The following is a 249762-nucleotide window of genomic DNA, read 5'->3' as shown; positions in this document are numbered from 1 at the left end:
CTAATCCTTATATTACCAGGTCACAAAATGGAACACTTGTCAAGAAGGATAACTCGAATGTTGTGTATCTTCTCAAGAAGTATAACTCATGTCGCGTTATTAATTTATTAAATCGAACCTTACTCTCCGTGGAGTTTATAATATGATCTAAAATGGAAACGAAATGTCACCATATCAAATATGACATTTGCTTAGCAGTATCAACAGATTTTTGTGTACTTCATACGTTACTGCAGTCATATCATTCTGATAATTATATGCAACATGATTTATATATCATTACATTATGTATTTAAATTCGCTTGCTAAATACCCTAACGCTGTTTTGTGATTTATCAGAACAAGGTTTATTTCTCCATGCTGACCATTGTATCTGAGGGGCGCGGGTAATGTACTGTATTTTACTTTTTAAAGTATTTTTCGTCAGTCATATCTTATATATATTACTTATAATAGGATGCAATTTAATGATTTTAAGGTTTAATAGATAAAGGAAAGCCGATCTACCGTAGGACAAAACTCCGACCTAGTTGCAATCAGAGTCTTGAAACACCCCTCCCTGTTATTTGAAGATAGTGTTTAAAACACTGTTATTTTGAAATAGATGTCTATATCTTATTTTATTAATATTTAAAAAAAAAATGTACTGAAATGCAATAATGTATATCACTGTTACATGTTTTAAGCCGTTAACGCATTTCAGTACAAAAGTGGTTTTTTTTTCTACTTCTAATATTAACAAAATAAAATTATAACTATGACAATGATTTCGTAATTGGAAACGATATGTTAAAATTAAAAGTTCATCTATTTCTGTATTTTTAACCCTAAAACTTCCTTCTGCACAGTTGAATATTGTGAGTTGATTATAATATATGAACTTTTATTACTGTCGTGTCGGTCTAACCGTTGACAAAATAAATTATGTAATACCTCGGTATGTTGAGTGACAATATTATCAACTGGTCGAGTGATTCTGTCAATTGTCTGGAGGGGAGGAGTTTAGATAGCCTACCCGACGTCAGGCGATAGAACGAGTGGGCGGACTTTATCTGCCAATGTTCTAGAGTTTGAAAGGCAATTTATGCTAACGGGGTACTGACGGACAGTAAACTTCGTTGTGAATTTTATTATCTTTTTCATGAAATTAGTAAAAAAAAATTGATGTTACGAGAGGAGGTTGTCACAAGATTATAAAGAATGTGACTGCACGCGGGACATTTGACGCAGTTACCTGTTTATCGGAACCCAAGCAAAATTACCAACGAAGTCTTAAGTTTATATAATAAACAGAAATAGAATGTTCGTACGCCGCAAACGGTTCCATCGGCCATTTGAGAATTTAGAGGCAATTTGCTGCATTTCCACGTAAGGCTTAACGATAACAGCGTTAGATATATCTACGAGCGTACGATGTTTGTCCTTGAATGTTTGAAAAAACGGCACATTCTGTAAGAAATCCATTAACAGCCGATAAATCGTTAGTGAATTAAAAGTACTTTGGTATTTAAGAAGTTGATTTATAAAGAAACAAACAGAGGTAAACTTACCGCGAGGCGGGCCTCACGGCAGCCATTACGTTGTTCTCGAAGTAGCCTAGCTAACGTTTGTGACGCACATTCCCTACCGTGAATTATGCTAGCGATGACGCAAAAAGTTATCCAGTCTATCCCGGCTGAAACACGGACAGCAGCTAATGAAAACCGCGTTATCGCATTTAATGCCAGAGCTTTCTTTGAAGAAACGTCTGTTGTAAAAACTGCGGGTAATAGAAAGTATGGACACATCCTACAGTTCTTATTAATACGGTAATACCGATGAGTTCAGGATAGATCTATCACACCTGGGTCACACATATCTTACGATATAAGCCACGCCCACCAACCAATCAACTCGGTTTAGCATTATATTGTAACCGAGTATGCAATAGTATTGTGCAAGGTGCGCGGCGTGTACATCACTGTCATCGTCAACGGTTAGACCGACACGACAGTAATAGCTCAATTGAAAGGGGTTTGGGGTGGGGGTGGGGGGCTTTCCTCAGGAATGTTCGGGAAATCCCATAGTGACGTTAGTATGTGTGTACGGTCACATTGAATATGTCTGTATCCCATTACGTTCATACCACCTTTAACGCAATCAAAACACTGTTCAATCTTTATTTATTCTGCATGAAAATAGACGTTATCATGTCATCACTAAATTTTATATTTTAAACACTGCCATTTTTACTATAAATTACTATATAGTAAATCTTCGATGAACATGGAACGAATATACGTACCCAGCCTACTATGCATTCCGGCCTGGCACGAAATGGTGCCTATGTGTCCTAGTGGAGCATTGTCTCAGAAAATCACTTGGGCACAATTTTATATACTGTTTTTTTAGGTTTTCAATTATTTTATGCTTATACAATTGTCATGTACGACACCATTACCTGTCTAAAATACTTTAAGCTAAATATTGTTGCTATGGTGAACACAGTGTAAAACTGTAAAAAAAAATCGTGTAGGGCTTTAAAGCATTATGCTTCCGCGGTTAGTAATTTAACAGTGCATATATTCGTGTAACAGTCGGAGCCGCCTACAAAGCACATTTACCGCTAACCTCGACTAACTTCAAATAGAAATGTACCTAATTCTATTTGAAGTAAAATGTGTTTTCCAGTGGCCTAGTTTACGTGTAGCTATTGTTAGTATATAATTGCACAATGCTATTTCCGTAAGCCAGAAATCTCTTTGTAATCTACCATGGCAGACATGACACCAGCCAAATTTATTCATTACATCGTTACGGGGTTTTAACGTGTGGCGTAGTATCAAAGATCTCACTGAAAGATACCAAACTAAGTTATTGTGCTACATGCACTTTACATGGTTTTGTAAATCTTATCAAAACATTTTGTGAACATCAATAAATGACATTTTAATTGTATTTAATTTAGTCAATACCACATATTTCAGGATATCACAGATCGTCTCATCGTCCACAGTAGCAGAACCCCCGGCAAGGTAAGAACACATGTTATCATCAAATGCATTTCTTTAAAGGATATCATAGTCTGGATATTGTTATGAACATCGATATAAATCTGCTGATCAGAATATCTAGTGATAGTGAAATCGAAAGTACATCACTGAGCTTTAATCCTCCGTTAAGTTAACGTTGATGAACGTTTGTGAACATCTCATTTTCTGGAAATGACGTCATAAAGGCAATGAGGTTCCATGTAGGGTTAATCCTCGATTAACTTATTTTAGACATTTGAACAAACGGCCCCAGATAAATAAATACATTAAACTAACTGACCATTATCATTTGTTATATTAAAGCCAACACGTATTAAGAAACAAAGTGGCGATTAAGTAAAATAATTACTGAAATATCAGAAAAGAACATATCTAAAATACACACTAAAGACCAAAAAAAACAATAATAAGGTCACAAAAATCGAAAGCAATCTTTGGATAATCTACCAAATATTAAATTTTATTGGAATATGTTTAAAAATAGAAATTTGATCAATATCGCGCTAGTACATGTGTAAAAAAAAAAGCTTCCATAGTTTTTTGTCAATGAAACAGTGTTATCAATACTGGCAAACTTTTAAAACTGAAATACCTCGCAATGACAGAACGATTGCTCATTAAAGATAAAAGAAAGCATACACTGACAAAATATCGAAATTCACATTTATTTTGTTTTATTTAACATCAATAATTCTGTCGTCGTCATTTTATACTTCTGTCGGGTAGGTTGCTGCTACCAGTCGCTAACCCTTTCTGTAAAAGCACATGTTATTATGTATAATATTATTAAAATATAGCATTTTGATGAGGTCGATACATGGTTATATCGACCAAAGAAAAATATTGATCGAGGACTTTAGATGTGAATCTAAATAAGCATCGCATTGTAAATTGTCTGCTTTGTGATGACAGTTACAATATTTTGATTTTGTAACATGTTTTAATTTAAGAACAACATATGAAAACAGTATCAATTGATGCACTTCACGCTTTTATTACACCCGGTGTATGCGTGTTTGTAAATTGCATACATGTATATGTACCCCATTATACCTGTACCTCCATGGCTTAAAGGATTTGTGCAGCCAAATTTGTTTTTGATAATACGTCAGGATATTGCTTTGGATGGATGAAAAATTAAGTCCCACCCAACGAACCGCCTAGCTTTTAGCGCTATCGGTTGGTTTTGGTCGTGATTTACGGGTAGTGTCGACTACGGTTCAGAGATAATGAGCTAGGCGGTCACGTGGTCTTGTGATGTCACAGTAGTCCGCGGCTACACAAGGTAAGCCTAGTACTATACATCTATACAGCACATACACGTATACGTTAGATCTACAATTTGAGTTTTTCGAGTAAATGGTTATTCTATTATGATGTTATGATGTATATATTTTCAGTTTCAAAAAATTCAATTTACACCATTTCAAACATTCAAACAAGCGTATATCTAACCTTAGATTAATTAATCAGTCCAATTTGATAGCGATATCAAATCTGATGTTCGGATCAGTCTGGACTGAGATTAAGATAGCATATTATGTAAATTTCGGTGTAATAAAAACAGTATAATGTAACACTATCTTTTTACGATTAAAATCCCAAAATTTAGCATGACTATATCTAGAATCCATGATTTTATTTCAAACTTCTGCCATAACGATGCAAACACGGCACAGTTTTTGAGTAAAAATAAAATGTGGACGGTTATCAGTTATGTGATATTGGAGTTACAGTACCGAACTTATACCGAAAATAATATGTATATTTATATTGTTGCCTTTGAAACTTTATCCATAACGTTTACTAAAAAGCAGAAATACATCAATGACATTTCTGATATATGTTTTTAAATTACAGTTAAGTGTACATTTAAATTCATTATTTCAAAATTATACTAAATCCTTAAAAAAGTATATTCATTGTCGATCTTTTTGTATATCATACCGAGATTCGTATAATCCAAAAAGTAACCACATATAGAGTTCAAATGAAAAATGAAATTACTTGTATACAGGCATTATAAATAGATATAATATCTTGTACCTTTTCACAAAATAAACTTAGTGATATTTAAATAAGTATATTAAGTGTGGTAATGTTGTAACCCTTCTTGTATGACTATACTTGTAGATTCGAAACGATGAAAATACATGCTTAGAATTTTTACTAATACCTTAGAAATTTCGGGTATGCCACGATTCCGTAATTACAGTAGTAGACTGGAATAATTTTTAAGGTTAAATCTTTAGTTGAAATAGTTCTTAGAACCATTTTTGTTTCTGAATAAGTCAACTTCAATTATTGTTTTACCTGTGTACGACATATATATATATATATATATGTATATATTTAATATATATTCCTAGGTATGATCAGGGATATTTTATTTCCATTTGCTTTTACATCTTCATTTTAAAAATGGAGGTGACAATAAAAAAAAATATAGAGCATAGATGTACGGGGTTTCCATAATTCAAATCACAATCCAAATAACGGATGTCCTAACCTGATTGACAGTAAGACAATAGCAAATACCCGATATAGTCCACCGAATAGCAAACTGCCCGCGGCCAGGTAATTACAGGTGAGTTCGATGAATGGCGTAGTGTACAGGTAAACAACATCCTGGTCCAGGTATTACATAACCATCAAACCAAAGGCATGGCTAATAATATATTTATATCGAAGTATCTAATCGTATATCGATTAAAAATTGAAAGCGACCGCACGGTCTGAAAAAACAGTTTGTTTTGCTTAATATCTCAATATTCAGATCTTTTATAATATCAAAAATAAATTCTTTCTATCACATGTTGACTCTCACTCTCAATTTATTCGGTTAGTAACACACAACACAATGTTTGTAATGATCAATCATCGGTGTGTGTATGTACAGAAACATACGTATATATGCTTCTGGTATGTACGTCAATACTTAATGAAGGATTTCGTAAATTGTTACGTAAAATTTCATTTTACAGTCACAAACTTTGCAATTCACAATGTATCAAAGATACAGACTACAGGAAAATATTATCTAATCAAAGCTTATTCGTTGCTGAACTTCTCGACAAAAAAATCCGAAACTTTTATTTCTGTGTGGATTTTCTTTCATAATTACACGAAGATACCTGCTATTAGAGCATAAATTAGAGTATTTGAAACATCGAATTTCACTCTTTTAGTTATTTACATTCGAGCCAAAGTTATTGTGCGATTAACGTCACTCAAAAGTTATTATAAAAAAATCGTTGATCGGCTTTTCCTGTGACCGTCGATGTAACTTGATAGCACATCAGTTATAGTACAGCTATAAGCCACGGACTATCATGACGTCACACGGTTTAGAGCTAGAAAATATGCATAATCGGGCGGTCAGAAGTTTGGACCTCGATATCGACGGTTTACAGGTTATTCCGGTCGCGCGCGGAACGGAGAGGTTTCTACACGTGCTAATAAAGCCATTTTCCAGCATAAACTGAAATTATCGTTTTTGACTGCACAAATCCTTTAAGGACACAGACAATTTAATGTATAGTTTCTTCTCCGTTGAAATAATTCACTTCGACGTCGAACATATATCAAAAGATTCAAATGGACTTTAAGATACATTCTCTTATGCTTAGCATTCCATTCCGTAAAACACAAATCGTATACATACAGTATGATCATATATTAACGTAGGCCTAATGTTGGTACTAGTCTAGGTGGAATTTTAGAAGGTAAACACCAAACGTAGTTACTATTCAATGGTGGCTCCAGATGCTAAATGAATGATATTCAATTATTTCCTACTCTCCTACCGTGTTAATGTTGAAAATCTAAAAGCTTAAACTATAGTCATCATCATCTTTGTTAGAAACCGAAACAATCACCGTCGTCAGTCACATTTTGTGGTTACGCTTCAAACTCAGGTCATCAAAGCGTTTGTTTCAAAATGCCAGGAACACTAAGCGTTTTGTTAACGTGGACGATAACATTATCTAAAAATAACCGTGCAATATACTTTTTCTATAAACTACTTCCGGAAAAATCGTGCAATACAGTTTTTTATCGGTGATCACGTGGCGTGTTTTTGACCAATGAGAAGTGACAAAAAATCCAGTAAACATAACAAAACTTAATTTAATAACCCAACTTAGCTCACAATATCATATAAAAAGTGCCAGTGATGCACGATTGTCAATAAATCAACGCTTTTTTTGATTATGTATGTATTGTATTTTTTGTCCACTCATGAACCATCAATTTAGATTTTTTCCACCTTTTTGGTGGAACTCTTCTTATTCTACAGAGGCCCTATTATGGGGACACATTTACCATCGGTGTAAATGGCTTTTGAATTAGGAAAATATTAACCACTTTCCCCTTTATTGTTGGTGTCTATTTCAGGTGGTAAGATTGATTCTGTATTTGTGGTATGAGTTGATATGGTTGGTGTCTATTACAGGGGTAAGATGATTCTCCTGGCCGATTTTGTGAGCGAATTACAATACATTTTATTTGAAATACTGGCAATGTTTATCAACTTTAAAATATCGCCGAACACAATAAGAAACTGTATTTGTCGGCATTGGATGTTTATAACGGAAAGAACCTAGTGCACATTCGAGTTCGAAATCGGGGTGGCTGAAAATCTCATCCGGCTAATGGATATAGATGTAAAAACACTACTAAGAGGCCACTTATATTTTATCGGTTATATTGGCCTGATTAATTGTAATAGCCGATACATCTACAGGGTATCTCAGTGGCGTAGGAAAATGAAACGTGAAGGGGGAGGGGGGAAAGCAAAGGTTATCAATATTTGGACACCCTCCTCCTCGCCCCACACCCACAGGTTTAATTCAACACACAACCATATATACTTTATATATTTTTTTATAATCCTTGTACACATTTATAGACAGTGGCGTCGCTAAAATGAAATTAATGAATACGCAAATTGCCATGCAAGTTTCGAAGGTGCGATATTGTGGTGTTTGGGGGGTCCGAGAGTCTCATACGGGAAAAAAATATTACGAATTAGAATGATAGTGATGAGTTTTACAATGTATTTTAATGGTTTAAAGCGTTCTTAACATGATATTTTTTTTATAGAAAGTTACCTGCATTTATAAATGGTAATTGTGAATGTCGTCATATCATTATGCAACTCTGCTCGATCTGAACATACCGGCTTCACACCATCGGCACATTGTTGTGTGTAACACAAAATAATAATGAATTAATTGTCTTGCTAAGTCATATAAACAAATATATATTTTAAGACATTTTTTAATAATACGTAGAATCCCTTCATTGACATTTTTAGTCTAGTTCATGTGTATTGAATTTTTACTGTTAAACGTTTCAACATTATATGCATACATGAACGTTTAAGGAAATGCGCCGCGCAGCGGAAAATTGTTTAAAATAAAGTACGAAAATGTGCAGGAGAATCCTTTTTTCTTTCAAATGTACAATTTTAGAACATCTCTGTCGGCAAAAATGAAGGGAGGGGGGCAAAAAGACATGTTTGCCCCCGTAATGGGGAACGAGGAGGCAATTGCTCCCCCCCCCCCCCCGACCCCATCCCACCCCCACCAACCCCCCGCTTACTACGCCCCTGTATCTACATTGCCAAGTAAAACAGCATACGTTCTATGAAGCTTTAGATGAGTATTTGATGGAAATATGTCAAGAAGTGAGAGGTATTTTCACCCATTAATTATGTATGTACATTATTAAACAAACAATTATGTATGTACATTATTAAACAAACATATGTATATATAAGTTATATTTTTGCTTTGAATACATAAAAATACACATAAAAATTAGATATATAGTTAGGCTGATTTTTTAAGTGAATCAGATGGAAAAGGGTTATATAACTAGTGACATTTAGGGGAATGTCCATTAGACGGATAGAGACTATAAATAGGTATATATAGGGAATGTCCAGTAGACGGATAGACATAAAACTAAGGATATATAGGGAATTAGACGGAGATATGTTATAACTAGGGCTATATAAGGAATGTCAATTAGACGGATAAAGACCATAACTAGAGATATATAGGGAATGCCCATTAGACGGATAGACATTATAACTAAGTATATACAATGTATAGGGAATGTCAAATATTGATATAATGATAAAAGAACTACACGTACTTACTTAGTCCGCTAAACATGTCTATATTACTAGTTTTTCCCCACTTTTTCCTTATTATAAATTCTATATATGAGGCAAAAAAAAATAAAAATCCTAATAATATCGGCAAGTTTAGCGGACTAGTACCTAATATCATGACAAATGAAATGGTAGTTCTAAGCAAATATAAAACCATATCATATAATGAAAACTCTTCTTTATGGCTGCAAAAACCTGTACAGTATAGGATTATTTACACTTAGAAACTCTTCACAAAACTTCTGCATGCGTTTCAACGTTTGTTAGATTTAACACAGTAATCAGGAACCTGTAGTAGATAAATTTGTGTTTTCAGTCGATAGCAGATATGTCCATTAGACAGATGAGATTTCCTTCGATCGGATGTTTTGAATGCTCACGAATCGCGCATGCACATAGGGATTGTTTACACTATAATAATATGAAATAGTGACTAGGTCGTTTCTATTTATTTTCAGTTTTTCATCATTTTGAACAAAATGGTTATACAAACTTTTAAATTTTGTTATTAACACAAACTACACAACTTTTACAATTATTTTCAGTTCTATAATTCTTTTTATCTTTTATTACATGATTTTTTAACGATTTAGTCCCTTTAATGAGTTTATAGCATTTTTTTGAAGATCGAGATAACAATGGTCTGAAAATTGTAAAAGATTTAGGTGATGATATTGCAATGTTTATCAAACAGTTTGTTATTCAGATGATACAGTTACAATGTATTAGCTGACAATCTTCAGTCAGACTTCAATTTACACTATTTAACGAACAGATCGAAATTGTTTTTCATATCTAGTAGTATTGATGTTTGTTTAGAGAACAGATATTGATGTATATATATGAGTACAATGGGAAAACTAGTTATAGGCTTAGTGGTTAAGATGTCTCGACATAATACCACAAGCCCTCCACCTCTGGGTCGCGAGTTCGAATACCATGTGGGACAATTGTACGATACATATTGATACTGATTGCTGGTCGGTGGTTTTTCCTCCTGATACTCCGGTTTTCCTGCGCCAAATTAACAAACCTGGCAGTAGACACGTCCTTACATAAACTTAAAAACCAAATAAAAGTTACTTATACATTTTTACAATTATTACATGTACACAAAGTCTGTAAAAGTCATGTTTATATAGGCGTCAGTTTATCGTTTAGAACCACTGCAATGTTTCCCTCCCTTTTCACAACCAAGGTTTTAAATATTTAATTCCTTTCAAGGCTCCACTAATGCTTGACAAATGCATCTTTATATCATCTAATAATGCATAATTTATTTTGTATATTTGCAGTTGATAGAACTTATGTAACCAGAGATATAAATATGTATTTGTGTCTCTGATGTTGAACTGAACACTGATCTTTACCCGTGTGATATGTATATAATTATAGTAGTAAAATAAAGTTTGAAATGAATTTATATCATATTTTAGTCTTCATTCTAACGTGATAAAGGTCAAACATGATATTTGTTTTGCTAACAGGAACGGGTATTTAATACTATTTATATACACACGTCTATCAGTACCAAGTGACGATAAAACCTCTGACCCAGACATATATAAAATCATAAAACCTCCGCTGTTATCGACACTCTATATAACGGGACTAGGAAGACACCTATATAGACAATGCCTGCTGTCTAATTTCCATTGAATTTATCATTAACTTGTTTAAAAATTAAATTGAATTTTTTGATAGCGGAATATAATTCAAACTTTAAAAATGTTCACCGCCGACAGAGCATAAAGGATGTTCATAATTTGAACAATAATTGGTGTTTAATCATGTTCATATATGTAAATTAACACAAAAATAATATGAAATAATTTGTTTTGCTTTTGGAACATGCGCAATCCAGTACTTCAATCCATATAGAACATAGTGCCACGGATTTTTTTTCGGGATGGTGCAATTAATTATTTTTGATATTATTATCTCAAAATACAGTGAGAAGCTCAAACTTTTCAATGATGGTAATAGTGTTAATAAGTAATTTTGTAACTATGAGAAAAATATAGTTTATCTGCTCTTGTATTTTATTGAGAAAAAATACTATTTGTCAGCGGTGGAGCATCTTTAAATAGTACATTATGTCGATATTACAAATATAACCGTATATGTATAACGACATTAATTTCTCTCCGTGATTCCCTACAGTAAACTTAGCAATAAAAAAACGTACCAACGTATCTATATCTGATAATAAAAAACAAACATAAACCCGGAGAAGTCTGTATGTGTAAGGATAATACGGAATGAGGTTGTGGGATGTTAAGCAATTCAAACCAACCGACAATCGTTAAAGACAACATGCTCTTGTTACTTGTTACCATAAAGGCCACAGAAGGCTGAAAGTCGCAATTTCCATGAAAGGTATACTGATTTATATTAAATGTTATAGAATATTTATAATAGCAGGATATTTTCTGCGGAAAGTTGCAACACGAGAGAAAATTGACTCCGACTTTCATATGTGAATTCATATGAAATATATTGATTATCTTACTTTTGACATCACATTGCGCATATTACTGTGGTTTTTGATACCCATTTCTTTCTTTTCCATATACATGTACATTTATAACTAATCCTTATATTACCAGGTCACAAAATGGAACACTTGTCAAGAAGGATAACTCGAATGTTTTGTATCTTCTCAAGAAGTATAACTCATGTCGCCTATTACTATATCAAAGCGAAACCTTACTCTCCGCGGGAGTTTATAGTATTATCTAAAATGGAAAACGAAATGTCACCATATCAAATATATGACATTTGCTTAGCAGTGTCAACAATATTTGTGTATACTTCATACGTTACTGCAGTCATATCATTCTGATAATTATATGCAACATGATTTATATATCAACATTATGTATTCAAATTCGCTTGCTAAATACCCTAACACTGTTTTGTGATTTACCAGAACAAGGTTTATTTCTCCATGCTGACCATTGTATCTGAGGGGCGCGGGTAATGTACTGTATTTTACTTTTTGAAGTATTTTTCGTCAGTCATATTTTTATATATATTAATAATAATAGGATGCAATTTAATGATTTTTAGGTTTAATAGATAAAGGAAAGCCGATCTACCGTAGGACAAAACTCCGACCTACTTGCAATCAGAGTCTTGAAACATCCCTCCCTTTTATTTGAAGATAGTGTTTAAAACACTGTTATTTTGAAATAGTTGTCTATATCTTATTTTATTAATATTTAAAAAATATTTTGTACTGAAATACAATAATGTATGTCACTGTTACATGTTTTAAGCCGTTAAGGCATTTCAGTACAAAAGGTTTTTTTTTTCTAATTCTAATATTAACAAAATAAAATTATAACTATGACAATGCTTTCGTAATTGGAAACAATATGTTAAAATTAAAAGTTCATCTATTTCTGTATTTACTCATAATAAAATAATAGTGTTTTTTTAACCCTGAAACTTCCTTCTTCTGCACAGTTGAATATTGTGAGTTGATTATAATATATGATATTTGAACTTTTATTAATAGTTGGGGGTGGGGGTGGGGGGGCTTTCCTCAGGAATGTTCGGGAAATTCCATGTGACGTTAGTATGTGTGTACGGTCACATTGAATATGTCTGTATCCCATTACGTTCATACCACCTTTAACGCAATCAAAACACTGTTCAATCTTTATTTATTCTGCATGAAAATAGACGTGATCATGTCATCACTTAATTTTATATTTTAAACACTGCCATTTTACTATAAATTACTTAATTAATAGTAAAACTTCGATGAACATGGAACGAATATACGTACCCAGCCTACTATGCATTCCGGCCTGGCACGAAATGGTGCCTATGTGTCCTAGTGGAGCATTGTCTCAGAAAATCACTTTGCCAAAATAGTCTATACTGTTTTGTTTTAGGTTTTCAATTATTTTATGCTTATACAATTGTCATGTAGATGCATTTTTTTAATATAATTTGTCCAAAACAAGACATAACGACCATTCTTCTATTATACAATGTATCATGCCGCTCACAAGACGTCAAGTTCACAATTTGTATACTTGCCGTGTAGTTTTCATTCGAAAAGATCTTTATATTTATATGTGGAAAAAAGAACTGTCTCGGTTTGAATTTGATATTTTATACGGTTCAATTTCATTGCTTTGGTGAAAAACGATATTAAACAAGTAAGATTAAATGCGTACAAACGTTTTAATAATGGTTTTCATAAGCAATACTTTGTTCCATTAGCAGTAATAGACACCAATTGTAGCTCTAAAGGTGACACCATTACCTGTCTAAAAGACTATTAAGCTAAAATATTGTAGCTACGGTGAACACATTGTAAAAGTGAAAAAAAACGTGTAGGGCTTTAAAGCAGTTATATGTATGCTTCCGCGTTTAGTAATTTAACGGTGCATATGTTCGTGTAACAGTCGGAGCCGCCTACAAAGCACATTTAGCGCTAACCTCGACTAATTTCAAATAGAAATGTACCTAATTCTGTTTGGAGTAAAATGTGTTTTCCAGTGGCCTAGTTTACGTGTAGCTATTATTAGTATATAATTACACAATGCTATTTTTCGTCAGCTAGAAATCTCTTTGTAATCTACCATGACAGACATGATACCAGCCGAATCTATTCATTAAATCGTTACGGGGTTTTAACGTGTGGCGTAGTATCGAAGATCACACTGAAAGATACCAAACTAAGTTATTGTGCTCCATGCACATTACATGGTTTTGTAAATCTTATCACAACATTTTGTCAGTAAATGATAAGACATTTTTATTTATTTTATCGTGATATACAGTAGAATAATATTGTAAATAGTCCAATTATTTCAAACCATATGATAAAAAATTGTATTAGTATAACCATTTAGATATACACCTCTACCAGTCCTTGAGTTTTTTAAATCATCCCTCGGGATACGATACCAGAATCTAATGAAAGTTCATTTTGATTAAACGAAAATTTTGCAAAGATAAACAAAACAAAAAATCCGGAATTCCAGAGACCTAGTTATATTATTGGAAGCGGTCATTTACTTGGAATCAGAAACTATTAACAATACACATGTAAGTTTGTAAACAGAATGTGTATATTATTATCGTTTAAGACATAGTTCGATTGGGATTTAACTTATATAGTCAAATCAAATACGGCAAGTCAGTACCACATATTTCAGGATACCACAGATCGTCTCATCGTCCACAGTAGCAGAACCACCAGGCAAGGTAAAAACACATTTTGTCATCAAATGCATTTTTTTTAATTATATCATAGTCTGAGTTTTGTTATAAACATCGATATAAATCTTGACATGCTGATCCGAATGTCTAGTGATAGTGAAATCGAAAGTACATCACTGAGCTTTAATCCTCCGTTAAGTTAACGTTGATGAACGTTGGTGAACATCTCATTTTCTGGAAATGACGTCATAAAGGCAATGAGGTTCCATGTAGGGTTAATCCTCGATTAACTTATTTTAGACATTTGAACAAACGGCCCCAGATAAATAAATACATTAAACTAACTGACCATTACCATTTGTTATATTAAAGCCAACACGTATTAAGAATCAAAAAGGCGATTAAGTAAAATAATTACTGAAATATCAGAAAAGAACATATCTAAAATACACACTAAAGAACAAAAACAAAAATAAGATCACAAAAATCGAAAGCAATCTTCGGAAAATGTACCAAACATTAAATTTTATATCAGAAATATGTTTAAAATAGAAATTTGATCAATATCGCGCTAGTACATGTATAAAAAAAAGCTTCCATAGTTGTTTTTTGTCAATGAAACAGTGTTATCAATACTGGCAAACTTTTAAAAATTTAAATACCTCGTAATGACAGAGCAATTGCTCATTAAAGATAAAAGAAAGCATACACTGACAAAATATCGAAATTCACATTTATTTTGTTTTATTCAACATCAATAATTCTTTCGTCGTCATTTTCTTCTTCTGTCGGGTAGGTTGCTGCTACCAGTCGCTAACCCTTTCTGTAAAGCACATGTTATTATGTAAAATATTATTAAAATATAGCATTTTGATGAGTCCGATACATGGTTATATCGACCAAAGAAAAATTATTGATCGAGGACGTAGTCCGAGGTCGATATTTTTTCTGTAGTCGATATAACCATGTATTGACTGAAATCAAAATGCTATAATTGTTTTATTATTTTTAGGTATTTTTTTACATTTTGAAATGAGTGCGAATCTAAATAAGCATCGCATTGTAAATTCTGCTTTGTGATGACAGTTACAATATTATGATTTTGTAACATGTTAAATTTAAGAACAACATATGAAAACAGTATCAATTGATGCACTTCACGCTTTTATTACACCCGGTGTATGCGTGTTTGTAAATTGCATACATGTATATGTACTCCATTATACCTGTAGCACCATGTCTTGACACAGACAACTAAATGTATAGTTTCTCCTCCGATGAAATATTCCACTTTGACGTCGAACATATATTAAAAGATTCAAATTGACTTTAAGATACATTAATCAAGTACTCTATTCCGTAAAACACAAATCGTATACATACAGTATGATTATATATTAGCCTAGGCCTAATGTTGGTACTAGCCTAGGTGGAATTTTAGAATTAAACACCAAACGTATATATTCACTATTAAATGGTGGCTCCAGACGCTAAATGAATGTTATTCGATTACTCCTTATTATTCCTACCGTGTAAATGTTGAAAATTTAAAAGCTTAAACTGTAGTCATCAGTTGGAAGTCATCATCATCTTTGTTAGAAACCGAAACAATCAACGTCGTCTGTCACATTTTATGGTTACGCTTCAAACTTAGGTCATTGAAGCGTTTGTTTCAAAGCGCCAGGAACACGAAGCGTTTTCTTAACGTAGAAGATAACGTTATCTAAAAATATCCGTGCAATATACTTTTTCTATAAACTACCTTCCGGAAAAATCGTCCAATGAAGTTTTTTATCAGTGATCACGTGGCGTGTGTTTGACCAATGAGAAGTGACAAAAAATCCAGAAAATCAATAAAACTTAATTTAATAATCAACTTAGCTCACAATATCATAAAAAATACAAGTGATGCAGGATTGTCAATAATCAAAGCTTGACAAAAATTAACACTTTCCCCTTTTGGGATTTTTTAGTATTTCTACCAGTTACTTGTAGTCGAAATCTAAAAACATTCCAACAAAAATGATTTCTTCCCAAATTAGTTTGACGTTGAAATCTAGTTTGACTGGACTATATGTAGCGGTTAGACCCAGTCCAGTTCAAAAACATTTAGAGGTATGGTAATGGTGATGATGTATCTGAAATGTTTAATTGCAAAGTCGTAGTAAAACATTTGTCACTTTTCTATTTGCCATGTTAGCTATCTTAAAGTTACTAAATCATTAGATTTACTTAGATTCCTTAGGGTTTTTGACTTCCTACAAATTGAAATATTGGCAATGTTTATCAACTTTAAAATATCGCCAAACACAATAAGAAACTGTATCTGTCGGCATTGGATGTTTATAACGGAAAGAACCTAGTGCACATTCGAGTTCGAAATCGGGGTGGCTGAAAATCTCATCCGGCTAATGGATATAGATGTAAAAACACTACTAAGAGGCCACACTTATATTTTATCGGTTATATTGGCCTGATTAATTGTAATAGCCGATACATCTACAGGGTATCTCAGTGGCGTAGGAAAATGAAACGTGAAGGGGGAGGGGGGAAGCAAAGGTTATCAATATTTGGACACCCTCCTCCTCGCCCCACACCCACAGGTTTAATTCAACACACAACCATATATACTTTATATATTTTTTATAATCCTTGTACACATTTATAGACAGTGGCGTCGCTAAAATGAAATTAATGAATACGCAAAATTGCCATGCAAGTTTCGAAGGTGCGATATTGTGGTGTTTGGGGGGTCCGAGAGTCTCATACGGGAAAAAAATATTACGAATTAGAATGATAGTGATGAGTTTTACAATGTATTTTAATGGTTTTAAAGCGTTCTTAACATGATATTTTTTTTATAGAAAGTTACCTGCATTTATAAATGGTAATTGTGAATGTCGTCATATCATTATGCAACTCTGCTCGATCTGAACATACCGGCTTCACACCATCGGCACATTGTTGTGTGTAACACAAAATAATAATGAATTAATTGTCTTGCTAAGTCATATAAACAAATATATATTTTAAGACTTTTTTTAATAATACGTAGAATCCCTTCATTGACATTTTTAGTCTAGTTCATGTGTATTGAATTTTTACTGTTAAACGTTTCAACATTATATGCATACATGAACGTTTAAGGAAATGCGCCGCGCAGCGGAAAATTGTTTAAAATAAAGTACGAAAATGTGCAGGAGAATCCTTTTTTCTTTCAAATGTACAATTTTAGAACATCTCTGTCGGCAAAATGAAGGGAGGGGGGCAAAAAGACATGTTTGCCCCCGTAATGGGGAACGAGGAGGCAATTGCCCCCCCCCCCCCCGACCCCATCCCACCCCCACCAACCCCCCCGCTTACTACGCCCCTGTATCTACATTGCCAAGTAAAACAGCATACGTTCTATGAAGCTTTAGATGAGTATTTGATGGAAATATGTCAAGAAGTGAGAGGTATTTTCACCCATTAATTATGTATGTACATTATTAAACAAACATATGTATATATAAGTTATATTTTTGCTTTGAATACATAAAAATACACATAAAATTATAGATATATAAGTTAGGATGATTTTTTGTGTAAGTGAATCAGATGGAAAAGTAGTGTTATATAACTATTGACATTTAGGGGAATGTCCATTAGACGGATAGAGACTATAAATAGGTATATATAGGGAATGTCCAGTAGACGGATAGACATTATTTATTATAAAAACTAAGGATATATAGGGAATTAGACGGAGATATGTTATAACTAGGGCTATATAAGGAATGTCAATTAGACGGATAAAGACCATAACTAGAGATATATAGGGAATGCCCATTAGACGGATAGACATTATAACTAAGTATATACAATGTATAGGGAATGTCAAATATTGATATAATGATAAAAGAACTACACGTACTTACTTAGTCCGCTAAACATGTCTATATTATTAGTTTTTCCCCACTTTTTCCTTATTATAAATTCTATATATGAGGCAAAAAAAAAAAAAAATCCTAATAATATCGGCAAGTTTAGCGGACTAGTACCTAATATCATGACAAATGAAATGGTAGTTCTAAGCAAATATAAAACCATATCATATAATGAAAACTCTTCTTTATGGCTGCAAAAACCCTGTACAGTATAGGATTATTTACACTTAGAAACTCTTCAAAAACTTATGCATGCGTTTCAACGTTTGTTAGATTTAACACAGTAATCAGGAACCTGTAGTAGATAAATTTGTGTTTTCAGTCGATAGCAGATATGTCCATTAGACAGATGAGATTTCCTTCGATCGGATGTTTTGAATGCTCACGAATCGCGCATGCACATAGGGATTGTTTACACTATAATAATATGAAATAGTGACTAGGTCGTTTCTATTTATTTTCAGTTTTTTCATCATTTTGAACAAAATGGTTTATACAAACTTTTAAATTTTGTTATTAACACAAACTACACAACTTTTACAATTATTTTCAGTTCTATAATTCTTTTTATCTTTTATTACATGATTTTTAAAGATTTAGTCCCTTTAATGAGTTTATAGCATTTTTTTGAAGATCGAGATAACAATGGTCTGGAAATTGTAAAAGATTTAGGTGATGATATTGCAATGTTTATCAAAACAGTTTGTTATTCAGATGATACAGTTACAATGTATTAGCTGACAATCTTCAGTCAGACTTCAATTTACACTATTTAACGAACAGATCGAAATTGTTTTTCATATCTAGTAGTATTGATGTTTGTTTAGAGAACAGATATTGATGTATATATATGAGTACAATGGGAAAACTAGTTATAGGCTTAGTGGTTAAGATGTCTCGACATAATACCACAAGCCCTCCACCTCTGGGTCGCGAGTTCGAATACCATGTGGGACAATTGTACGATACATATTGATACTGATTGCTGGTCGGTGGTTTTTCCTCCTGATACTCCGGTTTTCCTGCGCCAAATTAACAAACCTGGCAGTAGACACATCCTTACATAAACTTAAAAACCAATATAAAAGTTGCATATACATTTTTACAATTATACATGTACACAAAGTACAGAAATATGTAAAAGTCATGTTTATACCAAGGTTTAAATATATACCTTTCAAGGCTCCACTAATGCTTGACAAATGCAATGTTAAATTAATAAATAATTCACTTAAATAAGTCATGTGCAATTTGTGTTTTTATCTTTTTATCATCTAATAATGCATAATTTATTTTGTATACTTGCAGTTGATAGCACTGATGTAACCAGAGATATAAATATGTATTTGTGTCTCTGACGTAACTGAACACTGATTTTTACCCGTGTGATATGTACATAATTATAGTAGTAAAATAAAGTTTGAAATGAATTTATATTATGTTTTAGTCTTCATTCTCTCGTGATAAAGGTCAAACATGATATGTGTTTTGCTAACAGGAACGGGTTTTTATATACATACGTCTATCAGTGCCAAGTGGCGATAAAACCTCTAACCCAGACATATATAAAATCATACAACCTCCGCTGTTATCGACACTCTGTATATAACGGACTAGGAAGACACCTATATAGACAATGCCTGCTGTCTAATTCCATTGAATTTATCATTAACTTGTTTAAAATTGAATTGAATTTGATAGCGGAATATAATTCACACTTTAAATAGTGCATTATGTCGATGTTACAAATATTACCGTACATGTAAAACGACATTAATTTCTCTCCGTGATTTCTACAGTAAACTTAGAAATAAAAACGTACATACGTATCTAGATCTTGTAATACAAAGCAGACATAAACACGGATAAGTCTGTATGTGTAAGATAAAAAGGATTGGATGTGGGACGCTAAGCAAATCAACCAATCGACAGTCGTTACAGACAACATGCTCTTGTTACTTGTTACTGTAAATGCCACAGAAGGCTGAAAGTCACAATTTCCATGAAAGGTATACTGATTTAAATTAAATGTTATATAATATTTATAATAGCAGGATATTTTCTGCGGAAAGTTGCAACACGAGAGTAAATTGACTCCGACTTTCATATGCGAGTTCATATGAAAGATATTGATTATCTTACTTTTGACATCACATTGCGTATATTACTGTGGTTTTTGGTACCCATTTCTTTCTGTTCCATATACATGTACATTTATAACTAATCCTTATATTACCAGGTCACAAAATGGAACACTTGTCAAGAAGGATAACTCAGTACTATATCAAAGCGAACCTTACTCTCCGCGGAGTTTATAGTATTATCTAAAATGGAAACGAAATGTCACCACATCAAATATGACATTTGCTTAGCAGTGTCAACAAATATTTGTGTACTTCATGCGTTACTGCAGTCATATCATTCTAATAATCATATGCAACATGATTTATATATCATTATATTATGTATTCAAATTCGCTTGTTAAATACCCTAACATTGTTTTGTGATTTACCAGAACAAGGTTTATGTCTCCATGCTGACGATTGTATCTGAGGGGCGCGGGTAATGTACTGTATTTTACTTTTATTTTATTTTTCGTCAGTCATATTTTTATATATATTAATAATAATAGGATGCAATTTAATGATTTCCAGGTTTAATAGATGAAGGAAAGCCGATTTACCGTAGGACAAAACTCCGACCTACTTGCAATCAGAGTCTTGAAACATCCCTCCCTTTTATTTGAAGATAGTGTTTAAAACACTGTTATTTTGAAATAGTTGTCTATATCTTATTTTATTAACATTAAAAAAATATTTTGTACTGAAATACAATAATGTATGTCACTGTTACATGTTTTAAGCCGTTAAGGCATTTCAGTACAAAAGGTTTTTTTTTTTTTTTCTAATTCTAATATTAACAAAATAAAATTATAACTATGACAATGCTTTCGTAATTGGAAACAATATGGTAAAATTAAAAGTTCATCTATTTCTGTATTTACTCATAATAAAATAATAGTGTTTTTTTAACCCTGAAACTTCCTTCTGCACAGTTGAATATTGTGAGTTGATTATAATATATGATCTTTTATTAATAGTTCAATTAAAAGGGGTGGGGGTGGGGGGATTTCCTCAGGAATGTTCGGGAAATCCCATAGTGACGTTAGTATGTGTGTACGGTCACATTGAATATGTCTGTATCCCATTACGTTCATACCACCTTTAACGCAATCAAAACACTGTTCAATCTTTATTTATTCTGCATGAAAATAGACGTGATCATGTCATCACTTAATTTTATATTTTAAACACTGCCATTTTACTATAAATTACTTAATTAATAGTAAAACTTCGATGAACATGGAACGAATATACGTACCCAGCCTACTATGCATTCCGGCCTGGCACGAAATGGTGCCTATGTGTCCTAGTGGAGCATTGTCTCAGAAAATCACTTTGCCAAAATAGTCTATACTGTTTTGTTTTAGGTTTTCAATTATTTTATGCTTATACAATTGTCATGTAGATGCATTTTTTTAATAATTTGTCCAAAACAAGCATAACGACCATTCTTCTATATACAATGTATCATGCCGCTCACAAGACGTCAAGTTCACAATTTGTATACTTGCCGTGTAGTTTTCATTCGAAAAGATCTTTATATTTATATGTGGAAAAAAGAATGTCTCGGTTTGAATTTGATATTTTATGCGGTTCAATTTCATTGCTTTGGTGAAAAACGATATCAAACAAGTAAGATTAAATGCATACAAACGTTTTAATAATGGTTTCATAAGCATTACTTTGTTCCATTAGCAGTAATAGACACCAATTGTAGCTCTAAAGGTGACACCATTACCTGTCTAAAAGACTATTAAGCTAAAATATTGTAGCTACGGTGAACACATTGTAAAAGTGAAAAAAAAAAATCGTGTAGGGCTTTAAACCAGTTATATGTATGCTTCTGCGGTTAGTAATTTAACGGTGCATCTGTTTGTGTAACAGTCGGAGCCGCCTACAAAGCACATTTAGCGCTAACCTCGACTAACTTCAAATAGAAATGTACCTAATTCTATTTGAAGTAAAATGTGTTTTCCAGTGGCCTAGTTTGTTTACGTGTAGCTATTATTAGTATATAATTGCACAATGCTATTTCCGTAAGCTAGAAATCTCTTTGTAATCTACCATGACAGACATGATACCAGCCGAATTTATTCATTAGATCGTTACGGGGTCTTAACGTGTGGCGTAGTATCAAAGATCTCACTGAAAGATACCAAACTAAGTTCTTGTGCTACATGCACTTTACATGGTTTTGTAAATCTATCCCAACATTTTGTGAATATCAGTAAATGACAAGACATTTTTATTCATGTTATCGTGATATACAATAAAATAATATTGTAAATATTTCATTTTTTTCAAAACATATGATAAAAATTGTATAGCATAACCATTTGGATATACACCTCTACCAGTCCTCGAGTTTTGAAATCATCCCTCGGGATACGATACCAGAATCTAAAAAAAAGTTCATTTTGATTAAACGAATATTTTGCAAAGGTAAACAAAACAAACAATCCGGAATTTCCAGAGACCTAGTTATATTACTGGAAGCGGAATCAGGATTATTAATAATACACAGGTAAGTTTGCAAACAGAATGTGTATATTATTATCGTTTTAAGACATACGTTCTGATTTCGAGATTCTCATCTTATATAATCAAATCCAAATACGGCTGTACGTCTGTAACACATATTTCAGAGTTAACACAGGTCGTGATCTTACGCCACCTAGTAGCACAGAACCACCGGTGCAAGGTTAAGATAAGACATGTTATCATCTAATCGATTTTTTCTCTTCTAAAGGTATCATTAAGTCTGGAACCTAACAGACCGGGCGAAAAGACGGGAGGGGTGTGTTGTTAATGAGTGACATCGTTTTAAACTGCTGCAACCGAATACTAGTGATAGTGAAATCGAAAGTACATCACTGAGCTTTAATCCTCTGTTAAGTTAACGTTGATGAACGTTGGTGAACGCCACATTTTCTGGAAATGACGTCATAAAGGCAATGAGGTTCCATGTATGGTTAATCCTCGATTAACTTTTTTTTAGACATTTGAACAAACGGCCCCAGATAAATAAATACATTAAACTAACTGACCATTACCATTTGTTATATTAAAGCCAACACGTATTAAGAAACAAATTGGCGATTAAGTAAAATAATTACTGAAATATCAGAAAAGAACATATCTAAAATACACACTTAAGAACAAAAACAATAATAAGATCACAAAAATCGAAAGCAATCTTCAGAAAATGTACCAAATATTAAATTTTATCGGAAATATCTTTAAAATAGGAATTTGATCAATATCGCACTAGTACATGTATAAAAAAAAAGCTTCCATAATTTTTTTTGTCAATGAAACAGTGTTATCAATACTGGCAAACTTTTAAAATTTAAATACCTCGTAATGACAGAGCAATTGCTCATTAAAGATAAAAGAAAGCATACACTGACAAAATATCGAAATTCACATTTATTGTGTTTTATTCAACATCAATAATTCTTTCGTCGTCATTATATACTTCTGTCGGGTAGGTTGCTGCTACCAGTCGCTAACCCTTTCTGTAAAGCACATGTTATTATGTATAATATTATTAAAATATAGCATTTTGATGAGTCCGATACATGGTTATATCGACCAAAGAAAAATTATTGATCAAGGACGTAGTCCGAGGTCGATATTTTTTCTGTAGTCGATATAACCATGTATTGACTGAAATCAAAATGCTATAATTGTTTTATTATTTTTTCTGGTATTTTTTCACATTTTGAAATGAGTGTGAATCTAAATAAGCATCGCATTGTAAATTCTGCTTTGTGATGACAGTTACAATATTATGATTTTGTAACATGTTTAATTTAAGAACAACATATGAAAACAGTATCAATTGATGCACTTCACGCTTTTATTACACCCGGTGTATGCGTGTTTGTAAATTGCATACATGTATATGTACTCCATTATACCTGTAGCACCATGTCTTAAGGACACAGACAACTAAATGTATAGTTTCTTCCTCCGATGAAATATTCCACTTTGACGTCGAACATATATTAAAAGATTCAAAGTGACTTTAAGATACATTAATCAAGTACTCTATTCCGTAAAACACAAATCGTATACATACAGTATGATTATATATTAGCCTAGGCCTAATGTTGGTACTAGCCTAGGTGGAATTTTAGAATTAAACACCAAACGTATATATTCACTATTAAATGGTGGCTCCAGACGCTAAATGAATGTTATTCGATTATTCCTTATTATTCCTACCGTGTAATGTTGAAAATCTTAAAAGCTTAAACTGTAGTCATCAGTTGGAAGTCATCATCATCTTTGTTAGAAAAACCGAAACAATCAAACGTCGTCTGTCACATTTTATGGTTACGCTTCAAACTTAGGTCATTGAAGCGTTTGTTTCAAAGCGCCAGGAACACGAAGCGTTTTCTTAACGTAGAAGATAACGTTATCTAAAAAATATCCGTGCAATATACTTTTTCTATAAACTACTTCCGGAAAAATCGTCCAATGAAGTTTTTTATCAGTGATCACGTGGCGTGTGTTTGACCAATGAGAAGTGACAAAAAATCCAGAAAATCAATAAAACTTAATTTAATAATCAACTTAGCTCACAATATCATAAAAAATGCAAGTGATGCAGGATTGTCAATAATCAAAGCTTGACAAAAATTAACACTTTCCCCTTTTGGGATTTTTTAGTATTTCTACCAGTTACTTGTAGTCGAAATCTAAAAACATTCCAACAAAAATGATTTCTTCCCAAATTAGTTTGACGTTGAAATCTAGTTTGACTGGACTATATGTAGCGGTTAGACCCAGTCCAGTTCAAAAACATTTAGAGGTATGGTAATGGTGATGATGTATCTGAAATGTTTAATTGCAAAGTCGTAGTAAAACATTTGTCACTTTTCTATTTGCCATGTTAGCTATCTTAAAGTTACTAAATCATTAGATTTACTTAGATTCCCTTAGGGTTTTTGACTAGGTTGCTGAAACCTTACTAGAAAGTTTTCAAAATTACAAACATTTTATTTGAAATATGAGGCAATGTTTATCAACTTTAAAATATCGCCAAACACAATAAGAAACTGTATCTGTCGGCATTGGATGTTTATAACGGAAAGAACCTAGTGCACATTCGAGTTCGAAATCGGGGTGGCTGAAAATCTCATCCGGCTAATGGATATAGATGTAAAAACACTACTAAGAGGCCACTTATATTTTATCGGTTATATTGGCCTGATTAATTGTAATAGCCGATACATCTACAGGGTATCTCAGTGGCGTAGGAAAATGAAACGTGAAGGGGGAGGGGGGAGGGGGAAGCAAAGGTTATCAATATTTGGACACCCTCCTCCTCGCCCCACACCCACAGGTTTAATTCAACACACAACCATATATACTTTATATATTTTTTTATAATCCTTGTACACATTTATAGACAGTGGCGTCGCTAAAATGAAATTAATGAATACGCAAATTGCCATGCAAGTTTCGAAGGTGCGATATTGTGGTGTTTGGGGGGTCCGAGAGTCTCATACGGGAAAAAAATATTACGAATTAGAATGATAGTGATGAGTTTTACAATGTATTTTAATGGTTTAAAGCGTTCTTAACATGATATTTTTTTTATAGAAAGTTACCTGCATTTATAAATGGTAATTGTGAATGTCGTCATATCATTATGCAACTCTGCTCGATCTGAACATACCGGCTTCACACCATCGGCACATTGTTGTGTGTAACACAAAATAATAATGAATTAATTGTCTTGCTAAGTCATATAAACAAATATATATTTTAAGACATTTTTTTAATAATACGTAGAATCCCTTCATTGACATTTTTAGTCTAGTTCATGTGTATTGAATTTTTACTGTTAAAAAACGTTTCAACATTATATGCATACATGAGCACGTTTAAGGAACATGCGCCGCGCAGTCGGAAAATTGTTATATCTGAAAATAAAGTACGAAAATGTGCAGGAGAATCCTTTTTTTCTTTCAATGATGTACAATTTTAGTACATCTCGTGTCGGCAAAAATGAAATGGGAGGGGGGCAAAAAGACAACTGTTTGCCCCCGTAATGGGGAACGAGGAGCAATTGCTCCCCCCCCCCCCCCCGACCCCGATCCACCCCCAACCACCCCCCGCTTACTACGCCCCGTGTGATATGTCTACAATTGCCCAAGTAAAACAGCATAACGTTCTATGAAGCTTTAGATGAGTATTAAATGGTCATTATGTCAAGGTCTGTTGAGAGGTATTGTTTTTCACCCCATTGTCTTCATTAATAGTGTATGTACATTATACCAGAAACATGATTACATATACGTATCATAATGTATATCGTAAGTCTATATTTTTGCTTTGAATACACCTTAATGAATACAACATAAATTGAGGCTAGATTCCATTGAACGTTAGGATGATATTTTAAAGCACTTTGATTGAATTTGATGGAAAAGGGTTATCATAACTAGAAGACATTTTGGGGATTGTACCAACGTATTCTACAGTTACGGATAGCAGCGACTTAATAACATAGGTATATATAAGGGAATGCCCAGTAATACGGATTGACATTATTGTAGGTTAATATAATAAGGGATATATAGGGAGTTTGACGGAGAGAGTATTGGTAGTAACTAGGGCTAATATAAGGAAGGGAGTCGGCTGGGAAGGATATTTAAAGGACCATAACTAGGGATATACTAGTAGGGACATGCCCGGGGGGTAGACGGATCAGACATTAGAACTAAGTATTATATCAATTAGATAAGGGTATGTCAAATATTGATATAGGGGATAAAAGAACTCTATAAAACACGTACTTACTTCGTCCCCTTAAAGACATGTCTATGTTTTAGATTATTTTTCCCACGTTTTCCGTATTATAAATACCAGTTCTCATATATGGGGGCAAAAAAAAAAAAACAAATCCTAAATAATATCGGGGGGGTCATGTTTAGCGGACTAGTACCTAATATCATGACAAATGAAATGGTAGTTATAAGCTAAAATAATGGAGGGGGGGGGGGGGGGGGGGGCTGCTAAAACCTGTAGCAAAGTACAGTAATTATTGGGGGGGGGGGGTATGAAACTCAACGCACAAACAGATATGACGTGTTCAAATGTTTGTGGTGGGGGGTTTAACTAACAGTAATCAAATGGACCTGGGGGTAGTAGATTAAATTTGTGTTTTCAGTCGAGTTTTTTTCAGATATTTTTCCCCATTAGACAGATGAGTTGTTTCCTAGGCAAACGATCGGGATCCTCAGTTACTTGAATGCTCACGTAATCGCAAGCATGCACAGAGGGGATTGGTTTACACGTTAATAATATGAAAGGTAGTGAACTATGGTCGTTTCTATTTATTTTCATTTTCTTCATTTCATAATTTGAACAAAATGGTCGATTTACAAAACATTTAAATTTTTTTTGTTATTTTGCATACTAACACAACTTTTACATTATTTTCAGTTCTATAATTCTTTTTATGTTTGCATACTTTTATTACATGATTTTTGCAAGACAGATTTTCCATTTAATGAGTTTATTTAGCATTTTTTTTGAAGATCGAGATAACGAGATAACAATGGTCTGAAAAAAATTAGTAAAAGTTTTGGTGATGATATTGCATGTTTATCTAAACAATTTGTTATTCAGATGATACAGGAACAAGTCTGTATTAGCTACAATCTTCAGTTCCCAACTTCAATTTTCTACAAATCTATTAAGACGAAAAAGATCGAAATTGTTCTTTTAATTGTAACTAGTAGTTCGCCACAGATAGATTTGTTTAGAGAACAGATATTGATGTGTATATTTTTGATTGTACAATGGGGGGAAAACTATACTTATTGGCTTAGTGGTTAAGATGTCTCGGACATTGCATTGTCCACAAGCCTCCACCTCTGGGTCTGCTGAGTTCGAATTCCATGGTGGGACAAATTGTACCGATTACATTATGATCACTGATTAGCAGTGGTCGGTGGTATTTCCTCCTGTTACTCGGTTTTTCCTTGCGCCAAATTAACAAACCTGGACTTTCTAGACACTACATCCTTCATAAACGTTCAAAAACCATATAAAGTTTGCCATATTTCTGAGAGCATTTTTACTAATTTTACATGTACACAAAGTACAGAAATATGGTAAGTAAAGTCCTATGATTTATACCAAGGTACTAAATATAAAGCGACCTTACTCTCCGAGGAGGCTCCACTAATGCTTTTACAAATGAAACGATGTAAATGTAATATATAATTCACTTTAAGTTCAGCATTGACAATTTGTGTTTTTCATCTTTGGTGCACGTCATCTCATTTGATATATATGGCAAATTTATTTTGGTATAACTTGCAGTTGATAGACTGATGTAACCATGAGATATAAATACCTAATGCATGTGTCTTATGACCGTAAATACTGAACACTGAGTTTTTAACCCATGTGATATTGTATCATAATTATTGTAGTAATATAAAGTTTGAAATGAATTTATTTGTATGTAGTTAGTCTTTCATTCAGTCTAGTGATTAAAGGTCATAAATGATAGGTGTTTTGCTAACAGGAACGGGTTTTATATTTCATACTTAGTATGAGTGCCAAGTGGCCGTATAAAAGCTCTAACCCATACATTATAGAAAATCAAACAACCTCCGCTTTATCGACACTACTGTTATAACGGACTAGGAAGGACACCTTTATACACAATGCCTGCTGTCTAATTCCATTGAATTTATCATAACTTGTTTAAAAAAAATGTATTGAAATTGATAGCGGAATCATAATATCACCTCGTTAAATTGGGCATTTATGGCGATGTTAAACATATTTACAGTACATGTAAATCGTCATTGATTTTCGCTCCGTGATTCCTACAGTAAACTTAGAAATAATCAAACGATTACATACGTATCTAGATAATTTGTGTAATACATAAGCAGACTATAAATTACGGATGAAGTTGGCTCATGTATTTGTAAGATAAAAAGTTGGATTGTGGAACCCTAACAATATTCAACCAATCGACAGTCAGTTACAGAAAAACTTGCTCTTGTTACTTGTTACTGTAAATGCCACAAAGCTGAAAGTCAACAATGTCGTGGAAAGGTATACTGATTTTAAAAAATGTTTTATAATATTGCATAATAGCTCGGATATGTAGACTGCGGAAAGTTTCAATCAACACGAGTCTTGAGTGAATTGACGTCCGACTGTTCTATGCGAGTTCTTATGAGAAGATATTGATTTTATCTTACTTTTACATCACATTGCGTATATTTACTGTGGTGACTGGTACCACATTTCTTTCTGTTCCATGTACATCGTACATTTATAACCTAATCTTATGGGATTATTCACCTGGTCATCAAAATGGAACACTTGTCAAGAAAGGAGTAAACTTCAAGTATGCTATATTCCAAAGCGACCTTACTCTCCGCGGAGTTTATAGTATTATCTAAATTGGAAACGAAATGTCACCACATCAAATATGTTACATTTGACTTAGCAGTGTCACAAGATTCGACAAATATTTTGTGTACTTACATGCGTTACTGCTGGCATAACGCATTCTATCTAATCATATGCAACATGATTTATTTATCAATACATTATGTATTCTAAATTCGCTTGTTAAATAACCTAGAATTGTTTTGTGATTTACCAGAACAAGGTTTATGTCTCCATGCCTGACGATTGGTATCTGAGGGGCGCGCGGGGTAATGTACTGTATTTTACTTTTATTTGAAGTATTTTTTCGTCAGTCATATTTTTATATATATTAGATTATAATAGGATGCAATTTAATGATTTCCAGGTTTAATAGATGAAGGAAGTCCAGATTTACCGTCAGGACAAAACTCCTGGCCGACCTACTTGCAATCAGAAGTCTTTGAAACATCCCTCCTTTTTTTTGAAGATTAGTGATATTTAAAACACTGTTATTTTGAAATAGGTTGGTCATACTTATATCTTATTATCTATTAATATTAAAGAAAAATATTTTGACTGTAAATACAATAATGTATGTCATCTAGTTAATGTTTTAATAGCCGTAGTAAGGCATTTCAGTACCCGCATTGCCCTACATGTTTTTTTGTTTTTCTAATTCTAATATTAACAAAATAAAAATTATAACTGTACAATGCTTTCGTAATTAGGAAACAATATGTAAAATTAAAGTTTCATCTATTTCTGTATTTACTCATAATAAAATGATAGTGTTTTTTTTAATGCCCTGAAACTTCCTTCTGCAAGTTGCAATAATGTGAGTTGATGATCTTTTATAATAGTTCAATTACAAAAGGGGTTGGGGGATGGGGATTTCCTCAGGAAAATGTTCGGGAAATTCCATAGTGACGTTAGTGCGTGTGTACGGGTCACATATGAATATGTCTGTATCGCCATGAGTGCGTTCATACCACCTTTAAAAAAAGCAATCAAAACACTGTTTCCAATCTTTATTTATTCTGCATGAAAATAGACGTGTTCATGTCATATCGATCACTTAATTTGTATCATTTTAAAACACGGCCATTTAGATAAATTACAACTTAAGGTTATAGTAAAACTTTCGGGTTGTGAACATGGGCCTTATGCATTCCTCAGGCCCCTGGCATGTCGGGAAAATGTGCCTATGTGTCCTAGTGTAGCATGTACATGTGTCAGAAAATCACTTTGCCACAAAATATGTCTATACTGTATTTTGTTTTAGTTTTCAATATTTTATGCTTATACAATTGTCATGTAATTGACATTTTTTCTAATAATTTGTCAAAACAAGCATAACGTTACCATGTCTCACTATATACAAGTATCATGCCGCTCAAACACTGCATTTTAATTTGTATACTTGCCGTAAACCCTAGTTTTCATTCGAAACAACTTTAGAACGAATATACGTGGAAAAACTATGCATTCTCGGTTTGAATTTGATATTTTATGCGGTTCAATTTCATTGCTTTGGTGAAAAACGATATTAAACAAGTAAGGATTTAAATGGGCATACAAACGTTTTATATAACTGTTTTTTCAAGTTTTCATTACTTTTTCCATTAGCAGTAATAGACACCCAATTGTAGCTCATGTAGGTGACACCATTACCTGTCTAAAAGACTATTAAGCTAAAATATTGTAGCTACGGTGAACACATTGTAAAAGTGAAAAAAAAAATCGTGTAGGGCTTTAAACAAGTTAGTATATGTATGCTTCCGCGGTTAGTAATTTAACGGTGCATATGTTCGTGTAACAGTCGGAGCCGCCTACAAAGCACATTTAGCGCTAACCTCGACTAACTTCAAATAGAAATGTACCTAATTCTATTTGAAGTAAAATGTGTTTTCCAGTGGCCTAGTTTGTTTACGTGTAGCTATTATTAGTATATAATTGCACAATGCTATTTCCGTAAGCTAGAAATCTCTTTGTAATCTACCATGACAGACATGATACCAGCCGAATTTATTCATTAGATCGTTACGGGGTCTTAACGTGTGGCGTAGTATCAAAGATCTCACTGAAAGATACCAAACTAAGTTATTGTGCTACATGCACTTTACATGGTTTTGTAAATCTTATCACAACATTTTGTGAATATCAGTAAATGATAACACTTTTTTCTTTTATTTAATTGAGATATACATAGAATAATATTGTAAATATTTCACATATTTCAAAAAAAAACATATGATCAAAAATTGTATAGCATGATGACCATTAGATATACATACATCTCCTCCAGTCCTCGAGTTTTGAAATATCATCCCCCGGGATACGATACCAGAATCTAATGAAAGTTCATTTCGATTAAACGAATATTTTGCAAAGGTAAAACAAAACAAAAAATTCCGGAATTCCAGATACCTATTATATTACTGGAAGCGGTCATTTACTTTCAAAAACTATTAATAGTACACACGTAAGTTTGTAAACAGAATGTGTATATTATTATACGTTAAAGACATAGATTGAGATAAATATATCTCAAATTGGCATGCTGTACCAACATATTTCTGGATACCGACATATCGTCTCATCCCCCGCATAGTAGAAGAAACCCCGGTGCAAGGTGAAGAACACATGTTACATCAAATGCATGTTCTTTAAAAGGATATCATAGTCTGGGGTGTTGTTAAGTCGATATAAATCGTTCTGCTGAATCCGAATATCTGGTGATAGTGAAATCGAAAGTACATCACTGAGCTTTTCTCCTCTGTTAAGAAAAACGTTGAACGCCACATTTTCTTGGAAATGACGTCATAAAGGCAATGAGGTTCCATGTATGGTTAATCCTCGATTAACTTATTTTAGACATTTGAACAAACGGCCCCAGATAAATAAATACATTAAACTAACTGACCATTACCATTTGTTATATTAAAGCCAACACGTATTAAGAAATCAATTACTGTATTAAGAATCAATTACTGAAATATCAGAAAAGAACATATCTAAAATACACACTAAAGAACAAAAACAAAAATAAGATCACAAAAATCGAAAGCAATCTTCGGAAAATGTACCAAACATTAAATTTTATCGGAAATATGTTTAAAATAGAAATTTGATCAATATCGCGCTAGTACATGTATAAAAAAAAGCTTCCATAGTTGTTTTTTGTCAATGAAACAGTGTTATCAATACTGGCAAAATTTTAAAATTGAAATACCTCGTAATGACAGACGCCTCACCGATTGCTCATTAAAGATAAAAGAAAGCATACACTGACAAAATATCGAAATTCACATTTTTATTTGTTTTATTCAACATAAATAATTCTTTCGTCGTCGTCCTATTTTATACTTCTGTGTCGGGTAGGTTGCTGCTACCAGTCGCTAACCCTTTCTGTAAAGCAACATGTTATTATGTATAATATAGGGGGGGGGGGGGGGGGGGGGGGGGGGGTATTTAAAATATAGCATTTTGATGAGTCCGATACATGGTTATATCGACCAAAGAAAAAATTATTGATCGAGGACGTAGTCCCGAGGTCGATATTTTTTCTGTGGTCGACATAACCGTGTATTGACTGAAATCAAAATGCTTTAATGGTTTTATTATTTTTCTGGTATTTTTTTACATTTTGAAATGAGTGTGAATCTAAATAAGCATCGCATTGTAAATTCTGTTTTGTGATGACAGTTACAATATTATGATTTTGTAACATGTTAAATTTAAGAACAACATATGAAAACAGTATCAATTGATGCACTTCACGCTTTTATTACACCCGGTGTATGCGTGTTTGTAAATTGCATACATGTATATGTACTCCATTATACCTGTAGCACCATGTCTTGACACAGACAACTAAATGTATAGTTTCTCCTCCGATGAAATATTCCACTTTGACGTCGAACATATATTAAAAGATTCAAATTGACTTTAAGATACATTAATCAAGTACTCTATTCCGTAAAACACAAATCGTATACATACAGTATGATTATATATTAGCCTAGGCCTAATGTTGGTACTAGCCTAGGTGGAATTTTAGAATTAAACACCAAACGTATATATTCACTATTCAATGGTGGCGCATCCAGACGCTAAAAATGAATGTTATTCGATTACTCCTTATTATTCCTACCGTGTAAATGTTGAAAATTTAAAAGCTTAAACTGTAGTCATCAGTTGGAAGTCATCATCATCTTTGTTAGAAACCGAAACAATCAACGTCGTCTGTCACATTTTATGGTTACGCTTCAAACTTAGGTCATTGAAGCGTTTGTTTCAAAGCGCCAGGAACACGAAGCGTTTTCTTAACGTAGATGATAACGTTATCATCTAAAAATATCCGTGCAATATACTTTTTCTATAAACTACTTCCGGAAAAAAATCGTGCAATGAAGTTTTTTTATCAGTGATCACGTGGCGTGTTTTTGACCAATGAGAAGTGACAAAAATTCCAGAAAATTAATTAAACTTAATTTAATAATCAACTTAGCCTCACAATATCATAAAAAAATGCAAGTGTTTGCACGATTGTCAATAATCAAAGCTTGACAAAAATTAACACTTTTCCCTTTTGGGATTTTTTTGGGAATTTTAGTACCAGTTACTTATAGTCGAAATCTAAAAAAAACATTCCAACAAAAACAATAATTTCTGCTCAAATTAGTTTGACGTTGAAATCTAGTTTGACTGGACTATATGTAGCGGCCAGACCCAGTCCAGTTCAAAAACATTGAGAGGTGTGGCAATGGTGATGATGTATCTGAAATGTTTAAATGCAAAGTCGTAGTAAAACATTTGTCACTTTTCTATTTGCCATGTTAGCTATCTTAAAGTTACTAAATCATTAGATTTACATATATTCCTTAGGGTTTTTGACTTCCTACAAACGTTCTTATACCTGAAATTAGAAAGTTTTCAAAATTACAACATTTTATTTGAAATACTGGCAATGTTTATCAACGTTAAAATATCGCCAAACACAATAAGAAACTGTATCTGTCGGCATTGGATGTTTATAACGGAAAGAACCTAGTGCATATTCGAGTTCGAAATCGGGGTGGCTGAAAATCTCATCCGGCTAATGGATATAGATGTAAAAAACACTACTAAGAGGCCACTTTTATTTTATCGGTTTTATATTGGCCTGATTAAGTGTAATAGCCGATACATCTACAGGGTATCTCCAGTGGCGTAGGAAAATGAAACGTGATGGGGGAGGGGGGAGCAAAGGTTCTCAATATTTGGACACCCTCCTCCTCGCCCCCCCACCACCCACAGGTTTAATTCAACACACAACCATATATACTTTATATATATTTTTTTTATATAATCCTTGTATACATTTATAGACAGTGGCGTCGCTAAAAGGAAATTAATGAATACGCTAATTGCCATGCAAGTTTCGAAGGTGCGATATTGTGGTGTTTGGGGGGTCCGAGAGTCTCATACGAGAAAAAAATATTACGATTTAGAATGGCTGTGATGAGTTTTAGCGACATTTGTATTTTAAATGGTTTTAAAGCGTTCTCCCCCGGGGAACATGATATTTTTTTAATTTAGAAAGTTACCTGCATTTCGGGTGAAATACATAATTGTGAATGTCCGTCGATTTTTGTTATGCAACAAATGTCTCCCTCGATCTGAAAACATTACGGCTTACTGTATACCACATTGAGTTTATACAATTGTTGTGTGTAAATGGTTTTAAAGCGTAATAATGCAATTATTGTCTTAGAAATAAGTCATTTTATAAACAAAATTGTAATGTCGTCTTTTCAGATGCAACGATTTTTTCGATTGTACGTAGAATCCCTTCATTGGCACATTTTTGTAGTGTATTCATGGTGTAATAATGAATTTTTTTACTTGTTAAACGTCATTAAACAAATATATTTTTACATAAACGTTTCATTATTGTAGTAGAAATGCCGCTGCGCAGCGGAAACATTGTTAGTCTCGTTCATCTAACAAGAATTAAATTTTTACGAAATGTTTCAGGAACATTATAATGCATACGATGAATTACAAGTTTTTTCTCTTTCAAATGTGCAATTTTAGAACATTTCTGCCGGCGAAAAATGAGAGGAGGCGTGGGGGGCAAAAAGACATGTTTGCCCCCGTCCTGGGAACGAGGAGGCAATTGACCCCCAACCCCCCGACCTCGACCCACCCCCCCACACCCCGCTGCAGCCGCCTTCACCCCGCCGCTGTATCTACATTGCCAAGTAAAACAGCATACGTTCTATGAAGCTTTAGAGTATTTGATGGAAAAATATGACAAGAAGTGAGAGGTATTTTCACCCATTAATTATTTATATAATTATACATGACTACAGGTGTATGTAATTATTAAGCAAACATATTACGTAGGTCTACAATGGTATATGTAAGGTATATTTTTGTCTTTTGACATACATAAAAAGTACACATAAAATTTAGATATATAGTTAGGCTATATTTTAAGTGATATCAGATGGGAAAATGGTTATATAACTAGTGACTGTAGGGGGATGTCCATTTCATTAGACGGATAGAGACTCATAAATAGGTACATATAAGGGGAATTTAAGTACACGGATAGACAGTAAAACTAAGGATATTTAAATAGGGAATATATGGTTATAAAAAGGGGGCCATATAAGGCAATGTCACATTAGGAGATATAAGACATAAAAACTAGAGATTATATAGGGAATGCCCATAGAACAGTGGATTAGACATAAAACTAAGGATATGCTAATTAGACGGATATATGTTATAACTAGGGCTATATAAGGAATGTCAATTAGACGGATATAGACCATAACTAGAGATATATAGGGAATGCCCATTAGACGGATAAAGACATTATAACTAAGTATATACAATGTATAGGGAATGTCAAATATTGATATAATGATAAAAGAACACTACACGTACTTACTAAGTCAACGCTAAACATGCCTATATTACTAGTTTTTCCCCACTTTTTTACCTTAATTATATAAACTCTATATATGAGGCAAAAAAAAAATAAAAAAAAAAAAACCTAATAATATCGGCAGGTTTAGCGGACACAGTACCTAATATCATGACAAATGAAAAATAAAATAATGGAAATTTCATAAGCAAGTATAAGAACCATATCATAAATGAAAACTCTTCTTTATGGCTGCAAAAAAAAAAAACGGTACAGTATAGGATTCATTAACACTTAGAAACCCTTCACAAAACTTCTGCATGCGTTTCAAAAACGTTTATTAGATTTAACACAGTAATCAGGATCCTGTAGTAGATAAATTTGTGTTTTCAGTCGATAGCAGATATGTCCATTAGACAGATGAGATTTCCTTTGATCGGATGTTTTGAATGTTCACGCATCGCGCATGCACATAGGGATTGTTTACACTCGCCGAAAGATAATAATATGAAATAGTGACTAGGTCGTTTCTATTTATTTTCAGTTTTTCATCATTTTGAACAAAATGGTTTATACAAACTTTTTAAATTTTTTGTTATTAACACAAACACAACTCCTACATAACAACTGTTACAATTATTTTCACTTCTATATATTCTTTTTTATTTTGCTTTGTATTAAATGATCTTTTAAAAAAGGGACAATATAGTCTAAGAGAATATAAAATTTTGTACATATAATCGGAAAAAAATCCCAGGTTCTTATAGAAAATTAGATCAGTCGGTTTTACTGTGATATGCCAGAAAAGCCCATGGTGGCGAAATGCGTGTGATAATGGATTTCAAACTCGCTCGCTGTCCGCCATTAACATTGTGGTCGAACATTCTTGTATTGCCGAACCCTGTCCTCCGTCTGCTCGTAAAGTAATGCAACTTTTGTCTAGAACTGCTCAAATCGCTTTGACAGCAGTGTGTTTTTACCTTATTAGGTAAAATTGTCTATGCCCTAAAAAAGATCATGTAACAATAGAGACTGACAGGAAAGGAATTCTAATGGAATGGGGCGAAAAACCTGGTACCCAATTCTTTGCCCAAATTTCAGGATCAGTGAGAAGGGTAACGGCAGAGCTAGCTCTTCCCCAAGAAATACGCGAAGAGCGAAAAGACAATGCATAAATATCACTTCTCATGTGGCCTGAGGCAACAGCAAGCAGAAAGACAGTCTTAAAAGTTAAAAACTTTATGGAGTCCGATCCTAAAGGCCCATTAGAAGCCGAAGCCCCCATATATGACTCTAAAACGAGTTCTAGGTTCCACTGTGGAGCTAACTACTGTACGTTAGGCCTGTCCAGATTGAACCCCCGAATCAAGACAGACAAAGAAATGAAGATCCTACCTCTGGTCTACCACGGAAAGAAAGTACACTGGCAATAGCTGTGCGATAGCCTGCAATAGTACATGATTGTGTTCCCTAAACAAGACAGAGAAGGAAACTCGCAATCAGCTGGGCAGAGGCCATGACCGGATCAATCTTCCTGACGCCAATCAAAAAAGATCTTCCAGCGTGACTGGTAGGCGGCAGAGGAGAAAGACCTAATTGATCGGGCGATGCGAGCTGACATATCCGAAGAAAATCCTGTCTGAGCTAGGACTCCTGAAATCACGTCCAAGCGTGAAGGTAACGTCTGGGGCCGATGCTAACGAAAGACATTTGTTTTTGGTGAGAGAACCAGAGGACGAGCCACCAGAAACGACAAGAGCTCCGAAAACCAGGGTTGACGCGGCAACAGTGGCGCTATCGGAAAGAAGGAGAAATAATGCTCCGGAAACTTCTGTAGAACCCTGCGTCCACGGCCCAAGCCATTTGGTTTGCCACGGAGAGACAAATGTTGACAACTGATTATTGAGAAAAGAGGCAAAAAGGTCGAGGGATATAGATGCCGTTCTGTCATAACCAGCTGGCGCCGCCTGGAGATTATCCGCCAGAACATTTGCGCTTCCTGGAAGATGCTTGACTAAAATTGTTAACTGCATTTCCTTATAGATAGAAATAATACGGAAATACTGATAGCGAGGGCACAAAGGACGTGAGCTGGTGTCCCTTTCTCTCCAGATAAGCGACCACTGTAGAGTTGTCCGTAGCCATTCAAACCGCATTGTAATGCAGAATCTTCTAAAATGTCTGCAGAGAAAACAGAAGAGCCATCATCTTCTGCATGTTCCCCAGACCACTCCATCGACTGGCAATGGATGTCGAGGTAAGCCCGTAACGCTTCCATGAACGCATCCGTGAACATGTTCACGGTGGGAGCTGGCATGGACGACAACGAAACCCCCTGAAATACATTTGTAATTGCCTTTCAGAGTACACCACCAGGCAAACCCCATGAGTTGAGATAACACAGAATATTTAGAGCCCAACGAGGGGCCAGCCGATGAAGGTCAGAGGAATATCTCTGGCCTTCTCGAATTTCTTCAAAGTTGGAATGACAATACCATGAACCATGTGGAAACGGTTTCCCAAGAAGACAATGTTTTAAGAAGGGAAATCTCTTACTCTTTAAGGAACTAAGCCAACTTTAAGCAAAGGTTTCATGACCAGACGGGTGTTCCGATCCAAAGATTCCCGAACTAGATGGATCATTAGGAATTCGTCGACATAGTTGTGAACATGTCTTCCCTAGAGTGCAGAAATCACACTACAACCAGCAGCAGTTGATGGGACACCAAGCTCCAAACCTCTTGCGGATCAGAATTATTCTGGAATAGAAGCCGAGTGTGTAGTCCATAATAGGCACCTCCTCGACCGCGCCCTTTAAAAGCATGGTCCTTACTTCCTTCCGGATGGAAACTGCCATCTCCGGATCCCCCGAAGGAGGGAAAAATACATGCTTTGACACGAAGTGCGGATGCCGCAAGTATGGAATGCCAAACCGCTCCTTCACTACAGAAAAGGATCAAGGGTCCTGGGTGATATCCTTCCATTGACTCTAGAAAGAAGGTGGACTGACGATCTCCTACAGGAAGATGAAAACGAGGAATATCGAGACCTTCACAGATGGAGAATTGTTGCTTTACCCAAACCCTAATTTACGAGAGGAGTATTTGAATCTGAGACTGGCTGAATTCTCAAGAACAGACCTTTCAAGGACGGAGAGACGAATCAGGAACTTTTGTCTTGTCCCAATGATGGTTTGTACTCTTCCTACCCTTCCCAATGTTACCCTTGAAATAAGGCTTTGACTTCGGTCGCATATAACAGTGGGAGCAGAATTTCTAGCCTTCTTCTTTGGTGGTGCTGACCTCTGTGAGGTAATGGCCTTCAACGTCTGAATTATCTTCAAAAAGGCAGAAGGGACCACGTCTGACATTGACGAGGAATGACACCTTCAAAGAAGCCAATCCTCTCAATGTCCTGTTCAAGGCAGAAGTTTTCAAGTTTATATATGACATTCTGGATGGAGAGACGCAACAGCCTCTCCATCGTGTGGTGATCCTTGGAGCCGAACACTACCTGGTTCATTGACCAAGTTTCCAGAGTTCAACACTCAAGCTTAGCAGGCAAAGAGGACGGCAGTCTATCGTGTATTGCATAACCAGGGGCTTGAACCTTTGACCAAAACTGAGGTGCAACAAGGCTAACTTAAGCGTGCGAGATGAGGAAAAATTCTTCTTCATAACTCGAGTTAAGATATGAATGCCTTTGACCACTTTTCCTTGTTAGATAAACACCCGTCATATTGTCCAATGAAAATGTCCAGTTAAACATCTTATTACACGTGGGAATCATAATAAACGAACTCATTGGTCAGTAAAAGCACGTGAACTGAATATGAAATTTGAATGCGTTGGGTTAAAAGGAACTCGGGTCTAATTCCTAGATTCGTATGATCTTAAACGGAACTCGGCATGGTTTTTCGACTCCGTTTCTACGCTATATTGAGTTTTTCTGTGATTATATGTTCCTAAAGGTTCCGAAGACGATTACTGTAAAATACTAGAACACTGACACGTCAAAATAGGCCCTGCTCAAGGTGCTTTGCGATTAGGAAAAGTAATATCTTGACAATGAAATGTACAATTGAAGCTCTGATTTCGAAATGATGGATGACAGTATATATTACAAGATATCTTAGAGGATTCTTGGCGCCTACCAAAGAATGATGTATGTCTGACGAAAGAGGAATATTTTCTCTGCTTTTTAAACAATAAATATTAAAATCCAAGATGGTTGCCTCTTGGCCATCTTGTTGATTTTGTTTGATTGAGTTGTATGGCCCATTTGGGGCTATCTTGTTGATAGATCGGTTCAAAAATGCCTTATACGCAACTAGGAACCTAGGGGAAACCAACCTCTGAAATATCAGACAGATCCCTTTGGTGCTTAATAGAGATAAATATCTTCAACTGCCAAAATCAAAGGTGTTTCTCTGTCGGTCATCATATTGACCGATTGGCCCAAAAATGTAATATGTAGAACAAGGGCACTAAGGTAACCTACATCTGCAATTTAAGACTTCTTGGTAACAAAAAGAAAACTTAAAAAGGACAGGCGGACGGACGGACGGACGTACAGACGGACGGACAGATAGACCGACAACCTGGTTACTATAAGGCACCCGTATTGCGATACGGGGCACTATTAAGCATCAGGATATTCATTAAAGTCTTTAAAGGCAATGTATAGGCCAACATCGGCTTAAACAGAACTAGGATCTGGTTCCTTGATCCGTATAATATTAAACAGAACAGAACAGGTCTCGTTGTCGACTTCGTGTAAAGAAATCTACACTGAAATGATTTTTACTTTGATTACATGGTCCTGAAATTTCAAAGACAATTCCTGTAAAAATAAATCTTAAAAAGTCACATCTATGTAAGCGTCGGCTCTAAACTGACCTCGGGTCTGGTTCCTAGTTCCGATCAAATAAACGGAACTCGAATATGGTTCCTAGTTCTGTTTGAGCTTAAACAGAACCCGGGTCTGGTTCCTAGTTCCGTTTAAGTTAAACGGAACTGGGGTCTAGGTGTCAAACCCGTTGAAGAAATTCTGTGTTGTATTATTCATGGGAGCTATAAGTTCGATTCCTGTATTACAATGGTAATTAAACATCTTATTAGAGGTAGAAATTCTAATAAATGGAACCCGGCTGGTTGACCAATATTTGTGTTAAACGGAACTCGGTCTGGTTCCTAGTTCCGATTTAGTTAAACGGAACTGGGGTCTAGGTGTCAAACCCGCTGAAGAAATTCTGTTATATAGATTAATTAAGTGTTGTATTATTCATGGAAGCTTTAAGTTCGATTTCAGAATTATAATGGTAATTAAGCATCTTATTATAGGTAGAAATTCTAATAAACGGAATCCGGCTGGTTGACGAGTATTTGTGTTAAACGGAGCTAGGGTCTGGTTCCTAGTTCCGTTTAAGCAAAACGGAACTGTGGTCTAGGTGTCAGATCAGTTTAATAAAAATCTGTGTTATAGAGATTAATTCTCTGTTGTATCATTCCTGAAAGCTCAGAGCTAGATTCCTTTATATCATTTGAATTTAATATATTATACGATGCAGAAATCCTAATAAACGGAACTCGACTCATTGACCGGTATATTTGTGTTAAACGGAACTCAGGTCTGGTTTCTAGTTCCGTTTAAGTTAAACGGAACTAGGGCCTGGTTCCATGTTCCGTTTAAGTTAAACGGAAATCGGGTCTGGTCCCTAGTTCCGTTTAAGCAAAACGGAACTGGAGTCTAGGTGTCAGATCCGTTTAAGGGAATTTGTGTTAAGGAGATTAATTCTGTGCTGTATTATTCATGGAAGCTCTAAGTTCGATTCCTGTATATAATAGGTAATTGAACATGCAGTTAGAGATAGGAATCCTAATAAACGGAACTCCGCTCGTTGGCCAGTATGTTTGTTAAACGGAACTCGGGTCTGGTTCCTAGTTCCGTATAAGATTAAACGGAACTCGGGTCTGGTTCCTAGTTCCGTTTAAGTTAAACGGAACTGGAGTCTAGGTGTCAGATCTGTTTAAGGAAACTTGTGTTAAGGAGATTAAATCTGTGCTGTATTATTCATGGAAGCTCTAAGTTCGATTTCTGTATATAATATGTAATTGAACATGCAGTAAGAGATAGGAATCCTAATAAACGGAACTCCACTCGTTGGCCAGTATGTTTGTTAAACGGAACTCGGGTCTGGTTCCTAGTTCCGTATAAGCTTAAACGGAACACGGGTCTGGTTCCTAGTTCCGTTTAAGTTAAACGGAACTCGGGTCTGATTCCTAGTTCCGTTTATTAAACGGAACTAACGGAACTAGGAACTCGCAACCAACTTCAGCCTTCTTTCGGCGGATTCGACCTAGAGTGTATGGCTAGTGACGCAAAAAGTTTACTCCTGAGTAATAAATGGTTCTATCATGAACGATTGTTTGGTAGCAATCCTTACTGCTGTCCTCCTTCCATCTAATTGGGTTTTTTTATAAGATAACCATAAACATGTTAGTGGAGACCATGTGCCATTTATACTTTTCGAAACAACGCTTAAATTTCAATTAGCATGTATTGTCTTCAACTAAACAAACATACAATTAACTAAACATAAAATAAACCCTTGGTCGTAAAATCAATTCAATAGAAGCTTATTTCGAACCACGTATTGATAAAGGAATACTTTTGTCACTATATTCGTATGTTACGGATTTGATAGGCGCAGTGTTTTGTTTTATTCTCCACAGCCGGTATCCATGTTTGCAGTACTAGACCTATGTCGTGATGTTCAATGTGTCGAGTTTAAAATTATTTTCATGAAGGTGGTAACAAATGGCCGGGTTTTTGTTATATGTCGGGGGCGCCAGAACGGATTACCATCTCGTCTCTGGAGTTTTTATGTTTGATAAATAATGCTACTGATGGGAACTAAATGGTAAGAACTTCAGTGAAATATCAATAAAGACAAAACCCAGTCCTAGCGGAATGTCAAAGATCCTCTGATCTATCCAATATATACCAATTATACCAATTACATATTTTCTTCTCAAAAACATCTTCCGTTGACATAGCATCAGGGAGATGATAAGTGGATAGAACGGAAAATTATGTTGGTGTACAAATTCATTAAAATTTGTTGTGTCGTATCGAAAAGTTAATATATATATTTAGATATCGTATACGAAATGCCCGGAAGGTATAACACTTATCAACACTGTAACTCGACAATACTTTTTGTCTCTTCTCTGTGGGATATGTTTTATTTACATATTGGATTAAATATTTTTCTATAATTTGATATTTTCCATATTGTGCTTCAGAACGTCTGCTTCTTGATTCAACTTCACCCAAGAATGTTAGAAACCAAAACATTTCATTCCTGCAGCAAAGTAAAAATAATAATTTGCTCTACATATTGTAGCATCCCCCTCTGAACCCTGAGGGCCAAGGCCATGTTTGAAAATGTGGTAACAATTCACTTAGTCGCTCATGAGTAGGAGCGATTTAAAGAAATAATTAGGACAGCCTTGCAGTGATGTCAGGATCACAGACGAAAGCAGCCTTGCAGTGATGTCAGAATCACAGACGAAAGCAGCCTTGCAAACTAAGTATCCAATTCTTGGAATTTGACAACCCTATTGGCTTTGAGATAGGTGTGTCTTGATTATTAAAATATTGCTCTTTATTTTATTTTTTTTGTTATGAAATATTTTTGTTTTGCTATGGCATTTGAAAAGTCCACAGGCTTTTAGCAAGCTCTGCAAGTTTTGGCCATCTCCTTAAGTTATATTGAGAATTTCTTCATGAAAGGACCTCTTTCACGAACAATGGAAATTTGTCCACGAACCAATTTTATTAAATTTAAATGTTATATGTAGCAACATACATGCAAAACCCTTGAAATACTTATCCTTGATATAGACCTTGCCATATTATAACCTTTAAACCACAAATTTACCGGTCCACAATTTCAAAGTTCAATGTTACCATGCAGTTATGGTAAACAAAATCGGCTAGTACTTACGTATAGTGATCAAGCCTAGCAAGTGTAAATATATTAGCATGTTTGTAAGACACCCATCTACGACGATGTCAGCAAGATTTTTATATAGACTCTGAAATTTATACAACAATCTTTTTTTAATAATATAGTGAGGTCTATGATTTAAGATCTGCTCACTTGCACAAAGGATTTACCTGGTTGGGACTTACCTGTACCTATACATATCATACACTATACACCAGTACTAGACTTTATATCTACAATTGAAATGACAAACTAATACAAGGAAAAGCAATGGAGGGAAACAGATGAGGCTTACAGCAGAAAGAGAACTTTGTAAACTAAGAGAAGACATAAATGACATCAAGGTTTCCATGGATAAACTTAGTGAAAAATCAGACATTCAGGAAATTGTTGACAAGCCATAGGAGATACTTTAGAAAAGTTATGTAGGAAGCTGAAGGAAGAAATAAAGAGAAATGTAATGGAAAAAGCTGAACAACTTGTAAAATCACGAAATGAGGAGATTCAAGACCGAGTGGCTGGCATTGAGATAGGCATTGAGAATCTTCAGAGAGATGTTAAGAAAAGGGACTTAAATTAGTGTTTCCCACAGCCCCGATTAGCATGGCGCCGCGCCGTGCCCTTTTTACCTGACGCCATGCCCCTATAACCTAACGCCCGGTTTCATGAACATTCCTTAACTTAAATGCTTCCTTAACTTAAATCTCTTAAGGAATTCCTTAACTAAGATTTTCGATAAAATGCGTTTCATGAACATTCCTTAACTTAACTAAGGAGCTCCTTAGCTAAGTACGTTCACGGTCAGGAGCTAGGTGCAAAATCGGCGACGTCGTTTCGAAAATCGGATATTTTCAATGCCATAAGCGGTCACAATGGAACTCTTTCGTCGCTGAGGTACGTATTTACCTATTTTGTCGTCTGCTCTTTCGCGCTCCATATTTATCTGCAAAATGAGTTGTTCAATGAAGAAGAGAGACAGGGGCTCCAATTGGACGGAGGTTGAACGGATTATCGTTGTCACCAACGTATTGGAGAGGGAGGGGGAATTGTTTGGGAATTTTAAGGGGGCGAAAACAACAGCCAAAGACAGAGAAGCGGTGTGGGCCGAAATTACAAATACATTGAATGCGTAAGTTAGGAGGACTGAACATTCAACAGAAAGGATAAGCTTTGAACTACATATCTAGATTATTAAGCTTATGTATTAATGTCATGTAAAAATCTTTTCTGCATTGAATTATTATCTAGTATGACAATAAAAGAAAACGGTAAGTGTAATTAATGAACAATTGAAATGTAAAGGAAATGCAAAACAAGCCAATTCAACCAAAACTTAGTACAAAAGAGTTGTGATAAAGCGACCAAAATCTATTTTATGTCAATGCATGGTTAGTTTGGGTTCCTGTGACCGAAGCATCGCACCTATCGAAAATAATGACCGGGGGTATCACTGAAAACAGGATTCGGCTATGGACAGGGGTAAAATAGACAAAGGTACACTATACAGACGACCTAAAACTTACAGAAATTCGATAACTATACGTAAACTTATTTAGTTCAAAAAGTGATAAAATATGATGTATGCAGCAGGTGAAAACTATTTTTTCTATTACGATCCTGTCCATCCATACCCAATCAGTAACTTGCCGTATACTGTCCATGATTTTGCATACTTTGACCTACTTTGATGCAGACGATGATTTTTGAAAACGCTTGTCAAACATGTCATGAAATCTGAGGATTACCATATTTCCGGGTAATATGCAAGTAAGTCATTATTTCAAGATATCCCCCGCTGTCATTGAATATTTCAAACTTTGATATCAAAAGGAAAGCGTAGATTTGTTAGCAATATATGGGTTGCACATGAACAGTTTTTGCTGAATGGCTACTGTGATCACACGGGCCCGTAACAATACAGTATTGGGATATTTATAACGCAACCAGTGACTGAAAATATATATTATATACAGTAGTTACGGGCCCCTGTGCTGTAATCTATTAGAATATTGTATTAGTTGTTACCTCATTGTTTTTATACTCATCATCATATTATCATCAATGGGAAACAGTCATCATCATCATAATCATCAGTAGTCATGGTCATCGTTATACATTCCATGTAAGTAAGAAACACACCTTGCTTTCAGTTTCAATGCATGCAAAATAGTATTGTTTTGAGTTGGTTTTTCATACTCTTCTTTATCATTTGGGTCATATCGTCATCATCACCACTGTCTAAGCATCATCATCCTTCTCCTCCTCCTCCTCCTCATCATCAAAATTCATCAAGTAAGTAGAAACCATACATATTTAAGGGCAAGAAATATTCCAGTTCCGATGGACCGAGACCAGTTAAATATGCTCCCGGGCAAGTGAAAATTGGTGTAAACTTGCCCGGTGTACCCTGTTTTTGGAAAAAATAAGACTGAAATATTAAATTCGGGCAAGTGGTTTTCAAAATAAGTTTCTTGCCCTGAATTAATATTTTAACAAATTTGTTGTGAGATAAAAAAGCAGACTAACACATATCCATTACTAAATATCACAGATATGTTTATTATGTTGAAGCATTTAACTACAGATGCTGTAAATATGAACATCTTTTTAAAAGATATAAGAAAACTTTTCCATGTGTAAATAAAGATCGACTATAGCAGATCAATAATACACTGATTTGATGTTTATTTACAGAGAATCCAACAGCAAGAGGGATGTCCCACAGGTCAAGAAATTATTTGATAATGTTAAACAACAAGGTATATATTCAGCAAATAATATATATGTAACACTAACAGATATAAATAATTAAAACATGCCAGATGTACCAGACATATACATACAAATGCATGTCATGCATTTCAGATTACATGTACCACAGATGTACATAAGTAATCCATGTCAGATTACATGTACCAGAGATGTACATAAGTAATCCATGTCAGATTACATGTACCACAGATGTACATAAGTAATCCATGTCAGATTACATGTACCAGAGATGTACATCAGTAATCCATGTCAGATTACATGTACCACAGATGTACATAAGTAATCCATGTCAGATTACATGTACCAGAGATGTACATAAGTAATCCATGTCAGATTACATGTACCACAGATGTACATAAGTAATCCATGTCAGATTACATGTACCAGAGATGTACATCAGTAATCCATGTCAGACTACATGTACCAGAGATGTACATAAGTAATCCATGTCAGATTACATGTACCAGAGATGTACATAAGTAATCCATGTCAGATTACATGTACCAGAGATGTACATAAGTAATCCGTGTCAGATTACATGTACCAGACATGTACATCAGTAATCCATGTCAGACTACATGTACCAGAGATGTACATAAGTAATCCATGTCAGATTACATGTACCAGAGATGTACATAAGTAATCCATGTCGGACTACATGTACCACAGATGTCATAAGTAATCCATGTCAGATTACATGTACCAGACATGACATAAGTAATCCATGTCACATGTACCAGACATGTACATAAGTAATCCATGTCAGATTACATGTACCAGACATGTACATATAATATTTTCACAGTTTTCTCCAACTCGTACCATGTATTTTATATTTATTAGTTAAGAAGTACTTGGATGCAAGAAAAAGACCTGTCACAGGAGGGGGAGAGGGTCCAGCTCCACCAACCACATCCCAGCAGCTGTTGCTTGACCATTGGAAAGGGCGACCAGGGATGGAGGGAATTGGGTCCGGTGTCATATCAAAAAAGTATCCCCCATCAAAAGCCTGTCATGGATTATTTATATATAGTGACTTTATATACTTAAAATTATCATGTATATCGATAAGAACTATTTAATGATATACAAAATGACATGTTTACTGTACATAAGCAACATGTTTTGTTTAAAAAAATCAACACTTATAATTAATACCCAATAGTATTTCCAAAATTTTAGCTCACATGTACCGAAATCATTTCAAAATTTGTCAGCAATACCAACATCTGACTGTATTGCTTACACATAAATATGTAATGTCTTAATAAATCAAATTTTTTGTAGACCCAGATCTGTCTGAAGTAGTTGAGACATCTGTGGCCCTGAGCACAGTTCTCGAGTTGCCGGAAGTGTCCGAAAATTTCAATACAGCTATTTCAGCCATGTTTGATGGTAGGGTTTTGAGTGTTTATGAATATTATTGAATATACAACTTTGTGTTCATTTAAGCATTGGTTGTCATATTTTTGACATGCATTGGTGCGTAACATACATTGTTGGTTGTTTTAGCATAGCCAATGGTGTGCGATACATGTATATTAACATTTATATAGGCATTCCCATTATTAGAGGATAAAGTGTGAAAAATGAAGAATGAACATAAAAGTTATACGTTTGTATAGTGAAAAAAAATGGTATTTGATGGAGCAGCCAATAATTTGGCGGGAAAGAGTTGAAGACATTTAAAAATACATGTTGGCTAATAATCACATATTAAGGCTTATTGGGCTATATAGCTAGTTGATTTTTAATACAACGCGTAGCGCTTGCATTATACATGTAGTTATCTGGTATACTATAAGTGTAAGACTTGCCCTGTAATGACATCTAGTGGTGACCTCTTGAACCATAAACTTCCATTCATAAATTTCCTATTCATTGAATAATATTCCTCTGGACCAATCAGATGGTGACTTTTTAATTACTGCATTAACTGCAAATCGTCGTGGGAAGACTGAAAGTACAATGGAAATATGGTACTTTGAGTACTTTGATTTTTTAATGTATTGATGATATTTTTTGTGATTGTCACTGATTTTTTTTTTTCATATTAATGCTACTTTCGGTTATTCTAATTGCAGACTCATCATGTAGTACTCACCAGCCAACCACACACCAGCCAACCAAGCCAGTGACAAAATCTTCCAGCGGTAAAAGAAAAAGAAGGAGTAACAGTTATGAGGAATTAGAAGAAGCGGAAAAAAGAAGGGCTGAATCTGAAGCTAGATTATACAATATGCAGAGGGTGTGGGAGAGGAGGAAACTGAAATTGGCTGAAATTGAGGCCATAAAGAGCAAGACAGCTGCTGAGGTTGCCTATTGGAAAAAGAGAACAGCTTTGCTGACAGCTGAGAATGAAAACTAAACAATCTCTTTTTCCAATAGGCAACTAAAGAGTGCCAAAATCTTCAGCCATAGTTTCCTCTTCTTACACATCACATAATTTAGAATTGAAATCTTCAAAAGCTTTTCTTTACTTTCTTGCAGATTTTAGTGAAGATATGATAACAAATTTTGCAGTGAATGGGAATTGAAAATTTCACTAATAATGTGATTAAACTAATTATTCTTTGAACTACATGCAGGGCCCTGAATGTTAAAGTTGAGATAGACATATTTGAAAATCATGCTATCAAGTTTATGGGAAGTATGTCCGCCGTATGAATTCTCTCCTTCCACCTTCTCCTTCATTAGTTTCAAAATCAAAATCCCCTTCTTCCCCGATTCCATCTACATCAAAGTGGACAATATCTCCTCGCTCTATACCAATATTATGCAACACAGCACATGCTAATACAATCTGTGCTGCCTTCTTTGGAGCAACACGTAAACATGATCCCAAACAGGCAAATCGCCTTTTTAGAACACCATACGTCTGTTCAATCAAAACCCTTGTTTTACACAGAGCATTATTTAATCTTAGTTTGGATGCAGTGTCAGCTACCATGTATGGTGAGATCACGTGTGTCGTGCACTGATATGCCGAATCCCCTAATATGATGCCATCATATTGTCCTGAAACAGACAAGTTTTTAAAAACATACAATCCAAATTTAATGCATATGACAAGAAGTTTAGTTCATTGGTAAATTATACATACATATTAAGTCTTAAGTATTTAAGCATTAAACTAACTTCCTATGGCATCTATGGTCTATATAGATGCCAGAGCTTTGCAGACAATCTTCATAATGCGTGCTAGCGCATTATGAGATGATTGTCTCCATAGCTCTGGCATCTATATAAACTATAGATGCCTTAGGAAGATAGGTTAATGCTTATATTTACATTATCAACTCATTTTAGGATCTCTGCATTTACGTTGTTTAAGCTAGACCATCAACGACGATTTAATCCACAAAATGGAACAGCTATTTTGACGGTGATCAGTTGACGTCATCACGTCAACATTAGTGACGTCATAAAGGTCACGTTTTGGGCGTCGGTTATACCGTCATATCCTTCAATTTGCCTTGGTTAGAAGTTACAAGTAAATGTAAATATTCTGACATAAATAGCTTTAAAGTTTGTTGATATGAATCACCTTGACCTTCATTCAAAGTCACAAGGGCCAACAATCCTAAAAATTTCAAAAGGCTTGTCAACTATTGAAAGGCCTACAGACTGAAATAGACCTGCAGCACGTTGAGATAAAGGGGTACCCAGTTTGTTTATATGAATGACCATGACCAAAATTCTGTGTTTGTGAAAAAACAGTTAAATTATTCAATGCAAATTCTAGTTTGGTTTTACATTTGTTGATTTCTATTACCATTCTCAAGGTTTCTTCCTAAGTGACTGTTCTTGAAAATGCGTTGGTCATGTGCTGAACCTGGCCAATCAGCATAGCAGTTGGTAATACGGAGGCGATGATCACACATCATCTATAAAATATATGTAATTCAAATAATTACAAGAGCATGGTGCTGTGAAATACCTGTTAATAGTGAATCATTAAAATATTCACAAAGATCAGACACATGAATTCCTAATCGGACACTTGTACTGCTTTATACATGTATGTCCATAGCAACCTAAAAATAAATGTACTTTTCAAGGGCGATAAATTATACTTTTTAGTACCTACTTGTACATTAAGGCTGTGAAAGCCTTTCCTGTTAACAAAGTCATTTTCATTTGTCTTAGGAGCTATAATCCGAATGAAAGTTCCGTCCACTGCTCCAATCACGTTAGGAAATCCTGTGAAAAAAGATACGGGTACATCTCTTTCAATTCATTGTTCTAAAAATGAAGACACTTGTGAAGGGGACATAATTCTTGGAGAGATTTCATCAGGTTAGGAAATAATACCACAGTTTAAAGTAATTAAAAAAATAAGGAGAGGTTATGGGCCTCTTGTTAATGTTACCATGGAAACTCAGTCAAAAATACCAAATTACAGTTTCTTTTTAGCCCACCATCATCAGATTATCTATTCAAATCGCCTTTCGTCCATGGTATGTCTGTCCTTCCTTCCGTCCGTTAAAGGCCCACTACCTTTCCGGAGCAAAATTTAAAGGTTTCTTTGAAACATTAATAACAAAAGAAAATATATATCGATGGCTTTAGATGAGGTTACAACACCAAACATATGCAAGATTTCCTGTCTAATGTACGATAACAGTGGAGATTCATTTCGCTGTTTTGCCGTCTGGCGCAGTGATAGTCAACTACCGCGCGGCATTTAGGACGACGGCGGGAAACATAAAACGACCCGCGTTATGAAAATTAACATTTTAATTATTCTAATTAAACAGTTCTGAAGGTGATGATAAGTGTGCTAGTAAGCGTATAGTTAATAACTTCTGCGACTCTACAAAATTATTGATCTCGTTTTACATTCCTATTTTAAAAATTAAAAGCCGTTTCGGAAAGATAGTGGCCCTTTAACATTTCTCAGAAAGTAAGAAAGGGATCTTTTTCAAATTTGATATGCATGTTCCTCTAGGGCTCTAGTTATGCATATTGCATTTTGGGACCAATCGATGAACAAGATGGCAGACACATAGCCATCTTGGATTTTGATAATTGAAGTTTGTTACTGCGATATATCTCCGAAAGTAATGAAAGGATCTCTCTCAAATTTTATGTGTAGTTGTTAGTAGAAGTTTGAAAAGCAGAGAAAAGATCCATCTTTCCATTGTCAGACATAGATCATTCTTTGTTGGGCGCCAAGATCCCTCTGTGATCTCTTGCTGTTAACTGCTGTTATTTTTTTTAAGTTTTGCAATATTCACATACATTTAGAGTTATACTTGAATCATTGTTACTTTAACCTTGATGTATGTGGGTTTTATTCCAACTGTGGAGTGCGGGGGATAATGCCACGCTTTGCAGCTGCATGGTGCATTTCGTGAGTTACCCAGTACTAACAATTTCCTCGAAATATACATTTTGATTAATTTAACAAAATTAAAAAAAAAAAAACAAGGGGAGGTAATTTATAAAGAAATAAAAAGTTGTATCAGGCTATAGCTATAGGTCTGTCATTTTCAGGGACTGTATTTTTATCACAATCATCTTTGCTGTTCAGGTAAGTAGTTGAAGTGGGATCTTAAACTGTTCACTTGCATCTAAAATATATTTTACTGTGACAATGAAAAATAATTATGTAAATACATGTATGACAAATAAGAAACTTTGCATATGAATGATAATGAAATACCGGTATAAAATGAAAGAAATTCAAGAATGTTGAATGTAAATTCTTTATATACCCATGGTACATGTATGTGGTAAGATAGAGAATCACTTATGGAATGAAAGGATAATGGAATGAAAGGATAATGGAATGCTGAATGGTAAAATTTTAATTGTGTTGAAAATTTGTCCATGCTTAAATTAGCCTGCTATCTAAATGTGATAAGAAAGGGCGATATGTAGGCTATAGCTAAATGTATTAGAATTACAAAATATATATATAATGACATAATTATGAGAGAATGAAATAAGATGAGAATGATGAATGGTATTGTAAAAATTGTATTTGCTGGTTACCAAATTGATTAAAAATATATCTATAGAAAGAAAGAATTGTTGTTGTTAAAAGCTTATGATTAAATCATTGAATGCCATGCATGTATATTCATCCACATGCATTAGTGTGTGACGTTATATATATTGGTCAGGAGAGGAGAAAATGTAGCCAAGGATTCGAACCCGGACCCTCCGAATTCTAGTCGAATGCTCTACCAACTGAGCTACCTATAGATACATAGATTTATTCTGAAAACATACATGAAACATAGGCAGGATTTATAATCATATAAAAGTCAGCTTTTCTTCCAATGTAAATCAAGTTCATATTTAAATTGTTAAATTATCTCAGAGTGAACGATATATTTTTATGAAATCTATGATATATACAAGTACAGTATATATTTAAGGATTAACTTGAATAGATTGTTTATGTTATGGAGATATACATGTAACACAAAAATCTGAGTGTACTCTAAATAAATCGCGAAGCGGAGCGGTTTATGATGAGAGTTCTCTCAGATTTTTGTGTTACATGTATATCTCCATAACGTAAACAATCTATTCAAATTAATCCTTATAATTCAATTTACTAAAGATAATCTTTTCAATACTCAAATTCATTTTGGGACTATTTTGTCTATGAAATCATTACGCCGTCATCTCAGCCAATCAGAAGCAACGTCACAAACGGCGACGTCATTTTTTCCTTTATTGGTTGATAAAGTAAATTTTGAAGCCAATGAAAATGCTCGTAACAGGCAAAATTGAATTATACATGTATGCATGGAGCGGGATTGAATTTTATTAAATTTGGCACAAATTACGGCGAATATGGTACATCTATGCACATTGTAGTTGTCCCGAGCTCCATTCTAACACAAATTAATCTGCGCGCGTGAAATGCCATGCAAGATATTAGAGAATATAGTACATGTATATACTTTTTACATATATCAGCATCTTTGGTAAATGTATGCATCATCTATCCCTAGCAGTATGCTACTATTATCATGTATATTTCAATATGTCTAGTATTATTGTGAAGTGTATCGCACTTACTGTAATTAGTATATATAGTAATATGTCTACTGTTTTGGACGAGATATCGTATCAGAATTTCATATCACGTGAGATAACTTATCCCTATTGAAACAAGGTTAGTTGAGTGTATTTTTTTTAAATTTGATAATAGATAAAATGTATAAAATGTAATCTCAAAATTCACTAATTGATATAGAACTAACGTTAATTAGTGTATTATGCTTTCAGTATTATAGTACACAGCATGAAGTGCAACGCATGTTTTACATACGTTCAGGTTTGAAAAAACATGCGTTAAAACGGTATGTTTAAACATGCGTTTTACGTATGTTTTGGCCACCATGCGTAAAATGTACGTTTGAACAAAACATGCGTTAAACGTATGTTTAACATATGTTTTACGTACGTTTGTTTTCCACCACATGTAAAACGGACGTCTGTTAAAATAACCCTACTAGTTACACGTAAAACATTAGTTTTATCAATGTTATTGAAGACCTGCAATGTTTTTTTTTTTTTTTTTTTTTTTTTTTTTTTTAATGATACTCCAATATGCAAATACATGTTTGATAGCCTCTATGGTTTGGTTTCATTTTATCTATATATGTCTTCTACCAACTTACATTGTGTAGTGAACCTCATATTAGCCTCATGATAGAATAGATACATGTAGGTCTACAATTACATGTACATCTACTGATTGTCAACAGAAACAAAACCGCTAATGTGGATTCCGTATTTTTAAGTTTAAATTTTAACAGTTTTGAAGACTAATGCTCTGAATACATATGATCAATATCAGCTGACCAGCGCTTTATTTCAAACGACTTCAGTAAAGATTTTAGCCTTTAAAATGTAAGTGATAAAGTGACGTTAAGGACAAATTGATGTAGGAAAAATAAAATCATCTTAAGATTATGAAATTTATCAATGTAGTCACTCGTTTGTAAATACAACATACATGCCCTGCAGGTAGGGCGTTAGAATTGTACCTGCTGCCCCTATTGATATGATCGTAAAAGGCGACTAAATTTAGGATCTTATCTTTTCTCTTCTTCCTAACTAACTTTATCTTTCCTAATGCCTCCCTTGGCACCGCCTCACTTTTGGCCTTGGGTTGAGCGTTCGCCCCTGTGAGGAAGGCTCTGGGTTCTGTCCCCTGGCCGAGACACACCAAAGTCTATAAAAGTGGTAGTTTCTGCTCCTGCTTAGCGCTCAGCAAACAGGGAGTGGGACGACTGCTTCGCCCGTTGTCAGTATAATGTGACCGGGTGGGGTGTGTTGCTTGGTGTCTTCGGCGGCATGCTTCAGTGATATAGCACTATAAAAAGGGCAACAGTTCCACTATACAAGAAGACACAACATGAATATACCGCAGTCTCCCAAAACACGCACCTCGCACAACATACACGCAACACACCGCATACATGGGAGACCGTCCTTACATGACCATAGCTGTTGATAGGACGTTAATTAATCAAACAAACAAACAAACAACATACATGTACTATGTATGAAAAAAATATCAGTCATTGGACAGGAACCGAAAATACAAATAAAATGGAATTAAACTTTACTTTTGAAAATGACAAATATATGGTGGAACTTCAAAGACAATGTAAATGTACATAAAAACAAAAAAAGTGGATTTTGTAATAGGATCAAACGTATGTATAACGTTAACACATGTTTTGATACGTCCGTTTCACATGCGTTTACGTTTTACGTCTGTTTACCATGCGTATTACGCATGTTTAACACATGTACATACGTTTCGTACGTACGTTTTACATGCGTGGTCCTCAACATGCGTTTTACATGCGTTTTATAACGTACGTAAAACGTGTATGCATTTTTTCCTGTGTATGACCCATTATTTTATTCTGTATTTAGTATGCCCCGTTATTTTTTCCTAAATTTAGTACGTCTCGTTATTTTTATCCTGAATTTAGTATTACCCTACATATAATACATATGAATGGAAAAGCATCCTGAACTCATCGGGTATTATCTCGAGAAATTATGTAATATCTATTCCCCGAGGAGTTCCGGATGGATGGAAAAGGTGTCGAAAGTTTCGTTTTGAACTTACCAGCAATATCAAAAAAACCACGTTTTGTCTCGGATGCAGCATTCCCTACCGGGACAGTGATAAACCGGTGGGCAATCCGACACAAGGCAATGGATACGTTGGACACGCATCGGGAGACGGTTGCAACAGAAACCCCAAACGTATCTCCCACAACTCGATAAAAAGATCCAGAAGCGAAAAAACGAAGAGCAACTAATAATTGAATCTTTGCTGTCAGTGCCATCGACCTCCTTGTGCCTTTTTCCAATACAGGACTCAATAATTCAACTAAAAATGCGAGGGTTGCTGCACAAAACCTATACCGAGCGAAGAGTTCATCATCATCATGATTCTCCTCTCTTCTTCTAAATGTTCTTTGTTTTCTTCTACGTAAACGTCGCCTCTGCGCTCTTCTAACATGAAGCAACATGTCGTCTGCTTCCTAGGTAAGAAGCTCCTTAACAATTTAAGGAAGGGGGAACTAAGGCCTTAAATATTTAAGGAATCTCTTAAAGTTAAGGACGAATTTAAGTTAAGGAAGCTTTGTGAAACGCATTTTTATTTAAGTTAAGGAACTACTTAAATTTAAGGAAAATCGAGATTTAAGGAGCTCCTTAAAGTTAAGGAACGTTCATGAAACCGGGCCCTGCCCTGTTTGTCCCCAGTACACTTTTACTAAACTACCAAAATACCAGGCAGTGGCTTGATAATTAAGTAAACAAAAGAGGTGTGACCCACTCCCTGACCGCTGACCAACACCCCAGTGGCCCTAATTAGCAGCCTTGGGCTATTTCCACCTTGGCTTGTGGTGTCATTTTCAGGTCTGTGTATTACGTAAGCTGAAGTCAAGCAGCCGATCGGCAGCCTAGAAAACAATCAGCTGGCCTTTCAATAAGTTTTATGACTACAGCTAGTGAGCAGTACTTCAAAAACAAATACTGCTTACAACTGTAAATGATTTACTCACGTTTTTAATGTTAATAGGCCTATCTATATCTGATGAATGTCACAAGCTTTGCAATCGTAATGGCCGCCATTTTGGGTGTATTGTAAAAGTAGATCCGGAGGTATTGAATTTCAGGATTTTTACTAATATTCACGTTTTTAAAAATGAAAACGGTATTATTTTTTTTAGAATTTTAATGGGAATTTATTTTTAGAAAAGATATATTAATAATAATAAAATTATTAATAGCAAAATAATTTAGATAAATCAAATTAAAAAGAAATCAATTTTTTTCTTTATCAGATTAAATTAAAATATTTTGAATACTACTCTAACAATTATCTGTATTTTCTTAATTTAGTGCTTGTACATTTAGAACATTATTTTCATTAATTATCCATTATTATGAAACATGTTATCTTATTCAATTCAATACAGTATTTTTAATATTTCAATAAAGATATATATTAAAATAAAGGTAATTGGATTGAAATAAAGGAACACATTTTGCATTTTTTCCCATTCTTTTAATTAATATAAATGAAATTTAGATCTTTCTTGTGAATCAATTATAGTCATGATCATATGATCGGCAGATTACAATTTCCAAAATCATTTTGTTCACTCAGAATAATTAAATAGATGTCCTCATATTACTTAGCAACTCAGAGAGTTTAAAGCATTTAAATGATATTAAGTTGAACCAGAATTATATAAACAACAAGACAATTTTAAAGATTTTCCCTTGTATTGGAAGTCGTCGATATAACCTTTGTGCCCCTCTGATGGTTATTAATCGCGGTCAAGGTGCCCTTTTCAAAACACAGCACCATGCCTTTTTTTTCCTGTGGGAAACACTATTAAAGATTGCAGATTGCAAGATCTTCTGGTGTACCATCAAAGAAAGATAAATGAAGCAATAGCAACAGCCCAGAGAAATGAACAGTACTCCAGAAATTACAAGTTTAGTCTAAGAATGAATGGTATACCAGAAACAACCCCCATAAAGCACAATGTCAGCAAAACGTATTGTCTGTTGACACCAGTTGAGAATTATCACGAATATATATCTTCTTCAACTAAGTCTTTTAATCAGGGACTTTCTGAGAGTGCTGAATTACTAGAGATGATATATACTCATTTATATACTCATTAAAATGATTTTTAGTCTTTATTAATATGATTAAAAGCGAAGCATATCATCTCTGCTTTTAAGTATGCTCATGAGGTACAGATTATAGTTATTTATTATTTCCAAAGTAAAGTTAATCCATGTTGTAATGATCATAATTATCACAAGTGTCTAAAGTTCATCCTTTGAATAAGGGGCGACATCCCTGTGAGAACTGAAATCATTTAAAAGATAACTATATATTCATTGTCAAGTTTTTAGCTTCTGGATATTGTAGGGAAGTGTTATTCTTTCTATACAAGGTATCTGATGTATGTATTGAGGTTATCTCTGCACATTTTACAATAAAATAACTGAAATTCTATCACAGAATACATATATATACATATATATGCTTTCGTGTCTATTGCATATCCAATTACTTTATAATATATTTTTCTTCTGGTATTCTATACAATGATACATTAAAATAAAAAGTTGTTGAAATCAGAATAAATGCAAGAAATAATTGATAATATTAATGTTCAGTATTTTATGTATTAAAATATTTTACAAATTCCTACCGTTTCTGCACTGATTATGTATACTTAAATGATATAAATCATTATTTCTCAATTTTAAATGTTATATTTAATCAAGAGAATAACGTTATCATGGAAGTTACTGTATTAAGTTTATAATGTATGTGTTATAATGGTGTGCGTGTGAATGTATGTATTTATGTAATTTGTATATATTATACAAATATTTCATGGGTTACTGTGCTTTAGTTCATAATATTTAACCCGAGGTGATGGTAATCAACAAATGTTATATTGCACGAGGCGAAAGGCCGAGTGCAATATAACGTTTGTTGATTACCATCACCGAGGGGTAAATATTATGAACTAGAGCACAGTAACCATGGAATATTTGTTTTATTACATAATCACCAGTTTTTCAGTTGAGTATTTTTTTATTAAACGAATACGACAATCACTTAACAAAATTATCAACACCGTACCGTACGGAAAAAAAAACTTAATATCCTATTGAAGATTGACGTATAGCACACATAATTCACTTTGTAAATCCGGTTTGGATGACTTATTGTCTGTTTTCACATTATTAGACCTGCTTGCAGCCTTTTGATCCAGTACATTCATCGTGTCCGTTCTTTACTCGGTACAGTAAACGTCTACATGACGTGCTTGATTCGAGATCTATAAATCCAGCGCGAAATTGAGCGTGAACCTTTGTGACGTCATAATAACGTAATTCACTGTTACTCGCAATTCCTTGGAAGTTTTCTACAAAACTAGACAACAACAGCGAGGTGTTCCTAAAGCCGTGCAATATAACATCTCGAACCGTGCAATATAACGTTTCCATGGAAGCGTGCAATATAACTTCGAACCGTGCAATATAACAAGGTTTTATTGAACGGTCGGTGTAATAGTTGAAAATATTATATTTCTTCATATATAGATTGGTGTAAACAAATTATGTAATAAAACCTAATAGTTACCTTTTCTATGTTTTGTTGTCATGATTATATTCATTTCAAATATTTTAACTTATTATCCACCCAAGGAAAGAATTTATTTAGGCTTTGCCTGTTATTCCATCCTTTTGACTATAACATCCATGTCAATAAAATTTGTTGAAATGAAATGAAATGAAATGAAAATGTGGAAGTTTATTTTGTTCATCCTTTTAATAAGGGGAGACAACTACTACCTATACAAATTTGGGTGATTATTGGTGATCTTAGAATAGACAGAGTAATAATTCAATGGTGTTTTTATAGCCAAGTTTTTCCCACTTGTATATATGTTAAGAACGACTTTTTGTATGTTTCATTAATGTATTATACTCAAGCAGTGTGTTTATTTTACCATACACTATGTTAATTACTTCACCTAGGAATTTGACTTTTTAATATGTTATAATATGCATAAATTATGTTTCCTTGTGTCATTGAAAAATATTATGTTGTTACAATCATATGTGTATTTACACTATTAATGTACAATACTTCTTCGTAAATAGATACTGTTAAAACAATATTGATTTACATACATTTACTTATTATAGATTGCATCCTTATATCATTTTTATTGAAATCTAATTGCTCTGGTTTTTGTTTTTAAATTATCTTCATTTCTAGTACTTCCAATATAATAATGAAGTTTATGCTAAATATAAAGTCACAGACATCAGACTTACTCATAAAGTAATTGGTGACATTAATTTCCAGTATCTATCTAGTAATCTACTTTACAAAAATGATAATTTTCATACTTAAAAGATAACTACACAGTGTCATAAGATTTGACTTTTACTTGTACATGTATATCCACAATACTGGTACTGCAAAAGGGAGATAACTGATGTGCTATTTTTTTCTTCAATTCCGTTATCTGCTGCTTACTTTGTATGTGTACTAACTTGGTATGTTTATGCATAAGTTTAGGATGTGAGCAAAATTTAAATTGCTGTAAATAAAGTTAAAGTTATTCTTGTTCGTTAGGTAAGTTTGAGAATTACAAAAGACATATTTTTCTTCATTTTATTTGTTTAAGGAGATGGCCAGACTTGTAATGGAATGTTCATACAGGCTTATTCTATGCCAAAAATATTGTTTTAAATATCTGTGTTTTTGTGTTTGTTTGTGTCTTTACAAAGGGAAAGGGAAATTTAACAATCTACTTCTTCATGATTTAGAATATCTTAAAACAATAGAGAAACTTATTTTATACATAAAAAACAATATGCTGTCCCATTATATAATTTAGATAAACTTGATCAAATTCCTGATGACTGTATACAATTTCAAATCAATGATCAACTATTTTTAGAATCCTTATTACTTAAAATAAGAGGGAAAACTATTTCTTATCCGTCATTGAAGAAAAAACCAACAGGATTAACAAAGAAAAACTATTTTATGATGAGATTAAGCTTTTGGAAGACCAAGATAATATAGATTTTATGTGGCTGGATGGGGAAAAAAGAAGAGATGAAAAAATCCGAGAAATGAAAATCAAGGGGAGTATAATAGGATCAAAAGCGAAATGGCTAGATGAGGGGGAAACCAACAAGTTACTTTTTTAATTTGGAAAATAGAAATAAAATCATTAAAAAAATAGAGAAAGCTAATGGGACAATAGTTACAAAACAAGATGAAATACTTAATGAAGTTAGATATATGTTGAAGAAATTTATTCATTTGGTAATCATATAGATAATGAAGAAAAAAGCATAGACGATTACTTATTTCAGTATGAAGTTCCCAGGTTAGATAACTCTGAATTAATAAATTAGAAGGTCCTATTACATAAATAATTTAAATATGACAAAATAAGAAAAGTCCTGGTTCTGATTCCTCAAAAACTGAGTGTATGATACAGAAAACAAAATTGATATATACAATATAGATCATGTATACAATATAGATCATATATACATTATAGATCATATATACATTATAGATCATATATATACAATATAGATCATATATACTTTATAGATCATATATACAATATAGATCATATATACATTATAGATCATATATACATTATAGATCATATATACATTATAGATCATATATACATTATAGATCATATATACAATATAGATCATATATACATTATAGATCATATATACAATATAGATCATATATACATTATAGATCATATATACATTATAGATCATATATACAATATAGATCATATATACATTATAGATCAAATATACATTATAGATCATATATACAATATAGATCATATATACAATATAGATCATATATACAATATTTAAGGATTAACTTGAATAGATTTTTTATGTTATGGAGATATAACACAAAAATCTGAGTGTACTCTAAATAAACCGCGAAGCGGTTTATGATGAGAGTACACTCAGATTTTTGTGTTATATCTCCATAACATAAAAAATCTATTCAAATTAATCCTTATAATTCAGTTTACTAAAGATAATCTCTTCAACATTTAAAATTCATTTTGGGACTCTTTTGTCTATGAAATTATTACGCCGTCATCTCAGCCAATCAGAAGCGACGTTACAAACGGCGACGCCATTTTTTCCTTTATGGGCTGATAAAGTAAATTTTTAAGCCAATGGAAATGCTCGTAACAAGCAACATTGAATTATAGATCATATATACATTATAGATCATATATATAGATCATACATATAGATCAATATATATATATATATTACAATTATAGATCATATATACAATATAGATCATATATACATATAGATCATATATACAATATAGATCATATATACATATAGATCATATATACAAAATCATATAGATCATATACATATACATCATATAGAATCATATATATACATAATATATAGATCATATATACATTATAGATCATATATTAGAATATAGATCATATATATACATATAGATCATATATAATTATAGATCATATATACATTAGATCTATATACATATAGATCATAACATATAGATCATATATACATATAGATCATATATACATTATAGATCATATATACATATATAGATATACATATAGATCATATATAATATAGATCATATATACATTATAGATCATATATACATATAGATATATAACATATAGATCATATATTATAGATCATATATAGATCATATATACATTATAGATCATTATATACATTATAGATCATATATACATATAGATCATATATACAATATAGATCATATAAGGATTAACTTGAATAGATTTTTTATGTTATGGAGATATAACACCAAAATCTGAGTGTACTCTAAATAAACCGCGAAGCGGTTTATGATGAGAGTACACTCAGATTTTTGTGTTATATCTCCATAACATAATCAAAGTGCCAAGGCCACTCATAGATGCTGTGAATGAAGGACTCAAACAAAGGAATTAATAAAGAAATTGGTTATTCATTTAAATATAGAATTTAGTAAACTATACATAAGTGTGCAGTGTTGAATTTCGGAATTTAACAAAAAATATTTACGATATACCCTATTTATTTTATGATATATGAAGTTTTTCAAGAACAATAAGTCGAATAACTTATTATCCTGAAAAAACTGTAATATTTTATTTTTAAATTATTTTTGAAATAACGATTTCAACACCAATGAAAAACCAGAAACACAAATACATATATGTATATATGTTTCTAATAAAACCGTTCAGAATCTGAGTATCATTTTTTATAATTCTTTATTAATTACTAAATTATCAATTTCATCAATGTTTCTTCAAAGACAAAAAAATAATAAGTGAACATTTTCGTATCTTGATATCCACTTAACATTGAAGAATATTTTCGGAAATATATAACATTAGAAATATCACCATTTCCGGATATGTTTTGGTTTCCTTTTTAGAAAACTAACATGGGTTGCTTTGACGACTTTTGACTAATAAATCATAGCCAGATACTTTTGCCAAATAAAAGGTACACTATTTCATTACGTATATCACTCAGATTTCTTTTTAAATTCACAAGAACGCTAGCCGTTAACATCATGAAAACTTCATGTAATGTATCGGACTTTAGCAAGTCTTCGTAAGCCTAACAGTAACTGGTTGGCGAGATATTATCGTGCAGAACATTTATCGTGTGTCAAGTAAAGGGTACATTATTCGGTTACTTATAACAGTCAAATTTCTTTTGAATCCATAAGAACGCTAACATCATGAAAACTCCCTGCAATACATCGGACTTTAGCAAGTCTTCATAAGGCTACCGTACATAATATAGATCTATTTATGTACGGCAACTTAAAGTGACAAATAAACTTATATTGCCGTGTAATGTACTGTTCGCATAATGAACATTTATTAAGGACAGTCATATTAGCTTGAAGCTATCATCAAGACTGGAAAAACAGTGCGAACAGTACATTACACGGCAATATAAGTTTATTTGTCACTTTAAGTTGCCCGTACATAAATAGATCTATATTATCATTATATTTTTTTGTATATTTTTATGTTGATAGATTTGGTACTTTTCCCCATTTCAATATACCGCAGTTGTCGATAAACAAAAGACAGAACTCCCAGTGACAGATCAGGAGGGAGGAAAACGTAACGTACTAAAAACTATTAACTTTTACTGCGCAATAATATCTCAGATATAGTTCGTCAATACAACAACACAAAAAAACTTTTATAAGCGTTATAAGAACTTTTTTCTTTTGCAGTTACCTTCCTTACATTTGATTACAATAATCGATCATTTAGCATGAATTACGTAAAATTTAAATAAACATTACACAATCCAAAATCCATCGAAAGTCTGTCGCGGAGGAAGACAGCGAAGAAGGCGTTGTTCGTGATTTTCGGGAGACCAGTGTTCTCGGAGTAATACAAATGTCATAGAGTCCCAACTGAATACTTAAAAACACTCCATTCATGGTGTATACGTATGTACAAATTCTATGTCTGTGGTTTTGAATATTGGGGTTTTATTTTTTCATACTATCAAGTATTACGTGAAATGAACAAAACAACTTTTAAATTTCATCGCGGAGTGGTTTCATTGTTTTGATGTGCACAGGCTCGCCGAGCGTACCTAAGAATGCTGTTTCACAGCATCAAAAAATCTATTCAAATTAATCCTTATAATTCAGTTTACTAAAGATAATCTCTTCAACATTTAAAATTCATTTTGGGACTCTTTTGTCTATGAAATTATTACGCCGTCATCTCAGCCAATCAGAAGCGACGTTACAAACGGCGACGCCATTTTTTCCTTTATGGGCTGATAAAGTAAATTTTTAAGCCAATGGAAATGCTCGTAACAAGCAACATTGAATTATAGATCATATATACATTATAGATCATATATACAATATAGATCATATATACATTATAGATCATATATACAATATAGATCATATATACAATATAGATCATATATACATTATAGATCATATATACAATATAGATCATATATACATTATAGATCATATATACAATATAGATCATATATACAATATAGATCATATATACATTATAGATCATATATACAATATAAATCATATATACATTATAGATCATATATAGAATATAGATCATATATACATTATAGATCATATATACATTATAGATCATATATACAATATAGATTATATATACATTATAGATCATATATATACATTATAGATCATATATACATTATAGATCATATATATACAATATAGATCATATATATACAATATAGATCATATATACATTATAGATCATATATACATTATAGATCATATATACAATATAGATCATATATATACATTATAGATCATATATATACATTATAGATCATATATACATATATAGATCATATATACATAATATATATATAATAGATCATATATACATTATAGATCATATATATACATTATAGATCATATATACATTATAGATCATATATACAATATAGATCATATATACATTATAGATCATATATACATTATAGATCATATATACAATATAGATCATATATACATTATAGATCATATATACATTATAGATCATATATACATTATAGATCATATATACAATATAGATCATATATACAATATAGATCATATATACATTATAGATCATATATACATTATAGATCATATATACAATATAGATCATATATACAATATAGATCAAATTGTGAAAGTCTCCTATCCTATACAACATATCAATGTTCTTTGCTGGGGGTGCATCCACCCTGATATTTTAAGGAATCATTTCATATTTATAGCGTTAAAATAAATTTGTGCTGCTTTATACAAGAAATATATACAGTCGTTTGCGAATTCGCAGCTCAAAGCATCATTGTCAAAATCATATTCGCCAAGTATTCCTGCACACCATAGTAATTTATAATTTTTTCCATAAACGTGTCATTGAGAATAAATGTGGTAGTACATTCAGTGACGAAATGCCGAATGACGTCATAGGAAGGTTTTTCGCACTTCACACATATTGTACTGTGTTCTATAGGATGGCAAGTTAACATTTTACAGATATATATTTTTTCTTATTTGTGTTCTCTAATTTCAATTGCTTATATGGTTCACTATATATCATGTGTACATTTTTAAAACGATTAAAATCAGAGTCATTGTTCATTCTTTCTTTAAGTTGTGCGTTTTCACCGATGTGTATCGCAGCTCTTACTACATATGTACATGTATATATTTCGACTCGCGTCGATTTGGGAAGTTCCCATCACTTACGTGTTGATATATATATATGTCATTAGATTATACTTGCGAAGAATGTTGACTATATCAGGTATGAATCCGCCTTGTATCTTTGTTGTTCCGTCATAATTCAGGAATTTTAAAAGTCTACGAATGAAAATATCTTTTGTTGTGCTATTTGGAGACTACTTATCAGGCAGTGTAGACAATTCAATTTCCTCTTTTCAATTTCACTATTGATTCTATAAATGCCGAGCATAGTTTCACACATATCCGACCTTGAAGATTTCCTAAAATTTAGAATCACTTTTGTAGCATAGCGCTGGAAGATTTCAAGCGTTTGTATGACTTTTGCCGTTAGGATGCTCCATATCTCAGACCCAAATAACACGGTCGGCTGGTAGTATTACCTTCTTATAAATGTTAACAGTGGTAAACGGCTTAGTGTATGCACAGTCTGATCCCAGACGAGTTATTGCATGCAACATGTTCCTTCCTTTTCTGCATGCTTTCTCCACAGCGTTTGAGGTCTTTAGATCCGACGAGACTTCAATTCCTAGATGAATATCTGATTTTACCATCTTGAGCATATATTCTCGTCCAATGTCCATGTGATATTTGTAATACAAATTTTAAACTATATTATAGAACATTATAGAATTATAGAATTAAAAGTAAAAATTAAAAGTTCTTCCGCGATGTTGAGTAGGCAGTGATGAAGAGCTCTCGGACTCGTGCTAATGAGCGCTGTATCGTCCGCTAGGCATGGGTTAGCAAATTTAACTGACAAAATTCTCGAGCCTGCTGCCAATGCTTCTAATTGGTTAATAAGATGGTTTATATGGAGGAAGTATAAACAAGCTGACATTATTCCTCCTTGTCTTACCGATCTTTTCACACTGAACCAACGTGATTGGACATTATTATGGAAGAATTGTAAAGCATTCTGAACAAGTCTTCGGTTATACCGAGTTCGTATAACTTCTGAAACATGCCTTTATGTTGAACAGTATCGAAAGCTTTGTATGTATCTAAAAACGCAACATACACATTTCTCTTTCATTCTAGATTTTCGTTGGTACATTCGTGAAGATTAAAAGATGCCATGGTGCGGCTCTTTCCTTCCTGAAATCCTTGTTGCTGCTTGTTAGGGAATTGGATATTTTCCGTTTTCATCCATCGAAGTACACGATTACGAATAACATTTTCCATCAATTTGTAAAGGGCCGGCAGTAGCGATATTGGACGGTAATTATTCAGATCGTTCTTCTTTTTATGTCCATCTTTATATATTGGAATGACTTTTACCATTTTTCACGTTTTTGGTATTTCCCATGAAATCCTTATACAGTTGAAGAGTTCTACTCTCTTCTCTATCAATAATTTCCCTCCATATCTGATATGTTCATTTGTTATGTTATCAATACCTGGGGATTGATTCTATTTTAGCTGTTGTATATACACATTTCTCTTTTATTCAATATGTACATTGTATGTTGATCTCATCAACCGTAAACGGCGTAAATGATGTACAGGTTGCTGGCGATGGGTTCTTAATTTAAGATTTGATGCAATTTGCATACGAAAAAGATTTATCAGGTATTTTACCTATTATTGACCTTGAAAAAGCATTCGATTCAGTTGATTGGTTTATTGACAATGTATTTGTTTTTTAATTTGGCGATAGTCTGAGAAAATGGGTCAATATTTCAAACAATAGCGCAATTTCAGCAGTCCACCAAGGGGGCTATCTATCATCTTTCTTTGAAATCAAACGTGGTTGCCGTCAGGGAGATCCTATTTCTCCATATATGTTTATTCTCTGTGCAGAAAGCTTAACCATCAGAATTCGGAATAAAAATAACATAAAAGGTTTCAGTGTAGATATGCAGACGACACCTCTCTTATTTTAGATGGATCAAAATTGACTCTTAAAGAAGCAAGGAAAGAATTGAAAAAATATGCTAAACTATCTGGCTTGAAAACGAATTCTAGCAAAACTCAAATAATTTTGATTGGAAATAAAAAATACAGTGATGAATTTTGATTAAAAAACTTGTTAAACTAAATTCTCTTATTCGGTGTTGGAAAAGAAGAATTTTTACACCCATAGGTAAAATACATGTTATGAAATCTCTACTAATATCTCAATTCAATCACCTGTTCATCTCTTTACCTAATCCTAGTGATGATTTCATTAAACAAGAGGCCCAAAGGGCCTTAACTGTCATCTGACTACCTTGGCAATAGTAAAATTAATTATATATGGTGTCACTTTGTCAGGACCATGTCAGGATCATTTTCAATTTCTTTCAACAAATTTTATTTCAAACAAGAGGCCCAAGGGCCTTAACATATAGGAAATTAATTAGATATAGTGTCATGGTAGCCATCTTCGATTTGTGATCAACCAGAGATGTAACAATACTTTGTCGGGACCATGTCAGGATCATTTAATGCAAGTTTCAGCCAAATCGCACCAGTAGAACTTGATAAGAAGTTCAAAATGTGTTTTCAAGATGGCGGCTGTGGCAGCCATCTTGGATTTCAGATCGACCCGAAAAATAACAACACTTTATCAGGACCAAGTGATGATCATTTCATGCAGGTTTCAACCAAATCGCACCGGTAGAACTTGAGAAGAAGTTCAAAATGTGTTTTCAAGATGGTGGCTGTGGCGGCCATCTTGGATTTCGGATCGACCCGAAAAATAATAACACTTTGTCAGGACCATGTCAGGATCATTTCATGCAAGTTTCAGCCAAATCGCACCGGTAGAACTTGAGAAGAAGTTCAAAATGTGAAAAGTTAACGCACGGCAGACGACGAGTCTTAATATGGTACATGTTAAATCTTCCATTGCTTCTCTAAAACTAACATGGATACGGTGACTTCTCAATGGAGATAGTAAATGGAAGATCATGTTAAAACATTTATAGATTTGAATAAACTTGCATATTGTAAAAACGAATATATTTTATATTGTGAAAACAATGAAAAAAATCTTTTTGGAAAGATGTTTTAAAAGCTTGGTAACTGTTAGAACAAAAAAATACATCACCAGGAAAAGGTGTTGAATCACTAATAAAAACACCCATTTGGCATAACAATTTATTCAAAATTGAAAACAAATTTTTTTATAACGATTGGTATAAAAATGGGATTTCTGTAGTTAATGATTTTATATAAAAAAATATTTTATATACTTTCAATGAATTTTGTCAACTATATGATTTAAACATCAACTTTCTCCAGTTTGAAGGCATTGCTACTAGTATTAGAAGATATATTGCCAATCATGATCTGACAAATGTAAATTCCCTTACATGCCAATATATCTTAGATTATCTTTAAGAGTAAACAAAGGTGCAAAAGATGATACTATTGCAACAGGACTGGAAAAAATGGGAAGAAATTTTAAACTTTGACAAAGATAAATGTAAAATGATTAATAGAACCCCTTTTCTTGTTTCTCAAAATACAAAACTGCAGTGGCTGCAGTATAGAATAAACCATCATATACTTCCAACAAATGTTCATCTTTTTAGATTAGGTATTACAGAAAGCCCTTTTTGTTCACTATGCAATGATGAAATAGAAACTATTGAGCAGCACTTTTGGACTGTTACAAAATACAAGAGTTTTACAACACTTTGAAATATTTTATTGATGGTCTGCTAATTAGTTTTAGATTTAATAAAGAAATATTGATTTTCGGATTTCATAATAGAGTAACTATTAGTGAAATTGATAATGAGATAGTTCTCATGATTAAATGGTATATATAAAAGTCCAGATGCCTAAACACACCATTATCCATCACATCTTTCATAAATCATATTAAAGATCAGTACAATATTCAGAAATTTAATATACAAATTAGTGATAATATACTGAAAGTTAAATTTGACAGGAAATGGGTAAAATGACAAAGTTTATTAGAATTATCATGATTACAAGCTAACCGATACTTACATTATATGTATAATTGGCTTCTTAGGTAAAATATGTTTTTCGTTTAAATATCACATACAGTGTATATAATAATGACAATAAAAAAGCCAACCGAATTTTATAACATATATATATATTCATTTTTCACAAAAAATAATACGGGCAGCCACTTGAAACGTCATGATATACACGTGCAAATGACATACGTATCAATTCACTAGTAAACGTTTCTGTCATAATATGCGTGCCTCTGTGTTTTGGCCGAGGTGACCAAATTTTCATTTTATGGTCTCGGAATAGCAGTTGAGACTGCTTGTTTTACACATGTTCATAGAAATTTAACTGTCGAAAACAGATATATCTAGATTTAATATCCCATAAAAAGTTACATAATATAGGACCACGATCGAGAGAATCTCGGGTAGCGATAGGCCAAGGACGTCTCCTTGCAGGCGGTGTATGGGATTTGCAAATGATCTAGTCTAGATGAAATAAATGATTATTCTAATTACTGGTTTATGTAAATAATGAATGTACTTGCAATATTTCCAACGTTGGACATTTTTATTTTGCTATAATTAATATCGCTGCTGCTATCGTTTGTGCGATGAGATGAGATGAGATGAGGAGGTTTTGCAGAGTCATCTCTGTTTTCCCTGTCGACACCAAAATAAAACTTGTATTGTAAGATAGCGACCGGGTATTCTGTTTATCCTGCAACTTTTTCATTATACATACAGAAGATGGTAATCAAAACGAAAGCAAATTGCCTGTTATTTACACAGAATGTTCATTCCGGTAATTGTGACGTCACTGTTTGGCGGGATTGACTGCCGTTTCAGTCATTCCTACTAAAAGTGACGTCACTGGAATGTTGGGGATCAAGTCAACAATTTTAGAAATTGAATCAAACGAAAGAAATTAAACATTTATTTACTGACATCGTAATATTTTCCTATTGCAACTATTACAGGAAATTCTTATTATCCGATATCGGGTTTTGTGCCCGACTAATGTCGATATTACAGCTGAAAATGCATTGTTTCTTGATATTATTCCGCTCCTTTTGTTGATTTTAAATTCGTAAAATGAACTTAACCCGCGAAGGGCGTCAGAACGCTTGTTTTCAACGTGAATAAACACCGTAGTGATAAAGACCTTCCAAGTGAAAATTTGCATCAGGGAAATTGGGACACAAAAAGACGATTTTCTCCAAAAGTAAGTAAGTTACACTACATTAATTTTGCTGGAACACTTAAAAAATCGTTCTGATTCCAGAACAATTGGAATTATGAAGATATCTCTTACAGTATTTTTATTATTATTATTATATATAATGTAAGTTAATTATTATTGTCACCATACCTTTCTCTCTTACTGCTTTAAGTTTTTTTCAAGCAGGGAAGAAATTAAGCTTGACCACCAGTCTTTTATTGAAGTTATATACTTTAACCCAAATGCTTATCTAATATATATTGTTATGTTCTGTAAAATGTAGTTTTGTGTTGTCTTTTGTCCAGTGTTTTGTTTATATGACTGTGTGAGGAGTGTGTGTGATGGTGTGTGTGTGTGTGTGTGTGTTTATTATTTTCTGTTTGTATTAGTGTTTATATGTAGAAGTACCATTGATTTAATGTTGTATATTATATGATAAATTGGAAAAATAAAAGAAATATAAAAAATATTGCGCTTTTTTTTTACATTAATCAATTTCACGTATATAATTTTGGTAAGATTCCCCTACACTAGCATCACGATTCCCCCGATATCCCAGTGGCGAAATATAGATCTCCTCGGGAGATGAAGATAGGTTGGTATCAAAACAATAACACACTTCCAAAACTTCATCTTGATAATACAGAAATATGTCAGAAAATACAACCATAATAATTACGGATCAGACTTCGTATACTTAAAATACAACAGACTCAGTGTTGATATTCATTACAGTATTCTTTGTAACGGCCACAATCATCGTCAAATTCCTTGTATATAGTCTAGTTAAGATAAACATAGTTAAACCTCTTTTAATGTATACATTGAACATTTTCGATTGAATTAAATCCGACATAAGAACGTTGCGCCCATCATTCGCACTATTTTACATTGAACTTTTCCGACTGATTTCGCTGCGACAAAAAGGTGTATAATAAAACCCGACATATAAGAATTCTGTGTCAATCTTTCACCCTATTGGACAGGAACAGATTGGATGACCCTGTTTTTCATTTAGTACATCACGGATTTCTTGTACACTATGGTCAGTGAAACAAGGATTTCCCTAAAGGTCATCCCGACGGATTTAGTCCTTATTTGGTTCTGGTTTTGCACGTGACACTCATCAACAAGTTAGACCTTATATATTATTTTTATTGTAATTTCAATGTAATAAATCAATACAAATTATTATAAATCTTTGTGTTGTTGACGAGACCTTAATTTGTACGGGGGTCCTCGATTTAACCTCGATTTGTATTGCGGATAACCCAGTTTTGTAACGTATGACATATATGCATGAAGTGATGACGTCATTATAGTGCCAATGCACAATGTATTCTAGCAGAATTAAGATTTATTTATGTATCTATCGTATACATTTAAGTGAACCTTAATCATTGTGACTTTATATAAAAAATTATATATATATATATATATATATATTAAATCGATAGTGGAACCAAGCAGAAATCAAATCCTGAGCTCACTGTTGGCGATGTAGACAAATTAGACATGTACAGTGGAAAACGAATTGTGTGATTAATATTATCTACATGTATGTGTAACAGTCGTCGTGCTATCTATTCTCAATATCTTCAGGCCACGTTAGAAATCCCCAGAGTACAAATACATTTCTATCTTTGTAAGTTATCTTTAATGACAAATAAGGAGGAAATGTTCCTCTGAAACTGCATTATAGTACTGGTATGAGAGAGAATGATCGATTTGGAGTCGGACTAGCATGACAAATAGTTCTGTGCGGAACACGATAAGTCTAGATCTGCACATTCATCTATTTGGCCGAGCAAGGAATCTATTGGCGAGTGCAACCGGTCAAGTCTCGTCCGTATATATACACTGTGTATATAACGTCTATGTCTCTACGCGGATTTTAATTAGATATAGGACGGGGGTTACTAGCTAATTTTCCTTTTTCTTACATTGTATCTCGCTTCATGGATTTGTTTAATTCCGTTCATCCACGCGTATCAAGAATTCTGTAATAAGTATCACAGCAAGGACAATCGTTGGCTAAACGAAATTCGAAGCGAAAATAAAAGTCTTTGTTTGGTTTTCGTATCCAGTCACTAAAGGCGGCGATTTACGTTAAAATGGTTTGTCAGAGTTTATTCCTTTATCATTTTTATTGTATCCTAGTGTTGGAAAAATAAGTGCCTTGAGTCAGGTCATCATCAATGGTCCAGTTAGGAACTTAAAGTTAAATATTTGGGCCATTTTAGAACTGCAAGTACCTTCATCTTAATGTCATCTTCAAGAAAAATCCTTACAGAAATCGTTGAAGAATTGCATAATTTTCCCCAATCGCATGACCGAAATGAGCAACTAAAGTATTTTGTTCACTCTTTCTATCGCCTCACATGTATACATGTATGGCCCGTTGATAAGAAATACTCGTAATAGACATATCTTCATGTATATGAAGGAGTGGGGCAAATGTGCAGCATAGGTTGACATAGAATCGAAGTCTCTGGTCGGGGGCTGCTCCTGCAGGTTCCCGTCAGCATGTAACTTAGGTAGAGGAATAGTGCATTACGTGACACTACCACAACGTCACTTAGTTCTAATAATCAAGATCAAATCCATCACATCTCCAAACTCATTGAGCATACACACAAAACGTATAACAACGTTGACATTGGTCTGGCAAGCATAAAGTTTAACCACTGCAATGACCCATCCAGAGAACTATCTAAGGGGTTTCCACAATTTCTAGGGAGGTCTCCATGAATGTAAAACAAATATGGGAAAATGGTGTAAAAAATATTTTTCAATGATGGGGAGGGAGCTCATAAAACAAGAAGACACTCGGGATCCCCCACTGCACTGAATGGGTTTTATTTATATTACTGTAAAGGACAACTACAATCACAGGGACTTGTAACGTAGGTTGTGAGAAAGTCTGTTGTGTATACATGTGTACTAGGCCTATATACTATATAAAAGGACAAGGGAACCAACAATTCGCTTGGAAGAGGTACACCTGCCTCTACAAAAGTCGCCCGTATTCCGTCACACATGGATAAATATGTACATATATAATACCGCAAGCAAGTCCCTGTGATTACAATGTACCGCCTTGAAAGTCAGACAACCGATCGCACAGCTACAATGTACCGCCTTGAAAGATAGACAACCGATTGTACCACTACAATGTACCGCCTTGAAAGATAGACAACCGATTGTACCACTACAATGTACCGCCTTGAAAGATAGACAACCGATCGCACCACTACAATGTACCGCCTTGAAAGATAGACAACCGATTGCACCACTACATTGTACCACCTTGAAAGATAGACAACCGATCGCACCACTACATTGTACCACCTTGAAAGATAGACAACCGATCGCACCACTACAATGTACCACCTTGAAAGTCAGACAACTGATCGCACAGCTACAATGTACCGCCTTGAAAGATAGACAACCGATCGCACCACTACAATGTAACGCCTTGAAAGTCAGACAACTGATCGCACCACTACAATGTACCGCCTTGAAAGATAGACAACCGATTGTACCACTACAATGTACCGCCTTGAAAGATAGACAACCGATCGCACCACTACAATGTAACGCCTTGAAAGATAGACAACCGATCACACCACTACAATGTACCGCCTTGAAAGATAGACAACCGATCGCACCACTACAATGTACCGCCTTGAAAGTCAGACAACTGATCGCACCACTACAATGTACCCCCTTGAAAGATAGACAACCAATCGCACCACTACAATGTAACGCCTTGAAAGTCAGAAACTGATCGCACCACTACAATGTATCACCTTGAAAGATAGACAACCGATCGCACCACTACAATGTACCGCCTTGAAAGTCAGACAACTGATCACACCACTACAATGTAACGCCTTGAAAGTCAGACAACTGATTGCACCACTACAATGTACCGCCTTGAAAGTCAGACAACTGATCGCACCACTACAATGTATCACCTTGAAAGTCAGACAACTGATTGCACCACTACAATGTATCACCTTGAAAGATAGACAACCGATCACACCACTACAATGTACCGCCTTGAAAGTCAGACAACTGATTGCACCACTACAATGTACCGCCTTGAAAGTCAGACAACTGATCGCACCACTACAATGTACCGCCTTGAAAGTCAGACAACTGATTGCACCACTACAATGTATCACCTTGAAAGATAGACAACCGATTGTACCACTACAATGTACCGCCTTGAAAGATAGACAACCGATCGCACCACTACAATGTATCACCTTGAAAGATAGACAACCGATCGCACCACTACAATGTACCGCCTTGAAAGATAGACAACTGATCGCACCACTACAATGTACCGCCTTGAAAGATAGACAACCGATCGCACCACTACAATGTACCGCCTTGAAAGATAGACAACCGATCGCACCACTACAATGTACCGCCTTGAAAGATAGACAACCGATCGCACCACTACAATGTAACGCCTTGAAAGATAGACAACCGATCGCACCACTACAATGTAACGCCTTGAAAGATAGACAACCGATCGCACCACTACAATGTACCGCCTTGAAAGATAGACAACCGATCGCACCACTACAATGTATCGCCTTGAAAGATAGACAACTGATCGCACCACTACAATGTACCGCCTTGAAAGATAGACAACCGATCACACCACTACAATGTAACGCCTTGAAAGTCAGACAACTGATCGCACCACTACAATGTACCGCCTTGAAAGATAGACAACCGATTGCACCACTACAATGTACCGCCTTGAAAGATAGACAACCGATCGCACCACTACAATGTACCGCCTTGAAAGATAGACAACCGATCGCACCACTACAATGTACCGCCTTGAAAGATAGACAACCGATCGCACCACTACAATGTACCGCCTTGAAAGATAGACAACCGATTGCACCACTACAATGTACCGCCTTGAAAGATAGACAACCGATCGCACCACTACAATGTATCACCTTGAAAGATAGACAACCGATCGCACCACTACAATGTACCGCCTTGAAAGATAGACAACCGATCGCACCACTACAATGTAACGCCTTGAAAGTCAGACAACTGATCGCACCACTACAATGTATCACCTTGAAAGATAGACAACCGATCGCACCACTACAATGTACCGCCTTGAAAGTCAGACAACTGATCGCACCACTACAATGTATCACCTTGAAAGATAGACAACCGATCGCACCACTACAATGTACCGCCTTGAAAGTCAGACAACTGATCACACCACTACAATGTATCACCTTGAAAGATAGACAACCGATCGCACCACTACAATGTACCGCCTTGAAAGTCAGACAACTGATCGCACCACTACAATGTATCACCTTGAAAGATAGACAACCGATCGCACCACTACAATGTACCGCCTTGAAAGTCAGACAACTGATCGCACCACTACAATGTATCACCTTGAAAGATAGACAACCGATCACACCACTACAATGTAACGCCTTGAAAGATAGACAACCGATCACACCACTACAATGTACCGCCTTGAAAGATAGACAACCGATCGCACCACTACAATGTACCGCCTTGAAAGATAGACAACCGATCGCACCACTACAATGTACCGCCTTGAAAGATAGACAACCGATCGCACCACTACAATGTACCGCCTTGAAAGATAGACAACCGATCGCACCACTACAATGTACCGCCTTGAAAGTCAGACAACTGATCGCACCACTACAATGTATCACCTTGAAAGATAGACAACCGATCGCACCACTACAATGTACCGCCTTGAAAGATAGACAACCGATCGCACCACTACAATGTATCGCCTTGAAAGTCAGACAACCGATCGCACCACTACAATGTACCGCCTTGAAAGATAGACAACCGATCGCACCACTACAATGTACCGCCTTGAAAGATAGACAACCGATCGCACCACTACAATGTATCACCTTGAAAGATAGACAACCGATCGCACCACTACAATGTACCGCCTTGAAAGATAGACAACCGATCGCACCACTACAATGTACCGCCTTGAAAGATAGACAACCGATCGATCGCACCACTACAATGTACCGCCTTGAAAGATAGACAACCGATCGCACCACTACAATGTACCGCCTTGAAAGATAGACAACCGATCGCACCACTACAATGTACCGCCTTGAAAGATAGACAACTGATCGCACACACATTACCCTTGAAAGTAGACAACCGCACCACTACAATGTATCACCTTGAAAGATAGACAACCGATCGCACCACTACAATGTACCGCCTTGAAAGTCAGACAACTGATCGCACCACTACAATGTATCACCTTGAAAGATAGACAACCGATCGCACCACTACAATGTACCGCCTTGAAAGTCAGACAACACACAATGATCAACGATCCACACTACAATGTACGCCTTGAAAGATAGACAACCGATCGCACCACTACAATGTAACCGCCTTGAAAGTCAGACAACTGATCGCACCACTACAATGTACCGCCTTGAAAGATAGACAACCGATCGCACCACTACAATGTACCGCCTTGAAAGATAGACAACCGATCACACCACTACAATGTACCGCCTTGAAAGATAGACAACCGATCGCACCACTACAATGTACCGCCTTGAAAGTCAGACAACTGATCGCACCACTACAATGTATCACCTTGAAAGATAGACAACCGATCGCACCACTACAATGTACCGCCTTGAAAGTCAGACAACTGATCGCACCACTACAATGTATCACCTTGAAAGATAGACAACCGATCGCACCACTACAATGTACCGCCTTGAAAGTCAGACAACTGATCGCACCACTACAATGTACCGCCTTGAAAGTCAGACAACTGATCGCACCACTACAATGTACCGCCTTGAAAGTCAGACAACTGATCGCACCACTACAATGTATCACCTTGAAAGATAGACAACCGATCACACCACTACAATGTACCGCCTTGAAAGTCAGACAACTGATCGCACCACTACAATGTACCGCCTTGAAAGATAGACAACTGATCGCACCACTACAATGTACCGCCTTGAAAGTCAGACAACTGATCGACACTACAATGTACCGCCTTGAAAGATAGACAACCGATCGCACCACTACAATGTACCGCCTTGAAAGTCAGACAACCGATCGCACCACTACAATGTATCACCTTGAAAGATAGACAACCGATCGCACCACTACAATGTACCGCCTTGAAAGTCAGACAACTGATCGCACCACTACAATGTACCGCCTTGAAAGTCAGACAACTGATCGCACCACTACAATGTACCGCCTTGAAAGTCAGACAACTGATCGCACCACTACAATGTACCGCCTTGAAAGATAGACAACCGATCGCACCACTACAATGTACCGCCTTGAAAGATAGACAACCGATCGCACCACTACAATGTACCGCCTTGAAAGATAGACAACCGATCACACCACTACAATGTAACGCCTTGAAAGATAGACAACCGATCGCACCACTACAATGTACCGCCTTGAAAGATAGACAACCGATCGCACCACTACAATGTACCGCCTTGAAAGATAGACAACCGATCGCACCACTACAATGTACCGCCTTGAAAGATAGACAACCGATCGCACCACTACAATGTACCGCCTTGAAAGATAGACAACCGATCGCACCACTACAATGTACCGCCTTGAAAGTCAGACAACTGATCGCACCACTACAATGTACCGCCTTGAAAGATAGACAACCGATCGCACCACTACAATGTACCGCCTTGAAAGTCAGACAACTGATCGCACCACTACAATGTATCACCTTGAAAGATAGACAACCGATCGCACCACTACAATGTACCGCCTTGAAAGTCAGACAACTGATCGCACCACTACAATGTATCACCTTGAAAGATAGACAACCGATCGCACCACTACAATGTACCGCCTTGAAAGTCAGACAACTGATCGCACCACTACAATGTATCACCTTGAAAGATAGACAACCGATCGCACCACTACAATGTACCGCCTTGAAAGTCAGACAACTGATCCACCACTACAATGTATCACCTTGAAAGATAGACAACCGATCGCACCACTACAATGTACCGCCTTGAAAGTCAGACAACTGATCGCACCACTACAATGTATCACCTTGAAAGATAGACAACCGATCGCACCACTACAATGTACCGCCTTGAAAGTCAGACAACTGATCGCACCACTACAATGTATCACCTTGAAAGATAGACAACAACCATCGCACCACTACAATGTACCGCCTTGAAAGTCAGACAACTGATCGCACCACTACAATGTATCACCTTGAAAGATAGACAACCGATCACACCACTACAATGTACCGCCTTGAAAGATAGACAACCGATCGCACCACTACAATGTACCACCTTGAAAGATAGACAACCGATCGCACCACTACAATGTACCGCCTTGAAAGATAGACAACCGATCGCACCACTACAATGTATCACCTTGAAAGATAGACAACCGATCGCACCACTACAATGTACCGCCTTGAAAGATAGACAACCGATCGCACCACTACAATGTAACGCCTTGAAAGTCAGACAACTGATCGCACCACTACAATGTATCACCTTGAAAGATAGACAACCGATCGCACCACTACAATGTACCGCCTTGAAAGATAGACAACTGATCGCACCACTACAATGTATCACCTTGAAAGTCAGACAACCGATCGCACCACTACAATGTACCGCCTTGAAAGATAGACAACCGATCGCACCACTACAATGTACCGCCTTGAAAGATAGACAACCGATCGCACCACTACAATGTACCGCCTTGAAAGATCAGACAAACCGATCGCACCACTACAATGTATCACCTTGAAAGATAGACAACCGATCGCACCACTACAATGTACCGCCTTGAAAGATCAGACAACCGATCGCACCACTACAATGTATCACCTTGAAAGATAGACAACCGATCGCACCACTACAATGTACCGCCTTGAAAGATAGACAACCGATCGCACCACTACAATGTACCGCCTTGAAAGATAGACAACCGATCGCACCACTACAATGTATCACCTTGAAAGATAGACAACCGATCGCACCACTACAATGTACCGCTGTGAAAGTCAGACAACTGATCGCACCACTACAATGTATCACCTTGAAAGATAGACAACCGATCGCACCACTACAATGTACCGCCTTGAAAGTCAGAAACTGATCGCACCACTACAATGTATCACCTTGAAAGATAGACAACCGATCGCACCACTACAATGTACCGCCTTGAAAGTCAGACAACTGATCGCACCACTACAATGTATCACCTTGAAAGATAGACAACCGATCGCACCACTACAATGTACCGCCTTGAAAGTCAGACAACTGATCGCACCACTACAATGTATCACCTTGAAAGATAGACAACCGATCGCACCACTACAATGTACGCCTTGAAAGTCAGACAACTGATCGCACCACTACAATGTATCACCCTTGAAAGATAGACAACCGATCGCACCACTACAATGTACCGCCTTGAAAGTCAGACAACTGATCGCACCACTACAATGTACCGCCTTGAAAGTCAGACAACTGATTGCACCACTACAATGTAACCGCCTTGAAAGATAGACAACCGATTGCACCACTACAATGTACCGCCTTGAAAGTCAGACAACTGATCGCACCACTACAATGTACCCTTGAAAGATAGACAACCGATCGCACCACTACAATGTACCGCCTTGAAAGTCAGACAACTGATCGCACCACTACAATGTATCACCTTGAAAGTAGACAACTGATCGCACCACTACAATGTACCGCCTTGAAAGTCAGACAACTGATCGCACCACTACAATGTACGCCTTGAAAGTCAGACAACTGATTGCACCACTACAATGTACCGCCTTGAAAGTCAGACAACTGATCCACCACTACAATGTACCGCCTTGAAAGTCAGACAACTGATCGCACCACTACAATGTACCGCCTTGAAAGTCAGACAGATCGCACCACTACAATGTACCGCCTTGAAAGTCAGACACACACCACTACAATGTACCGCCTTGAAAGATCAGACAACTGATCGCACCACTACAATGTACCGCCTTGAAAGATAGACAACCGATCGCACCACTACAATGTACCGCCTTGAAAGTCAGACAACTGATCGCACCACTACAATGTATCACCTTGAAAGATAGACAACCGATCGCACCACTACAATGTACCGCCTTGAAAGATAGACAACCGATCGCACCACTACAATGTACCGCCTTGAAAGTCAGACAACCGATCGCACCACTACAATGTACCGCCTTGAAAGATAGACAACCGATCGCACCACTACAATGTACCGCCTTGAAAGATAGACAACCGATCGCACCACTACAATGTACCGCCTTGAAAGATAGACAACCGATCGCACCACTACAATGTACCGCCTTGAAAGATAGACAACCGATCGCACCACTACAATGTATCCCCTTGAAAGATAGACAACTGATCGCACCACTACAATGTACCGCCTTGAAAGATAGACAACCGATCGCACCACTACAATGTATCACCTTGAAAGATAGACAACCGATCGCACCACTACAATGTACCGCCTTGAAAGTCAGACAACTGATCGCACCACTACAATGTACCACCTTGAAAGATAGACAACCGATCGCACCACTACAATGTACCGCCTTGAAAGATAGACAACCGATCGCACCACTACAATGTACCGCCTTGAAAGATAGACAACCGATCGCACCACTACAATGTACCGCCTTGAAAGATAGACAACCGATCGCACCACTACAATGTACCACCTTGAAAGATAGACAACCGATCAATGTACCCTTGAAAGATAACAACCGATCGACCACTACAATGTACCGCCTTGAAAGTCAGACAACTGATCGCACCACTACAATGTATCACCTTGAAAGATAGACAACCGATCGCACCACTACAATGTACCGCCTTGAAAGTCAGACAACCGATCGCACCACTACAATGTATCGCCTTGAAAGATAGACAACCGATCGCACCACTACAATGTACCGCCTTGAAAGATAGACAACCGATCGCACCACTACAATGTACCGCCTTGAAAGTCAGACAACTGATCACACCACTACAATGTACCGCCTTGAAAGATAGACAACTGATCACACCACTACAATGTATCGCCTTGAAAGATAGACAACCGATCGCACCACTACAATGTACCGCCTTGAAAGTCAGACAACTGATCGCACCACTACAATGTATCGCCTTGAAAGTCAGACAACTGATCGCACCACTACAATGTATCACCTTGAAAGATAGACAACCGATCGCACCACTACAATGTACCGCCTTGAAAGTCAGACAACTGATCGCACCACTACAATGTATCACCTTGAAAGATAGACAACCGATCGCACCACTACAATGTACCGCCTTGAAAGATAGACAACCGATCGCACCACTACAATGTACTGCCTTGAAAGTCAGACAACCGATCACACCACTACAATGTACCGCCTTGAAAGATAGACAACCGATCGCACCACTACAATGTAACGCCTTGAAAGTCAGACAACTGATCGCACCACTACAATGTATCACCTTGAAAGATAGACAACCGATCGCACCACTACAATGTACCGCCTTGAAAGTCAGACAACCGATCGCACCACTACAATGTACCGCCTTGAAAGATAGACAACCGATCGCACCACTACAATGTACCGCCTTGAAAGATAGACAACTGATCGCACCACTACAATGTACCACCTTGAAAGATAGACAACTGATCGCACCACTACAATGTACCGCCTTGAAAGATAGACAACCGATTGCACCACTACAATGTACCGCCTTGAAAGATAGACAACCGATCGCACCACTACAATGTATCACGCCTTGAAAGTCAGACAACCGATTGTACCACTACAATGTACCGCCTTGAAAGATAGACAACCGATCGCACCACTACAATGTACCGCCTTGAAAGTCAGACAACCGATCGCACCACTACAATGTATCGCCTTGAAAGATAGACAACCGATCGCACCACTACAATGTACCGCCTTGAAAGTCAGACAACTGATCGCACCACTACAATGTATCACCTTGAAAGATAGACAACCGATCGCACCACTACAATGTACCGCCTTGAAAGTCAGACAACTGATCGCACCACTACAATGTATCACCTTGAAAGATAGACAACCGATCGCACCACTACAATGTACCGCCTTGAAAGTCAGACAACTGATCGCACCACTACAATGTATCACCTTGAAAGATAGACAACCGATCGCACCACTACAATGTACCGCCTTGAAAGTCAGACAACTGATCGCACCACTACAATGTATCACCTTGAAAGATAGACAACCGATCGCACCACTACAATGTACCGCCTTGAAAGTCAGACAACTGATCGCACCACTACAATGTATCACCTTGAAAGATAGACAACCGATCGCACCACTACAATGTACCGCCTTGAAAGATAGACAACCGATCGCACCACTACAATGTACCGCCTTGAAAGTCAGACAACTGATCGCACCACTACAATGTTACCGCCTTGAAAGATAGACAACCGATCGCACCACTACAATGTAACGCCTTGAAAGTCAGACAACTGATCGCACCACTACAATGTATCACCTTGAAAGATAGACAACCGATCGCACCACTACAATGTACCCCTTGAAAGTCAGACAACTGATCACACCACTACAATGTATCGCCTTGAAAGATAGACAACCGATCGCACCACTACAATGTACCGCCTTGAAAGTCAGACAACTGATCGCACCACTACAATGTACCGCCTTGAAAGTCAGACAACTGATCGCACCACTACAATGTACCACCTTGAAAGTCAGACAACTGATTGCACCACTACAATGTACCGCCTTGAAAGATAGACAACCGATCGCACCACTACAATGTACCGCCTTGAAAGTCAGACAACCGATCACACCACTACAATGTATCGCCTTGAAAGATAGACAACCGATTGATACCACTACAATGTACCGCCTTGAAAGATAGACAACCGATCGCACCACTACAATGTACCGCCTTGAAAGTCAGACAACCGATCGCACCACTACAATGTACCGCCTTGAAAGTAGACAACCGATCGCACCACTACAATGTAACCGCCTTGAAAGTCAGACAACTGATCGCACCACTACAATGTAACACCTTGAAAGATAGACAACCGATCGCACCACTACAATGTATACCGCCTTGAAAGATAGACAACCGATTGCACCACTACAATGTATCACCTTGAAAGATAGACAACCGATCGCACCACTACAATGTACCGCCTTGAAAGATCAGACAACCGATCGCACCACTACAATGTACCGCCTTGAAAGTCAGACAACCGATCGCACCACTACAATGTATCACCTTGAAAGATAGACAAACCGATCGCACCACTACAATGTACCGCCTTGAAAGTCAGACAACTGATCGCACCACTACAATGTATCACCTTGAAAGATAGACAACCGATCGCACCACTACAATGTACCGCCTTGAAAGATCAGACAACCGATCGCACCACTACAATGTACCGCCTTGAAAGATAGACAACCGATCGCACCACTACAATGTATCGCCTTGAAAGATAGACAACCGATCGCACCACTACAATGTACCGCCTTGAAAGTAGACAACCGATCGCACCACTACAATTACCCCTTGAAAGATAGACAACCGATCTACAATGTATCGCCTTGAAAGATAGACAACCGATCGCACCACTACAATGTACCGCCTTGAAAGTCAGACAACCGATCGCACCACTACAATGTACCGGCTTGAAAGATAGACAACCGATCGCACCACTACAATGTACCGCCTTGAAAGATAGACAACCGATCGCACCACTACAATGTACCGCCTTGAAAGATAGACAACCGATCACACCACTACAATGTAACGCCTTGAAAGATAGACAACCGATCGCACCACTACAATGTACCGCCTTGAAAGATAGACAACCGATCGCATACCACTACAATGTACCACCTTGAAAGATAGACAACCGATCGCACCACTACAATGTACCGCCTTGAAAGATAGACAACCGATCGCACCACTACAATGTACCGCCTTGAAAGTCAGACAACTGATCGCACACTACAATGATCCGCCTTGAAAGATAGACAACCTATCGCACCACTACAAGAACCCCTTGAAATCAGACAACGATGTACCGCCTTGAAAGATAGACAACCGATCGCACCACTACAATGTACCGCCTTGAAAGATAGACAACCGATCGCACCACTACAATGTAACGCCTTGAAAGATAGACAACCGATCGCACCACTACAATGTACCACCTTGAAAGATAGACAAGACACCGATCGATCCACTACAATGTACCGCCTTGAAAGTCAGACAACTGATCGCACCACTACAATGTACCGCCCTTGAAAGATAGACAACCGACCACTACAATGGTAGACGCCTTGAATAGTCAGACAACCGATCGCACCACTACAATGTATACCTCCTTGAAAGATAGACAACCGATCGCACCACTACAATGTACGCCTTGAAAGTTAGTCCTGTGAAACAGATGAATCGCACCACTACAATGTATCACCTTGAAAGATAGACAACCGATCGCACCACTACAATGTAATCCGCCTTGAAAGATAGACAGACAACTGATCGCACCACTACAATGTATCCGCCTTGTAAGTCAGACAACTGATCGCACAGCACTACAATGTACCGCCTTGAAAGATAGACAACCGATCGCACCACTACAATGTATCCGCCTTGAAAGATAGACAACCGATCGCACCACTACAATGTACCGCCTTGAAAGATAGACAACCGATCGCACCACTACAATGTATCGCCTTGAAAGATAGACAACCGATTGATCGCACCACTACAATGTACTGCCTTGAAAGTCAGACAACCGATCGCACCACTACAATGTACCGCCTTGAAAGATAGACAACCGATCGCACCACTACAATGTATCACCTTGAAAGATAGACAACTGATCGCACCACTACAATGTACCGCCTTGAAAGATAGACAACCGATCACACCACTACAATGTACCGCCTTGAAAGATCAGACAACCGATCGCACCACTACAATGTAACCGCCTTGAAAGATAGACAACCGATCACACCACTACAATGTACCGCCTTGAAAGATAGACAACCGATCGCACCACTACAATGTACCGCCTTGAAAGATAGACAACCGATCGCACCACTACAATGTACCGCCTTGAAAGATAGACAACCGATCGCACCACTACAATGTACCGCCTTGAAAGATAGACAACCGATCGCACCACTACAATGTAACGCCTTGAAAGATAGACAACCGATCGCAACCACTACAATGTACCGCCTTGAAAGATAGACAACCGATCGCACCACTACAATGTATCCCCTTGAAAAAAGATAGACAGACCAATCGCACCTCTACACATGTACCCGCCTGGAACGATCAGACAACTGATCGCACACACTACAATGTACCGCCTTGAAAGATAGACAACCGATCGCACCACTACAATGTACGCCTTGAAAGTCAGACAACTGATCGCACCACTACAATGTAACGCCTTGAAAGATAGACAACCGATCGCACCACTACAATGTAGACCCGCCTTGAAAGATCAGAACAAACTGACCCGCTTCGCACCACTACAATGTATCACCTTGAAAGATAGACAACCGATCGCACCACTACAATGTAAACGTTCGCCTTGAAAGTCAGACAACGATCGCACCACTACAATGTACCCGCCTTGAAAAGATAGACAAACCGATCGCACCACTACAATGTACCGCCTTGAAAGTCAGACAACCGATCGCACCACTACAATGTATCCGGGCCTTGAAAGATAGACAACCGATCGCACCACTACAATGTAACCTGCCTTGAAAGTTAGACACAATGCTGCTCACCACCACTACAATGTATCCGCCTTGAAAGATAGACAACTGATTGCACCACTACAATGTACCGGAAAGTCATTGAAAGATCACCACAAGTACAATGTAACACTTGAAAGATCAGACACCATCTACAATGTACCGCCTTGAAAGATCAGACAACTGATCGCACACTACAATGTACCGCCTTGAAAGATAGACAACCGATCACACCACTACAATGTACCGCCTTGAAAGTCAGACAACTGATCAGCACCACTACAATGTACCGCCTTGAAAGTCAGACAACTGATCGCACCACTACAATGTACCGCCTTGAAAGATAGACAACTGATCGCACCACTACAATGTACCGCCTTGAAAGTCAGACAACCGATCACACCACTACAATGTACCGCCTTGAAAGATAGACAACCGATGGCACCACTACAATGTACTGCCTTGAAAGATAGACAACCGATTGTACCACTACAATGTACCGCCTTGAAAGATAGACAACCGATCGCACCACTACAATGTACCGCCTTGAAAGATAGACAACCGATCGCACCACTACAATGTATCGAATCGCACCACTACAATGTACCGCCTTGAAAGATAGACAACCGATCGCACCACTACAATGTATCACCTTGAAAGATAGACAACCGATCGCACCACTACAATGTACCGCCTTGAAAGATAGACAACCGATCGCACCACTACAATGTAACGCCTTGAAAGTCAGACAACTGATCGCACCACTACAATGTATCACCTTGAAAGATAGACAACCGATCGCACCACTACAATGTACCGCCTTGAAAGTCAGACAACTGATCGCACCACTACAATGTATCACCTTGAAAGATAGACAACCGATCGCACCACTACAATGTACCGCCTTGAAAGTCAGACAACTGATCGCACCACTACAATGTAACACCTTGAAAGTCAGACAACTGATCGCACCACTACAATGTATCACCTTGAAAGATAGACAACCGATCGCACCACTACAATGTACCGCCTTGAAAGTCAGACAACTGATCGCACCACTACAATGTACCGCCTTGAAAGATAGACAACTGATCGCACCACTACAATGTACCGCCTTGAAAGTCAGACAACCGATCACACCACTAGTATGTACCGCCTTGAAAGATAGACAACCGATGGCACCACTACAATGTTCCGCCTTGAAAGTTAGACAACCGATCGCACCACTACATTATGTATACCGATGTTCAATAATAGGAGGTATTCAGTGCTGGCCATACAATTCTCAGTGATAGCTTCAAATGGCTGTGTGATACAGATGTACATTGTATACAATCATGTAAAAATTCTTGGAGTCAAGGAAAACCTGAGAAATTATCAGTATAGCGAATGATAACCACATCTGCATTGTATATTGAATCGATTCATATTTATTTCTGTATTCATTCTTAAAACTTACATAATTTTTATATTTTTAATTATATTCGCATCATAACTTTATTCAAAATACAACTGTAAGCACAAAGTCTGTTATTTCATTTTGAATATCTAATTTATAAAATGAGCGTATTTTGTTATTAACAAGTCATACATTCATCTCATCAATAAGGAGGTAGCGATGGAGAAGGGGAGGTAACCCTATCTGTCTTAACTTGAGAAGAAACTCTGGTTTTAGAAGGTGGCGCATTCGAATCCTACAGTGTTGCTGTAGGTACACTGGTCGCACCTCCAGTTTCAGTTCTCACTCGAGCGTTGCGTAAAACTCACCATATGTTAGGGTCTGAGATATAGCAGGTCTGTCGAACCGAGCTCCAGCTAGCACCAGAATATGTGTGATCTCGAGGTCACCATTCCCTAGAGCATAAAGTAAAGGCGATACACATACTCCTTCTACCCAGCCTGTCAGACTAACATCACAGTTGTAATAGACAACTAGTTTTACACAGGAGACAGCCCCGCGCTGTACTGCATGCATCAGTGGTGTTTTGTGTAGGTAGTCCCGAGAGTCCAGATTGGCCCCACCCTCAACTAGAGCGCTCACAAACTCAACTTTTTCTCGTACAACTGCTGCATGCAAGGCTGTCTGTCGGCGTTTTGAACTGCAATGATTGATGTTAGCTCCTGCAATAATGAGATTCAAAACAGTTTCCACAGTTGGTGCATAAATGGTTGCCCATATAAGAGGGGTAAAACCACCCCATACCTCGGTGTTCGGATTGGCTCCATTCTGTAGCAGAAGCGACACCATTTCATTATCGCCATAGCGACTGGCCCAACAAAGACCCGAGTCCAAGGTGACCTGTTGACATCCAGATTCCATTAGACCAGTGGCTCGGTCTGTATCCCTGGCATGTACTGCTGTTATCAGCCTGATGTGGCACATGTCTGGACATCCTTCGTGATCCTCCTTGATCTCTCCCGTGACCACATCCACTTCCATAAATGTACAATAATTACCTATGTCTTTGTTACTTTAGCTTGGTGATGTATTCCTAATTGAAACGTGTCTCCAGGTTCTACACAATGGCATTCTGTTTGATGAGTTCCTCTCCTTTCTGAAACAAAAGAAATGGACATAGCATGGATAAGAAATAATTAACTGTTTTAGGGTTCTGTCTTAAAATTCTGCCAAAAATATAATAACAAAATGCATGCATAAGACAATGATACAAATTAGTGCCATACATGTATATAAGCCAATAGCTATGGTCATCAAGTTGTCATAATCACTGAGATGTACTGCGACACTTCCTACTGTACCTAGCCATTGTACACACTTATAGGTGTAATAGTTCCTGCTGTACCTAGCCATTGTACACACCTACAGGTGTAATAGTTCCTGCTGTATCTAGCCATTGTACACACCTACAGGTGTAATAGTTCCTGCTGTAACTAGCCATTGTACACACTTACAGGTGTAATAGTTCCTGCTGTACCTAGCCATTGTACACTACCTACAGGTGTAATAGTTCCTGCTGTATCTAGCCATTGTACACAGCCAACATGTTGTACTAGTTCCATGCTGTAAACAAGCCATTGTACACACTTACGGATGTAATAGTTCCTGATGTATCTAGCCATTGTACACACCTACAGTGTGTAATAGTTCCTGCTGTAATCTAGCCATTGTACACACTTACACACTTTACAGGTGTAAGTTACTAGTTCCTGCTGTATCTAGCCATTGTACACACACTACAGGTGTAATAGTACCTGCTGTATACTAGCCATTGTACACAACCTACAGGTGTAATAGTTCCTGCTGTACCTAGCCATTTGTACCCACAATTACAGGTGTAATAGTTCCTGCTGTATCTAGCCATTGTACACAAAGGTGTAATAGTTCCTGCTGTACCTAGCCATTGTTCACACTTACAGGTGTAATAGTTCCTGCTGTACCTAGCTATTGTATACAGTTACATGTGTAATAGTTCCTGCTGTTACCTAGCCATTGTACAACACTTACAGGCTGTAATAATTCCTGCTGTACCTAGCCATTGTACAGGCACTTGTACAGGTGTAATAGTTCCTGCAGAACCTAGCCATTGTACACACCTACAGGTGTAATAGTTCCTGCTGTAGCGTAGCCATTTTACACACTTACAGGTGTAAAGTTCCTGCTGTACCTAGCCATTGTACACACTTACAGGTGTAATAGTTCCTGCTGTACCTAGCCATTGTACACACTTACAGGTGTAATAGTTCCTGCTGTACCTAGCCATTGTACACACTTACAGGTGTAATAGTTCCTGCTGTACCTAGCCATTGTACACACTTACAGGTGTAATAGTTTCCTGCTGGTACCTAGCCATTGTACAAAGATCCGTACAGGTGTAATAGTTCCTGCGGTTACTTTCAAGCCATTGGTTTAATACACACTTCCATGTGTAATAGTAACCTAGTTGTACCTAGACATGTGAACACACCTACAGGGTAAAAGTTTCCAGCTGTACCTAGCCATTGTACACTACTTACAAGTTGTTGCTAGCTCACTGTTGTAACCTAGACATTGTACAAACTAACCTAACAGGAGTAATAGTTTCCTGCTGGTATCTAGCCATTGTACACACTTACAGTTGGTAATGTAGTTCCTGCAGCTTGTGACCATAGTTACCTCTATACACATTCTGTAATAATGAATTTACTGAATCTCATGACCTGAAGGCATCAAACTACAGTGGAATGATTCAAACATTACCTTACCTTCTGTATATAAATTTCTGTATTTCTGTTCAAACATTACCTCTAGTGTCTCAAGTGGAATGATTCAAACATTACCTCTATACCATTCTGTATTTCTGTCTCAGTGGAATGATTCAAACCATTACCTCTATTCTGTATTTCTGTCTCAGTGGAACGATTCAAACATTACCTCTATACAATTCTGTATTTCTGTCTCAGTGGAATGATTCAAACATTACCTCTATACAATTCTGTATTTCTGTCTCAGTGGAATGATTCAAACATTACCTCTATACAATTCTGTATTTCTGTCTCAGTGGAATGATTCAAACATTACCTCTATACAATTCTGTATTTCTGTCTCAGTGGAATGATTCAAACATTACCTCTATACAATTCTGTATTTCTGTCTCGGTGGAATGATTCAAACATTACCTCTATACCATTCTGTATTTCTGTCTCAGTGGAATGATTCAAACATTACCTCTATACAATTCTGTATTTCTGTCTCAGTGGAATGATTCAAACATTACCTCTATACAATTCTGTATTTCTGTCTCAGGTGGAATGATTCAAACATTACCTCTATACCAATTCTGTATTTCTGTCTCAGTGGAATGATTCAAACATTACCTCTATACCATTCTGTATATTTCTGTCTCAGTGGAATGATTCAAACATTACCTCTATACCATTCTGTATTTCTGTCTCAGTGGAATGATTCAAACATTACCTCTATACCATTCTGTATTTCTGTCTCAGTGGAATGATTCAAACATTACCTCTATACCATTCTGTATTTCTGTCTCAGTGGAATGATTCAAACATTACCTCTATACCATTCTGTATTTCTGTCTCAGTGGAATGATTCAAACATTACCTCTATACGATTCTGTATTCGATCTGTCTCAGTGGAATGATTCAAACATTACCTCTATACAATTCTGTATTTCTGTCTCAGTGGAATGATTCAAACATTACCTCTATACAATTCTGTATTTCTGTCTCAGTGGAATGATTCAAACATTACCTCTATACAATTCTGTATTTCTGTCTCAGTGGAATGATGATTACCTCAAAATTCATTACCTCTATATCAAACATTATGTATTTCTGTCTCAGTGGAATGATTCAAACATTACCTCTATACCATTCTGTATTTCTGTCTCAGTGGAATGATTCAAACATTACCTCTATACCATTCTGTATTTCTGTCTCAGTGGAATGATTCAAACATTACCTCTATACAATTCTGTATTTCTGTCTCAGTGGAATGATTCAAACATTACCTCTATACAATTCTGTATTTCTCTGTCTCAGTGGAACGATTCAAACATTACCTCTATACCATTCTGTATTTCTGTCTCAGTGGAATGATTCAAACATTACCTCTATACAATTCTGTATTTCTGTCTCAGTGGAATGATTCAAACATTACCTCTATACCATTCTGTATTTCTGTCTCAGTGGAATGATTCAAACATTACCTCTATACCATTCTGTATTTCTGTCTCAGTGGAATGATTCAAACATTACCTCTATACCATTCTGTATTTCTGTCTCAGTGGAATGATTCAAACATTACCTCTATACAATTCTGTATTTCTGTCTCAGTGGAACGATTCAAACATTACCTCTATACCATTCTGTATTTCTGTCTCAGTGGAATGATTCAAACATTACCTCTATACCATTCTGTATTTCTGTCTCAGTGGAATGATTCAAACCATTACCTCTTTATACCATTCTGTATTTCTGTCTCAGTGGAATGATTCAAACATTACCTCTATACAATTCTGTATTTCTGTCTCAGTGGAATGATTCAAACATTACCTCTATACAATTCTGTATTTCTGTCTCAGTGGAATGATTCAAACATTACCTCTATACCATTCTGTATATTCTGTCTCAGTGGGAATGATTCAAACATTACCTCTATACAATTCTGTATTTCTGTCTCAGTGGATGATTAACATTACCTCGTATACAATTCTGTATTTCTGTCTCGGTGGAATGATTCAAACATTACCTCTATACCATTCTGTATTTCTGTCTCAGTGGAATGATTCAAACATTACCTCTATACCATTCTGTATTTCTGTCTCAGTGGAACGATTCAAACATTACCTCTATACAATTCTGTATTTCTGTCTCAGTGGAATGATTCAAACATTACCTCTATACAATTCTGTATTTCTGTCTCAGTGGAATGATGTCTCTCAGTGGAATGATTCAAACATTACCTCTATACAATTCTGTATTTCTGTCTCAGTGGAACGATTCAAACATTACCTCTATACAATTCTGTATTTCTGTCTCAGTGGAATGATTCAAACATTACCTCTATACAATTCTGTATTTCTGTCTCAGTGGAATGATTCAAACATTACCTCTATACATTCGTATCTGTCTCAGTGGAATGATCAAACATTACCTCTATACCATTCTGTATTTCTGTCTCAGTGGAATGATTCAAACATTACCTCTATACCATTCTGTATTTCTGTCTCAGTGGAATGATTCAAACATTACCTCTATACGATTCTGTATCTCGATCTGTCTCAGTGGAACGATTCAAACATTACCTCTATACCATTATGTATTTCTGTCTCAGTGGAACGATTCAAACATTACCTCTATACCATTCTGTATTTCTGTCTCAGTGGAATGATTCAAACATTACCTCTATACCATTCTGTATTTCTGTCTCAGTGGAACGATTCAAACATTACCTCTATATACAATTCTGTATTTCTGTCTCAGTGGAATGATTCAAACATTACCTCTATACCATTCTGTATTTCTGTCTCAGTGGAATGATTCAAACATTACCTCTATACAATTCTGTATTTCTGTCTCAGTGGAATGATTCAAACATTACCTCTATACCATTCTGTATTTCTGTCTCAGTGGAATGATTCAAACATTACCTCTATACCATTCTGTATTTCTGTCTCAGTGGAATGATTCAAACATTACCTCTATACAATTCTGTATTTCTGTCTCAGTGGAATGATTCAAACATTACCTCTATACCATTCTGTATTTCTGTCTCAGTGGAATGATTCAAACATTACCTCTATACCATTCTGTATTTCTGTCTCAGTGGAATGATTCAAACATTACCTCTATACTGTATTTCTTCTGTTATACAATTCTGTATCAGTGGAATGATTCAAACATTACCTCTATACTATTTTATCTTTCTGTCTCTGTGGAATGATTCAAACATTACCTCTATACCATTCTGTATTTCTGTCTCTGTCAGTGGAATGATTCAAACATTACCTCTATACCATTCTGTATTTCTGTCTCAGTGGAATGATTCAAACATTACCTCTATACCATTCTGTATTTCTGTCTCAGTGGAATGATTCAAACATTACCTCTATACCATTCTGTATTTCTGTCTCAGTGGAATGATTCAAACATTACCTCTATACAATTCTGTATTTCTGTCTCAGTGGAATGATTCAAACATTACCTCTATACCATTCTGTATTTCTGTCTCAGTGGAATGATTCAAACATACCTCTATACATTCTGTATTTTCTGTCTCAGTGGAATGATTCAAACATTACCTCTATACCATCTGTATTTCTGTCTCAGTGGACGATTCAAACATTACCTCTATACATTCTGTATTTCTGTCTCAGTGGAATGATTCAAACATTACCTCTATACCATTCTGTATTTCTGTCTCAGTGGAATGATTCAAACATTACCTCTATACCATTCTGTATTTCTGTCTCAGTGGAATGATTCAAACATTACCTCTATACCATTCTGTATTTCTGTCTCAGTGGAAGATTCAAACATTACCTCTCGTGGAATGATTCAAACATTACCTCTATACCATTTCTGTATTTCTGTCTCAGTGGAACGATTCAAACATTACCTCTATACCATTCTGTATTTCTGTCTCAGTGGAATGATTCAAACATTACCTCTATACCATTCTGTATTTCTGTCTCAGTGGAATGATTCAAACATTACCTCTATACCATTCTGTATTTCTGTCTCAGTGGAACGATTCAAAACATTACCTCTATACCATTCTGTATTTCTGTCTCAGTGGAATGATTCAAACATTACCTCTATACCATTCTGTATTTCTGTCTCAGTGGAATGATTCAAACATTACCTCTATACCATTCTGTATTTCTGTCTCAGTGGAATGATTCAAACATTACCTCTATACCATTCTGTATTTCTGTCTCAGTGGAATGATTCAAACATTACCTCTATACCATTCTGTATTTCTGTCTCAGTGGAATGATTCAAACATTACCTCTATACAATTCTGTATTTCTGTCTCAGTGGAATGATTCAAACATTACCTCTATACCATTCTGTATTTCTGTCTCAGTGGAATGATTCAAACATTACCTCTATACAATTCTGTATTTCTGTCTCAGTGGAACGATTCAAACATTACCTCTATACCATTCTGTATTTCTGTCTCAGTGGAATGATTCAAACATTACCTCTATACAATTCTGTATTTCTGTCTCAGTGGAATGATTCAAACATTACCTCTATACCATTCTGTATTTCTGTCTCAGTGGAATGATTCAAACATTACCTCTATACATTCTGTATTTCTGTCTCAGTGGAATTATTCAAACATTACCTCTATACCATTCTGTATTTCTGTCTCAGTGGAATGATTCAAACATTACCTCTATACCATTCTGTATTTCTGTCTCAGTGGAATGATTCAAACATTACCTCTATACCATTCTGTATTTCTGTCTCGTGTCAACTCCTCTAGTGGTAATTCTGTCTCAAACATTACAACATTACTATACCATTCTGTATTTCTGTCTCAGTGGAATGATTCAAACATTACCTCTATACCATTCTGTATTTCTGTCTCAGTGGAATGATTCAAACATTACCTCTATACCATTCTGTATTTCTGTCTCAATGGAACGATTCAAACATTACCTCTATACCATTCTGTATTTCTGTCTCAGTGGAATGATTCAAACATTACCTCTATACCATTCTGTATTTCTGTCTCAGTGGAATTATTCAAACATTACCTCTATACGATTCTGTATCTCGATCTGTCTCAGTGGAATGATTCAAACATTACCTCTATACAATTCTGTATTTCTGTCTCAGTGGAATGATTCAAACATTACCTCTATACAATTCTGTATTTCTGTCTCAGTGGAATGATTCAAACATTACCTCTATACATTCTGTATTTCTGTCTCAGTGGAATGATTCAAACATTACTCTCTATACAATTCTGTATTTCTGTCTCAGTGGAACGATTCAAACATTACCTCTATACATTCTGTATTTCTGTCTCATGGAATGATTCAAACATTACCTCTATACATTCTGTATTTCTGTCTCAGTGGAATGATTCAAACATTACCTCTATACCATTCTGTATTTCTGTCTCAGTGGAATGATTCAAACATTACCTCTATACGATTCTGTATTTCTGTCTCAGTGGAACGATTCAAACATTACCTCTATACCATTCTGTATTTCTGTCTCAGTGGAATGATTCAAACATTACCTCTATACCATTCTGTATTTCTGTCTCAGTGGAATGATTCAAACATTACCTCTATACCATTCTGTATTTCTGTCTCAGTGGAATGATTCAAACATTACCTCTATACAATTCTGTATTTCTGTCTCAGTGGAATGATTCAAACATTACCTCTATACCATTCTGTATTTCTGTCTCAGTGGAATGATTCAAACATTACCTCTATACAATTCTGTATTTCTGTCTCAGTGGAATGATTCAAACATTACCTCTATACAATTCTGTATTTCTGTCTCAGTGGAATGATTCAAACATTACCTCTATACAATTCTGTATTTCTGTCTCAGTGGAATGATTCAAACATTACCTCTATACCATTCTGTATTTCTGTCTCAGTGGAATGATTCAAACATTACCTCTATACCATTCTGTATTTCTGTCTCAGTGGAATGATTCAAACATTACCTCTATACAATTCTGTATTTCTGTCTCAGTGGAATGATTCAAACATTACCTCTATACAATTCTGTATTTCTGTCTCAGTGGAATGATTCAAACATTACCTCTATACCATTCTGTATTTCTGTCTCAGTGGAATGATTCAAACATTACCTCTATACCATTCTGTATTTCTGTCTCAGTGGAATGATTCAAACATTACCTCTATACAATTCTGTATTTCTGTCTCAGTGGAATGATTCAAACATTACCTCTATACAATTCTGTATTTCTGTCTCAGTGGAATGATTCAAACATTACCTCTATACATTTCTGTATTTCTGTCTCAGTGGAATGATTCAAACATTACCTCTATACATTCTGTATTTCTGTCTCAGTGGAATGATTCAAACATTACCTCTATACATTTCTGTATTTCTGTCTCAGTGGAATGATTCAAACATTACCTCTATACATTCTGTATTTCTCTGTCTCAGTGGAATGATTCAAACATTACCTCTATACAATTCTGTATTTCTGTCTCAGTGGAATGATTCAAACATTACCTCTATACCATTCTGTATTTCTGTCTCAGTGGAATGATTCAAACATTACCTCTATACCATTCTGTATTTCTGTCTCAGTGGAATGATTCAAACATTACCTCTATACAATTCTGTATTTCTGTCTCGGTGGAATGATTCAAACATTACCTCTATACAATTCTGTATTTCTGTCTCAGTGGAATGATTCAAACATTACCTCTATACCATTCTGTATTTCTGTCTCAGTGGAATGATTCAAACATTACCTCTATACCATTCTGTATTTCTGTCTCAGTGGAATGATTCAAACATTACCTCTATACCATTCTGTATTTCTGTCTCAGTGGAATGATTCAAACATTACCTCTATACGATTCTGTATTTCTGTCTCAGTGGAATGATTCAAACATTACCTCTATACCATTCTGTATTTCTGTCTCAGTGGAACGATTCAAACATTACCTCTATACAATTCTGTATTTCTGTCTCAGTGGAATGATTCAAACATTACCTCTATATAATTCTGTATTTCTGTCTCAGTGGAATGATTCAAACATTACCTCTATACAATTCTGTATTTCTGTCTCGGTGGAATGATTCAAACATTACCTCTATACAATCTTATTTCTGTGTATTTATCATTGTCTCAGTGGAACGATTCAAACATTACCTCTATACAATTCTGTATTTCTGTCTCAGTGGAATGATTCAAACATTACCTCTATACCATTCTGTATTTCTGTCTCAGTGGAATGATTCAAACATTACCTCTATACCATTCTGTATTTCTGTCTCAGTGGAATGATTCAAACATTACCTCTATACGATTCTGTATCTCGATCTGTCTCGGTGGAACGATTCAAACATTACCTCTATACCATTATGTATTTCTGTCTCAGTGGAACGATTCAAACATTACCTCTATACCATTCTGTATTTCTGTCTCAGTGGAATGATTCAAACATTACCTCTATACAATTCTGTATTTCTGTCTCAGTGGAATGATTCAAACATTACCTCTATACCATTCTGTATTTCTGTCTCAGTGGAATGATTCAAACATTACCTCTATACCATTCTGTATTTCTGTCTCAGTGGATTCAAACATTACCTCTATACCATTCTGTATTTCTGTCTCAGTGGAACGATTCAAACATTACCTCTATACAATTCTGTATTTCTGTCTCAGTGGAATGATTCAAACATTACCTCTATACATTCTGTATTTCTGTCTCAGTGGAACGATTCAAACATTACCTCTATATAAATCTGTATTTCTGTCTCAGTGGAATGATTCAAACATTACCTCTATATAATCTTATTTCTGTCTCAGTGGAATGATTCAAACATTACCTCTATACCATTCTGTATTTCTGTCTCAGTGGAACGATTCAAACATTACCTCTATACCATTCTGTATTTCTGTCTCAGTGGAACGATTCAAACATTACCTCTATACCATTCTGTATTTCTGTCTCAGTGGAATGATTCAAACATTACCTCTATACAATTCTGTATTTCTGTCTCAGTGGAATGATTCAAACATTACCTCTATACCATTCTGTATTTCTGTCTCAGTGGAATGATTCAAACATTACCTCTATACCATTCTGTATATCTGTCTCAGTGGAACGATTCAAACATTACCTCTATATACAATTCTGTATTTCTGTCTCAGTGGAATGATTCAAACATTACCTCTATACGATTCTGTATCTCGATCTGTCTCAGTGGAATGATTCAAACATTACCTCTATACCATTCTGTATTTCTGTCTCAGTGGAACGATTCAAACATTACCTCTATACAATTCTGTATTTCTGTCTCAGTGGAATGATTCAAACATTACCTCTATACAATTCTGTATTTCTGTCTCAGTGGAATGATTCAAACATTACCTCTATACAATTCTGTATTTCTGTCTCAGTGGAATGATTCAAACATTACCTCTATACCATTCTGTATTTCTGTCTCAGTGGAACGATTCAAACATTACCTCTATATATATCTGTATTTCTGTCTCAGTGGAACGATTCAAACATTACCTCTATATAAATCTGTATTTCTGTCTCGGTGGAATGATTCAAATATTACCTCTATACCATTCTGTATTTCTGTCTCTGTGGAATGATTCAAACATTACCTCTATACCATTCTGTATATCTGTCTCAGTGGAACGATTCAAACATTACCTCTTTATAAATCTGTATTTCTGTCTCAGTGGAACGATTCAAACATTACCTCTATACCATTCTGTATTTCTGTCTCAGTGGAACGATTCAAACATTACCTCTATATAAATCTGTATTTCTGTCTCGATGGATTGATTCAAACATTACCTCTATATAAATCTGTATTTCTGTCTCGATGGAATGATTCAAACATTACCTCTATACCATTCTGTATTTCTGTCTCAGTGAAACGATTCAAACATTATACCTCTATACCATTCTGTATTTCTGTCTCAGTGCAACGATTCAAATATTACCTCTATACAATTCTGTATTTCTGTCTCGGTGGAATGATTCAAACATTACCTCTATACTATTCTGTATTTCTGTCTCAGTGCAACATTTCAAATATTACCTCTATACAATTCTGTATTTCTGCCTCAGTGGAATTATTAAAACATTACCTCTATACCATTCTGTATTTCTGTCTCTGAAGTAAGGTTTCTGTTCTTTTCAAATTCCCTCCTGATCCTTGTGAAGTAGAAATTCTTATCGGTGAGACGTAAGTTGTAACCCCTTCTGATTAAGGTGCGGTAGAGACTTAAAACCTGGTTATACTGGCAATTCATATCTCACGTCACCCTGGAATAAAACATTGTAAATAAATATATTTGATTACAAAGACACAAATAAGCAATCCATCACATTGCTTATTACCATGAAAAGATGTGACAACCATTTCCCATGAATAAGTGATTACCCCTTTTCCCATGACTGTGGTGATAAATTGAGTAATCTTTATTATCAATGGGCAATGGAGAACGATTGGTTCAAATGTATGATGCAATAATGTCACTACCCCCCCCCCCCCCCCCCCCCCCCCCCCCCCCCCGAAAAAAAACACCAAATCCCACTTTACAGTCTTAAGGAACTGACGGTAGGTCAGAGGTTACTAGATATACTCAAGCTTTCATCCACCTCCTACACTGCCAGTAGGTCAGAGGTTACTAGATATACTCCAGCTTTCACCCACCTCCTACACTGACAGTAGGTCAGAGGTTTCTAGATATACTCCAGCTGCGTTCACCCACCTCCTCCTACACTGCAGTAGGTCAGAGGTTACTAGATATATCCTTACCCACCTGACACTGCAGTAGGTCAGAGGTTACTAGATATACTCCAGCTTTCACCCACCTCCTACACTGCCAGTAGGTCAGAGGTTACTAGATATACTCCAGCTTTCACCAACCTCCTACACTGACAGCAGGTCAGAGGTTACAAGATATACTCCAGCTTTCACCCACCTCCTACACTGACAGTAGGTCAGAGGTTACTAGATATACTCCAGCTTTCACCAACCTCCTACATTAACAGTAGGTCAGAGGTTACAAGATATACTCCAGCTTTCACCCACCTCCTACACTGACAGTAGGTCACAGGTTACTAGATATACTCCAGCTTTCACCAACCTCCTACATTGACAGTAGGTCAGAGGTTACAAGATATACTCCAGCTTTCATCCACCTCCTACACTGACAGTAGGTCACAGGTTACTAGATATACTCCAGCTTTCACCCACCTCCTACACTGACAGTAGGTCAGAGGTTACTAGATATACTCCAGCTTTCATCCACCTCCTACACTGACAGTAGGTCAGAGGTTACAAGATATACTCCAGCTTTCACCCACCTCCTACACTGACAGTAGGTCACAGGTTACTAGATATACTCCAGCTTTCATCCACCACCTACACTGACAGTAGGTAAGAGGTTACTAGATATATCCTACACTGACAGTAGGTCACAGGTTACTAGATATACTCCAGCTTTCATCCACCTCCTACACTGACAGTAGGTCAGAGGTTACTAGATATACTCCAGCTTTCATCCAACTCCTACACTGACAGTAGGTCAGAGGTTACTAGATATACTCCAGCTTTCATCCACCACCTAAACTGACAGTAGGTCAGAGGTTACTAGATATACTCCAGCTTTCAACCACCTCCTACACTGACAGTAGGTCAGAGGTTACTAGATATACTCCAGCTTTCATCCACCTCCTACACTGACAGTAGGTCACAGGTTACTAGATATACTCCAGCTTTCACCCGCCTCCTACACTGACAGTAGGTCAGAGGTTACTAGATATACTCCAGCTTTCACCCACCTCCTACACTGACAGTAGGTCAGAGGTTACTAGATATACTCCAGCTTACATCCACCTCCTACACTGACAGTAGGTCACAGGTTACTAGATATACTCCAGCTTTCACCCACCTCCTACACTGACAGTAGGTCAGAGGTTACTAGATATACTCCAGCTTTCATCCACCTCCTACACTGACAGTAGGTAAGAGGTTACTAGATATATCCTACACTGACAGTAGGTCACAGGTTACTAGATATACTCCAGCTTTCATCCACCTCCTACACTGACAGTAGGTCACAGGTTACTAGATATACTCCAGCTTTCACCCACCTCCTACACTGACAGTAGGTCAGAGGTTACTAGATATATCCTACACTGACAGTAGGTCAGAGGTTACTAGATATACTCCAGCTTTCATCCACCACCTAAACTGACAGTAGGTCACAGGTTACTAGATATACTGCAGCTTACATCCACCTCCTACACTGACAGTAGGTCAGAGGTTACTAGATATATCCTACACTGACAGTAGGTCAGAGGTTACTAGATATACTCCAGCTTTCATCCACCACCTAAACTGACAGTAGGTCACAGGTTACTAGATATACTGCAGCTTACATCCACCTCCTACACTGACAGTAGGCCAGAGGTTACTAGATATATCCTACACTGACAGTAGGTCAGAGGTTACTAGATATACTCCAGCTTTCATCCACCACCTAAACTGACAGTAGGTCAGAGGTTACTAGATATACTCCAGCTTTCACCCACCTCCTAAACTGACAGTAGGTCAGAGGTTACTAGATATACTCCAGCTTTCATCCACCTCTTAACTGACAGTAGGTCACAGGTTACTAGATATACTCCAGCTTTCATCCACCACCTAAACTGACAGTAGGTCAGAGGTTACTAGAAAACTCCAGCTTTCATCCACCACCTAAACTGACAGTAGGTTAGAGGTTACTAGATATACTCCAGCTTTCATCCACCTCCTACACTGACAGTAGGTCACAGGTTACTAGATATACTCCAGCTTTCACCCACCTCCTACACTGTCAGTAGGTCAGAGGTTTCTAGATAAACTCCAGCTTTCACCCACCTCCTACACTGACAGTAGGTCAGAGGTTACAAGATATACTCCAGCTTTCACCCACAACCTAAACTGACAGTAGGTCAGAGGTTACTAGATATACTCCAGCTTTCACTCACCACCTACACCTGGCACCTACTTAATGTCTATCAAAAATACAGAGAATTCATGTCACATCCATTTTGGTATATGTGTGTGCATACTTGTCTTCCATTTAAGAGTGATGTGTTCATATATCAATGTATGTCCATATGTATAAACTGGATATCTTAATTTTGACAAGAATAATGCGAGTTGGTGTGTGATTGCATGTATGTCAATGATGGTAGGTGTAAGAATAGGCCAGAGGTTAACATTCTGTGTGTTATTGATAAATCAGAATAAAAATAATAAATTGAACTGGCTGTAAGTAAAAGCATATGAGTGTGAGGCTGAGTATGTGTATGTGTGTTTACTAGATATACTCCAGCTTTCACCCACCTCCTACACTGACAGTAGGTCACAGGTTACTAGATATACTCCAGCTTTCACCCGCCTCCTACACTGACAGTAGGTCAGAGGTTACTAGATATACTCCAGCTTTCACCCACCTCCTACACTGACAGTAGGTCAGAGGTTACTAGATATACTCCAGCTTACATCCACCTCCTACACTGACAGTAGGTCACAGGTTACTAGATATACTCCAGCTTTCACCCACCTCCTACACTGACAGTAGGTCAGAGGTTACTAGATATACTCCAGCTTTCACCCACCTCCTACACTGACAGTAGGTAAGAGGTTACTAGATATATCCTACACTGACAGTAGGTCAGAGGTTACTAGATATACTCCAGCTATCACCCACCTCCTACACTGACAGTAGGTCAGAGGTTTCTAGATATACTCCAGCTATCACCCAACTCCTACACTGACAGTAGGTCAGAGGTTACTAGATATACTCTATTATTCTATTAGGTATTGAATTTTTTTTTTTAATGTCTCTAGTGCTTTGAAAATATTTCTAAACTGAATTTTTATAAATTGTTTTGACAATTTAAACCTCAACAAACTCACTCACTTGGCTTAATTATGATGTTTACCTGACAGATCCATGCAGGATTCTACGTCATTTACTGGTAGATGAGCACATTTAATTGACTTGTTTTGACTTCACACCTGCACGGCTCGTCCCAACCATGTGTATAATTTTTAATCTTCATCAAATTACACAGTACTGATCTTATAATTACAGAGTTATATATTCTGATAGAGTTACTTTACATTGAATTCTGAAGCAACCCTCACCTCACATTTATAATTCCCAGTCATATTTGTTATATAACAATCAGAACCGAGAAGTCATAGAGAAGGAGGGAACTGTTAACAAACTTTATTTATTGTTAACTTTAATATTTTCTTCAATCTAATTAAAATTAGACTTGTAATTCCGCTCCACTACGATACTCTATGTTGTGCTCCAATACTTGTATTGGAGCGTAATGTAGAGTATCGTAGTGGAGCTGAATTACAAATCTAATTCTAATTCGATTGATATTTTCTTTGGACCCACTGTATTGTACGTGTTGAAGTCTTCCTAGTGTAGGTACAATGAAGCCATACAATTAAAGTGATTTAATCCTTTAGACTATTTTAGGTTCCAGTAAAGCATTAGCCCCATGGCAAGACTAAAGAATTTGTTCAAAGAGGTATATCAACCTTTGAATTTTTTTTTAAATTAGGGCCCAATGAAACCGAATCGCTCACCGACTATCTGATAATAAAATCATGGTGCATAATTAAAGATGCTCCACCGCCGACAGAGGCAAACGATACCCATTATTTGAACATTACTATAACTGATGTTTATCCGTGTATATATTCGTATAAATAACACAAAAATACATATATAGACGATTTTTTTTTCTATTTGTACATGTACAATCAGTACTTTATTCCATAAAGGGCATAGTACCATGGGTTTGTTTGGGATGCAATCAATTCTTTTTAATATTTTCATCTTGAAGTAAAATAAGAAGCTCATGATCAAACTTAAAAGCTCAATGGTGGTAATTAATGGTGTAAAGTAAGAACCTTTTGTAACTCAAGAAAAATACTAATTCAATTTGTTAGCTCCTGTTTTTGAGAGAAAAAGTATCATTCGGCAGCGGTGGAACATCTTTTAGTCATAAGAAAGTCAATAAGAATTATTATGTATGATAAAAAAATATCATTACACAGATGTCTAGGCCATTTGGTTATTGACACAATTTTTTTAGCATTTTTGACCCAGGTGTGACCTTTAATGAAGGTCCAGGTCATTCAACTTAACAATTCTGAAAACCCTTCATCACTGCATGCTATAAAGGCCTAATATCAGGACTCTAGGGCTCCTACTTTAGGAGAAAATTGTTTAAAGGGAAAAGTTGACGGCAGACTGCCAGCCAGACGACAAATAAAACACCACAACATAAGCTCACTTGCCATCTGAGCGATGAGCTAAACATAAATATATAATAGAAAAAATCAAGCCATGTATGAGTTTTAAGGGGTTACATAAGATTCACATTGACATAAATTCCATTTCTTTTGCTTCTCGTACATAGAGTTTGCTCTCTAGTTTTTTGATAAGTGCACTTGTGATATCCTTTGATCTATCAGATGCCATAATAGTCATCAACGGTTTGAAATATGGTGGAATATCATCAGGTATGACATCATCAGCACGAACTAGAACTAAAGTGTCTTCCTTCTCCTCTTCGGTTAATTGTTGGTAAAGAAACATCTCCTGCATATATTTATACAATTCATCCATATGTGAATTCTTCGATACATACAGAAATATAAAGGTAAATCTGGATGAGGCATCCTTTAGTCCAGTAAATATTGATGACCCAGGAAGAACTTGATTGTGTATCAAAGATGCTTTCACAGCAACTCCATTCTGACTAGGTCCACTACGCATCACTAGTGTTTTTAGAAAATTACAATATCTATCAGCAGCCTCAAAGTCATCTTCATAATATGTCATCAAAACATCCCCAAATTCTGGAGAAGGTCCCATGGCTCCTGGATTTATCAACTTAATGGATTGGCTTTTACGTTTGTAGTAATCACGCTTGTTTGGTGAAAATATTTGGTCAATAAAGCTATAGGTCGATCCACTATAAGAGTTTCCTGTAAAAAGTATACAAAATGCAATTATAAACTACAATTTTAGTCCCAAATGTTATTATGCAATAGCTTTAATGACCATTAATTCTACAGTAAATACCGTCACTCGCTGAACAATTTTAAACAAATGTAGATGAATATAAAATATATATCAAAATACCAAAATGACGTTGCTAAAGTAGGATTTACCATCGATTAGTCTCACTGTCTGGTGATAATTGTGACCACGTATTTTGACGCAGTTTTTGTGATGACACAATCACCGGAAGGTGTTGCTAATCAATGGTAAATCGTACTTTACCCCTGTCACTTTGGAATCTCAACAATTGAACTAATTTAAAGATTGATCCAAAAACTAATGGGTTAATGGCCATTTTACAAAATCTGTATGTTTATGTAATGACCTGGTTACCATGGCAGCTAAAAATTTGGCAAAAGAAAATTTGCATGAACACATGGTTCTCAACATTGCTGCGAAAGGAGTATCTACAGATGTACAGAAAGAAAAGCTGATTCCAGTAACCCCCTAATTATAATTCTGTGTGTGTGGGGAGGGGGAGGCCAGGGGTGTTATACAATACAGACAGAATCTAACTATTATATAGGGGGAGGCCAGTGTTGTAATACACTACAGACATACTATTATATCCTGTTCAGGGGTGTAATATCACTACAGAAATACTATTATGTCATGTGTACAGACATACTATTTTATTATATGGTTGTTTGTTTTGCTCGCTCCTGAATGGCTGAAATTACACTTTCCTCCTTGATACAACACGATATCCACCAGAAAATTCCATACTATGTATTGTGAGGTCATCCCAGGTTGATATAAGATTCCAAAAACCCCAGGTTGTACCCAAATATAGAAATCTTGCATTGTGACATCATGTAACATCGTGATGTCATGTAAAATGACGTCACAATCACTTCATGGGTTGATATAAGATTCCAATGGGCCCAGGTCGTACCCAAAAATAGCGTAAAGGGAATTTCCTGACGTCAAAAATCTATTGTAACGTCATCATGCATTCAGCGAGATGTGGCGGAGAGCAGCAGCAGATTTACTGGAATCAACATGGCGCTGCACATATCTGTGTGTACATTTTTGTCAGATTTGTCAAATAACAAGTAAAATGTATTACGTGATGTTTTCTCAATTTTATTTATATTATTGATAGCTTTCATTTTTCTCTTCAAAATTATTCAAAAGGACTACTCAATACCGGGGGCAGGAGTCCCCCCATATCATAAAGAGGAGATATATGTATATATGTACATGTAATCAAAAGGTTTACATTATGTTAATTCCATATAATTAATTTTTTTCTTTGTTTTCATACCAAATCTGGCTTTCTGATTGGCCAATATTTTTTTTGCATACCACTATGAAAAAAAATCTGAGAATGGCGCAAAATCCCGATGTTATCGTGACGTCATGATAGAGACATTGACGTTGCGTATTGATTCGGAAAAAAGAATCCCTTGAAAATTAAACCACTATAATGTTACATTTAAACATACTTCATTTTATCAAATAGAGTATAAAATTAATTATAAGTATTGATGTCACTATTTTTTATTTTAAAGGGTTATGAAAAAAAAATTGTTTGCAAACTTTTGTGAGAATCCCTTACGCGGATTCACACAGTTTGCAAACGATTTTTTTTTCATACCCGGATAAAATTTTAAACAAGAGGCCCAGAGGGCCTGTATCGCTCACCTGGTTTGTAATGTCAAGCCATATTCTGAATACAGGTTCATTGTTTCTTTTCTGTAGGAATTTGAATATTTACCTCTATTTCCCCTATTGGACCCCGCCCCTCCTGCCCCCGGGGGGTCAGAGCCAAAATTTATACAAGTTCTATTCCCCTTCACCCAAGGATGTTTGCAGCCAAATTTGGTTACAATCCATGCGGAACTCTAGGACAAGTAGCGATTTATAGGATTTACCTCTATTTCCCCTATTGGACCCCGCCCCTCCTGCCCCCGGGGGGTCAGAGCAAAAATTTATACAAGTTCTGTTCCCCTTCACCCAAGGATGTTTGTGGCCAAATTTGGTTACAATCCATGTAGAACTCTAGGACAAGTAGCGATTTATAGGATTTACCTCTATTTCCCCTATTGGGCCCCGCCCCTCCTGCCCCCGGGGGGTCAGAGCCAAAATTTATACAAGTTCTGTTCCCCTTCCCCATAGGATGTTTGTGGCCAAATTTGGTTACAATCCATGTAGAACTCTAGGACAAGTAGCGATTTATAGGATTTACCTCTATTTCCCCTATTGGGCCCCGCCCCTCCTGCCCCAGGGGGGTCAGAGCCAAAATTTATACAAGTTCTGTTCCCCTTCCCCCAAGGATGTTTATGGCCAAATTTGGTTACAATCCATGCAGAACTCTAGGACAAGTAGCGATTTATAGGATTTACCTCTATTTCCCCTATTGGGCCCCGCCCCTCCTGCCCCTGGGGGGTCAGAGCCAAAATTTATACAAGTTCTGTTCCCCTTCACCCAAGGATGTTTATGGCCAAATTTGGTTACAATCCATGCAGAACTCTATGACAAGTAGCGATTTATAGGATTTACCTCTATTACCCCTATTGGGCCCCGCCCCTCCTGCCCCTGGGGGGTCAGAGCCAAAATTTATACAAGCTCTGTTCCCCTTCACCCAAGGATGTTTATGGCCAAATTTGGTCACAATCCATGCGGAACTCTATGACTAGTAGCGATTTAAGTTAAATGTTGGCGGACGGACGGACGACGGACGCCGTGCCATGACATAAGCTCACCAGCCCTTTGGGCCAGGTGAGCTAAAAAAGTGACATCAATGCTTAAACAAGAGGCCCAGAGGGCCTGTATCACTCACCTGGTTTGTAATGCCAAGTAATGTTCTAAATACAGGTTCATTGCTTCTTTTCTGAAGGAATTCGAATATTTACCTCAAATTCCCCTACTGGGCCCTACCCATCTTGCCCCCGTGGGGTCAGAGCCAACATTTATAGAAGTTCTGTTCCCCTTCCTCCATGGATGTTTGTGGCCAAATTTGGCCACAATCTATGCAGAACTCTAGGACAAGTAGCGATTTATAAGATTTACCTCTATTTCCCCTATTGGGCCCATCCCTCCTGCCCCCGGGGGGTCAGAGCCAACATTTATAGAAGTTCTGTTCCCCTTCCCCCATGGATATTTGTGGCCAAATTTGGCCACAATCTATGCAGAACTCTAGGACAAGTAGCGATTTATAAGATTTACCTCTATTTCCCCTATTAGGCTCCGCCCCTCCTGCCCCCGTGGGGTCAGAGCCAACATTTATAGAAGTTCTGTTCCCCTTCCTCCATGGATGTTTGTGGCCAAATTTGGCCACAATCTATGCAGAACTCTAGGACAAGTAGCGATTTATAAGATTTACCTCTATTTCCCCTATTGGGCCCATCCCTCCTGCCCCCGGGGGGTCAGAGCCAATATTTATACAAGTTCTGTTCCCCTTCCCCCAAGCCTTCCCCCAAGGATGTTTATGGCCAAATTTGGTTACAATCCATGCAGAACTCTAGGACAAGTAGCGATTTATAGGATTTACCTCTATTTCCCCTATTGGGCCCCGCCCCTCCTGCCCCCGTGGGGTCAGAGCCAACATTTATAGAAGTTCTGTTCCCCTTCCTCCATGGATGTTTGTGGCCAAATTTGGCCACAATCTATGCAGAACTCTAGGACAAGTAGCGATTTATAGGATTTACCTCTATTTCCCCTATTAGGCCCCGCCCCTCCTGCCCCCGGAGGGTCAGAGCCAAAATTTATACAAGTTCTGTTCCCCTTCCCCCAAGGATGTTTATGGCCAAATTTGGTTACATTCCATGCAGAACTCTAGGACAAGTAGCGATTTATAGGATTTACCTCTATTTCCCCCTATTGGGCCCTGCCCCTCCTCCCCCAGGGGAGTCAGAGCCAAACTTTATACAAATTCTGTTCCCCTTCCCCAAAGATGTTTGTGGCCAAATTTGGTTACAATCCATGCAGAACTCTAGGACAAGTAGCGATTTATAGGATTTACCTCTATTTCCCCTATTGGGCCCCGCCCCTCCTGCCCCCGGGGGGTCAGAGCCAAACTTTATACAAGTTCTGTTCCCCTTCCCCCAAGGATGTTTGTAGCCAAATTTGGTTACATTCCATGCAGAACTCTAGGACAAGTAGCGATTTATAGGATTTACCTCTATTTCCCCTATTGGGCCCCGCCCCTCCTGCCCCCGGGGGGTCAGAGCCAAACTTTATACAAGTTCTGTTCCCCTTCCCCCAAGGATGTTTGTGGCCAAATTTGGTTAAAATCCATGTAGAACTCTAGGACAAGTAGCGATTTATAGGATTTACCTCTATTTCCCCTATTGGGCCCCGCCCCTCCTGCCCCCGGGGGGTCAGAGCCAAACTTTATACAAGTTCTGTTCCCCTTCCCCCAAGGATGTTTGTGGCCAAATTTGGTTACAATCCATGCAGAACTCTATGACTAGTAGCGATTTAAAGGAAATGTTGACGGACGGACGACGGACGACGGACGGACGGACGGACGACAGATGACGGACGCCGCGCCATGACATAAGCTCACCGGCCCTTCGGGCCAGGTGAGCTAAAAATAAAACAGATATCAACCTGTTTTCAGGTGGACACTGTGATTTATCAACCCTCGAAAGTGATATAACCCTTGGTCTTCAGCTTCAGGTAATATCACCTCCTCGAGTTAATAAAACACTGTATCCACCAGAAAACAGGTCGATGTTTGTATAATATCATGTTCAGATTATACTTACTGTGTTGATCTTCGGATTCATATACACTCAATGGTGCAGCATCCAGCGACAAATCCAGATCCATCATCATCTAACTGTATGCAGTCAAGACTGGCTTTTGTACATCTATATTAGAACTATGGATTTTAATAATGGTAATTCATTAATAGAAACAGAATTCATGTAAATGCGAGTACTTTCTTTATGTTGACTGGTATTTTGCTTCAGGTATTTTGAGATTGTATGTACTTATATTGTGCTCAAGAAACTTTTTATGTGTTATATGGAAATTAAAGGTAGGTGGCCTTTTAGGAATTATTATTTTATGTTGTTAACTGATGTGTAAACTGCCCTTTTAGACAGATATTTAATGATGCATCGCATGCTGAAATATCTGTCTTTTAAATTAAATGTTCCAATAAAATAAACCTTTGTGTTTTTTAATGTTATATGCTTGATGTAATACTGGAACAGCTGGCTTCAATTTGGCAGGAAATGTTGTTGCTAATTTCAGAAAGTAAACAAAATATAGTTCTTATCGTCTGTGGTCTAGCTGTGTCATCTTAGAAAAATATTAATTGTTATCAAAGTTTAGCATTTTATTACTAACGCGCAGTATTTAAGATATTGATGGGTAATATAATACAACCTGTGTTCTGAAAATTAAATCTAGTTTATTTTACATTTTGTAATTAAATTGTTCAGGATTTCAAATTCTTCCATGCTTAAAATAGGATTGTCATCCTCGCCTCTCTGTCTTCTATATGTAATCTTGAACAAGAAACAATATGTGGGAATGTCTGGAAGTTCAGAATTTTTATTAAAAATTTTAGAAATACTCTTGGATCCATTAATTGTTCCATATTTTCCATTTAAGGCCCACTACCTTTCTGAAACGACTTTTATTTTTTAAATGGCAATGTAAAACAAGATTGATAATTTTGTAGAGTCGCAAAAGTTATTAGCTTACCGTTACTACTACACTTATCCTCACCTTCTGAATAATTTGATCAAAATAAATCAAATGTTATGTTTTATAACACGAGTCGTCTTCTGTCTCTCGCTGTCGTCCTTATTACCGAACGTTAGTTGACTATCGATGATCAATACACCAGATGGCAAAACAGTGAAATGGACCTAGATGTAGATTACACAGAAGATCTTGCATTCATTTGGTGTTGTAAAGTCATCTAAGGCCATCGATATACAAAATGTATATGTTATCTGATGTTAGTATTGTTTTGAAGAAAATTTTGATTTTTGTTTCGGAAAGGTTGTGGCCATGGGCCTTTAATAAAGAAAGAATTAGTTTCATAAAATGACAATAAGATTTCATACAAAATAGACAAAGTAATTATTTTTCTTATAAAGTACTTACATTAAGATACACATGAGTTCTTAAAGATTTAATCCATGCATATATTTACATATGCCCCTATATAGTCAATATGGGAGCTGGGGAGTTGCGTTCAAATTCAAATTAGCGTAATATATAAGCAATCAAAGAAATCAAAGAATATTATAAATATAGTGACTGACCGAAGGGATCATCCAGACAACTGCTCATCGCCATTGTAATTATAATTATAGTTTAACTGTTTGTTCGGCAGTGTTCATTGTTTATATGTTTTTGTGAACATTCATGAACATCCTTAATATATATAATGTCATTTTTGTTCTTTTTGTGTCCTAGCTAGCTGACAAAGGGGTAGATATTGCCTCAAAAATTGGACAGTATTTTGTCTACACTGTTTGAATTACTTCTTAGCCCATATTTGCTACTTCAAGCACTGGTAAGCCTAAAAATTTAACTGGTAAAATTAGTAATATAAGAAAAATTTGGTAAAAATTACGACTTTCCGGTTGTTTTACCAATAGTTAAGTTATTTTACGTATTGTAAAGTTAAATTACCAATTTTCCAGTTAAATTACCAATTTTCCAGTTAAATTACCAATTTTTCGGAGGCTTCACCGGGAGGTACTTGTAAAGACTCTCGCTGTGAGACCATGCCTCGCTGGCACAGCAAATTTATCTGTGTCCGGCCGGCTAACTGGTCGGTCAACGTCCCAATATACTTATTGTGGGCATTGTGGGTAATTTGTGTTACTGTCACAACAGTTTTAGTAACGTAACCTACAGTTCTCGTTTCAGATGTAGGACCAAAGAAGATCACAGAAACTACCAAATTAACATCGTGATGCATAACTGTTGAAGAGATGAACAGAATTTATTTTGAAACTTTTAAATTATACAACATACACTGTCAGTCTCTTGTTCATTTTTTACGAACAGCTGGTTGATTGTAAAAATACTTGCTAAAGTTTTTAATTCTATTTCAGAGAAACGAAACATCGTGATGCATGACTGTTGAAGAGATGAAGAGGATTGATTTTTAAATAAATCAAATCATTATCTAGCGAAGAAGTGTTGTATTTAGAGGAATTAACAATGAAATCACATATTGTTTTGTTTTCTTTAGTCACCGTAACTTAAAACTGATTTTCCAAAACATCAGCGGTCCGCCGTACTCCGTGCACATTTCAATGTCTAGAGATACTACACATGAATAGTTATCAGAAATATTTGAAAAGATTAGAATCTAGTCACTTTAAATCGTCACAATATGTATTTAGTATGTTTGACTTTGAGATCATTAAACAATTAATCGGATAGCAGATACGTTGGCTTGCAATAATCGCATTGTGAGTAATATAAATTAACTCACTACGATACCAGAACAAGCCATGGCTAGAAATATATAACAATACGATTGAAAATATCACTAACCTTGCAGAACCTTTTAGATTGTTAATTATGTAGTAATTAATTGTAGGACATTAAGTAATTTCTATCTTATACAGACATATGTTTATAAGGATTCAGTTTTATATGGAAAAACCGTTGATATTAGTTTAAATTCCTTAATTAACCCAAAAATATACATATATCATACATCTTATAGCCAATGTAAGGTGAACAAGAACAGTGCTTAATTTTTAAACATGAATGGAAAAAACCGCTCTGGCCCTAGACCAGATATCTATCTGTCACAATGTCTAAGTCTGGTGTCAGTATCCCGGGCTATGACTGTAGATGACATGTACATTGTATGTTTATATACCTGTTCTCGCCAAGAGCCACAGTTCCTGGTGAGTATACTTTCATTATCAGATATGATGCACCTCATTATACTGTGTTATGTTTCATGTGTGGCATATTGCACGAGGTTTTACAACGTTAACAATAACAAAGGAAAATCAGTTGTGGCCCAACGCTCGCGACGTACATTATTTATCCAAAACCCCGAGTAACAAATCCTTCTCACTTATAATTATAAATCCTTGCTATAAGTACACGTCAATCTTATCTGTTAGAGCTACATGTAGGCTATTTATGTTATTGCATTTTCCCTTCCGCCTTCGTTTGACATATAAATATCGGAAGGCGCATCAAAAAATTAAGGCTTTGGAAATGAGAGTCGACAGTCAGCAAAATAATGTCCGATAAAAAAATGTCTGACCAGTCGACTCTCATGTTATATGAGTATAATGCACTGTACAATATACAGTGTCATGGCTTAAGTCTTTCACATTTTTATGATGCGTCGTCGGTCAATACCCGGAAGTAATTACAGTTTTTTTCCTTGTGATTCAAAAATTGGTACTAGAATCGGAACTCTTTTGTGTTGTGCAAGATGTAGTGCTGGGGTTATCTCCCATATCTGTCAAATTTGCGTGGGGCTATTTTTAGATTTATAGCAGACATCAACAATCATGAAGGATGGCTCGCCGGGAATTGACATTGGCTGAAAAGGAACAAGTGGTACGATTGAAAGAAGACGGAAGAAAAGTTGTAGACATTGCGAAAATTGTATAAATTCTACCATCAGTAAGTTTATAAAGAATTTCAAAGAAAGAGAAAGTGTTGAAAGTAAGCGGCGAAGCGGACGGCCCAGATTAACAAGTGAACAGGGGGATCAACAACTTTTTTCGCCTAGTAAAACATGATCGTGGGCAAACATTGACAGATTTATCTACACAATTTAACTCATTTACTCCTGTTTAAATTTCAAAACGTACTGTACAGAGAAGATTACATTTTGAGGGTTATTCTAGGCGGTCTGTATGTAAGACTTTGACGATATCGGCAGTTTAAAGGAAAAAACCAGTTGAGTGGTGCCGTGGACATAAAAATTGGACAATTTCTGAAAATTGGAACACTTTAATATTCTCTGATGAGACACAAGTAATTTTAGGTACTGATCAAAGAGTGTTGATGTGTGGAGAAAAGCCGACGAGAAATGGCGTCCCGAGTGTTTAGGGATCAGGACTCTAAGTCACAGTAGTTCCCAAGTGTCCGTGCCGTTTTGGGGGGGGTGTTTGTGCCTCGGGAGTAGGTGTGCGGAGACCAATAGAAGGATACAACTTATCTTCAAAAATGTTGTTTGTCGTCAGGTTTTCCATAGCTATAAATATATAGCTATATATCGCTATAATAGTGTAACAGGAGAAGAGAAAATGTAGCGGCCAGACCGGGATTCGAACCCGGGACCCTCAGAACACTAGCCGAGTGCTCTAACCGACTGAGCTACCTGGTCACCGATGATCGACTCAGTCCAATACCGCTACACTAGCAATAAATTTACATGTGCCAAACCTGAAATTTCAGGTACATTTGAAGGTGTGTTTCATGTTTTTTTTTAAGTTGGAATTATTCATAATCACAAGACGACGCGACGTCATAAAAATGTGAAAGACTTTTGGCACGTCACTTTATATATGAATGTCATCACCTTGTTCTATACACACCTGTTAGCCCAGTCAGCATGTCCTGGTCATGAGTTCTTGTTCGTTGATGCAGTATGCAATCCACCTGTTTCAAAGGAAGGAGTATCCGTTCTTAATGAAGTCGTAGGTTTACATCCGGTTTTAGTCATACTAACTACAGCCCATTCCGTATATTACTCCACGGTTGAGCCCAAAATCCGATACCGCCAGGCTACTTTTGAGGAATAAGAAAGGAAATAACCAAAATTCGTGTTCGGGGTTTAGAGTTCGGCTCTAGCCACCTCATTTAGCCACCACGCATTTTTTACCTTTTAACTAACATAGCTCCTTGTCAACGCTTGCAGTAGGCATACTTGATGTGGTATCGTGTCGGTAGCATTCGGTAATTAGTGATGCCTAAATGGAAGAGTTATTCCCCTTCGTAGAAATCTTTTCAGTAATGGCTGCGCCCAGGTCTGCCCACGAGTGAATTACTTATTTGGCGTTCACGCGTGTACAATCATGGGTCTGAAAGGGAAAACATTTAGGAAGGATCCTCAGAATTTGAGACGTTTTAGATCAGAAATAACCGAATTAGTTGGGGACGAAACAAAGCGATCGGACAGGCATGGCTATTTACAAGGGAAAAAAGTGAAGGGACGAAAACAAAAACGAAAGGAGATGAAACAACTAAAAAAGGCCAGGAAACTAGCCTTTAATCAACACCAACCTGTAAGATTTAAACTATTTCACTGTTTTCATCGCTAAAAATGCTTTAAATCTCGGCTTTTGTAGCTTTTATTAACTTAAGGCCGTTTTCGATTATGCCATTTGATAGCTACTGTTGTAGCGGAAAATATATCACCTTCTGACTGACTTTTCCGCTACTGCAAGGTCCTTCTTTGGTGTGGGAAACCAAATCAGGTACGACCGACCATCGATTATGTCTTGTCAAAACATATTCCGATCAAACACGGCTTTGACACATACCTGGATGTTAGTAGGGGCATGGATCAATCTAGCTCTGATTTATTACCGTTTATGGGTAAATTTCCCCTCAAGGAATGAATTCCCCTCTGGCCTAAAATTCCCCTGAAGAGTTAAAAATTCCCCATTTGAAGCTAAAAAATGACCGTTTTTGTAACACAATTTCCCCTGTGACTTATTTTTCATGAATTTTTGTAGACTTTTGTTTGCAATTTTTTTTCATATCTATCATACAGCTACTGCATATTTTATGATAAACTCAAATTTTTCATTATTGAGCTAAAAATCTTGCTTTACTAAATCTTAAAACAAAATTAGTTGTTTTAAAGTATTTTTTCCTCAAAATGAATATAATTTTGGACAAAAATAAGAAGATTCAAATTCCCTTATATTTCACCAAACTTTTCCCCTATTCTGAAAAAGGGTAGTTTCCCCCAAAACAAGGCTCGAATTTTACATTTTTTGTCACTTGCTAAAAATAGCAAGTGCCCTAAATTTTTACTTGCTAAAATATATTTTTACTTATAATTAATATCCATGTTCAAATTACAGTTTTGTTATATATAAAATCCTTTATTTTTGCATGATGATGTGAGGTGTATAAGTACATAATGTATATCAACAACATTATTGTAAGAACTGAGTCCCCATATTTTCCATTAAAACAATTTTTCACAATCATTATGTCATTTTTACAGTTGTCCCTGATAAAAACCACTTGCTAAAATAAGCAAGTGCATATTTTTTCCACTTGCTATTCTGGTATATCTACTTGCAAAAAGCAAGTAAAACAGCCTGAAATTTGAGCCCTGCAAAACTTTGATTGAGGTGATGTTATTCTAGCTGTAGATGTAGATTTTTTCAACTTTATCGCCATTATTTAATCAGATAGATGTATTTGAATCTAATGTTGACAATTTCTCTGCTAAAATTGACAGACATTTTGTAAACTACTGCCGCGCATGCGCCAACCTCCGGGAACATAACTTGTGAGGCCCATATAATATGTATACATGTAAATGTATTTTGGCGATGTGTTAATTTATCAGGACTATCATCTTAAAAATGAAATTGAATAGTAAAATCACTACAATGAATACACAATGTTTAAATTTCTACAAGCATTCTGAGAAAAGAAATTGGTGTGAAGGAATTTTGTAAAATTAAGAGACGAAATTAATAGGCCAAATAAACGAAAATAAAATAAATGAAAAAATACCTACAAAATGATTTATAATATCAGATTTCTTCTCATCACTTTTGTCACTTTTATCTTGTCTGTTTCTAATTTCTTGATTATTGCATGAGCAATACTATTTTTATTTTACTTTGATTGACGTTTTCATTTAGCATTTAATGGAAAATTTTTGCATCTTTTTTATATCAGAAACTTTATTCATGATTATTTGAATTAATCTCATGTATTTCTATATCCATAAATGAAAATACCAGGCACATACACATATATTTCTTCCGTCGATACACTAGCTACATTTTATATTAATGATATACTACATCAACTTACTTTACAGTGTTAATGTGTGTTGATGAAAACGTCAAGATTAGTTTCCAATCATCTTCATCAATCATAATTTAATTTGACATCCAAAAAAATCACCAACAATATTCAAGCCAAGATTAAACGTTATAATTGATTTGGTTTATTAAGTTCAATGTTGTAAGGCTGTGGAGTTTTGAAAAAATAGATTTAACACATGAATACACATTCCAAATAAAAACCAATCCAACAACATTGGCATTAAAAAAATACAGATGCTAGTGATGAATTTTTAAACAAGTTATGGTTTTTGTTTTTCAATTTTTACTTTTTTTTTATTTAAAAAAAAACTTTGATAAGAATATTAACAATATATAAAAAATAATTCTTTTCATTCTTATCATGTTCTTTTCTTTAATTTCTGTTTATAAACGCAGAATTGTCTGTCTATCCATTGCATGTTTCATGGACATTTGTAGGCATACAAGGCATAATGGAAATATTATTTAACCGATATGGGCCTCACAGGTAATGTTCCCCGAGGATACGTGGCGGTAGTTTACAAAATGTCAGTCGATTTTTCGCGGAAATTGTCAACATTAGATTCAAATACATCTATCTGATTAAATAATTCCCGACAGGACGACCATCTGTCAGAAATCTTCCGTCCGTCGTTCAGAGCTACGTCATCGCAGCTACACATCAGAGTAACCAGAAGGATTGAGTGCATTTGACTCTGAAATTCAATATTGGTTACATGATTACTGTATATAATACTATTATGTGGTTTTTTTTTTTGTTTTTTTTTTAGGTCATCTGACCGGAAGGGTCAGGATGACCTATTGCGCCGTCCCCCATCCGCTGTGCTTAAACTTTTCATTCAAACGACTTCTACTCAAGAACCAGAAGGCCTTGGGTACTGATATTGGGCCTGTAGCATGCTGGGATGAAGGGCTACCAAGTTTGTTCAAATGAATGTCCTTGACCTTCATTCAAGGTCACTGGGGTCAAATAGGCTAAACTCTTTAAACGACTTCTTCTCAAGAATCAGAAGGCCTAGGGTACTGATATTGAGCCTGTAGCATGCTGGGATGAAGGGCTACCATGTTTGTTCAAATGAATGACCTTAACCTTCATTCAAGGTCACAGGGGTCAAATAGGCTAAACTCTTTAAACGACTTCTTGTGAATAACTAAGAGGCCTAGAGACCTGATATTGAGCCTGTGGCATGCTGGTATGAAGACCTACCAAGTTGATTCAAATGAATGACCTTGACCTTCATTCAAGGTCACATGGGTCAAATTGGTTAAAATCTTTAACTGCCTGTAGCATGCTGGAATGAATGGCTACTATTTTTTTATCTTCAAATTCAAATGAATGACCTTGCAATTGACTAATAATCAACATCACAGGGCTACCTTCATCAAAATGAATTGGGTCAAGGTGTCAGCAGCTGCTGTTTGTAATTATCACCAGAGCAAGATAACGAGGGTGGGTTTAATCTATACTATTTCAGACAATGGAACAAAAATATGATCATGAAAAACACTTTACTTTTTATTATTAGAGATATAGATTGTTGACAGCAGGTTATAAGACGTAAAATAACATTTAAGGTCAGCGTATATTTTTATGTGCCATTTTAACATCCAAAAGGGACTGGACAGAGTAGAAGCTGTTAAACTGCAGTGTACAGGAGATTTGGTTTTAGTTGGAGTTACAGAGAGAGCCAGAGGGGCAGAGAACTACAGAATGTAGGGGACAAGGGATCCTCGATGGGGAATTAATCAGAACATCGTTACAGGCAGACCATGCATGGAGAGAAACTAGAAGTGGAAGAGAATTGGAATTTTGTGTAATGAACAAGAAGTAGTTTATCATGTACAACAGCTATTCTGTGATTACTTGATTCCTACACATCTTTCATGACTTATTTAACTGTTATAGATGCCTACATTGGAAACAAATGCAAAAAAGGAAAATGCTGTGGATAAAAATAAGAAGCAGAAAGAAATTAAGGACAAACTAAAACAGAGAAAGAAAAGAGCAAAAGAAAAAAAGAAAGAAGAAAAACAAAAGGTATATCTAATAATAACTTCAGGTAGTTCCATACTTTTTGGATTTTTCTAAGAGGTCTTATTTTCTTGGATTTTTCATGCAAATTTCAAATCTGAATAGAAAAATAGGTGTTCTCGAACTACTTTTTAGCCCACCATCATCAGATGGTGGGCTATTCAAATCGCCTTTCGTAGATGGTCCGTGGTCTGTCTGTCCGTCTTTCCGTCTGTCCTTCTTACGTTAACAATTCTTGTTACTGCTATTTCTCAGAAAGTACCAAAGAGATCTGTCTCAAATTTCTCATGCAGGTTCCCCAAGGGCCCTAGTTGTGCTTATTGTATAGATTTTGGTTGTTGAAGTTTGTTACTGCTATTTCTCAAAAAGAACTGAAGGGATCTCTCTCAAAATCCATATGTTGGTTACCCTTGGGCCCTAGTTGTGAATAATGTATTTTGGGACAGATCAGTGAACAAGATGGCCGACAGCTGGCCGCCACTTTTGATTTTAATGGTTGAAGTTTGTTACAGCTATTTCTCAGAAAGTACTGAAGGGGATTGTTCTCAAATTTCATAATGTACGTTCCTATTGGGCCCAATTTGTGAAGATTGTATTTCGGGACCGTTTGGTCTTCAAGATGGCCGACAGGCTACCATTATGAATTTTGATAGCTGATGTTTGTTACCACTATTATTCAGAAAGTTCTTGAGGGATCTCTCAAATTTCATATGTAGGTTCTCCTTGGGCCCTAGTTGTGCATATTGCATTGTGGGACTGATTGATCAACAAGATGGCTGATTTGCCGCCATCTTGGATTTTGATTGTTAAAGTTTGAAAAGCAGAGAAATTGTCAGACATTGATTAATCTTTGGAGGGCGTCAAGATCCATCTGGGATCTCTTTTTACAAATGTTAACTAATTTTCATTATTTCCCAGCTGTTTCAGTACCTAATTATCGTGTTTTGCCATATATTTCCCCATAAAAATCAATGAATAGGCAAAAAAGGAAATAAAAACCCATGATAACTTCACAACATTTGTATATGATATTCCCAATGTAATATACATTTTTAGCCCACCATCATCAGATGGTGGGCTATTTAAATCGCCCTGCGTTTGTGGTCCGTCGTCCGCCGTCCGTCGTCCGTCCGTAAACAATGCTTGTTATCACTATTTCATAAAAACTGCTGCAGGGATTTTGTTCAAACTTCACATGGAGGGTCCCCTTGGTCCATGTTTGTGCCATACAGATTTTGACGCTGATCGAAAAAAAAAGATGGCCGCCAGGCAGCCATCTTTGATTTTGGCAGTTGAAGTTTGTTATCGATGTTTCTTGAGAACTACTGAAGGGATTTTGTTCAAACTTAAAATGGAGGTTACCCTTGGTCCCTAGTTGTGCCATACAGATATTGAGGCTGATTGGAAAAACAAGATGGCCGCCAGGCAGCCATCTTTGATTTTGGCAGTTGAAGTTTGTTATCAATATTGCTTGAGAACTACTGAAGGGATTTTGTTCAAACTTCACATGGAGGTTACCCTTGGTCCCAATTTGTGCCATACAGATTTTGAGGCTGATCGGAAAAACAAGATGGCCGGCGGCCATCTTGGATTTTGGCAGTTGAAGTCTGTTATCGATATTTCTTAAGAACTACTGAAGGAATTTTGTTCAAACTTCACATGGAGGTTACTCTTGGTCCCTATTTGTGCCATACAGATTTTGAGGCTGATAGGAAAAACAAGATGGCAGCAAGGCGGCCATCTTGGATTTTGATAGTTAAGGTTTGATATCCCCATTTCTCAAAAAGGGATCTTTCTCAAATTTAATATGTAGGTTCCCCTAGGGCCCTTGTTGTGCATATTGCATTTTTGGACCAATCGGTGAACAAGATGGCCGCCAGGCCGCCATCTTGGATTTCGATAGTTAAAGTTTGTTATATGGCTATTTCTCAGATAGTACTAAAGGGATCTGTCTCAAATTTCATATGTAGGTTCCCCTAGGGACCTAGTTGTGCATATTGCATTTTGGGACCGATCGGTTAACAAGATGGCCGCCAGGCAGCCATCTTGGATTTTGTTATTCAAAGTTTGTTATCTCTATTTCTCAGAAAGTACTGAAGGGATCTGTCTCAAAATTCATATGTAGGTTCCCCTAGGGCCCTAGTTGTGCATATTGTGATTTGGGACCGATCGGTCAACAAAATTGCTGCCAGGCAGCCATCTTGGATTTTTATATTCGAAGTTTGTTATCGCTATTTCTCAGAAAGTATTGAATGGATCTTTCTCAAATTTCACATGTAGGTTCCCCTAGGGCCCTAGTTGTGCATATTGTGATTTGGGACCGATTGATCAACAAGATGGCCGCCAAGGAGTCATCTTGGATTTTGATAGTTTGAAGTTTGTTATCCCTATTTCTCAAAAGGTACTGAAGCGATCTGTCTCAAATTTTATATGTAGTATGTTTGAAAAAGTTTAAAAAGTAGAGAAAAGATCCATCTTTCCTTTGTCAGATATAGATCATTCTTTGGTGGGCGCCAAGATCCCTCTGGGAGCTCTTGTTTAAATATCATATAAAACCTTAGGGTCCTCGATCAATTTTTCACAATTTTATAAGCTTGAACTTTGTAACTCATGGTTTTCAAAAGTATGACCCTAGCTTAAGTATGGACCTACCTTAAGTACGGACCTACCTTAAGTACGGACCTACCTTAAGTTCGGACCTACCTTAAGTATGGACCTACCTGAAGTTCAGACCTACCTTAAGTATGGACCTACCTGAAGTACGGACCTACCTTAAGTACGAACCTACCTTAAGTTCGGACCTATCTTAAGTATGGACCTACCTGAAGTTCGGACCTACCTTAAGTATGGACCTACCTGAAGTACGGACCTACCTTAAGTACGGACCTACCTTAAGTACGGACCTACCTTAAGTATGGACCTACCTGAAGTACGGACCTACCTTAAGTACGAACCTACCTTAAGTACGGACCTACCTTAAGTACAGACCTATCTTAAGTATGGACCTACCTTATGTACAGACCTACCATACTTAAGGTAGGTCCATACTTAAGGTAGGTCTGTATTTAAGGTAGGTCCGTACTTAAGGTAGGTCTGTACTTAAGGTAGGTCTGTACTTAAGGTAGGTCTGTACTTAAGGTAGGTCCGTACTTAAGGTAAGGTAGGTCTGTACTTAAGGTAGGTCTGTACTTAAGGTAGGTCTGTATGACCTTAGTACCCTACATTTAAGTACCTTTATATACGGACCTACCTTAGTCCTTAAGTACGGACCTACAGACCTACCTTAAGTACGGACCTACAGACCTACCTTAAGTACAGACCTACCTTAAGTACACACCTACCTTAAGTATGGACCTACCTTAAGTATGGACCTACCTTAAGTACACACCTACCTTAAGTACGGACCTACCTTAAGTACAGACCTACCTTAAGTACGCACCTACCTTAAGTATGGACCTACCTTAAGTATGGACCTACCTTAAGTACGCACCTACCTTAAGTATGGACCTACCTTAAGTATGGACCTACCTTAAGTACGCACCTACCTTAAGTACGCACCTACCTTAAGTATGGACCTACATGTACCTTCAGTATGGATCCACCTTAAGTACAGACCTACCTTAAGTACGGACCTGTATGGACCTACCTAAAGTATGGACCTACCTTAAGTATGGACCTACATGTACCTTCAGTATGGATCTACCTTAAGTACAGACCTACCTTCAGTATGGACCTACCTTAAGTACGGACCTACAGACCTACCTTAAGTACAGACCTACCTTAAGTACGGACCTACCTTAAGTACGCACCTACCTTAAGTATGGACCTACCTTAAGTATGGACCTACCTTAAGTACAGACCTACCTTAAGTACGGACCTACCTTAAGTACGGACCTACCTTAAGTATGGACCTACATGTACCTTCAGTATGGATCTACCTTAAGTACAGACCTACCTTAAGTACGGATCTACCTTAAGTACGGACCTACCTTAAGTATGGACCTACATGTACCTTCAGTATGGATCTACCTTAAGTACAGACCTACCTTAAGGATGTACTTACCTTAATGAAGGATTTATACTTGCTGTAAAACTGTTGACCAACCACAACTTATTTTCGTGTTGACATAATTTTATGTTTTTATGCCAACAACATTTTCATGGCAATTTAATTATTTATGGGAAAATAATTAAGTGTAAATGACAAATATTTCAATGACTTATCGTTTTTATTGATAGATAGAGGAGATTCGGAAGAAGAATATGGAGCAGGAGATAAGACACGAGGAGAAGATGTTAAAACAGTTAGAGAAACAGCTGCACTTAAACAAACGGAAAAGAAAGACCCTCCCTCAGTCATTTCTGTCTGATGGATTAGACTGTATCCTAGGACTGAATTAAAGCAAAGTTGCAACGATCAGCTGTCACTTTCACAAAATTAATAAATTGGCTATTAATTCCTAAACTATTGTATAAAAAGTATTCTTTGCAAGGTACTGATCAATGTTCAATGGTATTTGGTGTCACCTATGTCAGCATTGGTGTCGGTGGCATCCGGAAAATGTTTCCGTGCAATAACTTTAATATCTATTGTCCGATTTCAACCACATTTGGTGTATTGCTTTATATCAATGAGATCTCGGATGGGGCCGATACTGGTTAAGATTTGCCAATATTTGCATGAGTTACGGGACTTTAAAATCGTCAAAACAGATAAATCCATGGTTTCTGCTCGATAACTTTTGTATTGATTATCGGATTTCAACCAAATTATGTATATTGTTTTATGTCAATGAGATCTCGGATGGGTTTGATGCTGGTCAAAATCTGTCAATATTTGCAAGAGTTATGGGACTTGAAAATCGTCATAACATATAATTCCTTGGCTTCAGCTCTATGTTACTGTTTTCTAAGTTTTTACCAAGAGAATTTGATGATCTTGCATGTGGGCATCAAATCGCTGTGCAGGCAACACATCCACTTCCGTGGAATTCTTGTCTTCGGGTACTTTGACTTGATTCCATCTCCTAAACTTGGCAAGTCCTTTAAAGACTTCAGCTGTTAATAATCAAACTATAAATCAACCAAATAAATATAGCTAGCCTCTTCCTACTCCTGATGCCAGGCGCGGACTTATAGTCAGAAATGAAGTTTTTCTCCTTATTCAACTTATTCAACATGATTATGGGAAAAAAATTGCTTAGTTCAGTTTGTTTTTTTGTTTTTTTTTTAACTTAGACTGTTTTGAGAAATTGGAGCCTGGACTATCAATGATTTTAACTAACATGTGTCAAGGTAGATAAATGCAAATATAATTTGCTTAATTTCTTTGAAATTGTTATTGAATCAAACTGTTATGATGCAATATGATTTATAATTTGATATTAATTCATTTTAAAAAAGTTTCCAAAAGAATACATATACTTATTAATTTTAACTTAACTTGCTACCAGATATTCTGGATGCAATAGATGAAGACAAATTGAAAGAAGATTTCAAGGGCGATATGGACTCTGACCTTGACAATGACCAAGATGTTATGGAAAATGCAGGTAAGATATTGGCTGGTAGTCTGCAACAATAATTCTGAATCTTATACATAGGGATTGAATGTATTTTTCTAATTTTCATAGCGGCTATGAATAGCAGAAGCTATCTACATATCCTGTGGAATGCATTAGCGCTCCTCGGAAGATATGTAGATAGCTTCTGCTATTCATAGTCGCTATGAAAATTAGAAAAATACATTCAATCCATAAATGAACATTAGAATAATTTATGAAAATAAAAGTTACTGAAAGGTTATTATATTATATTTAAAATCATGACACTCATATACAACAAGAAACAAGATTAACAGCTGGATGACAGAGTCGTTCCACAACGTCGCGTTTTCAAGCTTCCGCCTTCCGGTTGCCCTTTTTTTGCAAATGATAAACAATAAACAAGAAATATAGTTAAAATAAGATTTGATTGACATATTACAGTAAACCTTAGTTGATTCTATATCAAGAAACAACACATGAAAGATTATACATTAAAATATTGTAGGGGACTATTGTTTGAATAATATGAAACTGGCGTGATGTTTAAAATCAGCTGATCGATGTACGAGAATCATTTTTAGCTCACCTGGCCCGAAGGGCCGGTGAGCTTATGTCATGGCGCGGCGTCCGTCGTCCGTCCGTCCATCCGTCCGTCCGTCCGTCAGAACACAGAACTTGTATAAATTTTGGCTCTGACCCCCTGGGGGCAGGAGGGGCGGGGCCCAATAAGGGAAATAGAGGTAAATCTTATAAAATTGCTACTTGTCCTAGAGTTCTACATGGATTGTAACCAAATTTGGCCACAAACATCCTTGGGGGAAGGGGAACAGAACTTGTATAAATTTTGGCTCTGGTCCCCCGGGGGCAGGAGGGGTGGGGCCCAATAGGGGAAATAGAGGTAAATCCTTTAAATCGCTACTAGTCATAGAGTTCTACATGGATTGTAACCAAATTTGGCCACAAACATCCTTAGGGGAAGGGGAACAGAACTTGTATAAATTTTGGCTCTGGACCTCCGGGGGCAGGAGGGGTGGGGCCCAATAGGGGAAATAGAGGTAAATCCTTTAAATCGCTACTAGTCATAGAGTTCTACATGGATTGTAACCAAATTTGGCCACAAACATCCTTGGGGGAAGGGGAACAGAACTTGTATAAATTTTGGCTCTGACCCCCCGGGGGCAGGAGGGGCGGGGCCCAATAGGGGAAATAGAGGTAAATCCTATAAATCACTACTTGTCCTAGAGTTCTGCATGGATTGTAACCAAATTTGGCCACAAACATCCTTGGGGGAAGGGGAACAGAACTTGTATAAATTTTGGCTCTGACCCCCTGGGGGCAGGAGGGGCGGGGCCCAATAAGGGAAATAGGGGAAATAGAGGTAAACCCTTTAAATCGCTACTAGTCATAGAGTTTTACATGGATTGTAACCAAATTTGGCCACAAACATCCTTGGGGGAAGGGGAACAGAACTTGTATAAATTTTGGCTCTGACCCCCCGGGGGCAGGAGGGGCGGGGCCCAATAGGGGAAATAGAGGTAAATCCTATAAATCACTACTTGTCCTAGAGTTCTGCATGGATTGTAACCAAATTTGGCCACAAACATCCTTGGGGGAAGGGGGACAGAACTTGTATAAATTTTGGCTCTGACCCCCCGGGGGCAGGAGGGGTGGGGCCCAATAGGGGAAATAGAGGTAAATCCTTTAAATCGCTACTAGTCATAGAGTTCTACATGGATTGTAACCAAATTTGGCCACAAACATCCTTAGGGGAAGGGGAACAGAACTTGTATAAATTTTGGCTCTGGACCTCCGGGGGCAGGAGGGGTGGGGCCCAATAGGGGAAATAGAGGTAAATCCTTTAAATTGCTACTAGTCATAGAGTTCTACATGGATTGTAACCAAATTTGGCCACAAACATATTTGGGGGAAGGGGAACAGAACTTGTATAAATTTTGGCTCTGGCCCTCCGGGGACAGGAGGGGTGGGGCCCAATAGGGAAATTTGATGTTAATATTCAAATTCCTTCAGAAAAGAAACAATGAACCTGTATTCAGAACATTACTTTGCATTACAAACCAGGTGAGCGATACAGGCCCTCTGGGCCTCTTGTATTCAAAGTGTATTCATAGTGTTTTCATAGGCAAATGTTTGTTTTCATCAGTTGGTTGATTCATATAGTGACGAAACACTCAGAATGTAAATATATAATTATTAACTTCATTATCATAAAGTAAAAAAAATGCAATAAAAAATCTTACAGATCTGAATTGGTTGAAACACAAGAAAAAGAAAGCTAGAATGCAGACTGAAATGAACGATGAAGATGGCAGTACTGAAGAGGAGTTTGATGAAGATGAGGAGGAATACAGTGATGAAGATGAAATGAGTGAAGATGAATTTGATTCAAACGAAGAAAGTAAAAAAGTTCCTGAAGTGACCTCATCAGACATTACGGAAATCAAATCAATTTTGAAATCATCAGATAAATCAACAAAACCTATGAAACAAAAACAAGGAAATCATGTAAAATTCCCAAAAAGTGCTGCTTTAAAACAATCTGACTGCCAGACAAGCAGTAAAAATAATATTGTCAGTTTTGATGGTGACAGTGGTTCAAGTCAAGAGATTGAGGTGGAGATGGAGAAGGAGGAGGAAGATGATGAGGACAACGATGACGAGGATGATGATGAGGATCAGGAGGAAAGCAGATTGAAGGAAACCCCAGAGTTAAAGGAGGACATATATGGGCGGTTGAGGGATGCTCAAGGTATTGTTGTCCAGTCTTCTGCTGTTGGCAGTACATACATACCACCAGGAAAACGACTTGCCATTGCAGGAGGAGACGAGAAACATAAACTTCGTCTAGACAGGCTGAGGAAGCAGCTCAAGGGTCTGGTTAACAGGTAACCTACATGTAATATAACACATTGTCTGGTTAACAGGTGACTTACATGTAATATAACACATTGTCTGGTTAACAGGTAACTTACATGTAATATAACACATTGTCTGGTTAACAGGTAACTTACATGTAATATAACACATTGTCTGGTTAACAGGTGACTTACATGTAATATAACACATTGTCTGGTTAACAGGTGACTTACATGTAATATAACACATTGTCTGTTACGTTAACAGGTAACTTACATGTAATATAACACATTGTCTGGTTAACAGGTGACTTACATGTAATATAACACATTGTCTGGTTAAGGTTAACAGGTGACTTACATGTAATATAACACATTGTCTGGTTAACAGGTAACTTACATGTAATATAACACATTGTCTGGTTAACAGGTAACTTACATGTAATATAACACATTGTCTGGTTAACAGGTGACTTACATGTAATATAACACATTGTCTGGTTAACAGGTGACTTACATGTAATATAACACATTGTCTGGTTAACAGGTAACTTACATGTAATATAACACATTGTCTGGTTAACAGGTGACTTACATGTAATATAACACATTGTCTGGTTAACAGGTAACTTACATGTAATATAACACATTGTCTGGTTAACAGGTGACTTACATGTAATATAACACATTGTCTGGTTAACAGGTGACTTACATGTAATATAACACATTGTCTGGTTAACAGGTGACTTACATGTAATATAACACATTGTCTGGTTAACAGGTAACTTACATGTAATATAACACATTGTCTGGTTAACAGGTGACTTACATGTAATATAACACATTGTCTGGTTAACAGGTAACCTACATGTAATATAACACATTGTCTGGTTAACAGGTAACTTACATGTAATATAACACTTTGTCTGGTTAACAGGTGACTTACATGTAATATAACACATTGTCTGGTTAACAGGTAACCTACATGTAATATAACACATTGTCTGGTTAACAGGTAACTTACATGTAATATAACACTTTGTCTGGTTAACAGGTGTTTTACATGTAATATTATATTATAATAACACTTTGTCTGGTCTGCGGGGCCTAATAGAGGAAATACAAGTAAATCTTAAATATCGCTACTTGTTGTAGAGGTCTGCAGGGGACTTAACCAAATTTGGCCAGAAACATCCTTGGGGGAAGGGGAACATACATACTTCGTATAAATTTTTGCTCTGACCCCCTGGATCAGAAAGAATGGGTACCAAAAATTTTTGCTCTGACCCCCTAGATCAGAAAGAATGGGTACCAATAGGGAAATCAGGGGAGTATCATTTGGACTCCATCCATCTATTCGTCAGTCCCTGCGTCCATGAAAGATATTATTGATACAAATAACATAACCACAATTTCACCATCACATGAACTTTTTTAATTCCACCAGGGTAAGTCAGGCAAACATGAACCACATCAGTTCCCAGATCCAGGAGATGTATCGCACCAACAGCCGAGCAGAAATGAACGAGACACTTGCTGGGATCATCCTGGATGCATGTGTATCTGTTGTTATTACACCGGAGAGGCTTGCCATGGAACTTATGATGCTTCTGGCAATACTTCATGGCAATGTCGGCACAGAAGTGGGTAAGTGATCAGAGGGGTTTGTACTAGTAATACTTCACAGTAATGAGGATACAGAAGTGGGTAGGTGATCAGGTGGGTATGTACTAGTAATACTCCACAGTAATGTGGGTACAGTAGTGGGTAGGTGATCAGGAAGTATGTACTAGTAATACTCCACAGTAATGTGGGTACAGAAGTGGGTAGATGATCAGGAAGTATGTACTAGTAATACTCCACAGTAATGTGGGTACAGTAGTGGGTAGGTGATCAGGAAGTATGTACGAGTGATACTCCACAGTAGTGTGGGTACAGTAGTGGGTAGATGATCAGGAAGTATGTACTAGTAATACTCCACAGTAATGTGGGTACAGTAGTGGGTAGGTGATCAGGAAGTATGTACAAGTAATACTCCACAGTAATGTGGGTACAGTGGTGGGTAGGTGATCAGGAAGTATGTATTAGTAATACTCCACAGTAATGTGGGTACAGTATCGGGTAGGTGATCAAGAAGTATGTACTAGTAATACACCACAGTAATGTGGGTACAGTAGTGGGTAGGTGATCAGGAAGTATGTACTAGTAATACTCCACAGCAATGTGGGTACAGAAGTGGGTAGGTGATCAGGGGGTATGTACTAGTAATACTCCACAGCAATGTGGGTACAGAAGTGGGTAGGTGATCAGGGGGTATGTACTAGTAATACTCCACAGCAATGTGGGTACAGAAGTGGGTAGGTGATCAGGAGGGTATGTACTAGACTTAGTAATACTCCACAGCAATGTTGGTATAGAAGTGGGTAGGTGATCAGGGGGGTATGTACTAGTAATACTCCACACCAATGTGGGTACAGAAGTGGGCAGGTGATCAGGGGAGTATGAACTAGTAATACTCCACAGCTATGTGGGTACAGAAGTGGGTAGGTGATCAGGGGGGTATGTACTAGTAATACTCCACAGCAATGTGGGTACAGAAGTGGGTAGGTGATCAGGGGGGTATGTACTAGTAATACTCCACAGCAATGTGGGTACAGAAGTGGGTAGGTGATCAGGGGGGTATGTACTAGTAATACTCCACAGCAATGTGGGTACAGAAGTGGGTAGGTGATCAGGTGGGTATGTACTAGTAATACTCCACAGCAATGTGGGTACAGAAGTGGGTAGGTGATCAGGTGGGTATGTACTAGTAATACTCCACAGCAATGTGGGTACAGAAGTGGGTAGGTGATCAGGTGGGTATGTACTAGTAATACTCCACAGCAATGTGGGTACAGAAGTGGGTAGGTGATCAGGAAGTATGTACTAGTAATACTCCACAGCAATGTGGGTACAGTAGTGGGTAGGTGATCAGGGGGGTATGTACTAGTAATACCCCACAGCAATGTGGGTACAGAAGTGGGTAGGTGATCAGGAAGTATGTACTAGTAATACTCCACAGTAATGTGTGTACAGTAATGGGTAGGTGATCAGGTGGGTATGTACTAGTAATACTCCACAGCAATGTGTGTACAGTAGTGGGTAGGTGATCAGGGGAGTATGTACTAGTAATACTCCACAGCAATGTGGGTACAGTAGTGGGTAGGTGATCAGGAAGTATGTACTAGTAATACTCCACAGTAATGTGGGTACAGTAGTGGGTAGGTGATCAGGAAGTATGTACTAGTAATACTCCACAGTAATGTGGGTACAGTAGTGGGTAGGTGATCAGGAAGTATGTACTAGTAATACTCCACAGTAATGTGGGTACAGTAGTGGGTAGGTGATCAGGAAGTATGTACTAGTAATACTCCACAGTAATGTGGGTACAGTAGTGGGTAGGTGATCAGGAAGTATGTACTAGTAATACTCCACAGTAATGTGGGTACAGTAGTGGGTAGGTGATCAGGAAGTATGTACTAGTAATACTCCACAGTAATGTGGGTACAGTAGTGGGTAGGTGATCAGGAAGTATGTACTAGTAATACTCCACAGTAATGTGGGTACAGTAGTGGGTAGGTGATCAGGAAGTATGTACTAGTAATACTCCACAGTAATGTGGGTACAGTAGTGGGTAGGTGATCAGGAAGTATGTACTAGTAATACTCCACAGTAATGTGGGTACAGTAGTGGGTAGGTGATCAAGAAGTATGTACTAGTAATACTCCACAGTAATGTGGGTACAGTAGTGGGTAGGTGATCAGGAAGTATGTACTAGTAATACTCCACAGCAATGTGGGTACAGAAGTGGGTAGGTGATCAGGTGGGTATGTACTAGTAATACTCCACAGTAATGTGGGTACAGAAGTGGGTAGGTGATCAGGGGAGTATGTACTAGTAATACTCCACAGCAATGTGGGTACAGAAGTGGGTAGGTGATCAGGGGGGTATGTACTAGTAGTAATACTCCACAGCAATGTGGGTACAGAAGTGGGTAGGTGATCAGGTGGGTATGTACTAGTAATACTCCACAGTAATGTGGGTACAGAAGTGGGTAGGTGATCAGGGGGTATGTACTAGTAATACTCCACAGCAATGTGGGTACAGAAGTGGGTAGGTGATCAGGAAGTATGTACTAGTAATACTCCACAGCAATGTGGGTACAGTAGTGGGTAGGTGATCAGGAAGTATGTACTAGTAATACTCCACAGCAATGTGGGTACAGTAGTGGGTAGGTGATCAGGAAGTATGTACTAGTAATACTCCACAGTAATGTGGGTACAGTAGTGGGTAGGTGATCAGGGGAGTATGTACTAGTAATACTCCACAGTAATGTGGGTACAGTAGTGGGTAGGTGATCAGGAAGTATGTACTAGTAATACTCCACAGTAATGTGGGTACAGTAGTGGGTAGGTGATCAGGGGAATGTGTACTAGTAATACTCCACAGTAATGTGGGTACAGTAGTGGGTAGGTGATCAGGAAGTATGTACTAGTAATACTCCACAGTAATGTGGGTACAGTAGTGGGTAGGTGATCAGGAAGTATGTACTAGTAATACTCCACAGTAATGTGGGTACAGTAGTGGGTAGGTGATCAGGAAGTATGTACTAGTAATACTCCACAGTAATGTGGGTACAGTAGTGGGTAGGTGATCAGGAAGTATGTACTAGTAATACTCCACAGTAATGTGGGTACAGTAGTGGGTAGGTGATCAGGAAGTATGTACTAGTAATACTCCACAGTAATGTGGGTACAGTAGTGGGTAGGTGATCAGGAAGTATGTACTAGTAATACTCCACAGTAATGTGGGTACAGTAGTGGGTAGGTGATCAGGAAGTATGTACTAGTAATACTCCACAGCAATGTGGGTACAGTAGTGGGTAGGTGATCAGGAAGTATGTACTAGTAATACTCCACAGTAATGTGGGTACAGTAGTGGGTAGGTGATCAGGAAGTATGTACTAGTAATAGTAATCCACAGTAATGTGGGTACAGAAGTGGGTAGGTGATCAGGGGGGTATGTACTAGTAATACTCCACAGCAATGTGGGTACAGAAGTGGGTAGGTGATCAGGAAGGTATGTACTAGTAATACTCCACAGTAATGTGGGTACAGTAGTGGGTAGGTGATCAGGTGGGTATGTACTAGTAATACTCCACAGTAATGTGGGTACAGAAGTGGGTAGGTGATCAGGGGGTATGTACTAGTAATACTCCACAGTAATGTGGGTACAGTAGTGGGTAGGTGATCAGGGGAGTATGTACTAGTAATACTCCACAGCAATGTGGGTACAGAAGTGGGTAGGTGATCAGGTGGGTATGTACTAGTAATACTCCACAGTAATGTGGGTACAGAAGTGGGTAGGTGATCAGGGTAGTATGTACTAGTAATACTCCACAGCTATGTGGGTACAGAAGTGGGTAGGTGATCAGGGGGGTATGTACTAGTAATACTCCACAGTAATGTGGGTACAGAAGTGGGTAGGTGATCAGGGGAGTATGTACTAGTAATACTCCACAGTAATGTGGGTACAGTAGTGGGTAGGTGATCAGGAAGTATGTACTAGTAATACTCCACAGTAATGTGGGTACAGTAGTGGGTAGGTGATCAGGAAGTATGTACTAGTAATACTCCACAGTAATGTGGGTACAGTAGTGGGTAGGTGATCAGGAAGTATGTACTAGTAATACTCCACAGCAATGTGGGTACAGAAGTGGGTAGGTGATCAGGGGGGTATGTACTAGTAATACTCCACAGCAATGTGGGTACAGAAGTGGGTAGGTGATCAGGAAGGTATGTACTAGTAATACTCCACAGTAATGTGGGTACAGTAATGGGTAGGTGATCAGGAGTATGTACTAGTAATACTCCACAGTAAATGTGGGTACAGTAGTGGGTAGGTGATCAGGAAGTATGTACTAGTAATACTCCACAGTAATGTGGGGTACAGTAGTGGGTAGGTGATCAGGAAGTATGTACTAGTAATACTCCACAGTAATGTGGGTACAGTAGTGGGTAGGTGATCAGGAAGTATGTACTAGTAATACTCCACAGTAATGTGGGTACAGTAGTGGGTAGGTGATCAGGAAGTATGTACTAGTAATACTCCACAGTAATGTGGGTACAGTAAGTGGGTAGGTGATCAGGAAGTATGTACTAGTAATACTCCACAGTAATGTGGGTACAGAAGTGGGTAGGTGATCAGGAAGTATGTACTAGTAATACTCCACAGTAATGTGGGTACAGTAGTGGGTAGGTGATCAGGAAGTATGTACTAGTAATACTCCACAGTAATGTGGGTACAGTAGTGGGTAGGTGATCAGGAAGTATGTACTAGTAATACTCCACAGTAATGTGGGTACAGTAGTGGGTAGGTGATCAGGAAGTATGTACTAGTAATACTCCACAGTAATGTGGGTACAGTAGTGGGTAGGTGATCAGGAAGTATGTACTAGTAATACTCCACAGCAATGTGGGTACAGTAGTGGGTAGGTGATCAGGGGGGTATGTACTAGTAATACTCCACAGTAATGTGGGTACAGAAGTTAATAGGTGATCAGGGGTATGTACTAGTAATACTCCACAGCAATGTGGGTACAGAAGTGGGTAGGTGATCAGGGGGTATGTACTAGTAATACTCCACAGTAATGTGGGTACAGTAGTGGGTAGGTGATCAGGGGGTATGTACTAGTAATACTCCACAGCAATGTGGGTACAGAAGTGGGTAGGTGATCAGGGGGGTATGTACTAGTAATACTCCACAGTAATGTGGGTACAGAAGTGGGTAGGTGATCAGGAAGTATGTACTAGTAATACTCCACAGCAATGTGGGTACAGTAGTGGGTAGGTGATCAGGAAGTATGTACTAGTAATACTCCACAGCAATGTGGGTACAGTAGTGGGTAGGTGATCAGGAGGTATGTACTAGTAATACTCCACAGTAATGTGGGTACAGTAAGTGGGTAGGTGATCAGGGGGGTATGTACTAGTAATACTCCACAGCAATGTGGGTACAGTAAGTGGGTAGGTGATCAGGAAGTATGTACTAGTAATACTCCACAGCAATGTGGGTACAGTAGTGGGTAGGTGATCAGGAAGTATGTACTAGTAATACTCCACAGTAATGTGGGTACAGTAGTGGGTAGGTGATCAGGGGGGTATGTACTAGTAATACTCCACAGTAATGTGTGTACAGTAGTGGGTAGGTGATCAGGGGGGTATGTACTAGTAATACTCCACAGTAATGTGGGTACAGTAGTGGGTAGGTGATCAGGAAGTATGTACTAGTAATACTCCACAGTAATGTGGGTACAGTAGTGGGTAGGTGATCAGGAAGTATGTACTAGTAATACTCCACAGTAATGTGGGTACAGTAGTGGGTAGGTGATCAGGAAGTATGTACTAGTAATACTCCACAGTAATGTGGGTACAGTAGTGGGTAGGTGATCAGGAAGTATGTACTAGTAATACTCCACAGTAATGTGGGTACAGTAGTGGGTAGGTGATCAGGAAGTATGTATGTACTAGTAATACTCCACAGTAATGTGGGTACAGTAGTGGGTAGGTGATCAGGAAGTATGTACTAGTAATACTCCACAGCAATGTGGGTACAGTAGTGGGTAGGTGATCAGGAAGTATGTACTAGTAATACTCCACAGTAATGTGGGTACAGTAGTGGGTAGGTGATCAGGAAGTATGTAGTATGTACTAGTAATACTCCACAGCAATGTGGGTACAGTAGTGGGTAGGTGATCAGGAAGTATGTACTAGTAATACTCCACAGTAATGTGGGTACAGTAGTGGGTAGGTGATCAGGAAGTATGTACTAGTAATACTCCACAGTAATGTGGGTACAGTAGTGGGTAGGTGATCAGGAAGTATGTACTAGTAATACTCCACAGTAATGTGGGTACAGTAGTGGGTAGGTGATCAGGAAGTATGTACTAGTAATACTCCACAGTAATGTGGGTACAGTAGTGGGTAGGTGATCAGGTGGGTATGTACTAGTAATACTCCACAGTAATGTGGGTACAGAAGTGGGTAGGTGATCAGGGGAGTATGTACTAGTAATACTCCACAGTAATGTGGGTACAGAAGTGGGTAGGTGATCAGGAAGTATGTACTAGTAATACTCCACAGTAATGTGGGTACAGTAAGTGGGTAGGTGATCAGGAAGTATGTACTAGTAATACTCCACAGTAATGTGGGTACAGTAGTGGGTAGGTGATCAGGAAGTATGTACTAGTAATACTCCACAGTAATGTGGGTACAGTAGTGGGTAGGTGATCAGGAAGTATGTACTAGTAATACTCCACAGTAATGTGGGTACAGTAGTGGGTAGGTGATCAGGAAGTATGTACTAGTAATACTCCACAGTAATGTGGGTACAGTAGTGGGTAGGTGATCAGGAAGTATGTACTAGTAATACTCCACAGTAATGTGGGTACAGAAGTGGGTAGGTGATCAGGAAGTATGTACTAGTAATACTCCACAGTAATGTGGGTACAGTAGTGGGTAGGTGATCAGGGCAGTATGTACTTATAATACTCCTAATACTCCACAGTAATGTGGGTACAGAAGTGGTTATGTGATCAGGAAGTATGTACTAGTAATACTCCACAGTAATGTGGGTACAGAAGTGGGTAGGTGATCAGGGCAGTATGTACTTATAATACTCCTAATACTCCACAGTAATGTGGGTACAGAAGTGGGTAGGTGATCAGGAAGTATGTACTAGTAATACTCCACAGTAATGTGGGTACAGAAGTGGGTAGGTGATCAGGAAGTATGTACTAGTAATACTCCACAGTAATGTGGGTACAGTAGTGGGTAGGTGATCAGGAAGTATGTACTAGTAATACTCCACAGTAATGTGGGTACAGTAGTGGGTAGGTGATCAGGAAGTATGTACTAGTAATACTCCACAGTAATGTGGGTACAGTAGTGGGTAGGTGATCAGGGGGGTATGTACTAGTAATACTCCACAGTAATGTGGGTACAGTAGTGGGTAGGTGATCAGGGGAGTATGTACTAGTAATACTCCACAGTAATGTGGGTACAGTAGTGGGTAGGTGATCAGGAAGTATATGTACTAGTAATACTCCACAGTAATGTGGGTACAGTAGTGGGTAGGTGATCAGGGAAGTATGTACTAGTAATACTCCACAGTAATGTGGGTACAGTAGTGGGTAGGTGATCAGGAAGTATGTACTAGTAATACTCCACAGTAATGTGGGTACAGTAAGTGGGTAGGTGATCAGGAAGTATGTACTAGTAATACTCCACAGTAATGTGGGTACAGTAGTGGGTAGGTGATCAGGAAGTATGTACTAGTAATACTCCACAGTAATGTGGGTACAGTAGTGGGTAGGTGATCAGGGGAGTATGTACTAGTAATACTCCACAGTAATGTGGGTACAGTAGTGGGTAGGTGATCAGGAAGTATGTACTAGTAATACTCCACAGTAATGTGGGTACAGTAGTGGGTAGGTGATCAGGAAGTATGTACTAGTAATACTCCACAGTAATGTGGGTACAGTAGTGGGTAGGTGATCAGGAAGTATGTACAAGTAATACTCCACAGTAATGTGGGTACAGTAGTGGGTAGGTGATCAGGAAGTATGTACTAGTAATACTCCACAGTAATGTGGGTACAGTAGTGGGTAGGTGATCAAGAAGTATGTACTAGTAATACTCCACAGTAATGTGGGTACAGTAGTGGGTAGGTGATCAGGAAGTATGTACTAGTAATACTCCACAGTAATGTGGGTACAGTAGTGGGTAGGTGATCAGGAAGTATGTACTAGTAATACTCCACAGCAATGTGGGTACAGTAGTGGGTAGGTGATCAGGAAGTATGTACTAGTAATACTCCACAGTAATGTGGGTACAGTAGTGGGTAGGTGATCAGGAAGGTATGTACTAGTAATACTCCACAGTAATGTGGGTACAGAAGTGGGTAGGTGATCAGGAAGTATGTACTAGTAATACTCCACAGTAATGTGGGTACAGTAAGTGGGTAGGTGATCAGGAAGTATGTACTAGTAATACTCCACAGTAATGTGGGTACAGTAGTGGGTAGGTGATCAGGAAGTATGTACTAGTAATACTCCACAGTAATGTGGGTACAGTAGGGGGGTAGGTGATCAGGAAGTATGTACTAGTAATACTCCACAGTAATGTGGGTACAGTTTAGTGGGTAGGTGATCAAGTAAGTATGTACTAGTAATATATTCGTTATTACATAAATACGATCAAGCTAAATAGCATATTGTGTATTTGATGAAGATAAGACATAGTCCAAACTGTTAATATATAGTATCTTTTGCCTTTTTCTGATATCACACTGAATTATTACTTTTTCTTTTATTAGAGAATTCATATTAGAACATCGCACAATGAACTGAATCAAGAAGTTTTGTTGGAGTCTCTATTCAGAAAAAGGGATATTGATTTAATGACTTTCAACGTGGAAAGAAAATGATAAGTTAATTGTAATTTGAAATTAATAGACGACCTTAACATTTATTCTTTATCCTTTGCTCTAATGCTTGCTATGCTGAGTCCGTCATTATTAGCCACAAAAATGGTGTCGTCACTGTGATAAAAAGAAAGCATTCTCCTTCAGCGCGCTTTAGGCAGAGTACAGTATTAAATTTTTAGTGGCTCCTCGAGACATATAATTAATGTTTCAATAAGTGACCTGTTCTAATCGCCTTTTGTCCGAGATTCGAGTGTCCGAGTGTCCATGGAACAAGTTTACCTTATGTTAGTCATACCTGACCGTAAAGAGTCAGATAGAACCTAATTGTCATCGTGTCTTCAGCCGTCGTCGTGCGTCGGTTCCGCCGTACCGCCGTGAGCCGTCCGCCTGTGCGCCGTGCGCTGTGTCGTAGTGCTAAGTTTTGACTATTCGTAATACAAAAGACCTTTCTCCAGCGCTCTTGCAGCCTTTTGACTGGGATTTCATCCATATTTGGGTATGAAGGCATCATTATGCGGGAAGGACAATCATATTATTATATAAATGAGTCCTGGTCCTGACCCTTGGGGCATGAGGCACAGGGTGTGGGGCACTCATTAGGGCCAAATTATTCGCTATTGTTAACTATTGAAATATCATTACTCCTCCTTAAGCCTTGGATTGATTTCCATCCATAGTTGGTGGGTGCAAACTTCCATTTGAGGAACGGACAATGCAATAATTGTTAGTTTAAAAATACGTGGACGCAGAAGCGCCCTAGGGTACAGAGGAGGCGGGGCCGGGACCACAAGCAGGGCAATTTTTTCGTTAATTTTAGCTTTAAATATCCTACCTCCTCACTTCATTCTTGGGATGGATTTCAATACATAATTTGGAGTTTGAAAAAATCAGTGTTTGACGGGACATATCATATTTATTAGATAAGATGAGCCTGGTCACGACCCCTATGGGGCTGAGGGTTGAGGGCCCCATAAAGGACAAATTGTTTCTATTTTAGCTTTATAAATTCCGAACTCCATCCTTCATCCTTGGATGGATTTCAAATCACAGAATTTAGTGTTGAAAACTGAAATCATTATAGGTCAAAACATATTCAACAAGTTTATAATATTGTTGATGTATAGGCTGTGGAAACCTAGGGGGCTGAGGGGTGGGGGGCCCATTTGGGCGTTTTTTCTTTTTTTAAGCTTTAAAATCCTACTCCTCCTTCTTCCTTAGATGGCGATTTCATCCTTACTTTGGTGTGAAATCTATTTATTGATGAAGGGAAAATCATATTTTATATATAATGAGCTTGGTCCGACCCCTAGGGCTGAATGGTGGGGCCTCACAAGGAGGCAAATTTTTTCTTAATTTAGCTTTAAAAACCTTCTCCTACTTCATCCTTGGTTTGGATTTTCATCTATATTTAGTGTGAAACATTTTTGGGGAAGGATAATCATATTTGATGTAAATGAGCGACGCTGCGTGGTACAAACACCCTAGGGGCTGAGAGGTGGAGCCCCCCAAATGGGGAAATTTTCTTAATTTTAGCTTTAAAATCCTACTTTCCTCCTTCATCGTTGGATGGATTTCATCTTTATTTAATGTAAAACATTCTTTGGGCGAAGGGATATAATATATGATGTTAAATGAGCGTGGATCCAAACCCTAGTGCTGAGGGGTACGGGGCCCCAAATGGGGATAATTTTCTTAATTTTGAGCTTTATAGTCCTACTCCTCCTCAATCCTTGGATGAAATTTTATCCATTTTTGGGGTGTGTGAAAGCATCATTGGGGTATACACATATTTGATATTTTTATAAAGGAGTCTGGTCTGAAACCTCTATGAACTGAGGGGTGGGGCCCAAAAGGGCAAGATTTTCTTAAATTGTTAGCCTGGCTCACTTTCGCTTTTTATTAAGGTTTCAGTCTCCGATCTCAAATAAAAATTTGGGTCTATTGGGGTTTTAATTGATTGAGCCGATCAACATGCAAAAGCATTTTCGTAAAGATTTTGGATATTACAAGATGGCCGCTAGGCCCACTTCCTGTATTTAGGTTTCAGTCTCCGATCTCAATGAAAATTGGTCTATAGGGGGTTTTAATTGATGCCGAAACAACATGCAAACATTTTCGTAAAGATTTTGGTATTCCAAGATGGCCGCTGGCCCCACTTCCTGTTTTAAGGTTTCAGTCTCCGATTCTCAATGAAAATTGGTCTATAGGGGGTTTTAATTGATGCTGAACAACATGCAAACATTTTCGTAAAGATTTTGGTATTCCAAGATGGTCGCTGGCCCACTTCCTGTTTTAAGGTTTCAGTCTCCGGGTCTCAATGAAAAATTGGTCTATAGGGTTCTTAATTGATGCCCGAACAACATGCAAAACATTTTCGTAAAGATTTTGGTATTCCACGATGGCCACTGGCCCACTTCCTGTTTTAAGGTTTACAGTCTCCGATCTCAATGAAAAATTGGTCTATAGGTGGTTTTTATTGATTGCTGAAGTGGGATAAAAAAAAGCGGGAAACTTTAGGTAAGGACAATCTTATTTCAGAAAGGGACACGAGGAAGAGACCAATTGGGATGATATGGGACCGAAGTACAAAATGGGAGCTTTTGATGTAAATGGCTTTAAAATCTGACTCCTACACATTGATAGTTAATACCTTGAATGGGTCTTTCGACCATATTTGCGATGACGGGCTTCCATGTTTTGTTTCAACAAAAATGTCCATGTCACCTATTTATTCAGAAACTTACTACATATGCAACGAAGGAGTTCTTTCCTTGTATTGGTTTAATATTCATATCGTTACCCAATACTTTAATACTGTGAGTTATTTGTGGTTTTTGGTCCATGTGTCAGATGACCGTTAGGCCACCATGGGGCCTCTTGATTGAATTCCTTCTCAAAAGTACTGAAGCAATTTTAATGAAATATTGCACAAACCTTTTTAGGCATAAGGCCAATCAAAATTGATCCCCACTCCCCAGGGGGCTAGGGGAGGGGCCAAAAGCGGGTAAAATTTACTAAAATATCAAAAATCTCCACACACAAATGTGGTAGAATCAAATACTTTTCATAGATAAAAAGGTCTTAAGGTCCTTTACAAAAATTGTAAATTATATGACCCTGGGGTCTCATGGTTTCCCCTGGGGAGGGATTAAGTTTAGTATAGTTTATATTAGGAAAACACATTTTTGAGCATTATTTGGTCATTTGTAAAATGAAATGAAATGAGTCAAACTTGGTCAGAATTATCCCTGCGAGATGGCCATTGAATCCTATTAACAAATTTCCATGACTGTCCCTTAGGGGCCTTAGGGGCAGGGCCAAAAGGGGTGAAATAGGCTAAAACTTCAAAATTCTTCTTCTGAAATTCTGGAAATGGTAGAATCAAACAGTCAACAAGATGGCCGCCAGGCAACCATTTTGGATTTTGATACTTAAAATTTGTTACCACTATTCCCCTGAAAGTACTAAAGGGATCTTCACAGTGTATGAACGGAAGTGTATAGTATAATTGTTAGTTGCTTTTTGTATCGTCACATGTGAGTATAGAAGCGGGATGAATGAAAACAGGCATGGTAAACACCAAATATTCGCATTATTCGTATCTACAAATATGTTAAACATTATAGGCGTCCTCATAACATGTATATTAACAACTTCATGAACATGATTTTGAAAATAATGTTAGCGATATATAAGAATCGAAGTGTAATCACTGAATTACGATCAAAACAGCGATGTGTTTTCGGAGGAAATTGTGTTTCACCCGGTTTTTCCTAAGATATATCTCATAATTGTAACTTATATGAATAATTTGATTATTTGTTTATTTACAGTTTCTTTATTCTACGCAGTTCGTAATTAGAAAGCGGCTAAAACATAATTTAAAATATGCGTACACGAAACAGCATTGTATAGTCGCTTGTTACTTTAATTTACTGTATAGTCACTTGTTATAATAAAAAAAAATTACTGTATAGTCACTTGCGCAAAAATCTCATCACAAATTGCTCATATTTCTAATTTTCAGCAATTTTCAAGCAAAAAGAAGTTGCAGATGTTATCGTTTTAGGCCACAGGATGTGTTCAGCATTGAGAAACATATAAACATTAAGTGGAAAGTTGTGTTAGTCTTGTTTTTTATGATTTGATTTGTGGAAAGCTCACTTTTTTGATCATGTGATTTCCGGGCGACAACGATATTAAATATGTACATACCAGTCGATACAGACGCACAAGGGTAGATAAGATGTTCATCACTATCAACACAAATATTAATCAGCCTATATGTGTTATCATTTTTAAAAAAATAATGAGAGTATGTGGACATTTTGACCGTCATTAACATGAATATCACAGCGTGGTGCATTTTATTGCATTTTTGTTGCATTTACTCCATCTAAATTGTATGATAACGATCTATGCAACAATTTATGGCAACAAAGTTGACTAAGCGTTTATATTGATAATGTGTTTTTAATTTTATTTTTATTTTTTATTTTTTTAAATTATTAATCGATTACAGCATTTTCTCCCAAGTAATTGATTATTAATTAATTACATTTTGAAGTAATTGTGCCCATGCCTGCCAACAAAGTTGACTAGTAAGCGTTTATATTGATAATGTGTTTGATAACTCTGTTAGACTGATTTGTTTAATTTGTTAGCCTCAGAGCCTTTTATCACTGAATATATTTCCTCTTTATAACAAGCGACTATACAAGTGTCCTCGCAAGCAACTATACATCACCAGTTTCAAAACAATGCAAGTGACTATACATTTTTAACTGATCATCCTACAACTTCAAAATATGATTAAGTAAAAGATATTGTGTCCAGTAATATGTATTTATGTTTTTTATATTGGTGGATTCAATTATAAACCTGTGATGGTACTTGAAGTAATGGAAGCCAGACAGAATACTTTAAAATAGTGCAAAATATTAGACGATTGCCTGGATTCTTTTATGATGAACAGCAGATCAACTCATGAAAAGTGTCTGAAATGTTATGCTGGTTAACACTCAAACTTCATTAGTCACTGGTAGTTCAAATTGCTATCCATGACGCTGTTTATAACTTAAAATTACAACAAAAACATATAGAATAAATAAAATTGGCAAAAAATATCCACTGTTTCATTTGTCTTAGCAAGTGACCAAGTACCGCTTTACAGACTCGCAACTACAAAATTAAAAAAAAAATTAAAAACTTCTGTTCATACGCTATGATCTTTCTCAAATTTCATAGGTTCCTCTAGGATCTCTTGTTTTACATTTATTATAGGGTTTGTGCATATTTAAGCAACACTGAATTATAAGCTGCACTCCTGTTTTCTTGTTGGAAAAGTTTCAGCTTATAATTATAATCCGTGAAATACAGCAGGTATTATATCCTTGTAGACATTGGTTTCTCTCTGAGGAAAGACGACCCTGCTATGTTAAAGCAAGTCATACAGGACATCCAAACCAAGGCCAAAGACGTTGATACAAGTGACTTTGAGGAGAAGACAAGAGTTCGCTTCATGTTAGATACACTACTAGCCATCAAAAATAACAACATGAGGAAGATTCCTAACTATGATCCCGACCATTTTGAACAGCTGAAGAAACAAACAAGGGTTTATTTAAGAGGTAACACAGATCAATTGTAATATGAAATCTTCAAATTATGTCCTATTTTAAGTTCTGCTGTGTTATCAAGAGGGAATACATTAGGCATTAAGTGCTACCATCAAGTTCAACCTTATAAGGCTGAGATATCTTATACATGTACTTGGGTATAGCAGTTTGTTGATGATAGATTCATACTTAATTTGAAAAATACTTCCATTTTTTTTTAATTATTATTATTCAGTTGCTCAGGAATTCATTTAGAATTTTTGAAGAATTTATAACACTGATTTACCAACTTTAATGAGTCCTGGTACAAAGAGAGATATAGTGCATGTAGGTTCTCAAACGTTTCTTAAAAGGGAAAACTGTCTGACTTCTAGGTCAAGGACTTGGTGTTGGTCAGCTTCGGATCAGTCTAGAAGATCTTCTGCAGGCAGGGGTCAAAGGTCGCTGGTGGGTCGTGGGGTCAGCATGGACAGGACGCGATCAACAACAGCAGAGAACAGGTCAGAAAGGTGATTATACATGTATAAACTCAAAAATAAATGTGTAAACACCAAAATACATGTATAAACACCAAACTACATGTATCACAATTATAGAAAATATCACATACCATATGTAGAAACAATAAAATACATGTATCACTACTATAGACAATATCACATGCCACATGTAGAAAAAAGAAAATACATGTATCACAATTATAGACAATAACAATTATAGACAATATTACATACTACATGTACAGTGGACCTTCAATAATCCGGACACCTTCGTTCCCAGCCTAAATCGTCCGGATTACGAGTGTTCCGGACTGCCAAATTCCGTGTTCTTAGTCAATTAAATTGTCACGTGCGAGTTACTCCCCTTGACCTTGTAATCAATGATAGGCTTTTATGTAATATATGTGTATTATAATTAATACTTTGTTTGTTATGTTTTATAGGTATTTTTATATCATTACGTTTGAATAAACATATTTCCTTTTCAAAATACGAAACCTAAAGCCATCGTTAATTGTGTACTATATATGCATATAGCTACGTATCCCACTCTTGATCTGTCGTACGACAAATTGCCTAACCAAAGATCAATATCATCTACGTTCTTGGCATAAAAAACTATGATAACAAATAGTTGTGAACAGTTTATGAACTCATGTACTTGTTATTTTGTATAATGTGTGTTTTTAATGACCATTTCCACAAGTCTTTGCTTTCTGACTTACGGATGTGTGTAACAACCACGCAACCTTTCATGTCTAACTTCATGTACAATGTCACACACGTATAAATGGCATGTGCCGTAGCCTTTATATCTTAGACCACAGACGATGAATTTGAATAGATTCACATACATGTTAAATACTTATTAATTTTGTGAGTATTATCTCACTTTATTGTATCCCATACTCATAGTGATATATTCTGCATGCGAAACAAGTAAGGTATCTACAGTATACATACCCGTACCCATGGCAAGCTCAAACTTTATGTTTAAAAGTGTTTGGCTAAAAATATATTGCGTATCTCAATTACAACACTGAAGTTTGATCTCCAATAGAAAACCAATGAAAGTCCTCGGTCAATATTTCTTCTTTGGTCGATATAACCATGTATTGACCTCATCAAAATGCTATATTTGTATACTACATGTATAAACACCAAAATACATGTATCACAACTATAGACAATATCACATACTACATGTATAAACACCAAAATACACGTATCACAACTATAGACAATATCACATACTACATGTATAAATACCAAAATACATGTATCACAACTGTAGACAATATCACATACTACATGTATAAACACCAAAATACATGTATCACAACTATAGACAATATCACATACTACATGTATAAACACCAAAATGCACGTATCACAACTATAGACAATATCACATACTACATGTATAAATACCAAAATACATGTATCACAACTATAGACAATATCACATACTACATGTATAAACACCAAAATACATGTATCACAGATATATAGACAATATCACATACTACATGTATCAACACACAAAAATACACGTATCACAACTATAGACAAATATCACATACAACATGTATAAACACCAAAATACACGTATCACAACTATAGACAATTCACATACTACATGTATAAATACAAAATACATGTATCACAACTATAGACATACACATACCACATGTATAAACACCAAAATACCATCACAACTATAGACAATATCACATATGTATAAACACCAAACTGTATCACAACATAGACAATATCACATACCTCATGTATAAACAACCAAAATCACATATACAACACATGTATAAACACCAAAATATATGTATCACAACTATAGACAATATCACATACATACATGTATAAACACCAAAATATATGTATCACAACTATAGACAATATCACATACTACATGTATAAACACCAAAATATTATTATACAAAAATACATGTATCAAACTATAGACAATATCACATACTACATGTATAAACACCAAAATATATGTATCACAACTATAGACAATATCACATACTACATGTATAAACACCAAAATACATGTATCACAACTGTAGACAATATCACATACTACATGTATAAACACCAAAATATATGTATCACAACTATAGACAATATCACATACTACATGTATAAACACCAAAAATACATGTATCACAACTATAGACAATATCACATACTACATGTATAAACACCAAAATACATGTATCACAACTATAGACAATATCACATACTACATGTATAAACACCAAAATATATGTATCACAACTATAGACAATATCACATACTACATGTATAAACACAAAAATACATGTATCACAACTATAGACAATATCACATACTACATGTATAAACACAAAAATACATGTATCACAACTATAGACAATATCACATACTACATGTATAAACACAAAAATACATGTATCACAACTATAGACAATATCACATACTACATGTATAAACACCAAAAATACATGTATCACAACTATAGACAATATCACATACTACATGTATAAACACCAAAATACATGTATCACAACTATAGACAATATCACATACTACATGTATAAACACAAAATACATGTATCACAACTATAGACAATATCACATACTACATGTATAAACACAAAAATACATGTATCACAACTATAGACAATATCACATCACATGTATAAACACAAAATACATGTATCACAACTATAGACAATATCACATACTACATGTATAAACACCAAAATATATATGTATCACAACTATAGACAATATCACATACTACATGTATAAACACCAAAATACATGTATCACAACTATAGACAATATCACATACTACATGTATAAACACCAAAATATATATGTATCACAACTATAGACAATATCACATACTACATGTATAAACACCAAAATATATGTATCACAACTATAGACAATATCACATACTACATGTATAAACACCAAAATACATGTATCACAACTATAGACAATATCACATACTACATGTATAAACACCAAAATATATGTATCACAACTATAGACAATATCACATACTACATGTATAAACACCAAAATATATGTATCACAACTATAGACAATATCACATACTACATGTATAAACACCAAAATATATGTTATCACAACTGTAGACAATATCACATACTACATGTATAAACACAAAAATACATGTATCACAACTGTACACAATATCACATACAACATGTATAAACACCAAAATACACGTATCACAACTATAGACAATATCACATACCACATGTATAAACACAAAAATACATGTATCACAACTATAGACAATATCACATACTACATGTATAAACACCAAAATATATGTATCACAACTATAGACAATATCACATACTACATGTATAAACACCAAAATACATGTATCACAACTATAGACAATATCACATACTACATGTATAAACACAAAAATACATGTATCACAACTATAGACAATATCACATACTACATGTATAAACACAAAAATACATGTATCACAACTATAGACAATATCACATACCACATGTATTAACACAAAAATACACGTATCACAACTATAGACAATATCACATACTACATGTATAAACACAAAAATACACGTATCACAACTATAGACAATATCACATACTACATGTATAACACAAAATACACGTATCACAACTATAGACAATATCACATACACAAAACACCAAAAATACATGTATCACAACTATAGACAATATCACATACTACATGTATAAACACAAAAATACATGTATCACAACTATAGACAATATCACATACTACATGTATAAACACACCAAAATACATGTATCACAACTATAGACAATATCACATACTACATGTATAAACACAAAAATACATGTATCACAACTATAGACAATATCACATACTACATGTATAAACACCAAAATACATGTATCACAACTATAGACAATATCACATACTACATGTATAAACACCAAAATACATGTATCACAACTATAGACAATATCACATACTACATGTATAAACACAAAAATACATGTATCACAACTATAGACAATATCACATACTACATGTATAAACACCAAAATACATGTATCACAACTATAGACAATATCACATACTACATGTATAAACACCAAAATACATGTATCACAACTATAGACAATATCACATACTACATGTATAAACACAAAAATACATGTATCACAACTATAGACAATATCACATACTACATGTATAAACACCAAAATACATGTATCACAACTATAGACAATATCACATACTACATGTATAAACACCAAAATACATGTATCACAACTATAGACAATATCACATACTACATGTATAAACACCAAAATATATGTTATCACAACTATAGACAATATCACATACTACATGTATAAACACCAAAATACATGTATCACAACTATAGACAATATCACATACTACATGTATAAACACCAAAATATATGTATCACAACTATAGACAATATCACATACTACATGTATAAACACCAAAATACATGTATCACAACTATAGACAATATCACATACTACATGTATAAACACCAAAATACATGTATCACAACTATAGACAATATCACATACTACATGTATAAACACCAAAATACATGTATCACAACTATAGACAATATCACATACTACATGTATAAACACCAAAATATATGTATCACAATATAACATCACAATGTACATTGTATCACAACTATAGACAATATCACATACTACATGTATAAACACCAAAATACATGTATCACAACTATAGACAATATCACATACTACATGTATAAAACACCAAAATACATGTATCACAACTGTAGACAATATCACATACTACATGTATAAACACAAAAATACATGTATCACAACTATAGACAATATCACATACTACATGTATAAACACCAAAATATATGTATCACAACTATAGACAATATCACATACTACATGTATAAACACCAAAATATATGTATCACAACTATAGACAATATCACATACTACATGTATAAACACCAAAATATATGTTATCACAACTATAGACAATATCACATACTACATGTATAAACACAAAAATACATGTATCACAACTATAGACAATATCACATACTACATGTATAAACACCAAAATACATGTATCACAACTATAGACAATATCACATACCACATGTATAAACACAAAAATACATGTATCACAACTATAGACAATATCACATACTACATGTATAAACACCAAAATACATGTATCACAACTATAGACAATATCACATACTACATGTATAAACACAAAAATACATGTATCACAACTATAGACAATATCACATACTACATGTATAAACACAAAAATACATGTAACAACATAGACAATAACATACACATGTATCACAAAAATACATCACAACTATAGACAATATCACATACCACATGTATATAACACAAAAATACCACGTATCACAACTATAGACAATATCACATACCACATGTATAAACACAAAAATACACGTATCACAACTATAGACAATATCACATACCACATGTATAACACAAAAATACACGTATCACAACTATAGACAATATCACATACTACATGTATAAACACAAAAATACACGTATCACAACTATAGACAATATCACATACCACATGTATAAACACAAAAATACACGTATCACAACTATAGACAATATCACATACTACATGTATAAACACAAAAATACATGTATCACAACTATAGACAATATCACATACTACATGTATAAACACCAAAATACATGTATCACAACTATAGACAATATCACATACTACATGTATAAACACCAAAATACATGTATCACAACTATAGACAATATCACATACTACATGTATAAACACCAAAATACATGTATCACAGATATATAGACAATATCACATACTACATGTATAAACACCAAAATACATGTATCACAACTATAGACAATATCACATACTACATGTATAAACACCAAAATACATGTATCACAACTATAGACAATATCACATACTACATGTATAAACACCAAAATATATGTATCACAACTATAGACAATATCACATACTACATGTATAAACACCAAAATATATGTATCACACCTATAGACAATATCACATACTACATGTATAAACACCAAAATACATGTATCACAGATATATAGACAATATCACATACTACATGTATAAACACCAAAATACACGTATCACAACTATAGACAATATCACATACTACATGTATAAACACCAAAATACATGTATCACAGATATATAGACAATATCATATACTACATGTATAAACACCAAAATATATGTTATCACAACTATAGACAATATCACATACTACATGTATAAACACCAAAATATATGTATCACAACTATAGACAATATCACATACTACATGTATAAACACCAAAATATATGTATCACAACTATAGACAATATCACATACTACATGTATAAACACCAAAATATATGTATCACAACTATAGACAATATCACATACTACATGTATAAACACCAAAATAAATGTATCACAACTGTAGACAATATCATATACAACATGTATAAACACCAAAATACATGTATCACAACTATAGACAATATCACATACTACATGTATAAACACCAAAATAAATGTATCACAACTGTAGACAATATCATATACAACATGTATAAACACCAAAACACATTTATCACAGATATATAGACAATATCACATACTACATGTATAAACACCAAAATATATGTTATCACAACTATAGACAATATCACATACTACATGTATAAACACCAAAATATATGTATCACAACTATAGACAATATCACATACAACATGTATAAACACCAAAATATATGTATCACAACTATAGACAATATCACATACTACATGTATAAACACCAAAATATATGTATCACAACTATAGACAATATCACATACAACATGTATAAACACCAAAATATATGTATCACAACTATAGACAATATCACATACTACATGTATAAACACCAAAAAACATTTATCACAGATATAGACAATATCACATACTACATGTATAAACACCAAAATATATGTTATCACAACTATAGACAATATCACATACTACATGTATAAACACCAAAATATATGTATCACAACTATAGACAATATCACATACAACATGTATAAACACCAAAATATATGTATCACAACTATAGACAATATCACATACTACATGTATAAACACCAAAATAAATGTATCACAACTATAGACAATATCACATACTACATGTATAAACACCAAAATATATGTATCACACCTATAGACAATATCACATACAACATGCATAAACACCAAAATATATGTATCACAACTATAGACAATATCACATACAACATGTATAAACACCAAAATACATGTATCACAACTATAGACAATATCACATACTACATGTATAAACACCAAAATAAATGTATCACAACTATAGACAATATCACATACTACATGTATAAACACCAAAATATATGTATCACAACTAATATCTCAATCTCAATTTCCAGTATATAAGCCTAACTCTTTTTTAATATTGATCTAAAATTCATTATCATAAGAAATGTAGGGTACAATAGTTTGAGGTGAAGTACATGTATAGTCAATGCATCTAGACTGGGCTTCGTTCAAAGAAATAATTTGTTGTAGACGAGGCTACCAAGGTTACAGACACAACAGATATCACCAAAGGCAGCAGTAGTAAGATCCTGGACCTAGCTCGCAAACAGAGAATGAACACAGATATCCGACGGAACATTTTCTGTACCATCATGTCGAGTGAGGCAAGTTCTACTACAACATCGTATTTATAGACCTTATATTTGTAGCTTATGTAGCTTATCACATGAATGAATAGTATTCATATCTAAATAGTGATAAAAGTGACAACATATTCTGTGCCCCTTTGGTTACCTTTCATGTGATAAGATTTATTTGTTTCCCCTCGATAAGTCACAGTAGTGATATTAAGGTGTTACTGTATTCCTATGGCTGCCATTACAACACTAAAAATCTATTCTTTACATCGAATTAAACTGGAAATTGTAGATCTATTCATCAGACAACATGGACAAACAAACTTATTCTGATTTATTACAGGATTATTTGGACGGTTATGTTTGAATTATTACAGGATTATTTTGATGGTTTTGAATTATTACAGGATTATTTGGATGGTTTGAATTATTGCAGGATTATTTGGATCGTTTGAATTATTGCAGGATTATTTGGATGGTTTTGTTTGAATTATTGCAGGATTATTTGGATGGTTTTGTTTGAATTATTACAGGATTATTTGGATTGTTTGAATTATTGCAGGATTATTTGGATGGTTTTGTTTGAATTATTACAGGATTATTTGGATTGTTTGATTTATTGCAGGATTATTTGGATCGTTTGAATTATTGCAGGATTATTTGGATCGTTTGAATTATTGCAGGATTATTTGGATTGTTTGAATTATTGCAGGATTATTTGGATGGTTTTGTTTGAATTATTACAGGATTATTTGGATGGTTTGAATGAATTATTACAGGATTATTTGGATCGTTTGAATTATTGCAGGATTATTTGGATTGTTTGAATTATTGCAGGATTATTTGGATGGTTTGAATTATTACAGGATTATTTGGATCGTTTGAATTATTGCAGGATTATTTGGATCGTTTGAATTATTGCAGGATTATTTGGATCGTTTGAATTATTGCAGGATTATTTGGATGGTTTGAATTATTACAGGATTATTTGGATCGTTTGAATTATTGCAGGATTATTTGGATTGTTTGAATTATTGCAAGATTATTTGGATGGTTTTGTTTGAATTATTACAGGATTATTTGGATGGTTTGAATGAATTATTACAGGATTATTTGGATCGTTTGAATTATTGCAGGATTATTTGGATGGTTTGAATGAATTATTACAGGATTATTTGAATGGTTGGAACTGTTACACAATTATTTGGATGGTTTTGATTGAATTACTACAGGATTATTAGCTCACCTGGGCCAAAGGACCGAGGTGAGCTTATGGGATACCGCAGCGTGCGGCGTCCGTCATCCGGCGTCCGCCAACAATCGACTTCTTCTCCATAACCGCTGGTCGGATTTCAACAAAATTTGACTGGTAGCATCCTTATGGGCTACTAACTGAAAATTGTACAAATGATGGGACTGACCCCCCAGGGGCCTGAGGGGCGGCGCCAAAAGGGGTCAATTTGGCTATTTCCATATAAACGACTTCTTCTCTGAAACCAAGCATGGGATAGCACCCATAATGCAATGGTAGCATCCTTATAGGGTGGGGATTCAAAATTGTACAAATGATGAGGCTGACCCCCCGGGGGCCTGAGGGGCGGGGTCAAATGGGGTCAATTTGGCTATTTCCATATAAACGACTTCTTTTCTGAAACCAAGCATGGGATAGCACTCATAATGCAATTGTAGCATCCTTATAGGGTGGGGATTCAAAATTGTACAAATGATGAGGCTGACCCCCCGGGGGCCTGAGGGGCGGGGTCAAATGGGGTCAATTTGGCTATATCCATATAAACGACTTCTTTTCTGAAACCAAGCATGGGATAGCACTCATAATGCAATTGTAGCATCCTTATAGGGTGGGGATTCAAAATTGTACAAATGATGGGGCTGACCCCCCGGGGGCCTGAGGGGCGGGGTCAAAAGGGGCCAATTTGGCTATTTCCATATAAACGACTTCTTCTCTGAAACTAAGCATGGTATAGCACCCATAATGCAATGGTAGCATCCTTATAGGGTGGGAATTCAAAATTGCGCAAATGATAGGGCTGACCCCCCGGGGGTCTGAGGGGCGGGGTCAAAAGCAGTCAATTTGGCTATTGCCATATAAATGACTTCTTCTCTGCAACTAAGCATGGCATAGCACCCATTATGCAATGGTAGCATCCTTATAGGGTGGGGATTCCAAATTGTGCAAATGGTGGGGCTGACCCCCCGGGGGCCTGAGGGGCGGGGTCAAAAGGGGTCAATTTGGCTATTTCCATATAAACGACTTCTTCTCTGAAACTAAGCATGGTATAGCACCCATAATGCAATGGTTACATCCTTATAGGGTTTGGATTCAAAATTTTGCAAATGATGGGGCTGACCCCCCGGGGGCCTGAAGGGTGGGGTCAAAAGGGGTCAATTTAGCTATTTCCATATGAACGACTTCTTCTCTGCAACTAAGAATGGAAGAGCACTTATAATGCAATGGTAGCATCCTTATAGGGTTGGGATTTGAAAATGTACAAATGATAGGGCTTACCCCCTGGCCTTAAACGGCACTATAAACGAGGTCAAAAAGGTCAATTAGGCTACTATTTTCATATAAATTACTTTGTCTGAACCTATGTCTTGGATAGCATATTTGTATGGTATCAATAGCGTTCATTGTATGGTTGTGATTCAAAATTAAACTTTGGGAGTCAATTTTGCTTATTTTTCTAATTGTCAGAGTCTTGTGATAATTACTAACAAAAAACCAGGTGAGCGATACAGGCCCTCTGGGCCTCTTGTTTGGATTGTTTTGATTGAATTATTACAGGATTATTTGGATGGTTTTGATTGAATTATTACAGGATTATTTGGATTGTTTTGATTGAATTATTACAGGATTATTTGGATGCTTTCGAGAGATTATTGAGGCTGGGACTGAAGCATCAACAAGAAAGGGAGATAATTCATGTCATCCTTGACTGCTGTCAACAGGAGAAAACATTCAATCCTTTCTACGCTTATGTTCTACAGAAGTTCTGTGAATATGACCGGAGATTTCAGGTACAATAAGCATCGGTTATATATTACACAAGTATGGCTCTTATATAAGCATGTTAGAGACCAGCTCTGTTTGACCATGAAAACTTATTCTGGTTTTTAGGTCATCTGACCGATCGAAGATTAGGATGACCTATTGTCATTGTGTTTCATCCGTCGTCGTGCACCGTGCGTCGTGCGTAAGACTATTTATACAAAAGCCTACTCCTCCTTAACCCTTGAGTGGATTACATCCATATTTTGTGTGATACATCATTGTGGAAGGACAATCATATTTTTAATAAATGAGTAAGGTCTGACTCCAAGGGGCAGAAGGGCGGGACTCCAAAAGGGAAATTTTCTTAATTTAAGCTTTAAAATCCTACTCTTCCTTTATCCTTGCATGGATGGTAACCAAATTTGTTTTGAAAAATTGTTTTGAAAGGGCAATCATATTTTATATAAATGTGCCTGCTCCAACCCCTAGGGGCTGAGGGGTGGGGCCCCAAAAGGGGAAATTTTCTTAATTTTAGCTTTAAAATCCTACTCCTCCTTTTATATAAACAAATTAGGTACAATCCCTGGGGACAGAGGGGCAGGGCTCAGAAGGGGTAATTTTGATAAAATTTGGCTTTAAAATCCTACTCCTTCCTAACCCTTGAGTGGATTACATCCATATTTGGTGTAAAACATCATTGTGGAAAGGGCAATCATATTTTATATAAAAGAGTTGAGGGGCGGGGCTCAGAAGGGGTGATTTTGATAAAATTTGGCTTTAAAATCCTACTCCTTCCTAACCCTTGAGTGGATAACATCCATATTTGGTGTAAAACATCATTGGGGAAAGGGCAATCATATTTTATATAAAAGAGTTAGGTCCAAAGACTGAGGACATAGGGGCGGGGCTCAGAAGGGGTAATTTGACTGAAAGGAGGTGTTGCATATTGGATGAAAATCTGCCCACAAGAAATTTTTAGGTCATCTGACCCTCATGCACCGTCGTCGCCGTCTGCCGTCTGCCGTGTGCCGTCCGCCGTGCGTAAACTTTTCATTTAAACGACTTCTTCTCAAAAACCGGCCCAGGGTACTGATATTTGGCCTGTAGCATGCTGGGACCAAGGGCTACCAAGTTTTTTCAAATGAATGACCTTGACCTTCATTCAAGGTCACAGGGGTCAAAAAGGCCAAAATCTTTAAACGACTTCTTCTCAGGACCCAGAAGGCCCAGGGTACTGATATTTAGCCTGTAGCATGCTGGGATGAAGGGCTACCAAGTTTGGTCAAATAAATGACCTTGACCTTCATTCAAGGTCACAGGGGTCAAATAGGATAAGAATCCTTTAAACAGTTTCTTGTGAATAACTAAGAGGCCTAGAGGCCTGATATTGGGCCCGTAACATGCTCGGACACCTTGACCTTCATTCAAGGTCACAGGGGTCAAATAGGCTTAAATCTTTAAACAACTTCTTCTCAAGAACCAAAAGGCCCAGGATATTCATATTGGGCCTGCAGCACGCTGGGATGAAGGGTTACCAAGTTTGTTCAAATGAATGACCTTGACCTTCTTTCAAGGTCACAGGGTTCAAAAAGGTTAAAATCTTTAAACCGACTTCTTGAGAATAACTAGGAGGCCTAGAGACCTGATATTGGGCCTGTGACATGCTGGGATGAAGGGCTACCAAGTTTGTTCAAATGAATGACCTTGATCTTCATTAAAGGTCACAGAGGTCAAATATACTAAAATCTTTAAACGACTACATTGTGTTGTGCTAATAGTCAGATGACCGTTAAGGCCCATGGGCCTCTTGTTGATTTTTTATTTTAAATTAGTTAATTGCATTAATACACATATGTCTATAATACTTAAAACCCAATTGGACTATTATTATGACTACAGCGCCCCCTACATTAACACTGGTAAATTTACCTGGCATAAGTCATTGTTAACACTCTTAAATGGCGTTTTTGTTGTGATTGAAAATCGAACGTAAATATTAAATATGACAGAAAATATGACTTTTTAAAGTTTTTTTTATATTTTCGTTCGAGCCACAGAATAAGTAAGGCACTACTCGAGTACCCTAATGTTTAAAGTTATATTCAGATTATCATCGTTTCACCATAAAGAGCTCAAGTTGATGAATCACTGGATATGCCACGTTTTATTAGATTAATTTTGCCTACCCCCTGCTTTTTCCATAACATCAAATTACTGAGATTACACTGTCAAATATTACCGACTTTATTGTAAGAATGGAATGTGATGATGAGGTGCATATTTCGGCCAAACCTTGAAATCATCATCATAAACTGATCTTTATAATATTTTTCGGAAAATATACTTATCTGTTTTGTCAGAGTGGGACACATAATACTAACAGTTGTGATTTAACGTATACACAATGCCATGTTGCATTCCAGAAACTGTATAAGCATTAAGGTAATAAAGATCAAATCCGACAGTATGTGTCCTTTGCCCATTTTTAGCTCACCTGGTCCGAAGGACCGAGGTGAGCTTATGGGATACTGCAGCGTCCAGCGTCCGTCGTCCATCAACAATCAACTTCTTCTCCATAACCGCCTGTCGAATTTCAACAAAATTTGACTGGTAGCATCCTTATGGGCTACTAACTGAAAATTGTACAAATGATGGGGCTGACTCCCCCGGGGGCTGAGGTGCGGGGCCAAAAGGGTCAATTTGGCTATTTCCATATGAACGACTTCTTCTCTGAAACCAAGCATGGGATAGCACCCATAATGCAATGGTAGCATCCTTATATGGTGGGGATTCAAAATTGTACAAATGATGGGGCTGACCCCCCGGGGGTCTGAGGGACGGGGTCAAAAGGGGTTAATTTGGCTATTTCCATATACACGACTTCTCTGAAACAAAGCATGAGACAGCACTCATAATGCAATGGTAGCATCGTTATGGGGTGGGGATTCAAAATTGTATAAATGATAGGGCTGACCCCCTGGGGGTCTGAGGGGCGGGGTCAAAAGGGGTCAATTTGGCTATTTCCATTTAAACGACTTCTTCTCTGAAACCAAGCATGGGATAGCACCCATAATGCAATGGTAGCATCCTTATAGGGTGGAATTCAAAATTGTACAAATGATGGGGCTAACCCCTCCAGGGGCCTGAAGGATTGGGTCAAAAGGGGTCAATTTGGCTATTTCCATATAAATGACTTCTTCTTTGCAACTAAGCATGGGATTACGCTTATAATGCAATGGTTACATCCTTATAGGGTTTTGATTCAAAATTTTGCAAATGATGGGGCTGACCCCCCCGGTGGCCTGAAGGGTGGGGTCAAAAGGGGCCAATTTAGCTATTTCCATATAAACGACTTCTTCTCTGCAACTAAGCATTGAAGAGCACTCATAATGTAATGGTAGCATCCTTATAGGTTTGGGATTTGAAATTGTACAAATGATAGGGCTGACCCCCAACACGGGGGTAATCATGGTACATCGGTTTTTTAATTCTGTCCGAGTGGTACAACGATATTTCAATTCCGTCCGAGCAAAATGTTGGCTACAAATTCCGTCGGAGCAAAAATGTCATACGCAACAGACGTTGAAGCAGAAAAAAGTAAGTATATGACATTAAAACCATTTTTTTACTTGCGTAACATAGATAGATAAATCCTTAAAGACAAGCACAGGTAATAAGTATCCATTGATAGTTTTTGATGGAATATCATCATAATTTACTGGAAAGTTGGTAAAAATTGCTTTCTGCGTGTTTATATATATATTTCGAATTTTCAACAGATCATTACTGGAGTAAATATCAAGATAATCATAATATTTGTGTGATTAATGACCTTTCGGTAAGCAAAATCGCGGTTTGCAGATTTTTTCACAGTACAAAAAATTCAATGATACAATTTCCGTTAAGTCAAAAATGTGGGATGATACATATTCCGTCGATGTGTGATACAAATTCCGTTCAGGTCTTTGGCTATACCATATACATCAATGAAGGCATTTGTTGTAACAAAGCTAATTATATTTATCTGGTCATTAGACGACCATTTCAGGTTAAGTTTGCTTGCTTAGAAAGGCATATAGAACTTCCAAACAATCATGATAATTTACCATTACATTACAATAGTTTTGGGGTTGCCTTAGTTGGAATTAACCGTTTTTCATTCATTCGCGTACACACGCAAAGGATCCGTGTATATGCAATCTTATGTATGCATACACATATATTTATTTATTTGTTTCTACCCTAGAAGGCAGGCATTGATTGTTACATCATTAGTTTGTTACCTAATCTCTATCAGGATTCTTTTCGGTCTCTCAATATTCTGAGAAAGAAAATGTGACGTTGTCAAACTTGCAAACATAAGACACAATAACCAGTACATATACCTACCCACAAGGACTGATAACTCATTTAGGGATCGCAATTAACGCTCGACTGGTACATTGAGAGTATCATTTGATGGAACCGGTGAAAGGAAGCGAGGGAAATGTAATTAATAGAAAACTGAGAACAATAGATTTGTCGCAACGCCACCTTCATGGTGAACCATTCACAAAAGACAAGGAATAACCAAGTATCTTAGAATATATTGAATTCAGAAATAAATTGATGTCCAGATTCATATTGCAATTAAAACTTCAATACTTATGTGGTACACATTTTATTTGAATACACCTTTCTATCATTACGATAACAAAACACCAAGTAGACAGACTTGCGTGTGCATGCACATGTAGCTATAGACAGTGATGCAAATGTTCTTTATTTTATTTCGTTTGGGTATCTGAATTTGTGAAGGATAACATGTACGTTCATTGCCATCATTCTATGCTTGTATCTCCATATAGCGTCACTAGGATATAACTTATATCGTATAGCATGGTAATTTTAAAATTAAAACTGAAATATATGAAGACTGATCAGAACAGTTTGTATTTGAAAAGCCTCAATTGTATTACCAAAATAAAAGAGCCAAAGTAGTCTGAACCCCAGTCCGGATTCGAGCTTGCTTCACATCGATGACTTGCTAGTGTTAATGATTCAGGAACAAATGGAAAGTTTATTATTGTATTTGAAAGTAATTAAAATATTAATCAATATTTCCTTGTGTATTTATTGTAGAAAATGGAAGTACACGTAGAAGATGGATCCTTTTTTGGATCTCTCAGACATTCAACGAGAGGAAGAGATTCCAATGAACATTCCTACCACTTCTACTCCTAATACCAAAAGCAAGACTAAACTTTGCAATGAATGTGGAAAGAGAATATATCATAGCAACATTGATAGACACCTAAAGACCCATGACAGTAATACCGTAAAATGTAAAAAATGTTCTGCAGTGTTCAAAGATAATGATGATTTGCAACGTCATATGGTTAACCATACTGATATTATTCACGTTTGCGACCACTGCCCAAAAACATACAAAAGGAAATCTGCCCTGATGGAGCATATCCGAGGGAAACATGAAAACATAGTCAAAAAATTTAAATGCCACATTTGTGACAAAGACTTCACTAGGTTGGGTCACTTGCAAAACCACCTGAACTTCCACAGCAGAAGAAAACCTTTTGCGTGTGAAGGATGTAAACATAAGTTTACGTCCAAAGCAGGACTTACGTTCCATAAGAAGATTTGCACAGGCCACGAGAAATTTATATGCAAAACATGTCACAACAGATACAGATCTAGTCTAACTTTGAAAGAGCATGTCGCCGGTGCCCACACCGGAAAGAGGTACAGCTGTGTTTGCGGTGCGATATATAAATGGAGACCGAATCTCCACAGACACCAGAAAGTCTGTACACATTTGAAGCAATAATTGTGCCCGAACAGTCACAAATGATGCACTTATTCTATTTTAAACAACGCTTTATATTTGTCAATATTTTTGTCGGAAATTATTTTATGTTTTTCTTAATTCTATTATTGAAATGAGAAAATATGAACGTACAAACTGGTACAAAATCAACCCGCATCATTAGTACATTTTATTTTTTAAACTGGTCACTTGTTGTGCATGCATCATTTCATAAAAAGCCTGCATGTGTCATATATATATTATAACGACTTAATATCTCCTTATAAAGACCCTATCTCGTAATGAAAACTTATCTCGTAATAACGACTAAGCATCTCAAAAGAACGATATAGTTGTGTTGTTATTATGACATGCTGAAGTTTTTATCACGGTACTCTAAATTGTAGTGATGACATATATGCATATATATATATGTATATGCTAGCCGTTATAAAGAGATACTAAGCCGGTGTCCTATAAAATTTTGATCCCCATAGAATACTTACCCGGATGAATATTTAATGCATAAAATATTGACCCGTGTCAATATTTTATGCATAAGATATTGACCCCCCCTATAAAATATTGATCCCCCCTTTATGCAGTATAATTACTGATGTACTGCACACTAAATATATACATTGTAGTCCTGAGAAGTAATATCATCTGAGTACCTATGGGTTTGCTCAGGTAATACACAAGGTGTCACACATACCTGTAAGTGTGGGGATGATCCCCTGGGGCTATATGATTATCTATATGTGTATATACCTTTATGACTTTACACTGCTATCTATATGCATACATGTATACCCCTGTTACCCCATGTACATGTACCATTACGTATATAAAGGTGACATTTAAGTTAGATGTATAGACTAATTATTAGTATAGTCATGCAACTTCTAATCCTTTTTTCTGTTAAATTATTAATGTTACAAATAAAGTTACTTATATCTATTATACAATGTATCAAATATATATTAGATACAGTACATAAATGATGCAATATACATACGGTAGAGATATCGATATAGGGATATAGATAGGGTGGGTCAATATTTTATAGGTGGGGATAAAGGAGATATAGATAGGGTGGGTCAATGTTTTATGGATAGAGATATAGGAGATATAGATAGAGTAGGTCAATATTTTATGGATACAGATATAGGAGATATAGAAAGGGTGGGTCAATATTTTATAGGTGGGGATAAAGGAGATATAGATAGGGTGGGTCAATATTTTATGGGTAGAGATATAGGAGAAATAGATAGGGTGCGTCAATATTTTATGGATAGAGATATAGGAGATATAGATAGAGTACATTTGTAGGTCAATATTTTATGGATACAGATATAGGAGATATAGATAGGGTGGGTCAATATTTTATGGGTAGAGATATAGGAGATATAGATAGGGTGGGTCAATATTTTATGGGTAGAGATATTGGAGATATAGATAGGGTGGGTCAATATTTTATGGGTAGAGATATAGATAGGGTAGGTCAATATTTCATGGGTAGAGATATATGAGATATATATAGGGTGGGTCAATATTTTATGGGTAGAGATATAGATAGGGTGGGTCAATATTTTATGGATAGAGATATAGGAGATATAGATAGGGTGGGTCAATATTTTATGGGTAGAGATATATTAGGAGATAAAGATAGGGTACGTGGGTCAATATTTTATGGGTAGAGATATAGGAGATATAGATAGGGTGGGTCAATATTTTATGGGTATAGATATTGGAGATATAGATAGGGTGGGTCAATATTTTATGGGTAGGGATAGAGGAGATTTAGAAAGGGTGGGTCAATATTTTATGGGTAGAGATAGAGGAGATATAGATAGGGTGGGTCAATATTTTATGGGTAGGGTTAAAGGTGATATAGATAGGGTGGGTCAATATTTTATGGGTAGAGATATTGGAGAAATAGATAGGGTGGGTCAATATTTTATGGGTAGAGATATATGAGATATATATAGGGTGGGTCAATATTTTATGGGTAGAGATATAGATAGGGTGAATGAATATTTTATGGATGGGGATAAAGGAGATATAGATAGGGTGGGTCAATATTTTATGGGTATAGATATAGGAGATATAGATAGGGTAGGTCAATATTTCATGGGTAGAGATATAAGAGATATATATAGGGTGGGTCAATATTTTATGGGTAGAGATATAGATAGGGTAGGTCAATATTTCATGGGTAGAGATATAGGAGATATAGATAGGGTGGGTCAATATTTTATTGGAAGAGATATAGGAGATATAGATAGGGTGGGTCAATATTTTATGGATAGAGATATAGGAGATATAGATAGAGTAGGTCAATATTTTATGGATAGAGATATAGGAGATATAGATAGAGTAGGTCAATATTTTATGGGTAGAGATATATTAGGAGATAAAGATAGGGTACGTGGGTCAATATTTTATGGGTAGAGATATAGGAGATATAGATAGGGTGGGTCAATATTTTATGGGTAGAGATATAGGAGATATAGATAGGGTAGGTCAATATTTCATGGGTAGAGATATAGGAGATATAGATAGGGTGGGTCAATATTTTATGGGTAGAGATATAGATAGGGTGGGTCAATATTTTATGGCTGGGGATAAAGGAGATATAGATAAGGTGGGTCAATATTTTATGGGTAGAGATATAGGAGATATAGATAGGGTGGGTCAATATTTTATGGGTATAGATATTGAAGATATAGATAGGGTGGGTCAATATCTTATGCGTGGGGATAAAGGAGATTTAGAAAGGGTGGGTCAATATTTTATGGGTAGGGATATGTGAGATATATATAGGGTGGGTTAATATTTTATGGTTAGAGATATAGATAGGGTGGGTCAATATTTTATAGATGGGGATAAAGGAGATATAGATAGGGTGGGTCAATATTTTATGGGTAGAGATATATTAGGAGATAAAGATAGGGTACGTGAGTCAATATTTTATGGGTAGAGATATAGGAGATATAGATAGGGTGGGTCAATATTTTATGGGTGGGGATAAAGGAGATATAGATAGGGTGGGTCAATATTTTATGGGTGGGGATATAAGAGATATAGATAGAGTGGGTCATTATTTCATGGGTAGAGATATAGGTAGGTCAATATTTTATGGTAGTTATTTAGACAAGTGGTAGTTATATAGACAGGTGTTTGTTATCGACAGGATTTAGTTTTATAGACAGAAGGTTGTTATATAGACAGGTGGTGGTTAATATACAGGTTTTGTAGTATAGATAGGACAGGTTGTATTAAATGGACAGGATATAATATTATTTAGATAGAAGGTAATTATATAGACAGGTGGTAGTTATATAGGCAGAAGATAGTTATATAGACAGGTGGTAGTTATATAGACATGTGGTGGTTACATAGACAGGAGGTAGGTATATAGACAGGAGGTAGTTATATAGACAGGTGGTAATTATATAGACAGGTGGTAGTGATATAGACATGTGGTAGTTATATAGGCATGTGGTAGTTACATAGACAGGAGGTAGTTACATAGACAGGTGGTAGTTACATAGACAGGTGATAGTGATATAGACAGGTGGTAGTTATATAGACAGGTGGTAGTTATATAGACAGGAGGTAGTTATTTAGACAGATAGTAGTTATATAGACAGGTGATAGTTATTTAGACAGATAGTAGTTATATAGACAGGTGGTAGTTATATATAGACAGGTAAGTTATATAGACAGGTATTAGTATTTAGACAGGTGAGTAGTTATATAGACAGGTGGTAGTTATATAGACAGGTGATAGTTATATAGACAGGTGGTAGTTATATAGACAGGTGGTAGTTATATAGACAGGTGGTAGTTATATAGACAGGTGGTAGTTATATAGACAGGTGATAGTTATTTAGACAGATAGTAGTTATATAGACAGGTGGTAGTTATATAGACAGGTGGTAGTTATATAGACAGGTGATAGTTATTTAGACAGATAGTAGTTATATAGACAGGTGGTAGTTATATAGACAGGAGGTAGTTACATAGACAGGTGGTAGTTATATAGACAGGTGGTAGTTATATAGACAGGTGGTAGTTTATATAGACAGGTATAGTTATATAGACAGGTGGTAGTTATATAGACAGTGGTAGTTATATAGACAGGTGGTAGTTATATAGACAGGTGGTGTTATATAGACAGGTGGTAGTTATATAGACAGGTGATAGTTATATAGACAGATAGTAGTTATATAGACAGGTGGTAGTTATATAGACAGGTGTAATTATATAGACAGGTGGTAGTTATATAGACAGGTAGTAGTTATATAGACAGGTGGTAGTTATATAGACAGGAGGTAGTTACATAGACAGGTGGTAGTTATATAGACAGGTGGTAGTTACATAGACAGGTGGTAGTTATATAGACAGGTGGTAGTTATATAGACAGGTAGTAGTTATATAGACAGGTGTAGTTTATATAGACAGGTGGTAGTTATATAGACAGGTAGTAGTTATAGACAGTAGTATATAGACAGGTGGTAGTTATATAGACAGGTGGTAGTTATATAGACAGGTGGTAGTTATATAGACAGGTGGTAGTTATATAGACAGGTAGTAGTTATATAGACAGGTGGTAGTTATATAGACAGGAGGTAGTTACATAGACAGGTGGTAGTTATATAGACAGGTGGTAGTTATATAGACAGGTGGTAGTTATATAGACAGGTGGTAGTTATATAGACAGGTGGTAGTTATATAGACAGGTGGTAGTTATATAGACAGGTGGTAGTTATATAGACAGGTGGTAGTTATATAGACAGGTGGTAGTTATATAGACAGGTGGTAGTTATATAGACAGGTGGTAGTTATATAGACAGGTGGTAGTTATATAGACAGGTGGTAAGTTATATAGACAGGTGGTAGTTATATAGACATGTGTAGTTATATAGACAGGTATAGTTATTATAGACAGGTGGTAGTTATATAGACAGATGGTAGTTATATAGACAGGTGGTAGTTATATATAGACAGGTGGTAGTGATATAGACAGGTGGTAGTTATATAGACAGGTAGGTAGTTATATAGACAGGTGGTAGTTATATAGACATGTGGTAGTTATATAGACAGGTGGTAGTTATATAGACAGGTGTAGTAGACAGGTATAGTAATAGACAGACAGTGGTAGTGGTATAAAGACAGGTGAGTTATATAGACAGGTGGTAGTTATATAGACAGGTGGTAGTTATATAGACAGGTGGTAGTTATATAGACAGGTGGTAGTGATATAGACAGGTGGTAAGTATATATAGACAGGTGGTAGTTATATAGACAGGTAGTAGTTATATAGACAGGTAGTAGTTATATATACAGGAGGTAGTTACATAGACAGGTGGTAGTTATATAGACAGGTGGTAGTGATATAGACAGGTGGTAGTTACATAGACAGGTGGTAGTGATATAGACAGGTGGTAAGTATTATAGACAGGTGGTAGTTATATAGACAGGTGGTAGTGATATAGACAGGTGGTAGTGATATAGACAGGTGGTAGTTATATAGACAGGTGGTAGTGATATAGACAGGTGGTAGTTATATAGACAGGTGGTAGTTACATAGACAGGTGGGTAGTTATATATGACAGGTGGTAGTAACATAGACAGGTGGTAGTATAGACAGGTGGGTAGTTATATAGACAGGTAGTTATATAGACAGGTGGTAGTTATATAGACAGGTGGTAGTTATATAGACAGGTGGTAGTTATATAGACAGTTGGTAGTTACATAGACAGGAGGTAGTTATATAGACAGGAGGTAGTTATATAGACTAACTCCCTAGTTCTATATAGACAACTGGTAGTCCTATATATACTACCAACTGGTAGTTACATAACTACCAACTGTCTTATATAACTACCCTCCTATCTATATAACTAGACTCCTGCCTAGGTATAACTACATCCTGTCTAGTAATAAAGACATGTCATTTATAACTTACTCCTGTCTAGAGGTCTATATAACTACCACCTGTCTATATAACTAACTACCTGTCTATATAACTACCAACTGTCTATATAACTACCAACTGTCTATATAACTACCTCCTATCTATATATAACTACCTCCTGCCTATTTAACTACATCCTGTCTATAAGAAACACATGTCTTTATAACTTACTCCTGTCTATATAACTACCACCTGTCTATATAAACTACTACCTGTCTATATAACTACCAACTGTCTATATAACTACCACCTGATCTATATAACTACTACCTGTCTATATAACTACCAACTGTCTAAATAACTACCACCTGTCTATATCACTACCACCTGTCTATATAACTACCACCTGTCTATATCAATACCACCTGTCTATATAACTCCCACCTGTCTATATAACTAACTACCTGTCATACTATATAACTACCAACTGTCTATATAACTACACAACTGTCTTCTATAACTACCAACCTATCAATTATAACTACCTCCTGCCTATATAACTACCTCCTGTCTATATAACTACCTACTGCAAAATATAACTACCTCCTGTCTATATACCTACCACCTTTCTATATAACTTGCACCCGTCTATACAACTACCACCTCTTTATATAACATAAAATATTGACCCATCCTATCTTTTTCTCCAATATCTCTACCCATAAAATATTGACCAACTCTTCTCTATATCTCCAATATTCTCTATCCATAAAATATTGACCCACCCTATCTATATCTCTACCACATAAAATAATGGACCCACCCTATTCTATATCTCCTATATCTCTACCCATAAAATATTGACCCACGTACCCCTATCTTTTATCTCCTAATATATCTCTACCCATAAAATATTGACCTACTCTATCTATATCTCCTATATCTCTATCCATAAAATATTGACCCACCCTATCTATATCTCCTATATCTCTACCCATATAATATTGACCTACCCTATCTATATCTCCTATATCTCTACCCATAAATAATTGACCCACCCTATCTATATCTCCTATATCTCTTACCCATGAAAATATTGACCCACCCCTATCTATATCTCCTTACCCACCCATGAAATATTGACCCACCCTATCTATATCTCCTTTATCCCTCACCATAAAATATTGACCCACCACCCTATCTTATCTCCTATATCTCTACCCATAAAATATTGACCCACGTACCCTATCTTATATCTCCCTAATGTATCTCTACCCATAAAATATTGACCTACTCTATCTATATCTCCTATATCTCTACCCATAAAATATTGACACACCCTATCTATATCTCCTATATCTCTATCCATAAAATATTGACCCACCCTATCTATATCTCCTATATCTCTACCCATGAAATATTGACCTACTCTATCTATATCTCTACCCATAAAATATTGACCCATCCCCTATCTATATCTCCTTTATCTACCCACCCATAAAATATTGACCTACTCCCTATCTATATCTCCTATATCTCTATCCCATAAAATATTGACCCACCCTATCTATATCTCCTATATCTTCTAATATATAATATTGACCCACCCTATCTATATCTCCTTATCCCCACCCATAAAATATTGACCCACCCTATCTATATCTCCTATATCTCTACCCACAAAATATTGACCCACACAACCTATCTTTATATCTCCTAATGTATCTCTTCCAATAAAATATTTGACCCACCCTATCTATATCTCCTATATCTCTACCCATGAAATATTGACCTATCTATATCTCCTATATCTCTACCCATAAAATATTGACCCACCCTATCTATATCTCCTATATCTCTACCCATAAAATATTGACCCACCCTATCTTTATCTCCTATATCTCTACCCATAAATATTGACCCACCTTTCTATATATCTCCTATATCTCTTACTCATGAAATATTGACCTACCCTATCTATATCATATCTCTACCCATAAAATATTGACCCATCCTATCCTATATCTCCTAATATATCTCTACCCATAAAATATTGACCTACTCTATCTATATCTCCTATATCTCTATCCATAAAATAGTGACCCACCCTATCTATATATCTCCTTTATCCCCTACCCATAAAATAAACATTGACCCACCCTATCTATATCTCCTATATCTCTAACCCCACAAAATATTGACCCACGTACCCTATCTTTATCTCCTAATGTATCTCTACCCATAAAATATTGACCCACTCTATCTATATCTCCTATATCTCTACCCATAAAATATTGACCCACCCTATCTATATCTCCTATATCTCTACCCATGAAATATTGACCTACTCTATCTATATCTCTACCCATAAAATATTGACCCATCCTATCTATATCTCCTTTATCCCCACCCATAAAATATTGACCTACTCTATCTATATCTCCTATATCTCTATCCATAAAATATTGACCCACCCTATCTATATCTCCTATATCTCTACCCATAAAATATTGACCCACCCTATCTTATATATCCTTTATCCCCACCCATAAAATATTGACCCACCCTATCTTTATCTCTTCCATATATATTGACCCACCCTTTCTAATATATATCTTCCCACCCATAAAATTTGACCCACCCTATCTTTATCTATATCTCTACCCACTATTGACCCATACCCTATCTTTATCTCCTATATATCTCTACCCATAAAATATTGACCTACTCTATCTATATTTCCTATATCTCTATCCATAAAATATTGACCCACCCTATCTATATCTCCTATATCTCTTCCAATAAAATATTGACCCACCCTATCTAAATCTCTACCCATAAAATATTGACCCACCCTATCTATAGTTCCTTTATCCCCAGCCATAAAATATTGACCCACCCTATCTTTATCTCTACCCATAAAATATTGACCCACCCTATCTATATCTCCTATATCTCCACCCATGAAATATTGACCCACCCTATCTATATCTCCTATATCTCTACCCATGAATTGTTGACACACCCTATCTATAACTCCTATATCTCTCTACCCATGAAATATATTGACCTACTCTATCTATATCTCTCTACCCATAAAATATTGACCCATCCTATCTATATCTCCTTTATCCCCACCCATAAAATATTGACCTACTCTATCTATATCTCCTATATCTCTATCCATAAAATATTGACCCACCCTATCTATATCTTCTATATCTCTACCCATTAAATATTGACCCCACCCTATCTATATATCCTTTATATCCCCCCCCATAAAAAATATTGACCCACCCTATCTATATCTCCTATATCTCTACCCATAAAATATTGACCCACGTACCCTATCTTTATCTCCTAATATCTCTCTACCCATAAAATATTGACCTACTCTATCTATATCTCCTATATCTCTATCCATAAAATATTGACCCACCCTATCTATATCTCTTCTCAATAAAATATTCACCCACCCTATCTATATCTCCTATATCTTCTACCCATATATTGACCTTACCCTATCTATATATCCTATATTATCTCTACCCATAAAATATTGACCCACCCTATCTATATCTCCTATATCTCTACCCATAAAATATTGACCCACCCTATCTATACCTCTACCCATGAAATATTGACACACCCTATTTATTTATATCTCCTTTATCCCCACCCATAAAATATTGACCCACCCCTATCTATATCTCCTATATCTCTACCCATAAAATATTGACCCACCCTATCTATATCTCCTATATCTCTACCCATAAAATATTGACCCACCCTATCTATATCTCCTATATCTCTACCATAAAATATTGACCCACTATACCCTATCTTTATCCCCCCTAATCTCTCTCTACCCATAAAATATTGACCTACTCTATATCTATATCTCCTATATCCCACCCTATCTATCCATAAAATATTGACCCACCCTATCTATATCTCCTATATCTCTATCCAATAAAATATTGACCCACCCTATCTATATCTCCTATATCTCTACCCATTAAAATATTGACCCACCCTATCTATATTCCTTTATCCCCCTACCCATAAAAATATTGACCCACCCTATCTATATCTCCTATATCTCTACCCATAAAATATTGACCCACCCTATCTATATCTCCTATATCTCCATCCATGAAAATATTGACCCACCCTATCTATATCTCCTATATCTCTACCCATAAAATATTGACCCACCCTATCTATATCTCCTATATCTCTACCCATAAAATATTGACCCACCCTATCTATATCTCTATCCCATAAAATATTGACCCACCCTATCTATATCTCCTATATCTCTACCCATAAAATATTGACCCACCCTATCTTATATCTCCTATATCTCTATCCTACCCATAAAATATTGACCCACCCTATCTATATCTCCTATATCTCTACCCATAAAATATTGACCAACACCCTATCTATATATCTCTACTTATCCCCCAATCCATAAAACCCATATATTGACCCACCCTATCTATATCTCCTATATCTCTACCCATAAAATATTGACCCACCCTATCTATATCTCCTATATCTCTACCCATAAAATATTGACCTACCTATCTATATCTCCTATATCTCTACCCATAAAATATTGACCCACCCTATCTATATATCTCTTATATCCCCTACCCATAAAATATTGACCCACCCTATCTATATCTTCCTATATCTCTACCCATTAAAAATATTGACCCACCCTATCTATATCTCCTATATCTCTACCCATAAAATATTGACCCACCCTATCTATATCTCCTATATCTCTACCCATAAAATATTGACCTACCCTATCTATATCTCCTATATCTCTACCCATAAAATATTGACCCACCCTATTTTATATATCCTTATATCTCCCCATAAAATATTGACCCACCCTATCTGACCCATCTCCTAATATATCTATATCCCTACCATAAAATATTGACCCACCCTATCTATATCTCCTATATCTCTACCCATAAAATATTGACCCACCCTATCTATATCTCCTATATCTCTACCCATAAAAATATTGACCCACCCTATCTATATCTCCTATATCTCCACCCATAAAATATTGACCCACCCCTATCTATATTCTTTATCTCTACCCATAAAATATTGACCCACCCTATCTATATATCTCCTATATCTCCACCCATGAAATATTGACCCACCCTATCTATATCTCCTATATCTCTACCCCATAAAATATTGACCCACCCTATCTATATCTCCTATCTTAATCTCTACCCATAAAATATTGACCCACCCTATCTATATCTCCTATATCTCCCACCCATAAAATATTGACCCACCCTATCTATATCTCCTATATCTCTACCCATAAAATATTGACCCACCCTATCTATCTTCCTATATCTCTACCATAAAAATATTGACCCACCCTATCTATATCTCCTTTATCCCCCCATAAAATATATTGACCCACCTATCTATATCTCCTATATCTCTACCCATAAAATATTGACCCACCCTATCTATATCTCCTATATCTCTACCCATAAAATATTGACCCACCCTATCTATATATCTCCTATATCTCTACCCATGAAATATTGACCTACCCTATCTATATCTCTACCCATAAAATATTGACCCACCCTATCTATATCTCCTATATCTCTACCCATAAAATATTGACCCACCCTATCTATATCTCCTTTATCCCCACCCATAAAATATTGACCCACCCTATCTATATCTCTATATCTCTACCCATAAAATATTGACCCACCCTATCTATATCTTAATCTATATCTCTATACCCATAAAATATTGACCCACCCCTATCTATATATCTCCTTATATCTTTACCCCATAAAATATTGACCCACCCTATCTATATCTCCTATATCCATAAAATTACACCCTATAAAATATTGACCCACCCTACCCTATCTTTATCTCCTAATATATCTCTACCCATAAAATATTGACCCACCCTATCTATATCTCCTATATCTCTATCCATAAAATATTGACCCACCCTATCTATATCTCTATACTCATAAAATATTGACCCACCCTATCTATATCTCCTATATCTCTACCCATGAAATATTGACCTACCCTATCTATATCTCCTTATCTCTACCCATAAAATATTGACCCACTACTATATCTATCTATATCTCCCATAAAATATCCCTCTACCCATAAAATATTGACCCACCCTATCTATATCTCCTATATCTCTACCATAAAATATTGACCTACCCTATCTATTATCTCTACCATAAAATATTGACCCACCCTATCTATATCTCCTTTATCTCCACCCATAAAATATTGACCCACCCTATCTATATCTCCTATATCTCTACCCATAAAATATTGACCCACCCTATCTATATCTCCTAATATCTCTACCCATAAAATATTGACCTACTCTATCTATATCTCCTATATCTCTATCCATAAAATATTGACCCACCCTATCTATATCTCCTATATCTCTACCCATAAAATATTGACCCACCCTATCTATATCTCCTATATCTCTACCCATGAAATATTGACCTACCCTATCTATATCTCTACCCATAAAATATTGACCCACCCTATCTATATCTCCTATATCTACCCATAAAATATTGACCCACCCTATCTATATCTCCTATATCTCTACCCATAAAATATTGACCCACCCTATCTATATCTCCTATATCTCTCTACCCATAAAATATTGACCCACCCTATCTATATCTCCTATATCTCTATCTCATAAAATATTGACCCACCCTATCTATATCTCCTATATCTCTACCCATAAAATATTGACCCACCCTATCTATATCTCCTATATCTCTACCCATAAAATATTGACCCACCCTATCTATATCTCCTATATCTCTACCCATAAAATATTGACCCACGACCCTATCTATATCTCCTAATATCTCTATCCATAAAATATTGACCCACCCTATCTCCTATATCTCTACCCATAAAATATTGACCCACCCTATCTATATCTCCTATATCTCTACCCATAAAATATTGACCCACCCTATCTATATCTCCTAATATATCTCACCCATAAAATATTGACCCACCCTATCTATATCTCCTATATCTCTACCCATAAAATATTGACCCACCCTATCTATATCTCTACCCATAAAATATTGACCCACCCTATCTATATCTCCTATATCTCTACCCATAAAATATTGACCCACCCTATCTATATCTCCTATATCTCTACCCATAAAATATTGACCCACCCTATCTATATCTCCTTTATCTCTACCCATAAAATATTGACCCACCCTATCTATATCTCCTATATCTCCACCCATAAAATATTGACCCACCCTATCTATATCTCCTATATCTCATACCCATAAAATATTGACCCACCCTATCTATATCTCCTATATCCTACCCATAAAATATTGACCCACCCTATCTATATCTCCTATAATCTCCACCCATTAAAATATTGACCCACCCTATCTATATCTCCTATATCTCTACCCATAAAATATTGACCCACCCTATCTATATCTCTACCCACATAAAATATTGACACACCCTATCTATATCTCCAATATCTTTACCCATAAAATATTGACCCACCCTATCTATATCTCCTATATCTCTATCCATAAAATATTGACCCACCCTATCTATTTCTCCAATATCTCTACCAATAAATATTGACCCACCCTATCTATATCTCCTATATATCTACCCATAAAATATTGACCCACCCTATCTATATCTCCTTTATCTCTACCCATAAAATATTGACCCACCCTATCTATATCTCCTATATCTCTACCCATAAAATATTGACCCACCCTATCTATATCTCCTATATCTCTACCCATAAAATATTGACCCACCCTATCTATATCTCCTATATCTCTACCCATAAAATATTGACCCACCCTATCTATATCTCCTATATCTCTACCCATAAAATATTGACCCACCCTATCTATATCTCCTATATCTCTACCCATAAAATATTGACCTACCCTATCTATATCTCCTATATCTCTACCCATAAAATATTGACCCACCCTATCTATATCTCCTATATCTCTACCCATAAAATATTGACCCACCCTATCTATATCTCCTATATCTCTACCCATAAAATATTGACCCACCCCTATCTATATCTCCTATATCTCTATCCATAAAATATTGACCCACCCTATCTAATATCTCCTATATCTCTACCCATAAAATATTGACCTACCCTATCTATATCTCCTATATCTCTACCCATAAAATATTGACCCACCCTATCTATATCTCCCTATATCTCTTCCATAAAATATTGACCCACCCTATCTATATCTCCTATATCTCTACCCATAAAATATTGACCCACCCTATCTATATCTCCTATATCTCTACCCATAAAATATTGACCCACGTACCCTATCTTTATCTCCTAATATCTTAAATACCCATAAAATATTGACCCACCCTATATCTCCTATATCTCTATACCCATAAAAATATTGACCCACCCCCTATCTATATCTCCTATATATCTTCCACCCATAAAATATTGACCCACCCTATCTATATCTCCTATATCTCTACCCATAAAATATTGACCCACCCTATCTATATCTCCTATATCTCTACCCATAAAATATTGACCCACCCTATCTATATCTCCTATATCTCTCTACCCATAAAATATTGACCCACCCTATCTATATCTCCTATATCTCTACCCATAAAATATTGACCCACCCTATCTATATCTCCTATATCTCTACCCATAAAAATATTGACCCACCCTATCTATATCTCCTATATCTCTACCCATAAAATATTGACCCACCCTATCTATATCTCCTATATCTCTACCCATAAAATATTGACCCTACTATACCCTATCTATATCTCCTATATATCTCTACCCATAAAATATTGACCCACCCTATCTATATCTCCATATATCTCTATACCCATAAAATATTGACCCACCCTATCTATATCTCCTATATCTCTACCCATAAAATATTGACCCACCCTATCTATATCTCCTATATCTCTACCCATAAAATATTGACCCACCCTATCTATATCTCCTATATCTCTACCCATAAAATATTGACCCACCCTATCTATATCTCCTATCTTAAATATTGACCCACCCTATTTATATCTCTACCAAAATATTGACCCACCCTATCTATATCTCCTATATCTCTCTACCCATAAAATATTGACCCACCCTATCTATATCTCCTAATATCTCTACCCATAAAATATTGACCCACCCTATCTATATCTCCTATATCTCTACCCATAAAATATTGACCCACCCCTATCTATATCTCCTAATATATCTCTACCCATAAAATATTGACCCACCCTATCTATATCTCCTATATCTCTATATAAAATATTGACCCACCCTATCTATATCTCCTATTATCTCCACCCATAAAATATTGACCCACCCTATCTATATCTCCTATATCTCTACCCATAAAATATTGACCCACCCTATCTATATCTCCTAATATCTCTACCCATAAAATATTGACCTACCCTATCTATATCTCCTATATCTCTACCCATAAAATATTGACCCACCCTATCTATATCTCCTATATCTCTACCCATAAAATATTGACCCACCCTATCTATATCTCCTATATCTCTACCCATAAAATATTGACCCACCCTATCTATATCTCCTATATCTCTACCATAAAATATTGACCCACCCTATCTATATCTCCTATATCTCTACCCATAAAATATTGACCCACCCTATCTCCTTATATCCTCTACCCATAAAATATTGACCCACCCTATCTATATCTCCTATATCTCTACCCATAAATATTGACCCACCCTATCTATATCTCCTAATATCTCTACCCATAAAATATTGACCCACCCTATCTATATCTCCTATATCTCCACCCATAAAATATTGACCCACCCTATCTATATCTCCTATATCTCTACCCATAAAATATTGACCCACCCTATCTATATCTCCTATATCTCTACCCATAAAATATTGACCCACCCTATCTATATCTCCTATATCTCTACCCATAAAATATTGACCCACCCTATCTATATCTCCTATATCTCTACCCATAAAATATTGACCCACCCTATCTATATCTCCTATATCTCTACCCATAAAATATTGACCCACCCTATCTATATCTCCTATATCTCTACCCATAAAATATTGACCCACCCTATCTATATCTCCTATATCTCTCTACCCATAAAATATTGACCCACCCTATCTATATCTCCTATATCTCTACCCATAAAATATTGACCCACCCTATCTATATCTCCTATATCTCTACCCATAAAATATTGACCCTATCCTATATATATCTCTACCCATAAAATATTGACCCACCCTATCTATATCTCCTATATCTTTACCCATAAAATATTGACCCATCCTATCTATATCTCCAATATCTCTACCCATAAAATATTGACCCACCCTATCTTTATCTCCTAATATATCTCTACCCATAAAATATTGACCCACCCTATCTATATCTCCTATATCTCTATCCATAAATATTGACCCACCCTATCTATATCTCTATCTCTATAAAATTGACACCCTATCTATATCTCCTAAAATATTGACCCACCCTATCTATATCTCCTATATCTCCACCCATAAAATATTGACCCACCCTATCTATATCTCCTATATATCTCTACCCATAAAATATTGACCCACCCTATCTATATCTCCAATATCTCTACCCATAAAATATTGACCACCCTATCTATCTATATCTCCTATATCTCTACCCATAAAATATTGACCCACGTACCCTATCTTTATCTCCTAATATATCTCTACCCATAAAATATTGACCTACTCTATCTATATCTCCTATATCTCTATCCATAAAATATTGACCTACCCTATCTATATCTCCTATATCTCTATAAAATATTGACCCACCCTATCTATATCTCCTTTATCTCTACCCATAAAATATTGACCTACCCTATCTATATCTCCTATATCTCTACCCATAAAATATTGACCCACACCCTATCTATATCTCCTATATCTCTCTACCCATAAAATATTGACCCACCCTATCTATATCTCCTTTATCCCACCCATAAAAATATTGACCCACCCTATCTATATCTCCTATATCTCTACCCATAAAATATTGACCCACGTACCCTATCTTTATCTCCTAATATATCTCTACCCATAAAATATTGACCCACCCTATCTATATCTCCTATATCTCTATCCATAAAATATTGACACACCCTATCTATATCTCCAATATCTTTACCCATAAAATATTGACCCACCCTATCTATATCTCCTATATCTCTATCCATAAAATATTGACCCACCCTATCTATATCTCCTAATATCTCTACCCATAAAATATTGACCCACCCTATCTATATCTCCTATATCTCTTCCCATAAAATATTGACCCACCCTATCTATATCTCCTTTATATCCCCACCCATAAAATATTGACCCACCCTATCTATATCTCCTATATCTCTACCCATAAAATATTGACCCACGTACCCTATCTTTATCTCCTAATATATCTCTACCCATAAAATATTGACCTACTCTATCTTATATCTCCTATATCTCTATCCATGAAATATTGACCCACCCTATCTATATCTCCTATATCTCTACCCATAAAATATTGACCCACCCTATCTATATCTCCTTTATCCCCTACCCATAAAATATTGACCCACCCTATCTATATCTCCTATATCTCTACCCATAAAATATTGACCCACGTACCCTATCTATTATCTCCTAGTATATCTCTACCCATAAAATATTGACCCACTCTATCTATATCTCCTATATCTCTATCCATAAAATATTGACCCACCCTATCTATATCTCCTATATCTCTACCATAAAATATTGACCCACCCTATCTATATCTCCTATATCTCTACCCATGAAATATTGACCTACCCTATCTATATCTCTACCATAAAATATTGACCCACCCTATCTATATCTCCTTTATCCCCACCCATAAATAATTGACCCACCCTATCCTATATCTCTATTCTACCCATAAAATATTGACCCACTCCTATCTATATCTCCTATATCTTACCCATAAAATATTGACCCACCCTATCTATTTCTCCTTTATCTCTACCCATAAAATATTGACCCACCTATCTATATATCTCCTTTATCCCCACCCATAAAATATTGACCCACCCTATCTATATCTCCTATATCTCTAACCCATAAAATATTGACCCGTACCCTATCTATATCTCCTAATATCTCTACCCATAAAATATTGACCCACTACTCTATCTATATCTCCTGTATCTCTATCCATAAAATATTGACCCACCTATCTATATCTCCTATATCTCTATCCATAAAATATTGACCCACCCTATCTATATCTCCTATATCTCTTCCCATAAAATATTGACCCACCCTATCTATATCTCCTATATCTCTACCCATAAAATATTGACCCACCCTATCTATATCTCCTAAAATATCTCCCACCCATAAAATATTGACCCACCCTATCTTTATCTCTACCCATAAAATATTGACCCACCCTATCTATATCTCCTATATCTCTACCCATAAAATATTGACCCACCCTATCTATATCTCCTATATCTCTACCCATAAAATATTGACCCACCCTATCTATATCTCCTTTATCCCCACCCATAAAATATTGACCTACTCTATCTATATCTCCTATATCTCTATCCATAAAATATTGACCCACCCTATCTATATCTCCTATATCTCTACCCATAAAATATTGACCCACCCTATCTATATATCCTTTATCCCCACCCATAAAATATTGACCCACCCTATCTATATCTCCTATATCTCTACCCATAAAATATTGACCCACGTACCCTATCTTTATCTCCTAATATATCTCTACCCATAAAATATTGACCTACTCTATCTATATCTCCTATATCTCTATCCATAAAATATTGACCCACCCTATCTATATCTCCTATATCTCTTCCAATAAAATATTGACCCCACCATATCTATATCTCCTATATCTCTACCCATGAAATATTGACCTACCCTATCTATATCTCTACCCATAAAATATTGACCCACCCTATCTATATCTCCTTTATCCCCACCCATAAAATATTGACCCACCCTATCTATATCTCTACCCATAAAATATTGACCCACCCTATATATATCTCATATATCTCTACCCATGAAATATTGACCTACCCTATCTATATCTCTACCCATAAAATATTGACACACCCTATCTATATCTCCAATATCTTTACCCATAAAATATTGACCCATCCTATCTATATCTCCAATATCTCTATCCATGAAATATTGACCTACCCTATCTATATCTCTACACATAAAATATTGACCCACGTACCCTATCTTTATCTCCTAATATATCTCTATCCATAAAATATTGACCCACCCTATCTATATCTCCTATATCTCTATCCATTAAATATTGACCTACCCTATCTATATCTCTACACATAGAATATTGACCCACCCTATCTATATCTCCTATATCTCTACCCATGAAATATTGACCTACCCTATGTATATCTCTACCCATAAAATACTTATCTAACATATTGATATCTCCTAAACATTATGTATCTCGATGGACTTATAAAATACTCATCTAGCTACATGTTCTATTTACTGTTTTTGTGTATTGTTTTCATGTTTAATGTCATTCGATGTATATATATAATCTTCCAATATTGGAAGAAATAAAGACAATATTACGTATATGTACTTATCTACCCCATATACATGATGTATGTTTAAAAATTAACATGTTGTCATAATTTAATTATAATGTTATTATATGAATTAACACTTATTTTAGTCTGTTTTCATTTAACAAATTAACACCTTTATTTAATCTTTGTGTTTTCCTTTACTGTACGTCCCAGTTATACAGAAAATGTATATGCTTTGTATATTATATTTACTGTATATATATATATAAATAACTTCATTTTAAAAACAACATAATAATTCAACAAAAAATGTATTAATAGTCCCATGATTATACTTATAATTAATCCATACATTTAACTTGTCACCTTTAATGATACATGGAGTAGGCCTATAGGGCACTCAGGCCTATATATAGGTATACACTTGTAGCCCCAGGGAGTCATCCCAACACTTACAGGTAAGTTTGACACCTTGTGTATTACCTGAGCAAACCCATAGGTACTGATGATATTACTTCTCAGGACTACAATGTATTTATTTAGGGTGCAGTATATCAATAATTATAATGCATAAAGGGGGGATCAATATTTTATAGGGGGGGTCAATTTTAATGGGGTGTCAAAATTTTATATGACACCGGTATAACTTCAGTTTTTGTTCAATTCGACTCGATCAGACTTTCATAGTACGTATGACAAACAGGGGATTAATTTAGTCCGGGATATCTGGCAATCCTCGCCGTTTATGTTTATGCAGCTTTGACTCATCCGTATTGTCGTACACCCATTTCGTCACGGGATGGACGATTCGGGGAGCTTATCGATGTTTTCTTTTTCTTCTTCTTTTTCACCCGCGTTATTTCCGTAGTGTCAAAAAAGTGATCTCTGTAAAAACAAAAAGTTTAATAGTACATAATCGCATCTGTGTATTTACTTTTTATTTCAAACATATGCTTTTCGCTCCTAAAAGGACGACAAAAATATGCATTGTTTTTATGACTACATTTGTAGTGCAAAAACTGTATATGTATTATATTTTACGTACATGTTAGTATGTTGTGCAATAACGTTTGTTCATTTTTAATTTAATATTTGCGTCATTAACGCTGTCATTTTACGAATTAGTGTTAATTGTAAATGTTTTTGTTTATCAAATGTTTGATAACATCCAAATCACCTTGGAGCAATCAATTTCTTGTTTGACCATCTATTATTACAGGGATTAACACAGGTATTTCCACATTCCATGTCAAGAGTCGCTTCTGGGTATACAGTTGCCTTCGAAGTTGACATATGAAATACCCTGAAACGATTTAAATGATACCTGTCATTACGTTTTGTCATGTAATATCTTAAGATAACTAAAACAATAAAACCATTGGAATGATTTTCTTTGTATTTGCTTCCTTTTCTTTAAAGACATTGTCTTATGTAGCCAATGTAAGTCAAAATGCTTTTCTAAATTGATTGATGTTTGAAAGTACATGTTTAGTATGTCATGTTTAAAATGAAATATGAAAAATCTGGTCTTGACTTAGCAAAATCTATATATTATGATGGTAGGAGCCGATCTTTTAATAACATATTGACATTAAATTTTGCACTATACCTTGATGAGTCAAATCTGCAGTTGCAGACCTCAACTGCCCTTCCAAACATCATAGGAATATCATCTGGCTTAGGCGTCCCACTACCAGTAGGATCCATATCTCTGAATGTGCCGAAAAACTGTTCGATTTCCTGGGATCCAGTTGCCCGTACGTTGTAACTTTGCCCTTTACAGTACGGGAACATCTGCAGTTTGCGTTCTATGTTTACCAAAAGACCTTCATAAGTGACTATTGGGATTCCTTTGATATATTTGGTATGAGGTGGGAAACAATCAAAACGTACATTCTCCAGAAGCCATTCTCTCAGTTGTAAGCGTTGTTTACAACGCTGCAGTGCAGTAATCCCTGGGTCATCTTCAGCAGCAAACCATTCGTTTATAAGTTCACAAAACAACGATTTACGGTCGTATCCGTTTGCCCTCATTAAATTCCTGAACATCATCTGCAAAAATAGTTTTAGCAAACTGAACACTTTGTTTGTCGACACACTCATCCACCATACTGATGTTTAAATTTGTGGACGACGACAACGCAGCTTCCCTCCATGCCTCTTTTCGAAGCCCAGCTATTCCTGTAGTACAGACCTTTGAACGAAGACATGTTAAAATATGGCATGCATCGGTGAAATGAAACCTCACTTGATTCCCTTCGGTGTTTGGCTTTGAAAACCATTCAAGCTTGGTCTTGACATCATCCTAAAGTCTAATCATATTGTCTACAACTACATCAGAGTACCACCGTCTCTTTTCAGTTGGCCAAGAATACTCCGCTATAATGACGTTAAGCACGTCCTTCGGATACTTCGATGAAATTATCTTTGCACACTGGCATTTAAGTGGTATTGGCGTTCTTTGCTTCTTGCTCGCTGCAATCATTTCGGAATTATCTCCTAAATATTTAGAAAACAGATTGACAAGCTTTATTTTTGTCCATGACAGTGCACATGGAATATCTTTCGCCTTCAGTTTGCTTATCACAGACTTAAGACACACGACCAATTCCTTCCTTGTAAATGTAGATGTTATTGATTTAGCTGTAGAAAACTTCTCTTTAAAATCACTTTCACAAGTGGTACTCCAATTAGGTCGTTTCCCATCTATAGTTATTGAAAGCTCAGATTTCATGTTTGCTAAATCGGTGTCATCTAGCACTCTTCTTTCCTCAGCAACAGCAGAATCATATGAACCTTGTTCAATTTCCATATCAACATTTAAGCATTTGTCATGTGTGTCTGTTGTTACTTGTGTTTCCGTAATATCAACAGAGTCATCTTGTGTGTTACTGTTCACGTCATCCAGGTATAACGAACTTAATGGGTTGTCAATGTCGCGCGGAAGGCTCTCGACAACCAAATTTCTAGTATGAGAGGCTTCGTTGTGTTCATGCAATGTTCTCTCTACTACCTGTATTGTTTCCATGTCGTAATGATCGACAGTCGAGTCGGATGCCAAGGCTTGCAAAATTGAGGCACGTTCTGTTTCATTTTCGTCAATCGAGTGTGTTTCAGGTGATTTGTTGCTCCTTACAGAACCGGGTCTCAGCTGCATATGTCGTAGTTTAGGCAAATGTCCATATAAGATGTGTCCTTTGACATCCAAGCCCTTTGTTTCTGTCTTTTCAAATACAACGCATTCCTCTAGCTTCCTGATGTCAACTGCGTTGATTGATTTCAAATCACGGATTATAACACTCTTCTGTTTCGATTTGGATTCATTCCATACATCCCGCTGGAGTTGCAGTAAGGAAAGAGGCATGTTCCATCATGTTTCTAAAGTCAGAGCATGACATGCTCGGCCCTTTCATCGCATATGCGACTGGGAAGGAATTGCTCAGTTCTACGTGATATCTCCTATCAAGGTCATTGATCATGAAAACAAGAATTTCAGTTGCCTCCTTTCATGTTAGTTGGTATGCAGTCTCCATCCATCGTTTGACTGATAAAACTGTCTTTAGGGCGGTCTCAGAACCGAGCGTCGGTACACGATCTTCTTTGTCAGATAGTTGATTCACGTGCACTATGGACGGGAATTCACCGATTAGCTTGCAAGAAGTTTTCGGAAACTCGGCAACAGAGTTCTTCAGTTGGCGGATTTCTGCAGTAATACCAGACGGGCGTTGTTCATTTCCTCTGTCATAAATGACAATAAGTTGGTCCCAAGCCTTATCCCATATACTTTTGTCAAATGTAACCTCAATTACAACAGTGGATTGTTCAGACCAACAAGCAAATACCAAGGCAGCTGTGCCGTAGGCAGCCATCTCGCACAGCACCTGCATGACATAATATCGCGGCATCTCGTAATACACTGGCATAGTGTTTGGTTGTTTAGTTTTGCACTTTATTTCGCACATTAACAATGGCGACGCTTCTTCTGATAGTCTAAGGCTTCCATCTGGACTGGAGATTAAAAACGGTGACCCTTCGCTGTGGATTCCAACACAACCCTCTTCGTAAAAGATCATATCAGGGTAATACACAGGAAGAACCTACCTCGTGCTCTGTTCCATACTGCATATTTTCTGCTTGTTTGGTAGACACGTTGTGTTTTGGATCTCGACCATAAACGACCTTATCAAAGTGTTGTTGCTGTCTTTTAAGGGTATCTAAACCCAATGCAGAATGACAAGTACTTCCAGTTACCCTTCCTAGTGCACGAACATCAAACCAACTGTCAGTTAGCTGCTTAATAAATCTCCAAGTATTAGGATCATCAATATGTCCACGATTCGGCATCAAAGGAATGTAGTTATCCTGCTTTTGTAGATTTAAGGCGTTTCCCCTTTCCATAAGATGTTGTTTTCCGGTCAGATGGGAACCTAACTCTGCTATCTCATCCACGATACGAAGACCTTCTTCAATGGCCCTTTTTGTATCATACTTTGTTACTCGTAAGCATGATATGACAAAGGAATACTTCGACTGTCGCCACTGCTCTCCTCCCATGCTTAGAAACTTCTCGGTTGATCGCTGCACGCTTAATATCATTGCTCTTAAGTCTGCTATGTGATGTCCTATTGATTTCAAAATGTGTTTAACATCGTGTAGACATGCGGATTTTGTCTTCTCGTTTATCGATGTGATATTGCATGCATCGGCATTGCCGATGTGTGTAAAAATAGCATTAACAACCTCAATATCTGCTTTGAGGGAATCACGTCTTTCCTTCAAAGATGGCGATTTCTCGAAACCCCAGCAATCAATATCGCCCATTTCCTTATCACGGCCTCTGGAAATTTTCTTTCCGTCCGCCGCTAGTTTCACTGTTTTCCCTTCAAAATAATTGCCGAGTAACTGAATGTGCTCTTCAAAAACACCCGGATAAAGTTTTGCAATATTAGTCTCTCCTTTACACAGGTTCTGTAGACTTGGAATGGCAAAATTGATTTTTGCGGCACTTGGATCATAATGCCCGCTTGATTCGTCATTTCTGATAAGGTTTCCTGCACTTTTTGGACCGCCAATGAACCGTATAAATTTTCCCTTAAACAGCCGGTTTCCGATCTTCCAGAATTGCAATGTTTCGGGATATATGTAACGCATTCCGAAAGTGTTTGATGACGAGAGGAACTCCACAACGTCAAGAAAAAGAAGAAAAGAAATGTGTGTCAGTGGAAGTTTCTTGTTACAAACAAGTTCACAAAATTTTCTATAAGACGCCAATTGCCCACTTTCTTTGAAATTTGTGATCACAACAGGAAGAAGTTTGATTATTATTTCAGCGTCCGACTCGGGAATATCTTCGAATTTAAGTTCACGTTGTGATTGTGGAGCTTGCTTAATTCGACTTACTTGATCACTTGCTTCTGAATTTGACACTGAAACATTTGGTGAACCTGCCTTAGCTCTCTTTTTATGATGTGGTGTATGTGCGCTGTGACTCGTTGCAACAACCAAACAGCCTTCCTCATTTGCATGAACACACTTTCCATCATCTTTTAATTCATTAGGTATTAGACCATCATAACTCTTTTTGAGATACCCAAGACGGCCACTTGAGGCATTTAAGATTAGCTCTTGATAAACAATCGGTGTATCCGCATGTTTTTAGCCCACCATCATCAGATGGTGGGCTATTCAAATCGCCTTTCGTCCGTGGTCCGTCGTCCGTCCGTCCGTCCGTCCGTCCGTCCTTCCGTCCGTCCGTCCGTCCGTCCGTTAACAATTCTTGTTACCGCTATTTCTCAGAAAGTACTGAAGGGATCTTTCTCAAATTTCATATGTCGGTTCCCTTAGGACCCTCGTTGTGCATATTGCATTTTGGGACCGATCGGTCAACAAGATGGCCGACAGGCGGCCATCTTTGATTTTGATAGTTAAAGTTTGTTACCGCTATTTCTCAAAAAGTACTGAAGGGATCTTTCTCAAATTTCATATATAGGTTCCCCTAGGGCCCTAGTTGTGCATGTTGCATTTTGGGACCGATCGGTGAACAAGATGGCCGCCAGGCAGCCATCTTGGATTTTGATAGTTAAAGTTTGTTACCGATATTTCTCAAAAAGTACTGAAGGGATCTTTCTCAAATTTCATATATAGGTTCCCCTAGGACCTTAGTTGTGCATATTGCATTTTGGGACCGACTGGTCAACAAGATGGTCGACAGGCGGCCATCTTGGATTTTAATGGTTAAAGTTTGTTACCACTATTTCTCAAAAAGTGCTAAAGGGATCTTTCTCAAATTTCATATACAGGTTCCCCTAGGACCCTAATTGTGCATATTGCATTTTGGGACCGATCGGAAACAAGATGACCGACTGACGGCCATCTTGGATTTTGATAGTTAAAGTTTGTTATCAATATTTCTCAAAAAGTACTGAAGGGATCTTTCTCAAATTCCATGCATAGTTTCCCCTTGTACCCTAGTTGTGCATAGTACATTTAAGGACTGATCCATAATGCCTTTCGGCACTGATCAGTAAACAAGATGGCAAACCGGCCGCCATCTTAGATTTCATTGTTGAAGTTTGTTACCACTATGTCTTAGAAAGTACTATAGCGATCTGTTTCAAATTTTATATGTAGTGTGTTTGAAAAAGTTTGAAAAGCAGGGAAAAGATCCCTCTTTCCATTGTCAGACATAGATCATTCTTTGGTGGGCGCCAAGATCCCTCTGGGATCTCTTGTTCAAATAAATGATCTATTATTTCATTCTGGTTATCAAAACGATATTCACAATGGACGCATCTGTATGGGGCCTGGTTTACAACATGCCGTCTGGCCAATCTGTGGAAGCAACATTTTCATAAGTTACATCATTATACATTTTTAGCCCACCATCATCAGATGGTGGGCTATTCAAATCGCCTTTCGTCCGTGGTCCGTCGTCCGTCCGTCCTTCCGTCCGTCCGTCCGTCCTTCCGTCCGTCCGTCCGTCCGTTAACAATTCTTGTTACCGCTATTTCTCTAAAAGTACTGAAGGGATCTTTCTCAAATTTCATATGTAGGTTCCCCTAGGACCCTAGTTGTGCATATTGTATTTTGGGACTGATCGGTCAACAAGATGGCCGCCAGGCAGCCATCTTGGATTTTGATAGTTAAAGTTTGTTACCGCTATTTCTCAGAAAGTACTGAAGGGATCTTTCTCACATTTCATATGTAGGTTCCCCTAGGACCCTAGTTGTGCATATTGCATTTTGGGACTGATCGGTCAACAAGATGGCCGACCAGCCGCCATCTTGGATTTTGATAGTTAAAGTTTGTTACGGCTAATTCTCAGAAAGTACTGAAGGGATCTTTCTCAAATTTCATATGTAGGTTCCCCTAGGACCCTAGTAGTGCATATTGCATTTTGGGACTGATCGGTCAACAAGATGGCCGCCAGGTAGCCATCTTGGATTTTGATAGTTAAAGTTTGTTACCGCTATTTCTCAGAAAGCACTGAAGGGATCTTTCTCAAATTTCATATGTAGGTTCCCGTAGGACCCTAGTTGTGCATATTGCATTTTGGGACTGATCGGTCAACAAGATGGCCGACCAGCCGCCATCTTGGATTTTGATAGTTAAAGTTTGTTACCGCTAATTCTCAGAAAGTACTGAAGGGATCTTTCTCAAATTTCATATGTAGGTTCCCCTAGGACCCTAGTAGTGCATATTGCATTTTGGGACTGATCGGTGAACAAGATGGCCGCCAGGTAGCCATCTTGGATTTTGATAGTTAAAGTTTGTTACCGCTATTTCTCAGAAAGCACTGAAGGGATCTTTCTCAAATTTCATATGTAGGTTCCCCTAGGACCCTAGTTGTGCATATTGCATTTTGGGACTGATCGGTCAACAAGATGGCCGACCAGCCGCCATCTTGGATTTTGAAAGTTAAAGTTTGTTACCGCTAATTCTCAGAAAGTACTGAAGGGATCTTTCTCAAATTTCATATGTAGGTTCCCCTAGGACCCCAGTTGTGCATATTGCATTTTGGGACTGATCGGTCAACAAGATGGCCGACCGGTGGCCATCTTGGATTTTGATAGTTAAAGTTTGTTACCGCTATTTCTCAGAAAGCACTGAAGGGATCTTTCTCAAATTTCATATGTAGGTTCCCCTAGGACCCCAGTTGTGCATATTGCATTTTGGGACTGATCGGTCAACAAGATGGCCGACCGGTGGCCATCTTGGATTTTGATAGTTAAAGTTTGTTACCGCTATTTCTCAGAAAGTATTGAAGGGATCTTTCTCAAATATCATATGTAGGTTCCTCTAGGACCCTAGTTCTGCCTATTGCATTTTGCGACCACCATCTTGGATTTTGATAGTTTAAAGTTTGAAAAGCAGAAAAAAGAATTGTAAGTTTGAAAAGCAGAGAAAAGATCCCTCTTTCATTTGTCAGACATAGATCAATCTTTGGTGGGCGCCAAGATCCCTCTGGGATCTCTTGTACCGATTATAAGGTTAATGAAACACTTTTTTTTACAATTTTAACTTTTTTATCTCTTAATTTACAATTAATGGAAAATGTATCGTGCTTCAATTTGTAGATAACGGAAATTGTATCAGTAGTGAACGGAAAATGTATCATTGTTCCGTATGCTTCATTTCGATCAAAGCAAACTGCCATAAAATTGTCTTTATTGTCGGCTATGACCTGTAATTATGATCAATGATAATTTTCCTATATTGTTTTGTGAAAAAAAAAGCTTTTCTGAACAGTTTTATGTACCCAAAACTTAATTTCAACTATTTGATATGTTTTTTATACAAATATGCATTTATCTGGAGTTATATATTCATAGTCTCCAAAACCCAAATAGTAATGTGTTCGTAATAGTCATGTAGTGACATACCTCAAGAATCGAAACCTATAACACAATAGTCTTCATTCTGCATGCATTTAAAGTAGCTCATCTCTACCGTTTTGCTCTGACGGAATTTGTAGCTAACATTTTACTCGGACGGAATTGAAATATCGTTGTACCACTCGGACGGAATTTAAAAAAAAACGATGTACCACGATTACCCCCGTGCCCAAGGTCAATTAGGCTACTATTTTCATATAAATTACTTTGTCTCTGAACCTATGTATTGGATAGCATATTTGTATGGTATCAATAGCATCATTGTATGGTTGTGATTTAAAATCAAACTTTGGGAGTCAATTTTGCTAATTTTGCTAATGTTTCTAATTGTCAGAGTCTGTGGTAACCCAGAGGAAAAATAGGTACCTTTTAGGTACTTTTTTAGGTATACCTTAGGTACTTTTTTGGTAAGAAAGAAAAAGAGGGAGAATGATGAGGGGTTTTATATAGTCAATATAGGTACATTTTAGGTATGTTTTAGGCACAGTTTAGGTATACCTAATATGTGCCTAGTGGCATGATGTGCCTAAAAAGTACCCGAAAGCTGCCTATGATATACCCAGAGAACTACCTAAAAGATACCCGAAACATACAAAGTACCTAAAACATACCCAAAAGCTACCTAAAATGTACCCGAGAGCTACCTAAAACATACCCGAAAGCTACCTAAAACATACCCAGAGAAATATACCTAAAAGATACCGGAAACATACAAAGTACCTAAAACATACCCGAAAACTACCTAAAACGTACCTAAAACATACCCGAAAGCTACCTAAAAGGTACCCGAGAGCTACCTAAAACATACCCGAAAGCTACCTAAAACATACCCGAAAGCTACCTAAAAGGTACCCGAGAGCTACCTAAAACATACCCGAAAGCTACCTAAAAGGTACCCGAGAGCTACCTAAAACATACCCGAAAGCTACCTAAAACATACTCGAAAGTACCTAAAACATACCCGAAAGCTACCTAAAACCTACCCGAAAGCTACCTAAAACATACCCGAAAGCTACCTAAAACATACCCGAAAGTAACTAAAACATACCCGAAAGCTACCTAAAACATACCCGAAAGCTACCTAAAACATACCCGAAAGATACCTAAAACATACCCGAAAGCTACCTAAAACATACCCGAAAGTAACTAAAACATACCCGAAAGCTACCTAAAACATACCCGAAAGTATCTAAAACATACCCGAAAGCTACCTAAAAGGAACCCGAGAGCTACCTAAAACATACCCGAAAGTACCTAAAACATACCCGAAAGCTACCTACATACCCGAAAGCTACCTAAAACATACCCGAAAGTACCTAAAACATACCCGAAAGCTACCTAAAAGGTACCCGAAAGCTACCTAAAACATACCCGAAAGTACCTAAAACATACCCGAAAGCTACCTAAAACATATCCGAAAGCTACCTAAAACATACCCGAAAGCTACCTAAAAGGTACCCGAAAGCTACCTAAAACATACCCGAAAGCTACCTAAAACATACCCGAAAGCTACCTAAAACATACCCGAAAGCTACCTAAAAGGTACCCGAAAGCTACCTAAAACATACCCGAAAGTACCTAAAACATACCCGAAAGCTACCTAAAACATATCCGAAAGCTACCTAAAACATACCCGAAAGCTACCTAAAACATACTCGAAAGTACCTAAAACATACCCGAAAGCTACCTAAAACGTACCCAAAAGCTACCTAAAACGTACCCGAAAGCTACCTAAAACATGTCCCATGTTTTAGCCCACCATCATCAGATGGTGGGCTATTCAAATCGCCTTTCGTCCGTGGTCCGTCGTCCGTCCGTCCGTCCGTCCGTCCGTCCGTCCGTCCGTCCGTTAACAATTCTTGTTACCGCTATTTCTCAGAAAGTGCTAAAGGGATCTTTTTCAAATTTCATATGTAGGTTCCCCTAGGACCCTAGTTGTGCATATTGCATTTTGGGACCGATCGATGAACAAGATGGCCGACAGGCGGCCATCTTGGATTTTGATAGTTAAAGTTTGTTACCGCTATTTCTCAAAAAGTGCTGAGGGGATCTTTCTCAAATTTCATATACAGGTTCCCCTAGGACCCTAGTTGTGCATATTGCATTTTGGGACCGATCGGTGAACAAGATGGCCGACAGGCGGCCATCTTGGATTTTGATAGTTAAAGTTTGTTACCGCTATTTCTCAAAAAGTACTGAAGGGATCTTTCTCAAATTTCATATACAGGTTCCCCTAGGACCCTAGTTGTGCATATTGCATTTTGGGACCGATCGATGAACAAGATGGCCGACAGGCGGCCATCTTGGATTTTGATAGTTAAATATTGAAACCGCTATTTCTCAAAAAGTGCTGAAGGGATCTTTCTCAAATTTCATATACAGGTTCCCCTAGGACCCTAGTTGTGTATATTGCATTTTGGGACCGATCGGTGAACAAGATGGCCGACAGGCGACCATCTTGGATTTTGATAGTTAAAGTTTGTTACCGCTATTTCTCAAAAAGTGCTGAAGGGATCTTTCTCAAATTTCATATACAGGTTCCCCTAGAACCCTAGTTGTGCATATTGCATTTTGGGACCGATCGGTGAACAAGATGGCCAACAGGCGGCCATCTTGGATTTTGATAGTTAAAGTTTGTTACCACTATTTCTCAAAAAGTACTGAAGGGATCTTTCTCAAATTTCATATACAGGTTTCCCTAGAACCCTTGTTGTGCATAGTGCATTTTAGGACCGATCGATGAACAAGATGGCTGACAGGCGGCCATCTTGGATTTTGATAGTTAAAGTTTGTTACCGCTATTTCTCAAAAAGTACTGAAGGGATCTTTCTCAAATTTCATATATAGGTTCCCCTAGGACCCTAGTTGTGCATATTGCATTTTGGGACCGATCAATGAACAAGATTGCCGACCGACGGCCATCTTGGATTTTGATAGTTTAAGTTTGTTATAGCTATTTCTCAGAAAGTACGTAAGGGATCTTTCTCAAATTCCATTGATAGGTTCCTCTTGTACCCTAGTTGTGCATAGTACCTTTTAGGACTGATGCATAATGCCTTTCGGGACTGATCGGTAAACAAGATGGCCAACCGGCCGCCATCTTAGATTTCATTGTTGAAGTTTGTTACCACTATTTCTTAGAAAGTACTATAGCGATCTGTCTCAAATTTTATATGTAGTGTGTTTGAAAAAGTTTGAAAAGCAGGGAAAAGATCCCTCTTTCCATTGTCAGACATAGATCATTCTTTGGTGGGTGCCAAGATCCCTCTGGGATCTCTTGTTTAACATGAGCTCACAACTCATTAAAACATGATATAGAAATATGAAAATAGAAAACATTTAAAAAGTTTATTGTAATTTTAAAAATTGCTTTTTAAACAAAACAAATCTGATCAATTGCAAGTCACAAAAATAATCAACATAATATTATTGATAGTTGAATACATCATTCAAGATACATAGTCAATGTTTGATGCAGTAATTTTCAAAAGCTTTACTATCCATGTCCTTTTAGCATTTTCACATCAATTAATCCATCATAAGACACTGGATGTGGCGATGTAATCTTAGGGAAAGGGTACAGTGTTTCCATGTCGATTGCAGCTGATGAATATATCTCTTCACAATGTGGACGGATTTGCACAGGATAATGTTGTTCTGGTGATTCTTGTTGGAGTTTACTGAAAGAATAATGGTAATATTAAAGCATGCAGGAATCCAAAAGATCCAAACACCAGTAGTTATCGAAATATATAAACAGTAATGCAATTTAACACTGAAACAGTTTTTGAAAGATTTGATGAATGGTTTACACCATCTAAACAACGGCATTCTAGATATGTAAACATTCAGAAGGAGTTAACAAGAGTTAACAAAATGTGAAGTAAGGCCACTTTACATCATTGGATGCAGACATATTGAAATTTCCGCTATTATTAACCAATCAAACGCTTTATTATAATAAGCTCATTAAAAATTGTTTTACTCAACTTAGGGAAACAAAAGCTTACACATTTTGATTTAACAGTCAACAAGAATTTCTTTGAATGAGACTACCATTCCACATCTCCACCATTAACTAAAGTCCTACTGTAGACATGTTAGACTATTCTTAGTTGTATATGTATGTCAAAGGTCACAATGCAGGTCATGATAACCCACCAGATATAAACCAAGAAATTCCAGTGAATTGAAGTATAGGTATAAGAGCCTAGTAATACTTGGCCCATCCTAGATTTCCAGGGGTTACGATCACTTATAATCTTTTACACCCTGGGAATATGTCATAGCGAAACTGAAGGCTCTGTGTGTGACATCAGATGAGAAGATAGTTTGGTCCTTTGATATACATCAAAAGACTCAACTAACTGTACATTGCATGGCTTTGAAGTTGAGCATCACTAAATCTCTAGATCTGCTGCAGGCCTGTGATTGGTCAGTTTTTTCTCTTGAACTGCCTTCAGTTTTGCTATGATATGTTCCAGCGAAATCAAGGTTATAAGTGATCATATAACCCTTTGAAATCAAGGCCTTGATTTTACATTTAGGACCTGGAAAAGTTTTCGAAAAAGAACATTACCTAATTAGAATTGATTTTTATCACCAAAAAGGATATTTTAGTTGGGTTTTTTTTAAATTGTTTCCCCTCATTTAACTATTAAATACCTTTAAGTCACATTTGCTTTGCATACAACACTGAAAATAAACTAAACATGAAGTTTACCCTACATGTACATGAAATTAATCTTTTTTAATAAAATATTTACATACATTACCACGCCTAATATAATCATCTTTTGTAGTGTATATGCCGGGGGAAGTGTCTTCTCCACTTTTTTAACTCCAATGCACACAGTATTACCTGATGAAAGTAAATAAAAAATGAATGAAGGATAGCAACCAATTATAATAATTATAAGGATGATGTAATATGTTAGTGGTTTTTCAATTAGAATTATCATCATTTCAATTAATAGTATGAAAAGAGTTTTTTTTTTTCTTTCTAAATATATTTTTATTCAATAATCAGCAAATACAGATACATATGCAACATTCTTATTTCATTCTCTCATACTTTATGAATTACTATTTTGTATCAATATTAATTAATATTTGTATAAATATTACATTTTGGAATCTCACCCTTTCGCTCATATAGTAGTACTGAGTTCTGTCATTCAACAATCCATTATTCTTTCATTCCATAGATTGTTTCTGTCAATTTCACCACACACTTCAATATTTTACATACAGCCTTCTTAAATTTCACAGAAAATCACACATTTTGGAATCTCACCCTTTCACTCATTTAATAGCATTGAGTTCTGTCATTCAACAATCCATTATTCTTTCATTCCCTAGATTTTTTTCTGTCAATTTCACCACACACTTCATTATTTTACATACAACCTTCTTAAATTTAACATAAAACAAGAGGCCCAGAGGGCCTGTATCGCTCACCTGGTTTTTTGTTAGTAATTATCACAAGACTCTGACAATTAGAAAAATAAGCAAAATTGACTCCCAAAGTTTAATTTTGAATACAAATATGCTATCCAATACATAGGTTCAGAGACAAAGTAATTTATATGAAAATAGTAGCCTAATTGACCTTTTTGACCTCGCATCTATTGCCGTTTAAGGCCCCGGGAGTCAGCCCTATCATTTGTACAATTTCAAATCCTAACCCTATTAGGATGCTACCATTGCATTATAAGTGCTCTTCTATTCTTAGTTGCAGAGAAGAAGTCATTTATATGGAAATAGCCAAATTGACCCCTTTTGACCCCACCCTTCAGGCCCCCGGGGGGTCAGCCCCATCATTTGCAAAATTTTGAATCCAAACCCTATAAGGATGTAACCATTGCATTATGAGCGCAATCCCATGTTAAGTTGCAGAGAAAAAGTCATTTATATGGAAATTGACCACTTTTGACCCTGCCCTTCAGGCCCCCGGGGGTCAGCCCTATCATTTGTTTAATTTGGAATCCCCAGCCTACAAGGATGCTACCATTGCATAATGGGTGCTATACCATGCTTAGTTTCAGAGAAGAAGTTGTTTATATGGAAATAGCCAAATTGACCCATTTGACCCCGCCCCTCAGGGCCCCCGGGGGGTCAGCCCCATCATTTGCACAATTTGGAATCCCCAGCCTACAAGGATGCTACCATTGCATTATGGGTGCTATACCATGCTTAGTTGCAGAGAAGAAGTCATTTATATGGAAATAGCTAAATTGGCCCCTATTGACCCCGCCCCTCAGGCCCCCAGGGGGTCAGCCCCATTATTTGTACAATTTTGAATCCCCACCCTATAAGGATGCTACCATTGCATTATGGGTGCTATCCCATGCTTGGTTTCAGAGAAGAAGTCGTTTATATGGAAATAGCCAAATTGACCCCTTTTGACCCCGCCCCTCAGGCCCCCCGGGGGTCAGCCCCATCATTTGTACAATTTTGAATCCCCACCCTATAACGATACTACAATTGCATTATGAGTGCTATCTCATGCTTAGTTTCAGAGAAGAAGTCGTTTATATGGAAATAGCCAAATTGACCCCATTTGACCCCGCCCCTCAGGCCCCCGGGGGGTCAGCCCCATCATTTGTACAATTTTCAATCCCCACCCTATAAGGATGCTACCATTGCATTATGGGTGCTATCCCATGCTTGGTTTCAGAGAAGAAGTCGTTTATATGGAAATAGCCAAATTGACCCCTTTTGGCCCCGCCCCTCAGGCCCCCGGGGGGTCAGCCCCATCATTTGTACATTAATTTTCAGTTAGTAGCCCATAAGGATGCTACCAGTCAAATTTTGTTGAAATCCGACCAGCGGTTATGGAGAAGAAGTCGATTGTTGACGGACGACGGACGACGGACGCCGGACGCTGCGGTATCCCATAAGCTCACCTCGGTCCTTTGGACCAGGTGAGCTAAAAAAAAGTAAAATGGTATAATTGACCATATTTAACTAGCTATTTAGATGTAATTTTAAGGCCTTTATTAAAACAATGATTACAGGATTTTTAATAATATTTGTACATGTAAGGAAATTATCTGCTTTAAGTTTCAATTGTTTTTTTATCTCCTTCACTACAGAATCTGCGTTTTGTTCCTCATTTTCAAATTTCTTTAGATTCCTTGCTTTCCAAATTTGCCATTTGGTTTTGAATATTACAAAATTACACCATTTATTTATATGATCCGCATAATTACAGATTCCGAAAATTCTTTCTTTTTCGTATAGATTGATATAGTTTTGTCCATTAATATTGCTTGTTGCAATGGAATCGTTAATTAATTTTTCCATTTTGTTCCATATTGATTCATTTCAATTAGTATCTTAAGGATGTACTCCTCTGAGAAGTCAAAATTTTCTTGTATTAAACTTTTTTTCTCATATAGATTTTTGGAAATAGGAGTTCATACCATGAAAGAAAATGGAAGAAAAAACATATGTCCGTGTGCTCGTTTTTGAGCTATTGTCACTCAAAGATACCAAAATGACAAAATAGTAGATTTTATTGAAATTTAGCCGTTTTGACCACATACACTAGAATTTAAAGCCACAATTCCCTAATGAGGTGTTTGATATGTATGGATGTTTGTAGAATTCATTTTCAAGTAGTCTTCATTAAAGATATACCAGTTATGATTAATAAGAGTCATACTTTTTTTCAAAATAACAACATAGGCTACCCCTACCCCTTAATTTTGAGCTCCAAAATGCACCATTTTCAGCCATTTTTGTCAAATTTAACCCTTTAAAGAAAAAGTTCTGGTAATTAAACTTTTGTCAATAGTATGCATATCAATAGGGAAAGGGTTGTTCTTTCTAAATCAGACAGAAAAATGGGGGGTCCGTGTGCTTACTTTTTTGCCCCATTTAAATATTTGTTATTTTTCAATATTTTTGACTAAAAAATAAAAGTGCTCAAATTACCATTAAATGTAGAAATAAAGTGACAAAAGTGTATCATTTCACACATCAATGTTCAATATTTTAATTAACATGAACCCAGTGAAGATTTACTGCAAAAATTAACTCGATACAGCTAAAAATGCTGACGCAGTGATGATTTAAGTAAAAACAATTTAAGTAAAAAATGGGAAAACGGTGGCTCTACTCAAAGCCAAAAAAGACACAATTTCAAAATGGCCGCCAAATGGTCCATTTCTTAAAATCGCTGTGTAAAAAAATCTACTAAAAATAGAAATGTAATTTTTTGACAAAATTTGCTACAGACCACATGCTAGAGATATTGATAAATCGTATTTGAAAATATCATAACGTTTTTGATCTATGTCGAAACGAGACTTTAACGGGACTGAAACCACAGAAGAATACATCCTTAATTCATTTAGATTTGTGAATGAATTGATTAGTTGCTTTTGCACACAAACATTGATAATTCACAATTCATTTCCATATTTTTGAGTATTTTTACCAATGAAAGTGTCTGATTGGTGCAAATCTCCAATAATCGGTCTAACTTGTGATTGTTTTCTTCTTTCCTCGCCATGGCCCATTCTGATATTCCTGGAAAAAATTATATGAATCATTACAAGCTAATTGGAAGCATCATATATACATATATACATCAAGAAGTAAATTTCACCAAGATAAATACTAAATCATTAGAACCATAAATATGAAATATACTGTATATAAAATTCCAAAATGTAAACAAATAAATTTTAATTTCATATTTATGTACAAATTGAATATAAATATATATCTTCTACTTTCTATAGCTTGATTTCTTTATTCATATAAGCTAGACTATGTATCCAATTTAAAAATAAATTTCACATATTTATATTTGAATTATAATTTTAATTAATCAAAATCCAGCCAATTACATGCAAATATGGACACATAAAATGCTTTGTATTTCAAAATATTCTATGCATATTTGTAACAGCTTTCAATCATCTAAGTTTTGCAGCTTTGTTTAAGGAAAATTACCCTAGCATTCTCTTTCTCTTCCATGTCGATGACGATTATTGATGAGACCTACTTTTCTGTTGCCAGCATGAAGACAACGTCCAAAATTACAAGTTACATTTTTTAATTCAATAATAGTATATGGTGTGCAAAACATCACAATTTGCATACCAAAACCCATAAAAGACACTTTTTGATATAGAAGAACAAATAGACAGTAGGCCTACATATTTTCTTCTCAAACCGTGAATTCAAAAATAATAATAATAAACAATCAAAATCGTTCAGACTCATCTAAATTATGTCCAAAATTCATTAAATACTTGGTATACTAATAATCTAAGCCATGCTTTCAGTAGTTATACGACTTATTTATTTACCAAAACAAGAAATTTTGGTTCTGTGATATTTTTAGCTCACCTGGCCCAAAGGGCCGGTGAGCTTATGTCATGGCGCGGCGTCCGTCGTCCGTCGTCCGTCGGCGTCCGTCGGCGTCCGTCTGTCCGTCAACATTTCCTTTAAATCGCTACTAGTCATAGAGTTCTGAATGGATTATAACCAAATTTGGCCAGAAACATCCTTGGGGGAGGGGGAACAGAACTTGTATAAATTTTGGCTCTGACCCCCCAGGGGCAGGAGGGGCGGGGCCCAATGGGGGATATAGAGGTAAATCCTTTAAATCGCTACTAGTCATAGAGTTCTGAATGGAATGTAACCAAATTTGGCCACAAACATCCTTGGTGGAAGGGGAACAGAACTTGTATAAATTTTGGCTCTGACCCCCCAGGGGCAGGAGGGGCGGGGCCCAATAGGGGAAATAGAGGTAAATCCTTTAAATCGCTACTAGTCATAGAGTTCTGAATGGAATGTAACCAAATTTGGCCACAAACATCCTTGGGGGGATGGGAACAGAACTTGTATAAATTTTGGCTCTGGTCCCTCGGGGGCAGGAGGGGCGGGGCCCAAAAGGGGAAATAGAGGTAAATCCTTTAAATCGCTACTAGTCATAGAGTTCTACATGGATTGTAACCAAATTTGGCCACAAACATCCTTGGAGGAAGGGGAACAGAACTTGTATAAAGTTTTGCTCTGGTCCCTCGGGGGCAGGAGGGGCGGGGCCCAATAGGGGAAATAGAGGTAAATTCTATAAATCGCTACTTGTCCTAGAGTTCTGCATGGATTGTAACCAAATTTGGCCACAAACATCCTTGGGGGAAGGGGAACAGAACTTGTATAAATTTTGGCTCTGACCCCCCAGGGGCAGGAGGGGCGGGGCCCAATAGGGGAAATAGAGGTAAATCATTTAAATCGCTACTAGTCATAGAGTTCTGAATGGAATGTTACCAAATTTGGCCACAAACATCCTTGGGGGAAGAGGAACAGAACTTGTATAAATTTTGGCTCTGGTCCCTCAGGGGCAGGAGGGGCGGGGCCCAATAGGGGAAATAGAGGTAAATTCTATAAATCGCTACTTGTCCTAGAGTTCTGCATGGATTGTAACCAAATTTGGCCACAAACATCCTTGGGGGAAGGGGAACAGAACTTGTATAAATTTTGGCTCTGGTCCCTCAGGGGCAGGATGGGCGGGGCCCAATAGGGGAAATAGAGGTAAATTCTATAAATCGCTACTTGTCCTAGAGTTCTGCATGGATTGTAACCAAATTTGGCCACAAACATCCTTGGGGGAAGGGGAACAGAACTTGTATAAAGTTTGGCTCTGATACCCCAGGGGCAGGAGGGGTGGGGCCCAATAGGGGATTTAGAGGTTAATATTAAAATTCCTTCAGAAAAGAAACAATGAACCTATATTCAGAACATTACTTGGCATTGCAAACCAGGTGAGCGATACAGGCCCTCTGGGCCTCTTGTTAAAATCTACAACGTGCTGCTTGTAACTGGTAATTTGAGCTACGGTGAAAAACATCGTCTGTAGGCACGGCAAAGGAGAGCCTGGGTTAACGTTGTTTACATTTTCAAATACTTCCGTAAACACCTTCCTCTTTTTTCCCCGCGAAAAGTCACGTGATTAACAAAGGGGATTCCCCGGCCGGGATTCCCCTGTCCGTGAGACTTTCGGCAAATATTTCAACTGGTGAAGTTGTTAATTGATTTAATTGTATAACTGAAGTGTTTCTGGTGTTATTCTAGTAGAAAGATAATTTAATCAGCGACAGCGTATTTACTACAACGGTGTTTACTGTTGGTTTCCGGCATGCAGACTATGCCTCAGCAGAGATTTAAATAGTATTGGGATAAGTAACTAGGGCTGTTCTCGCGATATCACGTACACACCTATTGTTATCGTAAACGGATTAACGGTTACCGCGAGACCAAGCCGTGCGTCTGCGCACTAATAGCTGGAGGCGAGTTATCATAGTGTTAGCCCGTGAAGCTGTGTACGGCATATTTGACTACAAACCAATAAACATCGAAAAGTATCTCATAACTTTTTTACTGTTACATTAGAGACGCTCATCTCATGCATGTATATTTTACGTGTTATTTTTTATGAAAAATTGTAAAATTAAAACCTATGTATTGAAAATTCTGTAAGTAATGATCATAATGTTAGTAAATTTTGGTGATTAATGACATATTATAAAAGCTTTTCTTGATTTGTTAGAATGAAAATTACGACACATATAAATTAAATGAATTAAAACCTGGAAATTCAATTCCAGGTTTAGTAAAAAAATTGCTTGGTAAAGTAGGATAGTTAAATAAATTATATTCAAATCTCTGTTGAAGCGGAATATTTACATTTCACTTAAAATTGATTTTTATTTCAATATTGTTCTATGCATTATAAATAAAGCTGTTTGGGAAAATTAAGATTAGAAAAATATTACCTAATTTACAAACTTAATGTATAGCCTTCAAGACTCAGACACAGGTAAATGGACCCCCGTTGAGTTAGTGAGGCGATGACCTGGGGCAGTGGACAGGTGTTCTGGCCGACGGTTCACCTGATGACAGTATGACACCTGTACATAGCAGTTGTAAATCACTTTCCGTTAATTAGATATCAAATTACGCTATCACAGCTCGATCGACACTATCTCTTCGCCATGATACATGTATGTTGGGTACCATCGATAACTTGTTAACACTTGTACTTGAGCTTTTAAAGTTTCCATATGTACAAACTCAACCAATAGAAAATTAATATTTGAAAACTTAATGGAAATCAGTCAATTATTGAATTCAGAGTATGTGGTTTTAATTGTGCTATCTTTCATGACCCTAACTGAACAGTATCGTCGCCAGTATAAATTTAGGGTAGCATCGATGATTTGTGTACAGTTTTACCTCCAAAAATTCAAAAGGTTCAATATGTTCAAATTAGATCAATTTAATATATTAACATTTAAAATTTACCAAGCAACAAATATTTGAAAACTAAATGGAAATTGGTCAATTATTGAAATCAGAGTATGCGGGTTTTATTATATTAATATTTCACGGGGCGATCGATTGTACCGATCGAGGAAGTAATCATGTCGGGATGAGGACATTCACAGTTAACATTACGTTTATTTAGTGTAACACCTCTACAGTTATGAAAATGTGATGGATTATTCAAATAAATTACATTTTCAATAAAGAGCAAACTTTAAGCTATTTGGTGGGTTTTTTTCTGTTCATCTCCTGTAATAGCCTAGATCGCTTCATCGGACGAAGCGTAGTTTCAATATGGCGTCGTTAGACTGTACTCGACTGTAAGTTATATTAGACACGCGATGCACTCTGGGATAGCTTCCGCTGCGGGCGTCGTTAAGTAAGGCTATGAGCTACCTTCTTATCCCTACTATTTAAATCTCTGCTGGCATGGAAAAATCCTAAGTCAAAAATAGGTACATTTTAGGTACTTTGTAACATTCAGAAATGAAGTCAATATGAGGCACATTTTAGGTAGTCTAAAAAAAAACTAAGTTGAAACTATGTACATTATAGGTATTTCTAAAATATTCAAAGTCCACCATAGGCACATTTTAGGTACTTTGAGAATTTCAAAGTCCAAATTGGGTACATTTTAGGTATATCTCAAAAACCACAGGTATCTTTTAGGTATACCTTAAACGTACCTATGTGATAGGTACTTTTTAGGAGCCTTTAGGTACACTTTAGGTATACCTCAAAGTACCAGATTTTATTTCAGATTTTATCAATACACTCTGGGCACAACTTTGTGTGCCACAAGAGGTCAATTTATACAAAACATACCTATTTTCCCCCTGGGAGATCTAAAAAAAAACAGGTCTCTGGGCCTCTTGTTTAAGGGAACAATCAATGTTGCCATCGTCTCAGGAAGGGCGTTATAATTGCACCTGCTATACCAATTGCATGATCGTAAAAGGTGACTAAATTTGGTAACTTTTTTGCTGACATCAATCAGACATAAGACGAGGCACTATGTCTCATTTTACCTTTAGTAACCTATAGGTATCGCAAAATAATACCAACTAATAGTTTACCAGGTACTGATTACATAAGTATAAGCTTTTTCTCTTCCAACACCCTTCATGAAAGTGCATCCTTCAATGGCCAATGCTTTCTAGCAGCTTCATTTTTCTAGATATTTTCATCTAACTTCTTAGAAAATCTGTAAAAAAAAAATATTCGTTTTAAGTACTGTATTAAGCGATGGTTGAGATATTATTAATTGTGTTATTTTATTATAAGAATAGTGTGTATCACTAGAAAATAATGTGATCCAATGCTAACAGTGATGAGTCAGATATAATTTCTATATTATATGCACCAGTGAATTATTATGACCAGCAGTACGACATTCTGTGGTGTGAGTTCACACCTGTCTGCAATCCTTCAGTCCACTTTATTGAGCCCCACTGGTGTTACAAGTGTACATTGTAACTGTCCCCCTGTAGCACATACACGCGTATAGCTAGTACTATATAAGTCCTTGCAGAAAGGTATTTAAATGATCCTTACTATCAAACAAGAAGCACAGAGTGCCTGTATCGCTCACCTGGTTTGTAATGCTTAGTTATGTTCTGAATACAGGTTCATTATTCATTTTCTAAAGGAATTTTAATATTTACCTCTATTTCCCCTTTCAGGCCCCGCCCCTCCTACCCCCAGGGGGTCAGAGCCAAAATTTATACAAACTCTATTCCCCTTCCCCCAAGGATGTTTCTGGCTAAATTTGGTTACAATCTATGTAGAACTCTATGACTAGTAGCGATTTAAAGGATTTACCTCTATTTCCCCTATTGGGCCCCGCCCCTGCTGCCCTTGTGGGGGTCAGAGCCGAAATTTATACAAAAACTTTGTTCCCCTCTCCCCAGGGATGTCTCTGGCCAAATTGGATTAGAATCTATACAAAAGCTCTGTTCCCTTTCGGGCCAGGTGAGCTAACAATGTGTGTACGTTACATGTACCTAATCAATGTCTAGATACAAACTTATAGGATTTTTTTTTTGTGTATGTTTGCTACAATTGTCTAAAACACGTAAATTTCATCACATAAATTTATCGGCCTACATCATCATAATTGACTCCACTTTTGGTTTAGCCAACACATGCGCAGTCAACTATTCCTAATCAAATATCACTAAATAATATCCAGTAAACGAATTGGAACGCAAACGGACGAAAGCCCAAACGAATCAAAACGCAAACCGACCCAAACAAAATCAAATCAAAACGCAAACGATCGAAAAGGCGAAACACAAACGAAAAACGCTCGACAAAACGAAACGCAAATGAAACTACATGTAAGTGCTGTACAGCTGTAGAAGTATGTCAGCGAATCAACCATATTACTTTCGCGGTAGACAGATTCCTGCATTCTTGACTCTATAAAATAGTTTTTATCGTTTGTTTGATTAAATCAACGTCCTATTAACAGCCAGGGTCATGTAAGGACGGCCTCCCATGTATGCAGTGTGTAGCGTATGTGAAGTGCGAGGTGCATGTTTTGGGAGACTGTGGTATATTCGTGTTGTGTTTCTTGTATAGTGGAACTTTTGCCCTTTTCATAGTGTTATATCACTGAAACATGCCAAGCAACACATCCCACCCAGTCACATTATACTGACAACAGGCGAACTAGTCGTCCTACTCTCTTAATGCTGAGCGCAAGCCAGGGTGTGTCTCGGCCAGGTGACAGAGCCCACCTCACAGGGACAAGCTCTCAATCGAAGGCCAAACGTGAGGAGGTGTCAAGGGAGACGTTAAGAAGTAGTAAGTAAGTTAGGAAGAAGAGATGCTAAAATACGATTCTAAATTTCGTCGCCTTTTATGATCATGCAATACAGACAGTGGGTACAATTCTAATGCCCAGTAGTTCATTTTAATGTCATTAGGTCATCTAACCCCAAGGGTCAGGTTGACCTATAGTCACCATGCCTCTTCCATTGTCATGCATTGTTCGCATTTCGTCGTTCGTAAACTTGTCATTCAAACGACTTCTGAATATCTGAAAGGCCCAAGAAACTGATATAAGTCATGTAGAATGCTGGAAAGATGGACTACCAAAAAAAAAAGCAAGTTTGTGGAAATGAATAACCTTGACCTTCATTCAAGGTCACAGATGTCAAAAAGGCTAAATCTTTAAACGATTTCTTGTGAATTACTAAAATGCCTAGATACCTAATATAAGTCCTGTAGTATGCTGGCACGAAAGGCTACCAAGTTCATTTAAGGTTACAAGGGTCAAATAGGCTAAAAACTTTAAACAACTTATTGTGAATAACTTAGAGGCATTAGGATCTGATAGTGGGACTGTAGAATGCTAGCATGAAGAACTACCAAGTTTGTTCAAATGAATGACCTTGACCTACATTCATGGTTACATGAGCCAACTAGACTGAAATCTTTAAACGACTTATTGTGAATAACGAAGAGGACTAGAGACCTGGTATTGTACATGTAGCATGTTTGGATGAAGGGCAAATGTTCTTAATTCATCTTGCCCGATAGATCAGGGTGAACTATAGTGATCGTACTTCGTGTGCCGTCCGTCGTGCAGTAACTTTTCATTCAAACTACTTCTTCTCAATAACTGAAAGGCATCGAAACGTGATATTAGACCTAACTTATACTTGAATAAAGGGCTACAAAAATGCTTGTCAAGTGAATGACCTTAATGTTTAATCAAGGTCACAGGGTTCAAATTGGCAAACATAAACGACTTCTTGGCAATAACTAAGACGCCTTGCAGTATGCTGGAATAAAGGGCTTCAGACAGGTCAAATGTATGAAAATCTTAAAACAGCTTTTCAATACGTGAAATGCCTAAAGAACTAAGATAGTGGGTCTGTACTATTCCGCATGATTTGTTTACTTTACCTACTTCCATGGTAACAATTTGAGGTCATCTGACCTGAAGGGTCAGGATGATCTATTGTCATCATGCACAGTCCGTCATCATGCACCGTGCGCCGTCTACCGTGTGTAAACTTTTCATTCAAACAACTTCTTCTCAATAACCGAAAGGCCCAGGGAACTGATATTTGGCCTGTAGCATGCTGGGATGAAGGGCTACAAAGTTTGTTCAAATAAATGACCTTGACCTTCATTCAAGTCAAGGTCACAGGGGTCAAAAAAGCTCAAATCTTTTAACAACTTCTTGTGAATAACTAAGAGGCCTAGAGACCTGATATTGGGCCGTTGGCATGCTGGGATGAAGGGCAACCAAGTTTATTTAAATGAATGATCTTGATCTTCATTCAAGGTCATAGAGTCAAAAAGGCTAAAATCTTTAAACGACTTCTTCTCAAGAACAAAAAGGCCCAGGGTACTCCTTTTGGGCCTGCAGCATGCTGGGATGAAAAGCTACCAAGTTTGTTAAAATAAATGACCCTGTCCTTCGTTCAAGGTCAGGGGGGTCAAATAGACTAAATATTTGGCCAATATTGGGCCTGCGGCATGCTAGGATGAAGGGCTACTAAGTTTGTTAAAATAAATGACCTTGACCTTCATTCAAGGTCACAAGGGTCAAATAGGCTAAAATCTTTTAACGATTTCTTGTGAATAACCAAAAGTCCTAGAGACCTTATATTGGGCCTGTGATATGCTGGGATGAATTGCTACCAAGTTCGTTCAAATGAATGAACTTGACCTTCATTCAAGGTCACAGCTAGGGTTCAAATAGGCTAAAATCTCTAAACGTTTATGTTATATTGTGCCAATAGTCAGATGACTGTTAAGGCCCATGGGCCTCTTGTTAAATATATCAGACACTAAGAACGTCTATTAAAGAGCTCCTAGCGTGCAATATCTAATTTGTTGCCCCAAAAAAAATAAGCCATTTCAGTCCACTAGATTCTTTTTTCATTACTGTATAGTTTGACAGTGTTTTATTGTGTGAATAATAGTCAGACATGGGTTGTTTGGCTTAAAAATAAAATCCTATTATCCATGACATGTTTATGACATCAAAACATCTGTTAGTATATTCTTTTGAGAAATATCTAAGGTCAACATATAAGTTACATTGATATACGGTTTTTTTTTTAAATTTGCTTTTTAATAAGTAAATAAACACATGATGACACCAATATAAATACTTCTGACAAGTGGTGTAGGAAATATATGTGATATTGATCTTATTTTGCTTGATGACGATATACATGATAGACTCAGTACTCCCAGTACTTTGATATTGTGTAAGAAATAAAGGGGGTAGGCGTAAAAAAGTGCTAAAAAGTCGACATATCCAGTGATTCATCAACACAATATTTTCATGAGTCAATCAATGATATATGAAGATATTTTTGATTACTAAAATTTTAGGGTACTCAGGGTTTGTCATTGTTATCTAATGAATTTATTAAAAACTAATGAAATGAAATTGCTCTATTTTCATGAAATATTAAGAGCAAAACTGGAAATTGCTAGAAAAACCAACAGATATGATGAAATATTGTATATCGTTAAAAAGATAATACGAAATACTATGTTATTACACCAAAATAATTTATCTTTGGCTTGTGTATGCCTGAATATGATACATTAAAGACGCACAAGTAGGAATCAGATGTAAAACTAATAAAAGGTGGCGCTATGTTCACAAGATTATTCTATTCATGGAATAAGAATTGTTCCGATACGTATTATGTGCCGATTGATGTATTTGCACCAAAAAATTAAAAATTGATCGAGGGCGGCCATGCAACACCTCCTTTGGCTTTTATACTTCTCCTTAACACTTGAATGAATAACAACCATAATTGGTGTGAAACATCAATGGGGGAAGACAATCTTATTTTATATAAATGAACCAGATTCCACTCTTAGGGACATTACCTATTTCAGAAACTTACGTATTAAACGAAGATGTTCTTTGCATTGCTTATATTAATTGTTAAACACTACTTTATATATATATATATACTATGACTGTTTTGTGCCATGAGTCAGATGACCGTTAAGGCACATAGTCCTCTTGTTTATCTGTACACACTTTTTTTACTACAGTTCTCAATATTTTATTACAGAAAGAAAATATTTAAATAATAAAGATACACTTTCATAAACATATTCATGTATATTCTGTTGAATCTATTCAAAGGTTACATTTTCTTTGTTTTTTTTAGATGACATTCCAGTTCACTATGTGGGATAAGTTTAAAGAGATGAGTAACTTGTCAGAGCGTAACCGTGACAACCTAGCACGTACCATTATACACCTTCTGTCTACCAAAGCTGTATCCCTATCCATATTTAAAGTGAGTCATAACTCTTCAGAATTCCCATAGTTTGGCACGTACTTTGCTAAGAGGTTGTTAATTGGTCAAACACAGAATAGTATTGTTTTTTCTAGTCACTGAGTAATCAAGGAAGCCATTCTGGAATCATTATACATCAATACTATAGCTTTATACAAATGTAACTAAACATTAAGTGTTTCTGTAATAGTTGTAAATGTCTGTAAATGTTTATTTTCTTGGTGTCTGTACAATGTAACCATGAGAATGAAGAAAATTTGTGATACAAGCAATGTAACAAATATCATAACAACCTAAATCATTGTATAAATTGTTAATACATGTATAAATCATTGATTATAACTCAATATTTGAACCATATATTCTTATCTATTCCAAATTTGATCATTGATGAATGTCGTCTTTTCAAAACCCTGCTCATATAGATCTAGCAATTCATTTCCCTTGAAATTCGTCAAGACTCAGATTTTAAGTAAAGCAATATATATAGTTTGTATATATATTGGAATATATTTTTTAAAGCATTCTATTCAACTTATTTACTCCTTAAGTTAAGCCTTATAGGCAGTAGTTTATTGGTTTTCTCCCCCAATTCTTATTATCTTAAATTTTTTGCCATGCTTTATCTAACATTTGTATAAAAAATACTGACAGAAGAAGTTTGTGTATTTCCAGGTTGTAGAATTTGGTGTGTTGGATAAAATCATGGTTCGGTTTATGAAGCAAGTGTTACGAGGTCTCCTGTTGGAATATCCTCAAGACGTGACTGAGGCTTGCTTTATGAGGATTGCACCACTCAACAAGCTTCATATGTTACACGAAGGACTTAAATTATTCATGCAACACTTCCTTCTGAAGAAAAGTTCTGCAGAAAATAAAGACTTCACACTATTGAAAGAGCGTGTTTCATTGGCTGACAGGGCACTTTCATCTAGCCAGTCAAAAATGCTCTTATAAAACTTTGCAACTGTGAAAGGTGAATAAATATATATCTTTGTACATATGAGTATTTTTGTTTTTTTTCCATTAGTGAAATAAGTAGAACACTAAGTTTGTTTGTTGTATTTCTCACAGTAAAATGAATAGGGGTTGTACCCGGGTCCTTATTAGGAAACAAGAGGCCCAAAGGGCTTTAAAGTTATACAAATGTATATGTCATAATTGTCATACTCACAAATCAAGAAGAGATTGTAACAGACATGTACTGTTATTCATTACCAAACATTACCAAAATTTGAGAATTACTAACAATATATACATGTATAGGTTTTAATGTTACAACATCAAATAAGTATCAAAAAATCATTATTACGGTGCATCGATTCTTACAAATGCTTATAAAGCATAATACAGATACATGTACATGTTTGTCTGTGCCTTTCAATGGTTTCCATGTGAAGTCATCAATGTTTATGGTTTTCAATAGATTACGGAGAAGAAAAAATAGGATGTCAAAATTTTCGCACAGTTATTTTTTGAAAATTATGGCACATATAACTTAACAGTCATCCGAGATCTGACTATTACAATACAAAATATAGTAGAACTTAAGTACATGTAAACTTGTCAGTAAAATGTGAAAGATTGTAGCCAATTTGATCTATATGACCTTGAATGAAGGTCAAGGTCATTCATTTAAACAAACTTGGTAGCCCCTTCTACTAACATGCTACAAAGATTTTAGCCAATTAGACCCCTGTGAACTTAAATGAAGGTCAAGATTATTCATTTAAACAAACTTTGGCTCAAATAATTTTTGACAAAAAGCTGTTTCAAGATTTTAGACTTTTTTACCTCTGTGACCTTGAATGAAGGTCAAGTTCATTCATTTGAACAGACTTGGTAGTCCTCCATGCCAGCAAGCGGCAGGCCAATTATAAGTACCCTGGGCCTTTCTGTTGTGGAGATTTGAAGTTATTTAAAAGATTTAAGCCTTTTTGACCCATCTTTCAAGGTCATTCATTTGAACAAACTTGGTTGCTCTTCATGCCAGTATGCTGCAGGCCTAATATGAGTACTCTGGGCAGAAAAAGTTGTCTGTATGAAAAGTTTTTGATTCAGATTTCTCAGATTTTTTATTACACTCTGACACACTTACTTGTGTAATAAGAGGTCAAATCAGTATATTACATGTTGATATGACAGAACACAATCAACTCAACATTATATTTATTAGACTAAGTACAATAAATAATATAATGAAGTAATTAATCTAATTAATACAAAAAAGATGTTTTGATCTTTCTATAAGTCTGCTAATTTGCAAAAGAACATATACATTACACAGTTCATTTTTGTTACATTTGAGTTCATACAATAATATTTTGGTATATATATATAGTTGTCGAATTTGATAAACTTTTTCATGGGCACACGTAAATGAAATATGAAACTTGTCTACAATACCATCCAAACATACTTTCATAGAGATATATCAGCCCATCGCCCCGTTTCTATAGGCAAATGAAAATTAAATGTACGGATTTTGACAATATCTTTTCAATCTTTTCTGTTCAATATCAATAGATAATTCCCAACTTGAAAATCAGACTTGACATGTATACATTTTTAGGTCATCTGACCCGAAGTTCTACCGGTGCGATTTGGCTGAAACTTGCATGAAATGATCCTGACATGTTCCCGACAAAGTGTTGTTATTTTTTGGGTTGATCCGAAATCCAAGTTGGCCGCCAAAGCCGCCATCTTGAAATCACATTTTGAACTTCTTCTCAAGTTCTACCGGTGCGATTTGGCTGAAACTTGCATGAAATGATCCTGACATGTTCCCGACAAAGTGTTGTTATTTTTCGGGTTGATACGAAATCCAAGATGGCCGCCACAGCCGCCATCTTGAAAGTACATTTTGAACTTCATCTCAAGTTCTACCGGTGCAATTAGGCTGAAACTTGCATCAAATGATCCTGACATGGTCCCGACAAAATGTTGTTATTTTTCGGGTCGATCCGAAATCCATGATGGCCACCAAAGCCGCCATCTTGAAAACACATTTTGAACTTTTTCTCAAGTTCTACCCGTGCGATTTGGCTGAAACTTGCATGAAATGATCCTGACATGGTCCCGACAAAGTGTTGTTATTATTTTCGGGTCGATCCGAAATCCAAGATGGCTGCCAAAGCCGCCATCTTGAAAACACATTTTGAACTTCTTCTCAAGTTCTACCAGTGCGATTTGGCTGAAACTTGCATGAAATGATCCTGACATGGTCCCGACAAAGTGTTGTTATTTTTCGGGTCAATCCGAAATCCAAGATGGCCACCACAGCCGCCGTCTTGAAAATACATTTTGAACTTCTTCTCAAGTTCTACCGGTGTGATTAGGCTGAAACTTGCATGAAATGATCCTGACATGGTCCTGACAAAGTGTTGTTATTTTTCGGGTCGATCCAAAATCCAAGATGGCCGCCATAGCTGCCATCTTGAAAACACATTTTGAACTTCTTCTCAAGTTCTACCGGTGCGATTTGGCTGAAACTTGCATGAAATGATCCTGACATGGTCCCGACAAAGTATTGTTATTGTTCAGATCGATCCGAAATCCAAGATGGCCACCACAGCCGCCATCTTGAAAACACATTTTGAATTTCTCAAGTTCTACCGGTGCGACTCGGCTGAAACTTGCATGAAATGATTCTGACATGGTCCCGACAAAGTGTTGTTACATTTCTGGTTGATCCCAAATCGAAGATGCTACCATGACACTATATCTAATTAATTACCTACATGTTAAGGCCCTTTGGACTCTTGTTTGAAATAAAATTTGTTGAAAGAAATTGAAAATGATCCTGACATGGTCCTGACAAAGTGACACCATATAAAATTAATTTTACTATTGCCAAGGTAGTCAGATGACCGTTAAGGCCCTTTGGGCCTCTTGTTCCTAAAGTTGACAAATTTGTATCATATCATTAAACCATTTTGAATAAATTTATCCTGAAGTCTTTGTTTAACATTAAATTTTAAAACATAATTTGTTCAATATACAAGATTCCTGCTAATCCCTTACAAAATAAGCCTGTCTCATACAAAATATTTTGCACAAAATCAATCCACATGAAACTCATGTTACCATTTACATGCAACTGGTACATTACTTTATATATTTTACTTAACAATTTATCAGAGAATATTATATAATATACCAAGACATGACCATTCTACATTTAACTTCAATACTCAACGGATTTCTACCCAATTCACCATAGACCATCAAATTTAGTGTACTAGATCTCAAACCTAAAATATGTTTACATGCAAGTGAATTTTTTCAATAATAGTCTTATTCTCAAAACCCCATACTTCAACAGAAATTATGGATGCTGCACAGTGGATGGCACATGACGACCGATGCATGATGACTATAGGTTCAGAACACCTTATAATTTAATACACTCAAGATCTACATGTCCATATATAGATGTATCTTGCTTCCTTTCAAAATATTTACAACTATCTTTGATTTAATACAAAACTTTTTCTTCTGTTTATATAGCTTATGAGCTACTAGTACTTAAAAGTGAATTTAATAGTGATTTGTCACACAAGTTACGTAGGAAAACATAATACTAACACCACTTAATGTTGAGATCCAATCATACAGGATACAAAGAAGGTAGTTTTAAAATAGTTTCATGAGATTCAACTGACAGATCAAAATAGATCTGCTAGTAATTGTTTTATACATATGCTTTACTAGTCCCTACAATCCCATACCCTGTGATGATAAAAAGGATTTTCTGAAATAAGTTGCAGTGAACTTGACATAATTTGAAACTTAACAAGGCAACAATCTAACGAAAACATAGAAGAAGTGACCTTGACTTGGTTTTCTGAATTCTGATGTGTTGAGATATTATTAAAGTAATTTATCATATCTTCATAATTCATAAATCTTGAACAGTGAACTGCCTTCTGTGGCTTAATTTTGATATGTAAAATAACAAATTTTATTTTCTATGTGCATATTACAGAGTTATCTGCCCTTATGGGTAGGTATTGATTGTGACGTCATTTATTTGCTAGTGTAATGTCATAGCTTTTGGAAAAATGATGTTACTTGTCCTCACAAAATAATGACATAACAATCGATACCTACATGTACCTGTAAGGGAGCTAACTCTGTAATATCCAAAGAAGGAATAGTCATCTGTGGATTTAGAAATGTAAAATAGCACATATTTATAGCCAGATTTGCCTAAAGGAAAAATGTCTTCAGAACATTGAAAAGTGCTTCCCTGACATATCAAAGAAGTTTAAGTACAACATTCTTTATTCACATCAATTTTTTATCATAATATCTTCCAGACGTCTTCTTAATTTTCCTAATATACTCCTTGTATCTACTGATACATTAGGGATTTGCCCATCCATGTCTGTTTTCGCTGCCCTTTCCAGAACATCAAGGCTTTGACAACATCCTAATTGGTCAGAACTGCCTTTACATTGGTTTGAATAATCGCTGACCTCTGTGACCCCGGAGACCTCACTTTTGACACAACACTGCTTGCTTTTCCTTAGAGGTTCTGTCTTTGCCTCCATACAAGTTTTTTTTATACAGCTCTGCTCTAACTCACGGACATCCTGTAGAAGCTGCTCCAGATTAACTTCTGTAGATTTGTTCATATCTGTCTTCTGTATGTGTTTCACAGATAATAAAGCACTGCAAAGGGAAATATAAGAAACACTTTTACTCACAAGATTTAATTCTTATAGTTACTGATTATCTCCAAGAATCTCCTATCTGTTAAGTTGACTATACACGACGTTCTGTAAATTGTAAATGGTATAACCATATGAGTAATTATAATGAATACAGAATAAGGTGCCGTAAATCATGCTTAATCATCCCTGCACCCTGCAGTAGTTTACATTTTAATGTAAAATCTATATGTATTTCATGGTTGCCTATCATTTACACATGGTTATTTAACTGTGCTAGTGATAAGATTTTAATATGCTTTTTAGTTTTAAAGGAACTTATCAAAAAGGGGAGGTCCCCAATATTGCCAAATTTTTTATAGTACATTATATTTTGCAAAAGACACTCCTACATGTAGGATGATTAAGCCTGGTATATGTGCAGTTCCATGAAGCTAAGTTGTACAGTTTTGGAGTTATAGCCCGAGAAATATAACAATAAATCAATCTATTATAGTATTGACATTCAATAATGATACAAGGACATAGTCATTCAGATCCCCCGCCAATGGAGATATCAAAGCTGAAGTAAGTTTGATTGTGGAGACTTATGTGTATGAAAAAAAACCCAGGAAAAAGTGCAAAAAATGAAAACCTAAAAATAGCAAAAGGTACTACTAGACCATAAAATGAATGTGTCTATGAAGTGGAAATATCTCTGCTGGTTTTAGAGTTATGCTCCGGAAATGAACCTGCTACAAAAATATGATATTTTCAGCAATGTTTCTATGGTTACAGAAAAAAGCACAAAAAGTGAAAACCTAAAAATAGCAAAAGGCACTACTAGACCATAAGAACAATGTGTCTATGAAGTTTCATGGAAATATCTCTGCTGGTTTTAGAGTTGTGCTCCGGAAACGATTCTTAAACAAAAATCTGCCATTTTCAGCAATGTTTCCATGGTTACAGAAAAAAAGTACAAAAAGTGAAAACCTTAAAATAGCAAAAGGCACTACTAGACCATAAGAATAATGTGTCTATGAAGCTTCATGGAAATATCTCTTCTGGTTTTAGAGTTATGCTCCGGAAACGAACCTGGTACAAAAATCTGCCATTTTCAGCAATGTTTCCATGGTTACAGAAAAAAGTTCAAAAAGTGAAAACCTTAAAATAGCAAAAGGCACTACTAGACCATAAGACCAATGTGTCTATGAAGTTTCGTGGAAATATCCCTTCTGGTTTTAGAGTTATGCTCCGGAAACGAACCTGGTACAAAAAAATGATATTTTCAGCAATGTTTCCATGGTTACGGAAAAAATGCAACAAATGAAAACCTAAAAATAGCAAAAGGCACTACTTGACCATAAGACCAATGTGTGTATGAAGTTTCGTGGAAATATCTCTACTGGTTTTAGAGTTCTGCTCCGGAAACCATTCGTACGGACGGACGGACGGACGGAACCCATTTGTATATCCCCCGCCAACTTCGTTGGTGGGGGATAATAATTGTGTTTTATACTAGCTCTTACCTCATCTCTGTAAGCATTTTAACTATACATTTGTACCATAGATATACCGATATATAATGTCATAATACATTACTGACCTTATTTCTCCACGAAGGACAGCTATGCTAAATGCAAGTGAGGCTGCAGCTTTGTAGCCTTGGTTAAATCCCTCCTGTACATTGATCTCTTGGCCGTCAGCTATTCCCTCTCGGTAACCAAGCTTAAATGATATCAGGTTTTTGTACATGTATATAATAATTTTAATCATTTGTCAAATATATTGAAGCATAAAGTAAATATTCACATTTATATATTTATCTGTCTAGAAAATGAGTTTGACAATATTGCTATTTAAATATCAACCTCAAAAACACACATAGAAATTCATTTACAATGTAGCTCTATCTATATACCCTAAAATCTCGATAATAAGTCTAAATCGAAAATAGGCTGGTCCTGAAAGTTTTATCATTTTTATCCATGCTTGTTTTGATTTCTGAAACCTCATCCAGATGGTCTAGCCTAGCCTATCAACTGTTAAAATGTTGTCTACTTCACATGAAAAGCAGGTGTCTAATGTGTCTAACTAGGTTTAGGAAGTGAGGCATTAATTTCTTAATTACATCGTGTGATAAATAATTCAGCAAGTACATCCACTCACAGGTATCGGGCCAGGTCATCTCCAAATTCAGACTGACCTACCCAAACATAGCAATCCGTCAAGATTAGAGGCGATTTGCATACTATGAGAAAATGGCGTCGACGAGAAGGAAGATTTAATGTTGCGTAAAGAAAACTACTGTATTGACATAATATAATGTGAATGCATGATAATATGGATTGCTGTGGGTAGATAAATCACTCATTTGTTGAAAAGACCAAGTTAAGTGACGCTTCTCTGTGGTAATGTTTTGTAAGCGCAGTCTCAATCAGAGATGGCAAATACCATCTCGATACCAAACGGTGTCGGCGAGTTCCACCTTTTGAAATAGCACTGCGCTCTGGCCCTACACCAGACATCTATGTGTCATAAAGTCAAAGTCTGGTGTCAGGGCCAGAGTATCTCTGGCTCCCATGCATGTACATGTACCCGTAATTGTGTAACAGAGCACATGATTTGATACAAACATAATCACTGCCTCTGCCAGGATTCGTACTCGGGACCTTTGGGATACTAGTCTGACGCTCAAGCGATCGACCTAAAGAGAAGTTCTCCCTAGCCGAACGGTATATTGCGGCTATAGTATTCACCAGGGTTACATACTCCCCCTCAAGGACAGAACTCGTTCTCGAGTTTCCAGGGCTTAACAGCGATACCTGTTGGGCATGGCTGAGTATTTCCCGAGTCCCTACATGGGCGCCAATGTAACAGAGCACATGATTTGATAGTTGATACAAACATAATCTTCCTCTGCCAGGATTCGAACTCGGGACCTTTGGGATACTAGTCTGACGCTCAACCGATCGCGCTAAAGAGAAGTTCTACCTAGCCGAGAGGTTGATTGCGGCTAGTATTAACCAGGGTTACAATTGCATATACATTTAAGCAGTGATGATGTAGCTCTGAACGACAGACGGACAATTTCTGACAGATGGTTGTCGTCACGGATCCGGAGTGGAGGCAGGCTAGGGTATGATTATTCGTTGTAGTACACGTACAATGTAGTGTTAGTGCATAGGTACCCGGCTCGTTTTCTTATTTTTTTGAATGACATGTTGTTATACATAATATCATTTTTTATTAACAGTAGATATAAAAAAAAGAGTGATAGTTATGTTTGTTTTGGACAAAAATAATATGTAAATGCATGTATACGCATAAAATAATTGGAAGCCTGCAAAAAAGTATGGAAAACTGTTCCCGACTGATTTTCGGAGGCAGCGCTCCACTACGACACATAGGGACCAATTTGTACCCAGCTGAAAGGTATAGTAGGCCGGGTAACGTATATTCGTTCTAGTCAGTGGGGAATGGCATCAAGTGTTTATATTGATGACATTGAAATAAATGTTCAAGATATAGCTACATGTATATGTTATGTACTAACCAGTACATTTATAAAAAAAAAAATATGTATACATCTGAATTTTTATATGTAGGACCTCTGAAACTCTCACCTTTGTCAGACTCGATTCCATTTTTTGCCAGTCCCTAGAACCTATCATGATCTCCGTGGCATTTTCGTCAAATATGTCGTCTTCTTGTGCTTCCATTTTCTCTTTGTAATTTCTATAACACAGTTTGAGCATTGAGATCGAGCATAGGTGCCTGGCTCGTTTAAAAAAAATGACATGTTTTATGTATTACAACATGTATTTTTTTTAACGAGCCAGGTACATATGGACCGAGACACCAGCCCCACGTGCACACGTGTCTCTGTTTGTACAGGTCCGGTAGTACCACAAAATCTGGCTATATAGCTAGATTTGACTTTAAAGCTAGATTTGACTATACAGCCAGATTTAGCGGTGCTACCGGACCTGTTGTACACTTCCTCTCGACGCCAGCTAATTCACAACAGCATCGACCATTTTGGACAGCCCGTCACGTGATATGTACGCCAGTATTAATCACGTGATAATAAATTATTTTAGCGGGAAAGTATAAATTGATCACAGTCGCTGATAATTAAGGATTAACTAGAATATATTTTTATGTTATGGAGATATAACACAAAAATCTGAGTGTATTCTTAATAAACCGCGAAGCAGTTTCTGATGTTTATGATGAGCGTACACTCAGATTTTTGTGTTATATCTCCATAACATAAAAAAAAATCTATTCAAATTAATCCTTATAATTAAAAATTTACTATAGATAATCTTTTCAATATTCAAAATTCATTTTGGGACTCTTTTATCTATGAAAACATTACGCCGTCATCTCAGCAAATCAGAAGCAACGTTACAAACAGCGACGCCATTTTTTCCTTTATGGGTTGATATTTAATTTTTAAATTCTTAAGCCAATGAAAATGCTTGTAACAAGCAAAATTAAATTATTTTTCGATATTACAGGAAAACATCAACATTATATATAGGGGATAGGGATCAACAGAGTTTGTAACCCTTAGAGTAATTACAATAATAAAGTGCATAGACTCTCTATATCTGTTTGATGTACACTGTAGACACCATTGGCGGATCGCCAGCTGTCAATCAAACTGCTTGGTACCGCCCCCTTTTGCACGTGACCTTAGCCGCCAATTCGAATGCTCCGACATCACAGCCATTTGTTTACGTCAACACTGTAGACTTGTACGGCGTGTGCAATTTGAAAATGCTCGTTAGCGTTGGCGTTGGGATAAATATAACAGCAACAATCGACATCCTGATAAATTTGTTAGAAATGTTTTATTAAACCCCTTTCCTATGGTGGCTGATTACGGCCATCTCGTGTTGTTGTGTTGTCGCCTTGTCGTGTTGTCGCCTTGTCGAGTTGTCGCGGTCTCAAACTGCGACAACCCGAGATTTAACAGTTACAATGTCGACTTGTCGCGTTTTCGAACCGCGACAAGTCGACAACACGACAAGACGACAAGTCGACAACACGACAAGTCGACATTTCATACACGCTAATTAGCGCGTACAGAATCTCGTGTTGTCGCGGTAAAATGTCGACTTGTCGTGTTGTCGAGTTGTCGACTTGTCGTGTTGTCGCCTTGTCGTGTTGTCGTGTTGTCGCCTTGTCGTGTTGTCGACTTGTCGCCTTCCTATTACATATGCGCAAATTATATGAAATAACCACTATCTTTGAATATAGAAAACTGAAGTCAGTGCTTGTGAATATTTGGTGTGTTTGTAAGATATTCGATGTTCAAAATTGTTCAAAAATTATATTTTCCCCATTGTTAACTCTTTTAAAATGTATTATACTTTAACGGAAATTATAATATTAAATTAATTGAATATTAACAAAACAAAGGATATTGTCAGAACACAGAACAAAAATGTTTGTACAATGAACAGTAACAGAGAGGACAAATGTACATGTATATTAACTTAATATTGTAAAATCTCCTTTACAAAATATTGTGTTATTAATCGGTTAAAACTTATTATTCAATTTGAAGAATTGAAGAGAACACGGATGATAAGACGATATATTAACTATTATTACTAATAACTGTAATAGGTTATGTGTGCAGTACATCAAACAATAACCTTAATTTAAGATCTAATAAAGAATTTGATTTAAAACGATAAGAAAAAATCATTAAAACTTTCATTTAGTCCAAAGCGTTATAGAACAGATAAGGTGTTGTGCCCCATCTTTCTGGTAATTAGTTCATCTATTTTGATCATCTGCATGCATCACAACGTACATAATGTTAATATTCCTTTTATAAAATTTGTTTATTGTAATACAGCAAGATTTAACCTTCGAAAGTTTGATTGTGTATTTTGACTACAGTAATTCATACAATAGTAATCAAATGCTGTAGCATAGATACTTCCAGTGGACATTTAATATAATGGAACTCTTGCAAAAGAAAAGTACACAATTAGTATTTCTGGGTCTATAAATTCCTAATACACAAAACATGTGTTCATTTTACGAAATGAATATCATAATTATATAATAATCTTTCTCAAAGCGATCAATTTGTGGTTAAGAGAGGCTTGGCTAATTATGATACATTCAAGTGTAATTGACCTGTGTTAATATGGTCCGAGTGCAAAGTCAATAAAAGCAACTCAAGTTACATTACGCAAACATTGAGTTCTTCAGGGTGGTGTCCTATGGTCAATGTTTTTTCTTGTAAGTAACATGCACATTAGAGAATGGTTTGATACTTGCCAAAGAAAATAATATCTAGTATAAAAAATAAGGACCTCAGTTTCGGTTCATATGGTGTTATACCGCCCTGGTATAATTTAAAATAATGACCTCGGGCTACGGTCTGGGTTATTATTTATTCTACCAGGGCGGGACAACAACATATATACATCCTTATGCATGTATATCTGCAGTGCTTTTATCTTTATATTCGGTAATTCCTGTGTTATATTCGATACATTTACCATTATGCTCCGTCGTTATATCGAGATATTCGATGCCTTTTCCTTTATATTATATTCGGTACAAATTTCTTCAAATTCTGTACACACTTCTTTATATGATGTGCAACCTTCTTTATATAATGTGCAAACATTTATATAATGAAGATCAAATCCGGCTTATAATATTTGCATAATTTTTCGGCTGATTTCGTCTTAGTGACAGCACTTTGTATAGTTGTGTAGGATTTTGAAAAGGAAATTATTGCTCTTACCAACGGTAGTAAACGTTTTTGTGAAGACTTACTATAAATATGATTTTAACCGCTAAAACTACATGTAGGTGGACTAAGTTTTGTTTGTCTCGGGATCTATCCATCCTTCTCAATATATATATCACCATGTAGATTACGATTTTACCGATTTTTGTATTTAAACTCATAAAACGTCCAAAATAGTCTATGAATGACGCTCTGGTGGGTCCAAATTATCGCCATCTACATGTAGACAATTAATCCTGTGTCTATATTGGATCACCAATATAAGAAAAAAAATTGATTTTGTTTTAATTTTAGATGTGCTACTATTTTGTTAATTCATATTATGAAAATGAAAACAATTAAGAAGCAAACGCTAATTGAATTCTTCGTTTCGGAAAGGTAGTTGGTCTTAAAAGCTGTATATATGTGCCGTAATTTTCATACTCACGAATCAAGAGCTTTTGGATATTTTATTCACCATCAACCTTTCGAAAATTACATTTACAAGTATGAATAAGAACTGAAAATGATTTTGACAGTACATATGCGGTCAGGCTATGAAGCCAAAATGTGGTCTACAATTTCATTTAACATTTTTATAAAGTAATAAGAAATTATAAAGTGATTACTGCAGGTATGCATTTATCTTAACATACATAAGACATAAATTCTGACTTGTAAATAATGTTTACAAGGCATCGTACATGATTTTCTGACCATTTGAATAATTATCACACCTTAAAAGAACCTGATGGTTTTCAATAGTTTCTTGAAGAAAAAAATGAATGCCTAGTTACGACACATATAACTTAATTAATCAACACATAAAATCGGGTAATTAATAAAACAAAATGTTCCCAGCCGTTATACACCATCTATGATATAGGTACATGTATATATTATCCGAATAGCGTATATTGAACTTTGATTCATAGGTGTGGCAACATTATAAGATTTTTCAAATAATTACATATATATGTAGATCTGCTACCCTGTTGAGATCAGCCGCTTGATTTTTACACTTCAACTTATCCTAAACATGTTCCCTAACAGGCTTAGTTGAATTCGGACCAGTTGAGAAGATGATGGAATTGTTATGTTTAATGGCGATAGACGACAAATAAAAGTGATTTCGATAGGTCACCTGCCTAGGTGACCACCTTATATTATCCTTAATAGTCCGAAGGCCTGTTAATCTGAACGTCCGTTAGTCCGAACGGCCGTTAGTCCTAAGGCCCATTAGTCGGAAAGTCTGATAGGCCGATAACCGATATAAATGTACAGACTTTAATTACAAGACTCAGTAGTAAACTTGCTAAGATATGTGTAACTCTAGATTGACACCATCTTCAGTGACCCACGGATGATTGCACTACACTACGCTACAATTATCACAAATGTAGCGTAGGGTCACCGACAAAAAACGAAATGAAATTGTGAAAAAAAAACATAATCTTGCAATACATGTACGTAAACGTATCCGATATGAAAGAGTGTATATGTACACTGCAATCCTGGTTAAAAGGGGAGGATTAACAAGTAAAAGGAAGCAGGAAACACAAAAATAAGTCGGGAAATACATATTTCAAACATGCTTTTGTTTGTTTGTTTGTTTGATTTATTAACGTCCTATTAACAGCTATGGTCATGTAAGGACGGCCTCCCATGTATGCGATGTGTTGCGTGTATGTTGTGCGAGGTGCGTGTTTTAGGAGACTGCGGTATATTCATGTTGTGTCTTCTTGTATAGTGGAACTGTTGCCCTTTTTAAAGTGCTATATCACTGAAGCATGCCGCCGAAGACACCAAGCAACACACTCCACCCGGTCACAATATACTGACAACGGGCGAACCAGTCGTCCCACTCCATGTATGCTGAGCGCTAAGCAGGAGCAGAAACTACCACTTTTATAGACTTTGGTGTGTCTCGGCCAGGGGACAGAACCCAGAGCCTTCCTCACAGGGGCGAACGCTTAACTCAAGGCAGGCAGGTTAGAATTGGTGATATATATCATCCATTCATGCAGCCATGTTATCTCTAATGCAATCAAATTGCAGTACACATAAGCTTTACATTAGGCGTATGTTTATAAGATAATTCATAAAATGTATATTTATGTGACATCTTATAAAATGTAAGATATTTTCTATCTCTTTATGATTTTTTTTTAATTTATAATTTTGATGTATTTATCATGCAATGCTCATTGAAGAAATCACAACTTGCCGTCCATAGAAGTTTGCAGTTAAATAATTTTAAAGAATTGCCGAAAAATGTATTTATCACAATTTATTGAAAACATGTCAAACTATCAATTTACATGAAGTAAAACAACTACATAAATTGCAATATTTTCTAATTTTCGGATTAACGGGCCTTCGAACTATTAGGCCTTAGCGGTTCAAGTGACCTTAAAATTAACAGATGACGATTACTGCTTACTAATCAGACGGCACGACCAGACCATTATTACACGATTATCATATAATAAACAAATTTTTGAAATTCATAGTTCAGAGAAAAAATACTTTGACAACTCTCGGTAAAGAAATTGCTATCAAATATCTTCATCTAGCTACAACCACATGCACACAATTATTTTCATTAATAGGAGATTTCAGAAAAGATGGCGTGACGTCACAGAAAGTTAACATCCGGGTCCTCAAAGGTACAAACACGGTATGGCGACTATTAAAAACAATAACAGATACGTACATCCCTGATACATAATCGATACGTTGACAAAAGTATACACTTTCATACTTGCAAATTCTGATTTCAAAATAGTTTCTTATTGTTTCAGAGGTTACAGACATTTATATTTACAATTGTTTATTGCTAAATATATTTGTTTAGATTTAGTGTTGAAGCCTGCTTGCGAAGCGGTGCCGGGCCGTCACACGTACCCGCTTTTTGTTCACACGTAGAAATCCATGTTGTGAAAAAGTTATGAATAGATAATTGATTTCAATGTATCATATTCTGTTATACACGAAAAATCTGTTCATAACACTATTTAATATAAATATAACGAAAAGTGAACCACCTGGCCAGACCACGGTCGCTCGTGCATGGCTTCGCTGGTAGATCACCTCGGGCAACATCCGATAATTGGGAAATTAATAATATTTATACGTAATTACCAACACATATCTCAATAAGTACTTGTAAAATATATATCTTTCGTTATTTCCCATGTATATATTATTTTAAATGAATGGTATGAACCACTGTTACACATAAATGAAGATATACATGTATGTGTACGTAGACGTACAGTATGGCTGCCGATATCTCGAAAAATAAAATAGTGAAATCGTTCAATTTCATGAGTTTATTTTTTTATTTTTTTAATCACTTTTATTCCATGTGCCGTTATGTGAAGTCCCAAATTTAGGTGATATTACTTTTAAATAACTTGAATACATGTTAGATAGACTACATTTAGATTTATGAATATAGCTACAATGTAGATCGTAATTACTACAATGAATAAATGCCGACCAGGACACATTGCGCACGGCTTTGAGAATTCTAAAATACTCGAAGTTTTGTTTAAAAATATGATAAAAAAGTAACTATAAAATGACTCATTTGAATGTTATAAACTAAATTCCAAAATTTCTAACGAAAAAGTTAACCAGAATACATAATTTTGTGACTATGAAAAATGACGAAATTCGGGATCTCGGCAGTACTGTACGTAATGGCTGCAGTGCGCTTGGGGTATCTACGAAGGCAAATTTTAATTTGGTCATAATCACACATCGTAAGGTGTTTTACCAAGTAAGACTTAGAAAACAGTAATTGCTTATTAAAATATCAGTATAATAATTGGGGAAACTTGGAATTTAATTTGTAGTTTCTGTCAATTTTGTAACTTCTGTCAATGTTTATACGTAGGTCTAATGGCGACCGTGTTTTTTTCTCGTGGCGGTAGAAAATGGAGTATAAACGGAGTAAAATATATAAATACCAGATGTTTATATATAAATATTATTGTTAAATATTTTTATTTACCTTTTTTATAATTCAAATAACGCAATAGTTCTCGGATTGTCGTACTATTTATTACAATTAAATGTAAACAAACATCGCAAGCGGCTTATAACGGAGTTGTACCTTTGAGCGCCCGGATGTACCTTTGTGTGACGTCATCGCCATCTTTTCTGAAATCTCCTATAATCCAATATGGCGAGTGTTATCCATTGTTTGCGCATGTGTAACAGGAAGGCGACAAGTCGACAACTCGACAACACGACAAGTCGACAACACGACAACTCGACAACACGACAAGTCGACATTTTACCGCGACAACACGAGATTCTGTACGCGCTAATTAGCGTGTTTGAAATGTCGACTTGTCGTGTTGTCGACTTGTCGTCTTGTCGTCTTGTCGACTTGTCGCGGTTCGAAAACGCGACAAGTCGAAATTTTAACTGTTTAATCTCGGGTTGTCGCAGTTTGAGACCGCGACAACTCGACAAGGCGACAACACGACAAGGCGACAACACAACAACACGAGATGGCCGTAATCAGCCACCATACCTTTCCTGAACCTGGAAGATCGCTTGACAAGTGGATAAAACCGCCCGAGGCAACAGCTGATGTTCTGAAAGCACGTCTAACGTTACGTGTTACACATGTGTTCAAAGGTGAAACTGTATGTAAGTAACTCATAAAATATTCTGTTGTGCATATGTCATATTTTATACAGATCATTAAGAAGTGTTAGCTCTAAATTTGTTACCATCAAGACCTATTGATTTCTGAAGGTATAAAGTCGGTAACGTGTGTGGCCGTGACCGAACTTCCTATATTTATATATATGTTAGGCCCAAAGTGTACAATACCAGAGACTAACTAACGTTATAGTTATTAGATACATGTACATGCATGTGTATGGTTTAGACGAAAATATTTTTCTGTCAGTAGGGCCTCGTTATGTCTGTATTCATGGTCTATATACAATGTACGATTGCCCTAGGTACTTTTGTACATTAATGTCATTACGGTCACGTGACTTAGTTAAACAATAACAATTCACGGAGGTCCAGTAAAGTGAAAATACCGCGGTTATCCGAAGAGACCAAAGTTACCCAAAGACGGATAGTCTATTTAAGACTTCCTGAGGGTAGTCATTACAAAAAACATCAATCAGTGGGTAGAGAGGCGATGTAATCAACTGAAATACGAACCATGTCAACACAGTCTTCAAAGAACAATGGCGGCGTCCTTAGCAACGCACAGAAAAAATCCCGTGGAAGGCCTCCCGGCTCCAAAAATGTGTTGAAAACATCCCAAAGAGAGATGTCAACTGGCTCAAACTTCATAACAAACTATGATTTACTGAATAACAGTGATGAAGAGGATTTGGGATGGAAATGCATTGATTGCGATAATGTATTTTCCGATCCAGAGGACAAAATGTTAGAATGTGAACGCTGTACATCGCGTCATTGTATACGATGTCTAGGGAAATCGGAAGATGAATATAGAATCCTCCAAGATTCTGATTACATGTGGTTCTGCATGTCTTGCAGAGAGAATGTACAGAAAAACATAGCAACAGATCTGAAGATCGAGGAACGTTGCCAGGCTATTATGGAAAAATATGAGAAAAGAATAACAGCTATGGAGGATCTGATCAAAACCAAATGTTCGCAGTCCGAGGTGCGAAATATCGTCCACCCGATGTTCCTGAAAAACACCTCTGGTACAATATCAGATCCAATAACGAAGTTATTCAACCAATCAATTTCAACAGGAACTCTCCCGGATGATTGGAAAAGGGCTCGAGTGTGTGCCATTTTCAAAAAAGGAGATAAGTGTGAACCGGGAAACTATAGGCCTGTAAGTCTCACGTCAGTTGTTTGTAAAACACTAGAAACTCTAATAAGGGATCATATAGTAACATTTATGAGGAAAAACAAGTACTTCTCCAACAAACAATACGGTTTCTTATCAGGTAGATCAACAACATTACAACTTTTAGAAGTTTTGGATAAATGGACAACTGCTTTAGATAAAGGTGACGTAGTCGATTGTATATACATGGATTATCAGAAAGCTTTTGATACAGTTCCGCACAACCGTTTACTGAATAAATTAAACTCATATAATTTCAACCAGCAGATGAAAACTTGGATTTCATCTTTTTTGAAAGGAAGACATCAAATGGTAACAGTGAATGGCAAAAATTCCGAATGGTCAAGTGTAACATCAGGAATTCCACAAGGATCGGTTCTTGGACCCTTATTATTTGTGATATTTGTTAATGATCTTCCAGATATAGTGCAGTCAGACGTATACTTATTTGCGGATGATACTAAAATATTCAAGGCTATCCGTGGCAAAGATGATGCTTTAGATCTGCAAAGTGATTTAGATACAATGTCGAAATGGAGTGAAACGTGGCTTCTAAAAATGCACCCAGATAAATGCAAACACATGAGGATACACAAACAGAGAACAAGAAACCAACGTGAGGAAATTATACAATACCAGCTCAATGGAAAAACACTGCAACATATAGACCAAGAAAAAGATATAGGAGTAGTTGTAGATTCCACGTTAAGCTTCGACACCCATATATCAGAGAAAGTAAACAAGAGGCCAATTCCATGTTTGGGACTTTTGAGAAGAACTTTTCAGTTTTTAGACATCAAATCATTTATTCCGCTATATAAATGCTTAGTTCGGTCTCATTTGGACTATGCTTGCCCCGTATGGGCGCCTTACCTACAGAAGCATATAGAAATGATAGGAAGTGTCCAAAGAAGAGCGACAAAATGTCTACCAGGAATGTCACATCTAGCATACAGTCAAAGGCTGGAGAAACTGAAATTACCAACATTGGCATATAGAAGAATACGAGGAGACATGATAGAACTCTTCAAAATTTTAGATGGAGTATATGACTCCGAATGTTGTAACATTTTATCTTTATGGAAAGATGCAACGGACCGCGAGAGCAGCAGGGGGCATAGGAGGAAGCTATTCCATACAAGATCAAACTATGAGATTAGGAGAAACTTTTTTTCACTAAGAGCTACTAAGATATGGAACGATCTACCAGAGAATGTAGTGATGGCGCCAAATATAAAACTCCTTCAAAAATGCGTTAGATAAACATTGGAAAGAACAAGAACTCTTATACAACTACAAAGCCTTTATACATCATTAATTTATTATTATTACCGGATAAAAATGTATTAACTGTAAACTCTATATTTTGTCTGAGTCTGGTATAGAGGACTTTACATATAAGTCCTGAACCAGAAATAAACTTATCTTATCTTATCTTGTCATTCTAATTCCAATTTTGTTTAAAAAAAATATGACAAGTCAAGTGCATAAGTAGTACAAAAGTACCGGTTTTGGCACAGGGTCACCCAGTGCACCTCCTATATAATCCTTACCACCCCCTGGCACCTCCCTATGGCACCCCCCTTCAAGAGGGGGGTACCGATCGATGACGTCATGGGAAGAGGGGGGTTCTAATCGATATGGGTTTTCCCATCTATTTATATCGTCATGGGGTAATCCATCTATTGATAACGGCAACGATTGCATCATTTTTAATTATTACATAACGAATAACAAGGAGGTGATATATTTACAAACATGTTTTATTTTCCCCGTCGCGATTGAATGAACATGGGTCGGAGAGCCATCCTACGTTCATCCTTACAAAATTTACCTACTCTATCATGGACAATATTATATTTACGCTACTGAGAGTCATCTACCTCCCACGATATAGTACTAGAGCGATCTGTGTGTATGTACGCTCTTTCCCATAACACGGGGTCCTGACATTGGACCTTTCTAGGGTAGTTCACTCTCCTACAAATCGGTTAAATCAGACGCGTATATCCAGGAATTGAATTTCTTAGGCCAGTGAAGCCATTTCACGTAGTATTGTTTGTTTTGACCTTTTCCTTTTGTCTTCAAAATGGTTTCCACTTTCCACATGTCGTCGTCCCTGACTCCCACTTTCTGTAGTTCAGACTGGTAGAAAGTCCCTTTGATCTCGTCCCCATCATAGTCTTTGACTCTATATAGAGGTAGACCTCCTCGAAGTACCTTTTGAGAAATGGAGAATATCTCTCCGGTCCATCTTTGATCATATTCCCTTGTGAAAGGATTCTTCAAATGAGTCAATCTCACTTTATCTCCAACCTTGAATTTGAACGGTTTACGAGTCTTCTTCGTTATTGTCGACACAGGTTGTTTTTTTCGGCCAATACATCCTCCACCAGATAGAAGTTTCCTTTTTTTCGGTTACATTTGCCGGAGCCATACCGATCGTCCGGTGATATGTCTGATTGTAGCTATCAGCGACTGTAGTTTCTTTACGTACTCGTAGTTTCTATTGTGTGTGAAATATCTATACAACCTTGTTTTGATAGTCTTGATGACACGCTCGGCTACAGCAGCTTTGGTTTCGTTTTGTGCGTATAGATGCGTGATACCATATCGATTTAGTAGAGAGTTAACGTCCTTGGATCTAAATTCTTGGCCCTTGTCACTACGGATACGACTGGGTTGTCTCCCTTCGCTGAGAATGTCTTGCAGTGCCTTTGACACAGACGTTCCCTTCTTGTTTTTCAGTGGCCTCAACCACAAGTATTTTGAGAACACATCAATCACGACAAGTATATAAGAGTAACCATCGTTTTCACTCTTAAATTTGACCATGTCCATGAGGTCAGCAGACCACTGGTCGTCGATGCCAGTTACGAAAATTTTGTTTCGTTTGAATGGATGTCGGATTGCTCTCTGCAGGCTGTAGGGTTCTTGACGTTGTAACCATTTTCTTATCTTATATTTACTTATGACGTATTTCCCAGCTTTCTTCACGTATCGATACAGCTTGTCTGGTCCAGAGAAACTCCCTGCATTGGCGGGATTGAAGTAAATGTCTTTTAAATAGTCTTCCCAAGACGACATCCTTCTTCGTCGAGTACTAAACTTTATAATGACGTCATTAAGAAAAAAGTCTATTTATATCAGTTTTCATCCTTTTCAGATTCTTCATCATCATCGCTATCTTCTTCCTCCTCATCTTCATCACCATCACTATCTTCACCATCCCACATCTCATCTAAGACATGACGGTTCTTTTTAAGAGCCATCTTGATTGCCTTGCGATCGTCATAACCATCGTCTATGAGCTCCGTGACATCGTTCATGACCTTTTCGTGGATCTTACCATTTTGTAGCTTAAGAATGGACATAATAATCGATCCATAATCTTTGATAAATTGATCCATATCTTTGACTTTCATCTTTTCCTCTGTTTTAGCTTTGGCTTCGTCATCAGACATGCCTTCATTTACGTATTTGTCATACTTTTTATTCCATTCTTCTTCGTTTACAGAGTTTGCTTTTGTCATAATGGCATTAAAAACCACGTGTTCTTCACTTTCATTTTCTTCGTCTTGTGATTCTAAACTCTCTAAAGACAACCATTTCTTGACCACTGGTTCATTCTCTTCATTTGATGGTAGCTTCCTTTTTCGGGAATCATTTTCTGGACACCATTTCTTTACGTGTCTCTGTAAATCGTGAACGTCTTGAAACATGATACCACAATCGTCGCAGGCCGACATATTTTCTTGATCTGGTAATATCTGCTGCTGCTGCTGCTGCTGCTGCTGCTGGGTATACGTCTGCACGGTCGGAGTGTCAGTCTCAAAATGATCGTTGATGTGCTTTGTTGGTCCTTTTATAGACCGCTCGGAAAATATGTCATTGCGCATGCGTGATGATTCGGGTGTTGATGGTTTTAGATCGATGAGTAGGTAACCATATGGCTTATCAGTAGCCTCACTGAAATGTCTCATCAAATATTCATGATTCCCAGGGTACATCTGTCTTGCAAGAGTCATGACCTGCTGTTTGTCGATAGGATTGTTGAATAGCACTAAGTAGTGACAATTCCTCCTCTGTGTTGGGTCTTTATTGTAGTAAAGGTTTTGATTGATAGCCAAAACGGACAAATTTCTGTGATGGCTCCCCTCCGTAAATAATTCGTTGATACGAGGATCTTTGCTTGCTGTCGACATGAGATCATCCAAGATCACCAAGTTTCTCACGTTTGGACTAATGAAAGAATCCTGGTCTAAATCCAACGGAATCCCTTGGATGAATTCTACCGCTGGTGAAACCGTTGCTTTGATGACATCATAAAGTGGCTGCCACCGTTTGTAAAGCCATAAAATACGCTGAGGAGGTGGTGATAGTTTTGTCATACAAGATTGAAGCAGTGTTTTGACAAAATAAGTCTTCCCACATGAGGTCGGTCCCGAAACAGTTGCGGTAAATGGATGTTTAAATACAAACTCTTGATGCTGCTGCTGCTGCTGCTGCTGCTGCTGCTGCTGTTGTTGTTGCTGTTGTTGCTGCTGCTGCTGCTGCTGTTGTTGTTGCTGTTGCTGCTGCTGCTGCTGCTGCTGCTGCTGCTGCTGCTGCTGCTGCTGCTGCTGCTGCTGCTGCTGCTGCTGCTGCTGGGTATTGTTCTCTCCTTCCATATGTTTATGTTTTATGTGACGTTTTAAATCATGTGGCCAGATATATTCACTAAAGCAAATTTCACACTGGTGCTTCATATCGATGTGTTCTCGTCGGCGTCCAGATTACTAAATGAGAGTTTTACAGTTTGTCCCTATATATATACCGTGTCAATTGCATTGTGGGTAAAAATAACTCGACCAATTATAATAATATTTAATATTTATAGTCCCTGTTAATGAGACGGAACACAAGTCAGGGACCCATCTTGTGTCCATCTGTACAACAATCTATAATGGACAATGTATATTTACAAATAGTCGAGAGTCATCTACCACCCGAATGATGGTACTCGAATAATCTGTGTATATGTACACCATTTCCCATCACACTATGTCTTGACATTAGACCTTTCTTGGGTAGTTTACTCTCCTGATATTCTCCAATGCCCGTATGCATAACTAGTGATGCCATCGGCAAGCAAATATCGTTTGTCGTCGAATGGCGAAAGGCCTCTTTTGGTTAGAGATACATTAAAAAGTTGATGTTTGTAACTTCTGATCTGGTTCATTTTTGACATTATGATTTTCTTTTGCAGAAGGCTTTCTTTGTAGTGCTCGAAACGGGTATGGTTTTCGATGACATATTTTTTTATGCCTTTCGCTTTTTTCGATTCTACGTTTGTTTCTAACATTTTCCCATCTTTTTCTTTTTTACAATTGTAAGTGTAGGCATACATTTTCGCTTTTAATCCAACAAAAGCGTGAATCGGGTTCCCAAAGGTTTCGTCCTTCATTTTCCCTAATACCTTTTTATTTTCCGTGCTGTAGAGAGGATGCGATGTGCAATATTCTGAGGTGTCAAACAAATGTTTGTCTTCCGACATATCTTGATAAATGTCCTCTGTCCTGATGACGTATGCCAAACTGTCGGTATCAGTAAAGAGGAGACGTGCATTGCATCCATATTTTCGTTTCATATAATTATAATGAAAGTCATACATCAAATGTTTTAGAGACATCGAGAATACTGAATCCCACGTATATAGGTCGGTTCAGATATAGTTTTGATTTTAGCATGTGGACACCAACCAAATCCTCCGAAAAGATCCTAAACTCGTGGAAAGTTGGTTTACATGTTAATTTCATGGCCTTCTTCTCGCTGTTGACGAGTTTGACATCCATTCTCTTCCTTAAATTTTCCATAGTCTTCCCAAAAACGCTATTATTCATCAGCTTATAGAAATCTTTCTCGAAGCTGTTTCGCGAGTCTTCCTATTTTGGGTGTTGTAATCAATATAAGGCTTCAGCCAATGCGACTGTTTGAACGCTAATATTCTGTGAACATTTGTAAGCTTCATGCCAAGAGAAAGATATTGCTTTAGATTTCGATAATGTATGACATACTTCTCCTTGTTTTTGAGATTTGGTATGAGTTTTTCGGATGAATGATAATGATCTAAGCAGTCATGCTGATTTCCACAGTCTCCTAGATCCCGCCATAATGTTTTACTGTAGTTTGACAAATCATCCTTTCCTACAGTTATTCGTTCAGGAGCCAAGGGGTATTCATTGTGTATATCATGGAGATCTGTTGATTACTCGAGATTTACTTCTAATATGTATCCCTCACTTGCGTCATCCGGAACTGCCGTGACATCAAGCTTGTCTTTGTCGGTATCACTCAGCCAGAAAAAGTCATGAGTGGGTAGGGATTGAGACATGGCCCATCCATACAAATTGTTTGCATCTAAGTAGGTGATGTATTCTTTTGGTTTCAATGGATCATAACCTGGTACGTATGGGTTGTTTGCCTCTGCAAACCGATGACTGATCATGGATATACCCCCTCGCAAGCCTTTTTCGATAAACAGATGTTGATCGATGTCTGTGAGTAGCTCTAATTGAACTCCCGTCATTTTCAATGCTGCTTGCCACGCTAACCCAGGGGCGGTGTAAAAGTGAGCTGCATCGAGCCCGTATGACTCCAGACATAGATTCCTAAAGTTCTCAAACACATCGGCGAGCCCGAGCACATCAGTTAGCACGTAGAGATCCGTGTATTCTCCAAGATTGTTTATTCTAAATGTTTCCCATACTCGGAGAGCGTGTTCATACTTTTCATCAGATATGTCTTCTCCAGTCAGACTGCTCCGGAATGCTTCTTTTGGAGGTAGACTGGCTTCCTGAAACCTATGCGGACCATCGAAATAGTCATAGGGATACACCTGTTTTTGTAGGAGAAGTTCTATATCCTCTTCACCAAAATGCTGTGTCATGTGTTCAAACTTTTCTTTACCGTCTGCGGATAAATTCACGATGAGTTTTTCCAGTGATGTCCCCATAAACTGAAAACTGTCTATGAAGTCCATACAGCCCATGGAGAACGAAATGTATTTCTCCATATTGTTGGGTATACATTTGATCTCTTTATCACACACCTTTCCAATGGCCTGCATGATTAGATGGGAATCGTAACCGCGTAAATTGTGAAATACAACCGGAATGCGTCCCGTGAACTTAAAGTTGATGTTGCACTCGTTGTGAGCAGCTCCCCTAAATTTACCGGTCACGTGACAATGGTCCCTTACTCTGTCCTCACCTAACACTTTTCCGCAAATGTGACAGTTAGTTGCTTCATCGAAGGCTTGCCAGTCAGTCCCCGTCATATCCATTGGCTCGACGTGTTTGAACCTTTGCTCTATTTCTTCCTGTTCTTTTAGCATGCACTCAACAAACCTTTCCGTGACATCTGTTCCTCTGTAGACCACGGGTTCCTTTGATGTTTCTTGTATGAGCCCTACGACTTTATAGGCGAAGCTGGATGGTACATGATGTGTGGTTTTCTCCGTGTGTGATTTGTCTGGGTCGACATCACATCTCTTTATGGGCACCTGGAATGACTCGAAATCTGCATATATAATGTAAGGTACCTTAAGCTGCTTTCTCACATCCTTATAGAACAGCCACTTGTCCTCTTCTGTTGGTAGTTTTATTTTTTGAGTGCCATGCTCTCGACAGTAGGATATGTGATCTTCTAAAATTCTTTGTTTTGTAAATCCTTGCAAACAGTAGATACAGAAAAAGTGACGGTGACTGTCACTCTTTTGATTGTTTAACAGACGATTCAGATCTTTAATCCAACAAAAATGTGACTTTCGTCCATCTGATATCAACAATAAATCGACGTGTCTCTCAAACCTTTGCTTTGTCACGTGGATCGGGAAATTTCTATTTTTTCGTATCCTAATACGCTGATGCTGATTTTGTTCAGTGTTTCAAACTTGCTGATGTCGGCTACTTTGACGGGAAAAGTTATGCCTGTGAAATCGAGTTCATTCTGATGGATACTGTATTTACTGACTCGCTGGGAATTTCTCTTGGCCGGGTGTAATGCAGCAAGCACTGACCACATGAAACATTTCTTGTCTTTGTTTTGAACGTTGATGATGGCATGCTTTGATCTCAGCTTGATCGGTAGAGGGATGTAGCTAGAGCCTTTAAGAGGTTTATAGCGGGCAAAGTGTATCTGAATTTGAATCACCTTGTCCAATGTCCAATTACTTCCCTGACGTTGGTATTCGATGAAGGAACTTTGCATCTTTCGGACAGATTCCTTCATACCTTCATCTATATCTAATGGATTTAAAGTTATTTGACACTTTCCACGGAAATGTGGTGTGACGCGCTCCACTGTTTCTCCTTTCGGTTTTGACAGCTGGACTTGTATAGATAAGTACCACTTGACACCTCCACCGACAACAGCTTGCTCTATTATCTTCTTAATGGGGTCGTATTGTTGTTGTATAAAAGTAGTTGTGTCTAATTTAGCTTGACTCTCGGCAGGAATGGCTACTACTTTAAAGGTTCCCCCGAGCGCTTCTTCGGAGCATGCATCATTCTGTTGGCTATCATCAGCTTGCTTTACAGCAGCCTCGGGGACTAAAGGTGTGTTGTTCTCCTTGTTGTCCTGCCCGCCTATTTGGTTTGACATGTGACTTTCCAAATGCTTGCGGTACTTGTCATTTCTCCATTTCCCCTTCTTAGCCTGAATATTATCGTGATCCATAGCTTTCCTTTTCTCCATAGTTTCTACAATAACAAAATATGCCGATAAGCTCCCTACGATGTATCCTGAATGAATGATGTTTGAAAATTACAAGCCCGTCCATTTATATCCTACAAATCAATGACGTCATCCCCTCAATTTGATTGGTTAATATTTTTCAGATACTATTAGTATTAGTAGATTTTTTAAGCTTACAGACGTGTTTTAACGACTGATTAAAGGACCGGAGTCCTATGGCGTTCGTGCGAAGAACACAGACTACTGTCACCAGTAACTGGCATCACCCAATGGGTCCACATGAATTATTGGTCGGAAAGAGCTTCCTGGATATCGCGGGGACATGTCACATTATAGCGCCCTCTTTCCGTTGTGGACTTGTGACATCGCCCTAATCCAGTACACCTAATTCATGCGTGACAAACACCTCAGTTGTTCTAATTACTTAATATCGAATTATAATTTTATGTTTGATTAATTCCTACTATGCAGTATAATTGTGTCTGATTAAAGGACCGGAGTCCTATGGCGTTCGTGCGAAGAACACAGACTACTGTCACCAGTAACTGGCATCACCCGAAGGGTCCACATGAATTTTTTAGTCGGAAAGAGCTTCCTGGATATCGCGGGGACATGTCACATTATAGCGCCCTCTTTCCGTTGTGGACTTGTGACATCGCCCTAATCCAGTACACCTAATCCATGCGTGACAAACACCTCAGACTTTGTTAGTAATTGTGCTGAAACTTACCTTTTCCTCAGCTGTATATATTCCAAGGGTTCTGCTGCTTCTCGTTCCGGGGTCTTCTGCAGAATGACTTATTACTTCATTTACGCCTGTATTTATACCCTCTCAATCACTCCGTTATTTTCACGTAATTTGATTGGTTAATATATTTTTGTGCAATTTTATTTTTCATTTTTTTAGTGTCATCGTAGTGGTCGGACGTGTTTTACATTGCTCTGTAGGAAATTATACGAATTTTATGTAGAAATACAAATTTCATATTTTAGACGACACCGGCTCTGTGAATCGACCCAACACCTGAGTTAGCTAGCTAGGCTGTGAATGCTTAAAACCGTCTAGACCGCTACGCTACAGGGGCCGGATATTGACTAGGCTATTTAATTTTCTATGTATACACATGTGTGTGTATATACACATAAATAGGTAACGCTTCCTGTAAGCGGCCATTTGAGTTATAGTGATAATAGTGTGAGCGGAATTTAATACGTTTAAAGTTTGTTATTAAAAACATTTATCCTCGACTATGTTAAGATTATACCTAAATACGTTTTACACAATGACTACATTTCGAGTAATAACGTATAACTATATACGAGGAAATGTACCGATTTACCGGCACATATACTTAATGTTTACGTGTATATAACTAAACCACTGAACATTGTTGTATGTGAACACAAAGAACTTTTAGTTCGTGGTAACTTTTAAAACAACTTCCTATAGTTTTTTTATAATTTTACACGTTATCAAATCACATCTATATATTCATATGGAACTGGTTAACAGTGTCACTATTTCGAAACGTGATGCAATCGTATTCGCTAGAGCTAATCGTTGTACATGTATAGATATGTAATCGTGTTGAGTAAATAAAGCCATTGTTGCAGTGTTTCTCTATTTTATATTTATAATTTAGGGATGTTCATCTTCAATCGTTTTTGCTATGTTATTTATGTGTGCCAACTCTGTGTTACTATAGTAAACAATAAACATCTTATTCAATATATATATGTATCATGGAAATATAATATTCCTGAAGGTTTGACGAAACACGAATAGCATAGTTAATGAGTGATCATAATCGAAATTTACAAGGTAGTGTGTGACCTGGTTTAGTAGCCATTCTCGGCGTTGTTTACACAACAGGTTGAAACTTGTTTGACTATTTCTAAACGTGATGCAATCGTTGCCGTTATCAATAGATGGATTACCCCATGACGATATAAATAGATGGGAAAACCCATATCGATTAGAACCCCCCTCTTCCCATGACGTCATCGATCGGTACCCCCCTCTTGAAGGGGGGTGCCATAGGGAGGTGCCAGGGGGTGGTAAGGATTATATAGGAGGTGCACTGGGTGACCCTGTGCCAAAACCGGTACTTTTGTACTACTACTTGCATATACAATGTGTAGCCTAGTGACTAGATAAAATCAAGGATTCAATGATGCATTATCAGTACTAGTTAGTGCATTTTTATAGGGAGTGAAAATACTGTGTACATGTAGTACATACATTAATATTACTAACACACTGAAACCTTTACACTATGCATTTAAGTTTCTGATTGATGTAAAACTTCCTAAGATGAAAAAAACTTAGTACCTCTTATAATTACTTGAAAGTAATTATTTGAACTCTTACACTATATACTGTATATATATTTTTTAATCCTGATCATCACTTTAAACATGGAGGGCCAACCATCCCTGATCCACAGTCTGTTTCATTATATAATGTTTTAAAGTAAATATTTGATAATGCAATAGAATATATTTAATTAAATAATATATTTTAAGCAGATTATTGATATTTTTTTTCAAATTTTCATATACATGTGCATTCCAAAATCTATACCCAACCTTTCTTAATAATTCATGTATTTAATGTCTCTTATTATTGAAATGTGACCTATATATTTGTTTTAATCTGGTGTATTGTACTTTTATGTACAAGCTTGCCACAACCTGCTGAAAACAGCTTTGAGAAGTGGTCATGTTCCTATACATGTATAGTTACAATATTAATCATATTAATTTTATCATTTGTTGCATCATGTCTGTGATTTTTTTATATTCTGTGTACATGTATATTAATCAGTCTTAAAGTCATTGTGATGTCTGATTTGATTTATTTATAGACCCTAATTTCAATATGTTTCATGAACATTTCTTAACTTAACTTAAGAAATATTAAGTTATCCTTAACTTAAAAGTTTCCAATGTAGAGCATTTCATCTAAGTTATGGGAAAATCTAAAACTAAGAAATTCTGTAAAGAAGTGAACCCTATTTGAAAATGGTACTTGCTGGATATCAGCTAAATTGAAAATTGACTGAGAGATATGCAATAAATAAAGACATGGAATTAATTTATTCTGTTTATTTATTTTCAAACAGAGTGCCATTGATTGGGGAACAAGTTGAAGAGGAAAACATACAACCAGTTGTACTTGTCAGTCATGAAAGAGTTGACATATTCAGCACATATATATATCATAAGAGAAATTTGAGTTTTATTTTATTTTTAAAATTTGAATTTGAATCTTCAATTCCCTATTTATGTTAGGAAACAATTTGGTCAAATTTAACTATTCTAGTTTTCGTCTTTATAGTGCAGTATTTTGTAAATAAGTTATTGAGAAAACATGTATATGAATTACAATTGTATAGAAAGACGGTTCTTTGAATTCTACCTTCCTGTTGTAATATTTGAGTAAAAGATATCAGCTGATTAGACAGACGCTGTCAATTTTTCTATCAAACAAGATTAATGAACAAACATTGCTTTGTACATAAATTTCGTATTTCCGTTCTGAGAGATTTATTATTTACCTATACTCTTTAAAGGTTTAACTCCGGCTACCGAGTGACACCAGCCTTTGTATTCAAGTTAATTTTTACGTCCTAATGTCATTAAGTATATAATACCCTTCACGTAAGGTTACCTAGGGATTACCTGTATATAGATCACTTCAGGGTCCGAACCCACGCGTAGTTCTGCGCATGTCTCTACAGTCCTTAGGGCTACCTTATTTACATATCTAAAGGAAATCTCCAAAATGACCAATCTAATCATAAAATTAACTCTCACCTTGGAGCAGGGATATTTAACTTTCCAAAATATCGCCCAGGTCCTCACTTTCGGACTGGACGAATAAAGAGAAACATCTATTTGAAAAGCTGTCTCCATTATATTTTACAGGTGAGAAAATGTTTTATTTTACAATCTTAATTGTATATATGATTTTGTATTGTAATTGTTCTATGTTTTCTTGTGAACTATTCTGTATTGTTATTCTAAAATGATTGTTCTCATATAGTATTTTTCTAGCATTACATGTATTTTCATTACACATTATTAAATTATTATTTTTATTAGAGAGAAATGAATGGTAACATTTTAATAACTCTTCAACATTCTAATTTGTAATCCTTAAATTATTGATCAAGTATTGTTTTTCCTAACACTATGAATGTATTTCATTGCTTTTTCATTGCAAATTATCATTTTTGTTATTTTGTTAAAACCAAAATATGATAGCATTTGAATCACTTATATTCCTTTTTGGTAACCATTTCACTTTATCAATCATTCTAAACATTTACTGAAAACACCTATAAGTGAATCTAACCAGATCTATCAATCTGTTAATTGCCTTGTTACTTTAAATTTTAGGGAATTACCTCCCTTGTATTTATTGAGTGTTAATTAAAATCTTACGGAGTTACCTCCCTTGATGTGATCAAATTATACAATTTGTCATATAGAGTTATCCCCCTTGTTAACTTGTCAACTTCCATTTATGTGAATACTGACACTAGATATGACTATCAATAATGTAATCGATTGGTTACGATGTAAAGTTAAGAAGGTAATTGTTGATAGAATAATCATCGAATGCGATTTTGAATAGACTATGTTTCACAGATTTCAAATACATGTAGATTTATTTTATAATAATGTGTTGTGACACAGCAGGTATAATTATATTGTTTCTGAACATTTGTTCTATTCTATTTTTAAATACAATCTTTGTATTTTCACTGTATAGGATGACCAGTTATTGTTTATGTTTTGAATATAGACTATTAGGAATATTTACAAACAATGTTTCTAAACAGTATTGTACATCAAGTAATATAATTATATTTCAAACATCTAAATTATAAAGTAATTATAACTTGTTTGGTTAATCTGACTTATACCTTATTTACATTTTGATTATCAGTTGTAAAGTTTATAAAAGTGTTCAATAATTTCTTATCAAACTTGTAATCATAATCTTCAGCAGCCTTCATCCTAAACTTCTCATGCCAAGCTATATACTAATTTTCCCCATGTACATTATTATTCTCTGGTTGTATCTTAGTCTCTGGTCTCCTATAACAATATAGGTTTACGCTATAGATTGTTGTTTGTAACTTTTACTGTATAACTACAGATTGTCATTATTATCTTTATAACTTTTGTGATTTTGTTTATTGACTTTCGGACTGGACGAATAAAGAGAAACATCTATTTGAAAAGCTGTCTCCATTATATTTTACAGAAAAACCAACAAAAACTTTATAAATATACATGTACAGTTATAACTATCTTGGTGAGGATCGTGATAAGTGCCAGTACATGGGAACAATTCATCCATGCTGTGAACTGAAACATTTGATTCATGTATATTCAGTGTGCTTTTAATGAACATTTAATGCATATATTGTATATGAATTGAACAAAATATCAATTTATCAATTGTATGTATTTCAACATTTGTAGTGTTATAATGACAATAGATAGAGATTTTTCTATTAATTTAATAATTACACTATAATATTTAAATTCTAATGAACATCAGATACAAATATTTGAAACTAACCTATCTTAATATGATAAATTTAACCATAAAGATATAGGCATATTGAGATATTTGCAGGTGCTTATAAATGATGCAGATATCAATTACATTAGTTCTGTCCTGTTTAATGCATTGCACATCAATATTCTACCTTAATTAATACTCTGTGATTTTTTTGTATTATTGATTTTTAAATTTATATGTTCATTAAATCATAAAATTTATTTACTGTCTAGTTAAGTGTTTTTACTGAAAAAGCGTGTTTTTGCAGTATTGCTACGGCCCGGATGACCCACTAATTTAAATGCGATTGACCTCTCATTTGCATGCGATTTTTTCTTTTTTCCTCTTTCTAGAACAAATATGCTGCCATAGTGCAGTTTAATTGTAATAAACAACTTCTATGGCATTTCATTAAATAGAATAGTTTCAAACATGTCTACAAAAACTATAGCATGAACGTCTATAATTGAAAAATAGTGAGGATAATTTGCATCAGTGGTAGCGATCGGTGGCCTAATTCTCGCCAGTCGTTTGCATATATTTATGTAAACATCCGGTTTGGGTAACACTAAATAAAGGAATTGTCAGGATTTTGGTATGTAAGTATCTAATTGTACTTTGATGTATACATTCATAATCTATTATATAATGACAATTTTTTTAATTCATCGTGACGTAAGAAAGATACAAAAGTTGTTTGTTTTTACATGTATTATATTGATAGTCATTTTGGAGAACAGGTACGTTCGTATATTGTGATCATGTCATTACGATGGCCCACTGAATTTAACCAAGTCTCACTCAAACAGACGCTTGCTAACTACGTACGCATCAAGCGTCTGGGTGATCTATGCAGAAGCTAACAAACACGATAAATTCTGAGTTACGCTGGCTCCTTATCATTTCGCACGGATTGTCAACTAACGCATCCTTTCATTAACGAGGGAATATTAAATACATGGATACAGATACAATAAAATATCGTGACACTCAGGAATAGTGTAAACGGCCGAATGTAAACAAAGACGTCATCAAGCAAAGCGGACCTGTGATGTACATGTAACTTGCAAGTCAAGAGACATTTTCCATTTAATTATCAAGCGTAATAAATGCATTCTCATATCTGAAAAACTCCGAAGAATATTTGAACACTGCATGTTGCAAGCCACCTTGCTAGCAAACCACGGAATTCTTTTCGTATTTGGAGACATAAGCAGTGAAAATCGTAAGTTTCATTTCGTTTTGCTTCTTTGCCTATCATGCCTATGGGTCGGTATATTATTATATGAACTATTTGACAGACATCGGCACATGAACTGAACTTACAACATCATGAGTATGTGTGAATTCCTGCTAACATCCAAATAATCGACGTTTTATTTTATTACAACGCAACGAACAAAATTGAATATCACTTTAAATTTGAAGTAGTTTGTTGTTATATTAGCAGTTGACAAGATTCATTTTTGGTATTATTTTCTAATGCGATGACATCAAATTTAATATTAATGCATAGAGTCAATTTACCAGATTGTCAATATGTCTATAAACATCACAAATCATGTGTTTATTTGTAGGCAAAACAATGCATGATATAGATCCATAAAATATACGTACATATGTGTGTAATACACATGTGAATACAGAATTTCTTTAGATAAATAGAAGAATTGTAATGCTAGATTTATTTAAGACAATTAATATCTGGGATTTCGAAATTGGCGGTATGAACTTAAAACATCGATTAAACAGTCACTACATATAGCCCCGAGATCTCGTGCACAGCAAAATCCCGTCAAAGTCTCGGTTAATATAATTTCCGGAATATATAGCAACGAAGCGCACCGCAGCTTCGTTACATATAACTTCATGGATTCAGAGAATTTATAATACCACTTACCAAAATAAACAATAACCTGTGCACTGTAATATATCATACATGGTAAATTTACACTTGCTCAATATTACCAGTATTTGGTTTAAAGTAAGTTTTGCTAACAGTAAAAAGCATTGTATCAATGTGTATCAGGTATAGGAGACAAATTAATTATGATGCTAATATATTTAAAGATGCTCCACCGCTGACAAATGGTATTTTTTCACTATCAAAAACGGCAGCAGACGATTTAGTATTTTTCTTCAGTTACAAAAGTTACTTACTTTACACCATTACCGCCGCTGAAAAGTTTGAGCTTCTAATTTCACTTCAAGTTAAAAATATAAAAAAAAAAAAAAAAAAAAAATTCTGTAGCACTATATCCGATATGGAATGAAGTACTGATTGCGCTTGACCCAAAGGCAAAATAAATTATTTTATATTTTTTTTTGTGTTAATTAGACTTATGCATACACGATTAAACACTAATTATTGTTCAAATGATGAATATCATTTATACAGCTGTCGGCGGTGGAGCATCTTTAACTCAAAGTACTTGTATACATGAGTCCAATTTCTTCCTTTTGTCATTGTTAGATGATTTCTGTAACTTTTTTTATAACAAATTAAGAATATTGATATATATGTTAAATTTTATAATTACAGGACTCATTGGCTAGTCATCTGAAGCAGATTCATAATTGTTGAAGACTGGAGATTATCAGGATTACTTTGGAAGCAGTGAAATGATTCTAAGGATGACTACCAGGCATATATTAAACAAGCTGCGACAACATACATGTAGCTCTGGACAACAGGCATATGGGTTGGCGCTTCTCATTCGCATTGTTTCATAATGCCAATTAAAACACCAAAATACAAAAAAGTAAATCCAGTATATTTGCAACTTTTGCAAAGAGTTGTCACCATTTGACATACTGCCGATTGTTGTCTGTGGAGAGATAGAAGGTGTTTAAACTTTTAACTTCACAGACTGACTCACGTGCTAGTCTTTCTGTTTTGTTGTAAAATTCAAACAAACAAAAAAGAGTTTTCTTAGCTTGAATGAAACACACTATATATGTTCTGACAGACGGTCATTATCAGAACTACAATTCTGTCCCATTGACTGTAATGTTGCAAAACATCAAGTGATGACAATTAGCGAGTGTCGAGTAACTTTGCATTTAGATATATTTAGAAATATCCTACATTTATAATATAAACTGATAATTTATTCACCCATCATCACGTCTGAATTATCATTACTGCAATGTATATTTCAATGATTCACATCTGTGACACGGCCATATAAGTACATTGTATATGGAATGACATTCAATTATTTGCTACAACAGAAACACATTAAACAGTTTTACTTGTTGACTTTGTGCAGTGTGTTCACCAAAATGACACAAATTAACACTTCTGGTGACATAGCCCGTTGGTTGTTCCCATCAGTTGATGCCTCTATCAAATGTTTTTACAACTGTTTCTGATCTTGTTACCAATACATGTATAAACAGTTGTAAGTAATGTGACATTAACAACAAGTTGCCAATAATGTGTGATTACATGTACGTTAATTTCATATCCTTAACATAATTAAATGGGGAAAAAAACCTTTAAAACATAACAAACAAAGTATTTATTTTAGAACATAAACATAAAAACCCATCATTGATTTACAAGGTCAAGGGGAGTAACTTGTACATGACAATTTCAAAATTGACTAGGGTACACGAAATTCGGCAGTCCAGAAAATTTGTAATCTGGACGGTTTAGGCTGGGAACGAAGGTGTCCAGATTATCGAGAGTCCAATGTACATGCATATGTCAATGTATACAAATAACACACTAATTTTGAGAATGGTTGTTTTAATATGCTATTAAGAATTCTCAGTGTCCATTTTATGCATTATATAGAGACAGTATCATACTGAATCTGACTTTGATGTGACTTTTCTTCAATATTGCAGCAAAGTATCAAGAACTGCTCATTACTTACTAATATGCCTAATACATTGTGTGTATCACAGAAGAGAACTAGAAAAAATAATGTATTGTGATGTTATTTCATGTTTGTATTAAAGTATTTTTGAATAAACATAATTCAAAACAATTCAGTTTTGATTTTGATGCAGTAACCAATTCTTTAAATGAACATTTGACCCTTAGTTTTTGTCATTTCATTTCTTCTCTTGATAATTATCTAATTAATTGCCTTTTGCCCTTTCCTCCTGTAGTAGATCTGTACCACATAGTTCATCGAAAAAAAAATACTTGTACCGTATTTATTATATGCATTGCACATAGTTCTTTATAAATGAGGTATGTAAACAACATTTGCAGCATAAGCCATGAACTTTGTAAAAATGCCATCAAGGGATATCCATGTGTCAGATTATACTTTCTTCTTAATGGAGTCTTAATGTTTCCCTTGTTGTCATTTTACTGCAGATTGTTATTAGCTGTAGGTCTCCATGGCCTTGTCCTCAAGATCAATTATCAAATAATCATAACTACAAATTTTTTCTTTATTTTGTTATTCAGACAATTATATTCAAACATTAGAGAAAAGGTCACATGACACTGACTATAAATATTTGTTGAAACTGTTGAATTCAAGATAGGTTCAAAGTTCAAATCTAAAAGAAATTTTCTAGCATTTTCTCAAAATCTTCTCATAATTTTTAGATTCATCTTTTGATATGAGGAGGAATGGTTGTCTGCAATCTTAACAATTTATCCAAAATTAATGAAATGAATACTTGGAAGATAAATAACCCAACTAGATAATGACATGAGACTTGCAAGAAAATACACACCCTAAAATGTTACTAATGACATATTTGCCTTCTTTGAACTAAATTTTTGTTACATCGATGCTTTTTCAGTTCAGTACTTACAGTACTTTGATTATTTATGAAAAAAAAATCCTGCCATGATTATTAGGCCTACCTCAACATATATTTGAATTCTTTTTTTAAATATAGGGCCCTATTAGGCTTTTGAAAAATGGCCTACAGACCTTGTCAGAAGACAGAAAAAATACATGCAAAATATACTGGAATTATAGCTGGAAATACTAGGGGAATAAAGAAGAAACAAAGCTGAATTGGCGATACTTTTCCACACACAATAAGTACTAACCATGCTTTAAACCATGAATAATGAATGTCATTCAACACGGTTTTAGAAAGCGATACGCCTACTTCAATATGCATTGACTGCAATATACATGTGTGAAAGTTTGCAAAATATCAATTGACAATTTCACAGTTTTTATTTTAAAATCACTGACAAACGATATTGTCCTTCGTTTTTGTTGAATGATTGGTTAATAAGGTAATTATGGATGAAAAGTCATCTGAAAATTTGGCGGTCGCCATCTTGTTTACATTGGGTGGGGGCTAAACCATGTAGCCCGCCCCGAGCCCGAGCTTTAAAACCCGAGCCCGAGCTTTGGTTATTTTCGTTTTTCTACACAACGACAGCACATATTAAAACGATTTTTGACACAACATTTCTTTGTGTTAAGTTTTATCTTTCTATGTAAGTTATATTTCATGAAATTAATTTGAATTTCATAAATCGACCTTTATCGCTTTTCAAGGGGCTAAACCATGAAGCCCGCAATGGAGCGTGACATTTTACGATTTTCCAAATTATTAAAATATTATGCCTTTTTGACAATAATTGCCGTAACCCAAACACCAAGTAAACCTAGCTGGTCATTCAAACATATATATCCAATTATTTTATAACAAATTCTGCCTTTTTTGTAACTGCGTTGACAAGTACCTGTCTCGCCGATCTCTCTGTTAACCCGAGCCGAGCCCGAGCTAAGGGCAGACAACTCTCCGACCCGAGCTTTTTTCACGTAAAATGCACACGTTATTACATGTAGCCCGCAATGGAGCGTGACATTTTACGATTTTCTCAAATTATTTTAAATTTATGCTTTTTTGAGAAGAATTGTTTTAATCCAAACAACAAGCAAACATAGCTAGTCTGATAAGTATAAAATTCAACATTAATATCAAATTATTTCATAACGAACTCTGCTTTTTGTAACCTCGTTGACCTGTCTCGCCGATCTCAATGTTTACCCGAGCCGAGCCCGAGCTAAGGGTAGACAACTCTCCGTTCCCGAGCTTTTTATAGTACATGTAGAATGTTTCCGAGCTCTGCGACGGTGACGCAGTTCTACACAGAGTCAATATAATAAAGTGTTTTCGATTCAACTTCATCTTTGCAAATTTAATTAAAAAATCCATAGATGCGGTCTCATACAATATATGTCGAATTTTAACTCTTCATAACCTTTAAAACCATTGAAACGAAACTCTACTAAATTAGCGATTGCAAAAACCCCACAGTTGACCCCGTTTGTCTGTTGTACATAAGGTAAAATTGCCTGTAACATTGTCCAGAGCATAACCCGTATCCTGCCTGCATACCATTAATATTTGAAAATTGCTTCTTTAAAATGTCCTGAACATAACACATTGTATTTCCACAAAGTTTCTTATCCATTGAAATATTATTCTTTTCCTTAAAACTAATTGTACTTTTACCATTATTCATCCGAAAATCAGCAATTGGGCACGTTTATGTATAGCCTTCAGCTGGTATGTACCTACTCCTATCAGAAACATATATACATATGTTTCTGCTCCTATTAATACCCTTTTGATCTCATTGCTATAGTAATTTTGAAGATAATAAAAATGACAAAACTGACTATTTAACGGAATCACTTTCCAAGTATTTAAAGATTTGATCAAACTATTCGTACCTTCAACTATATTATTTGTAATACCCTTGTACTTGTTACTTATACCTAATTCAGCTAGTACCCACCAACCTGTATACATTATGTATTTCACTATATCTCCCTTGATATTAGAATTGGAATAATCTACAAATGGTTC

The 249762-nt window shown here is 36.2% G+C and overlaps 5 protein-coding genes and 3 long non-coding RNA genes across 10 annotated transcripts; 2 read left to right on the top strand and 6 right to left on the bottom strand.

Annotated features, from left to right (window-relative positions):
• The first annotated feature begins 45876 nt into the window (after nt 1–45876).
• LOC138316846 (uncharacterized) lies at nt 45877–48573 on the top strand. The gene is made up of 3 exons (XR_011207662.1): nt 45877–46567; nt 47495–47559; nt 48416–48573. It is a non-coding gene; the product is annotated as an uncharacterized lncRNA (long non-coding RNA).
• Nucleotides 48574–50213: 1640 nt separating this feature from the next.
• On the bottom strand, nt 50214–52925 carry LOC138313042 (putative nuclease HARBI1). The gene is made up of 3 exons (XM_069253703.1): nt 52879–52925; nt 51626–51801; nt 50214–50590 (listed from the first exon to the last, which is right to left on the bottom strand). Exons 1-3 carry the CDS (start codon nt 52923–52925, stop codon nt 50214–50216), a joined length of 600 nt encoding a protein of 199 aa, XP_069109804.1.
• Nucleotides 52926–89573: 36648 nt separating this feature from the next.
• Nucleotides 89574–90568, bottom strand: LOC138313877 (26S proteasome non-ATPase regulatory subunit 10-like). Its single transcript, XM_069254132.1, has one exon. It carries the CDS (start codon nt 90485–90487, stop codon nt 89789–89791), a length of 699 nt encoding a protein of 232 aa, XP_069110233.1. The 5' UTR covers nt 90488–90568; the 3' UTR covers nt 89574–89788.
• Nucleotides 90569–106688: 16120 nt separating this feature from the next.
• On the bottom strand, nt 106689–117152 carry LOC138313904 (uncharacterized). The gene is made up of 3 exons (XR_011207288.1): nt 116872–117152; nt 112084–112188; nt 106689–107292 (listed from the first exon to the last, which is right to left on the bottom strand). It is a non-coding gene; the product is annotated as an uncharacterized lncRNA (long non-coding RNA).
• A 43-nt stretch (nt 117153–117195) lies between these two features.
• Nucleotides 117196–211341, top strand: LOC138313029 (nucleolar MIF4G domain-containing protein 1-like). Its single transcript, XM_069253693.1, has 12 exons — nt 117196–117561; nt 121262–121393; nt 125627–125768; nt 126841–126939; nt 129194–129836; nt 131254–131453; nt 145694–145960; nt 146323–146448; nt 154178–154311; nt 157159–157323; nt 210209–210340; nt 211016–211341. Exons 1-12 carry the CDS (start codon nt 117352–117354, stop codon nt 211295–211297), a joined length of 2532 nt encoding a protein of 843 aa, XP_069109794.1. The 5' UTR covers nt 117196–117351; the 3' UTR covers nt 211298–211341.
• Nucleotides 195034–200449, bottom strand: LOC138313912 (uncharacterized). 2 transcript variants are annotated; one of them, XR_011207294.1, is made up of 3 exons: nt 200146–200449; nt 196470–196560; nt 195034–195379 (listed from the first exon to the last, which is right to left on the bottom strand). It is a non-coding gene; the product is annotated as an uncharacterized lncRNA (long non-coding RNA). The 2 variants fall into 2 exon arrangements; XR_011207290.1 differs by lacking the exon at nt 200146–200449 and having other exon boundaries at nt 196470–196667.
• A 1155-nt stretch (nt 211342–212496) lies between the features above and the next one.
• LOC138313887 (protein YAE1 homolog) lies at nt 212497–220047 on the bottom strand. Of its 2 annotated transcripts, XM_069254145.1 has the most exons (4): nt 219984–220047; nt 219621–219732; nt 217601–217722; nt 212497–216016 (listed from the first exon to the last, which is right to left on the bottom strand). In XM_069254145.1, the coding sequence occupies exons 2-4, from the start codon at nt 219714–219716 to the stop codon at nt 215635–215637; spliced, it is 600 nt and encodes a 199-aa protein (XP_069110246.1). In that variant the 5' UTR covers nt 219717–219732; nt 219984–220047; the 3' UTR covers nt 212497–215634. The 2 variants fall into 2 exon arrangements, with proteins under 2 accessions (XP_069110246.1, XP_069110242.1); XM_069254141.1 differs by having other exon boundaries at nt 219621–220040.
• A 10565-nt stretch (nt 220048–230612) lies between these two features.
• LOC138313001 (uncharacterized) lies at nt 230613–231719 on the bottom strand. Its single transcript, XM_069253691.1, has 2 exons — nt 231072–231719; nt 230613–230915 (listed from the first exon to the last, which is right to left on the bottom strand). Exons 1-2 carry the CDS (start codon nt 231717–231719, stop codon nt 230613–230615), a joined length of 951 nt encoding a protein of 316 aa, XP_069109792.1.
• Nucleotides 231720–249762: the final 18043 nt, after the last annotated feature.

The sequence above is a fragment of the Argopecten irradians genome, chromosome 2, assembly GCF_041381155.1.
Source record: "Argopecten irradians isolate NY chromosome 2, Ai_NY, whole genome shotgun sequence".
Lineage (NCBI taxonomy): Eukaryota > Metazoa > Mollusca > Bivalvia > Pectinida > Pectinidae > Argopecten > Argopecten irradians.
The sequence above is the reverse complement of the archived record's forward strand: the minus strand, read 5'-3'. Positions and strand labels throughout refer to the sequence as shown.

Coding starts and splice junctions, on each gene's coding strand:
- LOC138313042 (XM_069253703.1), bottom strand. CDS start 52,925: ATGCACCATGCAGCTGCAAAGCGTGGCATTATCCCCCGCACTCCACA. Junction 51,802..52,878: donor ATTATCCCCCGCACTCCACA/GTTGGAATAAAA, acceptor ATGAATTGAAAG/AGATGTACCCGTATCTTTTT. Junction 50,591..51,625: donor TAATTTATCGCCCTTGAAAA/GTACATTTATTT, acceptor TGTCTGTTTCAG/GACAATATGATGGCATCATA.
- LOC138313877 (XM_069254132.1), bottom strand. CDS start 90,487: ATGGAAGTGGATGTGGTCACGGGAGAGATCAAGGAGGATCACGAAGGA.
- LOC138313029 (XM_069253693.1), top strand. CDS start 117,352: ATGGGTCTGAAAGGGAAAACATTTAGGAAGGATCCTCAGAATTTGAGA. Junction 117,562..121,261: donor CCTTTAATCAACACCAACCT/GTAAGATTTAAA, acceptor TAACTGTTATAG/ATGCCTACATTGGAAACAAA. Junction 157,324..210,208: donor AATATGACCGGAGATTTCAG/GTACAATAAGCA, acceptor TGTTTTTTTTAG/ATGACATTCCAGTTCACTAT.
- LOC138313887 (XM_069254141.1), bottom strand. CDS start 219,752: ATGCTCAAACTGTGTTATAGAAATTACAAAGAGAAAATGGAAGCACAA. Junction 217,723..219,620: donor TGGAATCGAGTCTGACAAAG/GTGAGAGTTTCA, acceptor ATATCATTTAAG/CTTGGTTACCGAGAGGGAAT. Junction 216,017..217,600: donor GTCCTTCGTGGAGAAATAAG/GTCAGTAATGTA, acceptor TTCCCTTTGCAG/TGCTTTATTATCTGTGAAAC.
- LOC138313001 (XM_069253691.1), bottom strand. CDS start 231,719: ATGTCGTCTTGGGAAGACTATTTAAAAGACATTTACTTCAATCCCGCC. Junction 230,916..231,071: donor GACATATCACCGGACGATCG/GTATGGCTCCGG, acceptor ACTCATTTGAAG/AATCCTTTCACAAGGGAATA.